General features: G+C 45.7%; 5 protein-coding genes and 1 pseudogene across 30 annotated transcripts; 2 read left to right on the forward strand and 4 right to left on the reverse strand.

The window, feature by feature from the left end:
* Positions 1-748: 748 nt before the first annotated feature.
* Positions 749-9,851, reverse strand: LOC142776542 (PCNA-associated factor-like). 6 transcript variants are annotated; one of them, XR_012887623.1, is made up of 7 exons: positions 9,637-9,846; positions 9,453-9,542; positions 3,934-5,755; positions 2,492-2,609; positions 2,245-2,397; positions 1,308-1,556; positions 749-1,230 (listed from the first exon to the last, which is right to left on the reverse strand). XR_012887623.1 is itself a non-coding variant. In XM_075880388.1 (3 exons), exons 1-3 carry the CDS (start codon positions 9,668-9,670, stop codon positions 5,577-5,579), a joined length of 303 nt encoding a protein of 100 aa, XP_075736503.1. In that variant the 5' UTR covers positions 9,671-9,825; the 3' UTR covers positions 5,437-5,576. The 6 variants fall into 6 exon arrangements, 1 of the variants encoding a protein (XP_075736503.1); XR_012887625.1 differs by lacking the exon at positions 1,308-1,556 and having other exon boundaries at positions 9,637-9,845; XR_012887624.1 differs by having other exon boundaries at positions 749-1,556; positions 4,123-5,755; positions 9,637-9,844.
* A 137-nt stretch (positions 9,852-9,988) lies between these two features.
* LOC142776538 (activating signal cointegrator 1-like) lies at positions 9,989-145,398 on the forward strand. Of its 14 annotated transcripts, XM_075880378.1 has the most exons (11): positions 9,989-10,495; positions 10,612-10,718; positions 10,809-11,114; positions 19,040-19,188; positions 19,908-20,052; positions 23,973-24,152; positions 24,819-25,009; positions 30,800-30,921; positions 66,682-66,785; positions 72,738-72,834; positions 141,815-145,398. In XM_075880378.1, the coding sequence occupies exons 1-11, from the start codon at positions 10,477-10,479 to the stop codon at positions 141,991-141,993; spliced, it is 1,599 nt and encodes a 532-aa protein (XP_075736493.1). In that variant the 5' UTR covers positions 9,989-10,476; the 3' UTR covers positions 141,994-145,398. The 14 variants fall into 14 exon arrangements, 13 of the variants coding, with proteins under 13 accessions (XP_075736493.1, XP_075736489.1, XP_075736488.1 ...); XR_012887619.1 differs by lacking the exons at positions 9,989-10,495; positions 10,612-10,718; positions 10,809-11,114; positions 141,815-145,398 and adding exons at positions 11,151-13,665; positions 84,296-84,511; positions 89,222-89,585; XM_075880374.1 differs by lacking the exons at positions 9,989-10,495; positions 10,612-10,718; positions 10,809-11,114 and adding an exon at positions 11,144-13,665 and having other exon boundaries at positions 66,685-66,785.
* Positions 110,999-132,934, reverse strand: LOC142776540 (uncharacterized). 2 transcript variants are annotated; one of them, XM_075880386.1, is made up of 3 exons: positions 131,535-132,934; positions 119,224-123,998; positions 110,999-111,486 (listed from the first exon to the last, which is right to left on the reverse strand). In XM_075880386.1, the coding sequence occupies exons 1-2, from the start codon at positions 131,604-131,606 to the stop codon at positions 123,489-123,491; spliced, it is 582 nt and encodes a 193-aa protein (XP_075736501.1). In that variant the 5' UTR covers positions 131,607-132,934; the 3' UTR covers positions 110,999-111,486; positions 119,224-123,488. The 2 variants fall into 2 exon arrangements, 1 of the variants encoding a protein (XP_075736501.1); XR_012887620.1 differs by lacking the exons at positions 119,224-123,998; positions 131,535-132,934 and adding an exon at positions 112,267-113,244.
* LOC142776539 (uncharacterized) lies at positions 114,847-117,869 on the reverse strand (annotated as a pseudogene).
* Positions 145,399-148,993: 3,595 nt separating the features above from the next.
* Positions 148,994-269,221, forward strand: LOC119160935 (uncharacterized). 4 transcript variants are annotated; one of them, XM_037413215.2, is made up of 13 exons: positions 148,994-149,140; positions 196,105-196,209; positions 211,033-211,137; positions 235,222-235,348; positions 237,903-238,037; positions 238,127-238,285; positions 239,439-239,569; positions 258,466-258,594; positions 259,797-259,923; positions 262,493-262,627; positions 262,717-262,875; positions 264,030-264,160; positions 268,632-269,221. In XM_037413215.2, the coding sequence occupies exons 2-13, from the start codon at positions 196,181-196,183 to the stop codon at positions 268,918-268,920; spliced, it is 1,656 nt and encodes a 551-aa protein (XP_037269112.2). In that variant the 5' UTR covers positions 148,994-149,140; positions 196,105-196,180; the 3' UTR covers positions 268,921-269,221. The 4 variants fall into 4 exon arrangements, with proteins under 4 accessions (XP_037269112.2, XP_075736504.1, XP_075736506.1 ...); XM_075880389.1 differs by lacking the exon at positions 148,994-149,140 and adding an exon at positions 189,661-189,695; XM_075880391.1 differs by lacking the exons at positions 148,994-149,140; positions 262,717-262,875 and adding an exon at positions 189,661-189,695.
* LOC119161851 (DNA transposase THAP9) lies at positions 153,541-158,777 on the reverse strand. Of its 4 annotated transcripts, XM_075880394.1 has the most exons (3): positions 154,985-158,777; positions 154,650-154,879; positions 153,541-154,548 (listed from the first exon to the last, which is right to left on the reverse strand). In XM_075880394.1, exons 1-3 carry the CDS (start codon positions 155,684-155,686, stop codon positions 154,413-154,415), a joined length of 1,068 nt encoding a protein of 355 aa, XP_075736509.1. In that variant the 5' UTR covers positions 155,687-158,777; the 3' UTR covers positions 153,541-154,412. The 4 variants fall into 4 exon arrangements, with proteins under 4 accessions (XP_075736509.1, XP_037270256.2, XP_075736507.1 ...); XM_037414359.2 differs by having other exon boundaries at positions 153,541-155,986; positions 156,074-158,777; XM_075880392.1 differs by having other exon boundaries at positions 153,541-154,879.
* Positions 269,222-288,358: the final 19,137 nt, after the last annotated feature.

Raw genomic sequence — 288,358 nt, forward strand, 5'->3', positions numbered from 1 at the left:
AAAAGCTCCTGCAAGTAATCATCGAGAAAAAGAGCTAGCTCACGATTTATCGCGTTGTAGTCAGCACGTTTATAGTCTTTAATATATTTTGTTTGATTGATGTGTTTACAGACAGGAGTTTCAAGATCAAAATGGAGTAACGAATGATCACTGAGACCAGGTAGATACACGAGTGAAGAAATAACATGCGGTACGTTAGTTAGAACGAGATCTAAAATGCTGGATGTGGCTGAGGTAGTTCGAGCAGGTTCAGAGACAAGTTGTGACAGGTTGAAGTCCAGACAAGCCATCAAGAACTTGTTACACTCAGTCGAGAAAGGGCTAAAATAAGGCGATGCATTATTCCACACACGCGAGGGTAGTTGAAATCCCCAGCCAAGAGGATAGGAGTGTTGGGAAAACGTACAGTGATCATGTTAAGCGCGTCATGCAATTCATCAACGAAAGTGGGACACGAAGATGGGGGACGATAACATATGCCCAAGATCAACTTCTTAAAACGTACGCAAAGCTCAAACCAGAGTAGTTTCAGGTTACTTGGGGAATTAATGGGCAACGCAACAAAATTATCTGCAACAGCTATCAAAACACCACCGCCACATCTGTGCCCTCTGTCGAAGCAGAGTACCTTGAACTTCTTTTTGCAATCAAAGAATTCCATACTCGTTACCTTAGAAAAAGCCATGTTTCAGTCAACAAAACAACATCAGCACCACAGGAATCGATTATAGAGTCAAGTTCATCGTGCTTTGGTAATAAACTTCTAATATTTATAAAAAGAAAAGAGACAGAATTTGTGGTAGTAGGCGCTGAACCACTGCCCCTCGCGCAACCCTACAGCGCAGGGTGCGGTAGAACAGTGACATCACGGGTTAACTGCTGACTCTGGACCAGCGGACGAGCAGAGCGATCAGTATGCTGAGTACGTGACAAGTCAGAGATACTAAACAAACGCATGAACAAACGCATGTTGTAAAGCAACCATCCAACAATGCTGTTCGCACGCCCACTGGAAGGCGCGGGCCGTTGGCATCCGTTTATATCCAGAGGAAATGGTGATGTCGCAGGCGATGAGCTGAACTTGTGCAATGGAGCCATGGTCCAGGAGGGTTGCCAAGGCAAGTCATGTCCAGCGTAGTCTTCATGGCGGTGGCCGCAATCAGTAGGTGCGCACGAAGCGATAATGGCTGGAACGTTTGATGCAGCGCAAACTTGAAGCCATCCCGCTATCTGCATGAACAAACGCATGTTGTAAAGCAACCGTCCAACGATGCTGTTCGCACGCCCACTCTGATGAATGTGCTCACCGGGTTGGAGGCAAACATAGAACACTTCCAGAGGTCTTGAACGCAAAGCTGGTCTGATAACAAACAGGGGATACCACCCTTTCCAAACTGTAGGACCTCTGAGATACTCTGTAAATGAGTCGTGGCTGCTCGCAGCTAAGCTTGAATTACTTTCGCTTTCTTCATCCGTATGGTACCCTCATTGGTTGGGACCAGGGCCACAGGAACTGCGGAGATACCGTTACGCAAGAACAGGTCCACAGGGACCTCCTGCGGTGAAAGAGAAGCGTACCAGAGGAAAGCCTTTGGTCCATGTGAGGAAAACGGCATGCATGCCTGAACGTAGAAGCGCAAAAAGCACTCACTGATAAACAATAGAGCTATAAAAACACTATGCAAGAACAAAGTTTGGCTGCAAACACATAAACTTTGGCCACAACCCCCAAAACGAGAACGGCTTTCGCGAACCTCCTTATCTTCTAGCAGCTCTGACCCAGCACGCGCACTGTGCCGCATTGTACTATTCAGTTATCAGGCCTTGCGGTTGCTACCTCTGCAAGACATGTCTCGCTTAATGAAGGGACGAGTTCTTGCACAGTTTCTTTTTTTAGAATTTTGACAGTGTCACTCCCAACATGCACGCGGTATCAGTAACTTTGTTTCAGCACTACTGTAGTTGTACCTTCTATTGCCTTGCAACAATCTTCACATTCACAGCAATCTATACTCAATGAGAAAAGGAAGTGCTGCAAAATATGCACTACTACAGGCTTATTTGTTACCTAGTTATATGTGATACTCTATGCGAAGTTTGACACATAGAGTGAAGTACAGTATGAGCACTGCATCACATGCACTGTCCAAGAAATTTGAAGCTTGCACATTTTCTGCAAACTGAGTAATTCATAAGGCAAGAAAGAACAATCTGTGCATCCAGTTTGGTACAGCTTGAACATACCGTACACTATCACTGCTTTCCAGTATAAGGTTTCCATTTGTCCGCCTGGTATATTGATGGAGCATGGGGATGTCGCTATCGCAACTGTTGAGCTTCTTACATCTTCATGCGGGTAGCAATTGGAAATCAATGGTCTCTCTTTTGTCCAGTTTTCTGATAATAATAAAAAAAACAGAATCATGAGAAGGGTAAGACAGAAATGGTGTAGCAAAAATAGCTTCAATAAATAAAGTGTCTTAAACCATACCTTGCGAGGATTTTGGCCCATGAGCATGCTTTCAGTGACGACACATTCTCCGCTGGCTTGAGCTAGGTTCAGTGATGAAGCATCCGAGCGTACAATGATATGAGGAATTCCTTGGAGGCTGCGGTTGGGTTGCAAGAGAAAAAACAATCCTGGTTACTCTGGTAGAAGGGTGAACCGATCTGGGATGCATGACTCAACAGAATGTATATGTTAACACTGCATATAATAAAGATAGCGTTGACATAACACTGCTATTTTTGCAAATTTATCTTATGGATGTCAGTTTAATGAAGTTGTTTAGGGACATTCTTCAGAAGACAAAGCTAGGTAATTGCCCAACTGGATAGACTATATGGTCATGCAAATGTAATATACTTGATCGTAAACTTGCGAAAAATATACAAATGCATATGTGTACTAAAGGTTCACTTGGCTCTACCATGTGTTTAATTTATGAGCATGTGTTGCAACAGGCCCATTTTGAGCAGAAACAGGCAAAACTTTTGCTGTGATGATGTGGTCTGTGTTACAAGGTTTAGCAGTAAAGATACTTTCAGCGAATGTGACAACGAAGTAAACAATCTCAAACATTCACAAGGTGTGCTTGTGCACAAGGTGTGCACAAGCTGTACAAGTCGAAAAGCCTTGTGGAATGACAAAAACTTTTAGCACAGGCAAAAGAAAGGGGCTATGTTCAGATGCAAAGTAGCGCATTCTCACTCACCAGCGAGAACACGCCCATTGTACATGATTAATCCGTTTTTGTAGGCAGTCTCCGAGCGATTTGCCGCCGTTGAATTTTCATGCTGGAGGCTGCTGTCTTTGCAGCCTTGGCAGTGACGCAAAGGGAAATATGTTGTTAAAGTGTAGCAAAATCTGGTGGTTTCTGGAACTTTTTGTTCTTTCCCAGCATGCTGTTTCTGCCATTGTACTAAGTCATTTTGTTGAGCCACTGCTTACACTCACCTGATTATCACACGTATGTTGTCTCTGCAGTACACCCCATCTTCCCAATTTTTCTCGTTTTCTCCATATGCATGCTTCTCTAAATAGTTGTAATATGGAACAATACAATACCAGTGGATTTGTTTATTTTGTGTCTCAATTGTGTTGCATACGTGATCCTACAGTGCTCTTCATTGTGTCGCTCAGGTAGCTGCCCAGAATTGTAATCATGTATGGACGTGCTATTTCTGCATTCGAGTTTTTGTGTCCTTTTGCGTCTCGCCGATTAAGAGCACTAATCGCAAAACACTTTATCATAATAAATATAGTCAATATTGCAAGAGTAATCGAAGATCCAATATTAAAGGGCCTGCGGACGGGACCACCACCAGCAGCAAGTCAGGCTGATGAGGAGGCGCAAATGCTAAAACAATACATGCGTGAACAAACAAAAAAACAGAAGTATCGATAACTGCAATGGGACTTGAACCACCGACCTCACCAATTGATGTGTTGCTTTAACCAACTACGCCACAGCTGCCGATCAGTTTGAGATGGCAAACAAGTCAGTTTTGTATTGTTGTCACGCTAAACCTAATTTCGTTTGGACGTAATTTTAACTGCTTTTATCGTTATGTCTAGACGTACCGCTAGACACTCCCAACTATTCAAACAAAACGCCTAACCGGAAAATGCATGACGTCTCTTCCGTGCGACGTAGCAGCCGTTTCTGTGTGGGGGTGGCTCGTGCGCCGCAGCAGTCACTGCCTTTCTTTGGAGTGGGGGGGGGGGGGGGCTGGGCTGGAGCATGAAATGGGCGCTGCCATGATTCTATTACCTTTGGACATTATTAAATAAGTCTGATCGACAACTATTCTATAGGTGGTTTCAAGGGCTCCGGAAGTCTATGTTAAGTGTGGGGGCAGGAATATATGCATATATAAAACTTGAAGGGGCATTAATACATATCTCGGTTTTTGCTAAGGTGTGAAAATGAAAGAAGGGGGTCATAGCAGCTGTTAGTGGGGTGCATTCCCCCCCCTTCCCTGGGGGGATGTGATACTTAGAGCTAAATCAGCCCCCAATAGCACATTGCCCCTGCTATAGATAAGCCATCAGACAGGGCATTTGGCAAGTTCTGGGGAATGGTGGCTGGATAAGATTTAGTGAACCCTTGCAAGAAAAATACATCAGCCAGCCAGCTTGGCCACTGTCTGAAACTTTATTCCTTTAGAGGGCACATGTTCTGCTGTTTCAGCATACATGAGCCTCGATTTTGATGGTATCTCAAAGATGTAGGAGTTTGGAAACCTCTCAGTCAGCAGTGCTTTTTAGGTCATACTTGCTAAGTATTATCAATAGGACTAAAGATTGCCCAATAAAAAGTGCCTGGCTACAGTAGAGCTTTGTGTTTACAGTAATACTCCCTCCTATTGTTCTACAAAAGGGGTGCTAAAAAAAAAAAAAGTGTTCAGTGGATGGAAACTGGTACGCACACTGTCTATCCTCCCAAGTAGGCAAGTGTGTGGTGGTTTCAAAGCATTTTTTTTTTAAACAAGGAAACATCACCTCTTGCTGATGTCTTTTACCTTTGCTCGCTGTAATGCGCGATTGTTTGGCAAGCCATAGGTGTAATGCAAGGGAAAGTTTGCTTGGGCATGAGAAGGTCTTGGGAGATGAAAGCCAGATAAGAAAATAGTTTCATCCCAGAACCCCCTCCTCAATGGTGTGCAGTAATCACACTACACAGATAGCCCTGTACTGAAGCTGAACTTTGTGCGTGCGTGCACACACACACACACACACACAATGGTGCAATATTCAGTGTGTGTGCCAGAAAGCTACATTTTTGTATTTATCGAAAAGAGATGCAATTCATTTAAATTTTGAGTGAAAAACTATTCCCTTCTCCCTCCATCCTTCTCTTATGAAGATAGTTTAGTCACTCCAGGCCATTCCCTTTTTTTGCGAGTGGCAAGAGAATAAACTGAAGGCATGCAGAATGTTGCAGATACCACAAGGGGTCTCTTTATTCACATCGGATTGCAAAGCATACATATATATATATAAAACCTTCAAAATGACTCCAGGGAAGTCTATGTAAATGAGAGAGTAAAAACTGCAGTGCAACTGCCAGTGACTAGGAAGACGAGCTGCCACATGCACCGCTGTCGGATGCATCAGAACTAGACGCCGCTTCGGATGGCTGAGGCTTATGTTCGTCTTCGGGTGGCCGTGCCGTTACGAGGAACCCGGAAATTTCTTTCTGCCAGGGTGGGGTTGGCTGGGGGCAGTAGGAGTTTCGACCTGCATACTTGCCTGAAATTCAACAAAATGGAAATTATAGCATTCCAAGCCAAAGCATCTACTTTCATAAGTGAAACATGGGTGGAGTCCCTGCATTTTTTGGTCGAAGCATAAAGTACTTGCAAACACCAGCAGCATTGGTGAAATTGAAGGTTTTTAACAGCCACTCTGCGAGCAAATTGAGTGCACGCAAACCCGATTTTAACAAAGTTGCATCCTACACAAAAATAACTGCGTTATAACCAAAAATTCATTGTAAAGGTGTATCACTAACACATCGCAAGACTTATTAGTTCGTCATATCAAAGCTGAAGGAATTGCCTCATGCAGGTGCTACTAACCTAAGAGAAAAAAAAAAAAAAAAACTACAATGAAGAAGCGGAATGTAACCAGCTATTCGGAAGCAGCATCATAGATCTCAAACGTTGGAGTACATTAAGCAGAGAAAACGTGGCCGCCATGAACCAGTTCAAAACACTGCAGTCAAATTAAATGTACTGAAAGACAGGTGTGTTTGCATTGAGAAGCGATAGCTACATATGTAACCAGTTTGAACTAGAATTAGGTTCTTATTTTAACTGCTGAAGATTTCTTGCCAATGAGTTGTAAATCCACACTGTTGCAACCTTACAGAAAAGCGCCGCATTCCAGCATTCTTCAGAGCCCTGACATGGCCTGGATCGTGGATGTTGCACAACCTTTGCAGAATGGGCTTGTTACGGAACAAGATTTCTTCTTGAGCAAATGCTGGCAGTTAAGTTTACTGGTGCAACTTCCAATAGTATATTTTCTATGTCTGTTTGCAAATGCAGTGCATGAATGCCAGACTGAATGAAGGTTGCGGTCAATCCTACACTTGTGCCGCCCATACAGGACAAATGCGACCAAGCCAGGTACCTTTCATAGCAGATAACGCTAGTTAATGCACACACAGTCACTTGGTAAGAGAAGTAGATGTACAACTACTTACACAAGAAAAGTAAATCTACATGATAGAGCTATGCTATGACACCATCCTATAATGAAGCACAGAAAGCTCTCACCTCTGCAGCCTACGTAAAGATGTACTGGAGGGATTACGATTGAAGTGAACGTGTAATGAACGGATATGAAGAGAACACTTTCCCATCCAAACCCACTGCCCGCCTACTTTCTTGCTGTACCCTTCTTTGAACAAAGATCGCATTGTCAGCAAATCTTTGAGGTTTAGATTGGTTCTAGTGAAAATTTCACCATGGGGTAGCAGTTGAGATTTGCTATTTGTATTGAAGGTTGTCATGGTCATGCTTGCTTAAGAAATACCAATACTGGGTGACTGAGAAGGGTGCAAGCCAACCCTGTTTTTATAGAAATAAAAACAAAGACATGCACCTGCATAGCCCTCCCTAGCTTGGATCAGATTAGTGCATGTCAAGAGCGGGGAAACTTGAGCGAGAGGTTTTTCTACATCTTTTGACGTATGTGCACAGTTTCAGGTTTCGGTGAAATCGCCGGGAAAGGCGATATCCTCCAGTCATGTTCAGGCAGTCCTTTTTGAAACAGCGACCCTCTCCGTTTTTTCACATTGAAAAGTTCATCCCGATCGTCTACAGTCCCCGTACATCCACTTTTACAGGGTAAAACGGAGGCAGATTTTATTCGTAAGAGTTGCAGATATTGAACTTGAGTATTGGTAACTGCCGTTTTTTTTTTTTTGCGTTATACCTTGGCTTGCCATGCGGCATATAAAACTCTGGCTGATCGTATGAAACAATCTGGTGGTAGCTCACGGAAATTACCGTCTACCTTGACCTGCAGTCCGAAACTGAAGTTTCAGTATGTTATGTAATAATTACTTTACATTTTATGGCAACTTTAGAGAAAATTGAACGGAAAGCATCTCTTCATAGCAAGTCACCCTATCTGTGATGTATCCTTTGGTAGACCACTGAGTAAGTAGGCACAGATAGGCAGCGACTATGGAGACGGGGCCCGTCAACGCAGTACTATCATTAGAGTGAGGGGACCCGTCGCCACAGTGCAATGGTAAAAACGAGTTTGGGCCCATTGCCGTAAGTTGGTAGCCGTTTTAGATGCCACTGCCTAGCTGCTCTGGTGGTGCAGCTGTGGATGTGGTCGTGCTGCAGGTCATCACTATTCCTGTTTGGCCAATATTGTTTTTATAGCGATGCATCAATATTGGTTGATATGTGGGGCTTAACATCCCAAGTGATTAGAGAAGGTTTCAGTTGTATTTATTTCTGTACTGCTGCGCGAGGTACCTATGTGCAAGCTCCCTACCTACCCTCATTGTAGGATACATCGACGCTGCCAGATGTACGTTCATTCTTGCGTATTCGTTCCATTTACTCGGTCACACCTTGTGGTTTACTCAAGCCCGTAGCCGCACCAGCCAGCACTTGCAAATCAAAGCATCCACGACCGGTTACGCCCACGACTTCAGCGTGCTTGCATTTGAGTCATGAGAACGGTATGGAACACAGTTCGCTCCCCAGGACAAGCGTCATCTCAGAATGGGAAGACTGGTACAGAGAGTACACCAACATGCGAGTATCTACAGCACTGCAGAGAGCTCGGATGTTGATCTACGTTTGCATAGCAACAGCACATATTCATGGGACGGAAGCGACGTGCATATCCCCTTGTTTAGAGGAGCCGACTCGATCACGGGAAGGAGCGAGATTTCGGGCGAAGTAGGCCCGAAGTCCGAGCTACATGTATTGTTATATGTACTGTGGTTTTGGGACTTCCTGAAACATACTGTGAAACTACATATATCCCTCAGGGTTGGAACAGATTCTATGTTGACCTGCACGTTTGGCATCAGCCCATTTGTCGCCATAATACAACGACAGAAAAAATAAAAAACACTAGAAACAGATTATGTGGGAATATCACATTATGTGTAATGAATTAGTAGTTGGAGCTACGATAGCGATGCAAAGGAACAGAAACCCGGCCGACGGTGGTTGTTCAATGCGATAATAAAGTTAATTTGCACGCATACAACAGAATCTGCTCATGCAGCGCAGTATCAATCTTAAATCACTAATAAAGGTTTTCATTTCATGTTGGACGTGAAAGAAAGCCGATAGTTGAAACCCAGATGAATGAACACAATTATTACAAAAAATAAGGAACAGTACGTGACACAATGTCGCTAGGAGAAAATGCTAGAGAAATGTTGCTAGGAGACCGAAGTCGGGCACCAACTACACTGCGCCACGAAATCCACATGGTAGGTCTGTTTAACAACCGCCACCGCCAGCAGCGTAATGTTCTTGAATTACCTCGAAAAAAAAAAAGGGGGGGGGGGGGTGAAACATTCAAAACCGGACCTCGAACTGACGACCTGCGTCACGTTTGCTTCTCCAACCGCGCGTCAAGCCACTACGCTTACCAGAACAGCTAGACGGTGGCGTCGAAAACTGCGTATTAACGGCAACGGCCCCCCTTCATTTATACAATACCATAGCCTGCAGCACCCCCCCCCCCCCCACTAACTATAGCACTGCGTTAACGGGCCTCGTCACCATAGTTACTGCCGCGCTGATTTGCGACAGCGCTCGTGTGACAACTACCGACTCAATACGAGCAAAAAACGTCATTGCGCTTAAAGAGCAGAAGATTTCGCTCGTTGCCATAGGATAATACGTTATCACTGTTTTGCAAAAAAGCGCACAATGCCGCGGAATTTCTGGTCACATACCTCCTTTCGTCTTGCGAGACCTGGACGAGCTCGAACTGGAGGCACCTCCGGGATTGCTCATGCTTTTCCTGAAGGCCTTCGCACCAACGGCTACAGAGGATATTTATATAATACACAGTCAGTTGAAAGAAGGGCGCCCCATTTTCTGAACTTAGCAAAGCGCGCCCAACTTGAAGCAACTTACCTCGGCTGGCACCATCTGCCTTCGTTCGCACCATGTTGCGTTGATTTCTTAAAATAATAGAAAAAACTCTCGGTAATGCTTGCGAGTGACAAAACCCTTTCTCTAAAAACGCCGAACTCTATCCTAACCGCAATCGCTCGTACACTACGGCCGCGCAGCACATCAGGGACGAGTGTGGCGCGCAAATTTGCGTGCGTATTTATGCGGTAATATACATTCGCTGCGGTACAGTTTTTTGTACGCTTATTTACTTTTATAAAACAAAAATTACAAAATATCACTGCTAAATAAATATGTAGAGTTGTTTTAGTTATGCACAAAATTAATTAGTAAGTAAAAGTATAATTTAATTTGCCGCGGGCCTAAGCAAGTTGTTTGGTGCCCATAGAGTTAATATACAGACTGCTGCAGTTTGTATATTAACCCATGTATATCATTGTTTCTAGTTCTAGAAACGTTGATGCATATTAACTCTATGCTGTTACCCATAGAGTCGTAGAGTAATCACTTATTATAATGCATAGAGTTTGCAGCTGCGCCATGGTGCACCGGTTCATTCTCTCTAGGCTGCGCCGTGCTCCCTACCGGGCTGTAGAAAGTCAGGCCTTCTTCTTCTTCTAACCACCACCATTCTATCTTTCACGCGCATTAAGGAAACATCTCTAGATATTCGGTAATCTTTCTGTTAAACCTCCATCATTCCAAATCTGAACAGTAAATTTCGAAACCACACGATCAACAACAACAACAATATTCGCGTACGCTGTGGTGCTGGTTCTCATTGCATTAGTGGCGGTGAAGCGAGATCTACAGGCGTGTGAACATCGAAGGCGACACACCATGAGTAGCGCTAGTCAAGGTAAGCATCGTGTTATTAACCACCGCCACTTATGTAATATCGGCGCCGTTAAACGTGCTCTTGATGACATTGTCGTGGCGCAGAGTAGTCCACACACGCATTCATTTGTTCTGCAGATGGTGACGCTCCCATGACAGTGTACAAGAAAGCAGAACTTCAGGATTATGTCGAGCCACAAAAAACAAAGTCTTCGAAAAAGAAACGTTCTGGTTCTAAGCACGAGGCAAGCACGTTGTTTTAAAAACTTACGCGTTCATCAGACGTGTGCCTAGGTATATAATACTTGATTTATCGGTGTTTGTCCGCATTGCAGCCAGCACAAGAAAGTTCGGAGGAGTTGGAGTCGAGCCTGTGTGGTGACGAGGAAATGAAAAAAGAGGCTGTTTCCGAAGAAGAGCGTTCGAACATCGCCATGACGCAAAACGCAACGCGACGCAAGCAGCGTTATGTCAACTTGTACAGCCGGGAAGGCCGTGCGCGCGACGTCGTGTTGTTTCCTGGCCGCCATCCGTGCGAGTGTGAGGCCCGCCGGCACGCGCTCATTAACAACTGCCTTCGTTGCGGTCGCATAGTCTGCCGCCAGGAAGGGTCGGGACCGTGCTTCACCTGCGGCAATTTGGTGAGCCGCCCTCCCGTTACGCCATTGGCCGCTGTTTCACAGTAACGCCGTTACATGGGCTCCTGCACCCACGTGACAAACATACAAGCGAGAAACACACACACACATATATATATATATGCAACTAAGGACCTTAACAAACAGATAATGACGCCAAGAAAGGTACAGGGGATGTTAATTGTGCTGTTTAATCTGTATTGTAATTTCACATGCATATAACCACCCGATAAAGTGAAAGAGAGAATGACCGCTGCCATAGCTCGATTGGTAAAGCATAGTGTGCGTTATCCGAAGATTGTAAGTTCTAGCTCTACCGGCATAGACTTTTCTTTACGTCAACTTTACTTTCCTGACATTTATATCACAATTACTACAATACAATTGAACATTACCATGAATGTTTCTAGAGCTTCTTTGAATTCATTATGTGGTGGTTTTCGTTAAAGTTGTTCAACAAAAAAACTAGCCCTTAATATTCCCTCCTTTTGTTTACCAGTGACTCAATTCAAAGTTCCTCATCTTTAAAAAAGAAAGAGAAGCATTTTAATTTGGTAATTATCCACGCTGTGACTGTTGACATCTGGTTGGGCTAGTGTGACGTCCCTGCTGCCACATCAAAATGCCTCGTGATGTCAATCACAGCTGCCCACTTTGTTGTTGTGTCGGAAATATGCGCATTTTGTTTGCGCACGAGCTTGGCGACTCACTCACGAGCTTGCCAATGCATGAATAAACTTTATTTGAAGTCCGGCAGTTTATTCCGGCCGAGGTGGGGGAAGAGGGGATTAACCCCTGTCCCTGCCCACTCTCCGTCGATTATGATGGCAGTGCCTCAGGTGACTGCTCGAAGTCCTTGGACCCGGGCGGCATCTTCGGCTTGCTGCACGGCCCAAAGTTGGTCGGCCAGCTCGTCGCTGGTGAGTGCCGCCTCCCAGCGGCAGCGAAGCTGACGTAGGCGATCCGGAGCAAAAAAAAGATCAAGCATTGAGGGACTAAGGGGGCCACGGAGTGTGGGCGCACGTCGTACCGGCTCCGCAGTTTTTCTATGATTATCGGCACGATATCAAAGTTCCTAGCACCATTTTTCACACCAGTGGACGACGGAAGTTCTGAAGATCTTCTGGACACCACGTTTTGACAGGCGGGCTGCATTTTTTTTGGTGCAACAACCTTGTTTTCTGGGTCACCACGTCAACGTGACAGCTAAGCTCAGCGAACGCTAACTGGACGCTAGTGTCTCCACCGCCGTGGCGGTGTGGAGAGCTCGGCTGAACGCGCCGTCGGAGCTGTTCGGAGCCCCCCGTTCCTTTTCGAAGGCCCGATTTATGCCGAAATGGAGGTCGTAACTGTGGATGGAGAAGACTTATCACCAGAAGAGTTTGAAAAAGGGTCAGGCTGGTGCGAAGTGCGAAAAGGCGCCAAGACGCAGGTCGACCGGGAGCCATGCTCAGCGGGAAATACGCAGCGAGAGACGCCCTTCGCAGAAAAGGCGCCAGGAAACAAATGGAAAAATGAGCGGAACGCTTGACAAATCATCAAGGCGAGTCGACTGCTTAATCTGCCGACGGAAGACTATGAGGTTATTGTGCGTCCGCGTGGTGGGCTTAACGTCTCAGAATACAGGATGGATAGCATATATTGCTGCCTACGCAACGCTGCGGGTGTCGGCCGGGAGGCGGCTGTGGAAGACAGTATGTGCATCAACAACACGCAGAACATACTCGTCATTAGTACACCATCCGAGGATCGAGCCCGGCAGTATGGAGCCATTACCAAACTACGATTAGGTCAGTAGGAATTTGAGACCTGTGTGTACAGGGCAGCCCCGGAGAACACGTCAAAGGGACTTATATGAGGGGTGTCTAAGGAAGAGAGCCCAGAAGACATCCCTAGCAACTTCGTCACTCCACGTAACCCAGGAGTCCTTCATGCGAAAAGAATGGGCAACACGAACAATATTATTGTGCTGTTTGAGGGGTTTGGCATTCCGAGATATGTGAGGTAAGGAGCAATGCTCGTTAAGTGCATGCTCTACAGAAAACACTTCGATGTCTGCTACGGTTGTGGCAGACTTGGACATAGAGCAGATGTGTGTCCCTACCCCAACGACAAGGTGTGCAGGGAATCTGGAAGCGGTAATCCAGCGCAAGATCACCGTTGTGAAGTGGAATGCAAGTTATGTGGCAAAGATCACCCCACTGGAGACAACAGATGTAAGGAAAGATACAAGATACCGTACCTGGTTAGGAGGCGTCGCTGCGAACGGACGAGGCGAGACGAGGAGGAAGCACGGGCAGCGTGCGCTGAAGCCTGCTATCAGTACAAGGAAGTCGGCGTATGCCATGATGAGGACCACAACACAACAACCAGCCAGCAGTCGGACAAGGACACTAACAGGCAAAACAGTGCGAACGGCCACGCACAAGACCACTCCGCATCATTCTCAAAGCTTACTGGGGGAAAGAGTCTAAGACAGTCCAGGTCTCGCTCCAAATCAAGATCAAGGCCAAGGTCCCACTCAAGAGCCACTCGAGGGAGCGGCAGCACGCAGGTGAGCTTTGCAAGTGTGGTCTCCGGCACTGCCTCTCCAAGTAATGTTATAGGGTCCGCCTTATAAAAGGAAAGGATGCAGATTAAAAAAATGTTAGAACAGTTCACTAGAGCGAACCTAACGCTTAAAGAAAAGATTAAGCAACTGAAAGAAGAAAATGCGAAGCTTCAGGAGGTGCGCAACGCGGGTGCGACGCCTAACCCTCCCTCTGTTAGCAAAATACCAACGCTTAATCGAGCCCAAACATCTGTTCCTTCGCAAACGAGCGGGGAGTCACCGCCACTAAAAAGGAGGGTGAAGGAAGAGGCAGAAAAATCCGGTAATTTTTCGATTAGCGAGGTTAAGGGATTGTTCAAAGAAATGTTTGATGAAATACAAAACCAAGTTACTTGCATGTACGTCGAAATAAAGCGGAGATTTGATGGACTCGAGCACAGGGTATTAGCGATAGAGAGCACGCCGAAGGACATTAGGTCGTCTGGTGCGGGGCCAGTTAAGTTAAAACCGTATAGCAGAACACCCACAGTAGAAACCAGCAAGGTCACCGGGGAGGATCCCATAAATAAACATGGCACCACGTAACCAGTACATTATTTGGCAGTGGAATTGCCGCGGATGCCGTAGGAAACCAGGGAAGCTGCAGCAATTCGTGATAAACAGGGAGGCGCCAGATGTCATCGCCCTGCAGGAGACCGGGGGGACGGCAACGTTATTGGGGTAGAAGTCATATAGTACTTCTGGTGAGAAGGCAACTGTGACAACTCTGGTGCATAGAAACCTCACGGCTGTAGAGCATGATACCGGAGTGCACAGCATAGACCACGTCCTTATAGAAATAATACCCTCCTGTAAGAAAGAGCGAAGCCTTTTCGTGCTTAACATTTGTAGCCCACCCCGACAGAAGCTCAAGTTTGGTCCACTTTTCCACAAAGCCTTGAGCATAGCGAAGAGACAGGCTCTCGTCATAGTCTGCGACTTTAACGCATCGCACGCTGCTTGGGGATACACTGTCGAAGATATAAAAGGACGCAACTTATGGGCAGACGCTCAAAACGAGGGCCTGACGCTGATAACGAATCCTGAGGAGCCCACAAGAATAGGCAACAGCGTTAGTAATGACACAACACCGGACCTAACTTTTACGAAGAACGTAGCAGACTCGCGATGGGTAAACACGTAGCAGAATTTTGGCAGCGATCATTATCTTGTAGTTACAACGGTGCATGCAGGCCCTCAAAAAAAGCAAGGCAGAAAGCTGGCACTTGTAGAATGGGACTATTTCCGCAAGATACGAGAGGAGGATTGGATGATGCCATAGTAGATATAGAAAAATGGGTAGAGAAGCTCTAACAGAGTGTCAAGAAAGCCACTAAAATTGTTCCCGAAGAAGAGGGAATGGCGGAGATGGACAGCAAACTGTTGCATCTCTGGGAGGAGAGGACTAGCATCCAAAAGCGCTGGAAAAGACAAAAATACAATCGTAATTTAAAAAAGAAAGTAGCTGCATTAGACAAGGAAATAGAGCTCCATGCGAATCGGCTGACCCAACAATAGTGGGAAGCCACGTGTAACTTGATGGATAGAGAAATGAAGATGTCAAAGACTTGGAACGTTCTCTGAAGTCTCCTAAACCTGCAAAGTACAAAGACTGCACAGAGGCATAAGCTGCAACACGTAATACATAACTATGCAGGAACAGAGGAGGAGCTCTTTCACGAGCTACGAAAAAAGTACTTCGCAGACGCAACAAAAGAACCACTTTCCGGTTACAAGGGGCAGGACAACCTTATAATCGATGCTGATATTAACAGAGGCCGAGGTTAGATTCGGCTAAACCCGAGGTCTGCTCCGGGACCTGATAAAATAACTAATAAGACGTTCAGAAACTTGGACGACAAATCCATTAAGGCGCTCACTGAGTACATGAATAAGTGTTGGAAGAGTGGGACTATCCCACGTCAATGGAAGACTGCTCAGGTCATTATAATTCCGAAACCGGGAAAGAAAGCCCAGTTGGATAACCTTAGACCAATTTCACTGACTTCATGTATCGGCAAACTCATGGAGCACGTCATCCTTACGCCTCTCACTACCCACATGGAGGAGAATGGACTCTTCCCACATACCATGATCGGTTTCAGACCTAAACTATCAATGCAGGACATAATGTTACAGATTAAGCATGAAATACTCGACGCGAGGACCAGATCTTTAGACTCTAATGCTATCCTCGGCCTTGATCTCACTAAGGCCTTCGATACCATCACACACAGAGCCATATTAGAGAATCTTCAGGGACTGGGGATAGGGCAGCGCACCTACGCATATGTGAGAGACTGCCTATCCGACTGCACTGCGAGAATTGGGGTCGGAGAGGCAAGGTCTGAAGAGATTGAATTGGGCAGTAGGGGGACACCACAGGGTTCGGTGCTGTCTCCCCTGTTATATAATGTGGCGATGATTGGCCTACCTGCAAAATTTGACCAGATTGAGGGCCTCAGACATAGCATATACGCAGAAGACATTACCCTCTGGGTGACGGGTGGGAGTGACGGCGACATTGAAAACATATTACAAAAAGCTGTTGACACTGTAGAGAGATGTAGAAGGTAAGGGGCTAAAATGTTCTCCCGAGAAGTCGGAATTGCTCATTTATAGGCCCACATGTAGGGGACGCAAAAGCATACAGGAAAGGCCAGACATCACGATTTTTGCAGGGGGAAGTAAAATACCCACGGTAGCGAACCTACGAGTTCTCGGCCTCCGCATATCTGAGAATGGCCACAGTGGAGAAACTATTAGGCTATTAGAGAACAGCGTCCACCAAACAAGCAGGCTGATCAAACGAATAGCCAACAAAAACTATGGTATAAAGGAACACAACTTCGTTCGTTTAGTCCAGGCTCTTGTAGTCAGCCGCATCGTGTGCGTTGGCCCATATCTTAAACTACACGCAGCCGAACAGAGCAAAATAGATTGCATCATTAGAAAAGCGTATAAACAAGCAATAGGTTTACCGTTAAATACGTCGAATGACAAGTTCTTGGCTCTAGGGCTACATAACACGCTCGCAGAGCTAATAGAGGCCCACACGACAGCACAGTATGATCGGTTAACCAAGAGCCCTACGGGCAGGCATATTTTGGACACAATTGGCATCACGTACAATGTGCAACATGGGGTAAAAAAGGGCATTCCGTGGGAGGCAAGGGGGCTTATCGTGGTGCCTCTATTACATAGAAATATGCATCCTGAGCATCACCGCGCTAGAAGGATAGAAAGGGCGAAAAGCCTACATAAAAAGTTCGGCAACGCCCAGGACGTGGTCTATGTAGATGCAGCAGAATACGAGAATGGCCGAAGCATGGTAATCGTAGCTACAAATATTCAAAGGGATTCCAACGTCAGTGGCAGTGTACGTACAGATAGGGCAGAAGCGGCGGAGCAGCGGCTGTAGCACTAGCAATAGCCTCCACAAAAGCCGAAGTCGTGATCAGCGACTCCAAAACCGCTGTTAAAAATTATGCCAAGGGAAGGATCTCACCAGAAGCGCTAAGAATTCTGGCAAACTTTTGCGACGAGCGGGTAGTTCATATTGTATGGGCACCTGCTCACTCCTCTCTCCCCTGAAACGAAATCGCGCACGACCTGGCTCTAGAACTGGCCGGCCGAACAGGCGCAGCGCGAAGTCCGGGGGCGGAGAGAGACCGCATGATTAGTTATGAAGAGATCACAAAACATTACAGGCTAGGAAGGGTCAGATTCCCCTCGGCACATATCTCGCTCAACAAGCAGCAGGCGACGGCATGGTGCCTCTTACAAACCAACACGTTCCCGAACCTGGTAAGTTTTCACTACATCTACCCAGAGATATTCTTAGGTTTGTGTAAGTTCAGTTCAGTTCAGTTTATTACCTTAAAGGCCCCCCTTTCTAGGAGGGGCATTACATAAGGGGTGGGGTTTTATTTAGGTTAACAATAAGCAGTAAAAGTTGTTTTAGCATTGAAGATGATCAATAATACGGTCTTGAAAGGCAGATGATGAGGCGATGTTGGCGATGTCCCGGGGGAGGCCGTTCCAGTCCGTGGCTGCTCGAAAAAAGAACGAGGCAGAAAAAGCAGTGGTGCGCGAAGATGGGCGGGAAACCTGAAATGGATGACTGGTTCGATGAGATATGCGTGCTGCGACTACTATATAAGGTGGCTGATCAGTTCTGCAATCAAAGGGCGGATCTCAATCATATAGTGTGGGCTTGCTCCTAGTGACAGGGAAATATAAAAAATACAGCAATGGAGAGCAGTGGGAGACCGCACTGCTAAGCGCAGACCCAGAAGTGCAACTCGACGTCCTTTGGCAAGCCGAGGATGCCGCCAGAGCTCAAGGACTCATGGCTGCCACCTAGGGGAAGGAGATGATTCTTCCACATCTTGCCGCTTTTTTTTATTTAATAAAGTTATTTCCTCGTCCTCGAGGGACTAATTTAAAATTGTCGCTTCTAAACCTAAGCAACTTAACGGCTGCGAGTCACCGTGGTATGAGTGAGCCTTGAAGGGGCACGAAAGAGAAAAGCAGTTTTTCTCTTACTAATGAACTACGGCTTCACAGTTGCTGAAAGCATCACTCGTACTGCGAGAAGACTCTTGGTAAGCGAGAAAACTTAAAAAAAAAAAAAAAAAAACGGTGGCACCACAGCTTTAAAGTTCTCGTTCCAGCTTGCCATGGCATCATAAGTTCTGATGGTCTTGTCTAGAGCCCACATAGTTGATTGTCACTAAAAATGTTTCTAATTGTGTTCCGACGAAACAAATGTCTTACCTAAGCAAGTATCGAAAAATGGTGAAGCCAATATACCTAAAATGTGCAAGAAGACTTACAATTTCATGACATCACACCAGCATTCCTGTACTTAAATTCGAGCCCGAACTTCAGGCATATAACTTGGACCTTCCCTATCCTATCATTGTAAAATCAACAGAAATAGTGTTCTAAACGAATAAATTATTGGTTTAGACTGATATAATATGCTACTTTAGTGTCCCCATAATATTTGCACAGATCCCTTCTCAGAAGCATCTTTGCAGATTGACTGTACATTTTATTGAACAAGGCTAAAGTAAGCCATCCTGTTAATAAGTGTTTAATTAATTCGTTAGGCAAGGGGAGGCCTCTTTTTAAAAGGTTCAGTGTTGAAAAATGTGGAACGTCTTTTGCTGAAGAACCTAGTGGTTGGAAAACACAGTAGCAACAGCTTGTACAACAGTCTAGGTACACCTCCTGCTAATCTTTCACAAAACACTATGCAGCTGTGTGGAAAGTTCATAAGGGGCTTGCCAATGGTTCCTACATTTTTTAATTTCGTGCCTTCCTCTGTCAGGTATGCACTAATGAAGAAAAGGAGCTCCTGTCTCGTGATTCGAAGAAGAGCCTTGAGCTTCGGAACAAGCTGATGAACCATACCGTCGATGAGGGTCTTGCCAAGGCTATTGAGCAGAAGAATCGGCTTCTGGAATATGATCGTACCTCGTGAGTCATTGCGCTTCTCATGGAATTGGTGTGAACTGTTTGTCGTGTGCGCATATGTCGCCAAAGTGTTGCCTGTTTCATGCCCACAATTTTTCTGGTTCCAAATGCAGCCCCTGGAGTGTTTCGTGCTTGAGATTGGCATTGAATTTCTTGGAATTGTGGGTAGGCACAAGTACGAAATGTGGTCCTTCCACATAATGTGCTTGTCTACAAAACACAACATAACGTGTGTGCTTACAGTTGATAATGCACAGGAGACATGACATGAAACAGAAATTAAGAGGGAAACTTTGTGCGAATGCACAGTCTCCATGCGAAATTTTCTTTGAGGGAAGCGTTCAATAGTTTGACGTGAGTGTAGTGCTAGTTCTGTAATTTTGAATATTTGCACCAAGATACAGCGGCTCTTTAGGAAAGGTTACATTTTCATGCTCTGTATTTTATTGACAGTTGAGAAGATAAGAGCGAGATGCAGATCAGCAAAAACGTTCGAACCTTACGGTGCATGAGTATCAGTCTGTTGAAGGCTCTTCATATAGCGCATATGAAAGCTGTGTACTCTGGTGCTCACATTGAATTTCTGAATTCTCATCGACACAACACATGTCCCAGTGTCAGTCAGTTGAAACTTATTTTCAGGCATTTGTTGTTTATTTGTTCAAAAATGACTTTTTTGGTGCATTTGCTTATTCCCAGCTACATGGTGGCTGTCATTGCAGGAAGCGTCGTACCAAGGTCATAGATGACAATTCCGACTATTACTCCTCAGACAACAAGTGGCTGACGCTTGAGCAACGAGAAATGATTCGTAAAAAGGAAGAAGAGTTGTACGCAGAGCAACATGCTTCACGACGACAACAGAAGGTTTGTGACGAAAATAATGACTATATAACTCAAGCTGGCCTCCTCTTGTATTTGTGTTATCTTGCATTGTTTAAGATGTTATGATGTCACTAAATTTTCCCTCCTTTGTCACACTGCATTACCGCAGGGGTCTAGTGGCTACGAAGTCCTGCTTATCAGGCCGTAAGTTCGATTTCCAGCTATATCATCAGTGATCCCACTCCTACGCCAAAGTGCGCCAAATCAGATTTACTGCACCATTCTGATAATATCAACGAAAATTGCACCGAACTGCACCAAAGTCCGATTTGGGAGCGTCTATCATCGGCAATAGCCACGCTGGTGTGTCAATAACATGTGCACCTTGTATCTCGGGGCCACCAAAGTCGCAATTACTTACCTATTTTATCATGCTGAATAAACAGTGGTCGGGTGTGTGTCTAAAATCCAGGATGCCATGTTTGGTGCCGACGCAAATTTGTTGTGCAAGTCCGCTTAACGGCGAAATGCGCTCTCCGCAAGGGCTCGTGACGTCTGGTCCAATCGGTAGTGTGAAACTGTGGCGGCCTTTCATCGGCGGATGTCGTTCTTTCAGGAACGCTGCTGATAGTTTGTTTGAAGAGATGCGCGGCTTGTAATCCAACAATTTGAACTAATAACTACACGCGTGCTGCCGCAATGTCTGTCAAGTCATGTCTGTACATCGCGATTTAATTTTCCATGCTTCGCGTCTGCAGAACACATATATGGTGGGAACGCGTTGATAAGTTTCCTCTAATATACTTTATCTATGGTTCATCATACAGAAGAACTGTTTTGTAATTATTTGCACCAGCACATCTGCATTTGTAATTGCTATGGTGGTAAAAGCCCCTACAAGACTGTGCCCTTTCCACTCGAAGTTGCTAGGCTCCGAATTGAAAATTCTCGTGTGCTCATCGGCCATACCATGCTGAATGCGTTGGTTCTGAAAATTTTCGCAAGTTTAATTCTTAGGTATCATCTCATTTATAAAAGCTTGTCTCCTGGTCGGAGCAGCCACAATTTAGTTTTAATACGCGCAGCCTTGAGGCCATCGCTGGCCGTTTTGGTGTTGGAATGCCTGTGAAGCGGCTACGCCTTAATACATTTCCACCTCTCGCTTTCAAAGGTTAATAGCTGATGGTTAAAAAAAAAAAAAATGAACACAGCTTTATATTTATTGCTTCGTTTTTAAGGGAGGGGTGAAGGGGAGGCTGCTGTGTCGCTTGAAGTAGCTGGAGCACGCTATCTCGAGGCATAATGAGGCTGCTCGTGAACTTTCTGCGCTACAAAGATCTGCTTCGCATTTAGATACCTGACAGCACGAAAGCTTTAAAAAACTAGAGTGATGATTATCCCGTTAGCCAGCGTTCTTTTTAGTTACCCGATATCAGATCTAAAAAATACAATTTGTTAGTTTCATTTTTGTTAGTTTCGCTCTTAGCAATGAATGCGATATCAACAAATTGTATTTTTACACCAAATAATAAGGCTTGACGTCATCTGTGAGAAGTGCTAGGGACGGGGTTGTTATTTCCAAGGTCCGCGCACTCACAACAACTTGCTGCGCGCGCCGTGTTCGATATCCGCGACTTGGGTGACTAGAAACCCCCGAAATATCTCTTGCACGCCAATGTATATACATATGGAACGAGACTTGTCTGGAGCACCCAGCCGGCCACTCTAGCTGGAATTTTCTTCAGAAATGTCTAACAAGAGACGCGGTAATGTTACTAAACATAGCTCTTGCACGCCAATGTATATACATATGGAACGAGACTTGTCTGGAGCACCCAGCCGGCCACTCTAGCTGGAATTTTCTTCAGAAATGTCTAACAAGAGACGCGGTAATGTTACTAAACATAGTCGCGTGTTAGGCCTTTGTGTTGTAATGCTTACATTACAGCACAAGGTCCATTTTCAAGGTTCTTGCACTCGCAAAAGTAGCTGCACGCGCAGTGTTTGACACCATTATGCTGAAATGTAAGCATCAACGGAAGCTTGTAGTTAACGTGAAATAGAAGTCGCTTCCAACAACAGTGTCGACAGGCACGCCCTCCGTTGCTGTGTGCCAGTCCGATTCTATCTGTACAGCATGACCGGCTCTACTATGGCACAGCGATAATGTGGCTGCCTTGCGATCAAGGCTCAGTGCATGCCCTTATATGGCCGCTCTGGAAAGTGAAGCGCTTTACGCACAGTCTTTTTACGTTGAGAGTACCAGGTAGAAGGGTATACCAGCCGTAAATAGCCCGTGCCCCAGCGATCACACCCTTAAAGTCAAAGTTCATAACAATGCCCCCCCCCCCCCCCCCTTGCGTTGCTAGCTCGATCCTGCCTGCCTCTTTGACACGGGCGGTGCGTTCCCCTCTGCTTGAATACCAATCGATGGGAGGCCTGGAATGCGAGGTGATGTTATCGCATCCACCATCAGTGCCAAGGGGATAGGTCGGCTCTGCTAATCTCTGCTTTAGCTGCGTTCGCCGCCCCCGCTGGCGCGTTTTTACCCACGTGTAAATCGCGATGCGCAGGGGAATGTTATCGATTAGGACATTACACAAAACATGACGGCTGGTGGCGTAGCCGGGGGAAGGCGCACATTGGGAACGTGCTCCCCCTCCCCACTTCCTAAATGTTTTTTGCCATGGCATATATAGGGCAAAATGATCTTTTGCCTGCGCCCCCCCCCCCCCCCTTCAGATCAAGGTGCAACTCCACCCCAATTTAAAAAAAAAAATTGCTGACTGCACCCCTGGAAATGGCAAAAACCAAATGAAAAATGTCCAAATAATTGCTATCCCATTAAAAAAAATAGATCTTGCCTTGGCGTGGTATGGATGGGGTACCCTGTGAGATTTTTTTTTATGCACTGCTTTCTGGAGGACATAGTAGGGAGTTTTTGGAGTATAGATACAACACCCTAGCCACATAAAATATTGCTGCAAAAAGAAAATGAAGTTTGTTACATTGTGTAGTTTCAGTACAGAGATGAGTGCTAAAAGAGGTTGGCTTTCTGAGACTAGCTGAATGACGTAATGTTACGTCCTGCAGTTTGATCAGTCAAGAAGAAAAAGAACCTTTTTTATTCTTGAAGTCATCTTAGTGGAATGCACTTGGGACTGTTTGAGTCTCTAGCGTTGTACGTCAGAGCGTTTGTCTACCTTATCTGCTTATAACCAGTTGGGTGTATTTTGATGTTATTTCAGATATACCTACAATTTTATTGAACCAGTATTCTGTTTATTTGCTGCGGAAAATAATCTCTGGACAAGTTTTTTCAGAATGCTCAACAGCATGACATCGTTATTCGTACATCAACTGAAATAGAGAGTGCTTTTTAGATGGTTGGCTCTGTGAAGTTTGCAATGAATCTAAATATTTCTAGCTCTTTAAAGAGCCTCAGAATAATTATTCATGTCCTCGATTGTAAATGCAGCTTGCTTCTCCAGAATTTGAAGTTAGCGGCTCCAGATTGCTCCAAAATGAAAAATTCTGCGGCTCCAAAGTGCTCCAAATCGGAAGACCTCGGTGGCATCACTGTATCAGGCATTTTTAAAGATGGGAAAGAAGCAGAAACACTGCTGTACTTATTCTTAGGTACATATCTAGGAGCTCTGGGTGGTTGAAATTCATCGTGGGCCCTTCAATAAATAGCACCCCTTGTTCCGCAGGTTTGAAGTATGGAATGGAGTGAAAAAACTTTATTTAATGAAAAAACTTTATTTGTTTGAAGTATCATTTATTTCTTTAGAATGCCACACTGAGAACACGGATTGATGATATTAATTTGCTACTTTAGGGGTTAATTTGCCCAGAAAGTTTATTGAGGAAGGAGTGTGTGTATCATAGTCCATTGTGAAGCTTGAAGACACCAGTCATCCTCCGTGTTTGCCTTGTTAACAGCCGCGTAATTTGCACAGGTGACGCTAGATTTTGCTGGGCGCCAAGTGGTGAAGGAAGACCCACGGCATGCCAGCATGCAAAGCTTGTTTCAATCACTTGTAGAACCTATGGCTGAAATAAATATCAATGACCAATTGTGTAGAGAAGTGGAGTCCATACACTTTGTTGATCCAGCCTTGGATATGCCACCATTCGAGGTGAGTGCACTTGTCTCATTGCACCAGAGTCGCATTGTGTAGTGGTTATTGTGCATGGCGGCGCACCTGAAGGCTGCAGGTTCGATTTTTGTCATGGCAGTCACATTTTGATGGAGACAACATGCTAGAGGCCCGCGTAATGTTGCAATGTCAGTGCACGTTGGAAAATACCAGATGGTCAAAATTTCTAGAGCCTATCGCTATGGCACACCTTGTGATCATAAGGTGATTCTGGCATATAAAACCCAAGTAATAATATTCTTATTAGAGTCTCATCTGGCTCTTGTCAAACCCATTGCATGATCTTAAGCAGTGGTTTTTTGTTTTTGTCCCTATTTTCATCATGTATGTTAGCGTTGCGCTAGTAAACTAGTGTTCTGAAATAGTGAAAAAGCTGAATGCTATTGTACAGTTCTGAACGAACAAAAGAACAACATGAATGTCTCAGTTTTTTGTCAGACACTGTCTAATGAAGCCAAGGAAAGCATAAGCTTGATCCCTAGCCCTGATAAGTTTTTTTTTTCATTTGTATTTATTTTTTTTTTTTACTACACTTCAGCTGAAAACTACAGTTACGACCCACCCCCCCGTGCCTCCTGGGCTTCATAACGTTGTCTAGCAGAGTTTGCCGATTCTAAACTAATGATGACTTGCTCTGTCACGCAGTATGTACCAACCGCGGTCCTCCGTGCACCGACCTGTCCAATGTGGGACAACAGCCTGGTATGCACCTCAAGCAATGGACTAGTCATCAGCTCCCGCATTCAGGATCGAGCTCTCATGGAAATGTCTGATGATGGCTTTGCACTTTCCGTGCAACAACCATTTGCCGGTCTGCTAGTGGCCGGAATCAAAAAGTATGATGTCATTCATGACTGGTTTTCTATGTGTGTAGATATATAGTGAAATTATTGTTTGTATTATATCTCTTTGCGTATGAGCCAGGATTGGTCTTTTCACTGCAAGAGCCGAGTCATCTTCTACATTTCACCAATGGCACACTCAAGCCGAGCTTGAGGTTTGGGTTCAATGTTAGTCGCAGTGGTCGAATTTCGATGCAGGTGAAATGCAGAATTGAAGTGCCCACAACTTTAGTTTTACATGCACATGAACTTATGAAGTTGGTCAGCGAAATGAGTTCGGGGAGTTGGCTGAATAATGAGAAATATTGAAGCCGAGAATTCGTGGCTGCGGCTGCCAGTGACAAAATGTTAATGGTGCCATGGTTTCACCAAGCGTTACCAGTCCTGCCTCCCTGGGGTTGATACGAAATGGCAGCTGAATGTACAGTGAAATCTCGTTGATTTGTAATTCTGGTTAATTAGGCCACAGAATCTGGTCCCGTCCAAAATGTACATTGTTCTATGACTGAAAACTGTCAATAATTCGGGCAAATTCGGCGCGCTTCGTTCAATTCCAACGCCCAACCACGGTCGAGTCACGACGGGAAGCAGCCGCGGATTCTGCCAGCCAAATCGACGGTGCAGGTAACAACTTTAGAATCGTATTGTGTCCTCTGAGATTCAAAACTTTGTCCATAGGTAGTACATCTCGGAGGCACCTCCCCCCCTCAAAAAAAGAAAAAAAAGAAAGAAAAACACTTGGTGGTTTAAACAACAGAAATGGAAGGCAGTGCATAGCTACTGTCATCCGCAATGGGCTACCTACTAATTTGCCTTTCCTTTTTTCTTGCGCGTCGAACACGTTTGCGGGACGGTTGAATTGGATTAGTCCCTTTTAGTGTGCTTTAAATTATTTATCTGTACCTGATTAGGGCCACCTGCAGTTTTACCGTCTGCGGTTTTTTAAAAAGTTTGTCGGTTTTTATTTTGTTTTTATCACCGTGTGTTGTTTTTTGTGTGTGTGGGTTTGTGTTGTCTACTTCGTGCGCGCACGTGACCACCGCGCGAGCTACGCCAAGTTAGCTTTCCTTCTGTCTCCTGCTGCCCCAACCACCCCATCTCTCGCAGCGAAGAGGGCGAAGTACGAAGCAAAGGATTTGGATGTGCAGGTGAAAATATTGAAGGCGTTTCGAGCGGGAGCATCTCGAAAAGAAGGTGTGGAAAAGTTCAATGTGAAGAAAAGCACGCTGAGCACTTGCGTGAAGAACGAAAAGCAGATTATGCAAGCGTACGACGGGGACATGTTCGGTGACCAAAGGAAGTGGCTTTGATCGGCAGCGCTGTTGTGCTGGATAGCCGTTTCGCGCGATTTGCATTCGCCCTTGAACGGTCCCCTTATCTGCGCACAAGGAGAAATGTTCGCAGTGACCATGAACATTGACCCCTTCAATGCGTTGGAAGGCTGGTTTCGACCGCTTCAAGAAGCGACACGGGCTGGTGGTCCCCAATGTGTGTGATGAAAGTGTTGCGGTTGACGAAAGTGTTGTGCAGGGCTGGCGGTCTGGACTATTGGCGCCTTTCTACGTACGAGCCGTGCAACATTTTCAACGCTGATGAGACAGTGCTGTTCTATAAGGCCCTGCCTGAAAAAACAATCGCGTTTAAGGGAGACCTGTGCGTCGGTGGAAAACGAAGTAAAGAGCGCGTGACAGTTCTTCTGGCTGCTAACATGACCGGCACAAAGCGGCTGCCCCTGCTGGTGATCGGGAAGGCGGTGAAGCAAAGATGTTTTAAGAATATCAAGCAGCTGCCTTTCGACTACAGAAAGGCTTGGATGACTGCCGAACTCTTTGAAGCCCGGCTTTGTCAGCTTGACCGCCGCTTTGCGGCCAAGGTTCAGAAGGTGTTGTTCGTGCTAGACAACTGTAGTGCACACAAGAAGGTGTCCGGGCTCAAGAACATTGAACAGCTATTCCTGCCTCTGAATACAACGGGTTCTCTGCAGCTGATGAACCAGAAAATCATACAGTTCGTGAAAAGAGGCTGTTTATGGCAGGTACTCGAGCGGATGTGGCTCTCCATGGAGTTAGGCAAGCAGTACGAAGTAAGCCTGTTAAGCGCAATCCACATCATGACATACTTGTGGAAAAACACACCGCCTGCAGTAGTCGTAAACTGCTTCAGGCATAGCGGCTTCGTGCACGACACCACTGATCCGGGGGTGGTGGCTGATGAGGAAACCGGCGAAGAGCAAGACGGCCGCTATGTGAGCATCATGCCAGCTGATGTGCCCCTAGGTGATTACTTCGCAATTAACAGCTATGTTGCCGTGGCCAGCACAGTGGCCCACAGCGATATCGTCGCCGAAGTCTTGGACGGCGTAGGGGAATCTGCTGACAAGGACGTGATGCTGACGAGCGTCCACGCCACACTGTGACGGAGGCTGCGCATGCGTTGGCCGTTTTGGAGGACATGTGGATGCTTTCCTCAGACAGTGTGCGCGGACTAAGCCACCTGGAGGAACTTTGCGAAATTTTGACTTCGTCGCACATTGCGTCCGTGAAGCAAACAGCGATTACAGACTTTTTTTGAGAAATAAAAGTGTGTGATCACCATCGAACTAAGTCGAGCCCGCGTATAGCGCACCATCCACTAAGTCGAGCACCATCCAACTAAGTCAAGCCCGCTTATAACGAACCTGAGCCTGACGCGGAATCCGTTCGCTGTATCCCGAATTTCGTAGTGAATGAAACACAGCTTGTAAAAAAGTTGCAAGTGAAAACACAAAATTTTTTGCCCAAAAAAGTCAGTGATGCACGTGTATCGAAGAACAGAAGTGATAAGGGCGGTCCCGAGTTTATTTCGAACGGCAGCGTGCTGAGGCATAAGCTGCGTGAGGCACTGGCTCCAAAGTTTCGGCGTTCTCGCAATCCGATTCCACCAAATCGCTCTTGCCACGTACTTAATTCACGATGCCCTAATTTGTGCACGGTTCCGTGGTGCATGCATCATCATCTACCGTAATTAAACAATCGCAACTTATGTCCCACCCGCGCTACCAGGTCGTAGTCGACGACGCGCTGCCACAAATCGCCGCAGGAGTGGTCCTGTTCGGAAGCTTCAGGCTCGGCATCGGGCCGGACGTCGACAAAGTCTGGCTCGTGAAAACAGTTTCGCGCGCATGTAGCCGTCACCGCCGCCCACGAAATATTCACTATCCCCACAACTGAATACCGGGACGCCCATAGCGTCAAGTTGACTGCCAGGTGGTCAACAGCTATGAGCAAGCGCTCCGCAACACGGCACCTAATGTGCGGATTACGCTCAAGCCAAGTGGTCACACTTTCGACGTTTTGTTGAGCAACAGGAAAAAGTGTGCAGGCCTGGAAAAAGTGTGCAAGGCCTGCCAACCATCATCCTGACCACACCTGCACACTGAGAGCGAGTAAGACGCGCACACGCAACACGCATGCCAGAACGCATGGTACAGCTCTGGGCCCGTTTACAGTGAGAAAACAAAACTTGTGAATTCGAGTCAGCATGACGCTGGCATCTCAGAGCGGTGGAGACGGGCGAAGGAGTTGTGTCAAGAGAGGAGAGCCGATTTGTGAGAGAAGGGCAAGGAGTAGCGATAGAGTGAAGAGAAGGGAGGATGTGGTGAGAAGGTGATCTTGAAAACCAAATCAAGCGAGGAGGAGGCAGGTCGGGCAGCTTGCATGAAAGGTTCGTGAAATGCGCAACCCGCGCATAGAATGCATGCGCAGAGGTCTAAGCAATGCTGCCTTGATCGGCGTGTGTGGCGGTGTTCAAAGAATCGGCGGCCGTGGTCAAAGAATCGTTTTGTTGCGCCACGGGTTTGCGTGGCCTCACCGACTTCGATATTTTGCAATTCGTATTGCACAAATAATTTTCGTTTTTACGCTTCTGCACGCGTGCGGAGGGCATGCTGAGCTGAGTGCAAAGTAAGTGAGAACAGGTCCTAAACACAAAGAATTGCGAATGGTGGGTGGGGTAGAGTACGTGCGTGCACTAGAACGATGCGATAAGACAAGACGCAGACGATGAGATGCAGACGATGTTGGCAAATGGGGCAAATGGTCTGGTCATTCAGGCCGAAGACGCCAACGACAGTACCAGCGATCCCAAACGGGAAATGGCCGACCTGTGTTTGAAAGAGGAGTTGCAGTGTGAAAACACGGGCCGCGTCTGGCGGGGTGGGGGGGGAGCGCAAAAGACGGAAGGGTGCGTAAAAAGAGCGGTCGGGGAGAGCAGGAACTGGAGGGGCGCGGATGCAGGGTCGGCGTTTAACAATAAGGATCTATCGGCACCTCGCCGATGCCTCATCCGTGGTCAAAAGTGGTTTCCCGGGAAGGCGGCAGAGTGCCGACTCTGTTCGCTGTAACCGATCGGCGGCGCTCGGAGACCTTGTTGTAAGTGCGATTTTGTGTCATTGAAACAACGTATATTTTCACAGCCACGCGAATATTGTTTGTTTTAAGCGACAGTTTTTTTTAAGTGGGGCCGGTATATGTGGGCTCGACTGTATTTATCAAATATGAGTATGAGGCAGTTTGCCATGTGCTTTGTCCCAGCTCATATTGCTGACCGTAGTACCTTGGTGTGTTTACCATGGTTTTATAATGTGGGCAATGTTTACCTTCAGATAATTCTAACATAAATCTTGATAACACAAATGCTTGGGCTGGTTAGTGATTTGGAATCAATATATTTGCACAGTACAAGACTACGAATAGTTACGACGTAGCAGAAGAAGAGACAAGGACAGATAAAGCGCTGACTTAAGGGTTCTTTCTGTCAGCGCTCTTTCTATCCATGTCTCTTCTTGTGTAGTTTCGTCGTAACTACTCGCAGTCTTGCGCTGTGCAAATATGTTGAACATAAATATGTTGTCATCGTTAATTTGAATGAATGCTCAAGTCTGCTGTATCTTTTTATGGAGCGAATAATCGAAATTTCCAATACTTTTGAAATAGTGTTGGCTATTCGATTTGATTCACATTGGAATATTTGCTATTCGAACTTCTCGTAGGTAAATGCAGGCAACGTCCAAATAAAAGTGAACCCTTTAGTTTTTAATATGCTCACCTCATTACACTTCCATATTGCGGTAAAGCTGCCTTTGAAACTCTGCTGTGGTTGCAAATGTATATTTACTCAAGAAACACTGGTTCCAACATGGAGGTATAGATGTGGTAGAAGCACGGGCTCACCTAGTGCTCTTTTAGACCTGAGATTCCGGCAACAAATTCGAAAAATCGGGTGCCAAAGATTTTTGGCAACCAAATTTTTAAAATGTTCTTGTGTGTATGTTCACGTTTATTTAGAACTCCTAACTCAAAAGGAGTGCGACCTTCTCAGCCACATCACTTGTGCATGTCAGAAGGTGAAAGAGGAGGAAAGGCTGAGAAAACAATAGCATCTTTGCCTTTCACATGTAATGTTCTCGGCAACACTTTGGTTGCACCAAATCGTCATATCATGCAATTCAGCCTCTCCATTGCCTCATTCTTGATAAGACAACCATGAAATACCACCTCGCTTGTGCTTCATCAATCTAGGGAAAAAAGAAACACTTTCGTGTTATATTTCATAAAGATATGATTAGGAATCCTCTCCAGCATTTTAGACCCACAATTGCGCTTTGAGCTATAAAAAAATATTCTAGAAATATTTTAGAAATAATTATTCGATTCGATTCACACTCACACTTCAATATTCAAATTAGTTTCTCACCCAAACTTTCGCTGTTCGCAGAACCTAAATTTTCCACCTTACTTTTTGCAGGCATGAAGGGCGTGCTTGGTTCACAACATACAGGGGTCGTCTCTGGATTCATGCAGCCTGCAAACAGCCCTCACAGGAAGACATCACTGAAGTGACTGGCATTTATCGCCAGATTGTCAAAGGTAGGGTCCTTGTATTTCACTGTTTTATGTGTAAATTAAAATGCGCTGTTGTCATGAGGGCTTGAATGAGAGTTATTCAATCAGACCAGTTGCACAACTGCGTTCCAAAATCTGGACACGCAGTTGGCCCAATTTGTCAGAAATTAGCTGACTGTCGTGCCACCTGAGAGAGGCAGTGCAAATGCGTTTAATAGTGGGTGTCATGAACAACAGGTGGCGTGACAATCTGCTCACTCCCAAAAGGGGTTGGGGGGGGGGCAATGAGGTGTTCCAATTTCTATAAGCGGAGCCTAGGGGGAGTTTCGCAACTGATATGATTTAAAAACCCTGGGCTTTAACTGCTTAACAGCTGGATTGCCAGGTTTCACTATTTTGGGCCAATTCAGCTACTTTTTAGGCCAGTAGCGACAGATACAATGTTTTTGAGCACTTGTATACCTTTTGGTTACTTTGTTGTTGTGCTGATTTGAACCAGGTTATCAATATTAGGTGACTCTCCAGCCATTGGCATACAACTATGCGTTGTAAAAACATGGTTGTTAAGGTGTGTCTCCGGCCTCCAAAATTGAGTTAGGTACTTGCATTACGTAAAACAAAAGGCGTTTAATATGTGTGGCTCAGCCTCAGAGAATGCTTTTACATGGGGCCCCATTTTTCAAACCACCTATTGCTGAATGAGACTTGAAATCGTAATTGGAAGTGACGAGTGCAATCGAAAACACTTCACATTCTGAGCGCTCTGTACTCGCAGGCATTAGAAATCGAATATCCGAGGAACTTCTTGTGTCATTTCTCAGGATTTGGGTAAGAATTGCGACTTGGGAGTATTGTCTGCTCAGGGTTCGTCATCATGCAAGAGGTTATTACGAAAATGACTGCAATATGTGCTTTAATATCATTATCTATTGTTCTGCGAATAGTACAATTTACATTCCAAAAGAACATTTATTTGGCTGGAATTACTTCTAATGGAATTTGAACAGTCAATCCCCTTTATAAAAGGAATGCTCTAGGCAGCAGTTCTTGTTTTTTATATGAGATCTCTCCTATAAGCAGGGTACCTTGTATGCATTTTCTTATCAACCCATACTTTTCTGTAGGCACGCTGCTGTATCTTATGTCCATTTGTTTCTTATATCAGTGTCTCTTATAAAAGGGTTCGACTCCTATAAGAGATACTGAAATAGGAGACATGTATGTATAAGAGACAGCAGTGTGCCAACAGTAAAATATGGGTTGATAAGAAAATGCATATGAGTTTCCTTGCTTACAGGAGAGGTCTCATATAAAAGACAAGAATTCTTCCCGGAACTCTCCTCTTACAAAGGGGTTTAGCTGTATATATTAAATTGCATGTAACCCCTCCTCCTTGTAAAGGTGGCTTCACTTCAGTGATGTGCTCTACCTTATCGTATTTACTCGCGTAATCTTCGCACTCGCATAATTCTCGCACCCCCCACATCGCACAACAAAAATACGATTTCTTTTTTTTCTCGAATAATTATCGCACCTCCCAAAACTGCCGCAATAATGTGGTATGCTCGTTCCAGCCACTGATGATGATAGAGGGTGCCATCTGGTGTCATCTCTTATGGATCAAGCGCACTATTATTGCACAGAGATTCAATTCAATCCAAGCCAAAGTGGCAAGTGTGCGTTGCGGCGAGTTTAGTATGTTGTGTCGGTAATCTTTTCACGTTATGGGGTGATGCTAAAGCTACAACGATGCTTTCAAGTTTAAAGTGAAAGATCACGCACTAAACAACGGCAACAAGGCCGCCGATCGGCCCTTCGGTGTCTACGAGTTTTGTGTTCGCTACTGGTGACGGCGGCTGAAAGCCACCAAGACACGTTGGGCCTGCCGTGTGCCTAAAACTGGGATTGATAGTAAAATTTATTTCTTCAGAAGGAAGCTGAGAACGATTCTGTTAAATAGTCATCAGCCCAATACTGACGTCCTATGGTTACCTTTTGAGGGCTCCTGTTGAGCGACAAACGCTACCGCTACGCCCACATGCTTTGTGTATGGTATTCTGATTCTCCACTATTTGCTTGCACTTTTTGTATCTCAAAGAAATCTCACCTTGTGTTGAACCTGTACTTCTATTGTTGAGGTAAGTTTTAATTAGTACTTATCAAAGCTAGCTGTTAGTTGCTGGTGGGAGAATCCCAATTTGCGGCAACTTCGTTTTCTTTTTCGCTCTGTACGTTTCCGTGGAAAGTTTTCCCCGCGTAATTCTCGCACCCCCCAACTTTGCATCGGTTTTCCGCCTAAAGAAGTGCGAGAATTTTGCGAGTAAATACGGTATTACATCTTTTCAGCAAAATCCACACTGCTGTGTAGCACCACTTCAAGGTTAAATCAGAATATTGTTCTCACATCTATTCTTTGTTTATTAAGTTTTTAAAAGCTTGTTATGCTAGTTAATATGCCCCAAGTATAGTAAATTTAAAATGATATATTTCATACAGGTTATCAATTGGATTCTACTGAAAGTCAAATCCTATTTATATTCAAGGTTGCTTTCACTTAATTTGAACCAAAAAGAATGGCATTTCCACATGCCTTGTATCAATGAAAAAAAAATATTTATGTAATGTGCAGGTTGTGGGGTCTGGAAATAGCAAGCGCCACGCTCTTGTATGAACGAACATAGTTGACACTGTCGCACCAAACCAAGCAACACACATTTACTTAAGTGCATTTTGATCGACGATATCATCAGCCGAATTATTATACATCAATTTTGATGCACACGCTAAACAACCTTACACAATAGTATACCTCTCTCACACGTGGCAACTTGAGTGCACTTTGAGTGAGTGTACTTATGCTCACAAAGTGTCGTTCTGGCGGTTCGCTGCTACATGAGTAAGCGAAGTGTACTATGGAAATGATGACAGTTGCAATTGTTGCGTTTGTAGCGCTATATATATTTGTTACTTTTGCGCCCGTGTCTTATCGTCGGACCACGTTGTCTTTCTGGAAGTAGCACCTGTGGTACATGCCAACTTAAATTACTAGAGAACAACTCGCCTACACATGTGCAAGTGTGCCTGGAAGTAAACAATGCGACGGATGCAGCCATTGCACACCATGTGCTGCCGCATCCCCCTAGCAGACGTGGCCCCAAACTGGCTGAGGTTGAGAGTAGCGAGAATTTTCAATGATTTCTGACTTGTTTTCATGCATACATGAATTTTATATAATGAAAATAATAGTTTAAAATGAGTATAAGTACCGCTTTAGGTAACAGTAACAGCGAAGTGAGTTTGGGGAACGCACTTGCTGGCAAGTGTACTTTGCAGCGAGTGACACTAAACTTGCTCGTATAACAGCGTGCAAATGGCACTCGCGGCTAAGTGTACTCGCTCGAAGAGCACTCAAGTTGCCACGTGTGACAGGGGTATTACACAGCATTCAACAATGTAACAAACCTAAGAAGACACTCAAGGCGGCTTCGCCAAAGTTTGACTTACTGTAATTACTCGAAACTAACGCACACCTTTTTTCCGGTTAAGGGAGTTCATAAATCGGATGCGCGTTAGAATCGAGTACGAAAAAAAAAAAAGAAATGAATACGGTCATTCTATTACCATCGGCATTCCAATATGGCCGCCCCCTATGTGCGTCGGCATGGCGCGTCGGCCATTTCTGCCTATGGGTTTCGCATGTGCAGCACTTCGTACGTGTGCTGAGGAGTTCGTCATCTTGGTGTGCATTAGCATCGACGGCATGGAAGGGCTGACTCTAAAAACTCGACGAGTGCACCACGATGCCGCTTTTAAAAGAAAAGTCATCGCGTGTGCCCGAAACGGACGTAAATCGGGCTGCATCGCGGTCGTTCGGTGTTCCCGAAACGTGCGTGCGGGACTGGCGGAAACAAAAGCAGAATATTGTCGACAGAAAAGATTCACGCAAAGGCTTCAGTGGACCACAGCAGGGTCGGTTTCCGCAAATTGAAGAGCTGCTCGGTGAGTATGTGATTGAGCAGTGAGCGGCACAGCGGCCCGGAATTGACAGAACTGCTCCAAGTGCTGGCTATGCAGTTAGCCTTAGAAAAAGGTCTAATGCGGAGTCAGTTTAATGCGAGCAGGTGCTGGCTAACTAACTTTATGAAGAGGAAAGGCTTTTCCCTCTGAAGGCGTACGGGCATACGCCGAAAGTTGCCGGAGGAGTACGAAGAAAAGCTTCAGTTTTCAGAGGTTCGTCCTAAACTTGCGGCACAACAACGGCTCCCGGCTTGGGCAAATCGGGAATGCCGATTAGACGCCTCTTTACTTCGACATGCCTGGCATCACAACCGTCGTGAAGAAGGGGGCGAAGCAAGTTCGCGTGCTGACATCGGGCCACAGTAAAACTAGAGTGACGGCAATGCTCCGTTGCACGTCAGATAGGCACAAGCTTCCTCGTACCTCATATTTAAAAGGAAAACGCTCCCAAAAGGAGTCTTTTTCCCAAGTGGTGTGATCGTGTGGGCCAACAAGAAAAATGGATGCGCGTTGCAATCGATGTCTTACTTTTTTTTTTTCCGACGTAGAAACCCGGTGCGCGTTACAATCGAGGGCGCGGTAGAGTCAAGTAAATGCGGTACCACAAGGGCCCCTGGTGCGCAACCGGCGGTGCCGTGCACCAGGTACCCACTGCTAGAGACAACTGTTCGCGCCAACTGCCACCCACCAAAGAGGCCCGCTCATCTCTCCGGTGCCGCCACGAAGGCTTGCCGCCAGGCGGCACTGCCGGCGCCACTCTTCTAGCAGTGATGATGATGGTGGGGATAACGCTCACGAGCATAATGCCACCTACCGCTCGATAACTGCGACCGCTGACTGCAGCTTCTGCGGGAGACATGTGTGCCACGAAGGGACTACAATACAGGGGGTAACAGCACCCTTAAATTTCCCAACCTTAATTCAAACCATCTCTCCCCCAAAAAAGACATCAAAGAAATCAGCTACGCAAGCTCTAACAAAAGATGACAATACATGTCCCTAAGGAATGTCCGTGCATCGCGACACCGCCGCCAGTCGACGCTGCTGCACTGTCCAGCTCGACGACTTCACCTCAGTACCAGTCCCGCTAGGGCAATGTTGTCGTTGAGGCGAGGAACCGTCACATGTGTCGATATGTTTCTGGTTGCGACCAGTACTCACGAGGCCGCTAGATTGCAGGTAGTTGTGCAGGTACCAGGCATGTCGATCGCCCGATCTCACGCCCGTATTCCTGGCCAACGACGAAGACGATGTACGGAAGACAGCCAGCCGCACTCCCGCTGTGCATGGTGCAAATCCTCGACACAACAATGCAGTATATAGGGCAAAGGGAAGGGAGCTTCGGGCTCCTCGCCCTCGTGGTATGATGGTCAGTACTGCTAGCTAATACATCGGCGGCGATCGAGACGACCAGCTCAAACAAAAGAAAGGTCACTTTTTTTAACTCGTACATCGCAAGATAAAAAAAAAAAAAGGTGAAAGAAACGATTCTTCTAGTTGTGTCACGTGCAACAGGTGGCTGCGCAGAGCCTTAGGCCCATATTCACAAACGCCTCTTGACTCAAGGGCTCCCCTCAACTTGACGAAGTCAAGGTGGAGCGTGCTCCTCCACTCAAGGAGCCGCTGCATTTCATGAACGCTCCTCCACACTTCCTTTGCCAAGGGAGGCCTTGGAGATTCTCCCTCTACTTGAGTGAACTGCATAGACCGAGAAAAGCGCCTGATAACGATAGTATTCGTAATTGTGGTTAAGAAATGCCCATTTCTGTGTAATGAATGAATGCGTTTTTAGTTATTCTTTTTTAAAAATTGACATTATAGTAAAATACATGCATTTAGAGTGGTAGCGTGGTTTCCCAAAGCCTTGTGCCAGTAGAGTTAACGAAACCCCCCCCCTTCAAGTCTGGCAACAATCGCACCCAGGCAGCTGAACGAACAGCTGATGGCGTTTCATCTGCTGCTGAACGTATCTATGGGCTTCGTTTATTTCGTCTAATATGGGTCTATTAATTGCAGTTTATATTAACGGTAGTGTTTGCGTGTGTGTGGGCTACTTTCGCTGAGGTGACTAACGAACTGGGTGAGTGATAACTGGAAGCACATCAGATGGTTTGTTGCTTTGTTTACTTTCACTTTGCTGAGAGCCTTCTGATCACTAATGTAGACACTGAATGGATAACGGGGTGGAGTTAGTAATTTTTACTATATATCGCACTACATTGGCGTGCTTTTAGAATTCACTACGCATTGTGTACAAAGATTACTCATACGTAAATTTGTTCTCGCTACGGGAGTACGTGCACAGTTCCTAATTTCATGGGCCTGTGCAATGTTTATTTTACTCATTTACTGTGAATTTAAGGGGAGACGCGGGTCGAAAAGTCGCGGTTTTCCGAAAAATTTTCGCTTTTTTTTTTCCGGCTGTGTTGGCATCCTTGGACTATAATATATTACTTCTGAAAATATCAAGCTGAAATTCGCACGAGAAATTATCAAAAAATGCTTCCAAGTGGGCAGCGGTGACGCGAGAAATGCGCGAAAGTCGCGAAAAACGTGAAGTTCGCGTCGTCCTGTCGCGAAAACGACGCGTTGGCCGCCATTTGCAATCGTGCACGCATGCTGCGAAGGCCGTATCCTTCATAATCCACTAGTAGCCAGTCTCGTGCCTTCACGCAGAATAAACAAAAAACGAGAAAAACAACGCGTACGTCACGCGTTTTGAATATCGCGGCACACAGTGCGAGGCCACCATTGGACGGCGGTGCGCTCCACGCTCCTCCCCCTCCTATCTCTACGGCAAAAGAGCGAAGCCTCGGACGTCGCGATCGAGTTTTTCTGCGTTTCTCTGCATTTTTGCGTCATGGCAAGCCCGAAGAAGTGCAGTTCAGATAATCGAAAGTTCAGAACTCGCCACAAGTATCGAGGGAAACGGCGTCGGACGCTTCGCAAAGCGACAGCGAACGACGATGTCGCCCCCGACCAACGCCCCGACGCTCCGACTTCGGATAGGCCTAACACCGTCACCGAACCCTGCGACAGTGGTTGTGAAATAGCCGCTGCCGTGGAATTCGTCAGTGCATCCCAAAGGAAGATTGGATTCTTCGAGAGTGAACGTAGACCGGTAGATGCTGCTACTGCGAACATGCTGCTTTGCGAAATCGATGCGCTGACGGCACTTGTGGCGGGTGCGCAATGCCCAACCTGCCGCGAACGGAAGCTCGGCGTGCGAGAGGCAGCTGGAAAGCGCAAAGGACTTTCGGCATTCCTCGAACTGTGCTGTCAAAATTCTGATTGCCCTGAATCTGCACTTTCGTTCACGCACACGTCGAGACGTACTGCTTCGGCCGGGGACCAAGGAACGAGCGCTCGTTTTGACAGCGGCAGCTCGCGTGACAGCTTTGCTGTAAATGTGAAGGCAGTTCTGGGAGCACGCGCTATAGGCACAGGCCACGACCAACTTTCTGGATTTTGTGCGATTCTCGGTCTTCCGAGCCCGATGCATCACAAGACATTCAACGGCATTTGCAAGAAGCTCCATGATGCGGCGATGACGGCAGTGAGCAAAAACTTGCACCAGGCACGAAACGTCACGAAGGACGCAGTCGGCGGCAGAGATGTGCCAGTCATGTTTGATGGCACCTGGCAGAAAAGAGGTCATAAAAGCCACAATGGAGTGGGCACAGTCGTGTCCCTGGACACGGGGCTCTGCCTCGATTTTGAAGTTCTTTCGAACTACTGCCATGCTTGCAGTATACACAGGGACCTTGGGGAGGATGAAGAGATATGGCGAGCTTTTCATCTTCCAGTTTGCCAAAAAAAACACTGACTGCTCATCCCATGCAATGGAACCGGCGGCAGCTGTCAATATATGGCAGAGGACCTTGTCTTATGAAACTCCACTGCGATTCACCAGCTTCCTAAGTGATCGTGACAGCAAGGCCTACACTGCAGTCTGCGAGGCAAATGTATACTGTGACACCCCCATTGACAAAGAAGAGTGCACGAACCACGTTGCAAAGCGCTTGGGAACTGCCCTACGGAAATTGGCAACGCCACTGCCACGAGGCGAAAAACTGAAAGATGCGACAATAATAAAACTACAAACATATTACAAGATCGCCATCACGAGCAACAAGGACAGTGTCCGAAATATGTACACTGCCATATGGGCATCGTATTTTCATTGCTGCTCCAGTGATGGTGCCAGTAGCCACAACTTTTGCCCCGCGGGACCAAATTCGTGGTGCAAGCACAAGCGTGCGGAAGCACTGGGGGAGCCTGCACCACGCCACACCCCACTGTTGACGAAGGCTCAAGGATTGGCAATTATGCCTATCTACAAGCGCCTTACAGAGGAGAAACTCCTTATTCGGTGCCTTCATGGCAAGACACAGAATGCAGCCGAATCGCTGAACAGCAAGATATGGCTGCTATGTTCAAAAACAAAGTTCGCCTCCAGAACAACTGTGGAGACAGCCACCGCTCTTGCTGTACTCTGGTACAACAAAGGCCACAGGGGCTTTGAAGAAGTGCTCGAAGGCATTGGAATTCTTCTCTCACAAGATCTGGCCACACATGGTGACCACTGTGACGTCATGCGCATCAGGAAGATGAACCTGAAGCAAACTGCAGAAGCGAGGGCACACCGTCGCAACACAGCGAAGAGAGCTCGTGTTGAGGACACTGACCGCAAGAGCCGTGAAGGACCAAGCTATGGTGCAGGGGACTTCTAGACACTTTCAGTGTATTCAAGGCAAGGTACTTTTCATTGTGCCCCAATTTGATGCAAAAAGAATGATTTCCTAATAAATGCCAACTTTGCGAACTCTCAAACTTGTTTTTCTCATTTTCATTTTTTCTGACAGTTTCACGTTTTCCGGGCAGCCTTTTAGAAACTTATATTCATTGTATAGTAACGAAACTTGGCACACATATTCTTCAACACATGCAGAATGCAAATATCTACTCTAAATTGCAATGCCTACCAGCATTAGTTGTGAAAATATTAGCTTATTGTTTCAAGGGAGATTGAAAATAATAAGTCATTCAATACAATTTTTTTTTCTTGGTTCCAATATTTCTGTGACATATCTATATAGATATTTGCACTTTTCAATCTACCAAGAGTCAAATAAGATCAGACACAGTGCTTTTACTGAAAGTTTAGTACATAAAAGAGTGCCCGCAAAAAATGTAACCTTTTGCTATTGTTTATGGCATAACTCAATAATTATAGCAGCTACACAAAAAATGATTGCATATTTGAAATCTGCATGAAAAACTATACTAATAACAAACTTTTCAAGTCTCTATTACTAGAAATAAAAAAAAAACTTTTTCGAGGAGCGTCTCCCCTTAAACGTGGCACTTTCGTAGTTGTTACTCTGCGTGTAATAGGAAACTTAAAAGACAATGCTCACAACTGCTATATAACGTTACACTAGGGTAGTGTAAAAAGTAGGCATGGTATACTTGTGGCTGAGCATTTGAATTAGACTGCTACGCAAGTTAAGAAAAGCGATCGTGTGCCTTTTTTTTACTTTTGACGAAAACAGCATTTTCAAGTTGTTTTCTTCAATTGGCAGCATATATAGTCTGTTAACAGGAACTGATGTGTGTGTGTATGTCATGTGTTTGTGTATCTGTGTGTGTTTTAATTTTCAAATTTTAACTTCCAAGGATGCCTGAGTAAGCGGGTATTTTTTTTCCATCTTTCGTCTATTTGTCCTGCATTCGAAGATGCGCCTAATATGACTGCTTCGAATAGACGTAAACGTTAAGAGGAGAAGCGGGTCTTTGAAACCGAAAATCGCAAAAAATAAAAAAATTTTTCTAGGACACTATATTTGGATTCTCCCACTATCGCTGCATAATCTCGCCAATTTTCACGCGTCCTAGATTGGTAATTTAGCTATGAGAGTACTTTCTATGATGTTAGCTGAATGTTTGGCGATGGACGTGTGAAAAACGGGCTTTTCAGCGCCGGGGTGTTGCCGTTCTACGCTTGCTACAGCTGCCGTCTTGGTCGCATTCGAAAGAGCCGGCCTTTTTTTTTTTCATATCCCGCCGCACTTGTTTTTGTTTGTCCACTCAATATGCACGCCGTGAATCCGCGTAAACAAAAAAGGCCCCCTCGCGTGAGCCTATTGGTGCAGTGAGCACATGTGACTAAATCGCGCCTTCCAATTCGCCGGGCCTCCTCAGCTGTCTGCTGCGTGCGGCAGCGGAGCGAGCGCACACGATCCGGCGAGTGCATGTCAATTCGATCTCGTTGGCTTCCTGAAATCGCGAAAGCTAGCAGGAAATTAGAGCAAGCATCTCTGTAGAGTCTCTACGTTCGACGGTATATTGGTACGGCGCTAAACGAGCTCGATGAAGCCCGCCGCAGCTGCCGGGACAGTGGGGTACGCCTACGCTCTTGGCCACCCTTTCCCGAGCTGTCTGCTGCGTGAGGCAGTGGAGCGCACGTGAAGCGGCGAGTGTATCTCGCTCACAAGTCATTTTTCTCGTCGGCTTCCTGGATCCGTGCGAGCTAGCGAGAAATTGGAGCAAGTGTTTCTCAAGTCTGCACATTCAGGCGCGCCGCAGCCACCAGGCCAGTGCGTTAGGCCTACGCTCTTGGCCACGTTTTGAACCTGGCTGGAACCTTTCATCATGCCGAAGCCGTATCGCAAGTTACGCACCGCTCACAAGTTTGGAAAAAAGTGCAAGAAATCTACGGCAAAAAGAGATAATGGCGCAGGTATATCCGGCGCACACCTAGTACAGGACTGCGCGGCCGACGGAACAGGATCCGTCGGATGAAACGCCGACATCTCCACCCGTTTCCTCGGACGACATCGGCGATATGCAGCGCATAAGAAATGACAGAACCTTTTTGACGAGCGCCGATCGTGCACAACAGCAGAAAGTGAGTGCTGATAAGATCAGCAGCTTATCGGCAACTTCGGCGAGCGAGCCCAAGCTGCGAACGCTCGAGACAGCACGCGAGGACTCCGACCCGTCGGCAGCTACCTACGGGATCGTCGACTTATCCGCAGTAAACAAGCTTCTTGAAAGAACAGCTCAGTGCTGGACATGCAGTGGGACCATTTCTATTGAAAAAGGGTGAGCGTGAATATGGACTTGGGATGAAACTGATTTCAGAGTGCCGAAACTGTGGTCTTCTTGACAGTGAGTTCAGCTGTGGGAAGGTACCCAGCCAGGCTAAATGCGCTGCATTTGAAGTGAATATCCGTGCGTCTCGTGCTGTGCAAAACACAGGGAATGGCCAGGCAGCCCTAAACGAGATCTTTTTTGTAATGGGAATTTCTCGCAGGGGACTTCACCACAAAAACTGCAGCGTCTTCCAGTTCCTACCCAGCGTGCAGCGTCTTCCAGGTTCCTACAACAAGCAAAGCGGCTTCAACGACAAAAGTGTGACAAAGACTACTGCCCTGGTGCTTTCTGAGGCATTTATATGCAAAGAGAAGCATTTTTGCTTGTGTAGAATTCCTTGAATATACAGAACTTTGTTTTTTGCCATTTTCTCAGTTTTAGTTTTTTGGCCACCTTTCATTATTCTGACAAGTGCTTCTCAGCTTTGGTACACTGGAATTTGATAATTCTTGTGTTGCTGAGAAGCTGGATGCTTAGTGAGTGCAAGAAAGGGCCATATGCAACAATAGGACACCATAAATTTTTAGAAAAAATAAAGTACAAAAGTTATCTTTCCTTGATAATTGAAGGATGAACTTCTAAACTTCATAACTTTTGGTGTAGGAGAGCTAGAGCCATGAAACTTGCTTTTTACACTCTTTGGTAATTGTAGAATGTAATGACATTTAATTCAGCAAGATCAGTGCAGCCAGTTTACTGATAATGAGATCAAAAGAACATTTAATTAATTACTAATTACAAACAAAAGGTTAAGAGGTACATAAAACTGAGTTCATATTTGACATCTGCACATTTAAATACACCTTCTCATAAGTTTTCATCACTTTAGCTTAAATATTAAGATGCCTGATGGCTAAGTGCCTCTTCCCCTTTTAAATCTTTGGAGCTTCCGTCTCTGAATTCACACAGCGGTCACATCTTCAAATTTTTCTCTCGTTTCCTTTAATTGCAAGCTCAGAAGCACATTCGTTAGAGTACAAATAACTTTTCAATTTATGTTTTGGCTTTTATTTGCAGAATATGATTGCTGGGAATACCTGTTCAAAAGAATCGCGGTGTCTGTGCTGCAATACAAAGCCTCGGCAGTACATAATTTAAAGGAGATGTTTTATTATTTTGTAAATCATGAAATTGAAGCCGCTTCTGATTTTGGTGCTGTTCTGTCTTAAAAACGACCCAGTGGGTTATCTCAACCATGGAGAAATTGTCGTCAAGAAGCGGAGTAGTTTACTCTGCTTATTTAACAAAAAACCACTGCAAGAAAGTGGTAAAAATGCTCAATAGTATTGCAGTCGTTGCGGGTACATCTAGTCAGGACCCTGTAAATAAAATATCCGCTATTGCTGCTTCATTAGCACGTCTGCCCGTTAGAACCACGCCATCTCAGTTCCGTGGAAAAGTGGTGCTTCTTTATGTAAAACAAGTTTGATTGTTGTAGAACTACTTTCCTGTAGAATAGAAGTGGTTTTTGCAGTCTTGCTTCATCATGAAAAGACAAAAATGACGATAATTATGTATTGATAAATGAAAAAAACAGAAGTTTTGAATGGCAAATCAACCTTTAATACATGTGGCTGATGAAGAGCGACATGGCAAACACAAGAATGCAGCTGCAAAGTGTTCATTAATCAAACATATGCAACCTACACACTGTAAAGATAAAAATACGCGCTCTGAGGACATCATAAATAAGATCGAGGGAGTAGACACCATAGTGTACCTAATGCAGAGCAGCTGCACTCATTCACTGCAGGTTTTGTCCTTTTGTATACAGTCGCGAACTTATGTGATTCTTAAGAGAGAAATGAAGATAAAAGTGAGCGTCGTAATTGTTTGGATCATATTGCGACACCTCAACAGTAGCTTATGAGGGATGGGGGTAAGTAGGGATTAAAAGATATAGATAGAGAGAGAGGGGGAAGGAGAGAGCGTGGCGCAGGCACAGCGACACCCAGAAGTAAGGAGAAGATAGGAAAGATGGACACGGTCGCAGGAGTCCGAGGACGGGGTACCATTCAGCGAGAGCTCTTGTCGGCGCCAGGAGATGGCGTATGGCGAGCCAGTCGGCCAGAGCTGTGCTTTCGTTGGAGATCGCGGGGGCACAATCGGTCGGCACGAAATCCAGAGAGCGAGTCACAGTCGTGAATACTCTGCAATGCATTGCTAATACGGCACATTTTAGGAGACCTTTTCTCTGTGCTCTTCTGTCGGCAGCCAGTCCCCTGCACAAAAGAGCCAAGAAATAATATTAGAAAAACGTAATAGACACCAAAGCCGCATTTTTCTTGACTTCTAGCAGTGCACACATTCATTAATATTTCTTGCGTTCAAGAACAGACATGGTTGAATTATTGAGCTTTGACTTTTTCGACACATGTTTGGCTCAGGAACTTGGGCAGCTGACCAGGCATATAGTTATATAATTTCGTTATCTAATTGCACAAATCAGTGCCGTAGCCAGCAATGCTTCTTTCGGGGTGGGGTGGGGGGGGAGGTGGTTCAATCTTGACTATTTAGACACATGTTTGGCTCAGGAACTTGGGCAGCTGACCAGGCATATAGCTATATAATTTTGTTATCTAATTGCACGAATCAGTGCCATAGCCAGCAATGCTTCTTCGGGGGGGGGGGGGGGTTCAATCTTGACTATTTAGACACGTGTTTGGCTTGGGAACTTGGGCAGCTGACCAGGCATATAGTTATATAATTTCGTTATCTAATTGCACGAATCAGTGCCATAGCCAGCAATGCTCTTCGGTGGGGGGGGAGGTGGTTCAATCTTGACTATTTAGACACATGTTTGGCTCGGGAACTTGGGCAGCTGACCAGGCATATAGTTATATCATTTCGTTATCTAATTGCACGAATCAGTGCCATAGCCAGAAATGCTTCTTTGGGGGGGGGGGGGGGTGAGGTGGTTCAATCTTGACTATTTAGACACATGTTTGGCTCAGGCACTTGGGCAGCTGATCAGGCATATAGTTATATAATTTCGTTATCTAATTGCATGAATCAGTGCCATAGCCAGCAATGCTTCTTCGAGGAGGGGGGGGGTTCTATCTTGACTATTTAGACACATTTTTGGCTCAGGAACTTGGGCAGCTGACCAGGCATGTTGTTATATAATTTCGTTATCTAAGTGCACGAATTAGTGCCATAGCCAGCGATTCTTCTTCGGAGGGGAGGGGGGCTCAATCTTAAAACAAGAGCAATCTCATTATGTATCTGATGTATTTATATTTCATATATCAAGGTTTATAGAACACTCCATGCATTCTTGTGTACATGCAGGTTTCACAGAGCATGATCCTCTGCTTGATCCCTTAAAGGTGGGCTTAGTTGTTCATTGGTTTTGTGAGCTTTATAGAAACTGTATATGGGAGCTATGTTTCATGCGTAGTAGCAATAGCAGCACACTCATTGCGCCCAATTGTATTGTGTTTTGCTTTTCCTGAACTGTCTCTAATAGTGATCTGACCGAAGCAGGAAAAAATGAAAAAAAAAAAAAAAACACACACAGGAAAGCTTACCTTCTGGTCGATACAGACCGTCGTCTAACGTAGGTATGCTTTGCCGTAAATTTTGGCTAGGGTAGCAAAAATTCACAGGAGAGGAAGCCACTTTGAAGTGCAGTGAATGCAGCGCATCGAAAATTTGCTATTGCGTTTTCTTTCCGCTTGCTTGTCAAGCTTTCGCACCGCACTTGAACTGATGCGGTGTGCGAGCTTTATCGAAACACTTCAAAGCACTGGCATCCGCAATAAGTCTCGGAGCACTCGCACGGCGAGTATACGCACACCCGAGGGCAGGTAATCCACTGGCTCATGCATGAAACAGAACACATCACGGCACTAGCGAGCGGTCATCTTGACACTACACCCGCCTGTCCCGGCGCCACAATAGCAGCTGCCGAACATTTTGAAGACAGCTCTGTAGTAATCGTGTACCATCTCTGCCGAAAGAACAAGGAGGTGGCAGCCTAATTAATCGAGAAACGCCGTGAAAGCGAGATTGGCTCCGCTATGGACGCGATGTTGATGCAGAAACTTTACTCGATGGACGACTGAAGGGGGCTCGATCGCTCCCTTGACAATCTCAAAGAAACACTCGAGATTTTCTCCAGTGAAGGAAGCGTTTCGGAGCGTTTCGCTCGAAACGCTCAAGGAGCGTTTCGAGTGAAGGGTCGAATCGAGGAGCGTTTGTGAATACGGGGGTTAGACCTAATGAGTCGCTCGACAACAACTGGCATCCACCGAACACCCAGCCTAGGCGCCGAAGAGGCAACCGCAAGGAGACATTCACTCTGTAAGGTGGCCTTACTCGCTCTCCACACACAGCAGCTTACCGAGCGATCGGCGCCCACTGACCGTCCCGAACGGTGTCACAACGCCCCGGTGTTGAGCCGCAAGACAAGATAGCAACCACGCCCGCCTCCCAGAGCCCGAAGAGATACAGAAGCTATGATTAAACCTCTTTGTAAGAGGCATGTTTCGGGCAGCAATTCTTGTCTTTTATACAAGATGTATCTTACAAGCAGGGTACCTCGTATGCATTTTCCTATGACCGATGTTTTACTGTAGGTATACTGGTGTCTCTTATACCTGTTTGTCTCTTATATCATTGTCTCTTATAAAGGGATTTAACTGTCATCATCATAATCATCATCAGCCTGACTACGCCTACTGTAGGGCAGGCCTCTCCCGTGATCCGCCAATCAACCCAGTCTTGTGCTTTTCATTGCCACGTTGTACCCGCAAACTTTTTAATCTCGTCAGTCCACCTAACTTTCTGTATCCCCTTTGTGCGTTTGCCTTCCCTGGGAATCCAGTCACACCACTCGGGAAAACCACTCGGGAAAACCACTCGGGAAAACCACTCGGAAAAACGACTCCTTTCGGGAGCGTCTTCCGTTTAAATATGAGGTACGGGGGATGCTTGTGTCTATCTGACGTGCAACGGAGCATTGCCATCACTCTAGTTTTACCGTGGCCCGATGTCAGCACGCGAACTTGCTTCGCTCTCTTCTTCTCGACGGTTGTAGTGCCAGGCATGTCGAAGAGGCGTCTGATAGGCATTCCCGATTTGCCTAAGCAGGTAACCGTTGTGCCGCAAATTTAGGACGGACCTCTAAAAACTGTGAAGCTTTTCATCGTACTCCTCCGGAAACTTTTCGTATATGCCCGTTCGCCTTCGGAGGGAAAAGCCTTCCGTCTTCATAAAGTTAGTTAGCCAGCACCTGCTCGCTTTAAACTGGCTCCGCATTAGCCCTTTTTCTAAGGCTAACTGCATAGTGTCACACAGGTCCCATTAATGAGGGAGGCGATCGCCGGGCTAATTCCAAAGGTTGAAGTATCAGCCCCCCGAACCGCACCACGAAAGCGTGGACAATTTAGAAGTGGTCCTTTTTGGTGCGCCAGCGGACGCCGGCTGTGGTCCAAAGAACAAGTCAGAGCCGAGAGTTGATAAACAAACAAAACTATATTCTCAATAATGGCAGATCAGAAAAACAATACACAAATATGCTCACTCCACAATAGCTGAGTACAATATGCCACCGATCAAACAACGTACTACACAGTACTATTAGCCACACTCGAACAACGGACACAGACAACAGTACACACTACAATGCAGTTGCATGCATTGAACAACCAAGACACTTAGAGACTAAAGAGATAGAAAACCTATTCAGTCCAAAGTCCTTGGAACAAAAGTCTGAATGATACTCTTCCGAGAATCACTCACTCAAAGTCCAGCGTTGTTGCCGTTCCGCTGCCCCCTGAAGTTTCTCTTCCAGGAAACCTCGCCGAAGTTTCTCTTCCCGGAAACCTCGCGTCTTCAATCGGCCACTCTCCAAGCTTCAAACTCCTCCGCCGGAAACACGTCGGCTTCACACACGCAGCTGTTGCCACGCGTCTTCGCTCGATAGCGGTAGACACACACACCCTTGCCTGTAGCTCGAGTCGTCACCCCTCAGGTGGAAATCATCTTCTTCTCCCGCTTTGTCTCTACGGACAAAACCTTCGCCGACTACACGGCGGTATACCCTACGCGTTCTTGCGTTAACTTCCGTCTTCTCCTGATCTCTCATCTCGGCTGCTCGGTTAAATACCTTGCGCGCGACATTCCAGAAGGTTCTCGTCATTTCGTCGGCGCGATACGCAGTGAAGGCTGGGAAGAGGGCGAGACGGTTGGAATGCCCTCCGCGGCCAATGACTCAACTCGGTATGACCACGCCCCTTTCAATCTAGAACTTTCGCGGGCTATCTCGGCCGTCGATGTGGGGTGAGGAGGTTCGTAGGCGAAGCTACGCTTCCAAGGGGCGAGCGCGCGCCCGGGGAGCCTTGGATGTTTGTTTTCTTTTTTTTCTTTTGACCTCGCGGCGTTTCTCCCGCGCGTTATCGCAAGAATTTGGCGGCGCGCCCATTTTTAACGCTCATTCTGTGACACTGCCCCCCACTTTAAGAATATTATCTCATAATATTCAGAACCACACAAACGAGCGCGAACAGTCCCCACACACTCAAAGACTGTAACATAGTCCGTCGCTCATGACAGGTCACATTCGCAATAGTTCACTCAATACAATTGTACATTGTAATTAAATTACACAACACATGAAATATAACCACAGGAACATGAGTACAACACTCCACCACACATTCCCAATAATACAAATGTACAAAGTTCTCTCATTACAACAATTATACAACACTATACATCACATCACAGCACAAACACTTCGACATTTGTGACACAGGATAACACAACATTAACACAACATATGGCACTCGGCACTGCCAAATACATTCTGATTCGACCTCAGCACCTATCCTGTGTATTTCGAGCTGCGCTTGCTTCCTTTCTTGCGGTGCTCGCTCGATCTCTTCTTGTTTTTCCTTGTTCTTTTTCGGCGAGCCTTTTCCAACGACGGTATCTGAGGCAGCGTCTCAGCCATCGTTGTCACTTCCGACCCTGCTAACGGGTCATGACGTTCGACGGGTCCGGTCTGTTTATTTACCAGCTTGTTCATGTCTCTACGTTTTGGCCTGGCTGGCCGACTCCGTCTCCTTTACACTGTCGGTCGGTTGGGGTCGTGCCGACGTACGTCCAGCTGCCCAGCGCGTGAACTCATTCAACACGATCGTCTTCTCATTCGCTGTCTCTTGCGCCGTGGCTTCACCTTGGGCTCTAGTGAGATCCGTCACGGGATGCTCCTCCACTGTATCTCGCGGTCGCTGGGTTGGGGAGGGCTCTATCTTAGGGTCTTCTCCCAAACATTCCGGATCATTCGGTCCTCGCGCCCCGGCGATGTTTCCGATGACAAGGTCGTAAAGGGGGGTCGTCATGCATAAAGCAGTAACCTTCCCGCTGAACTACGGGGTTTCCACCTCAATCTCTGCTTCGGGAAGCATCCGAACTGAACGGTCAATTAAGCAAACCGGTTTCGTTTTGCCGGTCAACTCACTTTCCCGTACCAAATTTCTCCGCACGGTAACCGTGGAGCTACCGGTATCTCTTAGAACCGTAATCTTCTTCCCCGCAACCTTTCCAGGCAGCGTTGGCATTCCCTTCGTAACACCGGTTAGCCGTTTTGACATTACAGCTCCCACAATAGGAATTTTCTCCCCATTTTTCAACTCTACAAATCCGTCCGTGACGGCATTATCATCGGATTTCGGTGCTGCTAGCACACAGGATACCTGGTGAGTTTGACTCGCTCCGTTTCGACATGCGTCTGCTTTGTGCCCAGTCTGACCACACTTAAAACATTTTACTACCGTAGGGCTCGTAAAGATCGTTCGACAGTTTTTCGCGCGATGACCCACTCGGTTACACAGAAAACAACGAGTGCTCTCCGGTGCACGCTTCTTTTCTTCGGGAGCCAATTTCTTCGAATCATCGGGACAATCCTTTTTGACTTTGGCCAAATTAGTTCCACCTTGCGCTTCCAAGAATTGATCACCCAATTCAAGCATTCCTTCAAGTGGCTCAGCCTTCCTCTCTTTCAAATACAGCGACAGGCTTGGGTGGCAACTAGTAAGAAATTGTTCTCTAATTAGGAGCTCTCTAAGTTCATCGTACTCCTGCGCTGTCCCTGAAAGTTCAATCCATCTGTCGAAATAATGACAAAGTCGGGCGGCATACTGCGATGCCGTCTCACCATCAGCTGGCTTTCCTGTCCGAAATCTGTCCCGGAATCCTTCCACGGTAAATCTAAATCGCTTCAGCAAAGCAGCTTTCACCTTTGTATAGTTGGCTGCATCGGTCGGCGTCAGCCTACCGTACACACTGAGCGCTTCACCACTCAAGCAAGTACTCAAAGCAGTTGTCCATTGATGTTCCGGCCAATTCTGGCTCCTTGCAATTGTCTCAAATCGGTGAAGGTACGCGTCAAGGTCGTCCTTCCTTTCATCAAACGCTACGAGCAGCTTGCTTGGGTTCAAGCGGAAGCCATGTTCTTCCCGTTCGCTGCTTTCAACTCTAGCTTGGACCGGAGTTTCACTTCGCTGTTGCAAACGGAGCCGCTCGAGTTCTATCTCGTGCTGTCGCTGCCGTTTCCTTTCCTCTCTTTCTTCTTTCGCCCTCTCAGCTGCCAGTCTTTCTCTCTCCAGCTCCAACTTCAATTGCTGCTCTCTTTCTTCCTTCAGCTGTCGCTCCATTGCCTCTCTTTCTTCTTTCAGCTGTCGCTCCTTTGCTTCTCTTTCTTCTCTCGCCCTTTCAGCTGCCAACTTTTCTCTCTCCAGCTCCAACTTTAATTGCTGCTCTCTTTCTTCTTTCGCTCTCTCAGCTGCCAACCTCTCTCGCTCCAACTCAGCTGCTTTTTCTTCCTTGGCCCTCTCAGCTGCCAACTTCTCTCGTTCCAACTCAGCTGCGTTTTCTTCCTTGGCCCTCTCAGCTGCCAATCTCTCTCTCTCCAACTCAGCTGCTTTTTCTTCCTTGGCTCTCTCAGCTGCCAACCTATCTCTCTCCACCGCCTCTTTCTCCTTCTGGCTTACCCACTTCCGTAGTTCGACGCCAGAAAGACCCATCTTCTCACCAAGAGCGACTAACTTTTCGAGATCCATTGTGTCTCGCAACTCGCAAATAAAACCTTGCCGCGTGCAAAAAGTATCTGCCTAAATCAGTCTATCGGAACACTCCCCTGCACTCGTTAACGAGAACACTGAACAACACACAAAATCGTTCTGATAGCACTATGAACAGCTCGAGGCTCTTTCTCACTACTTTGGACACACTGTGCACCAAAAGGTCCTGTGTCGCGGACGCCAGATTAATTGTCACACAGGTCCCATTAATGAGGGAGGCGATCGCCGGGCTAATTCCAAGGGCTGAAGTATCAGCCCCCCGAACCGCACCACGAAAGTGTGGACAATTTAGAAGTGGTCCTTTTTGGCGCGCCAGCGGACGCCGGCTGTGGTCCAAAGAACAAGTCAGAGCCGAGAGTTGATAAACAAACAAAACTACATTCTCAATAATGGCAGATCAGAAAAACAATACACAAATATGCTCACTCCACAATAGCTGAGTACAATATGCCACCGATCAAACAACGTACTACACAGTACAATTAGCCACACTCGAACAACGGACACAGACAACAGTACACACTACAATGCAGTTGCATGCATTGAACAACCAAGACACTTAGAGACTAAAGAGATAGAAAACCTATTCAGTCCAAAGTCCTTGGAACAAAAGTCTGAATGATACTCTTCCGAGAATCACTCACTCAAAGTCCAGCGTTGTTGCCGTTCCGCTGCCCCCTGAAGTTTCTCTTCCAGGAAACCTCGCCCAAGTTTCTCTTCCAGGAAACCTCGCGTCTTCACTCGGCCACTCTCCAAGCTTCAAACTTCTCCGCCGGAAACACGTCGGCTTCACACACGCAGCTGTTGCCACGCGTCTTCGCTCGATAGCGGTAGACACACACACCCTTGCCTGTAGCTCGAGTCGTCACCTCTCAGGTGGAAATCATCTTCTTCTCCCGCTTTGCCTCTACGGACAAAACCTTCGCCGACTACACGGCGGTATACCCTACGCGTTCTTGCGTTAACTTCCGTCTTCTCCTGATCTCTCATCTCGGCTGCTCGGTTAAATACCTTGCGCGCGACATTCCAGAAGGTTCTCGTCATTTCGTCGGCGCGATACGCAGTGAAGGCTGGGAAGAGGGCGAGACGGTTGGAATGCCCTCCGCGGCCGATGACTCAACTCGGTATGACCACGCCCCTTTCGTTCTAGAACTTTCGCGGGCTATCTCGGCCGTCGATGTGGGGTGAGGAGGTTCGTAGGCGAAGCTACGCTTCCAAGGGGCGAGCGCGCGCCCGGGGAGCCTTGGATGTTTGTTTTCTTTTTTTTCTTTTGACCTCGCGGCGTTTCTCCCGCGCGTTATCGCAAGAATTTGGCGGCGCGCCCATTTTTAGCGCTCGTTCTGTGACACATAGCCTGCACTTGGAGCAGTTCTGTCGTCACGGGCCGCTGTGCCGCTCACTGCTCAATCACATACTCACCGAGCAGCTCTTCAATTTGTAGAAAATGACACTGCTGTAGTCCAATGAAGCCTTTGCGTAAATCTTTGCTGTCGAAAATCTTCTGCTTTTGTTTCCGCCAGTCTCGCATGCACGTTTCGGGAACACCGAACGACCGGGATGCGGCCCGATTTCCGTCCGTTTTGGCACACGCGATGACTTTTCTTTTAAAAGCAGCATCGTGGTGCACTCGTCGAGTTTTTGGAATCGGCCCTTCCATGCCGTCGATGCTAATGCACACCAAAATGACGAACTCCTCAGCACATGTATGAAGTGCCGCACATGGGAAACACATAGGCAGAAATGGCCGATGCATGTAGGGGGCGGCCATTTTGGAAATGCCGATGGCAATAAAATGACCGTATTCATTTTTCTTCGTACTCGATTCTAACGCGCATGCGATTTATCAACTCGCTTACTCTGAAAAAAGGTGCGCGTTAGATTCGAGTATTTACGGTACTTTCCTCTTGAGGGTTAGTGGCATATTGCCATTCACGATTTGAGAATGCTTGCGGAACGTGACCCACCCCATCCTTATTCTTCTTGTTATTTCACACTCATGGTTCTGCTCTGCGGTTACTAACTGTCCTAACTAGACATATTCCTTCACACTTTCAGCGTCTCTCCACCTATCGCAAAGTGTTGTTTTCCGCCAAGACTGTTGCACATTACTTTAGTTTTGTGCATATTAATTTTCAGTACTACTTTTCTGCTTTCCGTGTCCAGTTCAGTAAACATGAGCTGTAATTCATCCCCTGAGTTACTCAGCAAGGCAATGTCGTTAGTGAATCGCAGGTTACTCTAGTATTCCAATAACTCTTATCCCTAACTCTTCCCAGTCTAGGGTCCTGAATACCTCCTGTAAAGAAGCGGTGAATAGCATTGGAGAGATCGTGTCTCCCTGCCTTGCACCTTTCTTTATTGGGATTCTTTAGCTTTCTTTATGGAGAACTATGGCGGCCGTGGATCTTCTGTAGATTTCTTCCAGTATGTGTATGTAGGGTTCTTCGATGCCAATGATTCAGTAGTGCCTGCATTCCTGCTGATGTCTTGACTAAATCAAGCGCCATCTCATAATTTATGAAAGCTATGTGTAGAGGTTTGTTGTATTATCCGCATTTCTGTATTGCCTGTTTGATTTTATGAATATGATCTATTGTGGAGCAGCCGTCACGAAATCCTACTTGGTCCTTTAGTTAATTGAACTCTAATATCGCCTTAATTGTATTGGCTATTATTTTTGTAAACAGTTTGTAGAAAACGGAGAGTAAGCTGATCAATCTAATTTTTTAAGTCCTTGATGTCTCCTTTCTTATGGAATAAATGATGTTGGCGTTCCTCCAAGATTCTGGTACCCTTCCTGTCAAGAGACACTTTGTATATATAAGGTGGCTAATTTTTCTAGCACAATTTCTCCGCCATCTTTCAGGAGGTTTATAGTTACTTTATCCTCACCAGCAACTTTGCCTCTTTGCATTCCTTCTAGGGCTTTCCTTACCTCCCCTGTCGTTACTGGTAGGATGTCGAATTCCTCTTGTTCATTTTTGTTTCTCACGTTATTATCCTGGTTCTTTTGGCTTTTGTGCATCTCTCTGTAGAACTCCTCCGCTATCTCGACTATCCTATCTATATTGGTTATGACAATGCCTTCCTTGTTCCTCAATGCATACATCCGATTTTTGCCTATGCACAAGTCTGCCTTCGCAGGTTTTAGGCTTCTGCAGCTTTTCACAGCTTGCTCAACTTTTCCATGTTATACATCCTGATGTCGGCTACCTTATGTCTATTGATTAACTTAGAAATTTGCACTAGCTCTATTTTTTGGTTGCATTGGAGGCTTTCATTGTTTGTCGTCTCTTAAAGGGGCCCTGCAACACTTTTTGAGCATGGTCAGAAAATGCTGCCGATCGATAGTAGAGGCTACTGCACGCCAAATATTATAGCGCAGCAGCGGCCTGGAATTCACAATAAATTATTCAAGTCACCTAAAAATCGCTCTCTTTTCTCTCAACAAATCTCGCAGTAAGCCCAAAAATCACTCGTAGTAAGCCCTTCTATCAGCCGTTCGCTGATTTGAACATGGCACGCTCGGTCGTTACCGAGATCGCCGCGAAAGCCCGTCACTTGTCCACGCGTGCGCGGGTGATCACACTGAAAAAAACCAAGTACTCAAAGAAAAAAAGTGCTCAATGCAAGACCAGGAGGCGCGCGTGACATTTTTTGTTTGCCCCGCCCATCCCTCCCTGATTAGCTTCCAGCACTTTTGTCGGAACGAGAGAAGAGAGAAGGCGATTGCAGCGTGTGACAAATCTTTGTAACTCTGCTCGTATTGGAGGGATTCTTAAAATTTTTGCGGTGTTGAATTTGTCTGGCAATACGCTTTTTCAGTGAATTAATTCCACGGTTACTTAAAGAAGTGTTTCAGGGCCCCTTTAATAAGATTTTTCGTCTCCTGTGATAGTTTGCCAGTTTCCTGTCTTGTGACTGTACGTCCAATTTCAAGTGCACACTTTTTGACGATACTAGTAAAATTATGTTCATTGTGTCAATGCTAACGCCGGTTATCTCGCTTAGTGCCTCGAATCGATTCTGAAGTGAAACTCTGAATTCCTGTATTTTCCCTCTCACCGCCAGTTCATTATTTGGCTTCTTGCGTATCAGTTTTTGTCTTTGATATATTAAATCTAGGTGAATACGAGCTCTTACCATTCTATGGTCACTGCATCTGACCTTCTCAACTACTTCTATATCGTGTAGATGTTCGACTCTATTTACAGAAAATTGTACCAGCTACGAGGCTTCTCTACTTACTCGTTTCGGGCTTGGCCTACAGTCCACATGCTCTAAGCTTTGCTCACCCCAGAATGCAGGCCTCGTGGCTCTCATCCCAACTGAACAACATTCTTGAAAACCAACCACACTCACAAAAAACCACTTGTAAGAAGAAAAAAAAAAACATAACGTGCAGACAAGTTAAAACACTCCTCAACAACTGATCTCCTCACTCTTAAACAAAGCACACCGTCGACGCTAGCAATGAAAGTCCCCCTAGGCCTACTCTACCCTGGCTCAAACAAAAGCTCGTACCGAATCGCGAAAACTATCGTCCGATGCTCCAAGAGCTCCACATTTGGCAGCCAGTGTAGGGTCTCGAAATGGCGAGCGCCACATTTTGGATTGTGCGAACACAGTTGACCCTGTTGGACCAAACCAAACAACACACATTTATTTACCTCCTTTTTGATCAATGATATTGTTAGCCGAATTATTATACATCAATTGTGATCCACATGCTAAACAACTTTACACAATATTACATAACATTCAACAACGTAACAAACACAAGAACAGACTTAAGGCAGCCTCACCTTCGCTCGACTTACCAAGAGGGCCCCTGGCGCGCACCCCGCAGTGTTGCGCACCGGAGACCCACCACTAGAGACAACTGTTCACGCCAACCACCACCCACCAAAGAGGCTCGCTCATCTCTCCCGTGCTACCACCAAGGCTTGCCACTAGGCGGCACTGTTGGTGCTACCGTTCTAACTATGATGATAGTGGTGGTGATAACGCTCACGAGCACTACACCACCGCCCGCTCAATAATTGCGACCTCTGACTGTGGCTTTGGCACGGAACACATGCATCACGAGGTGCAAACAACTTTACATGGAGTGTCAGCACTCCCACAAGTTTGGTTGGCTCATGACAAATATCCTCTTTTTCTTTGCAATATGTGCGATACACTATACTGCCCCTATTTGAATACTTCGAAAATTCAAATAATTTAAATTAGAATATGTTAACATTCATTCTAACGCTTGAAGTGTTAGAATATTTGCACAAGCCTACCATTATCCCAAGTACTGTGATCTTGAGCTAGTCACACCGTACTCATTTTTATTGTCACCGCAAGACTGTGGCTTCTAGTTCATGTGAAGAAAGTGTCGGCAAAAGGGCACGGCGAAAGGCCTACGGAAAACATGCCTGAACCAGCAATACTGTTTTTGCAGATCTTTCCGTGGATTTTCGCCGATTCGCCTTCGATAACCAGTGTCGATGCTCTGCTTTCCTTCGTGGGCTATCAGCATACGCACAATACGTATGCACAACATGGGTGGATCACCTGTCGAGGGTAGTGACGTCACTGATGGACAAGCTACAAAAGGATGAACGCAACAGAGGCACCTTCACAGGGCACGGCGAAAGGCCTACAGAAAACATGCCTAAAGCAGCGATACTGTTTTTGCAGATCTTGTTGAGGATTTTCGCTGATTCAACTTCGATAACCAGCGCCGATGCTCTGCTTTCCTTCGTGGGCTATCAGCGTACGCACAACATGGGTGGATTACCTGTCGAGGGGAGTGACGTCATCGGTGAACAAACTACAAAAGGATGTACGCAACAGAGGCACCTTCACAGGGCGCGGTTAATGGCCTACGGAAATCATGCCTAAATCAGCTATACTGTTTTTGCAGGTTCGTAACCATTACAATACTGCATGCCTACGAACTGAAAACGGATTTTTGTTAGTACTGCCGTGCTCGGCTACTTGTGTTGCTAGTATTATTGATTGTTGGTCTATGGTCTTGATGCTCTTGACATCAGGTGATATCGAGGAAAATCCCGGACCAAGCACAGCACAGATACTAGAAAAAAAAATCTTAGAAAATCAGGCCGCATCCGATGCTAAGCTAGATGCTATGCAGCAGGACATTTCGGATTTGACTGCTCAAAGCGACATACTGGCTGGTTGCCTTGAAGTCATTGAAGAAATGAGCAAACGAATCAGTAGCCTGGAATCACTTGTTTGCCAGCAAGCAGACAAATTGACTGAATGAGAGAACAGGAGCAGGAGAAATAATTTGTTGGTCTTCGGCATTCCAGGAAGATGCTATGGCAAAGTAGTGAAACAGAAAGAGCTAACGGAGCGAAAGTAAAGCTGATATACGATAAGCTTAAAGTAAATGATAACTTCTATGAATGGGATGACAGGAAGAACATGCACTGCCCATTTAAACGAAGACAAGATACAGTGCCGCACAAAGATAATCCGGATAACTGTGCCCTGAGCATTTCAGAGGCAGCGGGATCATTAGTCGGAATGCGCGGGAAGCGAGTTCTACCGTCACAATCGTAGCTCAGACTGCTTTCACTAAACGCAAGGAGCATCGTTAACAAATTATCAGAGCTCTAATATTTGTTACTTTCATAGGCCACATGTAGTTATAATAACTGAAACTTGGTTAAATAATACTATCAGAGACAGTTGCATTGTTTATCTTGGTTATGGGATCTTCAGGTGAGACAGATTGCGAGGAGGTGGTGTTGGAGTGGTGATTAAAAATAAAATAGTCGCAATAAAGATAAATTTTACCTTATCAGAAATTGTCTAGTGTAATAATAATTATGCTAAGACAGTGTATGTAATTGGAGCAGTGTACAGAATGCTTTACACTCCACCTGAGTTCTTGGAAGAATTAAACATGTTTTTATGCTATAATGTATATTAAAATACAAGGCTAATAATGGCTGGCGACTTCAACCTGCCTCACATTAATTTGGAGAAACTTTGCAAGGGAACTGTTAAGACTTCTAGTCCTGATACGTTAATTTACGTCATGCTTGGCCATAACTTGAGTGAAATTGTAAAGGCTTATACAAGAGTTACTCTTACGCCGCAGTCATTGTTGGACTTGGTTTTCGTCTCTAGTAAAGTGTACGATTATGATATAACACTTGAAGATGGTATATCTGACCACAGATTGATTTCTATAAATGTGATGTGGGGCCCAGTGTCCGAACAAGACCCTATGAGTATGTTTATGCTAAAGATTATAGCCACGCAGATGATGCAGCTATCTTTGATTATTTGGAGCTTTCGCTTGATTCTTTTCAGATTGCGTCAGAGACGGAATGAATCGAAACTTTGTGGAAACGTTTTAAAGAAATAGTACAGAACTGTATAGACAAATTTATACCCACACGAAAAAAAAAAGAACAAAACAGTGCAGCCCATGGATAAATAGAAGCATCATTCATATGAAACGCAAGACAAAAAGACTGCGAAAAAGAAAGGCGGCGGCCACTGAAATTTTGATAATTAAGAGAAACATCAAAACAGAGCAGAGGCAAGCTGAAGACACTTATTTCACTAAAACGTTCACCAGCTTTCTGCAGAATTGTCCACGACAATTTTGGATTTTTTTCCAGTATAAGGGTGAGAGAATTGAGCAGATATTAGATGGAATGGAAATCGTACAAGAGGAGGGTGAAATTGCCAACAGGTTCAATCACTATTTCCAGTCAGTGTTCATAAAAACCGAAGACGATACCGAAGAGTATCAATTACCTTCTCTGCTGTCACGCATAGAGGAAGAAATGTGCATAACTCGTGAAGGAATATTTAACATGCTATTATTGTTAGACACAAAGAAAACTGCCGGACCTGACGGTATACCGACTACTTTTTTGCGACGGTATGCAGAGTGGCTGTCTTATTATCTCACTCTACCGTTTCAAAAGTCTTTAAAATGTTACTCGTTGCCCCAAGACTGGCACAGTGCCATAGTAGTTCCAATATTTAAAAGTGGGTACCAATTGTTATTCAACAACAACTATATTGCCCCGCTGCGGTGGTCTAGTGGCTAAGGTACTCGGCTGCTGACCCGCAGGTCGCGGGTTCGAATCCCGGCGGCTGCTGCTGCAATTCCGATGGAGGCGGAAATGTTTTAGTCCCGTGTGTTCAGATTTGGGTGCACGTTAAAGAACCCCAGGTGATCGAAATTTCCGGAGCCCTCCACTACGGTGTCTCTCATAATCATAAGGTGGTTTTGGCTCGTTGAACCCCACATATCAATCAGTCAACAACTATAGACCTGTATCTCTGGCATCTGTGTGCTGTTAAATGGTTGAGTGCGTAATGTCAAAGCATGTAAGGCAGTTTCTAGAGGACAATAATATATTATGCCCTTTCCAGCATGGCTTCAGATCTGGTCTTTCTACTGTTACGAAACTTGGTCAAACAATTCATGACTTCACTACTTCTCTGGATGCATGTCAACAAGCTGATGTCTTATGTATGGATTGCGCAAAGGCGTTGGATAAAGCATCTCACGATAAACTTCTTTCTAAACTTCGCAGCCTAGGAGTCTGTACGCAGTTGCTTGAATGGATTCGTGCTTACTTATCACATCGCCAACAAGCTGTTAAATATAAAAGTAGTGTATCGAACAATTTAGAAGTTTATTCAGGAGTACCACAAAAATCCATGCTAGAGCTTCTCCTGTTCCTGATATATATAAATGACATAGCTTGAGTTATTGAACCATCAGTAAAAACTAAACTGTTCGCTGATGGCTGTCTTATTTATTGCCAAGTTACATCTACAGACGACCAACTTAAAATCGACGCTGTCTTCAATCGCTAGGTGAGTGGTGCGAAAAATTGGGGATTGAAATTAATAACAAGAAGACGGCCTACACACACATTACGTAAAAGAAAATTCCGCGTTTGTGTGAATATTAGAGGACAGGCTTCTCAATAGGGCGGCTAGCTTTAAATACTTGGGTGTAATAATTACAGACAATTTAAGCTGGAATCAACACGTGGACAACATCTGTTTGTCAGCATATAAAAAATTACATTTTTTGGGGAACAAAATACCTCGGAAAGGCGAAATAAAGTTTTAACAGCATTATTCTTGAAGCACAGATTTTGACAACTTTCTTTTGCTTGTTCGGTAAAAGTGGACCTAGGACAGCTAGAGCTGTAATTGTTTTTGCACAATGTAGCTTAATGTGCACAAAAACAATGCTGGAAGCCTATTAGTAATGGGCAGCTTCATTTTTTTATTTTAATATAAAAATTTCTGTATTTGGTTACATGCAATGAGCTGTGCTGTAATGCAATGCAATGAACTGTGCTGTTATTCGAGAAGTACTCGTTCAATTTTCGATTAGCTTGCTGCGTTGCACTCCTTAGACTTTCTAGCATTCATTTATATGTCAATGGCCATGTGATTCTAAGTACATACATTTTTACAGTTAAAAATCTTAGAATTATATGTTTTCTTCATTTTCTCAAAATGGCAATTTTGCACACCCTGCATGAAAATTACTGCAATAGATCGGAAAATATTACAGATAGCAGAATATTTTTTTTTGGAGCATGAAGCTATATGTTTGGAGCACACAACATAGGAAGCAGATTTTGATTCATCTTGATGCAAATTTTTTAAACTAGTCTTTTGTGTGACCACACAATGGCCACATTCAGAGCTGTGAAGTTTAGTGTACTGTAGAGTTAGAAATAATGCCCCAATCTAAAAAGTGCTTCCTATGTTGTATGTCTTATGCTTTCTACTGTCAATCCCTATGTCATTTATAAATTTTTGATGGGTGGTTATTTTTCCATTGTGGTAAGAACAATAGAAATTGTTATCTTGATTATTTAAATAACTAATGAAGCTACAGAAAAAATCGCTACATTTTTAGAATCAGGAGAACAAACTAAGTAAGCATGCCAACTTTTGTCACATTTGGTTCATAAAATAATCACCCATGTCCCCCCTTAAGATCCACCAGGCAATGCATTGTAGTGATACTAATAAGCGGCAGCTAAGGCAATCTAGCCTTGCTACTTTCAGCGCAGAAAAAAAATTAATAAAAGCCAGTCTCGTGGTCAACTAAACTGTGTGCCTACGGAAAAAATATTGTGCTTCGCTGCAACACAGTGATGACGTGCGGGCAGCACATTGCATGTCTGTCGCACTTTCAGCGCGTCGTGAATTACCCATTTTTTTCTGGGATTGTAAGGAAATTAATAAAAGACAGTTTGGCATAACTTGTGGTGTATGCGAACTTCCGATTTCTAGTTGCACCAGCAACTTGCGCGCTTGTTCTGCTAGCGGAGTTCTCGCCTGCAATGCCTACTTCGAAAAGCAAGTTTGAAAGCTTCAACGATCATGTTTTCCAGCCAAAGTACATCACAAATCTTGTCACACTGGTCATTATTGACTTCTTTATTTTACCGAAAAGAACGGGCGCATGGTTGCATGATGACGTGCTGACGCAGCGAGATACTGGCGACATGCTGCCGGCGTGTTGCTATTGTGTTGCAGCGAAGATGTCTTGTTTTCCGCTGGTGCGCATTTCAGTTGATCAAAACAGTGTCCTCTTTTTTATTCACCGATGACAGCCGCAAGGCCCACCGTCCTCCTGTGTTTGCGACAAAATTTAGACCAGATATTGCTGGAAAATCTATTACTTTAAGCCGCAAACTAACCTGCAGAGCAAACAACTAGCCCAGATTACTTAGAATAATTCCAGGTACCTCGCATCCAACTTACTTGCACCTTTATTAATTCGAAAACCCGTTGATTTCAAAGATTTTTCGTAGCCCCAGTGACTTCGAATTAAGGAGGTTTTACTGTATATAAACAGCTTGACAAATGGCCTCTGCGAACAGCTCATCACTTCGCTGTGCAACCAATACGAACCCGCACAGATTTGTTTCGTTTTTCTTTTTTTCGTGATGCCGTTAACTTGTGGAATAGTTTGCCAGAGGAAGCTGTGCAAACAAATGATGTAAATGATTTTTTGGTATTTTTAGACAGGTATTGTATCAATTATAATTTTGCTTGTTAGTTGGGCATCGTTATATGTTTGTGCCTGGGGTTATTCATTGTGCTTTTCCTGTAACAACCTTCAAGTCAAGAGAGGGTTAACAGTATGAATAAATAAATAAGCAAATACTAGGGTTTATGCTGCATGGGCTGTACGCAATATTAGGAATTCGATGTGCTTACCCAAGCAGTTAGAGTATAACATATGCGCAGTGGCACTAAACGCTAATGGGAAACTCTGTGTACTTTCATCTAAAACTGTGTATTTTTAGAACATTGCAAGAAGATTCGTTAACCTGCACCAAATCATTGCTAAGGTGAGTGATCGAGGCTATATTCTTAGCAATTATGATTTTGGAAGATTCATGCAGTACTTGCTTAAATTTTTCCCAAAAGGCTTTTGCAATCAGTGACATAAATGAATAGGTCGCCATTGTTCTCACACACGCGTGGCTACTTTCTCTGCCCTCAGTTGCAGGGGCATAGCCAGAGAATAACACACAGGACACATGCGCCCTCCCCCCTCAGCCCCCAACTCCCCTCCCTCCAATTTTTTTTCACCATAGCACAGAGAGCGAAAAATGACCATTTCAAGGGGGTGCTTAAATCTTACTTTAAGTACCGCTCACAATGTGTAAAAATTAAGGATTCATTTTCTTCTCTCCAGGTAATAACCACAGGGGTTCCGCAAGGTAGCATTCTAGGACTGCTGCTTTTTAACCTATACATAAATGACATTGTCAAGGTCAGTGACAAACCTAAATACATAATATACACGTATGACACCAGCATTTTCTTTACAGGTAACGACATGACTGCCATGATCACACTTATAAACACTACGTTAGAAAGCTTAAACACATGGAGTAAATGAAATTAATTACTCATTAATGCAACAAAAACAAAAGCTGTAGTTTTTCATTCGCAGAGACAGATTTCCTTAGGCAATAGATTACGTATAGGTAGTGCGGCTGTTGAAATTGTAGGAACCGTTAAAACTTTAGGAGTACTTTTTAATTGCACAATGTCGTGGGATCCTCAGATTAATAATATAATTACCAACCTATCAAAATGTGTGGGCATACTTGCACGAATGCATTATTTTCTTCCAGTTTCTATTAAACGAACACTTTATAACAGCTTGTTTTTGTCGCATGTAAATTATTGTCTTTTGGTATGGGCAAGTACGACAGCAACCAACATAAGTAAAATATACAGACTACAAAAAAAAAAAAGCGATCAGGTTTATAGCAAATGTCAACTACTATGCACACACAGATGAACTGTTTCAGCACTATATTATTGTCCTAATTCACAAACTTTATGGGTATTCCCTAGCAATAAGATATAAGCAATCTCTTTTTCATAACAATCGTGCCTTCTTAGATATCTTTGTTCTGGAAACGCATGCTATTCCGTACCCTACTCGTCACCAACAACACTGGAACCTTCCATTCTGTAGAAAAAATTTTGGGCAACAAATGTTGTGTTTTAGTGTTCCTTTGTTATTAAATAAATTACTGGAGGCAAAACTAATTCTTGAGAAATGCAGTGCACGTGACATTAGGGAAGTGCTTTTATCGTGAAAATCGAGAAAATGGTGGTCCAGGCATTCATGGAACTGTCTATATATAAATATATATATGTATATATATATGTGTATATGTATATATATATGTGTATATGTATATATATATGTGTGTATATGTATCTACATATATGTGTGTATATCTATGTGTATGTGTGTACACGCAATTTCTATGCATAGCATTGTTGTCATATATATAGTATTTTGTATTCTGTCATATTTTGCATTGTACTTCAGAATTTGTGCTGAAAGAAATTACTTACACATATTAGTCTCTGTACATAGCATTACTGTACGTGCATCTTCAGACTTGTACTGCGCCAAACATCTCATGGCCCATGTTCATTGCCTATATGTTCATGGCCTATGTTTCTTCACCCATGTCCGCATTGCTTGCCATGTATTAGGGAGGCTCGGGTTCTCCTCAAGTGACAAAACGTCACTTTTCTCCTGAGCCTGCCCTCATCCTTGGGATGAAATAAAATAGAATTGAATTGAATTGCTCCTCCCAAAATAAAAGAGGTGCCCCCCTCCACCCTCCCAGAAAGTCTGTCTACGCACCTGCTGCAGCCGCTGCACAGCTAACACAGCCGTAGATTAAAGACAATAAAGCTATGAAATGACACGGAGATTTAGGGCTCTCTTGTCGTTTACTTATGGCCACGATAGCTTTCGCACTTTCAGTTGCAATATTCAGTTGGCCTCTTGCGAAGCTTTGACACGCTCGTTCGTGGATTCGTGCATTGCACTCTGAGTCCACCGCAAGGGTCGCCTGAGTATCATATTTACCTTTCTACAACCTGCCTCTGCATATAACTGGCACCCACAATCGCAAACTGCGTAAGTAAAAAAAAAAAAAAAACTACCTGCATATTGACGCAATGTCACCTTCCTTGCATTGTTGTGCAGCCGTGCCCTGAAGCACCGAAATTTTCTTTTAACCCGCACTGTGTCTTTAGCTCCAATTTTCGTGCATATTTTGATTGCGTTATGTGTGAGAAAATACATTCACTCGTTGTGCGGCCAGGTAAGTCTCAGTTAACGAGAGTTGAATGCGTGCGCTTGCTGGGACGAAAGGGCGAGTCATAATCATCAGCCCTTGAGGCTCACTCACACCGAACGCGGGGCAGCCAAAGCGGCAAAGCGGAAAGTGGCGAAAATATTTTCTTCAGGCGACAAAAGCGGGAGCAAAACAACGTGGAAAGGGCGATCGCTCTCAGAGCAATTTTTTGCCCCCTGCCGAGGCAGGCCGTTGTGCCGCAGCCAATTAGAATGCCACGCAGAGGAGGGTGCGGTGGTGGTGCGGTTTCAGCTTTGGGAGAAGCATTGCCACCTCATAGCGACACATGCGCAAAATCGTCAAATGCCGGCCTCTTCTGCCGTGCAATGAGCCAAAGGTGACGGGCGGGCGGAGCAGAAGCACGCTCTCGCCGCTTCGAAAAGCCCACTTGCGCACTTTGCCGCCCCGCCTTTGGTGTGAACTAGCCTTTACCAAATTTTGTTGTCTATAGATGAAATATCGCTACAACGATATTAACGATATTAATCGTTGTAGCGATATTAAATATCGCTACAACAATTATAACGGGTGGGAGGTTCACCACTGGTGGCGCGAATGCTTCAATCGCTGGGACTTGCAGGGTTGGATCACATGATCTTGCCTAGCTCTGGCGAAGGAAAGCTGGCAAATAGATGCATTGTTTTTAACGGCGAGTTGCGGTGTTTTCATTTTTGAACAGCGTTGTATTGCTCTGACTTCATCTGTGCGGATTTCTGCAGGCTGCAAGTTGCAGTAAACATTACCGGCGGCGTGCCACAGTGTGCTACGTACATGATGCTACTGTTGCGGCTGCAGGCAGTGGCACTGTCATCGCTCTCTTTTTTGTTGTGGTTGTTATTTTTTGCCCATGGGGTTTAATTGAGCACAGACCATGAATGTACAGATGAAAGCAGAACGTTTCAGTTTCAGCATGGGAGCTTCATACGCGATGAAAAATGAATGTGCAAACAGTTGAATTATGTATATTTTAAAATGGGACGAAACCTTCTTTCTTGCACGAAACCTTCTTTCTTGCACTACACATGTGCCGCTCTAATCTTCGGTAAAGCTTATTTCTCTCGCCACGGTAACTTTTATCGTGGTCTGCCCCACCACCATCCTCCTCCCCGGGCGTCCGTTCCCATGTGTGTACCACCCGACCATGTGAGCTTCCATCTGCCAGTGGCAGTTTCTGGGAGTTGCTGACCAAGCCTGTGCCCTCCCTTCTCCACCTTTCCCAAATTTTTCATGGTATATAGCATACAAAATAGCGGTCGCCCACACCCCGGCCCCCAGTTCTAAGGTGGTGCCCCTTTGAAAAAAATTTCTGCCTGCGCGCCTGCTCAGTTGGCTTTTTCCTTGTTAGTTTTCCCAACTTTTTGCCTATTTTCTGTCTTTTCAGCTTGTAAACCATGCTCAACAGTATACGAACAAGGCCTTGGTAATGAATCTCGTTTCTAAGGCAATGCTTCTGATTTAGGTCTCCCTTGTTTGATTACTGTTGTCATAATCTCTGGAAAGACACTAAATGAGTCGTGCTGGAGCAGTTAACATAATGGGAAACATTGTAGAAGATAGAATTACTAGTATTCTGCGACAAACAAGTCAGCTCTCCTCTATAACTTCAACTGTACACTAAATATCTGAAGGATGTTGACAGAGTGCTGCATAAAGCTACAGATAAGGTTATATTAGCTTGAAAACATTTTTCAAAACAAATTCAAAATGATTTTTTAGAGTCTGTTTCAAACAGAGTGAGAAAGTACCGTCTGGAAGTGTTTTCTCCTAAATTTTGTAATCTCTTGTATATATTTTTTTCTCCACTTCTATAGCAGAGACCGAAGAACTGAAATTTCCGGACGAGTACCCAACGAACTGCCTCTTAGGATGTGTCAATCTTGTTGATTGCCTGCCCCAGGACACCTACCGTGAACAGGTGCCCCTCTTTGTCTCATGAGAGTTCCAGTTATTTCTAGTGCTACAGTGACCTGCGGTTTTTACTTCATGCTAACATCGGATGTGATAAGCTTCACTTATGGCAACAAAGAAAGGGCACTGGTATAGTTGTATGTCATGGAGCAGCAAAGCAAGCTGCTGAGGCATAGATCGGAAGAGTTTGTGTATGAGCTGATTTGAATTGTTTTTTTAACTGCTGCTTTAAGGGAGGACACTCCACCTAAAAAAATTTTTTTGGTTGTGGGTGAATTTTGATCAAACTTCCAAACCTTATGTATTTTGACATGTTGATTTCAAATATGCAATTACTTTTTCTGTGCAACATGTACTTTTCAAAATATTGAGAAAAACTTGTTTTTTGAATTGCCTAATTTGGAGGTGAGTTTTCTCTTGTATGCTGGTAGTGATCAAAGACAGTGGCATATAAAAATGATGTTGTATAGTCAGAGCTTGCTGTGCTGCAAGAATGAATGCTCTGGACTAATTTGGGCCAAAGTTATAGCATGTCAAACTTTTGTAAGCAAAATGCTTTGGTAACACCTTGGAGAAATTATTACTTTTTGAAAACATTTCTCATGTTACTCGTTCAAATTTCATGCCTACTGCTCTCCCCATTGGCCCCCTTTTTCTAACAAAACAAGAATCACTGTGATAGAAAAAGTACCACCAGAGATATCCAAAACTACATCATGATAAAAAGGGCAGTTTTGAGAAAACTAGAAAAAACATTTCAGGACAAGTTAGAAATAATTATGGAAAGTTGTTGAACACTGCAGTGATCGAGGATGATATACGGGTTCAGTCAGCCAAGAATAGTATTTTACAACACTCTCGAATAAAATTAGGGCATCGGAAAATTTATTTGTAAAATTAAATAATAGCTTCAAAAAATTAATTTTTTAAATGTTCGTTAACATGTATTTATGTACTACCGTATTTACTCCAAAATGGGTCGGGCAGGAGAATAGGTCGATCCCTACTTAGTGTTCTACAAGCGAAAAAAAAATTCGAATTAAGGTCAATAAATGCTTTTTTTTAACTTAGAATGAAATGTAGCACACCTTTATTTACACAACTTAGCGCCTTATCGCTGCCGGGGCCATCATCATCATGTCAGACTCAGATGCACAAGATGATCTCATCGGAGGCTTCACAAGCATCCGCGACTTCTCAAACGACGTCATCCTTGCTGCCGCCGCTGCTGATTGCTGAGTCGCGAAAGGCACGAAGCTGACATTGGCCTGCAAACAGACGGTCCCGCTGCTTTTGGCAACCCCTAATCGTCTCATTTACACAGAACTCGCGCTGCACGGCACATTTCTGCTCGAGTCCTTGGTAAAAAGTTTCACTTGGTACTTGAAGTCACTTGTGTAGCTCTACCGACGTGACATCATTGTGACCGCGCGCAACCGAATGGTGGTGGTGGTTAAAAGAAGGCGTCTGATTTTGATTTCTGCAGCCCGGTGGGGAGCACGGCGCACCGCCTAAGCAAACGCGAACCGTCATGCCGGTCGTACGATAAACAAAGCGCAAGGCTGCGAGGCCTCAGGCCAGTAGTGCGGCTGAGCGCCGGTAGGCAGCCTAGGGACTAGGGACTTCATGGCCAATACTTTAGGAAATTGTGGGTTTCATTGCTAGCACGGCAGAGCAGCTGCGTTTTGTGGGGGCGATACATGGCCGTTGCATGAATAACTACTTTTTTAATTACTTAAGTAGTCAGAAAGGAAAACTAGGGTCTTTATTTCAAATTTCATGGTATATAACACGAGTATTCAGCAGGAACCGCTCGAAGAACAGCAGGCGCGACAATTGAATGCCATAAGCTCGGCATTTTCGGTTGGTTCAGTCGTGAATGTAGGGCGAGATTTTTTGGTCACGAATATAAGTCGATAGCTGGTTGTGAACAACATTTTCAAAAAAAAAAAAAAAGGTCGACCTATATACAAATAATTACGGTTTTGATACTGCTCTCGTCAAGTCACCACCTTTCTCACAAAGAAAGAATTATCGAGACTACTTCATTAGAACCAGAGATATTGTTGCTCCAATATTTCACCATCGGAAATTCCACTTCAGCGCATCACGAGTCGCATCACGAGTCGCATCACGAGTCGTGATGCGACTCGTGATGCGATCAAGCGCATCACGAGTCGGCCTCCGAAGATTCGTCGTCAGCGTGGTCTCGGAGAGTTTCCATCAGTGCACAATCTGACATCCTCTCGGTGTTGACGACACGGTTGTCCGAAATTAGGGAAAGTCACAGTTTCGCCACAAAGGCGAAGCAATGAAGGCAATAGCAACAACTTGGAATGTAACGCTGAGAATGGCAAGCAGATCGAAACATGCAGGGCACTGCTTGCAACCAATGACGAACGAAAACATACCCAGGACGAGAGCAAACGAACAATGTTTATCGCCCGACACTTAACGTGCTGTTTAAATAAAGACTAGGCACAAAATGTAATCACAGGTACACATATGAGTGCGAAGTAACAAGTGCCCCAGTTTTTACTTCACTGTGTTTGAAAAGTGGACTCTTTTCACAAACGGCGCCTGTCCAGTAAGCGAAGCTATCGTTGTGCACCCGGCAACTAAATCAAAGTCGAAGGTGTGCGATTCATCCATCGAAGAACCAAACCAGCTTGGGTACAAGCTTCTACCCCCCCCCCCTACTTGCAGGGCAAAGTACGTGTGGGAGATAAGCGCGCATCTACGCATCGTGTAAGCTGGGGGCCTAGCGCAGACTTTTTTTCTTAAGTTTTCATGTGAAAACTTGTAGCTTTGCCGCAATGGCGAAGCAATGAACGCAATAGCAACAAATTGGAAGGTCACGTACCCCGCGTTTCTCATGCACAAATAACACACGAAATGCACTTACAGGTACAGATGACGGCAAACAAGCATTTCAGTTGTTACTTCGCTGTGTCTGTAAAGTGTGCCCTTTTCACAAATGGAGACTGTGCAACGATTACAGTGGCCTTTGTGCGCCCGATAACTACAACAGAATTGTTCTAGTGAAAGCTTAAGGCCAGCCAATACGTTCGATTGTGTCCATCACGAGATAAGAGGGCGCGTTAGCGTCCATCTTGCTCTCTCTCCGTGGGTCAAAGTACACATGGAAGATGAGAGTGCATGTGCTGCTTCGTTACGATGTGACGACCCACACTCATTGCGCCAATTTGGCTGTAAACACGGTAGTTCTCCCCGAGATGCCCGTCACCAGCAGTAAGTGGTATAAATAAATAGCTTGCCGCTTGAACGTTGAAGGAGGTGCTCCCTTGTGGGTCAGTGGTTCACGCCTCGCACTCACAATTCAGAGGTCCCACATTCGATTCTGGCACCGCAATCTTTTTCTGAATTATTTTTCTTTCTTGTGTTTTCATATATATAAATATGCATACATATACGGTGAGTGACAGCGACGCTGGCGGCAAAATCCAGCTGAGAGTGTTCGTATAATTGCTATCTCAATAAAACAAATACATGTACAGTCAATTCCACCTATATCAAACTCTTATATATCGAAATATTGGCTATATCGAACTGTAGAAAAATCCCCTTGATCGTCCCATGCAAAAGTATAGGACTGGTGTACCCGTATATCGAACTCTCGCACAGCGGGATATCCGCTATATCAAACGCCGCACCGCGTCGAAGCCCAGAAAGTGCATTTTCTTTACCAAATATTGATCAATTTTAGTCCGCATTCTAACAAGTTCCGATCCTTTTTCGTGTGTAGGCGACGAAAAGAACGGGTGTTGTCCCATCGCGCTAATCTGGTTCGTCGCGCAGCACTTTCTACATCTGTACGTTTGATGCACGATCTGCAGGTTTTAGCGCACGGACATAATGTTTTCCAAAAGACCGATTGCGGAGGGCACCGAAATGAGAATGGGAAGTGACTCCGCGATCTCAGTGCAATGATTGCATGTGGTTTGCATTCCCTTCCTTGTTAGCGCACAATGGCATGCAAGCCTGAAAAGCATGGCCTTCAAGATGTGCTACCTTGTCACGTATTTTTAGGGTTTTCGGTTTCAAAACACGTGTCTCGGAGGCTACACTTTTTTTTTATCTTTTCGCATCAAGGCTATTAAAAGCAGCGGCTGCCAGCTACTAAGCCATAGTGACATCGATAACGCCAACATGTCGACGGTGAGAACTTGGACCAACTCCGCGTTGCGTCTTTCGCGCTTTGTGGTCTTGTGCACTTCTCGCCTCGTTCCTGATAAATCCTCGTTCGGGAGTTTAACTGAACGTTAACCCACACGTAGCGATAAAAATTATGGCTGGCGCTTGGAGCGACGTCAAGTAAAACACTGTTGTAAACCTTCCTTGCGGGCCAGGTGATGACTTTGGGTGCGTCATGACTTCTAACAACGGCGTACGGTGCTTAGTGAATTCTGTGACTTATCAGCATTCCGGACACCATCTCGGACAGTAGCGATTTCATTGGTACAGATGACGATGTTGCTGTTTCTGACTGCATTGATGCTGAGATTTTGGCTGCCGTTGCCGGTGCTTCGGAAGTGTACTCGCACGTGTATGATGAATATGCAAACGCCTTCGCTTCTACCGCTAACCAAGCTTTTGCTGCGCTACGAAGCTTGCATTGGCGTTCTGCGTCAGCGAACGTTGTGGCCGAAGGAGCAAAGTTCGCTTATTTGAAAAGCTTCAATGATATTAAGGATGACTGGAACTTGACAGCGCGCAAGAAGCAAGACAAGTTTACGGACTAAATAAACTGCAGTAACCTACAGTTCGCACCTTGTTTTTGAGCGAATCGTTATCTTAGCTCTTCTAACCATTTCCGAAACTTGAAATTCTTCAGTTTAGGCCTTAAATATGCATATTTTGTATTGCGAATTCTCGATATATCGAACTATTTGGCGATCTCCTTCGACTTCGATATATCCGGGATCAACTGTACTAATACGGTGAATGATGGCAGCGGCGGCAAAAAATCAGCTGAGACTGTTTGTATAGTCGCTATCACAATAATAATACAAAAAAGCAAAGCTTATTGTCATCGGGGGCCACACCATGCGCGTGCAATAAAACTTTGCACATGCGCACGGCGTCGAAAATGAAGGGCGAACGACACGGACACAGATACCTTGGAAAACTGTTTGGTAAAGCGCCCTTCGTATGCAGCGTAGCCCCATATACGTGATGCTACCTAAAAACGGGGCACTGCCAACGTGCAAAAGTAGTTTTCTTTTTTTTTTTTTTTCAATTTTGGCTAGAGCGGGGTACACCCGCGTGTGCGGCCGCCGCGGCGAAAACGGTGGCATTGTAGGCTTGTGCGGTGCAGACCCGCCTGCCCGTCTAGCGGTCGCTCTCACTTGGTGCGCCGTGCACGCCGCCACAGCTTAGCGCTTTGGCAGCGACTGGCCAGTTGCGGAAAGTGCATGCTCGTACCAAAATTCCAGAATGCGGAGAAATATTCCTAGATTGTCCGTGGGGAAAATCCGTTATATCAAGGTTGTCTCCCGCGGTTACTTTGTTACATAGAGGTAACAAATACATGTGCTTCTATGGAGCAAGGCGGGGAATAGAAAAACTTCGTTACATCGAGGAATTCACTATACGAAGGTTCGTTATAACCAGGTTCAACTGTATAATTTTTTTCACCTGTACCCTGCCGCGGTGGTCTAGTGGCTAAGGCACTCTGTTGCTGGCCCACAGGTCGCGGGATCAAGTTTTGGTTGCAGTGGCTACATTGCAGATTAAAGAATACCAGTTGGTTGAAATATCTGAAGCTCTCCACTACGGTGTCTCGTAATAATATGGCGGTTTTGGAACGTTAGACCCCTCATATCTATCGATCTATCGTTTCATCTGCCAGTCTTCTTTGCAGCTTTTGCCTTGAAACATGCTAAACCAACACATCCAGCTATCCGATCTAACCTTACTTTTTCTTTTTGTTTTTCAGTATCCATTTGGAGAATGCATTTCCCCTTTTGTCTTCATATGTGAGAGACCTCAAGGGCTGAAAACAAAGCTCCCTATGAAAGGACAACACAAAATTTGTAAGTGTACAAGTTGTGAGCTGTTAAAACAGTTACCGAATAATGCGGAATATAGGTCGAAGCAGAATATAGGTCGACCCACTTACCTTGACCAGCAAAAAAAGAAAAACCCGGAATCGCTCACTGATTCACTTTATTCAGTCCTCAAAGCTGTTGGAGCTCTCCTCCGAGGACGACTGCTTTGCGCTAGCCGCCTCCCATAACATGTCGTTCTCGGTGCCGTCGAGAGCATTGCTAATGCAGCACTTCTCACATGCGTGCACCACCATTTCTTCAGGCAGAGACCTCCTTTCCTCGGACACCCCAACCACAAACTGTTGTGAGAGGTGTCTTGCGCAGCCGGCCTGTTGGGGTTCGTGTGTTGTATAACGCACGCACACGGTCTTTAAAAGGCTTGTTAAGGACGGCGTCGAGCGGTTGCAGTGTTGACTTCACCCCTCCCAGAATGACGACAAGATCTGTCTTTCTGTTGTGAAGTCTCTCCATCACTGATATCGTCGTATTCCCGCGAAATGCATCTAACACGAGCATGTTCCCATGCTGCAGGAAGGCTCTGGGCCACCGGTTCCACACTGTGGGGCTCCACTCGCGCATTAGGGCATCCATGTACCTCTTTTCGTTTACGCGGATGACGACATTCCACAGGAAGGCCTCCTTTGGCAGCATTTTCCGTTTCCGTGTAAAGATGATGAACGGGGGCAACCATTTGCCGTCGGCTGTGCAGGTAACCGTAACAGTGAAGCGCGAATGCTCCCACTTCACCGTAATGGTCGACAAAAGCTTCACTTGCTTTGCCCCCCGTTCACAGACTGCAGACTGACCTGGATGATGGCATGTCGAACCACATTGACATTTCGTCGGCGTTGCAGATCTGGCCTAACATATAGCCATGCTGCCACCGGAGACTATTCTTGTAGAGTTGAAACTCTATCAGCTTGTCCTCATACATTTCGGGAAGCTTCTGGCAGATTGACCTGCGCCGTCTAAAGGCAAATCCTTTGCGTCGCATAAAGCGGCGGACTCAATAAATGGACCCCTTGAAATCCTCCCTAGGCAGACTGGCTTCACGAGCGAGCTCGATGGCTTTTGTGCAGATAAGCTCTGCATTCACTGGCAGGGACCTGGCACGGTACTTGCGGACGAAATTTGCCACTTTGTACTCGAGTTCCGGTTGCGTAGCTCGGCGGCGGTGAAACGATGTCTTCCACGCGTTACATACCGACAGTTTGGATTTTTGGTTGTGCCAGTACCTGACCTTTTTCTCCAACACTCTAAACTGCCGCTGCCCCTCCATGTTGCATTGGTTCTCACGAATTCAGTAACTTTTGTCTTAAACGCGGTGGTGAACTGTTGCCGTGTCCCAGTATTCATAGCTGGTCAAAGAGCAAGGTCGCCACTCGCTAGAAACACTGAATGAACAAGAAAAGAAAAATGGTGTTGGCAGAGAACATGTTGTGTGTCGGCCCATGAAGGCGATGTGGATGCTGATGCCCAAGAAATATGCGACGCTCCCTGTTGCCAGATCACTCGGTTTATGCCAAGGGCCGGTATATAGGTCGAGAAGTGACCATTTAGTGACATTTTTGAAAAAAAAAAAAAAAAAAAATATCGACCAATATTTTGCATTACACAGTAAATAAAGCAACTGTTTTATTTTTGGTGTGTACTAGGTTGATTCAAACTACTGTTATAAACAGATAAAGGGACACTTAGTTCGAAATTTTGCTGCTTAAAGCGCCCGTGGGATTGATTTCTATGTACATGCATATACCAGCTACCCGAATATGAACAGTCTCAGTAGCTTGGAAGAGAATTTATGTGAACATTTCAGTGCACATGCACTATACATCATGCCTCGCGACGTTGACAGTGCCTTAGGTTTCTTGAAAACGCGACGTCATTGCTGCAGCCACGTTCCAAGCTGGCACAGCCAGGAATGGTAACGTCAGTCTCCGTATCCCTTTTGGTGTGCTTGTGCCAACAGACTAATATTTGGTGACTGCCCTAAAGTTAACGCGTGCCCTGAACGTATCGAAGGCCTCCAGAAAATCATTGCTACAAAATGACATGAACAGTAGCGATAACGCAGCATATGCAGCAGAAGAACGATTGTGAGCATATGTCAAGCCATGCTGAAGTGTGTCACTGTTCTGTGTGCTCATGTCGCCGAGTTCGTTTACTATGTTGCACACCCTAGGCTAGGTGATGTTAGTTGGACAGCTTGTCGTTGTCAGAGCTCTTGCAAAGAACTGATTAGTAATAAAAAGGCTGTAAATATTATCTTTTGTGCTGAAACAATCAATGTGCTCTGTTATGGGTAATGGGCTCTTGGCAATACATAAAAAAACTTGATCAAAATTGTCCTTTCAGTGCCTCTGTAATGATAAGGCAAAAAAAAGTGTTACACTATAGAGCTTTAGGAAAGAAGTGTACATTGAAGTGAGTGAGTAAAAACTTTATTGAACATGTCCGGCGTCATTGAGCGGGGTGGGGCTACAAGCACCCCGGCCTAGGTGACGGCCTCGAGTCCTTGGACCCGGGCGGCATCCTGGGCTTGCCGGACGGCCCACAGTTGATCGGCAAGGTCGTGGCTGAGCAGAGCCGCCTCCCATCGCGCCTCGCGGTTGGAGACTGCCATGTCTACCGGGTTCGTAGGGGACTGCTGCGCGTTACCGGTACACTTCCACAGCATGTGCTGCAGCGTCGCCCTGGCTCCGCACACCTTACACGCGTCGGACGTATAAATGCCTGGGTAGCAGAGGCGAAGGATCACCGGATTCGGGTACGTGTGTGTCTGTAGTTGTCTCTAGGCAACCTGCTGTTTCTTGTTTAGTTTGGCGTGGGGTGGTGGATATTTGCATCTGTTCAGTCTGTAGTGTTGCGTGATGTCTCTGAAAGTGGTCATGCGATCCCCCCACGTCCATTCCCGCATTGCTGTCGAAGTGTGCGAGACATCGGGACTGTCGGCAGGTGTCGCAGCTCGGCGTGTAAGTCCTCGAGCCGCGGCGTGGGCTGTCGCGTTGCCCGCAAACGGAGGGTCCGTGTGGGCGGGGGTCCATACGAGGAAACTGTCGTTTTTGCGGCAGATGTTGCGTTCGTGAATTAGGAGAATGCGGGCCGCTTCGCGGGAGATCCGGCCGCTGGCGTAGTTGCGTATCGCCGCCTGCGAGTCGCCTATTATCACCTCGGCGTCCGTGGTAGCTATCGCGAGGGCTATGGCAGCTTCTTCGGCCGCCTCCGTCTCTTCCGTGCCTATCGTCGCACTCGTGACGCAAGTTTCTACTTGATCCGTGATCGCGACCGCGAAGCCGCGGTGGCAGTCGTAACGGGCCGCGTCCACGTAAACTGTGTCTTTGCTATTACCGAATTTCTTTTCAAGGTCTTGGGCGCGCCTGTTGCGCCGACCGATGTGATGTGTCCGATGCATGTTCTTAGGCAACGGCAGAACGACGATGCGCTCGCGAATACGTCTGGGTATCCCGACCTTTTCGCCGCGCTGCGTATGGTAGTTGATACCCAGTGTCTCGAGGATGTGTCGACCAGTTCTGGTCTTCGCCAGACGTTCGTACTGAGCGATGTTGTGTGCTTTGATTATCTCATCTAGAGTATTGTGCAACCCCAGCTCGAGAAATTTTTCCGTGCTGGTATTGGCCGGTAATCCGATTGCGCGTTTGTACGCCTTGCGGATGAGACAATCTAGTTTGGTGCGTTCAGTCGCCTGCCACTTGAGGTAGGAGGCGACGTACGTTATATGGTTCATAGCGAAAGCATGTACCAGGCGAATGGTATTGCTTTCCTTCATTCCGCTATGCCGATTTGTTATTCGTTTCAGCAACCGGATTGTTTCATTGACCGCGCCCTCTAGTCGGCGAACGGTTTCGCCGTTGTGGCCGTTGGCGGACAGGCGCAAGCCCAGTACCCTAATGGTGTTAACTTGTGGGATGACAGCGCCGTCTGATGTGCGTACATTAATTTCTCTATATGCGCACTCGAATGCGGAATCGGCGTTCTTGGGTTTACGGCCCCTGCGCGATGGTTTATAGAGCAGGAGCTTCGATTTAGCGGCGGAACATTCGAGGCCAGTGTCGCGAAGGTAGTCCTGCACCACGTCGACGGCTTCCTGCAGCGTTTGCTCTACGTGGCCGTCATTTCCCTCGGCAACCCAGAGGGTGATATCATTTGCGTACAAGCTATGGTGGAGGCCTTCTATCGCAGCGAGTTTTCGTGGTAATCCGACAAGCACGAGGTTAAAGAGCATGAGCGAGATTATGGAGCCCTGCGGCGTGCCCGTACAATCCATGTATATGTCCTGCGATTCTAGTCCGCCGATCACTAATCGGGCCCGGCGGCCCGTAAGAAAATCCCGTACGTAGTGGTACGTTCTCTCGCCCAGTCCCAACGCTCGTATACTTTCAAGTATCGCAGCATGGCTAACGTTGTCGAACGCCTTTTTGAGGTCGAGCCCGAGTATCGCTTTGGTGGATCGTGTGGGATTGTCTACGATATCGTGCTTGAGTTGAAAACATAACGTCCTGCGTGGAAAGGTTACGACGGAATCCCAGCATCGTGTGTGGGAGCATGTTTCGGTCTTCGAGGTAGTTGATAAGGCGAGCGAGAACCACATGTTCCATGACCTTACCAACGCAGGACGTCGGGGATATCGGTCGAAGGTTGTCAATCTGTACTCGTTTGCCCGGTTTGGGGATCATAATTATGCGCGCCGTTTTCCACGAGTTCGGTATAGCGCCCGCATTCCAGCACTCGTTCATGTAAGCCGTCAGTTGTTCTATCGACTCATCGTCCAAGTTACGTAGCGCTTTGTTGGTTATGCCGTCCGGGCCTGGCGCCGACTTTGTGTTGAGCCTGTGCAGCACCGCCCTCACCTCTGCAACGCTGAAGTCCTCGTCTAGCTCCGCGTTACCCTCACCCTCCCAGGCGTATGCCGAGTGCGCGAGGGGGCTACGTGACTGAAAGTAACGGCTTCGCACGTCATCTAGAAAGTCCGCGTGGGTGCCTTTGTAGTCGTGCAGCAACTTGTTAAGCTTATGTGCGTGCGATGTTTTTGTCTCCTCTGGATCCAAGAGGTGCCGGAGGAGATGCCACGTCTTGGCCCGTCCCAGCTAGTTCTCCATCCCCTTGCAGATCTCTTCCCATTGCGTTTTGCATACCTGTAACGCGTGCTCTTCCATGTCCCTGCTTAGCCGTGCTATGCGTCTGCGCAGCGCTCGATTGTGGTGTTGACGCTTCCACCTGTCTTGCAGGCTGCGCTTGGCTTCCCACATGTGTAGGAGTTTGCTGTCTACCACTTCGAGCTGTGCTTCTGGCGGAACCTCCCGCGTCGCCGTTTCTAAATCCCCCTTGAGCGTCGCAGTCCAGCTATCTATATCCTCAATAGCCGCACTGCCACGATTCTGTTCTTTCCGGACTTTGCGAAACGCGTCCCAATCCACCAGCCGGTGGTTCTTGCCCTTGGTACCTTCCCGATGAACGCGGTTGTGAGGTTCAGCGTCGACCTGGATTTCGATCACTGAGTGATCGCTACCCAGGTCCTCCTGTGAATTGTGCCATCGCGCGCTAGCAACGTTCTTGGTAAATGTGAGGTTGGGTGAGGTGTCTGCACATCCGCTGTTGCCCCTGCGCGTAGGCGCGGAAGGGTCTGTGATGAGCTCGAGGCCCTCATTCTGCGCATCGTCCCAAAGGCGCTTACCTTTTGGCGTTTCGTAGCCGTACCCCCACGCCGCGTGGGGCGCGTTGAAGTCGCCCGCGATGAGCAAGGGCCCGTCGGCAGCTGCCTCTCGCGCCTCTCGCAGTAACATGCTAAAGCGGTGTCTGGCTTTGGGTCTGCTATACACGTTCAGCACAAACAGGCCGGGGCCACGCCCTTTCGTCGGGATGAGCTCTATGAATACATGCGGTATGCTAACGTTCATAAGTTCGCGTTGCGCCACGGTGAGGTTGCGTCGCACCAGCGTTGCAGCGGCCGGTGGGGCTCCCGCGGTCACAGCTTCGTCTATAGATTTGTACCCCGCCAGCTTGACCGGGTCATTGGTTTCCTGCAATAGTATTACGTCCGGTCGTCGCCGGCTACGTAAGAATTGTTGGAGAAGCCCCCGTTTCCTCCTGTACCCCCTGCAGTTCCACTGCCAGATAGTGAACGTGTTCCGTGTGTTATGCTCTTGTGGGCGTTGTGTTTGTGTGGTTTCGTGTCGAGCCATGGTGACTGTACGTGTTATGGTTTGCCATCCGGCTGATCCTGCGCCTCTTCGTCGGGTAACGGCCTAAAGTACGGTTTCCCAGTCGTTCGTACTGGGCGACCCACTGCGCCTGGAAGTCGCATTTCGATATTGTCTATGCGCGTTTGCAGCGTCGCGACCATTTTTGTGAGCTGAGATATTGCAATGCTCAACTGTTCGGTTTGTGCGGTTTGCTGAGCGATTGCGTTGTTAAGTTGCGCGGTTTGCTGCGCGTGTTGGGTCATCATCGCGTCTACCTTGTCGTCGAGTCTATCGACTCGTTCGCGGAGTTTCTCCTCGCGTTTCTGCGATTTGACGTCGAAATGTTCCGGGTCAAGTGCCTTACGTTTGGTGGGTGCGGGGTGCGCGTCTTGAGCCTCCATGACTTCCTCTGCTCTCTCGGCTGTACTAGCAGCCGCGTCGGCTGCGACGGGTTCAATTGGAGGAGGAGGAGGAAAGGGAACTGTCGGGACCTCCCCCTTCAACGTGGCAATTTCGTTTCTTAACCTTGCATTTTCCTGCTTTAGTTCTTGGATTATTTATTCGAATTGATCCAATCGTTTCTGCACTAGACTTTCTGGGTCGCTGTTGCGTTTGTAAGCAGAGCTGCCGCGTCTGTCTACATCTGGGTTTCTATCAATGACAGTCTCGGTTCGCGTTAGCGGTGCGCTGGGCGCGCGTCCGGAGGCGACGTCCATCCACCTCAATTTATGGGGGTCAACCTCTCCTCCGCCTTTGGCGGCAGCTGTGTGGTTGGCTCGGGCCGTCGACGTGCTGCGAGGCTTCGCTGAACGGGGTCGGGAGACGCTGCGAGAGCGGGCTCGAGAACGAGTACGGGAGCGAGTGCGGCTTCGCGCGCGGGTCTCCCTCAAGGCCGATAGACTGTTGCCGCGACGTCGTCTCGGTGCGTGGCGTCGTCCGTAGCCCTCCTCCCCGTCGTTGATGGTGCTGCTACTGCTGTAGGCGGCCTCAGCCTCCTCGCGCATTCTGCGTTCCCACTGTCGGCTCTTGACTAGGTAGGGTGTCTTGTACTTAGCTTTGCACTTGCGGTCTCCGGTGAGGTGACCCTTTCCGCACAGTTGGCACACCGGCTCGCACCGATGATCGTCGGGCGGGTTACCGCATTCGCACCCACGGTACTTCTTGTCGTTCGGGTTGGGGCACACGTCGGCCCTGTGTCCCAGACGACCACACTCGTAGCACATATCGATATGTTTCTTGTAAAGAGTGCACCTTATCACCATCCCGCCGTAGTTCACGTAACGAGGCACGTAGTAGTTGTCGAAAAGGATGATCACGTTGGTCGTGTTTCCCATGCGCTTGGCATGCAGGACGTTCGGGTTGCGGTGGTTAACCAGACTTCTCACGACGTCCGCCGGCTTTTCGTCTAGCGATATGCCCCTGATGAGGCCTTTGGACGTGTTCTCCGGAGCCGCTTTGTAGGCACTCGCTCCGAACTCACGGTCGCCAATTCGCAGCTTGCAAATGCCTCCATATCGTCTAGCGCAATCTTCTGACGGCGTGCTTACCACAATAACGTTTTGTCGCTCATTGAGACAGACGCTGTCCTCCTCGGCTACCTCGCGCCCCACCCCTGCAGCGTTGCGTATCCAGCAGTGGACGCGGTCCTTCTGGTAGTGGGATACGTTGAAGCCATCTCGGGGTCGCACGATGATCTTGTAGTCATCCGTCGGCAGGTTGGGCATTCGGCTCGTCATGGTGATCTTCCGCACGTACTGCGTCGCTTTCTGTATAAACGCCGCCTTCTCGGTAGACGCTGGCGTTGCTTGCTGGTTCTTCGCCGGGTCGGCGTCTCCACCCGCCTTCTTGGTGTTTCGTTTGATCTCGCACCACCCCTGCTCTTTTCCGAACTCCGTCGGCGATATCTCCTCCCCTTCGACTTGCACGAATTCCATTTCGGGCGCCGGTGCAGCGGATGGGGCACCCGCTTGCTCCGACGACTTGTCAGGCCTACCGTGCCTTGTCTACTGGCTTGACTGTCGTGCCAGCGTGGCGGTACGGGCAATCTTCGAAAAGTGACCGAAACACAGGCTCACCTGCACAAATGGTATCGGGAGAGACCGCAGGACTTTCGCAGTCACTTGAGAATACTCTGAACTGAATGGCTGAAAAGAAATCGCCGAAAACCATAGAAAATCTGCGGAGCCGATGCGACGCGCGTCCGCACACCGTGGCCCCCTAGCGGCCAATCCCGTGTACATTGAAGTGCTCTTTTTTTTTGTTAGACACAGTAATAATGAGAGCTGTCAGACAATCATTCCAAGAAAAGTATAGGGGACGTTTTTAGAAGTCATTGTAATGTAAATGTGAAGAAAGAAATAGAAATGGACATGGGCACGGACCAAACCTGCGGCCTTCGAATAAAGCATCCAATGCTCTACAAACTGAGCTACCACGATGGCTATGCCCCATCCTCTTTATGAGGTATGTATATGCATTCAACGACCTACTGGCGGCGCTGACTGACACTCCCACGTTTAATGCATATACATCCTTCATAAAGTTGACATGGGGACAGCTGCTGGGTAGAGCATCGGACAAGGTCGCATGTTCGGTCCCTGCCCACAGCAAGTTATTTTTTCATCCACTTTTCTTTCTTCACATTTACACTACAGTTCTTTTAATAATAATGTCTCCTATACTTTTGTTGGCATGATTGTCTAATAGATCTCATTATTATTGTGTCCAACACAGAAAACGAGCCCTTCAAAGTACACTCTATTGCTTCATTCATCGCGATGGTCTCATTCCGACAGACTTTGTGCCTTCAGCTAGTATACGATGTATTTTGGTCAGCTGCCTGCTCTTAAGAAATTCATGTGTTACATGACGCCAAACAGGCTGATAATGAGTATTCCACATTCACTGCCATGGCTACTGGCGGCTCTGACTGACACTCATACACGTAATGCATAATAGTACATACCTCATGAAGTGGAAAGGGGGTTAGCTGCCATGGTGGCTCGGTTAGTAGAGCAACGGGCCCATTATTTGAAGGTCGCAGGTTCGGTCCCTGCCCACAGCAAGTTATCATTTTGTCCACTTTTTTTTTCGCATATACATCACAATTACTTCTACTTATGCCCCCCATACTTGGCATAGTTGTCTGATAGATCTCATTTATAATCTGGTCAATGAACATAACTAAACTTAATCTGTGGTACCCAAGTTTGCAAGTAGAGATGGAGAGAGGTAAATAACTTTATTGGGTTAAAAAGAAAGGGGTTTAGGAGCCAGATGGGTGGGGCTTCATGTCCAAGGCTCCATTGGCTTGCGCCACTAGCCGGACAAGGTCCAGGAGTGCTAGTTGCACCTCCAGGTCTGAGCTAGCGAGGAGTGCCTCCCACTGCTCCAAAGAGTTATCTATTCTATATATACGCTATAAGCGATCGAGTTCATTTGGCCGTTTAACACAGCTTTACGAGATATGGTAGAGGGTCGGTGGTGAGTCGTGACACCCCAGACAATCATGCCCATACAAAGTCGGACGAATTTTGTGCAATCGTAACAAATTTGGATAAACTCCCTTTTGAATTTTGCAGAGGTCTGCGGCGTCTTCCCCGTTAAGAAATTCGTGGGGGCTGCCATATTTCGCCATATGGTACAAGTAGTGACGCCGAGATTGTGAACAAGTATTCTGTGGGGCACTTAAATGCCTTTGTTTTTGTTCGTCGTCAGCATTGCATTTCAGCTTTCTAAAATCTGTGGATTCATATGGATTTGGGGCGTCGCTATGCATTATATAGGTGCATTTTACTAATTTGTTACGCAACTAATTCTAGCCTATTCTGTTCGCTGCAATGTTGTGCCCTTCTGTCGAAGCCATGAGTGTAATGCCACGCTTCGCAGCATAATTTATGCCACGTATAAAATGTTTTTTACAGTCAAAATGGACTCTAGGCTGCACCATGTAGCCATGAAGACACTGCTTTGCCCTCAGATCTTGGAAAGCTGACCAGCTTTTTATAACTGTTGGAAAGAAGTCGCTGTTTTTCACACAGAAAATAAACTTTTTGTTATTGTACAGGGGAATGCTAAAGGTGTGTGAACTTTCACTGCTTTATAAAGGTACGCATGAAGACAACCATGTTAAGGAAGACAAAAAATACAACTGCAAGCATAAGCCAGATCCAGCAGTAACAAGAGCAGCGTAGATGCTCTTCAAGTCATTGCTGCTCATTCTGTAGTTCGTAGTTCGCAGATTGCACACTCTTCTGAACAGCCTGGAAGCTGAGCGGAGTGTTTATAGTTTAGCAACACTGTAAAAGTCACATTTTACTGCCTGTACACAATAAAACCTTGACAAACAAAGCAGAGTGCGTTGGACCACTATCACTGTTTTCTAAAACTTGCAAGGCCCCTTACTTGCCACGGTGGTCTATTAGTCACGGCGCATGACCCCCACGGGTCGCATAAGTCAAAACCGCAGCGGCCACATATTCAATCGAAGTGAGAACGCTTGAGGCCCATGTACCTTGGGTGCATGGTAGAGCCCCAGGTGGCCGAAGCTTTTGGAGTTTTCCACCAACAATTATTTTTTCAAGGTCCCTTTGCTTGGACTGTAATTATGACGTACCCCGATGGCAGAATAATGTGGCTAAAATATTTCATAAGAGACGTCAACAAAATATACCCACATTTTATTTTCAAACTCCTGCTTCTAGTTGCAACATGTTTTCACTAGTTAGTGCATCAATCCTCAAACATATATATCAGCATTATTCAGTTCTCTTGTTCAAGCACATCCATGGAATTTTGTTTATTTTAACATGTTTTCACATAAGCCAACACAGTGCCTTTATGTTTCTGTACAATAAGGAGACGACGAAGCCTATTCAAGCATAAACAAAAATATTGATTTCTCCATATTTTCAATGCATCTGTTTTCTTACCATTGAATTCAGTACAGGTTAAGGTTTGAGAACCTCTCTGCACATTGCTGTTATTATTACTCACTGCTAGTCATCAAGGAGCAGTTTCTAATCTTAGCCATGGTGGCTGTATTATGATGAGGTCAAAAGACTGTGTACTGTAATCAAGATGCATTTTAAGGAACCCCAGACGGCCTAAACAAATTCAAGGGTTTTGTATGCCAAAATAGCAGTGTGAATGTGAGGCATACCATAATGGAAAATTTCAAATTGATGCCTTGTTTATTTATTGCTTAGTACTCTATTTTAAAGAACACAGGTATGCTTGCATTTCAGCCCCATCAAAAGGAGACCGAGGGGCTGGGAATCGAACTTGCGCATCCTGTGCAATGCCATCGCTACTAACCCACCAAAATGGGTCAGCACATGGTCAAAGTTGATGCAATCTCCATCCATGATGGCATCTGAATGGTAGTATAACTGCACACGTGGGACATCATGCTTGAAAGCCACATTAACTACCAGCAGTGGACGCATTATTTGAAAGTGAAGGTTTGTTTTCTGCCAGTAACAAGTCATCTTCTTGTGCACTTGTTTCTTCACATTTACACTACAATTTTCTTTCTTCACATTTATATTACAGTCGAGCCCACATATAACGGCCCCACTTAAAACAAACTTTTGCTTAAAGCGAACAATATCCGCGTGACCGTGAAAATATACATTGGTTCAATGGCACAAAATCGCACTTACAACGAACGTCTCCGAGCGCCGCTGATCGGTTACAGCAAACGGAGTCAGCGATCTGCTCACCTCCGAGGAAACCAATTTCGACCACCGATCAGGCATTGGCGAAGTGGCCATACATTCTTAGTGTTAAACGCCGACCCTGCCTCTGCGACCCTCTAGTTGCCACTCTCCCCAACCCATGGAGGAAGGAAAGTTGTTTCCTTTCTCCATGCCCCGACTGCTTTTTGTTACGCACCCCTCCGTGATTTGTCCCCCCGCTACTCTGAGCGCCCCGCATCGCCAGACGAGGCCCGTGTTTTTACACTGCCACTGATCTTTCAAAGACCGGTTGGCCAGCTCCTCTGTTTTTGATCGCTGATACTGTATTGGCGTCGCCGGCCTGGAGTGATCAGACCATTTGCCAACATCTTCGGCCACCGACTGTATCCGATAGTCTAGTCTACGTCTAGTGCATGCGCGTACGCTACCAACCGACTCTGATTATTCGCGATTCGCTTTGTGTTTAGGACCTGTTCTCGCTCACATCGCACTCGGCTCAGCATGCCCTCCGCACGCGTGCGGAAGCGTGAAAACAGTTGTTAATTTGCGCGGAACGAATCGCGAAATATCGAAGTCGCCGAGGCCACGCAAACCCGCCGGCGCAACAAACGATTTTTGACCACGACCGCTGAATCTTTGAACACCACCGTGCGCGCTGATCCAGGCAGCCGTGCTTTGACTTTTGCACGGAGGCACTCTTTCTTTCAAGTTTTTCTACGCGAGAGTTGCGCGAACCTTTCAAGCAAGCTACCCAACCTGCCTTCTTCCCGAGTGTTTTGGTTTTCAAGGTCGCCCTCCTGCCGCATCCTCCCCTATTTTTATCTCTTGATCGTACGGAGGAAAGAAAGTCTTTAATCGCAACCCCTTCGCCCGTCTCCAACGCTCCGCACGCTCGCCACGCTGGCTCGAGTTGTTTTCTGAGTGGAAACGGGCCCCGAGCTGACCCACGCGTTCTGGCATGTGTGTCGCGTATGCGGGTCTTGCTCGCTCTTGGTGTGCATGTGTGGTCATGATTGCGGACAAGAGGACTAACACGCTTTTTCGTGTCGCTCAACAAAATGTCGCAAGTGTGACCGCTTGGCTTGAGCGTAATCCGTGCATTAGGTGCCGCGTTCCGGAGCGCTTGCTCATAGCTGTTGACCACGTGGCAGCCAACGCCGCTTCGAGCGTCCCAGTATTCAGCTGGTGAATATTTCGTGGGTGGCGGTGACGACTACATGCGCGCGAAACTGTTTTCGCGAGGCCGACTTCGTCGACGTCGGGCCCCATGCCGAGCCTAAAGCTTCCGAACTGCAGCGACGATTTGTGGCAGCGGGTGGGACATCTGTTGCGATGGTTTAATCACGGCTGATGATGATGCTGACACTGCGAAACCGTGCACGGATTGGGGCCTTATGAGTTAAGTACGTGGTGAGAGCGATTTGGAGGAATCTGATTGCGAGAACGACGAAACTTTGGAGCCAGTGCCTCGTGCAGCTTATGCCACGGGCCTCGGGGAATGAGCACCCTGCCGTTTTAAATGAACTAGAGACCACCCTTATCACTTCTGCTCTTCGAAACACGTGCATCAGGTACTTTTTGGGGCAAAAAAAGTTTGTGTTTTCACTCGCAACTTTTTTTTTAAAAGCTGTGTTTCATTTACTACGAACTTTGGGATACAGCGAACGGATTCCGTGTCACGCTCACGTTCGTTATAAGTGGGCTCGACTGTATAAGAGATCGACGCGGATCTGAAAGTTGGTATTTTAGATTCGATAATTTTATATTTTGTGCACATACCACCCACTGGGTCGAAAGTGAACATTGTTGTTATTAACTACATAATTTTGGAGTAAAAAAATATCGAACTTTGCAGTACACAGGGACCATTTACGTCCTTTGCCATTCTTGAAATTAATGATGATATAAAAACAAATATTAACGTTAGATTGACTATCTCTTTAAATAAGTGTACGCATAGTAAAAAGTGACACAACATTGTTTAAAACCTGTGGGCTGAAGAAAACTTTTTGAAAAATTCTAAACAGGTGAAATCTTTTAAAATTTGCTATAGTCAAGATTTTCTTTAGTCAACCTCACTCTGCCACTTAATTATTAAGCCAGCATCTGAAATGATGGCAGAGATGGCCATATGGCTGAAGAATCTTAAAATGCTCAATGCAATGCAGAGGCCTAGAAGTAATTCATTTTTTAAAGATAATTTTAGTGCATATCGTTGCCATATGTTACAGGCTTGTGTTTTCAATACATTTGGTTAAGCTCATCTAACTATACATGTCATGGTCACACTTTATTAGTGTCAACCACTGCTGTAAGTGATCTGGAAAACATACAGCGTTTTGAGTGCGACATCCCTTTTGCTCAACGCATTTGTCAGCTTAAGAGGGGAGGAACATTAACACTTGAAGTGTTCATGTTCTACCTTTCGAGGTCGATTGATAAGTGCGGTTTAATGTCTTCAAACCACCATTTGATTATGAGAGATGCCGTTGTGGAGGGCTTCGGAAATTCAGACTACCTGGGGTCCTTGAACATGCACCCAAATCTGAGCCCATGGGCCTACAGCATTTTCGCCTCCAATGAAAATGCAGCCGGGATTCGATCCCATGACCTGCGGGTCAGCAGCCGAGTACCTTAGTCACTAGACCACTGCGGCAGGGCTACCTTCTGTGGCCCTATCTGGTGTTCGAGCAATTCAATTCATCGCTTTGTCAGCAAATATGTATCAATCGCCTGAGTGTCTGTACTTGTGTATTGGATTTCTTGCATCAAAGCTGAGTGAAGCTCACCAGAAATGTGCCTTTTCATAAATGTATTCCTCAAGGTGCCAAAACTGCTTTCCCTCGATAAATATGGTCACATTGAAACGACTTAGAAGCTGAAGCCCACCCTTTTAGGCCGATTTGTCATGTGTCTATTGCCTTAGTGCGTCCTCGAAATGCCGGGACACGTACCCATATTATTCTCACTGCAAGTGAAATAATGCAACATGTTTCTTGATATTATTTTTATATGATCTGCGAGAATGTTTCTGAGTAATTAAGAAAAATCAGAGATGGTGTTCTTTCAATAATAATTGTCCAAGAAGCTTAATTGTTGCCAAAATTGAAAGTTTGAGGCCATTTATTAAATTATTTATTCGAGGTACAGTAATGGTATTGGCAGGCAATATTGAAAACATCATGTTGTAATGGGTCACCAAGTTATGAAACACTGGCTGGTTTACCTTAGGAAAGAAAAAAAAAACGGAAATATAGCAAAATTAAAATATGTCTCCTGTCCAGGCGTTTTTTGAAAATCTTTTTCTTCAGCCCACAAGCTTTAGACAATGCTGCTTCACTCTTCATTATGCGCACATTTATTTAAAAAGATTCTTTTTGTAATATGAATATTTGTTTTTATATCGTCATTAACTTTCAAGAATGACAAGGAACAAAATTGGTCCTTCTGTACAAAGTAAGTTTGATATTTTCTTTCTCCTAAATTATACAGTTAAAAAAAAAAACTTCACTTTTGGGCTACTGTGTGGCATGTGCACAAAATTTAAAAAACTCAATCAAATCTGAGCTATCAACTTTCGGACCCGTGTTAATATCTCGTGGTATCACCCTACTAATAATATCCCCTATACTTTTCAAGGCATTGTGTGTTAGTTTTTGTTAACTACCTACAGCTATCCACAATTCCAGTATATACGAAATGTTTCGAACACTTCTTCAATTTAAAAATGAGGAATGTATTATTTTCTAGAGTCTCCTGTAAAGTTTTAAGACCCCTACACTGCTTCCAACACTAAAGTGTTTCTGGTACGCAAAGCAACCTCTGCCCAGTTATATGTTTATTGCGTGCAGCTGTCGTATGCGTCTTGCTCTCAGAATTTTTCGTGAGTGTTCTAGGGTGAAACTGTCTTGACTACAAGCACTGCAAAAACAAAATGGTTACCTCTGTGTCCTTCACAATGTGTCGAGTAAGCACAGCATTGTGCTTCAGGTACTGTCCATCTCCTCGGCAATCTTCTCCTTTATGGAGTTGTGGTAGCGCAGAACAGTGTCAAAGTCTTCACCACCACCCTGACCTGGAACTCGTTGCCGTAATCCTTTGCTGTCGCTTGCTAACAGTTCAGAATAATAATAATAAAAAAAGCCTCGTAAACAGTTGGGACTGCACAACAAGTAATAGCATGACAAACACTAGGGACATAAAATGAAAATATTATGCACCCATACGTACTTGCCATTTTTTAGCCATATATTATACACATTATCTGCACCTACATTATCACACACCTATTGGCATTCATATTCACAACCTGAACTCTTCTAAACAAGCACACTTGATTAGCTACAGTCAATTGCTTCTATAACGTTCTCACCAATTGTCATGACAGAATATCTAGATTCTAGCAACTCCTCGCGATATCACGTATTGCCTTGGTCTGCCGTTTAAGCAGGATTTTCTTGTCTTTGTCGACAGGGACAGCCTTTAAGGCGAGTTGCTCGTGGGCGAGAGCCTTTTTTGGACTGCTGTGTGGCTGAAGTGTTTGGCAAAAAAAAAAAAAGACATCTGCAGAAAATTTTACTTACACACAGGATCTGCTAAAAGTATTAGGTCCGAAAAAAAAATGCATCAACAATAGAGTTACGTCATTATATGTCCTCCTGCGCCAAAGCAATGCGGCAGAAAAGGTGGCCCGCAAGAAATAAACAGCAGCCGGCTTTCAATATAGTTGTCGACGCTTCCCCTGTCAAAACCTTGACCTGTGTGGACTTTTGTGACACCCCGTAGAAACTTGTGACGCTATTCCTGATGCCTTTGCTGGGAACCAACTTAATTGTAACCCTTTGGCTTACAACACCGGGAGGTAAGTGAAACCGTTGGTTATCCTTCCCCTATGCACGAAGCACACTAAGTGGCCTTGTCTAACATTCCCTCTCTCCCAAAATCATTATACCCGAAACACCATCTCATTCTTCTGTAGGAGAAGGTGAGTGATGTTTGACTGAATGTGCTCTTCCTTCACCATGTTACCTAAGCTTCCGGATGCTCGAAAGACTGTCAGTTTGGCAAATTACGGCTGGCGTATGCTGCCAAATTTCCTCTTGCAGCCTAATCTAGCAAGTTGATAGTGCAGCAGGCGCAGTTGACATTAGTTCGACTGGCCCCCGTTTGATTGACGCGGAGTTTGTGTATATTTCTTGAGGTGTTTGGTCCGTAACAATGACAGAAAGGAACTCTGCAAGTACAAAACAGTTATAGTGTTATTTCTTTATGTGTGCCTCATCTTGTATTTATGCTGTTTATTGCTATTCATAACTTGCACGTGATGTTACAGACAGGTTCTCTGTGCTGGGTACATAAAGATGGTGCGCACCGTGACTTTTTATCGCATTTGAGAGCGATATAGCTAGGAATGACAGAGAGTCGTTCACTCCTCAAATCCTTTTGTGCTATCCCCACTTCGTTGTCTTCGCCAGCCGCATCAAAGGGGAACACAAAGAATTGCAAAGGGCACCGACACTTGTCTGATATCACAGTTTCTTGCTCTGCGTGGTTGAGCTAGAGTTCATGCAGCATCTTGGCTAGCTGGTACCTGAAGAGGCCGACTAAAGTTACGTCAAGGCAAGTTCTGTGATTCATACCAACAAGCCCAGCCAACCACATTCCTTGTCAGCGTTTCTCCTTTCTTTTGTCTGTTGTTGCTCACCCCTCTATTATTCAAAGTATATAGCCCGAGTTGGGCCGCAAACAAACACCCCCACCCACAAGAGACATTCTAAGGATGCGGCTTTCCTTTTCAACTGACAACCTTCACCCCAACCTTTCAGAGGACAGAATACCTGCTTTCGGCTATTCACCTGACGGGAGGCAAGAAGGAAAGACAGGTTCAATGAGCGGGCGTTGGAGGGCTAGTTGGGTGGGGACTGAAGGGGTGCATGGTTTCAAATTATAAAAGACATCCTCTCCTGCGGTAAAATATTTTTACATGCCACCCTCGAAGAAACGGCATTTCGATGCACTGCTTTCGCTTTGTTCATTCAGATGGCGCCAGAGAAAGATTTTTGATGTAGTGGTAAAAATAAAGTAGATTTATCAGTGGTCATGCACTGTTTGTGTATGATTCATGTGTATAATAAAATCAGGAGACTGGAACTATTGTATAGCAAGCTATTCATGCCGAGATTTCAACGCAGTTTGAAGATTACTGTGGTTTAGTTGGCGTTTGGGGTCTGATAAATTAAGACAAATTACGAGGTTTGTTTCGCATTCCTGCTAGCTTTATCGAAAAACGCTATGTTGAGGAAATAGATCAGGGGCTGTAGTTCATCTATGTGCGAATTCAGCCACAGAACTTCAGTAGCTTGCCACGAAAATGGGCAGAAGTAGCTCCATGTATTGAGGAAGTCAGACAATTTAGATCACTATAAATAAAAAACTAGAAAGTGTAAATTAGTGAAATTAAACACTAAGATGGGGAATGTTGTTTTTTATGCATGTCAAGAAAATGAACCTCCTCTAGCGAGTAGTGAGTGGCTAGTCTACAGCTACAGTTACTAAATTTGGCTGTTTTCAAAAGATGACCAATAATAAAGTATAAGTCCAACATAAATTTGCCGCATTGAGGAAATAGATAATTATGTCCTGAAGGTGCTGTGCAAGAAACAGTGCTGTAACTGTAGCAGATTTTTCAGAAAATGGTCACAACAGAGTCATAGTCACCCAAACTGTGTAACTAGCGCCTATTGTTGTGTGCCCACCTCCAAATAGTAATGGTTAACTTGATTTTAATAGACATACTTGGAATGTGCGAAACTCAAGCTTTTCAGTGATATATAAGTCAACCATACAGAACAAAGAGAACAGCCGCCACATCAGTTGGAAAAGTGGTAAAAACGGTGTATTCGTGCCACAGAAGTGAGACCACTGCCTGAAGAGAGCGACAGCCGCCAAAAAGCGTATTGGCAGCAGAAATAACTGGACGATCATGAGTTTTTCTTAATAAATAAGAACAAAATTTTTTATGTTTATGCCATCAAAATATACTAACAAATATTTACAAATATGAGAAAAAACAATCAGTGATATTTTGTCATGCGATACACCACTTCTGAACAAACGTGAACATAGTTTGTAGACTTCTCTGATTTACCATTTTAAACAAACTACAGCTTGCATGAAATTGCTCCTTTTAGCTATAGTTGGACAAGAGTCCTACATAAAAATATCAGTATGCCTTCAGAGTAGCTAATGATACATTAATTATATCTGATTTTAAAGCCTTCATAGGTATGACTATAGTACATAGAATATACAGCAATACAGCTCGCAAAATTTAGATACAATTACTTGAGATGTTCGGGGCCTTGCAGTGTTCACAATCTTTCCTCAAAACTAGTGGTCTAAATTTAAAATCTACTCCTTGCTCACCAAAGCTCCCGTTTCGGCTCCTTAAAATGGTGAAAGGACAATGAAAAAAATATGTATCTTTTTACAGCTATGTATAGATAGCCTGGAGAAGCTTCCGCATCGTTTACTTGGAACATTTTTCACTGTGACTTTTCTATGATGTTTAAAAAAAAACATTGAAACACCATGATAAACAGAAGGAGTCACTAGGTTTCCTACCTATGGCATACCAGAAATTCGATTAAAATAACAAAATTTCTGGAAAGGACATTTGCAACAAATTGGTTGAATAATAATGCATGCTGCAGTAGCTGTAGAATACAGCTTTCCTTTGAGCGCTATTATAGCTTCCCCAATGCAGTTTTGTAGCAGTTCGCTGACCCGAAGGTCACAGGTTTGATAACAGCTGTGGCAGTCACAATTCAATGGAGGCGATGTGTAGAGGTACGTGTACAGTGCGACATTAGTGCACGTTTAAGGACAGCAGGTTGTAGACATTTCTGAATGCTTCAACTACGGTGTGCCTCACAATCACATCACAATTTGGCAAAGGTATTCTCTGGTTTGGCATGCTACACCCCAGATATTATACGTTTTGATGCAGTTTTCTGTAGTGCTGCATGAGGACGCGGTACCTATTATCAATCTGGCGTTAATTTCCTAGTTCACCTTTGCATCCTTTCAGGCCCAGCCCAATGCAGTGAGTGTTTGGTATAGTGAGCAGGGTTTGCAGGGCCCCCTAGTCTGGGCTGACACATAAGCCATGCGTGTGCTCAGCCAGTGCAATGCAACATACTACCCAAAAACACTCTGCCAGACCAGGGATAAAGACCGGTGACTCCGATACCCAGACTTCTCTACTGAGCAAGGCAGGGTAAGAAGACCCGGACACCAACCACACGGTTGGAATTCAATATGCTAGAATACCGCATAAAGACACCGCTGTTTGCAGTGTAACAACACTCTAGCCAATCATAGGCACTCCTCTGCAGCTATCATGTAGCCTCAAGTCCAATTCGGCTTATCATGGCATGTTTTATCACATCAGCACAAGCTGATCTCTGCTACTCTTGCAGGGTACCATACAGTCAGTAAGGCTGCGATTTTTCCCTCACTTGCTCACAACCCTATGATCTCCAAAACATGCAACATTAACTCATTCTGTCAGCGAACTGTGAACACCAAAACACGACAGAGAAGAGCCACACCGCACGAGCGCTCTTCTGTGCGTGTTGTGTGTTCCCACATTCCCAGATCGATGAACGAATATGAACTACCAACTAGCCCACCTACCTATTCTGCTGCAACATGAAACCCATTGCATAGTTAACCCAGCATATAAAGGCACCCGAGCATTGCCTGTGATACATATTGTTACCACATATGTAATTTGGGTATGTGCACCTGTGTAGTGGAAAACAGGGTGGTGGCAGAGGAAGAGGACGTTCGGTTGGTGGCAAAAGCTCGCTGGTGCGCGCTCTCTGCTGTATACCTACTGTTACATCAGCTCTGAATAAACCCCTCTCGTACACGTAACAGAGTGGTGGAGGTGCTGGGTACGGCATGCACATACCATGGAGCGACAGCTGTTGGAGTTCGCAGGAGCTGTTGTTTTGCCGGTCTGTCACCACCCTGTTCCCCGCTACACAGGTGCACATACCTAAATTACATATGTGGTAACAATATTGTCAAAGCGAGGCGATATCAATCTACAAACTGTGGCAGCCTGATGAACATTTAATGACCCACACTCTCCCACAGGCTTCATGGTTTTTGGCATGTCCAAGAAGTAAAAAAAAATTGTGAAAAGGTAATGGTTTGCATAAAACAAATTTATGGTGCTATTTATCTCACTGTTATAAAATGTGTGTGTCAATTCAATTTAGTTACATACACATTATACGGTAAAATACACTGTGAGGCAAAAGGGTGTTAAAAGGGTGTGTGGTTCATCCTTTTGGGGACTAATAGGGCTGCCACAGTCATTAATTCCTTTAAGGACTAACGGCACCGTGTCTAACAGTTAGTCCCCACAGACGAGCTCAAGGGACTAACATTTAGTCCTCACATTTACACATTGTGAGTGAGTAACTGTTAGTCCCACAATTCAACTCAAAGGACTAACATTTAGTCCTCACATTTGCACCTTATAGAGCAACTGTCGATCCCCACATTTACATCTTACCGGATGAACGGTTGATCCACTCAAATACTCCAATTGCATGAACTTTTTGTCCCCAGTTCAAACATTGTTTCTTTGTTTTTCTGCCAGGCCTAATACTTTTTTCGCCTGTTTTTCTGCGCAGTGAGCAACAAACTGCGCAGAAAAGAACACGTGAAAAAGTAGTTAGCCACCTATGTGTGACTGCTTTCGAAGTCACGGCAACAACGAAAGACAAAAGTGAGACATCAAGATCGTTTTTCTACATACACATAAAGTTTCTTCATTCTTTTAATTGAATTCATGGTGAAGTGTACAAGTCTAGTCTCGTTGTGAAATCTTGTTCACTCCTTGGGGAGCTCCTCCGACGGAAGCGATAGATGACAGGCATTGCAGACGCCAGCGCATGCAGCCTTCTGCCTGTTGTGTTCCCATGGCTGCCCGTACAATAATATAGTAAAAATAGTTAGACACACGCGACAGAAGATGAAGATGCACGCATATGACAAGTACGTGCACGTTAATATAAGAACAAGCGTTAAAATATGACACACAAATAACTTTACCTTCACATCTCGCACAGTCCTTCTGAAGTTGCTCTGACGAAGAAGATGGATGACAGGCATTACAGACGCCAGCGCGCACAGTCGTCAGCATGCCCACGGCTGCACAATAAGTATGTAAAATAGTGAGTCACACGTGACAAAGGATGAATACAAATGCATATGAGAAATACGTGCAAGGTGAAATGAACACATACGGGAGATATGACATGCTAATAATTTCACCGTGATGTCACACATCGTCAAAACTCATTTCGATCTCTGCAGCGCAACAGCTTATGAGCGGCGGCCACAGCCACAACTCAACGAACCACCGTGCCGCTAACAAGTCGGTGAGTCCTAAGCGAGCGACGTAGTTCAGCTCGAGCAAGCGAACGCGAGACCAAGCACGGTGCTGCATGCGGAGTGTCTGCCGCCAGCAAACTTCGAACAGGAGAGCGCGCGTACGCTTGGCCACCACCACGAACAGCGTAGAGCTGGTTTGGAGCTAGTGTCGAAGAAATCGACGGTAATGCGGCCCTTTTTCACAAACTCGAGCGAGTGCAGCGCACAAACGCGAGTCCGCCGCCGCGGCCAACGGATGACGCCGAGCTGTTTGCGACCAACTGATGGGAAAGCCAACTGTAATGGTGATCAATTTTCAGTGAGTTCCGACGCTAGCGAAAGCCCCGCCAGTTCGTGCTGGTTCACTTACAGTGCGCCACGTACTACAACCAAGCTCTTTACGAGAACCCGCAACGGGTTTTCGACGACTCCCAACACTGCGACGAAATCTCAGCCCAATATCGTCAGCCCGGAGCTCATCACGGCGGCGAAGACAGGCGAGCACTCGACGAGCGAGCGAGCGTACGGGAGGCCGACGGCAATGACGCCAATTTCCAGGCGGTGGCAAAGCACAGGCGAACTGTAGACGCCGAAGCTGACCTTCGCGATGCATTTCGTGCGTGCGATATACAACACGACCGAGCCCATTGCTGGCAAGCGCGATCTGTATCGCACACGCGACAAGTAGAGTAGAATAAAGAATGATAACCTATTTGCCTTAGAATCCAGCGCTGTTTTCTACCCTGAGTCGGACTGATATTCTATAGGCCTGTTATCTTCTCGGCCGCCATATTGGCCTTCCCAACTGTTGCTGTCGTGTGTTGGTCGTGACTATCTTGAAGCCAGAGGTATACATTGCGGCGGGTGACGTGTTGAGACTTTCTCCAGACTTTATGGGTGCAGCTAAATGCAAAAGCAGCAGCCCACGCTCATCCAAGCGTACACACAAGCACCACGTCGTAATTCTTAGATCGTCGAATCCAGGGGGCCGTGGTCGAGCACTCCGAGCGCGGCGCAACGCGAATCATCGCCGGCAAAATACGGGGAAAGACTGAGCCAGCAGAAGAGGAGAAAGAGGGCTGGTCACCTTGGCAACGCTTTTCGCGCTGCCTGCAATCCCCGGGCGGTTCATCCCTTTGGAGCGTGTTTGGAGAGTAAGTAGTTTAGCGCAGCACGCTTCCCTCTGTGGTTGCTTCTCAACGGTCTATCTGTTCATCGTACGCGCATATTGGGCTTCGTTACTTTTTTTGGGTAATTTTGTCTTAGAGTGTATGCAGACTGAATACGGGCAAGACAATGAATATTATGTACACATATTTATAGTAAGTTTAAAACTAGCAGCAACAGCAGCATCTTTCTTTCTTTGTTTTTTTCTTTGCTGGTGCAACAGCAGATGTAACTTGATCCGGAAGCCGCTCAAAGAACTTCTTCGGTGAGGAGAGGCTTTTCTCTAGCCAATTGTCACTTTTTCCCTGAAAAATTTGGCAAAAATCAACAAACCGTTTGTGCAATACCTAACCATATTGTGAGAGAACACATATGCACAGGGTTAAAAGATTCAATGTGTGATAGAACAGGATTTTTTTGGCAACGTACATTTCCGTCAACTATATGCTAAGCTGCACTGCTATTTTCATATCGCATTTCAATTTAGTATGCCAGAAAGCATATTAAATACATGGAGCTCTTTCACACAGTTTGCTCATACAGTTTAGAGAATGAAGGAGGAGGATTGAAAGAGGAAGGACGGGGAGGTTAGTTAGAGAATGAAGATGAAGATGGTTAGTTAAATGGTTAAATTGCAGATGGTTAGTTAGAATAAAGATGATTAGTTAGAGAATGAAGATTTGCAGTTCAGTCAGGACACGCTTCCAGTGCGAACACATAAAAGTTTGCTCCCTGATTAACCAATAGTCATGCTAAAGCAAAGTAAGAGATGTCTCCTTAAGCATCTTATACCAGACTTTTGCATATTTCTTTATGTGAGTGCGTCTTTCAACCACTATGTGTAATGATACGTGCTGCGTCATTTGGCTCTCCCTGTACAATTTCATTTTAACCTCACTACTAAGATAAAATAGAATCAAACACAAAAATACTGTCGTTATAATTAACATTCTTTTCAACTTCACAAAGTGATACTAAATTAAACCAGAAATTGGCTGATTTCTCCCTGGCTTTTAATAGATCTGTGAAAGTTCATTATATCCATGTTTGTTATATAATGCTAACTTCTTAATCTCATCTGCCAACCCAACTTTCTGTCTCCCCCTAACCCGCTTGCCTTCTCTGGGAATCCAGTCAGTTACCCTTAATGACCAGCAGTTATCCTGCCTACGTGCTACATGCCCAGCCAATTCCCATTTCTTCTTTTTCATTTTAACTAAAATATCCTTAACCCCGGTTTGTTCCCTAACTTACTCTGTTCTCTTCTTGTCTCTGAAAAGGTTGGACCTATCATTTTCCTTGTCATCGCTCGCTGCGTTGTCCTCAATTTAAGCTGAACCGTCTTTGTAAGTCTCGAGGTTTCTGCTTCATAGCTATGTACCAGAAAGAGGCAGCTGTTATATGCCTTCCTCTCGAGGAATAGTGGCAATATACCAGTCATGATTTGAGAGTGCTTGCCAAACGTGCTCCACGCCATTCTCATTCTAGTTGCTTCAATCTCGTTCTTCGGCTCTGCGGTTATTACCTGCCCTAAGCATACGTCGTCTTTTATAACTTCAAGTGCACTATTACCTATCTCGAAGCGCTGTTCTCTTCCAAGGTTGTTGTACATTACTTTCATTTTCTACAGATTAATTTTAAGACCTACCTTCCTGCTCTCCTTGTTTAACTCCGTAATCATGAGTTGCAATTCGTCCCCTGAGTTACTCAGCAATGCAATGTCATCGGCAAAGCGTAGCTTACTAAGGTACTCTCCATTAACTCTTATCCCTAACTCTTCCCATACTATGCCTCTGAAAACTTCCTCTAAGCACGCGGTATTGGAGTAAGTAGGTATAAAGTGGCAGCAGCAAGCACAGGACCGAGTTACTGGTGGAATGTGGGAGATGACTTTGTCTTACAGGGGCCTAGTCAGGCTGATGGTAATGATGATGTTATGTAATGGTTCAATTGAGCAATAAAAACCACAACAATCTTTTTTGAAAAGGATTCTCAGTAGGCAAAGCTATTTTCACTACAAAATATTTGCACACTATCATACCTCACCCTGGACTCGCTATAATCATGGCTTAAGGTTTTATTTTTCAAACTACTTGGTTTTTTTGTTAATCTGCACAGGTAGACGAGCATTCAAAATTGCAAATCAACAAAAGCAAGCAGTAGTGCAATACAACAGATTTTTAGAGCACATTTGTACTTTTGCTGGAGCAAATAATACAGACAGACAGAACCCCTATCGGGGACCCGCGGAAGCCACTGGCCGCGTCCAAGTTGGGGCTTGGACACCGTGATGTTCCGCCCTTTCTTTCGAAGCCGACCAAGAAGAGGCACTCCGGTCAGCTTCGCTGAAAGCGAAGCCATCCGGAGTGCCTCTTCACGGTCGGCTTCGCTGGATAGAGGGCCGTTAAGTAACGCGGGGCATCGCCAAAGCATGTGCGTTAAGGAACAATAAATTTCATTACATTCCGGACAACTTGAGTCAACGTCTGTGGAGATACGACTGAGAAGGCCCCGCGAGGGGAACGAGCCCGTCTGGGGCATTCTAAGTATAATTGACTGAGACCTATCTAACTTCGGGTGAGGAAGAGGATAGGCCCTTCTACTTTGCCGATAGTGAGATGTGATTTTATTAAACGTAAAGAGTGGATCGTTATGCTGGATTTCATCCTGACCCCATAAGGCCTTCATGCCGCCGCCGCGCGTTAGATCTCGCGCACAATCATGGGCAAGCTAGCTCGTTGAGGTTAGGTACGTGCTGATGAACGTCCGCACCCATATGGGGGGGAAACCAAGAGATTAAGTGAGTGCCAGGGTCCGTTCTTTTTTTTAAATGGAGGCAGCCGCTCGCGCTAGGTTACCCGACTTAAAAGCTTTGATGGCCGCTCGTGAGTCTGGTAACACGGTGGTGTGTGAGCGGTCGGTCATGGCCAGGGCTATGGCGACCTGTTCTGCAGCTGCGCTCGTAGCTAACCTGACCGAGGCTGAGGAGCATAATTCCCCGTCTCCGTCAATAACTGCCAGCGCGAATGTGCTAGACTTGCCGTACTGAGCCGCGTCGACAAAGACAGTCGATTCTCGATTCTCGGTGGCGTTCTGTAATATCGCCCATGCTCGGGCTTTTCGCCTCCCTAGATTGTATTGCAGGTGCATATTCCGAGGGAATGGGCTCACCACAAAGGTTTCGCGGGCCTCCCGGGATAAGGAAATTTCCCGTTCAGCATGCATTCTAGGAGCCATGCCAGCCTCGTCCAGAATGCGTCTTCCTGCCCTGGTTGACAAGAGCCTGACCACCTGGGCGGTGACCTGGAGAAAATAAAAGAGGAAGTAATTATTGTAGCTTTAGCATCTTCAAAAAGGCAATACCGCAGCACACATAAGGCACAGAATTTTTTGCTGGACTAGTCAGTAAAACTGCACCAAATGAATGTCTAGGGTTGACAGACAAAAGTGAAAGATGAAAGACAGGTGGGTTCAGTGCAAGAAGCTACTAGGTGAAATTTTATAGTATTGGGCTAGAACATTCTGGAGTGACTGAAACAATTGCCTACTACCACTTTAATTTATACATGTGGTTAAAGGGGCTCCTTTAATTTGACAGCATGTGACAGAAATAACCACAGCGTTTTTTACATCGTAATAATGACATGCACGAAAAATGAGTCAATCACTAAAAACTGCCTTCCTTGCATATTAAGCATCTGATCATTTATGCAGTGGCCTTTACTAATGTAACACACTTTAGAGTTTCGAGCTTCAAGACACAACACTTTATACTGTTCTTCAACTTAACACTATCTCTGCTCTATCAATTGTAGAGGCCTAAAACATCAGTTTTCATCACTGACTAAAACATCAGTTTTCAACAGCTGCATTTGAAGGAAGTGGGTGTATAAGGCAAGTCACACAGCAAAAAAGAGATAACTTGCAAATTCATGGCGTTGGTTATGTCGTTTTTTGCTGTGCCACTCTGGTTAGTATTGTGTTCATTCATCCTGAATAAAATTAGGAGTGAGGAAAAAATGAGGCAAAAAAGCAGCTGATAAAAACGGGTATAATGGACTAGGTACTCTTAAAAAATCACAATGGAAAAGCTATTTTCACTATAAAATATTTGTACACTATCATGAGCTTTAGTGTCTTGACTTATCCAAAAATAACTAAACAATGTCAGACATGTAAGCACTTGGCATTTTCACCACAAACCTGATACAGTTAAATATGTTTAACATATCAACAGTCTACCACATTTTCAGTCTTGCACAATAGCCAAGATTCTCCAAAGCATACTAGGGTATACAAAACCTACAAGAGCCTGCAGAGCACAGTTTCATACCTTGACGGCTTTGATGACGGCTTTGATGGCCTTGACGGCCTTGATGGCTGATTTTGCATCTTTGCCAAGTTATGTTTTGGTTGCTTTGATCACTTTTCTCCTCAGCGACTTTACCAGCCTTGGCAGCTCAGCGTTTTTGGAGAGCCTTCTTCAGCCTTTGTTCCCTCAGTTTCTGCATCTTCTCACCTCACAAAGCAGAGACTCCCGCTGGGGCGTCTGCGCAAGCAGACGTTTGATGTGTAGCGACACCACGGACCCGAGCTAACGGAAGGGTTTTGACCCCCTCCCACGCCTAGCCGTGCGTGGCTTTGCCGTATCCGGGGAAAAGGGGATCCTGGGGGTTGAGCCAATGCTGGGTGATTAGACCTTTAAGGCCCCCCAGTGGCGGCAACACACCCCTTTGGCCCCGGCTTCACGTAGACGGCACCCCCGGGAATCGGCAGTTGCCTTTTCCTGTCTCCACCTCACATCTTCGTCTTTTCTCTCACTTTAAATCTTTCCTGTCCTCTACTCACTTCCATTGACTTCCGTGTTTCCTGGCGGCAAGGGTTAACCCTGTGTGGCTATCCTACCTTGGATACACCATATTCGGTTATAGTGGTGGCGTACAGCTGGCGTCTCCAGGGCCTGTACTTACAGGCCCTGCAGCGTTCTCTTGTAGGACGTTATTGTCCAAGTGGCTTAAATATGCTGTCGCTGATGATGATAATCGGTTTTCTAAACTGTGTCTGTTCTCATAGGTGTATACAAAGAAAAAAAAGAAAATAAAATTGAAAATATGCTAGGAGCACTATAAATCTCTGCTCAAAATTGCCACCTTAAGCGTCTTTTTTAAAATTCAACAGTGCCGCAAGGCAGTCGTGTCTTGCGGCGAAGTGCACGCAGTGTATTGCGGTAAAGCATACATATTGCCCGCGCGCGTGTGTAAATTGTAAATGTAGCAATGGCATTGGACCTCTTGTGTGCATCTAAATTGTACACGCGCTATCCTCTGTTTCATCAGTGACGATGCAGCAGTCAGTATCGTAATCATCTTCAGCTTGTGTAACAAGCCCATGACAATTTACCTAGTAAAATACATTTTGTGGCAGGTAATTTGCAAGGCATTAAGATTTTATTTCATTGCAGGATTAATTCAAAATTGTTGTACGGCACCTTCAAATAAGTGAAACATGCATATGAGAGGCTTCAGTCATACTCCAAAATTTGTGCCATGCCTCAAATTAAAAATAATTATAAAGGAAATATATACTAAGGCTGGGTGTAGATTACCATTCACAATTCTATTACCATTCATATTTTAGAAACTTAGAAAATTCGTAGCTCATGGTTTTCATATCAAGTAAGCACAAAAATAAATGATGAAGAATGGTCCACAATTATACGCACAGTTTACAAGAAATAAATCTTTGAAACCTATGTCATGCCAGAACTAAGAGAAAAGTAGTACGAGGAAACTGGTGATGACCCGACATGATAGTGCATGTTTGAACGTCTTACACGGGCTGCTTGTTGGCAAAATGGGGTGGTAATTAGGTAAGTGCCTGCAGGAATCTGCACCAAGAGGCGAAACCTGCTGCATCTTTTTCAAAAATTTTATTATTTGTGTCAAGCATGCGTGCACTCTTCGTTGTTGTGCTCTCTCAGGGAGCCAGTATATGGCATGCACTTCAAATCCATACATTACCCCTGCGATTTGGAGATGTCATCACAGTGGACAGGAAATGTGCAATGTAGTTGAAAAATTTGCTGGGCACAAACTTTCTTGACAATTTCAACTCGCTTATACTACAAATGTTATCACGTGACCTCAGTCATATAGTTTCTAACTGTTGTAATTAATGTCAGATAAAAGTAATAATAAGATAGTTGTGCTTGGACAGCAGTTTTTGCTTGACTGACTGTATTAAAATGCAGTAATTTAGTACCTGAATATATAACTTGTCATTTAGTTAATTTTTTAAATTTGTGGTCCTATTTATTACAGTTGACTTTCAAAATATTCCATATAGGGTGGCTAAGTTTTAAGTCCATACAGTGGGCAAATTTTATCGGCAGTACCACATACTGTACAATCACTGTTACTTTGCCTAGAAGGCATGGTGTCCCAGTATTCTGGTATGTCTAGGCTGGGCTTCTCGACCTCGATGACCGTACATGTCAAACAGTTTACCAAGTGTAACTACTTACTCCCCCATAACTCTAGATTTTGTCGAGCCATAATAAGTAATAGGTAGTAAGGACCAGTTACAAAACCCTTTCTTTATGAACTGCTCATTAATCAAGAACCTAACAATTCTGTATATAAACGACAACAGCAAACACTTCTCTACACATCGAATTATTAGGTTGTACTAATAAAAGGATTAGCATAATCAGGCCTCTTTTTTTTTTTAAGTAAATAGAATGCATAAAAAGTCTGACTAGTCTGTGCTTCAATATTGTGGCTAAAGTATCACTGAAAGCCAGAGTCATTTACAAATACCAAGTGAATTCCCGGAAAGTGTTAGGTAGCTTAATATAAATTGGGAATGTCTGCAGAAAAGCACAAAAGCCTACTTTTATGTTCAGCAGAAGTCCAAGTGAACATGCATGCGTATATTCATGAACTTGTTCCTTGTGACATGCGGTGCAACAGCTCTAGCTTAAAAGCTTCAGGCAGCTGTTATGCTGCTCCAAAGAGATTTAGGTTGCTCCAGAAGCTCCCAAAATGCCTTTGATGAGTCGCGTCACTGTGCCTGTTGAGTCTTTGAAAAAACGGATTTGAAGGGTATGCTAAAAATTTTTTTTTTAAAGGTGAGCAGCAGGGAGCATTACCTTATTAAAGTCTCCAATTTTATTAGGTTAGCACTGAGGCTTGCCGGTATGTTAAATGAGCATGGTCACATGAGTAACACCACATAGGTCAATAATTTTTGGATTGACAGCAAGGTATGCATGAGACAGGATTATGCAAATTGGAGAAATACAAGTAATAAAGTTGTCGAAAAGACTGTTAACCATACATTTACAGGCTTCATGTAGAATTTGGTTTCTAGCAGGGTGAATTTACTTTTGCTGATGCTTCCGATGGCATCATTGCAGTTCATAAGCACTGGTTTTATGCACTGCACGTGACGATCTTGTTTTTTCAAGGTTCATGTACTGATTAAAAAGTATAGCATCAAGAAACTGACATGCTTTCTTAAGGCTTAATGAGGCTCCCGATAAAGGTAATTGGTGACATTTTAGTGAATTGTATGTGGGAGGTCTGTGTACACAACCTCATAGTAATCTTGCAATGCTGTAGCTTTATCTGTGTAACAATTGAAGCTTTTTTCCTGTTAAAAATATCTGCCAAGCAAACAAGTTCCAACAGCAGGATTAACCCTTGGGTAAAGCAGGTGGTAAGAGTGAGCTTATTCACAAGCCCTTCAAGAGCATCTACTGAAGGAACTAGTACCTATAGGGCAAAACTTCCAGTGCACCAAGAAGGGCAAGGGAGGACGGTGCAGGTTAACATTTCAGGAGGGTATCTTCTGGACATCATCCTTCTCTAGCCACAAGCTTGTATGGCCAATGTTTAGCAGACTCCTACTAACATAACCTAGGTCTAAATGTTGCTTCTCCATTGCAAGATGACACATCATATACCTTTTGAGAGTTTCCTCATCACAAGCCCTTACATTAGCCAAAAAATAATTTTTTCCACGGTGTTCTTTTTTGTCCTAAACAGTTGTCTCAAGCAACAATATGTACATCGTGACAGTCTAGCTGGTGCCCTCAGAGATGGCTCCAGCCATCACGATGTATACTCCACTCAAAATGTAAGACACTATAAAATCTCGGGCCGGTGTGCGTGCGTAGGACCTTGAACATGTAAGCAGTGACCACTTTTCTTGTGTTCTCTGCAGTGGTTCATGCTTGTCACACACCTATTCAAGATTGTGACCGAGAAATTAGTTCTGGCAATGTTGTCTCAGAGGTAAGACTGTGTATACCCACAGGAACACCATGGTGGAGCGAGCAGAGGTTCATATCAAATGTAGTAATTGATTGATTTGTGGGGTTTAACATCCCAAAACCACCATATGATTATGAGAGACGCCGTAGTGGAGAGCTCCGGAAATTTCGACCACCTGGGGTTCTTTAACGTGCACCCAAATCTGAGTACACGGGCCTACAACATTCCCGCCTCCATCAAAAATGCAGCCACCACAGCCGGGATTTAACCCCGCGACCTGCGGGTTAGCAGCCGAGTACCTTAGCCACTAGACCACCGTGGCGGGGCATATCAAATGTAGTAATAAACAGGCAACACTATGGTGATATAAACACTCTTGCATTAATTTATTGCATTAATTTGTTGAGGCAGACATCACACCGTTAAGCCTAGCTGTGATCCCTTTTCATTATTGTCTACATAGTTTTCTCATTCGTCACAGCACAGGAAGAAAAATTTCTTTGTGGGAGCACCATATTGTAAGCTTGCATGACTCCAATGAAGCACAGTGCGAACAGTGTTATTCAAAATGTCAGCATTTCGTGTCCTATAAATGGTGAGCTGGTTGTCGCATTCAGCCGGTAATCCTGCAAGAGCTCTAGCTTATACTCTAAGGTCATCTTACATCAACAATGCCACACACAATAGTTTAACCATGGTTGTTAATGGGCGAGAGAGTGCATAGCTTCAGGGAGGTAATTAAGCTAAGGGGGAAAATTCTAGATGCCTAAGCACCACAGGAGAAATGAAAAAGCACAGGGAAAGAGCGTCGCTTGCAGCTGAACTATAGAAAATATTTACATCGCACCGCACATTCACAACGTCTAGAATTTCCCCTAATAATGTTACACCAACCAGCCCAGCAACAAGTACTTCTAAGGTAATAAAGTGCAGAATGACACTCATATAAGACAAGAAACACAGAACGCGAGTTAACTGCCATTTATCTTTATTTGTGCAGTGTGTCTACCAACCTGGGAAAGTCGGGGAATAGGGGCCTTGCTGGAAAACTGGAGGAACTTTGGTAAAACCTGTCTAATTCATGAAAACTGGCGGCAGTCTGTGCCACCATCACAAAAATAAGCATTACCCTTGATCAATACTCAAAAAGTCACTCCTTGACTGCAACTACAGTGAACAGCTAGAAGAGGCCTAAAAAAAGGGCAATGCATAACTGTTTCTTCTTAGTGTACAAACAAAAGGATACACCGACCAAAATAACACAAAGTTTATTGATGTTTGGGCTCCTGATAATGTTCTGAATGACAGCCATAAGAAAGGTACATCGTGTTTAAGTATGACTAGGTGCGTGATGTAGGCACCAAAAGTATATGGTCAGCGTTCCATAAATCTTATTGAGGATATGTGCAGCTGTGTGAATGTGCAGGGATTCCAGGTGCTGGCATGATACAAGCTTGTTTTCTTCGACCAGAACACGGTTGCTTGACTAGTCAATTTCAAAGCCTGTATATTCCACGTGTTCACCGAGGGCATTCGACGCCGCCCATGATTTGGTGGCATCATATTCATGCTGTTTGAATCTTTCATTAAAATGACAGATCTCATAGATTAACGAATCGTTACAATCGTGGCAGACTACAGTGTTAACAAGACTAGGCAAATTTTCGCTCGGCAGCTTGTTCTTCCCATTGGCTAAAACATTCCTTAGCTTCCATGTTGGTACATGCACTATTGTGATGTATGTTCCTTCTACATATCACATAGCATATCTGATTTTCCAAGCACAGCATTTCTCACATTGGTAAATTTGTGCATATTTCTCGTGGCCACTATTTCGGCTTGGCTTGAAGGCCTTTTAGTTAGGTGCTTAGGTTAGAACTGCCATCACAAGAGAATTGCTGGGCTATGTCCTGCCTTTTATATTATTACTGCTATTATTATTATCATTATTATTATTATTATTATTATTATTATTATTATTATTATTATTATTATTATTATTATTATTGGCGATGTAGCTGCAAACATGCTCAGCTATGCACTTATTGCAGATGTTTCAAAAGTAGCACACTTTCTTCTCGTTTCATTCTCTTGAGATGGTGTTACTAACTCCATGATTATTTTTTAGCATTATGTCCATAGAAGAGTACGTAAGTGAAGGTAGCACGAAAATAACCAAAACACGCAACTTAGCTTCAGGAAAAACAGTCTACTGGCTTTTTCAGCTTGCCTTTGTTGTGCATAGCAGGGTCACTCCTCACAATGGTGTTCATGTTGTCTGAAATGCATCTGTAAGCTAAGTTGCCTGTTTTGGTTGCTAACAAGGAAGGCTTCTTTTTAACATTGGATGGCTCTATGTATATTGATAAGGTAGCCACTCTTTTGAAAAATAGCTGAATAAATCATTTTCTGAGCAAGCGCAGCCAGTGAATTTATGTGAATGGACACGTTTCTTCGCTTTCACATGTGAAGCCTGGAATTCCACAGGTATCAGTCCTGGGACCAGTTTTGTTTCTCATTTACATCGACATTGGACATGGTTTATTATCTACTATCAGATTATTTACATACAACTACATCATTTACAGAAATAGTGACAGCACCCAAGCTAATGAGTCATTACAGTCGGACCTTAATAAACTCGCATTTTCGTGTCACCATTGGCAAATACAAATTAACACTTCCGAAACAAAGGCCATGACATTTACAAAAGCACATAAAAAAGAAATAAGTCAATATGAAATTCAAACTATCCTCATTGAAAAAGTATCTATGTTTAAATATCTTGGAATTCATTCATCGTATGACCTATCTTAGTATGAGCACATCGATATCATAACTAATAAGGTTTCAAAAGCACTTGGATTTATTAAAAGAAACCTTTACTTGGTGAACTAACTATACCACTGAAATGCTAGTGTACACTACACTTGCCCGTTCAAAGATAGAATATGCATCCATCATCTGGAACCCACATCAATCATATCTCATCGATTAACTAGAATCAATACAAAATGAAGCAGCAGGATTTATCGCCAAGTAGTATTCTCGCAACTGCAGCATTACAGATATTACACACTGACTTTCATTACCCCTTCTTGAAAAACACAGACTGTCGTCACTGTTGTTGCATTTTTATACATTTTGTCATAATAGCGAATCCCACTTACGTGAAGCTCGCACAAACACACCTCATAATATTTCAAAACTTATTGATCACCGATTCAAAATACAGCCTTTTTTTTTGCACACACAATTATGTATCAAGACTCACCATTACTTTGAGCCATATATCACTGGAACACACTGCCGGGCAACATCCCTTGAATCATTGATCATGCCGCCTTTGTAAACCAATTCAATATTTTCTTGGACATATGACTTACTTATCTATGTGAGTTTGTGAGTGCATGTATGTGTTTATTTTTACTCTTCTTTCATTGTAAATGTGCTTTCTCCCTAAAGACAATAGTCTTTCTTGAGATACTTCAACGCAAAAATTTTGGTCTGTCTGTCACCAAAAAGGCTCAAGTACGACCACATCCACAGCATCCACCAGTATTGCTCAGGTTCCTGCGTTCATACTTGTGCGATTGTCGATAAAAAGCAAATATTGAGCATATTTGAGGCACAGTATCAACACGTTGATATTCTGCACTGTGTTTTTTTATACTAGAAAAGGCATAAATAAGTAATTCTAAGAACTGTAGCTGACAATGCGACGCTTCGCATCAAAAGGCGAGTTTCCTACGCTTTGCTAAGACGATACAGTGCTGCTACCTACCTTGAAATCTACAAAATATGGCCTCCAAGATTGCACGCACGCTGCATGCTCGCTATAACAAAGGCCATCCTTTCGTTTTCTGAGATTGCCACCAGATGGCGCTCATGTCTCACGCAGCACCTCCAGAATCCCATTCACCAGTTTTCTCCTGCTAAACATCAAATAAATATTTCATTCTATTCACTCTTCTCAGGCGAAACACTATTGTCTTTCGACGAAATTTTCAGTCAAATATGCAGATACGGGGCCAAATTTGTTCATGGCCATTTTCTGTATATATATTTTCGCACTATAGCTGTGTCTCTCTTATTGAGTTTTAATTCCTTTCACAACTTTTTTTCCTTTTTTGCATCTTTGTCTATGGAACAGTATTTTACTTTGTTTACCATTTTAATTTTATAAGGGCAGTGTTCTGATTTGCAAATTTATTGTATAATTAAAACCCCCTATGTAATGCCTAAATGGGCCTTTAGGGCATATATGAATAAAAAAAAGTGTTGATGCAAAAAGCGGGCGACTGAACAAACAGGTTCATGCCCTGTTACTAAAGCTTAATCTGGAACGCGTAGCAGCAAGTATGAAAAAAGCAAAAAGGCAAGAAGTATCAGTTTTTATTTCAGTGAAGATGCATGTTGCCAGTAAGAGCTGTTGTTTCAGAAAAATACACTTGGTAAATAAATGTTTCAGAGTATCTTCAAAGAAATTTGGAGCGTTTGAAGACTTGTGATCCGCTAAGAATTTCCAACTCAGATTATGTCATCTTATTACTTCCTTCTTTGTGCTGCTGCGCATTCGGTATAGACGTAAAAGATTTATATTATTGTTTGCCCCAATGTGAAAATTTGAAGTGTATAAAGCAGTGCATAAGAGAAGATAATGATGAGTTGTTGTTTTAGAGACAGTGTGGCATCTCTATTGAGTTGTTTCTAGAGCTCATGCAGGCTACCTAAATTCTACCGTTGTGTCTTGGAAGGGAAATAATTTTGTCCAAAAATATGGCATCTGCATTGAATCATGAATATACCTGTAATTAGTTATATTTTTCTTGAGTATGTAGACGGGCAGCTGCAAAATCATTTAAATTGGTTATTCTCACACACTGTTTTATATGTCGATGTCTTCTTAGTTCTACTGGACATTAACATTTGCTCTGTACTGGTTGTTAATATAAAGAAAGATTTTAAGGAAAACGGGATGTGTCAGCATCTCACTTTGGAGTTGCCAAACATTGATGAGCTGCAGTTTCTCAATTTAGGACAGGCTTTCGTCAAAGATCACGTTTGTTAGCAATACCAACCTAGGTTCATAAAGCTAATTCTGAATTTTAATTCTGGCCACTCAAAACCATAGAGAGAGCCATTGGGTCAACTGTGCTAGGTGCCGCTCTTCAGAATTTACGCGAGCACCTTATGGCGCATGCATTTGATACACAAGTTGCTCGCCTTGCAAATTCTGGCTTTCGGAATGATGTGATTTGCTCCTTGTTGGAAAAACTTATTTCAAAGCTCAAGGAGTTTTATCATTTTTATTCTAGTGCCCCAGAAATTAGCAAGAAAAAGAGGAAGGCAGTTATCCCATACATACACAGGGCAGCGCATGGTTTAAAAAATGTTGGTGCTTGTTATGTCATAAACATGTCATTCACAGCACGTAATAAAGTGCATAATATGTGTACTTTGGTGGATAGAGTGCTGTGTCAGCAGCCAGGAAAAGGGAACAAATGTGTCTCCCATGATGTCCCCAGATATGTGCCTTGCACTACTCGCATGGTTAATGGGATTCCACTGTTTTGTGGCTGTAAATATGTAGGCCAAATGGGGTGTTACATAAACGTGTTCTGAAGAGAGCATGAGCTGTCAATCAGGTGCTGCAATCACGTCTCATTTGGCAGCTCATTGTAGGCCATGTGAATGTGTGCTCACGGCTGGGCAGAGATACCCGAAAAAGTATTCCGGAATACAGATATTGAAATGCGTGGTTTGGAAGCATGAAATACAGACACTGAGATACATTTGTAATTGATGTAACAGGATATTTCAGAGATACTTTTGCAAAAATACGAAAAAAGTATTCCGGAATACAGATACTAAAATACTGTTCTCTATGTCTGGGATAGTTATACTCCATACAGACATTTGTTGTGTGTAGCATAATATTTAAAATGTGCAGCACATTGAAACTTGCAAATTAAATTTATTTATAATATCCCCATACTCTGAGTGCCATTAATTAAGGCATTACAAAAAGTGCTTATACTGCACATGATTGTTAATAACGACATATTTGCAGGTGTCAGTTGCAATAAAAACTACGCTGTATGAGAGCATGAGTCACACCCATTGTACACCGAAATCGGGAACTTGACAGCAACAGTATTAGCTATGCTAGAAGGAGCATAGTTCAAGCGAAGTGCTGGAACCACAAACAAATGAACTTCCAGTTGAAGGTTAAGTGTTTCCTAGAAAAGGCAGAAAGAATTAAGAATGGACAAAACAAGGAATGCGAAAGGAAACGCAAAAAGACCTCCTTCCAATCACCGTGTGGCCACGCTGGCGTCTTTCAGAAATGCTCTACAGAAAGAAGTATCGTTGATGGCACACGGAACCACACACCAAATTCTTTGGGTGGTTTGTGGCTTTCGTAATAAGCTCCAGTTTTTCGAATGGGCACCACAAAAGAAAAGAAAAAAAAAACGAGAGAAAAAAAGCACTAGTGGTTCATTGGCATGAGGAAACACATTTTGAAAACGATGCTGTTGGTTGGCACCCATTGTGCAATATATAATGCTCCTCACAATGAAAATATCTCCACTGGAATTTAAAATGGCAGTATAACATTGTTGGCATGCTGAAGCACGCCATCATTCAAACACATTGCAGTTCTGCCTGAAGGAGCACAATGGGATGCGGGTAGCAAAGCAACTAGCTCGCTTTCATGAAGTAGGAGTCAATTTTGCCCTCAGCAGAATGGTAGAAATGGTGGGTGCATATCTTGCTGTGGACTGCCAAGGTCACAGCAGAAATTTTTCTTTCCCATAGTCAACACGTCTCAGCTCACTTCTGAAAAAAAAAAAAGTAACGGAATGTGTATGTCCTGAGTAGTATCGCGATACAGGCGATACATTGTAAAAGTATTTCACTTCTGAGATACAAATACATTTTTGAAAGTACCTCGATACAGCAATACAAACACTCAAAAGTATCTATGAAGTACTATCGCGATACTGCCAGCCTTGTGTGTGCCCCACTTGCAGAAAACAACTATCAATTATTGACATGTTCATTAGTGCACGCATGAAATAGCCAAAGCATTTTTCACTAGATCTAACAACAAGTACATAAGTTATCCATGTAACACTTTTCTAGATGAAGAATATAAACTCTTAGAGAAGACACGAATCATTGTGTGTTGTAACACATGTGTGCATGTGCAAAGTTTTGATGAGTCAATATTTCCTATATATCTTCTTTCCTTTTCTAAATAAATTTAAGTTGTGAAATCAGCGCTGTGTCCCTTCTTTGATCGCTTCTAACCCGTTCCTTTATAAAATATTCTACGATGAACATTCACCAATTTGCCTAACTCACGATTCTGCATCTTTTATTTACCAATGGAATCGGGGGAAGCTGTTGCGGCCTGAAAGATTCCTTTTTTCCTTCCCATATTCAAACATCAGCGCTTCAAACGCTATCCCAGCTTTTATTGTAGGTGTCTGAGGAATTTCATCGTGCTCCACATGTGTCAGAACCCAGAGAAATAAAACACTAACAAGCATGCACGCATTGTGTAAAAAAAAAAGCGAGAGAGGGAAAGAAAGGATAAAGTAAATTTTGCCGTACGGCTTTGTTCTTGCGGCGTTCTTGTTAATCGTTGTCAAGACAAGGTGCATAAAATACGTGAGTACTCTTTTTGCTGAAAAGTATATTTTAGATGTGTGCAAATTAGACGGGAATGCAAATCAATAGTAAATGCAGCAGTCCAAGTCATAGTAATCTAATCCAATACTAAATGGCCTGCAGGCTATAGCAATTATAATAAACTGGAACGTGCTCCAGTATGCCAACTGGCCGTGTTGCCGCCACGACCTCCTCTATAGATTGGCGACCTGCTCATACCAGTTCTCTCTACGGCTGCGCTTGACTCCAACTTTGGAGGGTCACGTGTTTGTCTAGTTACAAAAGTGTCACGAGAGGCCGCCTCAACTTTACCCCATAGCAGCCGACGCGATAACTTGAAAAGTTTGTAGCTCCTTCGGAACGGTTCCCGTGTTTCGAGAGCTCCACGGCAGGTTTTTTTTTCTTTACTGTCGAAACGGTTTCTAATATGCCGCGGCAGATATATTTTTTCTTCTTTTTGTAACTTGCGTGATGATCTTGGAATTTTCTGTTTGACTAGTGCACAGAGACGAGGCCGAGAACGTGAAGTAGGCGCATTGACGGCATGCCTCGGCTCATTCCAGCGGTCCCAACAATTACTCAACGCGGCTGCTGTGTGTGTGCTCTGTGAAAAACTTTCTGTGCCGCTGTGTGGTGAACATTCACGCGTCCTTCATCGCGACACCATCGTTAATAAAGTCGGCAATGTAATGGGAATGTCAATGGGTGCCCTGCCGTGCGCGACTAGCGGTTCTCACAGGGTGCTGCCGTTTAAATAAAAACATTGATGGCACTTGGTTCTTCAGACATGACATTTCAACGTCATCATGGTCGAGGAGTCTGTCATTCTTCACTGAAGTAGAAACCTCTAAGGACTATTGTAGCTGTGCAATTTATTCCGCCCATTTGAACGAAGAGAAGTGCCGAAACTGCAATGCTCGCATTTTCGTTTCTTGTAGCACATTGAATTATCCGAGTCTCAGTTTCAAAGTTGCAAGCTTTTTAGCGCACGTATTACTATGAGATCACGAAATACATGGAGTACGATTAGCTCCAGGCTTTTTATGAAGCTGCGTAAGCTACGTACAACCACGACCACACTTAACGCACCGTTTTTATGCATTACATGGATCAAGTTGCTGAACTTACCATACATTTAGCCTGCTACAAGCAGCGGCACTTAATCATTTGTCCCATTGAAACCAGCACACTTATGTCACTTACAAAGGCAAAATTCAAATGCATTCTCTGTAACTGCAATCGACCCAAATCTTTCTGAAAATATATTTTGCTGCACTTTCCTTAGTAGAGCCTCTTAACTGCTGTGCCCCTGATTAACCCACTAATTAAATGCTTAAGCCCATTATTTCAGAAACTCGTCTATGTTATACTAAAGAAAATTCTCATGCATAAGGAACACACTTCGTGCATTGTGAAATTCCAGTACATATTATTTGTTTGCAAGCTCAAACCTTGAGCACCTTTCGTGACTGTGGCTTGGCGTGCAGCAACTTCCTTTTCGCATGAGTCTCGGTTACGTTGCCGGAAAAATTTGCCAGAAAGGGTCGGAGAAACTTTACGAGAATGAGTTTAACAAGTGTAGTTGTATGGGCTACACTATTTTTCCTTTCACATTTGAACAGGGGGTTCTTAATGACAGACGGAGGCACAGTACACGTGAACTTCTGCAGTAGCTGTGGTCGTTTGATCAGCAAAGGTGCCGCTCGTTCGCTCTGGTGTTTGTCCGCTCGATTTACAGAACGGAATGCAACAGTAAACCATAGCTAAATAGTTTACTGCTGCGACCAGTGCTGTCACACTTCAGGCAATGGTAACTGGCAAAGGTGTGTCGTAACTGGCAAAGAACGCCAGTTACGACACACCACAATCACAAAGAAAACAACACATGCGATGCCTACCAACACCACTTAGAGGAAATTCTTTCCAGGCCGGGGGGCTGCCTCTGTGACGTAGCCGGGATGGGGCCGACGGAAGCGGGGAAACGCTTGAACAGAAGTCCTTATATTATTTATTCAGACACCCTAAGGGCGCCTGAGGGCATTACGGAGGGCATAAGTTGTGCGCTCGGCTGACTTTTTTTGCTGCTACACGTGTAATATACTTATATAATAATATCTGGGGTTTAACGTCCCAAAACCAAGATATGATTATGAGAGACGCCGTAGTGGAGGGCTCCAGAAATTTCGACCACCTGGGGTTTTTTAACGTGCACCTAAATCTAAGTACTACACAGGTAATATACTGAAGAAAATTAGGAAGGAAAAGACAAAAGAGACCACTAATATTTACACCCATCGCCGTTTTATTCATTTATTTGTTAGAGTTTGCAGCTTCCGCTTCTTAGACTTGTTGTCCGGGTCCGAAACTTTGTTGTTCAATCGCCGGCAAAAGTTCTTCAGCAGAACGTTCGTGCTGCACCACAATATATATTTGAGCACCACTTCACTTGCGTGTCCCTTTTCACAGACATCGAAATCTGAAGGCTTCTTGTCGCTGAGCAGTTGCAGTGTTAGTTCTGTGGCCACTTGACATTGGTTTTGAACTTTTAAAAATTCGGGACATTTGAAAAGCTCTTCCACAACAACGTAACTATGAGCCACCGCATTCACAGCTGGCATTGCTGGGTAAACCAGCCCTCCCCTGTCAATTTCTTTGATAAGACTGTACATGCGATTTTTCGGAGAAACTGCGACAGTCTTGTCAATTGTGAGGAGCTCTCTGCATTTGTCACATTTTAACCTCTTCACAGCGATGTGCACCGAGTAACCAGCAACATAGGTAACCACTGGAATGACATCCTTCAGTTTTGATAGTGCCTCCTGGGTCACAACAATGTTGAATTTTCCACTTGGCACTGCTGCCTGCGTTTGGAGCTCTTCCCAATTTTGATTTTGGTCGTTGTCGATTGCGGACGCCGTGCTGATTTGTGGTAGTGTGGTTTGCAGTCGCAACTTGTTCTCGCACTTGTAAATCTGTCTTACGGACAAATGATACTGCGAGCCAGCCAGTCGTCGGTAACGACCAAAACGTTCTTCCAGAAGGTCTGTTTGGAACTTCCCGAGAAGCACAAAGGACATCTTGAGCTCCTCAAAGCAATATGCGCAGATTTCAATGAACGCCCGAGTCGTCTGAATAAGAGCCCCATGTGTCTCATCAGACAACTTACAGGCATCCGCTCTCCTTTCCTTCCACTCCTCCAACCAGTCCAAAAAATTGTTCAAGAAGGAAACCTTGGGGTCGAATGGAGAAGGGTAGACTGGCTTTTGCAAGTCATCCCTTAGTCTCAGTCCTTTGAAAGGAGTCTTTACGTTGACAACCTTCCACCATCTCACTATTACATCAATGAAACTGGCGGTTCCTTCGTAGTGCTTCAGGTTGTGCTTGGCTCCAATGACTCAAAGTGCATTCGGTCCGTACTCGCTAAATACTTGCAAAGCAGGTTTAACATCCTGTTTCTCGATGTCTGTTGAGGAAACAGCTTTTCTGGACAAAGTGTAGCTGTACCGGAGTAACTTCTCACTCTCTAAATTATATGCGTCTTTAACTGTCTTGAAATACGCATACTGCATGCGCCGCTGCCCCATTGTGCTTGGTTCGAACTGAGGTAACCAGAAACACTGGTCATTTTGTTTTAACCAGTTGTTGCGCACGCACTTCAGTAAATGCACTGGGTCGATGATGAAGAACAATGGCCTGTGGGGATCTGATGGGTGCGGAAACACGAAATCATTTGCCAGTGATTTTTTTAAACGACTTGAGGGGCCTTGCTCACCGAATACTTAAACGGCACCATTGCACTTCGATTCACGGCGTTGTCGGTCACGACACACATTACTTTGTATCCAATTTTTTCTCAGCCGCGAATGACATCTCCTAAAATGTTGTGCAGAAATTCTCCATTAGCCTTTTGAATGGGAACAATGTGCGCTACCTCCTCAAACTTACACGTGAAGCTGTGTATCATAAATACAAATGCACTATTTGCTGCTTCTGCGTTGTTCAATGCGATATTAGCGATGTTGCCTCCCTTATAGTCAAAAAATGGCTTTAGATGAATTTCGTCCACCATCAAAGTCACGTAGCGTTGCTGCTCATTTAACTCTGGTATCTTCTTGGCCATGTAGCGGAGGAATGTATTGTCTTGATGCTCTAGTTGGGGGTTCATTCCGAAAGACGAAAATATTGACCTAATAGTTCTTGGGCGTGGCATGATGATGCTCCCGTGACTGTGCATGTACTTGTACGCGTGAGGCGATATAGTAAATAGTATGCAGCAGTACACCATAAATTCTACAGAGTAGCGCCGTCGTTCTTTTTTTGTTGACATTAACTTCACTTGCTCAGCGAGCAGTTGAATGACCGGGGTGTTATCGCTTTCTTGTGCTGTGTATAGTTCGTTCAGAAGAGAAGCGACATTCTCGAAGATGCCTGCGGTTGAGTTTTCAGAGCTTGACCTCTGGGCACTGTCTAACCCCTCGACTCCTTCCAGCAATTCCAGCAGCTGTCATTTGCTGTCGATCACGGACGGAACTATTATTTTGGACCCGAGCCGCTTCACTGATGCTTTTGCGACGTTTACCGTAAGAGTTAGGTCGGTTTTTACGACAACAGAGTACTTAATCCAAGGAGCGTCATCATTACAAATGTGAGCCAAAATGACGTGGTCACTGCATTCGATGACATGCCAAAATGTCAGCTTCTAGCCTCGAACGAAGTTTGCGACATCTTTCAAATCGCAAAGCTTATCTGATTCTTCCTCTTTTTTGGCAGTGAGAATTGACTCGGCGAGTACTTTCTCAAGGGAAGCAGCCTCTAAGCGCATTCGCTTGCTCTCTGAGTCCTCTCTTCTAGAGCTTTCTATAGACAGGTAGCTTGGGCAATCAGGGAATACCGTCGGTACTGCCTCAGCTCGAATCCGCAAACGTGAGAGCGGTGCGGTCACTGTGCGGCCGGTGGCTTGGTCAATATAGCTTGTTTCCCGAACGATGTCTTCAGCTTTAAAGTAACGTTCGCACACCTAAACAAAAGAAACATATCCTAGCATCAGTACGGCTACCTTGTAGCAGCAACAGTACATTCAGGGCTTTGCGTGACGAGTTTAGGCGTAACGTGCTACAAACTACAAGGCTCGCCACGCAACGGTAAGAGCAACCTCCATGAGAAAATTATAAAGCATTCAAAATTTCTTACCCTGGCATTCGCTGACACGACCAGGTTTTCACGTGGAATGGCACGCATCCACGCTTGTCTTGCTTCGTCGGCTTGAGGGAACGAAAAAACGCGCACCTTGGGTCCTGTCTTGTAATTGCCGTTGCACCGTGGCACACAACACATTTATTTCTGGCATTCCGGCGCTGATTCTAACTCTGCACGAGCCTGTTCACCACACATAACATGCGATAAACACTTGGGTCACTCGCCGTTGCCCAAGTACGCACAGAAACGAATATCCAAGCAGCGACGTGCATCCGCGCCACGAACGCTCACAGCGCGTCCAAACGTGCCCGCCGCACCGAGGCCCCACCGCTCAGGGGATTAACGCCATCTAGCGGAGACGTGGGACTGGGTCCCTTACTGATGACGTATATTCACGGCCCCACGGGAGCCCCCCGGCCTTGAGTCAGTCTCGGTGGTGTTGTGCCTACGCAGCCTTCGCCCGTATGCGAGAGATGGGGGTAAGTTGTAGCGCCACGCTTTGCCGTGGCAGGTCGGAGAACTAAAAAATAATAAACAAGCAAAAACAAATGGATGGATGCTATGAGCGTCCCCTTTATAACGGGGTGGTGACAAGTATGCTACCAGGCTCGACAAAAAAAAAAACCTTTTTTCCTTTTTTTTTATGTTGGCCTAATGCCTCTACTTCGATAAATTCTATCTTAATGGAAAAAAGGCAAATTTTCAGCTTAAGTTCTCTGCCATTTACGGCACACTGTCCATATTTTATTTTTCCAATATTTATTTTTGTCCTTTCTCTCTAATTTTCTGCCACCAATACTCTAACCGTCTCTTACTTATTTCAATCGCGGGTGTGTTCAGCTTTCCATTGTTGTCCCTAAAACCCAAGGCTTCCTGTAGGCTCGTGCCCAAACGTACACCTGGGTGGATATCTCCACATTCAATCAGAACATGCTCCGCCGTTTCCTTATCTTTCCCGCAGCATGTGCATTGTTCTTCTTCTTTACTGAATCTTGCTTTATAACTACGCGTTCTAAGGCAACCCGATCTCGCTTCAAACAGTAAAGCGCTTCCCCTTGAATTATCGTAAAATGCCTCCCTCCTTATTTCATTTTTGCCCTTTCGGTAGTTACTCAAAGCCGGTTTTTTCTCCATAGCTGCCATCCAGTAAATCCTCTCCGCCTCCCTGACTTTTCCCTTAACGCTCTTTGTTGACATATGGCTCACAATACCAGCCGTATATTTACTAGTGAGTCTTCTAGTTCTTTTTCTCCACTGTGTGTCCACGCTCTTCCTATACAAATAACGGAACACCTTCTCTGCCCATCTACTCTCCTTCATATTTCTTAGCCTTTCTTCGAACCTTATTTTGCTCTGCGCTTCCCTCGCCTCAAAACCTGCCCACCCCATATCGCCCTTTACAGCCTCGTTTGTCGTCTTCCCGTGAGCACCCAACGCGAGGCGTCCCACAGTCCTTTGATTTACATCCATTCCCGATTGCACCTCTGCCCTCATGCACACCACTGAGTTCCCAAAAGTAAGCCCTGGAACCATTACACCCTTCCACAGACCTCGAAGCACCTCATACCTATTGTATCCCCACAACGCTCTGTGCTTCATTATTGCCGCATTCCTCTTTCCTTTTGCTGCTGAGGCTTTTTCCTGTACCTCCATGTATCTATCACTCTCATTTACCCATACTCCAAGGTACTTGTATTCACTTACCCTCGGTATTTCTTGGCCTTGTATGGACACCGTCTGATCACAGGGATCATTGAATACCATCAAACCACACTTCGTTACACTGAATCCTAGTCCAAGAGCTTCACCTTCCCTTCCGCATATATTCGCCAGCTGCTGTATATCATCTCGACTGTCCGCAAATAAGACGATATCGTCCGCATAAAATAAACCTGGAAGCTTCTGCTCAATCATCATGCCGCCCTGTTTGTGTGACAGATTAAAACCAATGTTGCTACCTTCTAGCGCTTTTTCCATACTCACCATGTACAGCATGAATAACAGTGGGGACAAACTTGGCGCGCAAGAGCGCCGCAGCACGGGCAGGTCGCTAATCTATAGAGAAAGTCGTGGTTGCCGCATCCTTGTTTTATAAGAATTCCGCGAGATGGCGCCACTTCTACGTTTCCTAGCAGCATTAGCTGCACTGTTGGACTATCGCAGGCTCCTTCAAACTTGCAGCTGCAGTTGATTTTATTTGTGTAGTTGTGTCCTGGTTGTTCCAAAATTCAAACAGCCAACTTCCTCAGTGCCTGGGTCACAGGTTTTATTTTGGCCAGATACACACATTTTTTTTTCATATTTACCACATGCACTCACAACAATATGAGTGTGTGTGCTAAATATGTTCATTTGTTTTATATGAGTGCCTTTTATTTTATTTTTTTACCGCTAAAGTGTTCTTTCCACCGCACAGTTTTCCAAGCAGACATTAAGGTCATGGAGTTTGCTTTTAATCGCTGTGAAAAACCTGGAAAAGTCAGGAAATTCGAAAAAAAATCAAATTGATAAACACCCTGTTGTGGCTTTGCTAGCAAATATGTTAGGAAACAGACCCATGTGCAGTGTGAAAGTGTGCGATGTCACAGTCATCTACTGTCAAGAAACATCACATAACTATGCTTGAAAAACTTTTCTGACCTTGCAAGTTTCAACAAATGTGTCAATGATACATCACTTCTTTCCTAGCATGAAATCCTTTCACCAGTCCACATCTATCAGGACCCCTACCTGTGATCTTTGTAAGGCATTTAATCTGAACTGACATGCCCTAATACTTGCATACTTGTGCAACAGTCAGTCAGATTTGTCCATCCACTCTTAACAGCCTGTAAATCCACTCCTAACAGCACCCCCTCTACTCTTCCAGTATAGGCCAAAAGGGTGATTACTTATAAAACCATGCTTGTGGAACATTACTATTATGAACCTTACGATTGTTTGGTGAAAGAAATTAGGGGACCCTTAAGGTTCGAGTAGAACATGACAGTGATATCCTATCAACAACTGTCATAATACTGGACAGTGGTATCCTACCAACAACTGTCAAAGATGCCTTCTCTTTAAATTCAGAGTTTTTCAAAACATGCAAGCGTAGTCTTTTTTTCTCCCCGCTTCGTATCATGTGCACATCTCTTACGTGGTTGGTCACGAGCGAATTTAACTAGAGGTACGCTAAGTGTTGTCACTTGCTGTGCAAAATTACTAGGTGCAGAGCTAGTATCCGATGTCATTGCTAGAACCTGACATACCTTATTATCATGCGAGGCATGTCAATAAGGTATGTCATTGCTAGAACATGACATACCTTATTATCATGCGAGGCTAAAGTTAGTTTCATCTTTTGAATCTGATTTAACTTGACCAGATTGCTCTTTCGATTCTGATTTATCTTCTGTGGAGCCCTTCTTCGTAGTGTCATCATCTACAGACTTGGCCAATAGATAGTAGTACAGGCTTACACTCCACAAATTACTTACTTCTTTTGACTTTTCTAAGCCTTTTCCTTCCCCACTAACTTGTTCATTACTCTGCGCTATTTTAGGAAGTAGTGAATCATGTTTCTTATTTCTAGGATAAGTAATAAGATTTTGGAAAAAGTCCTCGCACTTGCTCAATTTTTCACTAAGTTCAGTTGCACTACATTGGGCTAGTACATTAGCAGCTTCCTTTGAAAGTTCTAACAGACGTGCATATTCATATTTATATCTGGCCTTTGTGTTATCAAGTTTTGGCTGTACCTTTTTTACCATGCCCGTGGTTAAAATGTACAGTTTGTCTGGTGACACTGTCAGGTTGATCTGCACAAAATCAGATGTAAGCCAGCGCTATGACACACAACTTTCATCAAACAGTTCCATATTATTTTCTAATCTACCTGCAAGAATGTGCCTGCAGGGCAGCTGGTACTGCGCATTAAATGTGCATATGCATGTCCTCATATTATTAGTAACTTCATAAAGCTTACTGCCAACAAAAACGGGGCATTTGCCATCAGAGACAACACAGTCTCCTGTATATTTCATAAACAGCCCATATTCTTTACATACGAACTTCCTAGCATATTCAGTGCACTTTGCTGAGACTTCCATGCAAAACTTATTAGCCTTACTGGTGTCAATGCAAGTTTTCATTTCTTTATATTGCGTATGGCTGAGTGCAAGAGCATCATGGGTCACATACCTTATCAGAGCTTTTACTGCTTTCACTAAGTGCATGTCATGTGTTAGATAATTCTTTAACTTTTGATTATGGCTTTCCATTTGATTGTTAGTATTATTTCCTAAACTACATGCATTTGCACGATAAGCATGAACCCACATGCTCTTGCAGCTGTGCCAATTTTTATAAAAGTACTTTAGGAGGACTTTGTCATCTTGAAGTGCTTCTTCCAGATTTTGCAAGTGTTCTTGATATATATCTACATTATGTGCAAAAGCCAGTTTTGTAATTATATTTTTAACATACTTTTTATCTAGACTGTTTTACTTATGCTGCATCACTTTGGTGTGTAAATACTTGAACCGTGCCATGAACACAACAAGATTCTACATTTGGGCAGAAGCTGCTTAATTATATTAATTTCATTTAAATCTTTGTTCATTACCCCAATTTTGTGCTTCTCTTCTACGACAAGATTCAAACAAAGGAATGTCTCTAGAAAGAATTTAATATTTCTGATGTCTCCCGCTGAACAAATGCATAAAATACAGGCCTCCCATGGCTTGTTCCATCTTCACACAGAACCGAATGCAATATATACCTTTTTTTATTAACTTTACCATCAAAGAACAACACTTTAGGGTATTTTTCTAGTAACTGGGCCGCATGCTCGAATTGAAGCAATAAGTACAAGAGACCATTTTTTGTACTTTTTTCAATATGAACCTTCCACCCACACTTTTCAAAAAATATTTAATGATTTTTTCTAACAGAAGGGCTCCATGACGAGCACTGTCCTGAATTTTTTGAACTAATCTATGCTTCAAGTTTGTGATATCACGAAAAGTAACATGTTTTCCTCAGAATGGCATTCTTTAGGTCTTTAGGTTTTACATTACAAGAAATGAAGTCCTGAAGTTGCTCTTTTTCAAAAGCACTTAATGCACGATTATCATTGTGCCATACACAAATCTCGGGACCTATTTTATGGTTGTGCACTTCCACTAAATTTACAACTTCATAATAGGGCTGTAGAAAAACCCGTAGCGCAAGCTTAAGTTCAATGTTGCAACCTGTATCATTGAAGCATTGATTGGGCTGAATATTTTGTCCCCTCGGATTCGGATACCCGGTGTGGCAACAGACAAACTTGACTCGAACATATGGAAAGTCTGCTTTGTTTAAATCTTTCTCAATGCACAATGGGTTTATCTGATTTTTCAATTCACATCGGATGGAACCCTTTACGTTTCCATCCTTCAAAGCTAGCCTTAAACTCATTATAAGTGCAGAACTTGCTCCCCACAGAAAGATTTTCTCCTATTGTGCAAATATGGCTGTGTGACAATTTTGCTGATGTTGCTTTCTGCTCCTGTTCAGAGTCTTCACCACGAGGTGAGGAAGTGCTGGTGTCAGCCACACTGCGGCCTTTGCGCACAACCACACCTTCTGACCGGGAGCTAATCGTGGATGTTTCACCGCAGGCATCGGGTGGCTCACAGTCAGAAGCTGGGCTCTGCTCAAAAGCAGCAGAGCACAATGGCACAACAGTACACCTAGTATTCGTCACTTTGTGATGCACACTTGCACCACTGACAAGAGGAGGAGAAACTGGTTTCTTGTTACTGCTCCCTTTCTTATTTTCGGCCCTAACTTCCTTCTCTACACGGTGATCACCATGAGGTGAGGAAGCGCTGGTGTCAGCCGCACTGCGGCCCTTGTGCAGAACCACACCTTCTGACAGGGAGCTAATCGTGGATGTTACGCCGCAGGCGTCGGGTGGCCCACAGTCAGAAGCTGGGCTCTGCTCAAAAGCAGCAGAGCACAGTGGCACGGCAGTACGCCCAGTCTTCTTCACTTTGCGCTGCATCCACACACCACCAAAGTGCAGGAGCACGCACAGAGCACCACTTTACTTGAGCGACAACAGTCACAGTTGAAGCCCTGGTGCTTGTCACTGTAGTTATTGGCAGTGAATGGTATTCATGAGCAGTGTCTGTTTCTGCGACCTTAGGTGTCACTGAGATTGCACTGAGACATTGTATGGTAGCAGGAGCAGACTTATGTGCTACATCTGACCACATTTCCTTGCATGGAGATGCAGGGGCTGCAACAAGCGTAGGGTCTGCGGAAAGAGCTGGGAAATTGGTTAAATTATTCCAGTATTGCGCCAGCCCTTCTGACTGATCACCCCGCTGGAATAAAAGCTTCTTGTCATCCTTTTCCCTCTGGGGCTGCTGCTGTAATGCTCCATTGTGGCCTGCCTCAAGGTCCTTGCTTGCAGGCTTGATGGCCGCACGTAGCAAGCACCCCAGCAGCTGGAACACAGAGGATCACATTTACAGTTAAACCCCTGCATAACAGAAGCCCTGAAGAATGAAGTTCTCATAGCAATGAAGAAATATAACGTCCATGATGAACATTCATTCAGTACAAGGCATTAGCTCTCACTCAACAGCGAAGGGATTTTAAGAGCACTCCCATAATACATGTTAGTAATATGCGACTTTTTTAGACTCATAAACTAGGTGAGAAACTAGATGTAACAAAAATTGCATTGCCGCTCATTTCACAAGTTGGGCACTTAGGTATTTGCCAAAAGGCATTGGTGCAACCATTGCTGTTTACATTCCGTTGAATAATGTGAATAGCAAAATCACTTCTTTTTCTTCAAGAGAATGCTTTTTGCTAGTGCTTCTCTTGGCAACTACGTCAGCACATGACATATAAAGTGCCATGATTTCGATAGATGTTCTGTAGACTGCCTAACTACTTGCTGATGTGGTTCTGTCCATACGCATGCCAAGACCTCGCACAATAGCTTATGTGCTGTGTTGTTTGGCATTTCAGCGTCGATGGAGTAACACCAGGGGCTGTTCAGCTGCATGGCTTTGTGTGAGCTGATAGCGACCTGATCGCATGCAAGGAGTTCTGCAATGTTGCCAACATCGAAAATACATGCCACAGTGGAAACATAAGAATTGTATGAACTGGTTTCCAGATTTGGTAGGCAAATCAATAAGGATGTGCTCCTTCTGCAATAGATGGCACAATACGTAGTGAGCTGTGCACCAGGGTCTCGCCGGCTTGCCATATGCGTATAAAGAAAGCGCAGCTGAAACATTGAGGGCAATAAAATGGGCTTGTTGACATTTTTTTCCCTTTGTTGAAGTTCTTGCGATCATCAGCTCATGCTGTGAAAGTCGAAACGAATGTAGGTTGTCGGCACAGGCACAGCTGTCATACACAGATACCTATGTGAGCACACCAGTCACATGAAAATGCCTGAAAAATCAACATACACAGTTGTAATATAGGCACCTGCAACATGTATGCCCCACTAGAGAGATGGTTTTGTTCTGTAGCACAACAAAGCTAAACAGAGAGTCAAACCTGTTTCTTTATTTTGCTTTTATTTTTGAATTAAATATTGGAATTCAGTTTTCATATTCTAGGCGTGTGCTCTGTCAATACTGAAAGTGTTATTTACATTTGTCGACAACTGCAGGCTGCGGTACCCGCGCTTACTTTTGTAAGGGCCTGTGATGCAGTGGTTTGTGTCGTCTTGAGTTGTAAAATAGTGCCTGTACATCATCGCAGGACCAGTGGTTTAGATGGACTGACATTACTCACATACTCAAGCGATTTCTGTTACAAATATATTTTCCAACTTTGGCGATCATGACATTGCTTATGTGAGCATGCATGTGGCACCACAGCAGAGTACGTCACATCACATAGACTGCAGAGAAACAAAACTATGGCTAACTAAGACAGTAAAATACATGTATACCTATGCAGAAGGGGTAGCAACACTCTATTAAAAACCTCAGCAGAACCAACTGGTTCACTGTACTTAGCAGCTTGGCAGTTAATGCAATTTTTTCTCACATTGGTCGGGTATGCTAGGCAGGAAACTTTATCGGCACAGTGTCCCTTGACAATGTCCCCCTTTGCGGCATGTTCCTCAGGATGTGTTCGTTATAGTGTGTTGTTCATTCTTTGCACATGCGTTTGAGCTCGAAATGTTTTTTGCAGGCAAAATGAGTTGAATGAAGTACCTGATCGTTCATGAGGACTGTCCGCCTCCACTTGTCCAGAGGATCACCGTCTTTTGTTGCACAAGACAAGGAAAACGTTTTTTCTCACGTTTTATACGCTGGGGTGTATTGCAGCAGGGTACAAAACATTTTCTCTCAATTATGAACTACAGACTGTGCAGTCTTGCAAAACCATGCGTTCAATAGCTGGGCAACAACTGATGCTACGTATCATTGAAACCCAGCAATTATACTGAGAGGCTGTCACACATTCTTCAGAGTGCTCCCACGCAGTCTTATTTACATTATCTTTTTGAACGTGGCACCGCCTGCCTTGTTCTCGCCTGCCTTGTTCTCGCCTGCCTTGTTCATGGAGAGAGCGCTTGCTTGCTAGGCAGTGCTATGAGAGCTTTCACACCAGCTGTCAAACTCATCATAAAATTATCTAAACAAGTGTGACGTTGGCCAATGAGAGCTTTGTGAAGTGCCGCATAAGGTATACAACATGTGCAGAGAGCACGTACAATGACTGTCAGTAGAAGCAACAGCTCGCATTAATGCTGTCCACATACAACGGTGATGTTGCCGACGGCCAATTTTAGTGTTTGGGGGAGGCATCTAAGGTTTTCACCTTAATAATGCACCAGAGGGCCTACTTGATAGTTTTTTGGTACACACAATTTATAGCTGATACATTCGAATGAGAGTAGTGATTTTGTTAAGTGGTTAGATGCACCAGCCATATTTTGCAAGAGCGCCTTGTGGACGTGTCTGGCATACAAACTATACCTCTGAAATAACTAGCTAGCGAATGAATGAACTAGCATGCCACCAAAAGCACTTCCTTCACAAGACCTCTAGTCATGGATATAAATCTTCACATTGAATAGCACGAAAACCGCCACGCGAAATGGCATGTCTACGTGAGGTTCCTAAACGATGAACGCACTCAACGACTCGGTCATGTCTGCAGTGTTAAAGCAGGCGTTTAATTAAGCGAGCCTTGACACATATTCATAGTGATAGAATTGCAACCTACATCGCAAAGTCGAGTGGAAAATGTCTGCCTGAAATTCTTACTTCTGATTCTATACAACCGTGTCTTTTGTCGCAACTCGGTACACTTAACAGATGGCATCATGAAATGTGTTCGGTCGACACTAGACTTATTTTGGTATCAGAAGGTGCAACAGGCACCGATGGCATCCAAGAGCAGCATCAATCTAGGGTGAAAAGGTATTTCGCAACTCAACGCGCACTGAAGGACAAGTGCATATCCAAAAAACAGATGCGTTGTACACCACCGAATCCGAGCTTCTAAAGCAAAGTTGGTAGTCGAGAGTAACTGTAAACAAAGGAGTGCTGCGAGCGGTCCCACATGACAGCATCTAGCAAAAACCAACTGGGCACCAGCCTTGAAGAGGTTCGAGGAGAGAGAAAGAGAGCAAGTGTGCTTTTAACCACATATATTGAGTCTTAACGAAGTTGCAGGGGTGTTTGCACACCTCTCCTACTGTGCGCAAAGAAAAATGAGGATGACAAGAGTGAGAAAAGCCACAAAGCAAGTTTTGGGAAATTTTTTGATGCTTTTAAAATTGTTCGCACATTCTTTAGCACCCTTGACTATGACAAAGCTATGCAAAGCTTACTAAGCGGTCAGCCATCAAACTCCTTCAAAGCAATGTCATTATATGAAACAGAACAAGGTCACCAAAAACCTTTAATAAATTTTGGTTGTGCTGTATAACTGCAAGATTTGCATATTTTTATATTCTCACTGCAAAGAAAATGTGATAACAAACAGAGATTAAGGGGTTCGACTGTACAGCAGTTGCAATAGTTAAAAAAACTCAGAAATTTCTGTGCCCAGACATGTGTGGTGTCTCACATATCATGTTACTAAATTCATGTTTCTGTAGAGCTTGTGTGGGTTCTGGCTCACTCACAGGTTGCAGGCAACATCATCGCTGACTATCATGCCTGACAAATGTTAACCTGGGCTGAGCAAGAACCGGAAGAGCTACTGCACCCGGGTACCGGCCTCCTGGACATTACCCAGATACACCAAGAGAAATGGTGCAGAGTGCCAGAACCACACCCCAAACTGACCAGGCAACAAAAGACGATCCTGCATTGAGCGCAGGCAGGATCGCTTAAGCATCACGTCTTATTTATTGATCTCATTTCCTTCTTTACATCAAACTCTTTATTTTACTTCATTTTGGCATGGGTTTTGCAAGAACTACTCATGCGAAACAACACTAATATCTTTTATCTATTCTATAACATTTCCTCTACTTTAGACAAAGACCATATTATTCACTGTATTTTTTTAGATTTTGCTAAATCTTTTGACAAGGTGTCTCATCACTTACTACTTCTCAAACTTAGTATTCTAAACATTGACCCTCGCATCTTAACTAGATAAAATGTTCTCTAACTAATCAAACTCAACTTGTAGCTTGATGCTGCATCCCTTTATTGTGAAGTAAAGTTGGGTGTCCCTCAGGGCTCTGTCCTCGGCCCATTGTTATTTCAAATTTACATTAGTGACTTACCTACAGTAATTAATAGTCCGACTAAACTATTTGCTGATTGTGTTTTATGCCATGAAATGACTAATCAGCATGATAACTCTATTCTGCAATCTGAGTTAGATAACACAAAACTACTGCTTGGAATGGGTTATGTTCTTAAATCCCACTTTTATTAATGTTAAATCATGCATTTCTTGCATCGCCCTGGCTCGACAAAATTTTTTGGCTATGCCATCAATAACATCAACCTCGAGTAGGTAGCATGATATAAATACCTCGGAATTCCGATTGCCAATAACCTTTCTTGGCATGCACACATTGAATACATCACTAACAATGCTAACAGATCTCTCTGCAGTGGTGTACCAATTCTTTCGTGAGTGGGGGGGTAAGCCTACCTCACTCGTCACCTTGGTTATATATATAAGAACCTATAAGAAAAATCATCAAAGCGGCAATGTAGGCAAAATTACACTGTGTTGTAACATATCCTCATAACAATTTCATTCTCCTAGAAAAACACAATTGAGTAGTTGCTATTGTGATAAATAATTACACCTAACTTGTTCATTTCCTCAGCGTGCAGCCAAGAGTGACCACTGTCGAAAGTTGGGGGAGGGGCTCAGCCCCCCAACTTTTCTTAGTGGGGGGCTCGTGCCCCCCTTGCTCCCCCCCGGCTGGTACACCTACGTCTCTCTGGTACATTTGCAGAAGTGTTTCCGAAGCTTCATGTCATTTAAAATTACTACTCTACAAAACATTAATTAGACCTTAGCTGGAATATGCTGCTTTTCTTCGGGATCTGGTCAAAAAGTACTAACAACTATAATTGAATCAATTCAGAAACATTCAGCGTGTTTCACTCACTCAAACCATTCTCACACAGCTAGCATTTCACTGACGAAATCGAACCTTGGACTAACAAATTTAAAACTTCAAATAAAAATTTCTCGTGTATTTCTTTTTCAAAAGATAACCTACCATAACCGTTCACTTAAATAGGAACTCATCTCGACATCTTCAAATGTATCATTGTATCTTCATTCTTTTTTTCATTCAAGGTTTTCATTCCTTGTTACTGCACTAATTTTTTTCAGACTCCTTTTTAGCAAAAACGAGCACAGAGTGTAACCGCCTTTCCCCCTCTATTGCCTGCATGGAGGATGCATCATCATTCAAGGCTGCACTAACGAATTATGTCTTCAGCCTATTATAACTTAGTTTGTTTGAGCATGCATATATTCATTAATATATTGTATTCCTATGTTGCATTTGTTGCCTTTTTTGTATAACCCTGCCCCTTCTGTAAGGCCTTTATGCGCCCTGAGGTTAAATTAATGAAATGAACCACATGTGCCCTGCGAAACATGCCACGCTCTGTCCGTTTTGCAAAAGAGAAAAAGGCTCCCTGCCTCATATCTTGGCAGAATGCTCAGATTTCAAGACCCCCCTTTCTTCTCTTTCCCCCAACACCCTCAATACACAACCTCTTTGGCGTGGGAGACCTTGATATCCAGTCCCCTCCTACCAGCTCCACTTGCACTGATGAACAAGGGCCAGGATCTGCTGAGAACATATGGGTCCTGTAACTAGTGAACCACCTCGTCTGGTGCCCATGTGCACCACCAACATAGTTGGGCTCAATGAAAGTTGATTCATCTCTCTACTTTTGGTCATCTAACTTTGGGGCTAAGTGGACTCCCCAGTTTTAGTTTCTTGTAATGTGTCACACAGCATCCCACAGCAGAAATTTCTTGTAACCCATTCTTACATGCTTTCTCCAAATAAATAGTAGTCCCTTCCCTATTCTTGGGCTAGTTTGACTTTCTCTTGTATATCTGGTAGATGGTATATCGAGTGCCAAAACAATATGCATGCAGAAAAAATCGAAGAATTGCAATTGGGTCATTTCATGCCAAATGTCCCAGTCATTTTGGTGACCATCTCAAACGTATTCGAAAAAAAAAAATCGTGCTGATTAACTGCGTTGAAAACAGTGAACTGCAAAAACATTTTTGGTCATGTGGCTGCTTTTTGAGTGTCCTGAAATGCCATTTGGGTGTTGTTTGTGGAAAATTTTATTTTAAAAGTACCTCTCCTTCTTTCTATACCAACATTGGTCTACATGTTAAGCAAAGGTGCTTGTGTAAGGTGTTTGAAGCTCAGTAATATTAGTGGAATTTTACTGGCACGTACGCCTCCAAGAATTTAGCCAAAGTGTCTTACGTTTGCAGTTTTTTTATTGCAATACTGCAGTTTGTATGAATAATGTGTAAAATGACCTAATCACATAGATGACTTGCAGAATTTTTACTTTATATATCAGACATTACTGCCCTGTTTTGAAAACAAGTAAGACATATCAGACATCTAATTTTCAGTATTCCAATCAAGAGAGTAAAATGGGCTAAAATGGGTTGGATGAAATATGATGTGTATTTATAACAATAACAGTAATAGTAGTATTGATATTTCTTTTGACGCACATTAAAGAATTCACATTTACACCAGACACTTGTCAACTCATGGTAGAGATAATGCACATAAGAGAGGTAAACTCACTGGCCTCTTTAGTAGTTCTTGTCAGCTTGCTTATTCTGCACTTCTGTGTAAGGGAGCTGCTGTTACATAAGGGCTGTGCACCAGAAACACTGGCTGCACCAGTAAGCTTACCTGTTGCCACCTCTCAAATATACTGTGGTAACGAACACACAGTAAAACCCGCTTTTATCATTGGTTGGCAAAGTCGCAAATAATCCCACTGTACGCGTCATTTAACTCTAACCAAATCATTTTGGAGGGCTCTACATTCGCAAAAGATGACCAACAGGCAGCCGCTCAATTCCGAAGATCTAAGCATGCAAATTATGCTCCAAAGTCATTCATGGACCTACACTGTCAACATAACGAATTGACTCGGGAAAAAACAAAAAAAGGCTGTAGCAGAATGTCGCCAACTAAATTTTTCAACGTTCACGTTTACGTGGCCTTCATCGCGCCGTACCACACTGCGCGGAAATTATGCCTAGGACGGCCATCACCGTTACACACGCCTAACTTCGCCTAATTTTATTTTCCGCGGGCACTTGCGATGAAGCACATGCACTGTAGCGCTGCAAGCACGCCTGTTTTTTGTTGGAGGATTGAATTCGTCCCTTCTAAATGCAACAATTTCAATATGTGTCGTTGACTCGCCGCTAACTCGTAACTTTGATTGTCCGTAGCTGCTACTGACTAAGCAGCTAGCACCTATGTAACGTCCATATTAATTGCTTACCTGCATACCACGTCTCGTTGGGTGCACGCTGTCAGCCTTCGGCATCCCCTTCAACTCACGTGTGCCGTCCATGAAACCATAGCTGTTCTAGTGGCACAGCGCCTGCAAAATGGCATTCGTCTCCTCGGCATCTGTGTTGAACGCCTCCAATTCTCCGACAGACAGCGCCCACTGGTACTTGCGCAAACTCGCTTGTCTCGGCAGAATTGCAGACACTACTACGTGGATTGACGGATTGACATCAAGGATTCTGGAGATCAGTGATCGGAACCTGGCAATCAGCACGAGAGGTTCTTCGCCGACATTGTTCGTGCCAACATGAAAAACGACCACGTGCACACCTGCCAGGGATTGGGCAGGTGTGCATTGATTGGGCCAGGTGGGCAGGTATATATATATATATATATATATATACATATATATATATATATATGTAACGCTACGATGAATGGGAGACATGGCCTGGCTCACACTCCATGTTTATTCTACTCTGCACTTCTTCCTTCTCGGCTTCTACCAACCATCGCTACCTTCATACGTCACATGATTCCCCCTCCCCCCGAAAGAATGCGCGAGGTACAAACTATGAAGCATGAACAAGTGGTGTCTCACCATAGGAAAAAATATCACAAAATAGAGTAGTTCCATGTAACACGGCAGTTCCATGCACTTGCACAAATCTTCACAGGGAAGGCAGTCCAGTGACATCTATAGGAGACCTCAGGTGGGCGAGGTTGGCTGTTGCGTTCTGGAGAGAATAACCCTGCATTCGACGTGGAAAATGGTGATGACACAGCCTGGATAGTAGCGAAAAACGAACAAGGTTGGGAGTCCTTGTAGCGTTGGAAGGTTGGATGTCTAATGCGTCGGATTTCGAGTCGTGGCTGCGACAGACGCATTGTATCTAGAATGCGTGCTTCTTGAGAGATGGTGACGGCTAGATGCCTGTGTGCTGGCGGCGTGCAAGAAGTGCTTCCGCGTCTTTCTGGGCGTTTTCCGTGGTGTTGTCTGTGTAACCGCAGACGCAGAGAGCGTCTGTGGTGATGTTCCTTCATTCGGAAACGTCCTACTTCTTGAAATGACCCTTGGATCAAAGTCCCTAATTTTTTAAGTTGTTCAAGTCATGAGTGTGCTTCCGTTGAAGTTTTCGTTCGTCGTCGTATTTTCTTGGTTTGGTGATGGCTCTGAGAAAATTGTGGTTGGTCATCGTCGTTGAATAAGGAGACGCTGTCGGTATTGCCAGCATTCTTTACGAGTGGGATGCAAGCATGATTTCTGTCAAGAAAAGCAGTAGATACATTTTCGTTTTTATCGGCGAGACTCGCATTGAATGGTGACTCCGTAATGTTTCCACTTTCGGTTGGTCCGGTTCCTGAGAATGACATCGCCGCAAACATCGCTTGACGTGTTTCCGATTCCGTAGGTTCGTTTTTTTGCAGGAGAATTGAGCCAAGCATTTCTGAAGTACAATCGCTTTCGGAATGGCAGTGGCTTGACAAGGTATTTGGCCGATATTTCAGGTGGTCAGTTGCGTATGTGGCGATATCTTGAGGGGTGCGATGAGAGTGACAAGCACCAGACGAGCTACTTGGCACAAAACCAGGTGGTGGCTTACGTAAGGAAGATGAGGAGTCAAGTACATTGGGTGCTTGAATGTTGTCTTGATTTGTGTATTGTATGGAAGAGTTTAGCGTTGGTGATATTTGTGTACATGGGAAACCAGGTGGAAGGTTCGGCCTTGTAGAAAGACGGCTAGGATGTCTTTCTATGAGCAGATGACTAACTTCGCCTGACGGGAATCGTAAACTTCTGCTCTGTGCTCGAACGCGTGAAGGCTGCTTATGACTGCGATGACTGAGATCGAATGCACTGAGAGCGTGTGTTCTAATCGAATCTTCATTGGAGTCTTGAAACCAGACGATCATTTCTTCTTTTATTTTTCGCCGACTTGTCGTTGTCGAATATGTGGGTGAGGTAAAATTTAAATGCCTCACCGGTGACGTAGTCGCTGAAGTTCGTAACCATCTCCCGTTCCGACCAAGATGCAGCGGTAGCGTGGAACTCAAACAGGTCGAACCAGTCCTGTACAGGTCCATCGTCCGCTGCTCCGGTGTACTTGGGGATGGGAAGGTCGTCTGATGCTGCTGTCATGATGCTTGGTGGTCTTGGTGGTCCGTGTTCGGTCACTGCGTCTCGCTGAGGTCTTCGATGATGATGGCCAGGCGATGAAGTGGTTGCGAGGTCTTCATCCTGTCGACTTGTGTAACGCTACGATGAATGGGAGACGTGGCCTGGCTCACACTCCATGTTTATTCTACTCTGCACTTCTTCCTTCTCGGCTTCTACCAACCATCGCTACCTTCATACGTCACATGATGAGGAAGAAGTGCACAGTAGAATAAACATGGCGTATGAGCCAGGCCACGTCTCCCAGTCATCATAGCGTCACATATATATATATATACTTTCCTGCATGCATGCACTTTCACGGTGTTAACATTTTGCACACAGGCAAATGGATGTGAGGAATTATTGTGGCTAACAGCGCGAAGACCCATTCATAGAGTATAAGTGAACATGGTGCATGGCACACAGCCCGGCGCTGAATAAGCGCTGTGCCATGTCCTATCGTGTAGGTCGATAAAAAAATACTGAATGCTGCATGTAACAGAAACGCGCGCCCTCGCGCTATAAAAGCATGCATGCAGTTCCGAGTGTATAATTGGAAGGAATTAATGCACATGTCAACAGCAACATGAGAAGCACAATCACAGCATGCAGATTATCGACAAGAACGCATCATACACAAATAGTCTTCTTGTGATTGATTATACCTAAGAAAGGTAATTCATATTTATTTTACATTGCTGTTTTACAAATGTGAATAAAGATAATAAAGGCAAAGCATTTCTTTTATCTATGTTTTTATCTATCTATATATCTAGCCGCTTATCTCTGGGTGCTCTCGTCATCACCTCCTTAACTCGGCGTGAACCAAAATTAGTATGGGAGGGTTCCATAGTTTCACGAATACGACGCGCTGATTAAGACATGATCGAATAAAGTCGCAATCTTGTCGCATACGTTGTCAAACACTTTCTTCCAAACAGTGACAAATACCTGTGGGCGGGTATGTGCCACAAGTAATTGACACTTTGCATCTACCCAGGAATGACGAGAACACACGTGAGAAATTTCGACGCATGAGCATTAAGAAATTATGAACCGTTTCCCCGAAGCGAACCCTATTGGGATGCAAAGCAGCAGTGGTGCGCATGGCGTTGACCCAATTGAAACGAGCGTCGGCGCGAGTGGTGGAAATACGGCTTGAAGCGAAACTTGGTGTAATGTTTACTCGAGTAAACGTTTGTTTGAAAGGCAAAGACATGGGAGGCGGGTTGAGTTTCGTGTAAGTTTTATCGCAGATAACAAGCTGAAAGAGTGTTTTCACTCGACGTGCGGTCGAGCGTTGGGGGCAGTGGAAAGGGTGAAGAGGGAGAGATGTGTGGAGGAGCCGGAAGCTGTTGCGAGTGAGACCTTAACGCGCAGCTGCGACTTGACCTACTTGGCACTACTCCAATAGCTGTGGCGAGGTAAACGCACCGCGGTGCGTTCGTACGGACATACGTACGGCATTACACACGTGAGTCAAAGAGATGCTTCGCATCTTAAAAGCCTTACATCGGCAGCACTGACCCAACGAATGCAAAGAATAAATGTCACGGTCCCAGCAGGAATCGAACCCAAGCATTCTGCGTGGCAATCAAGCATATTCTACCACAAAGCTACGCCAGATACCTTAATACCTTAAGGTATTAAGATTAATAGCTTATTAAGCTTAATAGCTTATTAAGCTTAATACCTTAATATGGTCATGAAATATCAATTGTGGTTGTAAGGGTTGCCGTGCTGGCTATCCATTTTTATAAATATTACATATGTACCCCTATGATGCAGCCGTGACATCGGGTTAACGTTAATTGTTGCTAGGTGTCATACGCTGAAGTTGATTTATGCAGCAGCATCCAGGGCTACCATCCTCGCTAGCACCAGCGCTTCATATCAACTTATTGCTTCTGGTGTTCCTAGTACTCAAGTTTATGTTTGCATTATTGCAGAAGTGCAAACAACTGGTTATATAAACACTTGGAACTCTTCAATGTATGTCTGTGCATGCAACATTTGGACGTATATTCGGTGTAATTTCATGCCGTGCCGCTTTACAAAAATTACAACATGGTCTTGCTTAGCATGCCTCCGCATACTTCACATAAAGTCAATTCCTAAGCTACGTGGAATCTGTCGAATTTTTCAAAAATATCCTTGGGCAAGACTACTTTCGGCACGAATCTTGACATAGGTATGTGTCAGTTTTGTACAAGAAAATGTAACTCTTAGGAATGCCGATTACCATATTTTGAATCGTACAGTCAGTGTACTTGACATTTCAAGCAGTACTCTCTTTTATATTGCTACGAGCCAGTGCATGGGGATGAAGAATAAAAGCAGATAGACTGGCGGGAGTTAATCTCTGTGGCTGGAGCTGCTCGCTTAACCGGCTGAATATACATCTGTGACTACCCCTCCGAGTCAGTCTCCTTCTCGTAATATATTTGGTGGAGTTGTGCGATCCCCGTCCTTGTCACGGAACTCCGAAGCGGACACTCCCTCATGGCTTTGAACATGACAACTCAAGACTCGGCTACATCTTCCCCAGTCGCCCGCCCTTCTGTCCGGCCTGTCGACCTAGCTCCCGGAACAATTTTCGTGATGCTTCCCGCCTTCAAAGACCCTGGCGTGTTCTCGGGCTGCGAGGGTTCCGACGTCGACCAATAGCTACATCTCTATGAACGCGTCAGCGCCACTTACAGGTGGGACCCTACACTTATGCTTGTGAACGTGATTTTATCTCGACGGAACCCCTCGTGTTTGGTTTGACAACCACGAGCAAGACATTACAAGCTAGGACAGCTTCAAGGAAAAGATCCGTGAGCTTTTTGGCCACCCCTTTGGTCGTCGTGAAGCTGCGAAGAATGAGTTGTCGACTCGCGCACAGTCTTCCATGGAGTCCTACATCAGTTACGTTCAGGCTGTCCTCTCAGTATGCCACCAAGCTGACGAAAACATGTCCGAGCCTGACAAAGTTGCACATATTCTAAAGGGTATCACCGACGATGTGTTCAACCTGTTGGTATTCAACAATGTGTCATCTGTTGATGGGATTATTAAAAAATGCGGCCGGTTCCAACAAGCTAAAAGCAGGCGCATCTCCCATCAGTTCCAGTGCCTTCCGAACACCGCTGCGACGTCCTCGTGTCTCAACACATACCATCCACCAGACACCTGTGACAACTTGACGCAACTCGTCAGGCGAGAACTTGAAGCGGCTGCTCCAGCTAAGATGGGACCAACGTCCCCTGACCCCTCTCCTCCAATTACGTTGCCCCTCATTCAAGCAGTCGTCCGGTAGGAAATCACCAGCTTGGGAATTCAGTCTATTTCATCGCCTCCCTGCACCGACTTCCAGCCCCAATACACGCCTGCACGTCCCTTCCTGACCGGCTCTCCCTCAACGTTCCGTAATCCGTCCGCATGGCGAACACACGATGACAAGCTGATCTGCTTCTCGTGACACCGAATCGGGCACATTTCTCGCCATTGCAGAAGTCGCTGGTATCCTCCTGCACAAGCCTCCTCTCGTCACTTCCATGCACGTCATGCCTATCGCCATGAGACCAGCCTCGACCATTTTGCCCAGGAACCTGCTATTGAACATCGCTACTCCCGCTCTCCATCCCCCCAACGTCGCCAGTCTCGTTCTCCACAGCCCCGCCACCCGTCTTCCTCTGCTTTCCCAAGAGGTTCCTCGACATAAAACTAAGTGTTCCAGCCCTTGGAGGTGGCGCTGCATCACTCAAACTAACAAAAAAATCCTGTCTTGACGATACGGACGAAATGGAACCTTATAGACGTACAAGTAGACGGCGTACATGTCACTGCTCTTGTCGACACTGGTGCTCAACTTTTCATGATGACGAGTGATTTTCACCGCAAGCTCAACTAGGTTCTCACACCTGCGACCACTCAGTTTGTTCGTGTTGCGGATGGCGGAACAGCATCTATCGTTGGAATGTGCTCCGCTCGTGTAAGCATTGCTGATCGACACACAATTGTTCTCTTCACTGTCCTTGATAAATGCCCCCACGACGTAATCTTAGGTCTCGACTTCCTGTCCGCGCATTCTGCCCTCAGAGACTGTTCGACCAGTACGCTCTGTCTACACATGCCCGCAACAGAACCTTTTGCACAACGACCGAGTTGCCTCTGCACAACGGGACATGTGCGCCTCCCTCCACAGACACTAACTTACATAGAACTCATCTCAATACCACGAGTTCCCGACAGGGACTATGTTCTTATCCCTATCATCGATGTCCTCATAAACTGCGGCATTACATTACCGCACTCCATTCTGTCCATCGCAGGCAATTCCACGTGTCTTCCAAGTGTCAACTTTAGCTTGACACCTCAAGTGCTGCCACAAGGGATCTCTTTGGCGTTGCTCTGCACCTTAGAAGGCAATGCGGTAGATGTTTTCACGATGGCCACTTTTTCTGACCCCCACCCTCAACATCAATCTGCCACATGCTCCGACAGCCCTATTACGTCGATGATCGCTTCCAACTTAATGCTGCAGCAGACTGACGAGCTACACCGGATTCTGCTGTCTTACATCAACGTTTCTGACCTCAGCGGCCGTTTGTTGGGAAAAGCTACTGGTATGACCCACCGTATAAACACTGGTAATGAGCATCCTATTCATAGGCGTCCATATCGGGTGTCGGTGGCTGAGTGTCACATTATCCAAAGTGAGGTCGACAAAATGCTCGCCAAGGACATCATTGAGCCATCCTGCAGTCCTTGGGCTTCTCCTGTAGTGCTAATTCACAAGAAAGACGGTGCATGGCATTTCTGCATTGATTATCGACACCTCAACAAAATTACCAAAAAAGACGTGTACCCTCTGCCACAAATAGATGATGCGCTTGATTGCCTCTATGGGTCCCACTATTTTTCCTCCATAGACCTTCATTCCACCTACTGGCAGATAGAGGTAGATGAAATAGACCATGAAAAGACTGCATTCATCACCTCTGATGGCCTATATCAGTTCAAGGTCATGCCCTTCGGCCTTTGTAATGCTCCAGTCATTTTCGAATGAACGATGGACTCTCTGCTCAGAGGATTCAAATGGTCCACCTGTTTGTGCTACTTGGACGACGTCATCGTATTTTCACCAACATTTGAAACTCATATAGAGCACCTCTCAGCCATCTTAGGCATCTTCTGTCGCGCTGCCCTACAGCTCAACTCGTCCAAATGTCACTTTGGACGCCATCATATCACAGTACTTGGCCACTTAGTAGACGTTAACGGTGTACAACCAGACCTGGCAAAAGTCATCGCCGTCAAAAACTTTCCTGTACCACGATCTGCGAAGGATGTACGCAGCTTTATAGGACTATGTTACTACTTCCGACGCTTCATGAAAAATTTTACGCACATAGCGAGGCCGCTTATGCAGCTCCTCAAGAAAGACATCCCGTTTTTATGGGGCTCCGAAGAAGCTTCTGCGTTCTTGACTCTCATCGCTCTTCTCACTACTCCTCCGATTCTGGCACACTGTATGGAAATCTGTGCAGATGCAAGTGGAGATAGCATTGGTGCAGTGCTGGCTCAGACACAACATGGCCATGATTGCATTATTGCATATGCCAGCTGCCTCCTATCCACACCTGAACGTAACTATTCGATCACAGAGCATGAGTGCTTGGCTCTTGTATGGGCGGTGGCGAAATTCCGATTTTATCAATATAGACAGTTACCGACCACCACGCGCTCTGTTGGCTTAGCTCTCTAAAAGATCCATTAGGCCACCTTAGTCGCTGGGCTTTGTGCCTGCAAGAGTTTTCCTATTCGGTGGTCTACAAATCTGGCCGTCTACACCATAATGCCGATTACTTCTCCTGATACCCTGTCGACGATCTTGAGGACACTGACGAGCCCATGAAGAACTCTATCTTGGCAGTGTGCGACTTCCTTAACATTGGGGAAGAACAGAAGCGCGATCCAGTGCGGCTCGACATCATCAGCCGTACGGAATTCTCCCAAAATGATGCTTCCGTCCGCTACTTTGTCATTCAAAAAGGTGTGCTATACCGCCGCGATTTCCGACCAGACAGGCCTGACCTTCTCATTGTCGAGCCTAAGCATTTGCGCCACTGTGTTCTCACCGAACTTCACGACGCTCCCACGGTTGGACACCTTGGCGTATCCTGCACGTACGAGCGCGTCAGGCGCCGTTTCTTCTGGCCAGGCCTTGCTCGCTCGGTAGGCCGATACGTCGCCACGTGCGACCTATGCCAACGTCGTAAAACACCGTTGCTGCTATCCGCTGGCCATCTTCAACCAATCGACATACCCGCGGAATCATTTTACCGTGTTGGGTTAGACCTGCTTGGTCCTTTTCCGAGATCAACATTGGGAAACAAATGAATAGCCATGATTACAGACTACGCTGCACGCTACGCTATTACACGAGCTCTACCGACCAGCTGTGCAACGGACGTCTCTGACTTGTTACGGGACGTTAAATTGATTCACGGTGCTCCGAGACAACTCCTCACAGACCGTGGCCGTACATTTCTATCCCAAGTCACCACCGACATTCTGCGTTCTTGTTCCACGCAACACACACTGACAACCGCTTACCACCCTCAAACAAACGGCCTCACAAAACGATTCCTCATAGATCCCGGCTGCGGCGGCTGCATTTCCGATGGAGGTAGAAATGTTGTAGGCTGTGTACTCAGATTTGGGTGCACGTTAAAAAACCTCAGGTGGTCGAAATTTCCGGAGCCCTCCACTACGGTGTCTCTCATAATCATATGGTGGTTTTGGGACTTTAAACCCCACATATCAATGAACTATTTAACTGTACTCTTACAAATATGCTCGCTGTGTATGTGTCGCCCGACCAACAAGACTGGAACCTTGCCATACCCTACGCAACTTTCGCGTATAATTCATCCAGTCATGACACAGCGAGCTTTTCGCCGTTCTACTTATTGTACGGAAGAGAGCCGACTTTACCCCTGGACACAGTCATCTCAGCTAACACCTCGTCCACCAGCGAGTATGCCCGCGACACGATTGCACGAGCCGATCATGCCGGTCAGCTCGCTCGCGCTCGGCTGATGACGTCGCAAACCAACCAATGTCGTCCGTACGATGCGGAACATAGAGACGTACATTTTGCTCCCAGTACCCTCGTTTTACTCTGGTCCCCTCATTGTCGGCTGGGCCTACCAGAAAAACTTTTGTCTCATTACACGGGAACCTACCGTATATTGCGTCAAGTAACACCTGTCACCTACGAGATCAGCCCCATCTATCCATCATCATCTACTGTGCGGTCCAGTGATATTGTACACGTATCACGGATCAAGCCCTACAAGAATGCGTCAGATAACGACCTTTTAAGCACCGGGACGGTGCCTCAGCCGCCAGGGGTCATGCTACGTGCCAGTGCATGGGGACGAAGAAGAAAAGCAGATAGACTGGCTCAAGCTAATCTCTGTGGCTGGCGCTACTCGCTTAACCGGCTGAAAATACATCTGTGACTACCCCTCTGAGTCGGTGTTCTTCTCGTAACAATATTCATACAAAACACAGCTGTAGTGTATGGCTCATAGTTGAGAAATATGCCAGCAAAGCACACCTTCCACTTCTACAGTTAACACGACATAACTTAAGGGCCCACTGAACGCTTGTGTTATGCATGGTGTACTACTAAGGTATTACCATTACTTTGTGCGATCAGGCTGACATTATTATCTGTGAATGATGCATTTCCTCAGCCGCATGATAGTCATTTGCTTCGCAAAGCTGTTTCCTGGCACGACAGGCATGAGACTTTTGGAAAAGGATGTGACAACGAGCAATTACGCTAAATCTGAGTGCACCATCAATTTAGTCAACCTGTGTAGAAGAGCGAAAATTTAGTCAGGTAATGGTAAAAAAGTAACACATAGGGAAAAAACGAGGAGCCCTCAAAAATGGGGGCGAGAGAAAATCGTTGTGTGTGTGTGTGCTTCCTTCTTTTTCTCTCTCTTTCTCTTTGAAAGCTCGCCTTTTTCTTTGTTCTTTACTCAGTTTTTTTCTCGTTGTTTTATTTTCTGCCTGTCGATGCATTGCTTTTAACATTCTTTTCTTTCCAGGTGAAAATACTCCACAGTTTCAGTTCACTTTAACTGAAACCATGGCTGTATATAGCTGGGACCAAGTGAAAGCCAACAGGTTAGCAACATACTCCAGTTGGCCGCAGCAAGAACCACTCCAGACTGAAAATGGAACCAGCTGGCCTAGAAATAGAATCAGCTGGAATCATTTCTTATAATGAAACCAGTTGGTGTAAATTATTATTATTATTATTATTATTATTATTATTATTATTATTATTATTATTATTATTGTTATTATTATTATTATCTTCCTTATGGCCATTCACTTCATCCCAGAATACCTGTAGTGCAAGGCAAATAAGTGCTCACTGCCTTCATGATAGTTTTTTTTTGTACATCTAATGCTGACAATATTAACAGTTAATTGTATGCCAGTACAAGCTTAATTTGAAAAAGGCACAGGGTATTTCAAGCAGTGCAAACAATTAAAAAACAGTTTGCGTAAAGCACAGCACATATGCACAACCAAATATTGCGGTGTGCTGGGTTGCAGTTTAGAGGGGCTGACACTCTCTCCTCTCATATTGCCTTGCACCTCTCTGCCAGGGGAACACATGGCACTGCAATTTATAGAAAGGCATAAAGCTACTCTGAAAAGGTCTAACTGCTCTGCCTCATACTGTCATCACCTGATCTTTTGGAGATAAAGTAAGGCTGCATGAAGAACAGGTAGCTGTGCATCAGTCATTCCCTAAAACGTACCTCCTTCGAAAATCCAAAATATCCTCAGGATGTCCTGAGATGGCGAAAATATTCTTGTTCGTAGGGTGTGCTGAGGACAACCACAAGACTGGCTGATATATTTGAGTCCATTAAATGCAGTTAAAATATGTAGGTGTCTGTAAGAACCTACATTATAAATACTGCTTTGAACAGTACAAGAGTGGAACACAGATTTAATGAGTAAAACACCAAACAAGTGCAATGTTATCAATGCCATGGTAATAATAATAACAATAAATATATTACTATATATTTATAATAGTATTGTTTGGTTTCTGTATACAAGGTAACTAATCGTGAGGATTAAAAGAGGCTACACAGAAAAGCAGTGAGGTTTATTTATAACAAATACAATTTAACGAATTCTCCTACTGAGTTGCAAACCAAAGCTGGTCTATTAACACTACAAGGTAGGGCAAAAATAGCAAGACTAAAGTTTTTGTTTCAGTTAATCCATAGTACATAAACATCGACCAATATTTTTTTTCAGTCGTTTTAAGTTAACACATTACCGGCACTCACAAACACTTAATAAATACACTTTCAAATCAAATTGCTATAAATATTCATACTTCCCACAAACCATAAGAGAATGCAAACCAAAAAAGTCTTTTTGGTACTAATGCCTCATTTTTCACTGTGTCCTTAGATACGGTACAAGTAGCCCCGCCGCGGTGGTCTAGTGGCTAAGGTACTCGGCTGCTGACCCGCAGGTCGTGGGATCGAATCCCGGCTGCGGCAGCTGCATTTCCGATGGAGGCGGAAATGTTGTAGGCCCGTGTGTTCAGATTTGGGCGCACGTTAAAGAACCCCAGGTGGTCGAAATTACCGGAGCTCTCCACTATGGCGTCTCTCATAATCAAATGGTGATTTTGGGACGTTAAACCCCACATATCAATCAATCAATCAATCAATTAATCACATATGGTACAAGTGTCACGCGTAACTGAGAGAAGAAGAGACTAGAAAAAAAAGAGGGCAGTATCGCCAGTACAGTATAATAGACGTCGCTTTCTTAAGAAGTACACAGAAACTGCAGTTGGGTAAAGATATTCTAGATGGCGCTGTACCCCTACTCTCCCATTGGCTGCATGCACGGGTTGTGCCTGGGTGTGCATAAAACGAGTGCATCTCTCAGTCTCCTGGATAGTCACTGTTCGTAGTGGATTGTTGGTGGCGTATGGACGAAGCAGAGTGGCGGGCACGTTGAAGACGCTTGCGCTCGATTTTCTTGGCATGCATCTTGTCGGTGTTACCCATGGGCCTTCTGCATTCTTGAACACGAACGGACGCATAGACGCATGCACGGACAGACGCTTCACCCCACTTATCGTCAATCACTCCATGGATATGCTGTGCTTTTTTTTCATTTTCTTTTTTTTTCTTCCGAGAATAAAAAAACTATTATTAATTTTTTCTCATTATAACTTGCACATACGTTTTAATACTACTACTATCATTATATTCTAACAAAGCTTATTCAGCAGTTGAGTGCATCTATATTGCACTACATTTTATACCCCACTACACAGTAAAGATTGAAAAATATGCTTTAAAGTTAAACTCCACTTATTTACTCATAAATTGTGCCATTCTCTTGATGCAGTGATTCATAGACTGAATTGTTTTAGAATTTTGTAACACATTTGACAAAGGCAGGCATGAAAATTTACTTTTCAATTAAGTAATCTGAACCTTGCCACTAACAAATTTTAGTACTTTGGATGCTTCGTATGAAATTGAACTCACTTTGTGCTCAGCTAAGCCCAGCTTATTTCTCATTTTAATTGGTGATGCCCCTTTTTTGCTATCACATAAATTTCGTTATCATTTGCTGATAATAGTGTTGTCATTTGTGAAATTACTAACAGAGACTATTTGTAATACATGTTATAGATATATTGCTAAATAAAAGTAGGGTGTAATTTTTCTGAAACTCCCATACTAAATATAAAGTTATCAATGCTAACCACATGCTTGGCTTGTGCCAGAAATGCCGCACCACTCCTTCCTTTCTTTATGTTAACGTACAACCAAACCAAAATATGTGCACGCATGTCCCTTTAACATATTTTGTAAACGAATTTGTCCAATGCCTATGAACAAGCCTTACCAATGCCTTTTGGCCTGCTTGACACTTCGGAGCCTTCTATGCACTGTAAAGGCACAAGAAAACTTGTGGGTCTTAAAGGTGACTTGTTTGAAGACTTTGCAATATGATGGTTGATTCAAAGTGATAAAGTAATGAGTTAGTTGTGGTGTATTGTGTAATGATATGCATAATTTGTGAAAAAGAAGCAAGCATGCAAATTAGTAAATTCTTAATGAAAACTTAGTGACATCCGTGCAAGATTGGTTATTGTGGTAACTCACCTGCAGTTTATTGGTAATTATAGAAGATGAATACTTAATTATCTTGAGTTTTAATGAATTGGCATTTAGTTTCTGAATAGCAGTATGATAAAGAGCATGCACATATTTTTGTTTGGTTGTACAATGACAGTGTAAAGAAACATTTTAAAAAAATGAGTGGTAAAAAAATTTGTGGCACAAGCAAAGAACATTATTAGCATTGCAAACTTTGTAGTCAGTCTGGACATTCGAGAATAATCCAACAGACATCCGCACAGCCAAGTATTCCAAATTACAAAGCAATTTTCCAGGGACGACTACATAACGATTGCACCTGCATGCATGAGCTCGTGTCTCTCAAGTTTCATGCATGTGCTTCGTTATGGTAGAGTGTGGTGCGAATACCCCCGATGGTTGTTGGCTGCTGTTTAGTACACATGTTGTGCAGCAAACTAAATTTGAAATAAATTTTATTACAAAATGTTTTATTGCTATTTTCCGGTTGATGTATTATTTCCACTGCAATATAAAAACAAGTACATCGAATAGTGGTTGTATCTTACTTTGCAGCTATGATAAGGACTCCTAGGAACTTTAAAAAAAGGAATCGAGTATCTGGAGGAATAATCAAGCCCTTAAAATCTACAGAAATGTTAAGAAAGGGTAAGTGACAATTGTGTAGGTAGAAAAATCACTTTCCTAGAGTGAAGCAGTCAGCTGCACAAGATAAGCTGTCATGTTTAGTGCGTATAACCTGCCAGCAGGCATAAAATTTATGATACCTTTACATATTTTCTATTTATTTCTGTGCACTTAACATTTTAAATATCATTAAGCTATGCAAGAACATTTAGTTTTACGAATATTAGTGACTGAATCAAATAAAATAGTATTTAATTTGGTATGTGAAATAGAATATTTGTGCAGCCTTCAAATTTGGCAGTTTCAGAATTTCCATGGGGCACATACTTCGCCATGTTGGCTTTACATGTTTTCTGGAGAAAGCTTGTGGGCCATCATCGTGAAATAATTTTTTTAATTAAGCCATTATAGCCAGTGTTATACATGTACTTCATTTATTTTTTGCAAAGCTGTTATATGGTTCACATATCTTTATTTTCAAGAAATATCAAGTGAATCAATGAATGAAAGTACAGTTGGATAGCTAACTGACCGATATAATGACCCGTCTGGACTATGACCACTGGAAGGGTGGAGGGGGTGTTGTTAGACATGGATCTACATGCTGTTAAGGGTAGATAGACAAATCTAGCTGATTGTTGTGCAAATATTAGGGCATGTCAGTTCAGATTAAATACCGGACAAAGATTACAGGCTGCAGTCCTGATAGATCTGGACTGTTAGAAGCAGTTCAAGGTGGAAAAGAAGTGGCATATTTATTAGTGGCACATCTGTTGCAACTTCGAAAACCAGGAAAGTTTCTCGAGCAGGCAGTGTTATGTGCTGTTTTTTGCTGACTGTGACATTGCACACTCACACTGCACATGTGTCTATTTCCTTATATGTTTTCTACCAAAGCCACAAATAAAGATAGATGGCAGTTAACTCATGTCCTGTACGTGTTTCTTGTCTTATGCGAGTGTCATTCTGCACTTTATTACCTTAGAAATACTTGTTGCTGGGCTGGTTGGTGTAATATTATTAGGGGAAATTCTAGACGATGCGAATGTGCGGTGCGGTGTAAATATTTTCTGTAGTTCAGCTGCGAGTGATGCTCTTTCCCTGTGCTTTTCCATTTTTCCTGTGGTGCTTAGGCATCTAGAATTTTCTCCCTTAGATTAATTACCTCCCTGAAGCTATGCACTCTCTCGCCCATTAACAACCATGGTTAAACTATTGTGTGTGGCATTGTTGATGCAAAATGACCTTAGAGTATATGCTAGAGCTCCTGCAGGATTACCGGCTGAATGTGACAACCAGTTCACCATTTATAGGACACGAAATGCTGACATTTTGGATATCACTGTTCGCACAGTGCTTCATTGGAGTCATGCAAGCTTACAATATAGTGCTCCTACAAAGAAATTTTTCTTCCTGTGCTGTGACCAATGGGAAAACTATGTAGACAATAATGAAAAGAGATCACAGCTAGGCTTAACGGTGTGATGTCTGCCTCAATAAATTAATGCAATAAATTAATGCAAGAGTGTTTATATTGTTACGGTGCATCATCGAGACCTCGCCCCATCACAATATCACCAAGGTGTTGCCTGTTTATTACTACATTCGATATGAACCTCTGCTCGGTACACCATGGTGTTCCTGTGGGTATACACAGTCTTACCTCTGAGACAGCATTGCCAGAACTAATTCTTCGGTCACAATCTTGAACAGGTGTGTGACAAGCATGAAGCACTGCATTGAACACAAGAAAAATGGTCACTGCTTACATGTTCAAGGTCCTATGCACGCACACCAAACCATGATTTTACAGGGTCTTATATTTTGAATGGAGTACATATCGTGATGGCTGGAGCCATCTCTGTGGGCACCAGATAAACTGTCACAATGTGCATATTGTTGCTTGAGACAACTGTTTAGGACAGAAAAGGACACCGTGAAAAAGATTATTTTTAGGCTAATGTAAGGGCTTGTGGTGAGGAAACTCTCAAAAGGTATATGATGTGTCATCTTGCAATGAAGAAGCAACATTTATACCTAGGTTATGTTTGTAGGAGTCTGCTAAACATTGGCCATACAAGCTTGTGGCTAGAGAAGGATGATGTCCAGAGGATACCCTCCTGAAATGTTAACCTGCACCGTCCTCTCTTGCCCTTCTTGGTGCACAGGAAGTTTTGCTTTATAGGTACTAGTTCCTTCTGTGGGTGCTCTTGAAGGGCTTGTGAATAAGCTCACTCTTATCACCTGCTGTTGGAACTTGTTTGCTTGGCAGAAATTCTTAACAGGAAAAGAAGCTTCAATCTTTACACAAATAAAGCGACAGCATTGCAAGATTAATATGAGGATATGTACACAGACCTCCCACATACAGTTCACTAAAATGTCACCAATTTCGGGATATGGTTTGGATTAAGGTTGGGGGCATGCGGGAGGGCGCTGACGCCTTCTGTAAAATTGCTTGCACCACGTGGCGCACGTGTCTCGCGCAGAAATTGATTTCGGTGTCACAACTGTTGAGCGGTAGCGGCGTTGTGTTCGCGAGAGTTGAAATACACGAAACGACTAAAGGCAAGAGGAGTGCAGCGGTGATGAAAAATAGGGCACTGTGGAATTCTATAATCGGTAAGATGTGAGAGAAATGTAGAAAGAGGTCGTGTTTCCTGGTCCGGCTTTCAGCAATGCCGTCTTGTGCAGGTTCAAGCAAGATTAGAAATTAAAGAACGAGGAATAGGTAGGCTTGTTTTAGGAGCTCACGGGAATACACCAATTCAGAGGAAAGGATCTTTGATAATACTCGGGGTAGTTCTCTACTGTTTGAGGCCAGGACGAGGGTATTGCGAACCAAGACATATCGGGCCAAATACGAAGGGGTAGGCACTGTATGCAGAGCGTGTGGAGATGAAGAAGAAACTGCCGAACACTTCATAATGTTTTCTAAAGGGCTTCACCCTATAGTTCAGGATGATGGCGCAGAGTTTTTCAAAGCAGCGGGGTTTAGGGACAGAAAGGGCAAAATAGACTTAAAGCGGGTAGAAATAACTGAAAGGAGATTATCTGATTGGTGGCTAACGTCAAGGCACGAGTGAAAATTAAACCCTTCGCTGCAAAGTACCAGTCCTCAACTTCCCTATTTAAAGAAAAAAAAAAGATAAATGTAATTTTTGGTTCACAAGTATTACGGCTAGGTGGCGTTAGCCGCAAACCGATCTGAAGGGTACAGCTAAATTTATCTATCCACTTATCCATGGAGCTCCCTTATTAGCTAAGAAACTCTATACATTTCTAACATTAAAATTCTCAAAGTAGAACTTATAAGTTTAAAACATTTCTGTAAACGCTTTATTGTATTATTTTTTTAAAATAGCAATATTATGTTTTAAACTTCTTTTACAAGTTGATTTTTTTTGCTTTTTTTTGTCTTACACAGAGTCTCACAGCCTCTGCTGATCTGGCAACGCTGGTATTGCGTCTTTACAAGGTTTTTTATTCGTTAGAGCCACCGTGGTTGGAGCATTCAGCAGTAGTTCCATTGGAGTCGTAGGTGGTAGTGCGTCGCTGTTCTGTCGGAGGGCTTGCAGTGCCTTGGTAAGTTTCTCGTTTGCGTTGAGAGCCATGTGTGGATGTACGGCTTGGTGTTTATAACATCCTACATTCAACTAATGCGGTACATTGTCCTAAGCATATAAGCGGTGAACGGACAGACTACCAAATTTGATGCGTTGGTTATCTGTCGCGTTCCGCGCACGCCTTTGTTCATCGAGAGTTGCAATGTCTGTTTGTTGGTGATGCATTTGAAAGCGTGCTTTGTAGGCGCTACGAAACATTGTTTCAAATGCCTTTGTTCGACATTCCACAAGCGCACCTTTGCATGGGCAGTTATGTTAGTAACATTGTACGCAGTTGCTTAAAAGCATTGTTACGATCGTGGCGTGTGAGCATGGTCAACGCTTATAATTGGTTAACGGGGGACAGCGTTCCCACGCCTGCGGTCAACTTGCCACAAATGCACCTTGTGTGAGTTTTACCCAGTTGCTTTTAAAAGCATTGTATGACCGTGGTGTGTGAATTTTTTTTTTTCACATTTCAAGGTTTAAATGGTTTGATCGAGAATTATGTCCGATTTTAAACCCAACAGTAGGCTTCAACGTCGAGCTAAATAAAAAAAACAACCTCGTGTTATCATCACATCGTTCGCGAATCGTATGCGTTTTTCAATGTTTTGTGAACACCATGTTGCGTTGCTGTTCAGTGGTTTTCTGGCGCCGGTAAACAAACGAGAATTGGTTAACGGGGGACAGCGTTCCCACGCCTGCGGTCAACTTGCCACAAATGCACCTTGTGCGAGTTTTACCCAGTTGCTTTTAAAAGCATTGTATGACCGTGGTGTGTGAATTTTTTGTTTTTTTTCACATTTCAAGGTTTAAATGGTTTGATCGAGAATTATGTCCGATTTTAAACCCAACAGTAGGTTTCAACGTCGAGCTAAATAAAAAAACAACCTCGTGTTATCATCATATCGTTCGCGAATCGTATGCGTTTTCAATGTTTTGTGAACACCATGTTACGTTGCTGTTCAGTGGTTTTCTGGCGCCGGTGAACAAACGAGAATTGGTTAACGGGGGACAGCGTTCCCACGCCTGCGGTCAACTTGCCACAAATGCACCTTGTGTGAGTTTTACCCAGTTGCTTTTAAAAGCATTGCATGACCGTGGTGTGTGAATTTTTTGTTTTTTTTTTTCACATTTCAAGGTTTAAATGGTTTGATCGAGAATTATGTCCGATTTTAAACCCAACAGTAGGCTTCAACGTCAAGCTAAATAAAAAAAACAACCTCGTGTTATCATCATATCGTTCGCGAATCGTATGCGTTTTCAATGTTTTGTGAACACCATGTTGCGTTGCTGTTCAGTGGTTTTCTGGCGCCGGTGAACAAACGAGTGGCAAATTCGCACTCGCGCTCATCAGGCGATGCGGCCTGTTTGAGACTAGTCGGCGCATGTTACATTCAAGAAAAAAAAAGTTTTAAGGTACTGTCGTAAGCTAACTTAACACGAACGCCCGACGCATGACGGACTAATCTAGCTGATGCCAGCCGCGCACCGCTGGGCGCTGTTCCTAACTTCTCGGTATGCTTTGCTAGTATGTGGGCATGCATGGGTAGCGTCTCGGCACAGAACCCAAGGCTACGTGGCGCTATAGCGTCAATTAAACGGACAGACTACCAAATTCGATGTGTTGGTTATCGGTCGCGTTCCGTGCACGCCTTTGTTCATCAAGAGTTGCAATGTCTGTTTGTTGTTGATGCATTTGTTGGTAACGGTTTTGATGTTGGTAACGACTAAAGGTAACAGGAATGCAGCAGTGATGAAAAATAGGGCACTGTGGAATTACAATGACCCCTTTCCATATCATACTTATACTCGCAACATCATACCTATTGTAATTCCACAGTCCCCTATTTTTCATCACTGCTGCATTCCTGTTACATTTAGTCGTTACCAACATCAAAACTGTTACCAACAAATGCATCAACAACAAACAGACATTGCAACTCGATGAACAAAGGCGTGCGCGGAACGCGACAGATAACCAACGCATCGAATTTGGTAGTCTGTCCGTTCAATTGACGCTATAGCGCCACGTAGCCTTGGGTTCTGTGCCGAGACGCTACCCATGCATGCCCACATACTAGCAAAGCATACCGAGAAGTTGGGAACAGCGCCCAGCGGTGCGCGGCTGGCATCAGCTACATTAGTCCGTCATGCGTCGGGCGTTCGTGTTAAGTTAGCTTACGACAGTACCTTAAAACTTTCTTTTTCTTGAATGTAACATGCGCCAACTAGTCTCAAACAGGCCGCATCGCCTGATGAGCGCGAGTGCGAATTTGCCACTCGTTTGTTCACCGGCGCCAGAAAACCACTGAACAGCAACGCAACATGCTGTTCACAAAATATTGAAAATGCATACGATTCGCGAACGATATGATGATAATACGAGGTTGTTTTTTTATTGAGCTCGACGTTGAAGCCTACTGTTAGGTTTAAAATCGGACATAATTCTCGGTGAAATCATTTAAACCTTGAAATGTGAAAAAAACAAAAAATTCACACACCACGGTCATACAATGGGCAAGCTTCATTTTGGCGTTGCATAAATCAGTTGCCAGACTTTGGGGTGGTTGTTGCCAGACTGCTGCTAAATTTGGCTAAAAATTTTTTTCCTGTAGTTGTGGCTTTTTTGTAAGAGTTTGGTGCCATCCGCGGTGCATTTCGCGAGTGCATGAGCGGCGCTGGCTGTTTTAATTAACGGAATGAACCGAGCCTAGCAGAAGTCGAGCGTGGTTCTGCCGTGCAATTAAAAGGCCGTTTTAATTCCGTTTTAATGAACGGAATGAACCGCGCATTACAGAATTCGTTTTAATTAACAGAATGAACCGAGCCTAGCAGAAACCGAGTGTGGCGCTGCCGTGTAATTAGGAAGCCTATTTAATTAACGAAATGAACTGCGCCTAGAAGTCGAATTTGTTTTAATTAACGGAATGTACCGCGCGTTACAGAATTCGTTTTATTCCCCGTCATCCCTAATACTGAGACGCGATATTTTAATCGCACAGCTGCGCACACAGCAAGAGAACGTGCCTCAACTTCTGCTAAGCGCGGTTCATTCCGTAAATAAAACGAATTCTGTAATGCGCGGTTCATTCCGTTAATTAAAACAACCTCTTAATTGCACAGCAGCGGCGCGCTCGACTTCTGCTAGGCGCGGTTCATTCCGTAAATAAAACGAATTCTGTAATGTGTGGTTCATTCCGTTAATTAAAACGACCAGCGTCGCCCGTTGCGAAATGCACCGCAGATGGCACCAAATTCTCACAAAGAGGCCACAACTACAAAAAAAAAAAAATAAAAAATTTGCAGTCAAATTTAGCGGCAGTTTGGCAACGCTGACCCTTCCAGTCTGGCAACCACTTATGCAACGCCAAAAGTATAGTGAACTAGAAGACTTCTAGTGGCGCGAGCAGCGAGGCGTGAGCGAGTCGTTTGAAAATACTGACGCCACGACGTGGCGCCACTGCAACTTTTCATAAGACGAGATCTCGCGGCATTTTTTAGAATTTTGCTTGTTATTTCGCGTTTTCCAGCTCATTTATTGACTCCATTCGAAGAATAATCTTCCTTGTAACAATAACAGACCCTTTGTTATTCAAGACTGCAATTTCTCATCAATGTTTGTAACTATACGCAGTTTCCATTATCTATCTTTGTCTTGTATGTGCTTGAATTCTTACTTATACATTTTTAGTTGATTTATGTTGCCTTCGTGATTTGCGCATCTGACACTTGTTTCTTTTTTGTCTTTTTTTCTTGTGTGTTATAAAATGTTGTACCCACCCCCTCTGTAATGCCCTACGGGCCCTGAGGGTATTCTAATAAATAAATAAATATACATCCTTCTCACTGGTGAAAGCCCACACATTTTGATGGCTAGCGTTGTTCAACATTTAAAAGACGTGTACGAAGGCCACGTCACTATTAAAGCGCGAAGAATACAGCATTCCGATTTTCGTGCTGTCAGCGAAACTTTGACTTCGAGAGCAATTTTTTTTTTTTTGTTATAAATGCCACCAAACAAGGACGTACCATTGTGATGACGTGCAAAGCTAACTGTTCGCATGACCATAGGCGTGCGCACGAGTCCCCCCTGCCGCCGCTAATGACCTAATGGGCGCAAAGTTTTCCCCATACTTTTACTCAGTCGAACCTTTTTCATCATTGTTTAAACGACACGGTTATGGCCATGAAAGTTTTTGACGATTACGGCGGTTTTATTTAGGCGTAATTATGAAAAATGACACCACAGCCATGTTCATATGAAACCACACTTCAAGAATTTATTGACAACTTACTTCACTACAAAAATAGTAACGGGAAACATCTTGACCGTGATGATCAACAGCTTTCATGTACATACTCATTTACCACCTGCTCAACTTCAAATGCTTTGATGCCTGCCGCCTTTTGTCGTTAGCTCGATTGATACTTTTCGTAAAGAAATGCAGGCGTGTCGTTAAGTAAAATGCAGTTACGTCAGCAGCTATGGCTTCAGCATGTTCTGGGCATCCAAGCGTAGTTTGCTGCTTTTTTTTGACAATGTCTAACACATCAAGCTCGCTTTCAGAGTGCAGCTCTAAAAGGCTAAAGCAGGTTGTGAATGACTTCTCGAGGTCGGCCACAAATTTGCACAGTTTGCCTGCAGGATAGAGTAACCCGCCATTGTCCTTCAAACGGACAAGCTCAGCCATATTCAAATCATCAGCTGCCCCCTTGGTGAGCAAAAGAAGGTTAATGCACTCTTCACAACCAGTTTTGAGAATGCACTTTCTTGCGGCATAACCAGCAATGTAAAAGATTAGTCTGCGATCGCTTGATGCCACAACAACAGGAGAATGATCTGGTGCAGCCTTAGTGAGTAAGGCATCTGCGGCATCTAGGTTTCCATCATCGAGAAACCTGTCAATCAGCTTCTGCCTCCCAGTGCAAGTGTTCTGCTCACCAGCATCTGCATTCAAGAGTGAACTGAGAACAGCAGGCTCACAGTTCCCCTTTGAAACAGAGTGTGCAAGATTGCTGAACCTGAGACAGTTCACTGTAGCAATGAACTGCTGAGGTGTCGGGTGGGTATTGCACCCCGACGACTGTCTAACGATGCCAAAGAGATGTTCGACAGGGTCCTGGCTCAACCTTCTCGTCATCAAATACTTGAAACCTACATTTTCAGTCAAATACTTCAACAGCGACAAGGTATTTGATAGTCTTACTCGCAGTCCAGTTGCTGTGGACTGACTGAGAAAGCCCCTTTACCCATTTGTGTGGCGTTCCCACTCTGACAAAAAGGTTAGAAAAGAGTTTAGCTTCTCAGCTGATCGAGAGTTGGGGTGGAGTGCTTGAGCTGGAAAGCGCGATGTCATGACTTCTATAACACCATGTATGGTCCTGCAAAAGAATGTTTCAGTGAGCTTTATGCGCAGCTAAGAAAGCTGCAAAGAGTTACAGTAGCACAAAATTAGGTAAATATAAAATTTTGCAATGCTTACTCAAAAAAGTGAATTGTTGCTGCTATGCTAGCACACAGATGTTCCAGCCTGGGTTTGTGCAGCTGAAGCCCATGTGTTACTTTTTCACTGAACAGCTGGACTGCCAAGCCAACTCGCATTTTTTCGAAGTTGTTAGGGTTTGTATGGCTGGATGTGATGCCATGCATAGCCTGCAGGGTAACTTTGCTGCCATCCAGTTCCAAAGCCTTGTGAATAGCTCGCATAGTCACCTGCATATAACCAAAGCAGTGATAATCCACTGAAAGTTAGAGCGACTGGAAGAAAATTTGTAGTAGGTTAAATAGCTCGTTATTTGGATTGATTAAGGTACTTACTTGACCCTTCGGTGTTTGAAAATCCAAGCATACCAGCCGGTTTCGAAGGCACTTGAGGAGATGAGGGAAATCTGATATGAAGTAGAGCTGACGGTGCTCGTCTACTGGATGTGGTGCACTGCACTTGATCTCATTCAAGAAGGCCTTGACACCCATTAGCGTCCACATGCGTCTGTTCCAACTTGCACAGTCTGATGTGATGAAGTCCACCTTCAGGCCTGCTTTTTCGGCCAAAATTATGGCTTCAAGCATGATCTTGGTCGGGGTACCTCCATTGACGTTTCCTCTTGTTGCAAACACTGCCAGAATTTGAGTCCATTTCCCAATGAACGGTACGAAAATTAAAACCATTCCTTGGTCACACGGTGTGTGCTTACCTTTAGGAGACGTAAAGCTACCTAGATCCACAAAACCATCTATGTGGCCGGTTGTTGTTACAGAAAGATGCTCAGAAAGGTGCATTTCGTCTGCAATAATTCCACCGTGGCATGCGTATTCCTCCATTGTGGCTGTCTTTTCACTCACCACATTGAAAATCTTTGGGCAGAAGCCAAACCCTGTTCTGTACGACTTCAAATATTTGCGCAATGTTGTTTTACTTGGCAGTGACAGAATATTTTCTTTCCTCAGTTGCTCATAAAGCTTGGCGCTCTTCATTTTCATTATAAGACATTCCAAAACCCATTCATTGGAATATTTCATGCCTTATGCGCTTTTTCGTGATGCCGATTTTAAACATGTGAAGTGTTGCTTCACGCTGTTTCGGAGCAAGGGCTTTTATCCTAGAAGTAAATTCCTCCTCAGTGATGGCTTTGTTTTTAGCTGACATTGCTTTCAGTTGATTTTTCAGTGCAGTAGCGCTATTCTTCAAATGCCTGGTTTTTTGCCTCTGAAGCTTCAGGCTCTGGGCAAGGGCTCCTTTCTTAGGCACATGAGCTTTTTGGCACGACTTTCTGGTCAACAATAGCTTTCGATGCGACTTGCACTCTGGGCAAATAAGTCCTGTACATGAAAGAAAAGCAATTGTTTAAATACTTGAACAATAAATACATGCGGCACTTGTAGATCAAAGCACTTGAATGCATTTACCATCGGACAAGACCTTCCCGGAGCACTTGGCACTGAAGACGTAGAGTCCGTTGGTGTATGCTGCTGCTTGCTGCTTCACCGTCAAAACCGGCAACATTTGCCTGAATTCGTTGTCCGACATTGCTCCCTTGCAGACACACATTGCCATGGCATTATCCAGTACAGCTGCAGCTTCGCCAATGGAGGTGATTGTTTTTTCTGAGCACAGAACCCCTTGACAATAAATGGCAGTACAAACTTCATCTCCTGAGGACTTCTTGAAAATGACAGCTCGCTCATGACAAACAAGCCTTCCTTGCTTCTTCAACGAAGACGTCGCGAAAACCAAGCCGACACTATCATCTTCAATGCGGCACCACCTCGGCGATGGTGCTAGTGAACGTAGGGTCTGAAACTTGAAAGGCGAGGATTCTGCAGATTCAGGTTCTTCAAGCACCTCATGTTCGTTGTTAGTGTAGTCAGCGCTTCTGACGTCCTGGTGCGGCTTCTTTCCTCGAAGTGGAACTGAACGTGCAGGTCTCTTCCTTTCCGTTCTCTGTTGCGGGGTTTTAACGGAGAGGTAGGCTGGGCACTGAGGCAACAGCGTAGGAATGGCATCGGGAGCTAACAGGGTTCTCCCCAGAAAATTTTGAGAGGTGGACGGCGAGAGGGGGGGGGAGGAGGGGGAGTAGGAGTAGGAGGGCGAGGAGGAGGTCGTGTCATATGAGCGTTAACCGAATAATGACAACACAACAGAGGGTCAAGCAGGGGGAGTGAGGGTGGGTCCTATCAGCATGGACCGAATAATGACAGCGCAACAGCAGATGTGCAGATGTTCAAGCAGAATTACAAAATACAAGGGACTTTATTTCTTATTTCTGCCTTCCCAGACATGTTACACCTTCAGCCTCCGATTCTTGCTCTTCGCCCACTTTTCAACAACCTCTTCATATGGATAGGTGTCAACATCAGGTCCTTCGCATGCAATGCGAATAAGGCAGTCCAGCGACTTTTCTTTCAGGCGGTTTCTTAGCTGCGTCTTAATTAGCTTAAGAGCAGAAAAGTCTCGCTCACAGTCTACAGTGTGCGGTGGCAGTACAAGATATGACCCTGCTAAACAAGCCATCATAGGAAACAGTTCTTTCATATCATGTGCCACAAAAAGCAAGAAGTCTGCAGCTGTCAGCTTTTGTACACGGTCGCACTCAAGCACGAAGTTGGCAAAAGCAATCCACTCTGCAAGCATATCCTCAGTATATGGCTTGCCAAGAGTGGGGCAAAGCCTCTGCAGCGCACTGACAACTTCAATGCCGTTGCCACCAACCATTTGTTTGTAGCTGCTACGGTCAAACACAATAGAATAGCTGGCCAATGTAGGGTGGTCCTGAAACCTGTCCTGGATATTTTCCAGCAGCTTCTTGACAAATGCCCTTTTGGTGTTATGGAGCCATTGTTCAGATTTCTCTGTAATGGTTACCTCTATGTCATGGCTGACACAAAAATCCTTGACCTTTGTTTGGATGTTGCTTTGCGTTTCCAAGGTCTTTATGCATGATTTTATAAGTCTTTGTATAAGGTCCACCTGCAGCGATGATGTTTGAAGAGTTCTGGAAAGCCTGTGAATTGCTGGGAGAAGGTCACACATCATCAGTAGAGTCCCAACAAACTTTGCATTCGTCACGGTCTTGAGCAGTCCCGCTGCCCTGATGTCACTGCGTTGTTCTGCCTCCCTAGAGAGACTGATGATGATGGCCGAGAGATTATTGCGGATGGCTGTGCATGACCCGCCAACACTCGGCCACCGTGTGGCAAATGGCTCGATGATTTTCCCTCCACTTTGCTCCAACTCCAAAATGTTCTGCACAGCACTCAGCCCAGCTGTTCGAACTGAACTGGATGCATAGAAGTTGTACAGTTGCTGCAAAAGTTCTTTAAATTTACTGATGTATGGAATTGATTTGGCGGCCTGCAATGCTGCTAGGTTGAGCTTGTGTGCCGCACAATGAACCCCTACAGCCTGAAAGCTGTGGGGAGCTGTTAGAGCTTTTTGCTTGTCATTCAATAACTTCACAGCCCCCCCTTTTTTTCCCGTCGTAACAGGTGCGCCGTCAGTTCCAATTCCGTGAAGGGCACCAAAGAGCAGACCCTTCTTATTCATAAAATCTTCAACGGCACAAGCAATGTTGGTGGCATTGAGGGCTAATGCTCTTTCGTCACCTTGGTGTGGTTCGTGGTTGCCCAGTACATCAATCATAGTCAGGAATTCTACTCTTAATTCCCCACCGAAAATGTACCTGCAGTGGATGACCAGCTGCTCCACAGTTGCGCAGTCGGTAGTTTCGTCGAACATGAGAGCATAGTGCTCACTCTGACTAAGTTCGCAAAGGATTTTATCTTCAATGACATCCGACAGGCACGTGACCATCTCCTCTGGCTACAGTACGTAGCATTCTTTCCGGCTGTTATTTGTGCTTTCACATCAAGGCCAAGCAGAGACAGCAGACCGAGAAGCGGCTCGAAGTTCGTTGTGTGTGGTATCCGGTGTTTGCACAAGTAATACATGGACGCAAATGCTTGCCTCATGGCGTTGCGGGAGACCGGGCACTGAACTTTTTCAAGCGGCGACACGGCCACCTTGCTGTTTGCCTCAAGCGTGACGGCGTCGCGGTGCGAATGGCACGCATCCTGTTTACGAACACTGTCTAGCCGTATCCTTTTGCATGGTTGTTCATTCCATACGGGCTTCTCTAAAGGCCTCTTGTTGTATTTTATGCACAGCTTGCAAAACATCCCACCTTTGATGTTGTCATAAAAAAGCCATGGAGGGTCATGTATCCAAGATGCGTTGAAGACTGCTGCCTGCTTGCCAACCTCGCAAGCATTTGTCTCGTCACACGTTGCTTCAACGCTTGGGGTTGAACTGCCGCCATCGTGCGTACTGGATTTCAGTCCCTGCGACACAGGCGATGTCAGGGGCTCAACAGCGTCCACGTCGGGTGCTTCCGGCTGCGTAGTTTGTTCTTGCGGACCACTACTGGTCACTTCTTCGGTAGCTTTTCGAGAAAAAAACGACAGCAGAGATGGCTGCGCCGCCTTTTTTCTCGCAGCCATCTCCCGCGCACTGAACCAACTGAACGACTGAACCTCTGACTGAACGAACAACGAACGACTACGAATTTCACGAGGCTTTTGTTCGCGTAGTCGGAGAATATCTACCACTGGCGTAGCGCGCGTGCGCCCGCTTCGTTTGCTTGGCTTGGCTTGGCTTGGATTGGATTGGATTTATGGGGTTATGAAGATGGGACGTTCAGTGGCGCCACACCACGAATGTTTTAAAAATGTACATATACGCCGAGCGTGTAGGCGCTGTCTTTACTTGTGATGCTGCGCAAATAGGAAAATGCAGCTTCTTGAGAAAGCAATAAATAAAGTTGAGGAAGAAAGCAGCGACAACGTTGCGAATAGAGGCCCTCAACAACGATGAGAGCGCGCGCGCGCGAGCTGTACGATCGGTATCGGCGAGCCGAATGCCGAAGCTGTATGGAGGCGCAGCCAAGCCAACGCCATGCCGGCCAAGCCTAGGCATGAAAGGGGAAATGGCACCCGTATCACCGTGCGCTCTCAACTCCTGTTCTTTTGCGATGAGCGCGTTCTTTGACATTAACTTTTCTCTCCAGCCGCTGACGGGTCCGTTCATTGAACATTTCCTTCCCGGCCTGCTTTTTCGGTTCGCGCTTGCGGGAGCCGGCGTGCCGGCGTCTCGCACTCGTAGGTTCCAGTTTTCCCCGAGTACAGCAAGCTTGAACCCCGAGAGGTGGGCAGCGGTGGACGGCCGACTGGAGAGGTGGACGGTTGGCCGGAGAGGTGGACGGCAAAACCACCGCCGACCACCGTGGGGAGAACCCTGGGAGCTAAAGACGGCTTGCCTCTCGGAACGCGCACTTCCACGCTATCGACCACATGAACGTAATCGCGCAATATGCAATGCACTTCGAAATGATGTTCACACACAGCTGATGATTCCGTCAGGCTCTTGTCTGCTCTTCTTAGGTTTCGCTCCCATTTACTTCGAAGCGAGTCGTCTCTTGGTGCGGCGAACAGCGATGCTTTCGGCGCGCCCGGATAGCCGGTGCGGCAGCCTGGTGCAAAACAGTGGGAATCTGTTCTTCTTTTCGCCATGTCATCGCGAAATTCCCAGTCGCTGGTACAATATAGATCCCGCTCACTGCATTGACTACTTAACGCCAAGATACGCAAGATAATGTTATTCGAGTAACACTGCGCGCACAAAACGAGCAAAACCACAACCCTCCCAGCCATGTGCCACCAACTGCCAACGAGCGCGCCGGAGCAGCGGGAGGCTAGGAAAAGGTGCAGTGGCGCCCTCGCCGGCCGCAGCCCCCGCCGGTCGCACCACTAGAAAATGTTCTAGTTCACTATAGCCAAAAGGAACCTTGCCCCGGGTCTGACGTTCGGCAATGCGGTCTTGTGCATGAGATCAGAAGTTCAAGCAAGATTAGAAATTAAGCAACAAAGAATAAGTAGGTTTGCCTTAGGAGCTCACGGGAATACAACAAATCGGAGAGTACAAGGTGGAATGGGATGGACATCATTTGAGGGTAGGGAAGCTAGCAGCAAGATAAAATTTGAGAAGCGATTGAGAGAAATGGGGGAGGAGGGTTGGGCTAGGAAAGTATTCAGCTACTTGTACATGAAGAATGTCGATACAAAATGGCGGAAGCGAACCAGAAAATTGACTGGTAAATACTTAGAAAACAGCAGGGGGCCAAACCAAAAAGAACTATCGGTTAAAAAGAAAGTGAAGGAAACAGAGACTGACATGTGGAGAATTAGCATGGTTGAAAAGACCGCACTAAAGATCTATCGAACTTTTAAGCACAAGGAAAGGATCTATGATAATACTCGGGGTAGTTGTCTACTGTTTGAAGCCAAGACGGGGGTATTGCGAACCAAGACATATCGGACCAAATACGAAGGGGTAGACACTGTATGCAGAGCGTGTGGAGAGGAAGAAGAAACTGCCGAACACTTCATAATGTTTTGTAAAGGGCTTCACCCTATAGTTCAGGATGATGGCGCAGAGTTTTTCAAAGCAGTGGGGCTTAGGGACAGGAAGGGCACAATAGACTTTAAGCGGGTAGAATTAACTAGCAGGAGGTTATCTGATTGGTGGCTAAAGTCAAGGCACGAATGAAAATTAAACCCTTCAGTGCAAAGTACCAGTTCTCAACCTCACTATTTGAAGTGGGAAAAAAAAGGATAAATCTAGTTGGTGGTTCACTAAGTATTACAGCTAAGTGGCGTTAGCCGCCGCCCGATCTAAAGGGTACAGCCACATCAATCCATCCATCCAACTGTTTGAGGATGCGCTGCGTAGCGTTGTAGTGTCGTGTTAAGCTTGCGGATGGCTGTAGAGTGATGAGCATGCGAGCGCGTGGCCAACAGCGCCATCAGTGCCGCGTAAGATCCATCGCCGGAGACATTGCACATGCGCAGCATACGCTGGGCGACATTCTTTCCATTGCGCGCATCACGCCATGGATACGCGTGTTTGTCGTCTGCTAAGCTGATGCAATTTGCATGTGAAGTTATAAGCAGTTGAAGGTAAACTGTTTTATGCTCATTTTTGTATTCACGCACCAATTTCCAACCGAAATGGACCTTGAAATGCAGTATATGTCAGCTTAGCCAACAAAAATGCGGCTAGCAGACGAAGAAGCATATCCATGACGTGTGCGTGCAGTGGAAAGGGTGTATCACCGATCATATGCTGTGCATGCTCAACCTTTCTCATGATGGGTGTTGGGCGGTGCTGATCATACCATCGGCCATGCGCTCTTGTGTTCACCCTAAAAGTGCTCACCGCTGTATGTTAGACGTACCCACAACTAGAATTTCTTGTCAGGTTTCACTTGATCCAGTTCGAGCTGCCCATCCATCAACGCCAAGTGTTGATCAGACAGTAGCCCGCAGATCATGTGATTGATTGACAGATATGGCACACGGTGCGCTGCTGTTTGCTATTGAGCTGTTTACTACCCTTCATTGCACAGCTTGCCTAAAGAAGCCAATCATAGAGAAATTCGATCATCAGACCCGATCGCAATCAGAAATGACTGTTTCACAGTAATGTTAACAGGGTTGCCTTTGGGCAGATTTGAAAAGGAGCCAAAACGTGAGCTAAGCGTAGTCAAAGTAGCCGTGTTGTTTAATATTGGCACCATATTTGTAGCGTAATAGATAAGAGAGGTAATATATGGAATTGGTATTCCGCAGTAAATTCCGCCAACAACTCCGCAGAAGCAATAAAAATTGAAGCTGTCTTTTTTCTTCAGACTGAGATTAGTACAGTAGAATAATACCAATCCAGCTTCAAGTAGTGAAATGTGAAAAGTCCAGCTTCAACATTAGGATTTGGTGTCAGGGCTGTGTTGCTATGTAGCCACTCTTTTCCTTACATGAGTGGACCCCTCAGTCTTTTCAGACAGAGGGACGCTTGTAGGGTGCCTTGATGCGCACTGAACTCACTGGCCGAGCATGCGTGCATAGGCCAGCACGACAGAAAAGCTTGCCAAAATAAATGTTCTTTAGACTTGCTTGTTGCTTCTTCTTCAAATAATACAAGGAATGGCCAGTAAATATGCCAAAGTACAAGTTCAAAATAGCCACAACATGGAATTTTTGTTGCCAGGTGGGATAGAAAGTAGCCAATTTGGCGCCAAGTAGCCACCAACAGCTACCCTGAGTGTAAAGGTGCGTTGGACATCACACGGAACAAGGCTAAAAAAGAACAATTTTCTAATAAATAATGCTTAGAAATATAGCAGATGGTTGAAATGAATCGCACAGGAGGCTTTTGTTTATTTGGCGGAACTTTTGAGCAGCACCACATTTTGACATGATAGCATTAAAGAGCTAAGGCTATAGTAAAGGTGGTATTTTTGCCATTGCCCTTAAGGGACAAAAAAATCCCCAACAGATTCAAGGAATCCATTCAGAATTGCACTCAGCCGTTCCTCTCGGCTGTAAGATATTCCACGACAAGACCTACACCAGTGCTTGAAACTGATTTAGAAAGCAGAATGCTTTATGTGCTACGGAGTGTGCCGACACTGGACGTCGTTGTAAGCATGACAGTTGACAAAGCTACCAGTGTCATTAGGTGCCCGAATGACGTGGACTAGCCACTTTAGCTTTGCTGATGGTCGTGCAAAAGACCACTTTTAGCGTAGGTTCACTGAGTGGTATATAACATGTGGGAGTACTATGGACGCGTCGTGTCAACCAAGGAGTCTGATCAACAAAGGTAATATTGCGTAGCAAAAGCACACACTGGGCATCACACCCGTGAAATGTGTAACCAGTGCGTTGTTTAAACTTGCCCGCACATTGTGAATGGCTCAGCCAAATCAACAAAAAGTACGGCTACATAGCCGCAGTAATTGGCGTGTAGTGGCAGGGTGTCTGCCAACTTGTAAATGTCGGGGAATTTAGACCCATCTAGAAAAGTCGGGGAATTTCGGGAAAATCTGGCCTGGTCATGGAAACTGACTGTAGCCTGTGCGACCGTCACAAAAATGAGCATTATCATAGATCAAAGCTTGAAAAGCCACTCCTTCGACTGCAACTATAGTGAATAGCTAAAAGCTGTGTAAAAAAAAAAGCAGTGCGCATCTGTTGCTTCTTGGTGAAGTCATGAAAGATTATCAAAAGACCTACGAAAGACCTACCAAAAGATTACAAAGTTTACTGACATTATGGCACCCGCTACGGGAGCCTTGTTCAAAATAATAGCCATAAAAAAGGCGCAGTGTCCCACTACAGTTATTTTACTTTGGCACCCTCGCCTGTATATTTGTTGATCTCGTAACTTTTTTTTTTCATAACAGTGAACTGAAAATGGAAAAAAAAAAATGAAATGAAGTACGCTCAAGTACGTAATGCAAGTACAGCCTACCACAAAAGTTTGCTAACCATGTGAGCGCATGTGAAACTGCCGGCCGTGCCACCTAGTGGTGCGCCATCTACCATCAACTGCAGTGCTGGGCCGGAAACGGGTCTCGTTATGCACAGGCTTCTCAGTTTTCTACTGCTGCATAGTGCATTGCTACTTCGCAGTTTTCACATGAAGCAGTTATGTGCACTGTGACTCACTTTTCCATTTTCATAGCAAGATCGAAGGTATCATAGTGTACCTCGATCAGCGTTCCAATGGCTAAGTATCATTTTGTGATTAAGATTGAGACAGATAACAGTTATGCCCACAGACTATTCTCGATGCAGGAGCACGGGGGCGCACGTGCCAAAAAGCGTGTCGCGTTAGAAAGTGAAAAGTGAAAATTGTTTGTACTCGGTCAGAAAATAGACAGGTCACATATTAAGGGAGGGATGCGTCTCGGGCCCTGCGGTACTGTCGATCTACGCTGACGTAGTGGAAATGTCACGAAGAGGCTTTTGACTACGTGCCCGCATGGTTCGTAAACTTTTGTGGTCAACTGTACCTTGTTGGAAGCATCTCATCACTCCTGTTCAGCATGTGTACAGTTGTCTCAGCATGTGCTGGTATTGCAGGTGCAGGCATGATGCAAGCTTTCCTTTGACCAGAACATGCTCACTTGACCAGTCAGTTTGGCAGCCTGTAGAAACCACATGTTTAGCGGAGGTATAGGAGGTCACGTAGTTTCCTGACGTCCTATTCGTGTTTTGTTTAACAGCGAGGAACATAAACTTTTTGTAGATGGTCGATTCTGGGTGATGATGAATCAGGGGGGGCTTTTAACTCTCCTTGAAATCGGTGGTCTCACCGTTGCTCTGGTTGTCGTAATTGTGGTAGCCTAATGTAAAAATAAGGCAGTTGTTGTCCTTCACATTGTTTAAAGCGTTACCTAGCTTTCATATTCATACATACACTATGTTGATGTCTATTACTTCTACATATCGCACAGCATATATGACTTTCCAATAAACATAATTCACATCGCTAAATTTGTGCATGTTTGTCTTGACCATGATTTGGCTCGGCTTGAGAGCCTTCTGATTCGGCTAGGACTGCCATTAGCAGAGGCTTGCCGGGCTATGTCATGCTTTTTAATATTTTAATTATTATCATCATTATTATTTGCGATGCAACGGCAAACGTCCTCAGCTGCATACTTATTACTGGTAGCTCAGGTTTGAAGGGTAGAGTTGGGTAACTTCATCTAAATTTCTCATTTCTGTTTCTTCAGGTGGTATTGTCACGACGCAGACACAGCAGGAGTTCGATATAAAGAGGACCGGGCAAGAGCTTCGTCTTTCTTTCTGGCTGCGCGAGCTCTCCCCTGCAGGTTGAATGCCGCATTTGCCTCCCTCCAGGAAGAGCATCGACCCGATGCTCTGCTACAGAATACGCGGTGTATGTAGTTGACGTAATACGCAACTGGATCACTGCAATATGGCTTCATCCACACATGTACGATTTCAGATTTTTGAGCTCACGAGGAACTGTCGGGGATGACCTCATAATTCACGTCACTTACGTGCCGCACAACATTGTAGATACCAAAGTACTTCTTCAGTAACTTTTCAGAAAGGCCGCGTCGACGAATAGGGCTCCAGGCCCACACTTTCTCGCCTTGTTGATGAGTGACGTATCGATGTCGCAGGTTATGCGTCGTAACTCTGCTGTCGGGCGATTCGCACACGTGCTAGCTGCCGTGCCTCTTCAGCTCGTTGGGTAAAGGCTTGAACATCCGTGTCTGTATCGTCGCAGTCGTGCAGCAACATGGCATCAAGCATTGTCGTCACTTCACGGCCATAAAGAAGACTAAATGGCGTGCTTCGTGTAGTTTCCTGCTTCGCCGTACTATAGGCAAACGTCACGTGGGGTAGAACGTTGTCCCAATTTTTATGATCCGCGTCGATGTACATACTGACTGAGCATATCAGCAATTGTCTTGTTGAGGCGTTCTGCTAAGCCGTTGGTTTGTGGGTGGTAGGAGGTAGTTTTTCGATGCGCTGTTCCACTCAACTTAAGCACTGACTTGAGGAGCATGGCCGTGAAAGCGGTACCTCTGTCCGTTATAATTCTAGGAGCACCATGCCTCGGAACGATATTTTCAATGAAAAATCGTGCCGCTTCTACTGCGGTTCCACTTGATAAAACCTTTGTTTCTGCGTAGCGAGTAAGATAGTCCGTAGCGACAATTACCCACTTGTTTCCATTATGCGAAGTCGGAAATGGTAGAAGAAGATCCATTCCCATTTGTGCAAAAGGCATGGTGGGCACTTGAAATGGTTGCAACAATCCGGCTGGTTCTAAAGGTGGCGATTTTCGTCGTTGACAATCAAGGCACGTGCGGACGTAATGCTTTACAGTGCCTGGAAGCTTGGGCCAGTAGTACTTCTGTTGGATTCTGGCCAATGTGCGCGTGTATCCGAGGTGGCCGGAGGTTGGCTCATCGTGGCAAGAGCTCAGGATCTCATCGCGAATGGATGTCGGGACGACAAGTAAGTGGGCGTTCCGCTGGGGGCAAAGTTCTTCTTGTATAGGACACCACTGCGTAAGCAGAATGATGGCAGGCTCCTTGCAAATATCTTGGGAACGCTTGTAGACTGGCCGCTAAGAAAATTAATAAGAGGAAGCAACTCACTGTCTTCTTTCTGCTAAGACAAAATGTTGACTGTGTCGACCCCTACTAAAAATGCCATGTCATCATCTTCCGAGACATCGTCTTGATTTATAGGCGACCTGGATAAGCAATCGGCATCAGAGTGCTGTCGTCCCGACTTATAGACGACCGTCATATCGAATTCTTGTAGGCGTAAGCTCCAGCGCGCTAGCCGACCGGATGGGTTCTTCAAGTTGGTCAGCCACCAAAGGAAGTGGTGGTCGCTGACTACGTGGAAGGGACGGCTGTAGAGGTATGGGCGAAACTTCAGAACTGCCCACACTACAGCAAGACATTCCTTTTCCGTTGTGGAATAATGAGACTTGGCACGAGAAAGCGTCCTACTTGCATATGCAATCACTCTCTCGGCTGAGTCTTGCCACTGGACGAGTACAGTGCCTAAACCTACGTTGCTGGCATCGGTATGGATCATCGTTGGAGCGTCCTCGTCAAAGTGAGCAAGCACAGGTGGTGTCTGCAGGCGCTGTCGTAGACAGTCAAATGCTGCTTGTTCCTCTTCGCCCCATAAAAATGGAACATCGTCTCTCGTTATGCGTGTTAAGGGCGACGCTATGTGCGAGAAATTGGCGATAAACTTGCGGTAGTAGGCGCAAAGGCCAAGAAAACATCTTACGGCCTTCTTTTCTGTTGGCACAGGCAATTTTCGGACGGCGTCGATCTTGTGGGGGTCCGGACGAACACCTTCATGGCTCACCACATGTCCTAAGAATAGGAGTTCCGTGAAACTAAAATGACATTTCTCAGGTTTCAGCGTTAAGCCAGCGAATCGTATTGCTCGAAATAATAATAGCAGACGTCTTAGATGTTCCTCGAATGTTGGTGAGAAAACAATGACGTCGTTGAGGTATACCAGACACGTCTGCCACTTAAGGCCTGATAGGACGGTATCTATCAGTCTCTGAAATGTTGCTGGGGCTGAGCACAATCCGAAGGGCAAGACTTTAAACTCATAAAGCCCGTCAGGCGTAACAAAAGCAGTCTTTTCTCTGTCCCGCTCATCGACCTTGATTTGCCAATAACCACTTTTCAGGTCCATCGACGAGAAGAAGCGTGCATGCCTCAGCCTGTCAAGGGAATCGTCAATACGCGGTAGTGGGTATACGTCCTTCTTTTTCACGCGGTTCAGCTTGCGGTAGTCCACACAGAAGCGTAAGCTGCCGTCTTTCTTCTTAACTAGCACTACCGGTGATGCGCAAGGGCTTTTTGACGGCTGAATGATATCATCATTGAGCATTTTCTGGACTTGTTCTTGGATTGCTTCGCGTTCTTTCGGTGCCGCCCGGTATGGCTTTTGTCGACTTGGTCTTGCTGTCTCTTCCGTTATGATTCGGTGCTTTGTCAGTGGCGTTTGATTTATCCTCGAGGTCGATGAAAAACAATCTTTAAACTGGCCGAGAATATCTACAAGACTCTGTCTCTGCGCTGGCGATAAATCTGTGCTCACGTCGACAGGCAGTGGTGTTGAAAAGGCCGGTGTCTCTGCCTGTTGTACTGCGAAGCACTCGTGGAATTATACAATTTCTTCGATGTATGCAACTGTGGTACCCTCTGTAATGTGTCGACGCTCGTTGCTGAAGTTTGTCAACAGGACCTCTGCTTGCCCAGACACTACACTGACGAGACTTCTGGCAATAGCGATTCCTCGAGAAAGTAAAAGTGTCGATATCTGTTCCGCGACACCGTCTCCAGTATGCTGCGTGTTACACGTGACAGAGACGAGGCGGCATGACAACGGTGGCATGGTCACATCGTCAATCACTCGCATGGGTTAGCGCGGCAGCGCTGCGCTATAGTCCGCTGAGAAGGTCAGTACACCGTCCGGTATATTTATGATGGCACCGTACTCTCGCAAGAAATCCATACCCAAGATGGCCTGTTTACAACACTTGGAAAGAATAACGAAGGTTGCGACGAATGATGAATCCCCGATCTTTATTCGTGCAGTGCACTTTCCGGTAGGCGTCGGCAGCTGGCCTCCGGTTCCTCTAATTTGCGGCCCCGTCCATTCCATTTTTACCTTCTTGAGTTTGTCGGCCAGATTCGCACTCGTTATTGAAAAGTCCGCACCAGTGTCGACCAGTGCGGTCACCTCGTGACCGTCAATTGAAAGTGTAATGTCGGCGGTGACAATCTCGTCTTTCGTCGGTTCATTCGAAATGTGCGGCGCTAATGGGGGATTTTCAACTCTTCGGCAATTCGCAACCTTCCCCGCCATGGTCGCTGCTTTTAGTTTCCTCGGCGTGGACTGGGAGATCTTCCTCTCGCCATGTCCGTGGTGCTACCTTTATTAGATTGGGGAAAATGACCAGGGGAGGGCGAGCGTGACCGGAACCCAGGAGAAACGTCCCGCGGGATCGTCGTGCTCGAATCAACGTTGCGTCTTCCGTTGATATAGCGCCGAGGGGTAGTGAACCGAAATCCTTGATACCCGGCAACTCGATGAGGACAATACCGCACGATGTGGCCTGCTTCCCCACAGTGGAAGCACAGGGGCCTGTAGTCAGGGGTACGCCATATGTCGGTTTTGCGGAGTGGGGGTTGCATCGGCGTCGACGTTTCCCTGTAGTACCAAGGCACCGTCGGCGGCTGTTGCTGGTGGTACTGCTGAGGTGGTGGCACGTTAGATCTAGGCTGGAGACTGAGAATATCTGCATATGTTGGCCTAACTATTTCAGTGTTCGGCTCGGGAAGTGAAAGCGCTTGCCTTATTTCTTGGCAAACAACTTCTGTGACCGACGCAATCGCGCAGTCATTCGGTGTGGCGGCGAGCTTCTTCACTTCTTCTTGCACAATTTCGCGTATCAGGTCAAAGAACGCTCGTCAGGTGTCGCAGTGGTCACGGCGGTTGCGCTGATTGTCCGCTGTTGTTTGGGCAGTCGTACTGGCGGTAGCGTAGCTGTAGTGCGCGTTCGATGGCGGTCGCCTCCTTCGAAAATTCGCCGACGCTTGACGGTGGGTTCTGCACGAGACCAGCAAACAGCTGCTCTTTAACACCGCGCATGAGGTGACTGATCTTTCTGTTCTTGGGCATATCGGGATCGGCTCGATGAAAGAGAGGAGCCATGTCCTCCACAAACATAGCTACAGATTCGTATGGCTTTTGAATCAGTGATTCGAAAAGTCGTTGTGCATGCTCCCACCTTTCGATGTTTGCGAAGGTGTCCAGGAACTTCCGCCGGAACTCGTCCCACGTTGACCACACGCGATTCGTGAACCATGTGTGAGCCCTGTCTTGAAGAAGGAAATACACGTACCCCAACTTCTGTGCGGCGTTCCACCCGTTAACGTTGGCTGTGCGCTCACTCCTCAAGCCAGTCATCGGTGTCCTTATATGTGTTGCCATGGAAGTCCACAGGAATTTTTGTGCTTGGGCTTGTCATGGTAAGGCAACTGCTTCCGGGCGCGGTCATGTTTTCCTTCCAAGGACCGAACTCTGGGCTCAGGCCTAACAGGCGGCGGCTGGCGCGGTGAACGGGTGTTTCGACGAGCGGAAGGAAGTCTTTGTGGACTAGATCCCGGGCTGTTGGAAGGTGTCCTGGACATGTACCCAGCTCCTCCGCCAGTGTCGCGACGCAGACACAGCAGGAGTTCGATATAGAAGAGCTCGCTTTAATTAAAATGAAAGGCGCTCGTAAAGAGGACCGGGCAAGAGCTTCGTCTTGCTTTCTGGCTGTGCGAGCTCTCCTCTGCAGGTTGAATGCAGCAGTATTATTGAATCTGTGATTACTTGATGGCCTTATATCCATAGAATAGTACACAAACAAAGGTAATCTGCTGGCATCTGTGATAAATTTATGGAATCGAGGGAGTGGTTGCACCCTGACAGATTCCTTCTTGCCAGCACATGTTCAAACGTCATCGCTTTAAATGCTACCCTTAGCTTTCATTGCAGGCGTCTGAGGACTTCGTCGAAGCATTAGAGCCCAGAGAAATAAAACATCAACGTGCATGTACTTGTCATGTAAAAGAAAATAATGAAAGAAAGAAAATTATACAGTAAGACTCCATTCTTGCGACATTCTTAGTCATTGTTCAATGAAAGGTGCACAAAATACGTGAGTAGAAGTGTTGTTTTTTCACTAAAAGGTATATACTAGAGGTTGCATTTCAGATGAGGATGCTAATCAATAGTAAATACAGCAATCCATGTTGCATCAGATCCAATATAATCCACGTCCTAAATAGTTAAGTCAGCAAATACAAGTCTGTCTAGTCCAACCCACATACTTAGTGGCCTGGGTTTCTAACCTTTATAGTGAACGAGAATATATTCCACTGGCAGAACCGACTGGGCTGCGGTGTCCTCCTTTTACACAGATGTCACGAGATGGTGCCACTTCTACGTTTTCTAGCAGCTTTTGCTGCATATTAGGACTGTCATGGGCTCCTTTAAACTTTTAACTGCAGTTAATTATTTTAGCTCGTGTGTTTGCCTTTTGGTTCTTCCAGAATTTAAACAGCCAACTTGCTTATTCTCTCACTCGGAGATTTTGGCCAGATATACATATTTTTTATATTTACCTCACGTGCTCAGCACCTGTGGTACATTTATTTACTAATATTATCGGAGCGCCAGATTTTTTTCTATCACTCGAGGGTCTGTTTCCTGTGCAGTTTTTTCCAAGCAGACGTAAGGGTCATGGAATTTGCTTGAAATTATCATGGAAAACCTGGAAAAGTCGGGGAGTTTCGAAAAAGCAAATTGGTAGACACCTTGAGTGGGTGCTGTGCACTTGTAATAGGCGCCCTAAGAGTTTACAACGGCACGTTTCTTTCCTGGCGGCACTGCTGAGGTGACCAGTGAGAGACTGATTATAGGAAGTGAATTGGAAAAGGCTGCAAAGAGGGCCCAATAACACTATTGCTTCCCCCCTGGTGAGGCTCCCTTCAAGTTTTTCAGTTCCAGCATTTCATTTCGAATGTGGCTGTAGGGGGTTGAAACCCTTCTCCCTGCGTTTCTCAATGTTGCATGTGTTTACATCTACGATTGCACATGTACAAACACATGCACAAACATACATATAGGTCAGCTAAATCCTTCGAAGAACATTTTGGGCTACACCCCTGATTTTCATATGTGGCTTAGCAGCGCTAGCTCCTTATTGATCATTTATGTCAGTCGACTCATGCAAAATCGGCAGATGGTGGCTGCCACTTGGCGGCAGTGCATATGGTTTGGAACATGCCAGTGGGTTTGTCTAATACCTCCAGATGCGGCGCTGCGTTCGGGTTGTCCGGAGCATCGCGCTCGCTTCTACTGTAATAGTCTGTGATGGGTACGAAATACTATGTCATGAATTTGAGAAGCTTTCTCGAGCGCAGGTGAAGCATTCTGAAGGTAGTTTCTCGGAAGAAAAAAAAAACCATACGACACAAGATGAGCTTTATTTCGTTAAAACATCACTTTTTCTTCAGTGTTGCTTATTTCTATGCTGCGGCCTTTTTCTGTGCATTGCCTTGGATGCTGTTTTCAACCTGCAGACGTTGTTCAAGACAACATCGGTTGCAGTGCGAACTACAAAGCTTAAGGTAGTTTTTGCTTTGCAGTGGGACCATTCTCACATGTATCAATGTTGGTCTGTGGTTCCAGCAAAGAAAAAGCTAGCGAGACAACGATACCGTGTTGGTCACTGCATGAGAGAAAGTCTTTGGTGTATTCTCCCAATGACAGTCTCGGCACAATCAGCTTTGTTACCAGAACAATGTCACAGCGCTACCCAAAGTGCAGCACTTGCCACAGCGCTAACACAAGGAAGCAATCGAAGTGGCACTCCGTTCAAAGCAACGAAAAATGAGAGGTATGGGAGAACAGTCAATGAGCATTTAACGTAGAAAAAAAGATTGTTTTCAGTGACAAGAAACCTTATGCATTTGTTACTGATAGGTACTGTCCAAAAATTAATATTGCAAATCCCCCCCGCAGGGGCGCCTGCGCAAGTAGGCGTTTGGTGTGTAGCGACACCACGGACCCGAGCTAACGGGGGAGTTTCTAATCCCTCCCACGCCTAGCCGTGCGTGGCTTTGCCGTGTCCGGGGAAAAGGGGATCCTGGAGGTTGAGCTGACGCTGGGTGATTGGACCTTTGGCCCCCCCCGGCAGAGGCAACACACCCCTTTGGCCCCGGCTTCACGTAGACGGCACCCCTGGGCTGACCCAACCAGGGGAAATCGGCAGTCGCTTTTTCCTATCTCTCTCTCCCTACATCTTCGTCTTTTGTTCTCACTTTACATCTTTCCTGTATTCTCCTCACTTCATTTTACTTCCAATTTTTCCTGGCGGCAAGGGTTAACCTAGTGGAAATATCCAACCTTGGGTAGATATATTAGGTTATAGCGGCCATGTACGGCTGGCGCCTGCGCCTCCTTCGCGTCTCGCAGCGTCCCCTTGTTGGTTTCGGTGGTGGTTGGTTGGCGTGGCCGCCGAATAAGCTACTAAATTTATGGGAACTCCTAGTCCTCTCTCAACCAATCGCCCCTCCAAGAGGTGGCGCACCGATGCAATTTTTGAATTTCTTCCAAACAAAAAAGATAACTTCCCGAAATACCACATCATCCACTGTGAAAGTACAAAAAAGAAAGCTAGAAGCATTTCACTTTTCCTTGTGTCCAAATGCCTTATAGAAACGCTGGGCGCAGGCTACAAGGCCACAAAGACCGCCAGTGGTGACCTGTTACTCGAAATAAAAGACAACGCACAGTACCAGAGACTGCATAAGCTTACAGCATTTGGGGATCAGCCTATCACAATCACACCGCATCGAACCATGAACACCGTGAAGAGTGTTGTATCAGATGGAGACCTGATGGACCACTCTGATGATGAACTTCCAACAGGCTGGAAAGAGGAAAATGTCATTCAGGTTCAGCGTATCAAAATAAGAAGAGAAAATAAGGAAATCCCAACGAAGCACATCATACTCACTTTCGCATCTAGCACTCTCCCCACTGAAATAGCAACAGGATATCTTAAACTGCCAGTTAGACCATACATACCCAACCCGCGGCGCTGCTTTAAGTGTCAGAGGTTCCGGCACGGCTCCCAGAGATGCCGAGGACACCTTACCTGCGCGAAATGCGGCACCAAAAGTCATACCGCTGACGACTCTCAGCTACAAGTCCACTGCGCAAACTGTGAGGGTGACCATCCTGCATATTCCAGGTCATGCGTGGCCTGGAAAATGGAAAAAGAAATTATAACTACAAAGTTTAAATTGAACATAAGCTTCCGTGAAGCGCGGCAGCGCGTTTCCCCACATTTTGCTGGGTACACATCGTATGCCGAAGTGGTGCGAGGAGGGTCAGCACCACTTCGGTTTTCGGCAATGCCTTGGACCACGCCCAGCGTGCCGAGGCAAACGCCACAAGCCCCCACGGGGGGAGCAGCCTCTGCTGCCCCACCCTCCTTGAATACAGCCCCACCGAAGGCCCCTGTGAACCCTGGCAGCAGCCAGGGCACCACACAAACTAAAGAGGTCCCTTCGACTTCCAGCCCGGTTGGGTTTAAGGCTCCGTCTGTCACGACGAAGCCTACAACGAAAACAACATTGTCTGTCGTCTCTCCTGAGGCGATGGACACATCAACTGCACAGGCGCGGTCTGCGCCAAAGGAGCAGCGGGGTTCCATCGACCGCTCTAAAAAAGACAAAACGGTAATTACAGGGTCTTCTAAAGGCTCTGTAAGATAAGTCACTTCTCTCTTTAGACACCAGCCACACTCCTTTCGTATACACAGCACTTCTTTACTCCCATAATGGAGACACAAATTATACAATGGAACGTCGGAGGACTACTTCGAAACCTCGGCGATGTCCACGAACTTCTACACAAACATTCTCCAAAAGTGCTGTGTGTACAGGAAACACACTTAAAATCCAAGAATACAAATTTTTTGCGTCAATATGTTGTATTCCGAAAGGACAGAGATGATGCTGTGGCGTCATCTGGTGGTGTAGCCAGTATTGTTAATCGAGGAGTAGCATGTAGTCATCTACCACTACTAACATCCCTAGAGGCAGTGGCTGTTCGATGTTTGAGCAGTTCTATTGAATAAGCTCGTCACCATCTGCTCTCTATACATACCGCCGCAACACCGCCTGGAAAAACATTATTTCCAGTCTTTAATAGATGAGTTACCAGAACCTTATCTGGTTCTAGGGGACCTGAATGCGCACAGCGGTTTATGGGGTGACTGTCGACGTGATGCACGAGGTCGTCTCATCGAACAGTTCCTCTTTTCATCAGGTGCTTGCCTGTTGAATAGGAAAGAGGCATCTTGGACAACAAGTTGACATTCGTACCACACATCAAGTATTTAAAAACAAAATGTCTAAAAGCCATGAATGTTATAAAAGTGTTGTCACGTACTACGTGGGGTAGCGACAGGCAATGTCTCGTGAACCTTTATAGAAGCCTGATTCGCACCCGCTTAGATTATGGGGCCGTTGTTTATCAGTCTGCGACTCAAAGTGCTTTGAAGATGCTGGATCCCGTGCACCACTTGGGCATCCACCTTACTACGGGTGCTTTTCGCACCAGCCCTGTAGAAAGCCTTTACGTTGAGTCAAATGAATGGTCGCTTTATCTACAAAGAACTTACATATCCTTTGTATATTTTCTTAAGGTGAAAGCAGACAAGAAGCACCCTTCCTACTCCACTATTAATGATTTGTCGCGCTCTATTCTGTTTCAAAACAGGCCTTCGATAAGGCAGCCCTTCTCAGTTCGCCTGAAGGGTCTAGCTGAGAAAACTGGAGTGTCACTTCAACACAGTTTAATGGCTCCTGTAGTATACCCGCCATTGTGGCAGTGGCAAATTATGGACTGCGATGTGTCTTTCCTAGAAGTTACAAAACATGCACCTATTGCCCATATCGGAAACTACTTCCTGGAACTTCAACACAAATACACACGTCCTGAGTTCTTTACAAATGCCTCCAAGTCTAAGTCCTCTGTGTCCTACGCTGCTGTCGGCCCATCCTTTTCGGATGCTGGCCCTCTACATCCAGGCACAAGTATCTTCACAGCGGAAGCTTACGCGATACTTGTGGCGGCTAAACACATCAAGCAATCACAAATACAAAAAGCAGTAATTTATACGGACTCCCTCAGTGTGGTAACGGCTCTGTACAATCTTAAAAAACAAAAAAACCCTGTCCTCGTCTCACTTTACCCTATTTTATGCACACTCTACACACTTAAACAACATGTTGTAGTGTGCTGGGTGCCAGGGCACCGTGAGATCCAAGGCAACGTTATGGCGAATCAGCTTGCTGCATCTGTCCACAAAAGCACTGCCACTACACCCATACCAATCCCGGCCCTTGATCTTAAGCCGTTTCTCAAATGAAAGCTCAGGGACTACTGGCAGAGCAAGTGGGATAGACACACACAAAACAAGCTACACGTTATCAAGCCACACCTTGGCCATTGACCACCAGTATCAAAATCACGTCTAACAGAGGTAACACTAACAAGGCTCAGGATAGGACACACATACACGACACACTCATATCTTTTGTCCGGTGGCGATCCACCATTGTGTGACAGATGTGGTTAGGCATTAACAGTTCTTCACGTTTTAATCCAGTGTAATGAATTAGACCCTCTAAGAAGACAACACTTTCCATTACCCTACCGACAGCATATACCATTACACCCCGCAATGTTTGTCGGTAGGGAACCACTTTTCACACATAAACCATTGCTAGCTTTTTTAAGAGATGTCGGTTTTTACCATGTAATATACCCAGGCATTGTGTAACGCGACCCCTTAAGAGAGGTTGCTGCTGCAGTGACTACATTTAATAGCACTTGCCTCACAGCCCTTGGACACAAGGGCGCTGATGAGGCACTTGTGCTAGTGCGAAATATTTTTACACGTTTTTATTATCAAAACCTTTGTCTCCCTTTTTACTTTGCATATCACGCCACTGTCATGATTTTAATACTTATGTTTTTACCCGCATTATCGCGAGGAATTTTAAGGCCCCTATACAGCCACGCAACATATCATTGTCCACATCTCTACTCATTGAAATGGTGCTCTTTGGCCATCAATTGGCCCTTGCGTCATAAAGCGCAACACATCATCATCAATATTGCAAATCCCTGACAGCTTCGTCTTGAAGTCCGTATATGAAGACACCTTGTTTCTTTTTTGCTCAAGTTCTCTAGACTCACGTGACCTGCTTGTAGCTTCTTGCAAAGCAGCGCTCTCCCTTCTTGCGATCTTCCTCGCTGGCGATTCACTACGTGTTGGCTTTGAAGACAAGTATTTTGGGCAGTTTGGAAAGATAGAAGGCGCTACATTGTGCATCAGCTTGCGTTTCTCCCGTTCTACTTCCAGTATCCTTCCTGTTTGTTCATCTTGATGTGAGAACGTCGTTATCAAATCGTCTGCTTGGAAGTGCAGCTCGCAAATCTGCGAGTGAAAAAAAAAAAACTGCTGCTATAAACTTGTTACACATGGAATACACTACGCGTAGATATAACTTGTGAATAGCTGTTCCTTCATAATTATTTAACTGTGCTATCACGAAGTCATTCTTAAAGAAAAAAAAAAGAAATGGTACAGTGATATGCGTAGTATTGCAATCAAACAGATCTTTTCTTTTTACGCGACACTTTGAATTTTGTTATTCATGGACCAGGCAAGTAATACGCCTACTATTCTCCTTTAAAAAAAATAAAAGAAGCAAGAAAAGGAAAAATAAAACCACCTTCGAAGGTGGGTTTCAGCATCTGCAATGAAACTAAATTACGTTTTTTTACTATTTTTGTTTTCTTTCTTGCATCGCATCACGAGAAAGCCATTTTTATTGTCGCATTGATTTGCTACATAACAGCTTGGCTTCGGAGGATGGTTGCACACAACACGCAGAAAAAAAAAACAAGACCAAACCAGGCGTAGTTTATGGCAGTGAGAGCAAAATAGAAGTTGTTTTATTAACTATACTGTGAGAGGGGTATCCTTTTTTCATTTACAAACACACCCCACTGATCAATAAATATTCACGAGAAATGCATGCTGCTTCATCATTGTGTTGAAGTATTCTCATTATGTACGAAAAGAGTATTTTAATAATTACAAATGTTGCAGCTAAAAACGATGATTCACACACCTGATAAAGGAATGCGAGAATTCTTTACCTTGGAATGCACTGTTGGCGTGAAATCCTTCCGTCGAAAAGCTCGAAGCCACGCTTGCTTCTGTGCGTCATCACATCGGAATAAATACAGGTGCACTTTTGGCCCATTGTCATAGAACACAACGCTGGCCCATGTTGCACGAACTTGCAGTCGTTGCGATCTTTGTGATTTGCACCAAACATCACATCGGGCATTAACACATGTACGCAAAAAAAAAAAAAAAAAACGCTCTCAAGGGTGCGAAGAACACCAAGTTGAGCGTGAACACACGCCACGAAGAACAGAAATTTCACAGCAGCTTGGCGCACACGCACTGACTCACCCGTGCAAGCGCGTCTATAGCAGACGTGGAGCCAGTGTAGCCAGATGCTTTTTCAGTTCAGTTCTTCCGTTGGCCCCTCTGCGTGGCGTAGCATGCGGTGAAAGGAGGATGTGAAGAAGCCTGAAGAATTTTCAGAGGGTGTTGGTCTGTCCCTATGCGGCTCCTCTGAATGTTGACTTGGCCCATTAATCTTTAGACGCCCAGTATCCACCCAGTATTTAAGATTGACATTCTTCCATTTAAGGTTGTCTTTTGAAGTTAAAATGAGAGTTTTATTGTGCTGTCATTTTGTGCACGCATTCATCCTTTTTACAACCGTTGCCTTTTTTATGCATGTGCCTCGGGTGACACTATTCAGTGCTATAATCCACATTGGTTGGTTTGGCACTTGGCTATTTCTTGCAAGTGATTCTGCAACTATGTTGAGGACAGCAGCGAACAAGTTCATGACAATGAAGTTAGGGAATCTTACTGCACTGTCAGGTGACTGTGCACTGCATTCAAGAGCTGCATCTCTTTTGCTTGTTGGGCGTAGTTAGTGCAAAGTACATTCAAAACCTGTTGACTGATCTCTAAAGTATCAATGCTACATTCATTTTTCCTACCTTTTTGGCACACATTGGACTAGCTCTGCCTTTATCCCTCACTGCACAGATAGCGGAAGCAGCTTTATTCGCACTTCACGTAACACATTGCTGTAAGTGTCTATACCTCAGATCTCAAGCAAAGCATTTTTTGATGCTTCAACTTTACTGCTGCCTCTGTCTCGCTGAAGTGATCGAACACATAGGCACCACTTCTACCTTTACCACGCTGACTGGTCTGCTGGATGATGCCCCCCTTTTTTTTTACAGAATAACGAAGCGGTACAGTGAATGGTAATCGTATGTTCCCACTGCAAGAAGTGCGCATAATGAAGAGCACAATTAATTTACTAAAATGGTCATGAACCGCCACATGGGCTTGGTGATAAAATTCATTTTGCAGAGAGCCAACATTGCCATGAGTAGCTAAGCCAAATTTTGCATTTGTGCTTGGCAATAGACCTCTCCCTGTTTGCCAACACTGTGACGTCACTGCGGGCCCCCCACCCACCATACCCTCTCTCGGAGCAGGTGCTGGTTGGCAAGAAAGTTCCGCTGGCGGCATCTTTCTGCATAGTAGAGCTGGGTGTCTGCATTCCTTTGACATAAATTTCTACATTGCTATGTTCTAAAGTCACAGCTTTTGAAAAAAAGGGGTCGCGGAAGGGTCGCTGCTCATATTGTGGCAATTCGGTCGTCGTAGATGGGTGGATAGAGAAACATTATTTAGAGTTCTGAGATACACGACTTGCGGCGCAGTGGGTTTCACCCACGTAGATGACAGCCATAAAAAATCTTATATTTTTTGAGAATGAACGGTTTGAATGTACACGGGGACTGGCACTTTGAGAAATATTCGCATGGCATGGATGTAAACTTATTGAATTTCTATCGTGGCATGACCAATGCAGTTTTAAACGAGGTACAGCATTGGTGGCAGCATGGTTTTGAGTTGCTGTGCGCAACGTCGCAGATAAGATTCTCCGTTATTGCGCAAAAGTCTGATTGGAGATAGATGAAAAAAAAAAAAAAAGGAGAGAGAGAAACACTTCTTGCTGTGCCTTAGGCTGAGGTTAACATATCCTCATGAAAATTAAAGTGAAGTTTTGCCACTGCATTTCTCAATAACCCAGTGAAAATTCATGCAATATAAAACCATGTGATACATTGCTCCTTTAGGCCTGATACACAAACGTCTAATGTGCATAGTCACTTCATAAGGATCGAGCCGTAAAAGTACAAAGTAGACAAGAAATGAAAATCCCCGGTTTTCCTATTAACACGTATCAGGTATCCGATAACACGAGTTATAGCCGTGGTAATTCGGCAACGCTACACCATATGCAATTCTATATATATCACCCGGAGATCATGCACTTTTATATTTATGCACGCCGCACATACGCTGAGATGTACCCACTCGCAGATGATCGCATCAAATGCATTTTTACCTTGACTGAAATGTCAGATCTTAAAGTTCCATCGACAACCAACCACTGCAGCCGGTCCACAATGAATACCATTCGCTCAGGGCGCATCGCATTATTCACACTGCACCCACCACGCACGATATTCCCAGTTTTACCATCCGTAGAGGCGAACCAATATTGTCGATGGCTTTCAACGCACACTACACGCCACAGCCAACACTGCACATTTTCGAAGACGATGCTGCTGTTCCTCGCACAGGCCGCCTTGTGTGTTCACTTCTCCGAGATAAACCACCAGCCAGCGTGGCAAATATTTCATCACGCACTTTACCACACACCTAGATTTGCTCCGACACATACCACAGCTAATGCTGCTACTGTGAGACGAAGATTAAGCTTTCAAAAAAAAAAAAAAAAAAAAAAAAAATTGACCCCAAGCACCGAGTGACTGCACTCCACTCAGCCACTTGCAAACCTTGCACGTGCACCGGTGACGTCATGCTGTGACGTACCCCGGTAGAGGTTTATTAGAATTCAGAAACAAAGTGCAACTTTGCCATTATTTGAGGTGCTCTCTATGTATACAGAAGCCACTCTCTTTGGAGCTGCTGCTGCCTTCTGTATGATGTCGAACAGCAGACGACACGTTACTGAACAATAGCCGACACAAATCAAAAGCAGCATTTGTGTCAGATGCATTTCTTGCCGCAAGGTAGTGGTGCCATGGGACGGCTCGTTTAACATTTTTTTTTTTTTCAAAAAGAGCTACATGCACAAACGGATAGTTGGCTAAATGTCACGGGAACATAAAGTAGGCTAAATTTGACGTGCACATAAAGTACGTCTAAGTATCTTTGACTTCTTTAACAGTTCTAATAAAAATGGGGCGATTCCTTATTGTAACTTAAACTGAAATGTGCAGTATCTAATAAAAACTGAGCCAAATACTACAAGCTGTTTCTATCAAACTGAGCCACATTGATTAAATCAGCACTATACCAATAATAGTGACAAAAACAACCAACATGGTTTCACCCAAAACGTTTCATTTGTGTAATAGTTGCGTTGTTATCGTGTTCACACTCCACAGTCAGGTTTTTATAACACGAGGTTCAATAACAGAACTCTGTTACAAATAATAAAAGGCTGACTATCCTACTTCTTTGTGCATTTTACTGATTCTTTTCGAGCTTAGTACTGCAATATTATGTCTTCCTTTTGCTCCAACACAATAATTTTAAAACAAGATACCCTTAAAATGAAGATGTTGGGCATCTATGTATTCCCTGAAGAGGAAAAAGTGGTCCAAAATGGCGTGGCATAAAACGAACTAGAACACATTACGAGGCCTTCAATAGATGCCAAGAACAATAAAAGACTGATTACAGTCCAGAATAGTGTGGTTTTTGCCAGGAAGGTCCACTAGCTCTTCAAGTCTAGTAATCGCCATTATGCCCATGCGACGAAGCACAGCACTGACAGGAGCACAAGGATGATGGTAATTCTATCGCAAAACATTGCTGCTCCATACATTTGAGTCATTTTACACATATTTTACAAGCCAATTCATGTCTAAATGAAATGTCCCAATCTGTACGAGCCACATGCGAACTTCACTTTTCAATACTGACAATACTGGGTTAAGTAGATTTTAGCCACAATACAGATTTGTGGTAGTTATGGGCGAGGGTCATACTGGCAAAAAGTTGTTTGATCATATTATCAGTAAAAAAAAAAGTGCTTTTTTCTCAATTTCAGTTGAAGTGCATCTGGCTTCTTAAGAAAAAAAAAAACCACTTGGCATTACACAGTGAGCCAAATCACAGTGGGAGAGACTGATTGCATTTCATCATACCTGCTTGTGTAACGTCTTTCTCCTGTGTCATCTCTCTCTGTGTAGCATCCAGTGGGCTTGTCAGAACGAGAGAAAGCATTTGATTGAAGCATGCGAACAATCCCTATAACTTTGCTAGTTCTTGAGGGATGCAAGAAATTTTAGCAGCAATAAGTTTGTGAGGCAATGAAACTCCGGTACTGAGCTTGATTACTTGGAAAGGGGGTTCAAGACTTCTCTGGCCTTTCGTTTTCTACTTTCCTGGAAGCTTTGCTCATCTGCTTGGTCAAGCTCTAACCAAGTAAAGGGTAGCTTAATTTCGCACTACTATTGAAACTCGCTACTCAAATCTGGACACCGAGCCTGGCCACAGTGGTGTCATGTTGACGTGGGGCAATACCACGTGCAGTATACACCACGGTAACGTGGCAAAGGTGTTGCCATGCTGCAATGCAGGCATGGAGTCGGAATAGTGCAAAACCCTCTACTATCGGTTGTATAGCACTTGATTGCTTCACTACTTATCGACTACAATGTGTGGGTCCGTGTAACTTCTGTTGAGGCTGTTGGTGATATAAGAGCTCTGGATTGCAGCCATAATCCAAGCTGGGATACACTTATTTTGTGTACAACTGGCATTTAAAAAAAAAAATAGTCCAAGAGTGTGGTAGTCAGGATTGATAGACCGCATCACAGTAGACTGCCTATAGTTCCTAAAAACTCACAGAATTATTCTTATAGCAAAGAATTTCACCACCTCCTACTGGGTGCTTGCAGTTGCAGTGATGACAAAACAGACTTGTATATCGCAAACAAGCCCCGCCGCGGTGGTCTAGTGGCTAAGGTACTCGGCTGCTGACCCGCAGGTCGTGGGTTCGAATCCCGGCTGTGGCGGCTGCATTTCCGATGGAGGCGGAAATGTTGTAGGCCCGTGTGCTCAGATTTGGGTGCACGTTAAAGAACGCCAGGTGGTCGAAATTTACGGAGCCCTCCACTACGGCGTCTCTCATAATCATATGGTGGTTTTGGGACGTTAAACCCCACATATCAATCAATTATATCGTAAACAAAGAAGCTATGCATTTTATTTTAGCAAAGAATGACAGCCTAATAGGCCTTTCATCAGAAAGGCATACACTCTTATAGTGGTCACAGCATTATTCTTATAACAAAGAATCAGGCTGGCTGTCTGTGAGGTGTGTTAGAGAAGTATTCGACCTTTGGTGGAAAAAAAAAAAGAGAAACTGGCGTAATTGGAGCATTGGAAAACGAATCCTCCTCAGTGTAGTCTCCTTGGGACTTTACACACTTCTCCCAGCAGTGCTGTCGTTGGAAGCACTCTGAGAAGGCCTCTTTCGGAATGGAGTTTAGCTCAGCTGTCGTTGCAGCCGTAATGTCCTCCCTTGTCTGAAATCGCTCTCCTTTCAATGTCCTCTTGAGTTTGTAAAACAGCCAGAAGTCTCAGGGGGCCATATCGGGAGAGTAAGGAGCCTGTTGAACTACAGGAGTTGCACTTTTTGCCAAAAAAAACTCTGAACTAAGTGTGAGGAATGTGCAGGAGCATTGTCGTGATGGATCCGCCAGTTTCTTGTTGATTACAACTCTGGTCTGTTGCCCCGCACAGCATCACGTAGGCGACGGAGGACATCCCTGTATTACACTTTGGTGATTGTTTGACCCTGTGGCATGCACTCGTGGTGTACCACATCGCGGGAGTAAAGAAATCACTCAGCATTACTTTGACGTTGCTGAGCACTTGGCGGGCCATCTTTGGTCTTTGTGACGTGGAATGCTTCCACTCTGACGACTGGTATTTAGTTTCTGGGTCGTACCCATACACCCAAAATGCGCCACCAGTGATAATGGTGTTCATGAAGTTAAGGTTACTGCTTGTGAAATCCAACACGTCCTGTGAGATTTAAGATGAAGTTGCCTTTGCTCCACCTTGAGCAGTTTTGGCACTAATTTTGCCGCAACTCTCTTCATGGTCAAATCTTCGGTCATAATCGAATGTTCAGAGAAAGTGCTGATTCCCACCTATTTCGCGATTTACCGGATAGTCGCACGGCTATCCAGCATCACCACAGCATTCACTTGAAAGAACCTAGAAATTCAGCTTCTAAAGGCTGATGTGACCACATGTTCGCTTCTCTTTTAGTGACAGTATTCCACTTTCTAAACACTGGAACTTGGCTGATATGCATGCAAATTTAAAGTGGTGGTGCCACCATATTTGTGGCTTGCGCATTCTTTGCGGCAAGTGTTTCTCAGAGCTCAAGGAAGCATAAAACATGCACCAATATTATGAATGTATTTTTGCAAAAAAGTTATCGCTTTTGTTTGTGTGGACGATTTTCAGTTTCAGTTTGTCGGCGCCGAGTCGAATTGGGCTGTGTCGTAGCAGTGTAGGTGGCTTGGTCACATGACTATACAAGAATATGGCGTGCGTCGTGCTGATTGTAATGCAATTACATTCATGTAGATGTGTAATACGTTCCTGCTTTTGTTTTATTTGCACTCGGGAGCTTCTCTGCAGTTCGTTTCACTCAAGAAAATACCTGCAGACACTCATTGACATGTAGGATCATATGAACGCAGGTGATGATGTAGCTTTACTTGTCGCAATTCCTCCGCACGACAATTATGTTGGTGCAGTGACAGGTTAATAAAGTGGTGATGAAGAAGGCATGCAGAAACAAATGAAGAAGAAATCTTGAGGCTTTTACACACCGAATAAGAAATTATTTTATGCTGTTGGAAGGACAATAGCACTGTTATAGTGATCTCAAATGGTCATGGGCTTGAACCACAGCAAATGGTGAAAAGGTACTCTAGATAAAAGCGATCCAAGGTCAAGGTGGAGCAGCCTTTTTGAATTTCAGAATACAATGCCAACATGGGGGGTGGGGAATCACAGACTGGATCAAAGTATTGCAATGTACCGCACTGCGAGAGGTATGAAGTGGTAGTCATCACTGTGAACATATTTTCTTCATGCATGTGTGAACAATGCATTCCAGTTGTACGGAAAGGGAACAGACAAAATGAACGTGAGAATGCTTCGAAGGGCAGTAGCTATGTCGTACATACAGAAATATGGCTACAAGCCATTGCGTGGAAGAAGTTGCCAGCCTTTGCTAGAAGCGCAAGGCTGATTTGTCCACACTAACCACTTGGTGATCACCAGAGAAAAGCAAACAAGGTGCGCACATAGCCATGGGAAGACCACCACACGTAAAAAATGTAGCATCACAGTGCAAGCAAAATGTTTCAAATTATACCATTCAACTAAGTAAGTAGTGCGGCACCCGCCACGCGTTTTAAAATGACAACGCGACACCTCATGTGCCTAGTTTCCTGTATGTAGGAAGGTGCCAAAACCGTTGTTATAAAAAGTTTTCTTGTCAATAAAAGTTTTAGTATTTTTTTTGAGACCTTAGGAGCTATTAATTCGAGAAAAGAAAATAATTTTGTTAATATCCTAAAGTTAAGGCATATATAGGTTAATAGGTACCCTTTGTAGGTGCTTATTACTAGAAGATGCGATTAAAAAAAAGTTTCTCTAATCTGGAGCTCAAGGCAAGGAAATGTTTGCTGTGTACAGAAGTATTTATGCTCATTTCAAATATGTAATTAGTTATATAAAAAGTTGCATAGTTTTCATTTTGTACTATGGCAATGTGTAAAATATAACTTTTATTCAACAAACTTTCTGCGCAGCTAAGTTTTTCTAATTATAAGTCATTATAGGTCCATATGTCTCCACATTAACTGTAGAATATAAATAATCAAGAAAGTATGTATAATACACTTAGGAAAGCTCACCAGCTTCAAAGCAACTCAGATTTGATTTTGTTTTGTTCATAGATGGCAGCACTTACACACCATAAAAAGATGGAAAGTTCCAGCACGCTCTAGGTGTCTAAATCTCACCAGGACACTGAAATTTCACTCCGCGTGTGAAAGTAGAGCTGCTGAAAACTTGCTCAAGACTGCTTGATAACACAGTGACCACTTTGTCTGAAAACATTCATAGGTTTTCTGCCTGAACCGTAGCGAATGATACTGCCAGGTCAAAACTATATACGGCCTACGGATCCTCCAACTTCTGGCTTTTGTCACACCACTCCTGTAGCTTCAACAATGTCTGCTGGCTGCTGCTTATTGTGAGAGGCTGTCGCACATTTTAAGCAGCCCTTTAAACAGGATGCAAGAAGGTGCTATTTGCTTCCTCGGGCTATGGGGACAAGGATTAGCGCCTTCAGTTGTGGTCTGCAGAATGCACGGACGCTCATTCACACCCACTTGCCAGGGGCAGGTGTCCCACCACGTGCGGGACCGATGTGCAGATAGCACGTAAAGGCAGTTAGTTGTAGGTGTGTCCACATATTGGTCACGCTGACCTCCACTTGCTGGATGACGCCAGCATTATCTCGGGTATTCCTCGAAACACATCTGTACGAGGAATTACAGAAGCTATCGAGTGCTTTTCACGGGAGGAAAAAAAAACGTTGCCATGTAAGGCCACGGACGCGAGTACAAAGGCTGACTTCACAGCCTCGAAGGAGCGTCTTCGGGAGGTCATGCATTTCCGGGGTGCGCACGTGGAACACCCTTCGTTCTGCGAATTCACCCCGAAGGGGGACTGGTACTTGTTGTTGAACTGCCAGAACAGTATTATATAAAAAATTTTGTTTACACTCGAATAGATGGCAGATGACCGGTGCGGCTTTCTGAAGTACGCTAAGCTAGCAGTGCATGGTCAGAGCTCAGTGTGCAGTGAAAATGAGTATCTGTATGAGGCACTGAACATAACCAGAGTTCATTCCTGTTTACAACTGGGTTGATCAATCGAGTTACTGGGGGATACACACCCGAGAAATTACTACAGTTTATTTTACATAAGTTTTTTCTTCACTAAAAATAAGCTATGAAAAGTGTGGTGCGGAGCCAACTTACACATTTTAAATTGTTGATAGAATCACTGATGGCGATGGGAAATGACATAATTGGTCATATTAATAGACTCCTGGTTTTCCCTGCTTCCCTATTTAATATATGCCTACTTCAAATGTTACTTCAATGAAAATGAGCAGGTGAAGCCAAGGAATGTAGAATGGGCTTGAATTGTACAGCTTTCCCTGTATTGTAGTCATCGTGATCCAAATGGGAAAACAGTAAACTTTATGATGGAATAAATAAATAAACTTATTTTAAAATTTGTCTGGCAGTTTTCTAGGGAAAGGAAAACCTTTGAATGGTGTTTTCGTACATTATATTTTATTTTTTCACGTATATATCACATTTACTACAACACTGTTAAAACAAGTACGATTTACATCCTCTGTATCTTCCGTGGCTTATTATCTGTTGGTTTTGATTAATGTTGTGTAAACAAAGTAAATCCGATATAAGTTAGTTGACTACGTAAGTACCATCCCATATTTAGGCTGTTACAGTTCTGTATCGTAGAAGATGCGCTATTGAAAGGCGTGTACACAGATGTCGAGTTTGTGTTGTACGATGATATATTTTGTCTATTTGGGCAGTGCCGATGGAAATTGTGGCAGCCAGCAGAGGAGACAAGGATTTATAGCAAATATATTTTTTGGGACAGCTCAATCCTGTCTCTTGGGATAAATTTAGCCTGTCCAATGCCCTGTCCCGTTTTCTTTCGTTTTTCTTTCTCGTTCTCAGTTCCACCACAAACATTTCATTATGTATGCAAAAGCACTTCACCAAGAACAGGACGATGTCGTCTACTAGCGTCCCTATCAAAACGCTGAAAACTAAGACACCATATTATTAGAAGGTCAAACGTCAGAACGATGAAAAATTGAAAGGCCAAAAGATCAAGATGCTTAAAATTTAAAATGCCGAAACATGAAGACGCCATCGGCTAGCTATGGTGGAAGATGAAGTATATGGGCAACATAAAGGTTCCGTCACTTCCTTTTCCAATAATCATATTCTCTTGGCGATTAATCTTCACAGAAGTGACGAAACATCAGTTGTCCAAGATCGTTTAGCAGCTGCGCTGCCCTATCGGGACATTGTGGACGTTGTAACTTTCTGCAAGGCATTGTACTCAATTCATCTGTATGAAATTGAATGAACAAGGGAATATGTTTTTCTTGTTTTCGAAGGCTTGAACCATATGCGAAGGGAATTCATGGCTATTAGAAAAGAGGGTGAAAGCGAGCGCGAAAGCACGCAGGCCAGCGGATGCTCAATCATGGCTACACATTGTCTTCTACTATAGCAAGGTGCTGCTATTTTCGGGGTTTTGATGTTTTGGCTTTTCGATTTTTTTAGAATTTAAAATTTTTTGCATTTATATTTTTTGACATTTCAATTTTTCATCGTTCTGACATTCAGCCTTGTACTAATTTGGCCTCTTTGTTTTTCGGCATTTTGAATGCCACCCCATCTGCTATCACTTATACCCCATCTCCCATAAGGCTGAGTATGCGCTGCCCCTTTGCCACAATGCAGGAAAGAAAAGAGCCCTCAATCAGGGGGATCTTCTTAGAACGCCTCGCGTGCCATGACACCCGCTAGAACACGTGCAGCGTGCGACCAAACCAACTCGTTTTCAAGGCAGCTTGAATAAGACAGCTGAGGTGTCAACAGGCGAAAAACGAGTTTTCTCCCCACATTCACTGACAGCACCCTGCACCACAGCGCCACTGTTGGTGTGGGTCCCACGTCATGGTCATCTTGTGACCTGTTCGTGCGTACGGTGCTGTGTGGCAGCAGCGCGCATTACCGGCGCTGTTCCCTGTCTGCCCGAATCGAGCCAGCACGAAATACCAGCCAAGAACTTTAAGGTCGGGAAACTTAAACGGCCAGCGACAACGATCGTGAACGCTGGAAGAGGCATACTCTAGATGATTCATCTCCTCCTCCCTGTCACGGTGATCTTGTCCAGTCACATGATGATTTATTGTCGCTAACAGAGAACGAGCACAGCCCTAAGACGGCGCAGTATTGTGCAGACGACGAAGGAAATGTCAGAATGTTACTTGTTATCTTCACTGATGAGTGCAGCAAGACCACACGAGGAGCACTTTATGGACCCAAATACCAGAGGGGAGGCTGACATTGAAGGACGCTGTTTTGTTGAAATTCGGCACCTCTTGAGCAGCCTACAAAAGGTCGCCCTCCTTGTTCCTTTCCAATGCACTTTGGCAGATATAGACTTCGTGTGTCTGAAAGAAGGCAAGGTCTTCGAAGCTCCTCGGCTCTTGTATGCAGGATGTTCCAACGAAAAGATGTAATACAAACACGCCACCTAACACTCGAACCTCTGGCGGCTGTGGTGATATTAATACAGCTACAGTGTATGGAATAATGTCCATTGGCTGCGGCTTTTCTAACCTCAACGAATTGTTTGCATCCATGGATATTCCAGGAATGTCATCGGACACATATTCAAAAATACCAGACAATGTTGGAGACGTTATCAAGTAAGCCACGTGGGAGGAAACAAAAAAAGGCGGGTGCAGAAGCAGCACGGCTGGCAAGAGAATTTGGTGATTTAGACAATGATGGCGTGCCCATGATAACAGACATCGCCGATGGTGCATGGTGAAAAAGATCTTGCAAGAACAAGTATGATGCTTCTTCAGGCATGGTGAGTGCACGAATTTCTACAACTATAATGTTGCTAAAATAAAAGCACTGAATTATGCGACCAAATGTTTTTTCTGGCAATTAGCAGTGCAGCGTTTCTGAATATTTGCTTCACACGTAACATTTTCAGCTGTCACTATAAACGATACAGCGGAAAGGCGAAATTATCTTTTTCTGTGGAGGTAGGCAGCTTCTACAAATTCTAAACAGCAGTGCCAATGCTTTGTATTAGATATTGCACCAGTGTGCATGAAGATGCATTGAACTGAGTAATTATATATTATCGATTTTTATTTATTACAAGTAAGACACAGTTATGCAATTTCGACATTACAATGGCAAGCATGTGTGAACGCAAGGATATATGGGGCACTGCTATGAAAATACGCAAGGTTGAGAAGTGGTTGCTACCAAATAGCACTTTAGTACAGCAAGATCTTTATTTTACATTCCAAATGCTTACCTGTTGCAGTGATTCGCTGTGCATTGAGATAGTAATTTTGGGGCTGATAGCTGTATTACTTTTTCAGGCTGCTATCGTAGGACACAGAATGGGAAAAGTCGTCTACATTGGCATGAAGAATAAGATGTGTGCAACGTGCGCCCGGACTCTACAAGGTGCTAATCCAAAACGCCATAAGTGCGAGAAGAACTGGCATGGAAGTTCAACCAGTGTGGATCAAAGTAGAATCATTGAAGGCTTCAGGAAAAGCTGGAGAAAAGATGGAGATTCGAGCACTTACCGGTCCATCGTAGCAGCAGCACCGTATGGAAGCCCGCGAGTAGAAAAAAATTGAGTGCCGGAACCACATTCTTCGAAACTACGCAGGAAAAATCAAGGAAACAGCCCATAAGAAGCGAGTGGAAAAGGTCACAAAAAATGTAAAAAACTCTATTCTCCAAGGAGCTGTACGCCCGCGGCATGGCGTTGCGACAGCAATTAAGGTTAGGGGCTCAGAAGATGCATCACTTTCTGAAAAAAAATCGAGTGCCTTGTTCAAGACAAGGCTGGTGCACACCGGCGACTAGCAGTAGTCGCGCGACCATTTGCGCCTGGCTACCAAAAAGCGACTGATCACACCGGCAGGGGCTGCATGTGAGCGACCGGAAGTCTCAAAAGCGGAGTCACGTCCGGATCTCGTTATCAGCGAGAACTTCAGAGACCGGTACCGATCAGCTGATCACCACCAGCTGAGTGAGCGGAGCACACCGGGCGCGCCGCATTTATTGTTTTCGTCCGTTCTCGCACAGCGTTCCCAACAGCGTCAAGTTCGATTCAAGCGAAGAACAAGACATTGTCATGGTGCTGATGCGCTGTGCCATGGTGTCAGCGCTGGCATAACAGATGCTTCCAATGAAAAAAAGCCGGTAGTGGGTGTGACCGTCCTTTCGATCGCGGGAGTTGGCCGGCCATGCAAGCCGCCTGCCTCCCGAGCTACGCTGAGACGACGAGGAGTATTTCCGAGAGTCGTACGTATTCAGAAACTATCCTTGAAATTAAATTGACTTGCCACAGCCTACAATACAGTACAAACGCGTCTCGAACGAGGTGTCTTAAGTCGGTGCCAAGGCATGAAGCACAAACGCTTTCCAAATGCGCTGCATTGAAGGTTAAGACAATAATATGGTTCTGAATACGGGGAAAAAATAGTGCACAAATTATTTTCTCTTTACTTTGACGGTGTTCACTTTCTTACGAATACCGCCACGTAAATTCGACACTTTGCTCGAGCTGCTGCGCCCCGCCATCTCCAAGCCAAGTATTCCGTGGTGGCCATGGTGCCACAGACCCAGAGGAACGCACTCGTTTGTATCTGGCGGCAGGAAGCCAGTGCAACTAAAAAACAAAATGAAAATTGAGCATCGCTGATTGGTTCCAGCAGCTTTGCGACTGCAGTCGCACGACGGAAAAATCGGTCAGGAAGCGACTAGCCAAAGCAGTCGCTTTGCGACTGTTCGCGACTGTTTTCGGCCAGTTGCAAATGGTCGCGCGACCGCTGCTAGTCGCCGGTGTGCACCAGCCTTTAAAGAGTGGCCCCAATTATGTATTTGGAGACCACAGCAAGTGCGCCGACTAATTCTGTTCTGGAAGCAAAGCCGGAGAAGAAAACTTACCTCTGATCATCCAAACAGGCATATATGAGGAAATTCGTGTTGCCATGAGCAGAGTGGCCGCAAAGGCTGCAAGCCTTTTAATGGACATAGACAACATGATGCCGAGCACTACCCCTCCATCATGGCAGAGTTGGTTGGTGGAAAATGAATAAACTATTCGATGAAAGCGTCCTACAAAACAAGGTGTTTTGCTGCTTGTTTATCGGTGAACTGCAAAGGGGCTTATCATGAAACTATTGCCCCAAGAATTTCGGGAGGAAAGCTTGGAAAACGTACAGCATCATTTGTGAAAGCATTATTTGCTCGAAGGAAACCAGAGAAAGCTGACGAAAAAGGTATCAACCACACCCTGCTACCAAGGCAGAGTCACAGGGCCTCATCCTGGTGCTGATGTTGATTACCGCATGCCAGACAACGCTCTGGCAACTGCTTTTAAGAGCTTCGTAAAATCACTTTCTCTGTCCATGACGAGCATTGAAGGCCTGCAGAAAGCAACATCCAAGTAGAGTTGATTATGTCTCTGGAAACAGACAAGGCGGAAGAGGCTTACGGCAGTACTTTTCGGTACCATTTGTAAAATGAAACCAACAACAGGATGCAGATGCACCGTTGGACATATCTTGTACAAGGAAATAAGCTCCGAAGCCGTCAGATATGGAAAGGACCACGAGTGTATTGCTCTGAAGCAGCTTGAAAGTGAGTGCAAAGTTATGGTAAAAGAGTGTGGCCTGTTCGTAGACCAAGAGAATTCCTTCCTAGGAGCTACTCTGGATGGTTTGATTAGTGAGGACGTTCTTGTCGAAATCGATGTTCATTCGGCAAGGGACTTTACTCCACTAGAAGGAGTTCGTGAGAAAAAATTAACATACTGCACAGAAACTGAGGACATCAAATTGCAGCTAAGGTCAAATTGTAATTATTGGTATTAAGTACCAGGCCAGATGAATATCTCTCATCGTGAGAAGTGCTTGTTCATGGTGTAGACAAAAAAGGCATCAGCATTGAGGAAATTTCTAGGAATGAAGCATTTTGGAAAAACGAGATGTTACACAGGCTCAAAAAATCCAAGAAGGAGCCGTGGCCTTTAGATTCGTGAGCCTGATTATATCGCAGATGCACAAAGAAACCGTGTTTTCAAGCAGGCTTTGAAGAAGACTCCTAAAAAGGTCGCCGGCCAATAAATCGCTGAACAGTCCTATTTCACTGTATGTGGAAGTTACTCGCCAGCACCAATCTCAGCATCCCACATCTGGAGACACCAAAAACAAACAAACCGCATCTCCATGGCTGACCCGGAAGAACTCTCCGCAAGCTTGCGCGCCACATCGACAACAACGAAAGATAGCTCAGCTTTATTGAACAATACCTGTATCAACACAGGCGCCCACGCTTTCCCTCTCCAAGCTGAGACCACAACACCGCCTCGTCACAGCAGCCTGGTGAGTATGGCCGGTATTACTACCACCGATGCTTCGAGGACAGAGTCCGACAATGTCAACCACTTTGCTCCGCTCGGCACGAGGAAAGCGCCAACGGCTGCTCCTAGGCTCGGCTGCGAGCTGCCAACCTGGAGGTTGTCGCATTCTCGTCACCGACCAAATCACAAAGCAGCGATTTCTTGTCGATAGCGGTTCTGACATCTGCTGTTACCCACAGACCATCTTCAAAGTTCTCGCCCGCCGACATCTTTCGGGCTTAAGGCGTTCAAACCGGTCCACAATCAAGATGTACGGCTTGCTGCGCCAGCACATCCAGCTCAAGAACCTAGGCTCAACCTTCATTGGAATGTTGCCATCACCGACTTTGCTGAACCAATCATCGGCTCGCATTTTTTGGCACGTTACAACCGCCTCTCGGGCTGCCGCCACGACCGTCTCCTTGACGCCACAATGGGACATTTCATACCAGGCCAGCCAAAAACCGCCCAACAACTAAGCATCAAGGTATACTTAGTGTTGACAATCATTCACCGTACCACACCATGCTGTCCAGCCGCCCTACAACGAACCTTACCTAGTCGTCCATCGCGATGACAAGAGCTTCACTCTGCGCGTGAATGGGAACGACGTCAGCGTCTCGACTGGCCGGCTCAAGCCAGCATACTTCACTGCGAACGAACCGGGTAGTGCCACTCCTTCCACAGGCATCTACCCACAGCCGCCGACGTCGCAGCCTGCTCCTTTCTTCGACACGCTCTCGACGTCTGGTATGCCTCCCGGATTTCTACAGACCCTGCGAGCTCTGTACTCCGCGGGAGGTGATGTGATGACCACTGCGCACAAACTTGCACAGCCTCCATCTCGTCACTATTAACCCCAGCGTGACAAGGCCACTTGCTGCAACACACCTCCGTAAGGGACAGTGTCACCGGAGGCTTACGTCGCCACTGGTGGCTGTAAACCCAAGCTGCCAAGCTCAGAAGTTATCATTGTTACTCTAACCGTCTGAGCACGGAGGCGGCATGCTAACCACGCCGCTGCTACTACGCTAATAAACAGTTATGTTTATGTTGGAATGGGTCCTTCCATTCACATGGCATCCCACAATCATATTTGCAACTTACTAGCTTTATTATTTGTAGGCGGAATCATCTCGCCACGATTAACAACTGAACAACTGAAACTCTGTGATCTGCTACGTCGCCATATAAACAACTTAGTCACATAGATGGAACGGCTACTTTGGGAAAATACCTTTCAAAGAAAATTCGAAGATGCGATAGATACGTGCGTTGCTCTCTTTCATATTGAAGTTTTTGTGCACGAAAAACCTAACGTTATTCGAAGGCACCAAAAACGGATGCATAGTAACACTTCATATACATAGGCTGTCCCGCAGCTTGAGCCAAGATTTAAATGAAAGGCACTTCAGAGGCGAATTGAACCGAATGTATACTATTAGCACTAGCCTGTAGATACTCTGACTTTTTTTTATTTCCACCTAATATAAATATTTAATAACCAATAATTTTAATTATTTGCTGAAACTCCAAAATATAACTTCTGAGCTGTAAAGCCCTTTCAAAAACCAGCGACTAAAGCACGCTCGCGGTTCGTCACGCGGCTTTTACAGCCTTCTCGAGCCTTCTTTACAACCCGAAAAAAATCGCAGTGACGCTTATATCGTACAGAAAACAATTGAGTTGGTGGTTTCTGAAAGTGCTTCACAGCTCGGTGAACATATTTTGGGTTTTCTACCAATAATTAAATCATGATAATTAAATATAATTAAGTAATTAGCTTAGGAGGAAACAAAAATCAGAGTATCTACAGGCTCGTGAGAATAGTATACGTTTAGTTCGATTCGCCTCTGAAGTGCCTTTTATTGTCAAAATCCTGGTTCAGGTTATCTGAGAGCCCCTGTATGTGCACACACACACACCTCTTTAGGAGACAACAAAAAAGAGCGAGACTACAAAAGTACAACAAAAGAGCAAGACTACAAAAGTACAAAAAAATAAAAGTCCGAGTAGAAAATCTGTTGCAACACGCAACATTTGTTCCATACACCAAAATGGAATACAGTGCCGAAAAGCTTGTGTAAATCTGACCAAATTTGGACAAGCTAGAACTTCAAAAAGTACACATATGTGGGTACTCGCACTGGTCAGCCCTCTTAAGTGAACCTAAAAAAATAACGTTTAAGTGCACAGCTCATGCTAATTGCCTACTATAACTTCATAATAGTTAAATAAGTGATGTTATGCTTTCATAGAGAGAATAGCAGTCTTCAAATGTTGAGGAATACGAGGCATGAATTTCATCTTGATTTGGCCATCGGAAGTACCAAAAGCATGACTTACAAACTCAAGAAGTCGCCCAGAATTGCATCTCAAGAAAAAAAAAAACGCATTTCAAACACACACAAGTGAAAGCTAATCAGAGAGGCAATGATGTACTCTTTAAAATGACTTCTTCATCCATTACAGCGTCTCTCATAATCATATGGTGGTTTTGGGACGTTAAACCCCACATATCAATCAAATCTATCAAAATGACTTCTTCAGTTACGACAGTTTGGGAATCATGGTTGTTTTGAGCGTGTGGTATGGGTGAATGTCTCGTGTGAAGTGCAACGGCAGCCAGCCAGGGGACAGTTTCCAGGGGACTCTAGACAATGAGTAAACTTGGAAAAGCAATTAAAAACAAAATATGTGTAAGTTTGGAAAAAACATTTTCGAGTCTGATCTTCCCTTAAGAGTATTTTCATTTTGTGTACTGTGTATCAAGTCACTTTTGCTGCCTAGCTCAGTTTTCGGCTAATCATGTTGTGACTGTCGTGCTTGCATTTTACAGCCAATTCAATCTAACTTTCCAAGAACAGCACCGGCACCAAGTTGGCAGCCGAGTTGAGGACAGCTGCAACAAAGGCATGGAGGGCATTATCCCTGTCGAAAAGAGGTACGTATAATGGTTGTACTTTGTCTTTAAAAAACATGGTTGTTTATTTAATCATTTGCATTTTCTGTGGCCATTTTTAAATGCCCACTTTTTCATGTGCTCGCGAAACTCCCTACATGTTCTGCATAGCAGGTTTCTTGTTAAATTGGAAAAGACTACTTCAAGGTTATAGTTGACTTTCATTTATCACCTGAGGGGACTGGCAAAGCTAATCAAATTATTTGTTAGAATTAAGTGACAGGCAGAATAAAACTACCCTACCCAGGATTGAATCATTATTTGGCAGTATGTTTGGAACGGCGCAACAATGAACACAGAGTAAAACAGAGGGGACACAGACGAGCGCCATCTGTGCAGCCATGGCCTCGTGGTTGAGTGTCCGCTTCGGCTGCGGGAGGTCGTGGGTTCAAACCCGCGTTACCGCCGGTCACCCACCGGTTTTCCAAATGGGCACAGGCGTCCCCCGGCCCGACACTCGGCTTCTTCAGGGGTGAAACGTCTGGGAAAGGCAGCCTACGCCATTCAAATCCCGTCAAAACATGTGAGCAACTACTGACCTGCAAAGGGAAGAAGCTGATGAGTAAAGAGTCGCTCAGTTAAAATCACGAAGACGTGCCGCGCTCAGTCGCCGCTGTTTACAAAGCAAACTCGAGAGACCAGTGTTCTACACCGTGTACAAAACTCACTACCGTGCTCCGCACGCCTCACTCACCACGAGTGGGAGCCAGACGAGCGCTGTGTCCACGAGTGGACACAGACGAGCGCCATCTGTGTCCCTTCTGGTTCACCCAGTCTTTATCGCTACCTAAATATGGTACCTAACAAACTGAGCCAACTTTTCCATACTATTGCATTCATTCAGCAGTACTTGCCCTAATTTTATTGTGTTGCCAGCTTGAAGAAGCACGCGCATTATGAGTCCAAAGTAGACAATTAACATAACATTGACAATAGAATGCTCAACTATATGGAAATTGGATGTGCGTGTGATTTCATTTTTGCAGTTCTCGTAGTAAGAAGAAACCAGCAAACTCATATTCACACCATGACACTTCACTAATTTTTGTCATTATGAATCATAAGTGGCGACTTTAACGCTATTACAGTAACAGAAACATAAATTTAGGGATCCTTGCTTTTCTTTGCTTGTTGATGTTCCATACTTCTCAAACATTTCCAATAGCTGAAAATGATACGGTGGCCCACACCAGAGTAATACATGGCCAGTTTGTTGTCCAGTGCATGCAATTGTCCAAAACTTTGAGAATGTGATTCAACCTGCTGGCGTTAGTTGTACTAAAATAACTTGATGTTGCGAAGTGCACTGATAACCACGCTGTCATCGCTTTCTAGCTTCACAAATTTACCATCCAATCCTCTGATGGCATTTGGTTTTACAGAGCTTTGGTTTTACATCAAATTCTAGCCTTGGAGAAATTTCTTCTCTTTTTTACCGTGCTCGGCTGCGGGGTTTACGAATGGTGCGAGAGTAGAGACATCGCAGCTGATGAGCACACTGTGAGCAATGGTCAAGAAACTGCTCGCGCCAGCCGACAGTTGCTTCCTGCAATACGAAACTTTGAGGCCCAAGTACATGAACGAACTTTTGTAGTGACGACAGAATTTGCTGTCACCATGGCTGTTGCGAAGGGCCATTCGTCCCCATCGCGTCACAGGTTTCTAAAAAACCAGCAAAAAAAAAAATCGCTTGTCACCCAGAAAAAATCCGTGACTAATTCCGTAACATGGTAGCACTCTCGATTCTCGCTTCAGTTCCAATTTTTTCTTCGTTCTTTTCGTCTGCGTGCACTTCAAGGAACGCAAAATATACGCTATCTTTTCTCTAGTACCCGCATGTGAATAGTGAGGCGGCGTCTGTATTTTGCCGTTAATCTTGTTATCGACGTTTTTTTTATGCTTCGGCGATAGCTTGCTGCAACGTATGTTATTTGCTACAGTGTCAATGGCGTCATTGTGCGAGGCTGCCACGAAGTTGGCAAAGTGCGTCGTAGCGCACACTTCTGGGTCTCTTTGAGATAGCAGCAAGTACCACTGTTGCTATTAAAGGATTGCGAGAAAAGATAGCTGCGAAACGTTTTTATGGCATGCGCGGGCTGCACGGGAAACTCTTGAAGAAAAAAACGCCATCAACCACTAAAAATGAGTAAAGTGCAACCAAGAAGCTGTTTCTAAACAGTGTATGCGAATGTTAATTGCGAAAGGCTAAGCGACCTATCTTTTTGGGCATTTCCGCATTTTTTTGCTCATCTCAAAAAAGTTTTCATAAAATTTGTCCCACATAATAAATGCACCATCAACTTTGCTTCAATCTTCAAAAAAAAAAAAAAAAAGTTTATTCATTACGCAAGTAAATATGGTAAGCAAAGTTGCACTGATCACAGGGAAAAATGAACGCTTTTAAAAAAAGTCGCTATTACTTACCGGCTCTTCAGTGGCAGTTTTTAATCTTTCTTCTCGTGCAGATATAAAAGAGAAAAAATGAACATACTTTTACCGGCTGTGTTTTGCCGCAGCTGAAGTCCGTGTGCCTTGCAAGACCAGGCTTCTCCATCATTATTGTTGTGGTGACAGGAAAGTTGGCCGCTCTGGCATTTCACAGCCATACCATCAACGCGCTTCAAAGTTGGGGAACTTTGTCCCTCGAACCGGCTTCTGCTGGCTGAAGAATACATCCAGCACCTTCTGCTTGTTTTTCAGCTTTGTCGAAAGCGTAGACAAAGGGATGTTGAATTGCTGCACGATACTCGATTTCGTTCGGCCACCTTTCTCCACTTCTTTAATTAGGGCAACCTTTTCTTCTAGCATTAGCGACTTGCACTGCTTTGACGCCATGCTTGCCACACTCACACTACCTGCCGCTACTCACAGCCAGCAAAAAATCCGTACCACATGGTTTGCACAGACGAACGGAAATCGCGCATCAGGGAAAAACTGCAGCCCTGTTACTGCTGTTTTGAACAGTGACTTCATTGTAGTCATCTGTTTGTTGCGTTGTTTAGTCCATTGGTTTCAGTTTCATGGTAGAATTTAATTAATTTGTAGCTATTACTAGTGGCCGCTTTTCTGAGATCTCAAAGCGGCAATAGCTTTTTCGCATCAAAGACCTAAATTCTTCCATTTGATGTAACTGCCCAAATCATTTCATTAAAAAGTTAATTATTTAATTTTCTAATAACTTCTGGGAGTTCCTTTTATACAGGATGTTGTTTCGTAGGACGAACGCTGACAAGCCTTCTTAGATGCCTGCTGCTACATAAAAAACAACCATGAAGACGATGAGCAAATAGCGTCTTTTGCAGATTTTTAAACAATATTAGACACATTTCTTGAAGCATCCTGTACATCATGGGGGCCATGTTTACTTTGGAAAAAGGCATTCAGAAAGGGGGGGGGGGTGGCTAAGAAATGTGGAACCAAAAGAAAAGAATTCTGGGACAGCGAATAATTCTACTTTACCTACAATTTCCTTCAACTGTTTTTGTCCCACAATAAATACAGCAGTATTTAATGGTGTAAGGCTAATTATGCATCTTAAATTTGGCCAAAACATGCTGTTAGTATTGCTTTTTTAAAGACAGCTATCATTTTAACAAGGACAGGAGTACCAAAGGCTGTTATAAAATGTCTTTACTTTCCATCTCAGTGGCGTCTGGCTGCCAGAGATGTCAGCCTTAATATAAACAAGCAGACTCCTCTGTGACCGTGTATGCGTGTTATGGCAGTTCTGTTGCAAGCTGTCGGCATGGAAACATGCGAGACTGTTTCAAAGCGAACAAATGCGGAATGCTCTGGGTTTTTAAGTGTGTGGTCGCACTACAAACTATACTACGTGCGCATCTGTTACTTTGCATTTTAAAAAACCTAAAGATATGCGACGCGGTATGTTAGTAATTTTTTTTAATCATCGCACCACGCTTGTAGTGGTGCTTGTGTTCATCCTATGGGCTGTAGCTACTGGCTAAGCAAACTGTCTTAGCATATCGTGGCCATATATTGTACGATGTACAATTTCTGTGCATATTGTAACGCACTCTTCAATGAACTCTTTTAATCGGCTAACGTAGGTAGGGCGAACTTGTGCCCGAGAATAATAACACAGCTAGATTTTCTCGAGGATTCACTTCTGCCTCTTCTTCTACGTTCTTTTTTCCAACACGGTTCGCGCGCAGCTGGGTCCCGCAGGCTCGTGCGTCGCAAATCATCTAGAACGCACAAGTATTTGCTAGTGCGCGTAATTTAAAGTCACATTGCGTCATTGCCCCCCTTTCCAGAGTGCATCGTCCCGATGCTTGTGTCGAACTGGTTGCATGGCAGTCATTCACAAACCCTCATCGGGGATGTCGTTAACGTCAAAGAACGTTGTATCTTGAGCGTTTCATTGCCTGTCGTGATATGGCTTCATCCTGAGGACATGCACAGTTTCCGTGCGATGCCGCCGTCGGGATGAAATATCCTGTCCCTCTGGCATAACTTCGTAGTTGAGCGAGCCGACGCGGCGGAGCACTCTGTACGGACCGAAATAGCGGCGAAGCAGTTTTTCTGACAGGCCACGTATTCGTACAGGAATCCACACCCATGTCTGTGATCAACGCTTTTGGAGCTCCGTGCCGCAGTACGATGTTGGAGACGAAGAATTCGGCTACTTCAACGGCTGATTCTTTAACAAGAGTCGCTGTCTCGGCATATCTGGTTAAATAGTCGGTCACAACTATTATCCACCGTTTTTTCGATGACGACGTAGGAAATGGGCCCAGTAAGTCCATTCCCACTTGTGTGAATGGGGCTTCTGGTGGTTCTATCAGTTGAAGGAGACCTGCTGGTTTTAGCGGTGGCGTTTTACGTCTTTGGCAGTCCCGGCAGGTTCTGACATAGTGTCGTACAGAGCTAAGCAACTTCGGCCAGTAGTATTTAGTGCGGATGCGTGCTAACGTTCTGCTTACTCCTAAGTGTCCAGCTGATGGATCGTCGTGGCAAGCCTCCAAAATCTCTGGTCGCAGAGGTGAAGGGACGACAAGCAGGAATGTCGCTGTATTGTTGTCAAAGTTCCTTTTATACAGGATGTTGTTTCGTAGGACGAACGCTGACAAGCTGCAGACAAAAGGTTGTGGAATATCGACAGACTGTCCTTGTAGGTACTTGATCAAGAGGAGTATCTCAGGGTTGGATTGCTGCTGATGTGCCATCTCTGATGGTGTCACAGCTCCCAAGAAAATAAAATCTTCACCATCCTCGGTGGAAGCAGAAGCAGCAGGTTGAATCGGAGCACGTGACAAGCAGTCCGCATCACTATGCTTGCGACCTGACTTGTACACAAGCGTGATATCATACTCCTGTAATCGCAAGCTCCATCGTGCAAGCCGTCCACATGGGTCCTTGAGATTAGCCAGCCAGCATAGTGAATGATGGTCGCTTATAGCTCGAAAAGGCCTACCATATAAATATGGTCGAAACTTGCTGATAGCCCATACCACGGCAAGGCATTCTTTCTCAGTCGCCAAGTAGTTCACCTCAGCTTTCGAAAGAGTGCGACTGCCCCGCCGCGGTGGCCTAGTGGCTAAGGTACTCGGCTGCTGACCCGCAGGTCGCGGGTTCAAATCCCGGCTGCGGCGGCTGCATTTCCGATGGAGGCGGAAATGTTGTAGGCCCGTGTACTCAGATTTCGGTGCACGTTTAAGAACCCCAGGTGGTCGAAATTTGCAGAGCCCTCCACTAACCCCACATATCACTGAAAGAGTGCGACTGGCATACGCAATGACTCGTTCTTGTCCGTTTTGCCATTGGATGAGCACGGCCCCAAGACCTAAATTGCTTGCATCCGTGTGGATATCGGTTTCCGCTTCCTCGTCAAAATGCGCCAGAACAGGATGGCTTTGAAGGCACTTTCGTAGTTCATTGAAGGCATCCTCTTGTTCGGCAAGCCATACGAAAGGGATTTCCTCTTTTTTCAGCCGCGTCAGTGGTTCAGCAATTTGTGAAAAATTTTTAACGAACCGTCGATAATAGGCGCAGAGACCTAAAAATCGCCAAACAGCCTTTTTGTCTGTTGGCTTCGGAAATCTTGCTACGGCCTCAGTTTTTGCAGGGTCTGGGCGGACGCCTTCTGCACTGATGACATGGCCGAGAAAAAGGAGCTCACGGAAGCCGAAATGACATTTCTGCGGTTTTATCGTCAAGTGTGCTGATTTGATCGCATTGAGCACGGCCTGGAGCCTTTCCAAATGTTGCTCAAAGGTAGCAGAGAAAACTACAACATCATTGAGATAAACCAGACATGACTGCCATTTAAGACCACAAAGCACTGTGTCCATCATCCGTTGGAATGTGGCGGGTGCTGAACAAAGGCCAAAAGGGAGTACCTTGAACTCGTATAAACCGTCCGGTGTCACAAACGCTGTCTTTTCGCGATCTCTTTCGTCAACTTCTATCTGCCAATACCCACTTTTAAGATCCAATGAGGAAAAATACCTGGCATTTCGCAGCCTATCCATAGTGTCATCAATTTTTGGCAGAGGATAAACATCCCGTTTGGTGACGACATTCAGTTTCCGATAATCAACGCAGAAACGTAAGGTTTGGTCTTTTTTCTTCACAAGAACAACAGGTGATGCCCATGGACTTGATGAAGGCTGGACTACATTGTCTTTGAGCATTTCTTTAACCTGATTACCAATAGCTTCTCTTTCTCTTGGTGACACTCGGTAGGGATGCTGGTGTATTGGCCTCACTGACTCGTCGACAATGATGGGATGTTTGGCGATAGGAGTGCGTCGAACCTTAGATGACAACGAGAAACATTCGGCGAATTCCGTTAGAAGACCCTCTATTTGCTCTTTTTCGCTTGGTAGTAGGCCTGGCTCGATGTCGATGGCTGCAAGGACAGACTCCACGCCTTCGAAATCAGACTCATTGGTTTCGAAAGTGCGCAGCTCCGTAACCTGGACGAAATCATTCAGACTGGCGATGACGGTACCTTTTGCAACGTGCTGCACCTCATTTTTAAAAGTTTGCGAGTAGAACATTTGCACATCCGTCACGTAACTTGACAAGGCCTCGTGCCATGCAGATCCCTTTTTGGAGTAGTAAGGCAGTGTTGTTGTCAGCAAATCCTTCGAATTCACTGAATGCTTTGTTGTTTACTGCGACAGATATGCTCGATCTTGGCGGCACCATGACGCCATCATCTGCAATACAAAGGTCATATACGGTTTCTTCCGTTTCAAAGGTAGCAATCGCGTGCCTAGTTGAGAATGAGACTGAAGATTCTCGCAAGTTAATTACAGCTCCATTAGCTCGTAATAAATCCATGCCGATAATCAAGTCTCTTGAGAATTCCGGCAGCACAATAAAACTGGCGACGTACGTGAAACCCCGTATTCCGATTCTTGCTGTGCATATTCCAGTAGGGTCGATGAGGTGCCCTCCTGTTGTGCGAACTTGTGGTCCCTTCCAAGGAGTCAGCACTTTCTTTAGTATTTTAGAAAGTCCGCTACTCATCACTGAATAATCTGCGCCGGTATCTACCAGTCCGATGACTTCGTAGCCATCAACGAACACACGTAAATCGGAAGCAACATCACTATCGAAGCACCGGTTTCTGAATCGGTCGTCGTTCAGAGTCTGCAATGGAGGTTTTTCTGCATTAGCGTCGACATCGGCCCTGCCTCCACAGGTCGCTGACTCGAGTTTTCCCGATGCGGGCTTGGGGAACGAGACCTTGGGGAGCTTGCTGAAGGTCGGGGGCTAGGCGATCTATACCTTCCCGTTGTCGTTGCACGAGGTTGGTGTCGTTGGAAGCCACTTGAGGTTTGACGACCTGACAGGTATTCTTCAATTTCGAAGGGACGTTCACCATTTTGTGGTCTAGGTGCATTAACAGGAAAACCACGTAGACCTGCCTGGCGGTAGTGGCACGTTCGGTAGAGATGACCAGGCTCCCCATAGTGATAACACAGCGGTATCTTGTCGGAGGTGCGCCAGACATTGCTGTTCGTTAGTCTCCTCTCTGGCGTTGGCTGCAGGGTGCTCGGCGGCATCGGGTACTGCATAGGTGTAGCCGTCGCGACGTCCGCACGTCCTGGAGGTCCTCGTAGTAGCACATCAGCATACGTCACTCTCGTCTTCTGTTGTAGTGGCGGCCCTGGTTGTGTGTTGCTCGAAGGTTCGCGTACCACCTGCCTGACCTCCTCACGGATCACATCGGCCAGAGACGAAAGCATTGGAGCGTTCTGGTCAAGATGCTGCTTCTGCAGCTTTTCTCGCACAACAGACCGCACCAGCTCGCTTAGTGCTTCCATGCCGTTACCGAAGACTGGTGGCAACATGTTCAAGGAAGTGGCGGTCGCATCCCGGTTGTATAACCTTGCTCGCTGTTGTAGCGTCCTTTCCATTGTAGTCGCCTCAGAACGAAACTCGTCGACGGTGCGCGGCGGGCTTCGAATTAGTCCATAGGCGTCGACTGCAGCGCTGATGAACAGGCGTCAGCTCGTTGGGTCGAAATCGCTGTGGTTCTGGGCTGTGCTCCGTCACTCGAGGGGGGCTTGGCATCACACCCAGCACTTCCACCAGATTTGTAACGCACTCTTCAATGAACTTTTTTAATAGGCTAACGTAGGTAGGGCGAACTTGTGCCCGAAAATAATAACACAGCTAGATTGTCTCGAGGATTCACTTCTGCCTCTTCTTCTACGTTCTTCTTTTTTCCAACACGGTTCGTGCGCAGCTGGGTCCCGCAGGCTCATGCGTCGCAAATCATCTAGAAGGCACAAGTATTTGCTAGCGCGCGTAATTTAAAGTCACATTGTGTCAATATTTATTTAGCGAAGTGACTTCCCGTATGTCTTTTGAAAAGAATAACTTCACTTTTGTAGCACTGTCCATGGACCTTGCTCAACTCTTCCGGCCATATTTTTTCTAAATTATTGACATTGAGATCGTGAATGAATGTCATTACTTTTTTCTGTGTAGTGCCACTACAGATTGAATGGCATTTGTTGCTCTGAATGAGATTTGAACCTGATGACATTAACACCTCAAGTGTGACAGGAGTATTATAAATCTCATGTCCTCTTTGTATGTGGCACGCAGCCACACTTATCACAGTAAATCGCCAAATTGCTTTTGTTTCTTGCCTTGAGGTTCGTGTCCCACTTCAGGAGCATTGGTCTTTCTGGCAGCAGCCCTGACAAAACCTGAATTTTGTGCAGCTTTAGTGCTACACAAAATTTTGGCCCTAAAGACATCGTTTACACTATCGGGATAACTACATCACCCGACTTTCTTACTCCTTGTCCTGATTGCACCCCCCCCCTCCAACTCACATTCGCTCATTGAGGTCTCCTCTCGGGTATATCATCTGAAGTTGTCCTCTTGGCAGGGTTTTTGTGACCTTACAGTATTTGTGTGTGAAGTCCCCTAGAGGTTCTTTCCTCTATTGTGGGGTTTTTGGACATTAACCCCCAGATATTATAACAGATGTGACTAGTGAGATCATTGGTATTGTTGTTCACAAAATACTGTGTACGTGATGGGGCTGCAGTGTGCTCTTTCAAATTGAAGCTGCTTGTAGTCTTAACGTTTGTGCGGTCTCGAAGTAAAGAGAGCCACACTTTTGGAGTAACTGACATAGTAGACACAGTCGGAACAAACCAAACAACTCTCACATTTATTTAATAACTACTTCTAGAATGGCCAAATGATTATACATATTGTGATCCACACGCTTGAACAACCTTACACAATATTACGCAACACTCAGAAACATAACAAACACAAGAATCCACTCAAGGCGGCTTCGCCAACGCTTGACTTACCACGAGTGCCTACTGCAGAGGGCCCGCGGTGCTATCTACGGCAGACCCACCGCTAAACAACCGTTCGCGCAAACCGCCACCCGCCAAAGAGGACCGCTCATATATCGGGCATTGCCACCCAGGCCTGCCGCCAGGTGCCACTGCTGGCACTACGCACTAACCATGATGATGATGATGGTGGTGATAAGAAACGCTCGTGAGCACAACGCCCCTTACCGCACGGTAGTTGTGAACCTGAAATGTGGCCTATGCTCGAGACATGTGCGGCATGAGGCGCAAACAACATTACTGGGGGTATCAGCACCCCCACATCTCCCCAACTTTAATTCAAACCATATCCTGAAAAAAAAAAACAACAAAAGAATAAGCTATACAAGCTGTAATAAAAAATGACAATACATGTCTCCAAAGAACGTCCGTGCACCACGACACCGCTGCTGGTCGACACTGCTGCACTGTCCGGCTCGACGACTTCACCTCAGTACCAGCCCCACAACGGTAAGGTTGCCGTCGGCGCGAGGAACCGCCACTCGCGCGGACAGGTTTTCTGGTTGCGACCAGCAATCGCGAGAACGCCGGACTGCAGGAAGTTGTGCAGGTCCCAGGCATGTCCATCGCCCGAACTCACGACCGCATTCTTGGCCAACGGCGAAGACGATGTGCAGAAGACAGCCAGCCACAGGTACATCACACTTGCTACGTGCATTCAAGACACTCGAAAGAACAGTGCAGTAGGCCAAAGCGAAGGGAGCTTCGGGCTCCTCGTCCACGTGGTACGATGGTCAATACTGCTAGCAAACACATCGCTGGTGGCCAAGACGCCCAGCTCAAAAATAAAATAAAAGTCACTTTTCCTAACTTGTGCATCGCAAGATAAAAAAAAAAGTGACGGAAGTAGAGTGCAACACCTCAACGCCACGATCCACCTAGTTGTGCTACATGTGACACGTGGCTGCGCAAAACCTTAGGCCTAATGAGTCGCTTGACAACAACCGGCATCTACCCAGCACCTAGCCTAGGCACAGAAGAGGCAGCCGCAAGGAGACGTCCACTCTGTAAAGTGGCCCTACTCGCTTGCCGCACACAGGAGTGACCGCCGTCCACTGTCCCGGACGGTGTCGCGATGCCCCAACGTCGAGCCTCAAGACAGGACAGCAACGACGCCTGACTCCCTGAGCCCAAAAGAGATAGAAGCCATTTACCGAAAATCGGACCACCCACGAGGCTTCCGCACTCACTCGCTTCGGGCTTAGTCTACAATCCACGTGCTCTAAGCTTTGCTGACCCCAGGATGCAGACTGCATGGCTCTTATCCCAACTGACATTCTTACACCGCCGACGCTAACTATGGAAGTCCCCCTAGGCACCCTAGGCCTACTCTTCCCCGGCGCAAACGAAAGCTTGTACCGAACCACGAAAACTGTTGTCCGATGCTCCAAGAGCTCCACGCTGGGCAGCCAGTGTAGGGTCTCGAAGTAGAGAGAGCCAAGCTCTTGGAGTGAACGGACACAGTAGACACTGTTGAAACCAACCAAACAACTCGCACACTTAATTAATAACCACTTTTAGAACGGCGATATCGTCAACCAAATGATTATACATATTGTTATCCACACGCTAGAACAACCTTATACAATATTACGCAACACTCAAAAACAACAAAAATAAGAACCCACACAAGGCAGCTTCACCAATGCTCGACTTACCACAAGGGCCCACCGCAGACTGCCTGCGGGGCCGTCTACGGCAATCCACCGCTAGAGACAATTGTTCGTGCAAACAGTCACCTGCCTGAGGACCGTTCATATCTTAGATGATGCCTCAGAGGCCTGCCACCAGGCGTCACTGCCGGCGCTACGCACTAACCATGATGATGATGGTGGTGATAAGAAACAACCCCCCTACCACATGGTAGTCGCAAACCTTAAATGGGGCCTATGCGCGATAATGAGGCGCAAACAACTTTACAGGGGGTGTCAGCACCCCCACACATTCAAGTGCATAGTTTGCCATTTTTATGATGCCCCAGCGCATGTGCTCTTCCCCTAGCGGAAAAGTTGTTAAACGTCTCTTTATCTTGGAAGCTTTGCTTCAGGCAATGCTGGTTGTCCTGGCTCCTACCAAAGTCCTACCAAAACGTCAGAGGGTAGCATAGGAGGGTGAAAGAGATGGATTGAACATTCCTCTCTTGCTAAGACAAATGAGTTTCTTTACCATGTTTAGCAAGTTGTTTAGCCACTGTTTAAAGTGCAAAAAATAACAGATCGAAAATTCTAACTGCTCACTAATTTAGAAGTGTGGCGGTTTGGGCTAGTTGGTATGACATGATGATAGTTATAGAGCGAGAACAGAACGATGACAAAGGGACAAGGAGACGAGCGCTCGTTTCCTTCTTGTCCCTTTGTCGTCGTTCTGTTCTCGCTCTATAACTATCGTCATGCCCACCAACCTGTGCAAGTAAGCCATAAATCATAGGAGAGTACAAGAGCGCATGCATATAGCCCTCTATTCGTTCCTCAATGGAGGGCTGCCGGGCAGTTACAACATGATTGACAGAAAGGTGACGTATTGATGTGCTTTCAATCTTTCTAAAACATACTGAGCTGTTGCAAGCAACTCTTTTGCATATGAAAACCAAATTTCAGTGTGAATCTAGATGGATTTTTGCCAGGCCAAAAGAATAGTACCAACATTCAATTGTACAAAATTGCACTTTATAGCAACTCTTAAAGCTGAACCACAGGCATTGTTTTTCACTGGTGCTTTCTGGTGTTGCATCTCTAAGAGTGATGTCAATAACGCTGCCAGAGAGGGTGACCAAGAGGTATAGAAACAGCTGAGCCTAGTGTCACACATTGAGACCAAAGGGGATGACCCTGACACCTCTCCTCCTGTCAATGGGCCAAAAAGAAATAACCCTGAATTTAGGTTTTAAGTGTATTTACAGTTCTGTAGTGAGGGAAACAAGTTACTGTGCTGCCTAAAAGATATATTTCTTTATTTTACTTGTAGCCACAGCTTTTGAGAACTTTTGAGAAAAAAGAAACCATGCTTGTAATACATGGCCTCCAAGTTTGAAGATGCTCATTTTCGAGGCCATGTATTCAAAAAGCTCGGGCTTAGAGTCTGCCGATAAACTTGAGGATGGCACTCGGAAACAGAAGCAATCCAGAGCACTTGCTGCAGAAGCTTGTGAGGAACAACCTAAGTCGAATACAAGCATCAGTTGAGAACTTGCGGGTGGCGACCTAATGGATCTGAGGTGGCGGCAGTAACGATGCCCTTACATAGCAGAAGTTGCTGCCAGCCGTGTTCTGATTGATTCTCGGTCCATGCAACTGCTTCCGGCACCGATGCTGCAGTCTTGAAATGGACGCAACGGCCACTGTCAACGGTCGCACCGACACCAGCAAAAACGCTGCATTTAGTTCAGCTCTTATTGCTTTTTCAGTCACTTGGGATGCTTTGTGAATACGAGAGAACTTAAAATATAAGTTGAAAGTTGGTATTTCCAGTGGCAGTGGTCACGTTTTGATGGGGGTCAAATGAAAAAAATGACCATGTAATTGGGTTTAGGTGTACATTAGGTAACCTCAGGTGGTCGAAATAAACTTGGAGTTTTACATTGCAGCATGCCGTTATTCATGTCAAGCTTTCGGCTCATAAATTTCACAGTTTCTAAGAATTACATAGTCTGGCACATTGTTAGTTTGTGCTCGGAAGTCAGACCCATCCCTTTCATGTGCTAAACTGTTGAAATGTGTTGGACAGTTCTCCTGGACTGTCATCCTGTGCTGGCATAAACAAATCTCTGTCAGTTTCTTCTTCAAGGTTTTCATTAATTCGACATGCGCACAATCTTTGAAACTTCAGGGAATTTGAAACAGACATCAACCTTTCAGGCTTCGTGTGCATGGTGCATAGATGGAAAGCTCATACCTATGTTTAACTTCATTAATATGTGATCTTTCAAATCCTTTCAAATCCTACTTTCATTTTCAAGTACTCTGTGTACTTAGTTGCTGCAAGAAGTCTTTAGGGGAAGACAACACTCCTGTACCTTCAATCCAGTCAACAGTCGTGTCTGCCAAACTTGCCAAGGGGAAAAATCGAGCTTGTCTGTCGGTATGCTGTTCAGTTGGGAACCGTGCAGTCTCTTGAATTCCCATGTGTTGCAGCTTTTACAAGACCAGCTGCTTTTAATGATGGCAGCTATGCCTTATTTTTCATGCAATTTACAATGCACTTACCAGAGCATGGACTTGTGTATACATCGGAGCATTTTTAGAGCTACTATGCACAGTGTCTCTGTTTTGTATTTTCTTGGCTGTCATTTCGTCTATTTGCATAAGAGTTTTGTCAATACTTTATATGTACAGCGTTGTCATAGCTTGAGCTGCTAGTGATAGCTTTGGCCATTCATGTCCTAATTTTGCATTTTGGTCTAGATGTCAAGATTTTTAAAAAGTGAATTGGACTTCTAAGCAATTTTGGTGATATAATGCTTTATTTATAACTGTCTTTTTTTTTTCAAAGGACCAGAACAAAGTATTTTTGGTAGGTCGACTACATTCTTCAACCTTGTCCAAAATGAAAAGTCCTTGCTTGAAAAAAAAGTACAACGCTGGCCCAAGTGCTGAAGGAAAAAATGAAAATCAACTGAAGGGACCCTTCTTTTTGCTGTGCTTGGCTATATGACTCAACAGATAAAGCCGAGCAGCGTTTAGAGTGATATATTTTGCAGTTTTTAAGTTATGCATATGAACTACAAACTGTCAACAGTAGGGAGTCACAATCTTGACATCACTTCTGCTACAATGTGCGAAAGTTAAACAAAGGCCCAGAAGGGAGCCGTGAAGTCTGATTCGCTTTTCTTTCTCATTTGCTTGAGCTTCTTTTTTCATTATAAAGACTAGTTTTAGGTAGCCCAGAAACCCCTCCGAAAAAAAAAAAAAAAAAGCTTTGGAATAATGAAGTTACATTTGCTTTTCAGGTTGTCTGTGTTATTGGGAATAAAGGGAAGCGGCATACCAGTCGTTGTACTGGAACGACTGGAACACCAAGTGGCTCGATCCAATAGCCAGAAGGCTTCCGCCAAGCAAGTTTTCATTTCGTAGTTATCTATACCTTTTTTCTTTTTGCCGGAACCTTTCAGCTAGTCAAGATTAAAGGGGCCATGACACCCAATCATTGGTCATAATTCGTGTTATTTGGGTCAATCTTTAAGCACATGAGTGAGTTGGGCAACACTGGGGCACTTACGACATAACAAGCTGCTAGCTGTACTAGTGTCTGCCCTCCAGCGAAAAATATTGCTTCGTGGTCTGCGGTGCATGAAATTGAGATATATTAGCTTCCTTCAGCTTGGCACTGAAATCGAATGATGTGTAGTGGTTGAAACTGTGATAGAAGATGACGGCTCTGCTTTTTGCTGCAGATGACCTTACTGACACATGCCATGTCAAAATGGCAGTCAAAGGCGGTGGGCACGGTTTACAAACGACTAGTTAGGAGGCTTGTTTTGCACTGAAATATTCTTTTACAGCCCACTTTTGTATTTTTTATACGCACATTATGCCCTCTACTTCTAGTTTATGCTTAAAACCACAAATTGTTGGGTGTCGTGGCCCCCTTTAAGCAGAACATCTAATTTAATAATAGCGGTCGAATTGACAGGAGTCTGCTCTTCCAAGCGAACCAACAAGCTTATCGCTTCTCTAACGACAGCTCACTTTTATAACAGGAGTGGAAGTCTGTGTCTATTGTGCCAGGAGGGCATTTGAGTTGTGAACACAATTTCTGCGTGACCAGAACTGAGAATTTGTGCCTGACTGGTTTATGCACCTCGCGGCAATAAAGACAGCAAGAGGACATTGAAGCTCATTGTCCACGACGAGCGCCTCCAGCCTTTGACAAGCCAAGTCCTACATTAGGTGCTACAAGGATGCCACCGAGGTGCCTCTCAGAAAAGAGCTTCTCGACTGCACTTCCACGGCCACTAGATTAAAAAACAAGGTGCGGCCTGTTGCGTGCCCCCAAAGTGTCGGGACGGGCCTAGTCCACGTCGCACCCACTCTGGTGCCGCCATTCCTCCCAGCATAAATGCTTTCACACGCATTCCTACGTGGCACAATAGGCCGCAAATAACACGTTTAGTCAGTGCACGTCACAGGTTCGATTCTGAATCATTATAAGAAGTACCTATTACACAACATATGTGAACAGTTTGCTCTAGGAGGGCCAATAATTCATAGAGTATAGGTCCCAATACCCTCCATGAATGCTGGCCGTTTGACTCACCTGAAATGAAAAGGGTCACTGATTCCGTTCGTGTGGAGGCAATCACTGGGCAGATTCCAAGGGCTGACGTATTGGCCCACCAAAACATATCATGAAAGCACACACAATTTAAATTTAGGTTCTTTTAGTACAGAACGCCGGTTGTGGTCCAAAAACCTAGTTAAAAACCAGAAGGTGACGGCACAAACAGAACATATATTTTCAGCAAAGGTGTCGCACAAACTTGCATACTCGGCAGCTACCAATTACAACTCACAAAATCACTTAGAGGGTATTTAAAACAACAGGAACAAATTTACCATGCTAAACATGCAATCACACGCATCATGAACAGCGCAAGAACACTTAGCAGCTCAAATATTCACCCCTCGCATGTACTTTGTCACAGGTCCCGTTAATTAGGGAGGCGATCGCCGGGCTAATTCCAAGGGCCGAAGTATCGGCCCCCCCAACCGCACCACGAAAGCGTGGACAATTTAGAAGTGGTCCTATTTGGCGCGCCAACGGACGCCGGCTGTGGCCCAAAGAACAAGTCAGAGACGAGAGTTGATAAACAAAACGAAATTATATTCTCAATTATGGCAGATCAAAACGATACACAAGTATGCACACTCGACAATAGTTGAATACAATACGTCACCAATCAAACAACGTACTACACAGTACAATCAGCCACACTCGAAACAACAAATTCAGTCCAAAGTTCTTGGAACAAAGGTCTGGATGATACTCTTCCGAGAATCACTCACTCAAAGTCCAGCGTTGTTGTCGTTCCGCTGCCCCCGAAGTGTTCCTCTTCCAGGAAACCTCGCGTCTTCAATTGACCGCTCTCCAGGCTCCAAACTTCTTCGCCGAAAACATGTCGGCTTCACACACACAGCTGTTGCCACGCGTCTTCGCTCGATAGCGGTAGACACACACTCTTGCCTGTAGCTCGAGTCTTCACCCCTCAGGTGGAAATCCTCTTCTTCTCCTCCTTTGTCACGGAAGACAAAAGGCTTCGCCCAAAAGGCGGAACACCCTACGCACTCTGGCGCATACAGTATTTACTCGATTCTACCGCGCCCTCGATTGTAACGCGCACCCGATTTCCACCGCAAAAAAAGAAAAACCCCGTAAGACATCGATTGCAACGCGCACCCATTTTTCTCGCTGGCCCACACGATCACACCACTCGAAAAAACGACTCCTTTCGGGAGCGTCTTCCATTTAAATATGAGGTACGGGCGAAGCTTGTGCCCATCTGACGTGTAACAGAGCATTGCCGTCACTGTAGTTTTACCGTGGACCGATGCCAGCACGCGAACTTGCTTCGCCCTCTTCTTCTCGACGGTTGTGGTGCCAGGCATGTCAAAGTAAAAAGGCGTCTGATCGGCATTCCCGATTTGCCCAAGCAGGTAGCCGTTGTTGCGCCGCAAGTTTAGGACGAACCTCTGAAAACTGTGAAGCTTTTCATCGTACTCTTCTGCAAAACTTTTCGCATATGCATGTTCCCCTTCGGAGGGAAAAGCCTTTCCTCTTCATAAAGTTAGTTAGCCAGCACCTGCTCGCTTTAAACTGACTCCGCATTAGACCTTTTTCTAAGACTAATTGCGTAGCCCGCACTTGGACCAGTTCTGTCGTCACGGGCCGCTGTGCAGCTCGCTGCTCAAGCACATACTCGCCGAGCAGCTCTTTAATTTGCGAAAACCAACCCTGCTGTGGTCCACTGAAGCCTTTGCGTGAAGCTTTGCTGTCGACAATCTTCCGTTTTTGTTTCCGCCTGTCCCGCACGCACGTTTCGGGAACTCCGAACGACCGCGATGCGGCCCGATTTCCGTCCGTTTCTGCACACGCGACGACTTTTCTTTTAAAAGCGGCATCGTGGTGCACTCGAGTTTTTGGAGTCGGCCCTTCCACGCCGTCGATGCTAATGCACTACTAGATGACGAACTCCTCAGCACACGTACGAAGTGCCGCACATGGAAAACACATAGGCAGAAATGGTCGACGCGCCATGCCGACGCACACGGAGGAAGGAAAGGTGCCGCCGCACGTAGGGGGCGACCATTTTGGATTTGCCAATAGCAATAGATTGACCGTAATTTTTTCGTTCGTACCCGATTCTAACGTGCATGCGATTTGTGAACTCGCTTAACCGTAAAAAAGGTGCACGTTAGATTCGAGTAATTACAGTACTTTCTTCTTCCCCTGCTTTGTCACTACAGACAAAACCTTCACCGACAAACGCGGCGGAATAACCGCATGCACACTGGCGCTAACTTCCTTCTTCTCCTGATCTCCCATCTCTGCTGCTCGGTTAAATACCTTCCGCGCGAGATTCCAGAAAATTCTCATCAGTTCGTCGGCGCGATGCACAGCGAAGGCTGGGGGAAAGCGCGAGACGGTTCGACGGCCGTCCGCGACGGATGACGCAACCCGACATCACCACGCCCCTTTCCATCGAGAAATTTCCTGGGCTTGCTCGGCCGCCGTTGAGAGGAGGTTCGTCAGCGAACCCACGCTTCCGAGGGGAGAGGGACGCGCGCCCTGGGAGTCCTTGGATGCTTGTTTTCTTTTTTTTTTTATCGTTGACCGCGAGGCATCCTTCCGACGCTTCGTCGCGAGAATTTGGTGGTGCGCCTTTTTGAGCGCTCGTTTTGTGATATACTCCTTAATTCTTCGAACATGTCTCAAAAGGAAACACTAAAAGGAACTGCAGCGCTGGTCACCGTCCCGGCAACACTCTACAACAAAGTACTCCAGCGGCGTCATAACTCCGATTCTTCGACATAGACTAACAGCACTACTCTACTCACTCACACCACTCAAACATCACAACTTCTTGGCCGATGTTCACCACCCGTCCTACCCTACGACACCTCTAGTTTTAGATCCTATCCTGTTTTGCAAACATTCTAAGTAATTGGACTGTGCGTAGCCCATACGTGCCAGGACAGCAGCCAGGGGAAAGGCTTTCGTCTCGTTGGTTCGTCTGCGAAAACGGTCGCCCCCAAACGAGGCCTCGCTTCCATGTCTTGATTTCTCCTCATTTGTTCTGGTTGGCTGTCGCGTGTGGAGAGAGTAAGAGCACGCCCTGGGCACCTTTTCATGCTTGTTTTCTTGTTTCGTTGCGCGCGCCTGTGAAGGTAATGTTTGGCAAGGTGATTTGATGCTGTCGTGTGAAGGCGGCGGCGCGCGTCTGCTTCAGCACTTGTTTGTGACAAAAATATGTGCTCTGTTACAAAGAATACGCAACCCGATATGCTTCTTGAAACTGTATATCGCAGGGGAATACGTTGGGCTTCAAGCTAGTGTCTTTTTTTCGCATTCGAGCTGCTCAGCGGCACACTACAGCTTCACGGCGTCACACCACTAAAGAACCGTCTGCCACGCACGTGTGCACCGAAGTATCGTACTCGATCACAGGAAACATGAGGCAAACTGCCCCTCACGCACAATCGCACACAAATATAGCGCGAGGAAGCTCACAAAAATGCACACGGACACGCACAAAGGGCCATCCGCTTTGACGGGTGGAGTATCAACGCCATTCCTAAAAAAGTGGCTGAAACTGTCAACTCTGGCCGGACTCATTCGCCCATTGACGGTGACATGATGCAACAGGCCGCATCATGTTTTTTATCCAGCAGCCAGGGCACTGCTATGTCTCACTCAGTGATCCCACTCCTGCCTCAACTGTGCCAAAGTGTGTCAAATCAAGTTTACTATGCCATCTTGATAATATCAACAGAAATTACACCAAATTGCACAAAGGTTGGATATGGGAGCATCTATCACTGGCAATAGCCACGCCGGCGTGTCAATACATGTGCATTTTGTTCTCAGGGCCACCAAAGTCACAATCGCGTAGCTATTTTATTACACTGAATAAACAGCGGTCGCATGTGTGTCTTAAAATCCACGATGCTATGTTTGGTGCCTATGCAACTCTGTTGTGCAAGTCCGCTTAACAGTGAAACGTGATCTCCGCAGGGGCTCGGACTTCTAGTTCAATCGGTAGCGTGAAACTGTGGTGGCGATTCATCGCTATGTTTGGTGCCTATGCAACTCTGTTGTGCAAGTCCGCTTAACAGCGAAACGTGCTCTCCGCAGGGGCTCGGACTTCTAGTTCAATCGGTAGCGTGAAACTGTGGTGGCGATTCATCGGCGGACGTCATTTGTTGCATGGCATGTAATAAAATAATTTTCACTAATAACTGAACACGTGCTGCTAGAATGTCTGTCACGTCTATGTCTAGACCATACCTGCCAAGTCTCCCGGATTGGCTGGGAGACTCCTGGATTTTGACCGTTTCTTCACTTTGTATGGTTGTCACGAAAATCTCCTGGAAATCGAAAATTTTGTGCGTAATCCGGCTGCCTTGACTAAAAAGGAGCTAAATCCGCTCCAGGCTTTTTGAACCTACCCCATATTATTATGAATGAGTATAAGAGGCGTTCATTTAAACGTACAGTAGAATCTCTAGGATGCGAAACTGCGGCAGATACGAATTCGGGAAATTCCTCAGCGAAATTCTACTTTGTCTGTTGGGCTTAAATTCGAATGTTCCGAACACATTTCCTTATCGCGGCGGGTGATACGAACTTTAGTGCGGAAATCGTCAAACGAAGGCCGAAAGCAGCGCACTCGAAGCTTCGGAAGTACACGCGCGACCGGCGCACGCACTGTCTTCTACAGTGTGCGTGATTGTCGTTGCCACAACCGCTGTCGACGAAACTGTGGTCACTTTTGACGCGATCATGTATGGCGACGACGTAACTGATAGAGTCCCGAAAGTGTGCGTGCGTCCAACACTCAACCAGTCAAAGAAACGCTGATTTCCGCAAACCCTGTGGACAAAACGGCGGCAGATGCATTTTTTTTTTGTTGTACGGTTGTCATGAAAATCTCCCGGAAATCGTTATTTTTGTGCGTGATCTGGCCGCATTGACAAAAAAATCAGCTCAATCCGTTCCAGGCTTTTTGAACCTACCCCATTTTATTATAGAAGAGTATAAGAGGCGTTCATGTAAATGTACAGTATAATCTCAGTGATGCGAAACCGTGGCAGATACAAATTCTTGCAATTCGCCAGCCAAATTTTACAATGTTCATTGGGCCTCAATTTGAATGTTCGAACACATTTTGTAATCGCGGTGGGTGATACGTAATTTAGTACGGAAACTGTCGAACGGAGGCCGAGAGCAGCGTACTCAGAGCTTCGCAAGTACTCGTGCGACCGGTGCATGCACTGTTTTCTACAGGGCGTGTGATTGTCGTTGCCACAACCGCTGTGGACGAAACCACGGTCGCTTTTGACACGATCGTGTATGGCGAGGGCGTAACTGACAGAACCCCGAAAGTGTGCGCTCAACCAGTCAAAGCAACGCTGCTTTACGTAAACTTTGCGGGCAGAACTGCGGCAGATGTTATCGTAGATTTCATAAAACGACTTAGTTTTGAAGGGGCGTGCGCAGCCAAGTGCATGGGGATTGTAAACTGAACTACCATTTGCCTCAACCGCCGCGCTTAAAACCGTGGTCGCGGTGACCCGATAGCGATCTACGAGCTGCGAGGGCACGCAGCGGTAGGTTAAAGGCAGTACACGTGAGAGATAAGCAAGGTGTCTGCGCATCGCGACTAGCTAGGTGCCGAGTGCGGGCGGATTTTTTTCTTTGAGTGTTCATATATATATAGATATGTTCATATATATATAGATATATTGCTATCGCAATAAAAAGGGGCCAGATGCATTTGGGCATTCCTGTTAAAAGAATCTAGTAGTGAGCAAAGCTTCACGTGTGTCCCAGAAAGACACACGCGAGTTGTTTAGACTGAAATAGATTCTGCTAGTTGTGTTGATCCTTTGAGACTCTCACCTCCGGGAAAAACTCTACCCTCGTGTGTTCTGCCACTCCTAGCCACTATAAGACCACAGCGCTGATGTTGGCGCTTGCGATTGAGCCCCCCTCCCACCGCCTTTTGTTTTTTGCGATGTTATTGTATGTGTGTTCTTTTTTTTTCTGTCCCCCCCCCCCCCCCTCATTGCGGAAATCTCCCGGATTCACAATCCTTGAACTTGGCAGGTATGTATTCGCTGCTGCGCGCAATGTGTTTCCCCGGTGCGCTCTCTGCTCTGGGGCTTGCAAGGCCGGCATGCTTTGTGTGTCCCGTTTGCCATCATCCCGCTCGGTTCTCACACGTGCTCTTTAATCTTTCACTGTCTTTACAAGACTATATTCTACCGTTTTTTATGAGACGATCTTTCGCCTTGTTCACGGGAGACCGATTGTTGCGTTGTCGGTCACGATGGGCAAAACAAAGTTCGGGACTCTGCACGCGTTTGGTTCAAGAAAGTGTCAGATGAAGCTCGTACACATGACACAGCTCGTTCACGCGGCAGCGCGTGGTGACAATCACATCGATGATTCCGGCAGAGCAGCTTCTGCTTTGTCTCTGTAAAATGACTGCATTGATGCTTATCTTGATGTCGAGATGACAACATCGGCGCAAGACTCCGTTGTCACAACTGAAGTTGGTGCTGTGTTTTGTGCTCAAGTGCTCCTTATGCATCGAGCTCGCAACCGCAGTGATTACAGCCCCAAACAGTGCGACCGCGACGTCAACTCTATTTTCACAGTTTTCGGGCGCGCGAGGTATTAGCCGTGGGGGATAGCAAACATGCTGCTGTGCAGTAGACGCTCGGAACTGTGTCGTTGATTGAGAGGAAGTTTCAGATGATGCATGAACCTTACAGAAAGACATTCTACGTCTGAAAAAGGCTCAAAAACGCATGCAACACAAGCAGGAAAAGCGGAAAAGGAAGAGGGTCCCAAAGGACACTTCTAGCTACTGTGCTGGGTCATTTCAGACCAAAATATGTGTTCAAAATCGAAGTACGTTTTCTCAGGATGACTTTTTCAGCCAGTGAAGCTGTTTAGTCTGGTGATATCTCTGCAACCGTTCATTTCTTTGAGATTTGTTTTATTATGTACCTTAAGAAATAGTTCACCCACTGACAGAGCCACTTTTTGAAATGATTGTGTTTGTAATTTGTGATAATTATTTAAAATTCATTGATAACAGGTTGATGGCAAACACTAAATTCAGTGCTCTGCTAAACATTTTGAGCAAGGAAATTAAAAAAAAAAACGGGGTTTTGTCCTAGTGTAAAGCACCCATCCAGGAATCGTCACACTGAATTTCACGGTACTAGCACATTCACTAAATTCACCACAGCCTGACTCTGAAACCTATGGGGACTATCCTGTGCAGAGAACTGTAACTTGGGAACCAATGAACCTAAATGCATGAAATTTCGGTGTTATTCAAATAGCTTTATTGTAAGCCTACCCTGAAAATTTCATCAGGATATCTCAACAAAAAAAAAGTTGCCCTTTTATGGTAGCCTCTCCCCTTAAAGGGCCACTCACCAGGCTCCATACTGAATTTTAGTTAGACAGTGGAAGTTGTTGGGTGTCTGATGAGGAACATTTTGCCACAAAAATTTTTCGAATCGGTTCATTACGAGCGGAGAAAACAGGTTTTTTGAAGCGGTGGGAAACGAGGATGAGAGGAGGCGAGCTCGAAACCCTTGCCGCTCCTCCGCGTAGCTTTCGCAAGCGAAATCTCTTCCCCACCCTCTCCAGCATCCGACTGACTATGAGGTGACATGCGCATGACGTGCCCAAACAATTACATCCTCCGAGCAAGTGAGCAGCATTATTTTGTTGTCCAGCGCTAGTTTGTGGTCTTATGCCCGTTTCTGCGGGGTGGTTTGGAAACGCTGGCTTACCCTCGAATGCAGAGATGTTACTTGACTCGTACTTGACTCGTTCTTGACTCAAGACAGTCTTGCCAGCCACCATAAATCGTTCTCGAACTTGCGAATGACTTGAAGGTGACTTGCCTCGGCCGAAGCCAGGACAACTTTCAAGTCGGCTGCGGCGCTAGCTTGAAAGCGACTTCATGCGTTATTCCAACATGGCCACCTCTCGAATGGACGTTGCGCGGAGGGTTGGCCACTTTTGAGTTGGCTTGCCTTGCCATAAGTGTAGCATTTTCTGAGGCGCACTGCCTGCCGAAGATTCTTGGGCCCGCTTTACGTGCCCGAGGAAATCCGATGGAGTTGTACAACGAGGAACAATTCCATGCTCGGTACAGATTCACGAAGAATACCGTGCGGCAGCTGCTGGGTATGTTGCCGCTCCGTGAAAGTGGGGACAACCGAGGACAGCCTGTGCCCCCAGTGTTACAGCTACTGATGGCTCTCGGGTTTTACGGCGCTGGCACATTCCAAACAGTCACCGGGAATCTCGTCCGCGTTCCGTAGTCAACAGTTTGCCATGCAGTAGGAAAAGTTACACTACTCATCGCAAAGCACCTGTACGCAATCAATGCTGGTGCGCTTTCCGCAGCCGGCAGCACTTTCTATAGTTATGTGGGACTTTTATGAAGTGGCTGAGTTCCCTGGTGTTACAGGCTGTGTCGACTACACACGTGCGTATTAATAGCTTCGGTGGGGACGACGCCGAAGTGTTCCGTAAGCGCAAAGGCCATTTCCGTTTTTCTTAAACATGACAATTTCCGCCTCTTTCGGTACAAAATTGACTCGGCCCTGTGTCTGAGTGCCTCGTCTATCCTTTTGTCCCGTCTAGGGCGCCGTTTCTCGCTCAGAAAGGCATCGCTTGTAGCACAACGCTACGTAAAATTCCACACACATAAAAAAGAGGTGCCCCTATCACGGGTTTTTTTATCCGCTTCACCATCATGCAGCGAGACACTGCTGCACCCTGCGAAACAGAATTCTGCTGAGGGCAATGTCCTGATCCCCGATTTTTCTTTTGTTTACCAACTCAACAACAGGATACGAATCACATTTGTTCCCTTTGTTCCCAGAACTTTTTTTTTCTTATATAACTGCGAAACTGCGACCTAGCCCACTACAGGCATGCACACAGGCGAACAGAAAGGCAAATGCCGTGAAAGTCGAGTCACCTCGTGAGCCAGGTCAGCACAAATACATGCCGTGGGGTATGATTGGGAAAAAAAAAAAAGACGAAAGAACCCAGCGTGATGCTTGCTTCGCCTCCAAACAAGCAACTGTGGAGAAACGCGCCGCATTTGGGTGGCCACTAAAACCAGCGGGCAACGAACGCTTTACAGAAGCAACACTGTGCATCGCTGTGGCGGCAGGCACCACGTGCCGCTCGTTAGCCGTAAAATGGCAGGAATGTGCTTGTGGCCCTTCAATTTTATAGTTTTTAAAACGTATGGAATTTTTTAATTTAATGCATGCCTTATGCGAACAACTTCATTATTACCCTCGTTAGCAGGCGATCGGCACGTTTCTGCTTTGAAGCTCGTTCTTGACTTGGCCAAGCAAGACAGCCTGAGCATCTATGAAACGCGAAGGCTGACTTGGGCGTTTTGAAGTCCGCTGCTTGCTTCACGCTGACTTGCTTAAGTTAAGTTGAAGTCGCGAGCCAAGTAACATCTCTGCATTCGGGGGTTAGACGCGGTTGAGTAGATGAGCACAATGAGTGCGCGAATGCGTAGGAGCGTTCCACGGCAGTCGTCTGCTCAATGTGCTGACCGTGGGGACACGAACGCATGCAAAACGCTGGCACATTAGCCCCGCACCTCGTAGCATTTCACGAGGAAAAATGAAAGAAAAATGTGCACAATTTTTATTGTGTCTCATTATTTATTTCAAGTTTTATTAATCTCTTAAAGCAACAAATGCATAAACTACGCATGTTGTGTTAAATAATTTTTGCCGTGTCACGTGGTATACTGTTGACAACGTCGGAGCAGAGTCGTCTACGTAGAGGACCAACATCATTGTATTGCCGTGTACTTAGGGCCATTCATACGGCCACGTCATGCCCTCATTCTCTAGGGGTGCGCCGGCAGAGCAGAGGGGGAGCAGCATTCTTTTTGAAATTTGACCCTTTTTCATGGCGCGTAGCGCTTCGAATTTTAGCAACGTTTCGCTTGTCAGCTCAAAATTGTCAAACCTGGTCAGTGGCCCTTTAAGTTGAGGACGATGCAGCGAGCGATAGAAAGGCAGTGATGGAAGTGTTGCTCCAAACTGCTGCAAAAGTGAAATGCTGCTCATGCATGCTACTCCAAAATGCAATATTTGCTAGCAACTGCTCCAAACCTGCTCCAAAATGGTGTTGGCAAACTAAAAAGAATGAAGTTGAATCATGGGACCATTCCTTGAGCATAAGCAAAACCAAAAGCAAGCTGTATACACGATCAACCTAGGATGCTACTCAGTGGCGTAAATTCAGAAAAATCTCAAAGGGTGACACATATCAGGCCTTGGTGTCCACTTTGTATATTTAATATGGGTTTTATTTTTATTTATTCAGGAATTAAATCATGCTTTCAAATAAATTTAAAAAATATTGAGCCTAAGGTCCGAGCTCAAGCAATTGCATTGTTTATTTAGTCTTTTTTTTTTCAGATTTTTTTCGATTTGCATAGCTCACACAGTTGAGGGCCATTCAACACCGGTACTCAGTAAAAGGTAAAAAGCCTTTTAAAAAGTTGATTGCACTATAGTTAACTGTTAACTCAATTATATCATGTGCTAAAGCTAAACCTCAAGGGGGACACTTGCAAGGCGTGTCCTCCACAGCCTGAACACCAGAAAAGTCTAGACTTATTTAACCCCTCCCCTTCTCCCCCTCTCATGATTTACGCCAACTATACTGCTTGTATTTTTTCCGCATACTAGCATATGGCATGTTTAAAAATAAACATAAATATTTATTAGATGCTTAAGTGATGTTTTGGACTTCAGGAGTCGTTAGGAAGATTCATCTGCTCCGAAAACACCAATGGCAGCCCTCAGCTATTGCATTTTTTTCTGCTGTGAAGACACTTGAGCCTGCTCCAAAGCACCATTTTTTCTGCTTCAGAACCTGCTCCAAAACGCAAAACGTCACTTTTATCACTAGAAAGAAAAATGATAGGGGTAACCTTAAGAGAGAAGAAGAGAGAAAACTAGTTCAGAGAACAAACCGGGGTTACGGATATCATAGTTGAAATGAAGAAAAAAAAATGGGCGTGGGCCGGGCGTGTACCGCGTATGCAGGATAAGCACTGGTCATTAAGGCTAAATGACTGAACTCTCAGAGAAGGCAAGTGGGTAAAGGAGAGACAGAGAGTTAGGTGGGCAGATGAGATTAGGAAGTTTGCGGGTATAAAGGGCAATAGCAAGCAAAGGATCGAGTTGACTGGCAGAACATGGAAGAGGTCTTTGATCTGCAGTGGTGTAGTTATGCAGATGATCACATACTCTGATGACGTAGTCTACTGGTGAAAAGCCTAGCATTGTAGCAAAACTTGCCAGGAAGGTCCAAGTGGTTTTCATCTTTACTCAAAAGAACACTACATAGGATGACATCATCAAAAATTGGCTGTTCCCATTAGTGTTTTTACAAATATCCCCATTTGCTTCATGTATTACATCAAAGCTTTTCATGTACTAGTTAATACATTTAAAAAAGCTAAGTGCAAAGCAATGTAAAGACTAGTGTCATCCTATCAACAAGGCTTCAAGGATTAAAAAAAAAAAACAGCATCAAAATTGGTTCAGTCACTGGTACACTATGTTTTTCACAAGCAACGCTAACAGCCATATTGATGAACCGGCCTTAACTTATCACGGTAAGGCTACTTACGAAAGGACGAGAGAAGTACAAGTGTAGGAGAAGTACAAAGTGAACTTCAGAAACATCTCTTATCTTGCCGTAAGGGTACCTTATGAAAGGCATACTTAACTTGTCAAGTAAAGGCCCTAGGTATGAGGGTAGGTAAATTTTTGCTACAAAGTCATTAGCTTGAACAGCAATGAATTAACTTTACTGTAAGAAACTAACAACAGTATACACAGAATCGACAAAACGCAAGCAGCAGAATTGTTTGTTTAGGCACCAGCAGTTTTCAGGGAAATACAGTAAATGGAACCTGAAGGGACCAGCAAAATGTGTTCTGTGTAAAAGGAGTTTTGTTTACTGATAGATGAACAAGGGTGGAGAATCTAAGTATGAAACCAATCGTGCTGGAGGCAGTTGTTTCATTTATGCGGCACTTCCATTTAACAGGTTTCCGTGTAGTGAAAATCTACTGTACACTGTTTTCATCTGGCCACTTTTCTGCAGCTCCTGTCAACGCAGTGGGGCCATCAGATCACTTTTGTTATTTTGATGTCTTGTATGTTTTTGCTCCGTTCTGTGGTGTTAACGTGCTCCCTTCAGCATGGGCCGTTTTCTTTCACTTTTGAAATTTCACTAGATTTATTTAATAGTTTTAGCAGTATTACAGCATTTTTTATCCAGTTGCATTGGTTGTGAAACGGTGCACTGAACTTCACTGACGAAATGGATACGTCCCGACGAATTTTGTCAGCAAGTACCAAGACGGACACTATGTGCCATCAGCAGCGATTCCACTTCTGCATCAAAGTGCGCCAAATATGTTTACTGCACCGTTCTTATAATATTGATGGATATTGCGCCAAACTGCACCAAATTTAGATTTGGGAGCGTCTGTCACTGGCAATAGCCACACCAGTGAGTCAAAATATGTGGAGCATTGTTCTTGGAGCCATCAAAGTCACAACACACTTACTTAGAATCATTCAGCTAAATAAACAGCTGTCATGCGTATCCATGATGCTGTGCACGGTGCCGACACAACTTCTGTTATGCAAGTTGGCTCAACGGCAAAACGCTCTCTCTCCACAGAAGTTCGTGACGTCTAGTCTAATCAGTAGGGTTTAACTGTGGGGGCGATTCATTGGCAGATGTCGTCTGTTCCAGGAACACTGCTCATAGCTCGTTTCAATAGGTGCACGGCTCGTAATAAGAAAGTTTTCATTAATAACTGCACGTGTGCTGCGAGAATGTCTGTCGCGTCTACTTCTGGACATCGCAGTCTAATTTTTCGTGCTTCGTGTCCACAGAAGAACATGCGAACGATGGGAATGCTTTGACACTTTTCCTATAATATACTTTATTCATGGATTTTCATTGAGAAGAGCTTTTGTGTAACTCCTTTCACCAGCAAATTTCTGTTGCAGTAAAAGCCCCTAAAAGACCCTGCCCTGCCCTGCCGAGCGTGCAAGTGCTAGTGTCCGAATTCAAAATTTTCATCTGCTTTCTTTTAAAAGAATGTGACCTCATTAATGAAAGCATGCTGCCTAGTCGGAGCAGCTGCAGTTCGGTTTTAATATGCGCAGCTTTCAGTAGTGGGCCCATCGCTGACAGCCCTGATGTTGGAAAGCCCACTGTGAAGTGGCTATGCTTAGTAACACAACCGCCTCTCGCTTTTCAGAGTCAATAGTTGACGGTTAAAAAAAATTTAACATCACGACATCGCATTGATTCCTTCATTTTGGGTAAGGGAAGGCTGCATTTCTCAAAAGGCACGCGTGCTATCTCAAGGCATTACGAGACTTCTTGTAAACTTTCTGTACTATTATATTAACCTTTACTTCTCGTTGAGATAACTGACAGCACGAAGTCTGCTTCGGCACCTGGAGCGGTTGCCTCTTTAAGCAGCATTCTGTTGGGTTACGGGATATTGGGTCGGAAAGATATAATCTGTTAGTTCCACGCTCTTAGCAATGAGTGCGAAATCAATTAGTTAAATTGTTATACCAAGCAGGGCTTAACATCATTTGTGAGGAGCACTAGCGGCGGGCTTGTTATTTTGAAAGTGCGCGCACTCATTGCATGCGCAAGAAACTTGGTGTGTGCGCTGTGTTCGATATCTGTACGACGATTCTGAAGAATAAATACCCCCAGAATACCCTTTGCATGCAGATACACATACAGCATGAACAGCGTGTACGAAAGGAGCTCCAAAAATGTAGCGATGGTGTGGCCGCCTTGCGATCATGGCTCAGGGCATATCACATATATATGGCCGCTGCAGAAAGTGTAGCATTTTTCACACAGTCTGTTCTCATTGAGAGTTCAAGACATGGAAGGTATACGAGCCATCTCTAATGCCTGCCAAAATAGTGCGCGTACCTGTGATTACACCCTTAAAGCTAAAGTTCACCAAAAGGCCCCCTCACCACTCCCCCTTGCGTTCCCAGTTCCTTGCTCCTAAGACGGGCGGCATGTACCTCTCTGCTTGAGTAACAATCGATGGCAGGCCTTGCACATGGGTTAATGTTATCACATAAACCCTCCTTCCAACGGAGATAGGTCGGCTATTTTAGGGGTGAAGCTCCTTACGCTGTGGCTCAGTCCCTTCGTCAGTCAGTCAGTCAAGGATCTTTATTTGGTTCTGAGAAGACGAGAATGCCCCCGTCAGGGGGTTTCGTATGGGGGCCCCACCCACGATGGCGCCGGGAAGTTCAGGCTCTTGGCCACTTGGCGGGCTCTCTGGACAGCCCTTAGCTGCTGGTCCTTTTCGGAGCTGGTGATGAGCTGGTGCCTGTCTTCCACAGCGGAGGGAAACCCTGAGCCTCTGCGCAAGTCGTGACACTGCCACAGCATGTGGTGAAGGGTGCACCTCAGATGACGACAGCGTGGACAACGTGGGTCTATTCCATCTATGAATTTTGACCAAATAAACGGACATGGATACATGTTAGTAACATTCGCAGGGTGATTGCCTGTGGTTTGTTTAGGTGTGGGGTTGGAATCGGAAACTTACGATGCCGCAGCTGATAGTGCTTACAGACCTCGCTAAAAGTGAGAAGAGGGTCCCTTTGCCACTGCCCTCCCTCGGCCTCCGAGTGCCTACTTCAGCGTGGTAAGTGAGACCTTGCGCCTGGGAGTGTGCAAGTTCGTTGGCGTTTGGGATGGTTTCATGAGAATCACTGCCCATGTGACCAGGGAACCAAATTACATGCTTTTTGCCTGTCCAAGATGCAGCAGAGAGAACGCGAGTGGCTTCTTTGCACGCCGAGCTTTTCATAAATGCTCTAGTGGCGGCTCGCGAGTCCGTGTAAATAGTAGAACGGTTCGTAGTGGCCATGGCGATGGCCACTGCCACCTGTTCAGCTTTGTCGGCATCCTAATTTTTGAGCGTAAGTGATGTCAGTAGCTCTCCCCGTAACGATGTAGCTGCTGAAACAATGTGATTGGAAGCTGTGTGTTGTGCTTTGTCAACGAAGGCAATGTTGTCCTCAATCGTAGCCGCTGTTTGAAGAAGGACTCTGGCCCTCGCTTTGCGTGTGCTGTAGTTGTATTGGGGTGCATATTTCTAGGTACCTGAGATACAGTATACATTTCCCGGACTTCGATAGGGAGCGCGCACTCCCTCTTTCTGGCGATGGAGACCGTATACCAATAGGTGCTAGTAACTGTCGCCAGCCTCCGTGGAAGCCAGTCTTGCAACTTGGGCGACCTGTTGTGCCTCTACTATTTCTCTAAAGGTGTTGCGGACACCCAGCGCCAGTAGATGTTCTGCACTGGTGCTCTGTGGGAGACCCAGTACCTTTTTTATGTTCTTGCGAATTATCGATTCTAATCGGGCTTTATCCCTCCTGCTCTACTTGTGGGTCAGGGCGATGTAATTCATGTGGCTCATTAGGAAGGCGTGAAAGAGTCTGCGAAGGTTCTCCTTGGATAACCCCCTCGTTTGTTGGCCACCCTGGTTATTAATTTGTCATGGAATCAGCCTTGGCTGCGATGCATTCTAACGCATCGCCATCCTCCTGCAGAAACATACTGCCATCTTCCTGCAGAAACATACCGAGGATTCTAACTTTCTTTACGATCGAAATAATAGAGCCGTTCATTGTGGATCAAGATATCGGGGAAACTTCCTTTCTTTGCACCGATTTTTGGCCGGTAAAGGAGTAGTTCCAATTTAATAGCCGACAAGCGGAGTCCTGCCTTGTTAAGAAAATCTTGAACAACCCTGGTCGCTGTTTGTAATCGCTCTTCAATTTGCCCATCACTACCTCCCTCGCACCAGACGATGATGTCGTCAGCGTAGAAGGCGTGACCGAGACTTTCAATCTCGGCCAGACTGTGAGAAAGTGCTCTCAGCGATAAGTTAAATAAAAATGGGGATAGCACTGCCCTTGTGGAGTGCCTCTGGGTCCAAGATCAAACGTCTTGGAACTGAAAGATCTTAGGAGAATGGTAGCTTTTTTTTTTTTTTTTAAGAAATGAGCTGATGTAGTTGTAAAAACGTTCGTTCAGACCCTCTTCTTTAATGGAATAAAGTAAGTGAAAGTGTTTGACCTTGTTGAAGGCCTTTTCCAGATCAAGTGCCAGAACAGCTCTGGTGTGTCTGGAGACCCTGGCAATGATCTTGTGTTTTATAAGCAACATTACATCCTGCAATGACATGGACGGCCTGAATCCAATTAGATTACATGGAGATTCCTTACCTCGGCAAATTTAGTGGCCCGCTTGAGGATAACGTGCTCGGCGGCCTTCCCCACACATGAGGTGAGAGATATCGGCCGGAGCGAACAAAGCTCCAGGGGTTTCCCCGGTTTCGGGATGAAGATGACGATCGCGTCATGCCACTCTATTGGAACATCGCCGGTCTCCCATACCTCGTTGATTTTATTCGTTAGAAGCTTGATATCCTCATCAGATAAATTCTTCAAGAGTTTGTCACTGATCCCATCGGAACCCGGAGCTGATCTTGAACCTCTTGTACCTCTGCGCACGTGAAGGGGGAATCCAGAGGGTCCGTTCCATTCTCTGGCACAGCAGGAGGGTAGTCATCATGTTAGGCGGGTTCTGTGCAAAGATATCTCAAGGCGAGCTCATCGATAATTTGGGTTTCTATCAGACGCAAATTCTTTAAGTTGTAGATAAGTCTGTCAATTGTAAGCTGTTGATTGGCTTTGGATTGTTAATCTCCCAGTAGATGTTTGAGGAGGTTCCGCTTCGCACCACTGCTCATTTGCCCATCGACGGCATTGCATACTTCGTCCCATTGCTGTCGAGCTAGCATTTCACTATGCTTATCTATCTGTCTATTAAGTTCAGCAATTTTTTTGCATAGGCGTTGGTTTAGTTTCTGCATTTTCCATTGAGCCTGCAGCGCGTTTTTAGCTTCCAGCAGGTGGGCTAATCGACTGTCCGTGCGTTCTATCTCTCTGTCACCACTTCCTTTGTGGAAGCAGTATCGTCTTCTTTGAGGCGAGTGAATAATTCGTTCAATAAGTTGTATTTATTCTCGTCTTGATTTCTGATATCTCTAAAAAGGTCCTAGTCTGTGACGTGAAATTTTTCTGAGCGGTGGTGACGAGATTCTTATCGCGTGGCTGCTGATGTAGTGATCACTACTAAGATTTTCTTCTAAGTTGGTCCATACGGGTTCCTCTGCATTTCTAACCATGGTCAAATCTGGTGTGGTATCCCTGCTGACCGAATCGCCTATTCTGGTGGGGTATCGTGGATCGGTGACCAATGTGAGACCACAAGCTGTGATATGTGCCACGAGGGCTTTGCTTTTTGCGGTATCCTTGATATAGCCCCAATCTTGATGGTGTGCGTTAAAGTCCCCTGCTGCGATGAGCGTTCGATCACCTGCAATTTTACATGCTTTCTGGAAAAGAGCATGAAACATCTTTTCTATCGGCTGGTGAGCTGTAAACGTTTAAAATGAAAACGGATTCCTTAAGTTTAGCGTTCGAGATGAGCTCGATCATCATGTGTTCAATTTTCAAGTCCAGCCTTACGTCAGCACGTAAATAGGCGAGATGCTTAGAGACGAGTGTCGCTACACCCCTCTTGCCCTCCTTTAAATGCGCTTCAGCGCGATAGGGACGAAGAGCGATGACATCGGTGAGCATTTCCTGGAGGAGGATTACTGGTGGCCTTTCGGTAGCAGAGCTAAGTAAGTGTTACAAAACTGCCTTCCTTTTGCGGAAGCTGACGCAGTTCTATTGCCAGATGACTAGATTGCTTGCGTTAGCCATTTTACTGACTCGAAGGGGGTGTACCAAGCAGTCCATGCTGCTTGTCTCATTCTAAAATTGAAAGCCTCGCGATGTGCTCGGTCAGTTGGAGCCTAATAGGAGTAATTTCAACAATATTGTCATTTCTTAGCTTTTCAAGCAGTATTTGGATGCCTGGGACGTAAAGCGTCCCCTCGTCCATGGGCTCAGGGCCCGCCGTAGTTTCGCGCCTCTGTTGACGGACGCTTGGTGATGGTAGCTTGATCGCTAGACGCGCGCTCTCGCTGCTGCATTTCATGCGTGATTGACCTAATATCAGATAATTCCTGTTGAAGAGATGCATTCTCGCGCTCTAGTGACTGTATTTTGACCCGCGTTTGCTGTCGCAGTTCCCCTGGTTGCGCGGGGGCATGGGTCTCACCTGTTCCGACTACCTTGTCCGCCCAGGTAGGTTGCGAGTTGAAGTCACCCCTGGAACTCTGAGAGCGTTCCGTGGCGGCGTTCCTGGGAGCAGCCGCAGCTGGTGTCTTGGTAGGAGCGCCGATTCCCTGGTCTCCGGTGTTGCTCATAGCATTCTTTGTCTTGTGACCGCATTTCCTTCTCGTCGTCTTCTTAGAACGTAGGGAACTTGGTACCTGTTTTTTCTGGTACGGTAACCGGTGATATGAGCGTCTCGGCATAGCGCGCATTTCGGTTGCACACATTCGTGTCCGTTTGCGACGATCGAAGTCCCGCACTTTTCACGCACTTTTTCAGTTGGTCAAGGGCAGACGTCGTGCCTGTGGCCGATTTGGCTGCAGTTACGGCAAGTGTCGATTTGCTTCTTGTACAGGGTGCAGCGTAGCATGTTGGGGCACAGGAAACATAGTTGGGTACTTTCATGCCATTGAACAGTATGATCACGGTTAAGAGCCTCTTTTATGCGCCTGACTCCGAGCACCATCGGGTTTCTGAGTGTGACAAAAAGGCTTTGCCGGGCAGCTTCGGTCAGATCGGTGTCGATGCCTCTGACCACACCTCTACAGGTATTTCCCAGAGTTGTAATGTAAGCCGGGATAGAGTGCTTTTTATCTGCCAAGATCATTTCCTGCACTTTGCAGTATGCATTGGCATTCGATTCGGGGGGTGTGCTTATTACGAAGATATTCTGCATGGCGTTCGCACACACGATATCCTCCTCGGCTGCCACTGGGGGCAGCCTGGCAGCCATTAAAGTGGCTTGTGTGACCTTTAACTGACTGCATGTTCGCACGTCCAGACCTGCTCCCAGGCGGACGACCACTCGAAAGTGTGATGTAGACAGGCGCGGCAGCCTTGAGGCTGCGGCAACTTTTCTCAGCTGGCTGGCTTTAGCGGCGCCAACGTGGGCTCCATTTTGCCTAGCCGAGCGCGTCTCGTGCTCGAAGCGGGTTTCCCGAGTTCAGCTTTCGGTGAGCGATAATCCTGCAATTGGACTCAGCTTCCTCTTTGGAGATTTGCTCTCGGCCGAACAAGCAGCCGCGCGTTCTGCCTTTCCACGCTGTGGTGCCCGATGCCGTGCGTAAGCACAGATAGGCTTAACCCTTGGTGTCGGAGAAAGGACCCACAAAAGAGGTTTCAGTGGACCTACCGCGATGAATGAGGTATCCAGGTGTTCCCTGAAACTCCCTGGAGTTACTGCAGCAGAAATCTCGGAGGGAAAGCACATTGGACTCAGTTGGAACTACATCGGTTGGCGGAGCCGATGCAGATGCGTCCGCAAGCCGCACCACTACCTAGTGTCCCCTCAGTCCCTCTGTTGTAGTAACCACCCCTTACTTCTCTTTAATGTTCACTAGGTGGTGCTGCACTGATGCAGTACGTGATCCCTAGAGGACGTTGAGGTGTACGTTGCGTGTGGTTTAGTTTCATAGGATGGTGGACAAACAGACGAACGGGTGCAGCTTCGCCCACTCATCATAATTCACACCGTGGATTTGCTGTGAATTTTTTCTCTCCTTCAGCCACATTATTTGTCGCCCTTGCTCGTGCCCTTTTACCCGCATGTAAAAAACACGATTCGCGAGGCACATGTTGTCGATTTGGACATTACACCAAACATGACAGCGACGGCCAGAGGCGTATAGCCAGGTGGTGGCACACAGAGCAGTGTGTGTCCCCAAATTGAGAGTGAACAACTAATTCACAGTGCACCAAGGGGGACATAGCCCTAAATCTGACCAGATGATAAAACGCTGAGGTGCTCGGAGAGCTTGATTTCATCGATCAGAAGACCTTTATGTTCTTGATATTCTGACATAATTAACGTTTTCACTTTCAGATCAATCATTGCTGTCATGTTAAAGCCAAATGCCGATCAATGCAACTTCATATATTTTTAATGGTTGTTCTGCTAGGAGAGACCAAGATCTTGGGTTTGTGAATATGGTCATAAAGGCATGGGCTCTTGAGCTTCATTAAAATACATTCAAGATGCAAGTCCCGCCCGTACGTCACGATCGCTTCTAACGTTACATTTATCTAATCATATAGCGGGAACCTTCCGGTGTCATCTCTGCCTGCAAAGTTCTGATGAACCCAACTGCGTGCTGTTGTGGTTGGCAGCGATGTTGTGACTTTATTGCGGGATTAAAATACTAAATCATAGGATATCTGCGCTTAGGTCAATGCTAAAATTACCTCCAGCTATCGGTCAATGCAAACCACCAATAATAAACAGGTGCTTCAATAGTGTTTTAGGGCCCCTTTTACAAACGACATAGCATTAGACGTAGGTGCTATACCCCCCTCTACAAACGCGGTGTGTTTTGCCAAGATCTTTGCACCTCATTAAATTAAGCAAACAGGAATAAGGATTCCCCCTTGTCATTCACTTGTGATGTTGCACTGCTAAACTCGTGCTGCACAAGTTCTGAACTTCTTGTGCACAGCTGGGAACCATTGGTGCAGGTGAACCAAACTGACCCTTAAAAAATAGAAGCTTGAAAATATGAAAAATGTGTGAACACGAGGTGCCAGAGCAAATGTTTCGACCAGCAGTCTTGTCTCCCGTGAGGTTACAAGGTCATTTGTTTTAACCCCTGAAAGCCAGAATCATTCTAAATTTGCCCACTAATGTACGACTCATGATCACTTCATGGTTAGCATGTGAATTGTCAGACATTATTAATTGCATTACAAAATGAACATCCCCATAGTGAGGGGCATTAACAGGCTTTCTGACATTTAGTTGTACCTGTGAGACAGTTTACAAACTACAGCCAGAACTGTTTTGTCTTAATTAACTGTGTTAAGCTGATACAAGTTTACAAAAAGTTGTGCCAAAGCTGATAAGGCTGCACTCAATTGCATTAGCTTTGCACATATTTCAAAGGGGGTTTAAAATAATAAATCGTAAAGGTTGGGCATTCGCAGCACAGCTTCCTCAAACACGTGAATGCTGTCGGGATGTGTAAGATTGTGCGGCTACATTTCCGATGGAGGCGGAAATGTTGTAGGCACGTGTGCTCAGATTTGGGTCACGTTAACGAACCCCAGGTGGTCTAAATTTCCGGAGCCCTCCACTACGGCGTCTCTCATAATCATATAGTGGTTTTGGGACGTCAAACACCACATATCACTCAATCATCGATGTGTAAGATTGTGTTCATTGGATGGCGTACTGTTTTTTTTTTTTTTTCATATTGCAGAGATATGACCCAGATTTCTTCGAGCACATCTGCTTCTGTTTAAATTAAGTTGTCATAGCTATAATGTCTACCGCTACAAAGGGAAATTCTGTACACTACCGTCATGAAAAAATCTAGGAAATCGCACAGGTTGTTGAAACATCAATGATCTCGGCTTATCCACAGCCACACTGTAAGGTAGTACGTATTTCAAGTCCAAACCTCTAAAAGTAGCAGTTAGAAAAGAACTTCAGTTTTCAAGCACAAGTATACTGAAAAAGTAAACACAATGACAAGTTTGTAATAAATGTGACCTTTCATTGATCCAGTATTTGGACAGATTCACATCTTGTGCCACTAATTGATATCAGGAGTGCTTGCTTGCAAGAGAGTGCTCAAGTTTTATCAATATCTCTATGCAAAAAAGAGATTGTGCTCAAAGCTGAGCAGTTATTTAGTGTACTAAGATGTACAAACAACAAAAATATACAATGCATGCCTAAAGCTTATTTTCTTAGAATTGGGCCTTTGCACTCAGTGCATGGAGGATCTGCTTAGTGAAAGTTAGCAGACTCGCTACACGTTGACTGCTGCCATTCACCCACATAATAGCAAGACACTACTGCCATTCACCCGCATAATAGCAAGACGCTACTTATGCGTTGTTGTATCCAACAGAACTATCGAGTGATTGCCAGTGCCTAGTGTGCCTGCTATTACCCTCTATCCGTACGGTTATTTGTACAAGAAGCTTATTAACGTGTACCATCTCTCATAAAACAAAGACATGGTGCTGTGAATCGTGTGGGGTTATACTTTGCAAGAACCGTTGGTGCTTCAACAAGCCTTGTATGCCAAGGTAACTTTGGTAATAGTTAGGGAAAAGCCTAGCTTGCTTGCTCATTACTATGGCATCAGCCCAGCATACTTTCCAAAGTACAGTGTCATAACTGCTGAAGACATAAATGTAACTCTATAAAAATGTACAGCTGCTTTGGTGTAATGTAGTCTGACAAATATGTAAACTTTCTGTGAAATTCAACCAACAGTTCCTGCATGGGCCCTAATGGGTTAATTGGCTTTGCACTGGTTTTGGTGTGGGAAAGATATTAGATAAATATGCAGCCCCATTTTTAATTATGATCCTTGCTGAAATTTCTTAAACTATGTTTAGAACCATCGAAATGCAACAAGGCAGTTTTTATTGAGCATGTTTACAGCCTATCTATTCTTTTCAAGAAAATATTAATCTGAATTACTAAACACAAGAGCATTATCTAGTAAAATAAAAAACCAAGTCAAGACAAATTGCTATGCTAATACCCGCTTATTTGTCTGCTACATGAACAGTGATCACGAAGGTGTTGACGATGAAGAGGAGAACGACGACGAAGAAGAAGGCCGCGAAGAAGAGGGTGACAGCACTGTAAAAGACAGATTACAGAAGGAGTACATCGAGGCTGGCTGCAGTGCAGAGGTAATGACAAAGCACAGGCAGTTTTTTAGGTAACTGGCAGTCACGCAGGCTGATACTGTTTTTGAAATGAAGCCTGTCAATCAATGTGAGCCCCTGTCCAGATTCAAACAATGCGAGGCTTGGCAAGGGTTCAGTCAACTGTAAAAAAGACAGTGTAATTGACGTGGAGCTGTCCCAACATCTTGATTGGCTAAATGCGGTACTGTCTTTTGTAAAACTCTGTGTGTTTAGTTCATCTGTGAAGCTGCTTGACAAATTAGCTATATGTTTGTGAAACTAGTTTAATGGCTGTGACTTGGTCGATTGTGATCGAAAGATCATTTGCGACTAACATTGGTATGCAATGCCGTAAGAAATTAAACCATGTTGCACAGGTTGGTTGTGGTGTTATGATGTTGTACTCGCATGTAGATGCATGTGTACTTTCTAAGAGAGATGGTTTTTGTTGCAAAAGTTTACATTGAAACAAGCTGTTGCATGGGCTTCTCTGAATTGTTGCACTTCATTGTCTGGTACTTAGCAGTTTCCCAGCATTGTCTTTTCACTTTTATTCTTCCCTCTTTATTTTATATGTGCATTGTTGCACTTTCATTGTCTAGTACATAGCAGAGCTTCCCTGCCTTACGGTGTACATGCTGGGAAGGAGCAGTGTGTTGTCGGGCGCCGAAAGCATGGCTCCTTTTGCGATGACAGCCTGTGCTGCTGAAGCACAGCGTACTACTGTGCCCCCATCTATCGGCGCACTCTAAAGTAATATATGAGAAGCTGAGATACAAAGCCTCAGACATTGGTTGCTCTAGTGGCCACGCTGATCGTGTGTGTGTAAAGGAAACGTGTCGATTGCAGTCGTCTGTTTCTCATGGGGCCTGTCCACATGCTACTCGCCTAGCCGCAACGCACATAACGGGGCACCTGTCGCACCCAAGTGGAGTATGAAAGAGCATTGCCGATTCGCTCATTTGTTCCCCGATTCGGTGCGGCAGGTGTCCCGTCACGAGCGTTGCGGCTGGGCGGGTAGCGTGATAGCGCCTTAATGCATTAGCGAATTTTAACGTGTGCATAGAAAACTCCGTATTTGTGGGAGCCTGATGCATAGTGTTTTTTTTTTTTTTTTTTTTCAGACCAACAGGAATCCAGGGGTTTATTCACATAAGATAAACCCTTCAGCCTGAGTACTTTGTGGATAATTTATGGTTACGTTCTTCGACTTTGACGTCCCCTTGATGAGTAAAATGTTTGAAGAAAAGATCAGTATTTGTCATTAGACGTTATTATTATTTTTTTTTTAATATTGCGACTACTTGCTCTCTTGGCTCATGCAAGTAAGTGGTGGTCATGGAACTCACCCAATGATAACGTTATCCTTCAGGGCCTCTTTGTTTGTTTCGTCGCATGACTTTAAGTTAGTGTGATAAGTGGGCGGGAGTACATGTGGATCAAATGAATAGCAACGTGCTTTTTCATGCTTCTTGAAAGCAAAACGGTAAACAAGCAAACGACCTGGGTCCCTGTTCTGCGACAGGAATTGTGCGAGCTCAGACCATGCAGAAACAGCATTATTTATCTCATTAATGCACCTATACGTGTTGGATATGTTTTAATCTTGCAGATACATTTTATTTGAATTGTGTGATGGGACTATTTTAGTCAAAAACTGCGAAGAAAAGTTTCGCAGTGAGAATTTAATTTACGCGTGCCAGGCACACCATGTGACTGACGGTGGCGCCCCACTGGTGGCGTCATCGCAAAGACGACCACCACTCTCCCATTGGTTTGCTGTGAAGACAGCGAGCTGCCCCATTTCAGTTCATTGTACCAACACGGTCTTTTCTTGTTTATTCTACTTTTAGTTTAATTGTTAGACTTTCATTGTCTGGTACCTAGCAGCGTTTCCTAGTGTCGTCTTTTTACTTTTATTCCTTCGGCCCAGACTTTCAAGAACAAGTATACATGCATGAAAGCTGCTGATGTGGGAGATGAAAAAAGATTAGATAATCTTTTGTCTTGCCATATGCATAAATTTGCAGGAAGATCTTGTTCCAATTACGATAGCGCAGATTTGGCTTTGCATAGAACCATCGCAACTTTGCCTAGTGTAGCAGTTGCTTCGAACTCTGTCACAGTTTATATTTCACTGGAGTAATAAATTATTGATCTTTACATGCATTGTAGAGGTGTAGGAAACAGTGGAAAGTGTCGATGTCATGTGTATCAAATATACGCACTGTGCATGTATACACATACACAGTCACTAATGCTGTCGATGTGCACAGTAGAGTTTCATTAAATAGTACCTGAAAGAATGATAAAAATGTGTTCTATTGAAATAGAGTTCTCATGACTGACAAGTAAGCAGAGGTGCAAAATTCGGCTATGAAACCATTAATATGAGAAGCAGTTTTATTCACCGAGTCCACTGCACAAAATGGATATATATACTTTCTCTACCTTACCTTGATACAGGCCAGAAAGTTGTGAGTGCTTGTAATGAGCTGAAGCCATCTTAAAGCTTTGACGGCATTAAACAGGCACAAAATGTGTCGCTCTCTTGCAGGAGTTCTTGTTTTCTCCGACAGCAGCCAAGCTGGCGCAGCTTGGCAGTCATCGTGCACAGAATTTGCTTCGAGAGGTTGAATCCACTGCAAGTGGCACTGACCTTATTCGTAGCTATGTAACAGCCTTCATGAAAGTAAGTAGTGACTCTGCCATTACCTGTAATTAATCGTTGTTGCTAAGCATCGAGGATGCAACTAAAATGCTGTGTGGCATTTCGTACAGGTGGCATCAGTGCTGGGCAGTGGTGAAGAAGGTGACTCAGGAAAATTTGCCGTAAACTGCGCAGACTCGCTGCTCTCTGCTGCCTTCAGTCTAGCGGAAAAGGAGAATCAATTATCAGGGCTTACTAACGAAATCATAGTAAACCTGGGCCTGATTAAGGTGAATGATCATTATCTTGGCTAAATTGTAGTTGAAGCAATTGTATTCGCTGACTGCTTCAGCTGTACTGGTCTGTTTTTTTATTAAAGTTAACAGCATACCCCACTCACAGTGAGGGCGACCCCACATGTGCAGCAAAAGGCCTTTGGCCATTTCATGAAATTCAGACTGGTCAACTAATGATGTTGACTTAAAAACAAAAACTATTTTTTTGTATTAGTAAATTAATTTTGCATTATACCAAAATTGTCACTCTTGCCTAAAAAACACACTAAGTAAGTGTGAAAACGAACAAAAAAGAAAGGTGTGCGGCAACACCGCCTTAGTAATACCACACCAAACCCTGCGACGTCACAGATTTTCACGGCATCTAGTGGGGCCTGTATAGTTCATAATTGGTAGGTATAAAGTACATTGCCTTGCCAGGGACTTCACATACCTTGTTTCAAGAAACTTAATTGAGCTGCTGTGGTCAAAGTACGATTGAAACAGCTTAAAATATGTCGTGTCAATCACATGCAGAAATTTCGGCTCGAAATTTGGAAATGACAGTTTTATCTTGATTTTATCTTAAGATATTGAAAGCGATATTAAAGACAATTATTCAGAGTATACTTTTCCGGTCTAAACTGACTCATATTTTCAGTTTAGTGCCTCTTTAATGTCAGTGCAATGACTCCCTTTAACGGTAGGCATGGGAAGGCGTGAAGGCAATATGGCAGACACCGATGAGTTCTTCAGTCTGATTTAACGCTGACAACCCCATCATGACCCTTTAAGCATCGTCATCTGTATGCTCGATACCGCTTAGAACATGGTGATAGTGCAAATGTATTGCACATAGTCGAGTGGCCACTGATGTAATGCATTTTTTTAAATGTATTCAATAGCTCAAATCCATTTTAGCAAAGTTATACCCAGTGTGAAAGTGGCTTTTATATATCCAGTGGTGTCCCACTTGCCAAACATATTTTTGTAGTAGCATGTATGTGCACTTTGTTCTGTATGCTAAATACGTCATGTCGATTATAGAGTATATTTTTTTTCTGACATGTTTATGGGAAAGCAAAACTGCAAATTAAAGCTTGGCTAGTTGTCTACATACAAATGGGCGCTCCTATTTCAGCCAGCGATCTTATATCTTTTGTTGCAGGCTGAGAAGGACCATCAGGTGAGCTGGCCGGCTTCAACAACGGAAGGTGCCATGGTCCTACTCGCTGAGCTAATGACAAAAGAATACGTTGCCAGCCCTGCGCGGGAGGTTCTTCAAGCATTCCTGTCACAGTGCGTCACTTTCGTTTCTATTAGGATAACATTACCGTAAAGGGTAGGCAAATTTTGCTGACTAGTGTTTCTTGACATTGATGTCCGGGTTTTTTAAATTTTTTCTAAGCTATGAAAGGCAACTGTGCACCTGAAGTTGAAACATTGCAGTCTGCTGAAAAGTGCTTGACCCCTTAGTCTAAGTTGCCCCCTTCTTGTCATTGCTTTTTGGTTCCGAACGGAAGCGGCATCATGGGCTACTGCTGTGTTGAAAAAAATGAGCTGCCATTAAAAATTTGAGATGCAATGTTGCCAATGCCTAGCAGGCATAACGGGTCAATTAAAGGAACAATGGTGCTACTTGGTCATGCTGAAGTACTTCCATGTACTGTATATTGCCGATGATAAGTCGACCTCCCAACTTGCACCCCTTCTAGCCAAAAAAGAAAAGTTGACTTTGAACACAGCTTCAGTTACAGCGCATGTGAAGATCTTGGTCCTTCGTTTTCTTGATTTCCTCACGGACTTTTCCCACACATCGAACTTCCACCCAGCTTCAACGTTGCTTTCAGGCTCTGCGTAAAGCATCACATGCCGCTTGATAGCAGCGAGGTACTCTTGCCAGTGTAGCAGTGACATGTTGGCGTCCATTGGGCAGCTTTGCAAATCGCACACATCACTGTTTGCGAGCGAGGAGGTTAAATGTAGAAATGCCGAATGGGCATGAGTGCAAAAGATGCTTGTGGGTGCATGTGACTGGTCATGTGGTTTAGTTCCCACAAAGTGTTGCTAGCTTTTCCATGGAACGCCCATGGTGCTCTGCGGGAAATCTTGAATTTTTTAATTGCCAGCAAGCGCTGTTAGGGCACACTGGCCCCGCCGTGGTAGTCTAGTGGCCAAGGTACTCTGACCCGCAGGTCGCGGGATCGAATCCCGGCTGCGGCGGCTGCATTTTCGATGGAGGCGAAAATGTTGTAGGCCTGTGTGCTCCGATTTGGGTGCGCGTTAAAGAACACAAGGTGATCGAAATTTCCGGAGTCCTCCACTACAGCGTCTCTCATAATCATATGGTGATCTTGGGACATTAAGGGAGGACGCGGGTCTTAGAATGGTCAAAAATGACCAAAAAATCGTTTTTGAGAAAACCGCATTTTTCGAATGTTTGCACCAATAAGCACCTGCCATAAAAGCTTCAACACTGAATTCGATCGGGAAATATAAAATCGCATTTCAAAACGGCACGGTAGTCGCGAAACGCTCCGCAACACGGAATATTTGGTCAAACTTCCCGCGCGCACTGACGACGAAGCAGGGAGCCGATCGCCGCGATCTTGGTCTTGTTTTGAAGCTGATTTCTTTGTGCTCATTTTGCGGCCCCTCAATATGGCGTCGCCTCAAGAGAACGACAACTCTCGCCGCTTTTCTGAAAGCCTTTCCGTACCGCCGATTGGCTAAAGCGCGCGCTCGCAAGTCGAGCCCCCTGTCTCGCGCTTCCCATTGGCTGGCGCGTCCAAGGCGACCCGCCAGTTTTTTTTTCTTGCTCCGCCGGTCTGCCGCAGCGGTTGCTGTTGCGCGCGCGTGTGGTGTTCTGCCTTTTGTTTTAACGCTATGGCCGGTGTGAGCGGAGACCCTCGGCTAAAAAAGAAGACTCGTCAAGCGTACGGCAAGAAAAAACGGCGTGCGTGGAACGCGCAATGGAAGGAAGGCGACGATATCGTGCTGCCAAGAGCTCCTGATGCAGCCGAGGGAGTTCTTTCCGACGACGGCACGCTGCCGCGACTACCTGTTGTAGCCGAAGCGGTGCCAGCGGTGGTGCTCTCGCCCGGCCCTAGCTGCAGCATTTTCTTGGGTGATCGCATTATCGGGTCACCTGGTACTTCAAGAAATATTCAAGACCGTGTTTGCACGATGTTCTTCAGTGAGGAGGAGACAGCCGAGCGCGCTAGAAATGCGGCGGATTTGAAGGAGACCTTGGCATCACAATGCGCGACGGAACGAAAGTTCAAGCTACTCGACGTTGAACTGGAGGACAACGGCAAAGAAAACGGCACGGAATTCTCGATCGTCGACATAGCCGTGATAAACTCGTTGTTTGGGCTCGTCGTGTGCCCCGAGTGTGGCGCGAAAAGCATGACTTTTTCGAGGGGAAAAAAAGACTACGGCCTGTGCTCAAAGCTTGTGCTCTCGTGCAGTGACTGCGACTTCCGTGAGGACCGTTTTTCGTCCCCAAGAGTAGCCGGCGACAGTGAGGTCAAGATTAGGCCTTTTGAAGTCAATTTGCGTGCAATGTGTTACGTCGCGAGTGAACGGCTCAGTAACCAAGCAAGAACAAGGAAGTTTTATTTTGCGTGTCTCGCTTTTATGTGCTCGGCGATGGCGATGACGTCATGGCATGATTGGCGACACGCTTGCATGACGTAGCACATCTCCCCCTTTTACCAGTTGAACCTTTGAGGTGGTCGCCGTAGCCTGTTGGACCGGCGAAGCGGCGGCGGTGCCTCAGGTTGGCTTGAGGGCGGTGACCCCGCCGGCGTGGGGTCAGCCATGTCGGCTGGCATCGGCGAGGTTTCGTTAGCGGTGGTGGTGGATGTTGTAGCGTTCCCTGGCTGCGTCGTGTTCGAGTCCTTCGGTGTGCGCAGCCGCAGTTGGTTCGCATGATGACGTTGCTCGCCGTCCGGCGTAGACACAGTCGCCATCCGAGCCCCTTGGGTACTGCCACTCCCGGCAACCATTTTGGCTGGCTGTGGAAACTTCTCAGCCACACCGGCTGTCCTGCACGGAACGGCATGGTGGAGGAGCGCTCTTCAAGACGCGGTTCCCCGCCTGCACTCAGGAGGCAACAGTCTAGCCTGGTCCGTAGCTGATAACCCAGCAGTAGTTCGGACGGAGACTTCCCAGCCTTTACCGGTGTCCGTCGGTATCGGCAGAAAAACTGACTGAGACGTTTAATGAATGTGCCACCCCCTTGGCTTTTTCGAAGGCCTTCCTTGATCGTGCGAACCGCGCGTTCCGCCAGGCCATTTGACTGTGGGTGGTAAGGCGCCGTCGTCACATGGTTGATCCCGTTCATTCTTACGAACTTCTGAAACCCGGCTGAGACGAACTGTGGCCCATTATCTGAAACAAGTGTTTGTGGCACTCCGAACCTGGCAAATATGGGCCTCAACGCTTCCACGGTGGCTTCTGATGTCGTACTCCGCCTCGATATGGCCTCCAGCCACTTTGTTTCAGCATCTACGAACACCAGTAGCATGTGTCCTTCGACGGGGCCTGCGTAGTCGATGTGCACTCGAGACCATTTCCGGCCCGTTTCTGGCCATGGCGGCGGAACCGAAGTGGGCTGGGGGCGTCGAGCAGTGCCGTGATGTTGCTTTTGGGGCGTAGGCCGTGTCTGTCGATGCAGTGTCCGAGAAAGGTGACTTGCTCTTGCCTGAACTTGCATTTCTCCCGTCGTAGGCGCAGGCCGTGTTCCCTCAGGCGCTGTAGCACTTGCTCCAGGATCCTGCAGTCGTTTGCCTTTTCCGATACAATTATGTCTTCCAGATATACCTACATGCCGGGGATCCCGCTGAGCACGGCCTCCATGCGCCGCTGGAAGATTGCTGGCGCTGACGACACTCCGAACGGCAGCTTGTTGAAACAGTAGAGACCCTTGTGCGTGTTAAAAACGACTAGCCTCTTCGAGTCGTCGTCAAGCGCCAGCTGATTATAGGCGTTCCTCAAGTCCAATGTGCTGAAAACTTTTCCGCCGTTGAGGTTCGCAAAGATATCGTCAACCCGCGGCAGCGAATATTGCTCCATTATGGTAGCTGCGTTCACCGTAAGCCGGAAGTCGCCGCATAATCGCACCTGTCCATCTTTCTTGACTAAGGGCACCACGGGTGTGGCCCATTCGGCCGATGTTACCGTTGATAACACCCCTTCGTTTACCAGCCGATCTAACTCTGCTGATACCATTTGTTTGAGCGCATATGGCACCGTCCGCGCCTTACAAAACCGGGGTCTTGCGCCTTCTTTGACGGTCAGGTGTACCGGTGGCCCTCGGAGCGAACCCAACCCCGGAGCAAAGACATCACTGTACTTTCATAGCATGGTTTCCACCATTCTGTCCGCATTTTCCGCCTGCACACACGGCACCTCGTTTCCAGTGAGTACCGGCACGCCTGCCGTATTGAAGCTGCGGATAGTGTCATGGCCGCAAAGCATCGGTTCCGGACAGTCGATGACGAAAAGTGCGGCCTGAATGGTCGCGCCACTCATGGTCGCATTGAGAGAGAGAGAAACAACTTTTATTGAAACGGCAAGTGTTAGAGGAGTTGACTCCCCTCCCTTAGATGGCAGCTAGGAGTCCTTGGGCCCTAGCGGCATCTTCGGCTTGCCTGATGACCTGTAGTTGGTCCTCGATGCTTGAGCTCAGCAGCGCGGTCTCCCACTGCTCCGTATTCATGTATGTGTTTGGCCCCTTCACGATGTTGGGGCAAGCCCAGATAATGTGTTTGAGGTCCGCCCGCTGATTGCAGTGTTTACATCTGTCTGAGTAGAGGTCCGGGTAACAATGATTATAAGCGATTGGGTTTGGGAACGTGTTTGTTTGTAATAGGCGCCACGCTGTCGCCTGCTGCTTATTTAATGAGGAGTGTGGTGGCGGGTAGTGCTGCCTCCCTAATCTGTAGTGCTTGGTAATTTCGTTGTAACTGAACATGCGGTCTCTCTCCGCACGCGGGCTCCGCGTCATTCCTGCCCCTGCTCGGCTCGCTAACTCTCGAGCTAGGGTGTGTGCGGTTTCATTGCCCGGGAGGGAGGAGTGGGCGGGCGTCCATATAACATAAACGTCGCGCTCTCCGCGAAAGTTATTTAAGATTCTTAACGCCTCTTTCGAGACTCTTCCGTTAGCGAAGTTATGAATCGCGGTTTTAGAATCGCTGATTACGACGCTGGCCCTTGTGGACGCAAGCGTCAGCGCTATGGCCGTTTCTTCAGCGATTTCCAAATTTCCTGTTTTAATGGTGCCGCTAGCAAGCAGGTGGCCCGCTTGATTTGAAGCGACTATTGCCATGTGTCGACCGTCTGTATATTCGGCTGCATCTACATATACCACGTCCACGTCATGTTGAAACTTCTTGTGCAGTGCTCTCGCTCTTGCATTCCTCCGCTCCCGGTGATGTTCGGGGTGCATGTTTCTGGGTAACGGAGGTATTATGATGCGCTCTCTGGTTTCTTTTGGGATATCGTATTTATTGCCGCTTTGGCCAGCGTACGTTATTGCAAGTTTGTGCAGGATGTGTCTTCCCATTCATATAGACTCCATTCATATAGTAGGACGTCCAAGAACGCCCATCGACTTGACGAAAGTGCCGCCGTGGCAATTGCACGACGCCCTGCTCAAGGCAGCTTCACTGCCAGATCAGCCACCAGCAAGTCGGGATCGCCTTCGGACGCACCCCACCAATAATACCTTTACCTTGAGCGTGATCGACTCGCAACGCGCCCAAGCCTACCTTCGAGTGAAGTCGATTACCATCGGCGCTGCTACTATCGAGCTCCATGTCTACGCCCCCCCTCCAGACGACGCCATACGAGGCATCATGTTCCATGCATACGATGACTTCTCAGACGAAGAGATTTTGGCAGACCTACAAGCCAGCAACCCCACCATTCCTATCGTGAGTGGAAGACGCTTGGGCCAAACTAGGCACGTCGTGGTTGCACTAATGACGCCAAACCTTCCAAAGTGGATATTCTACCACGGAACCGACATCAGGCTGTACCCGTTCTACAACAGGGTGGAATCGTGTTTTAACTGCCGCAAGGTTGGTCACCGCACGGATGTTTGCCCGATGCCACGTAAGCAGCGGTGCCGCCGTTGCGGAGAGGAACACCCCACACCAGGACAGGGCGAAACACCCGCATGCACGCCACGCTGCATCGTCTGCAATGGTGCACACAACACCGGCAGCTCAAACTGCAAGTATCGCTTTATCAAGAAGGCGCCACCCACCCCGCAATCGAAGCAAGAAGCGCAAGAACCTTCGTCGAACAACCATCGCAACCCATCTCACAGTGGCTCCTCCAGCAGACGCTCACCATCATCTCGAGACCATTCTGCATCTTTCCCACCACTCGGGAACAGCAGCAACCAGCAGCAGCGCCGAGAGAGCAGGTCCCCATCCCACACCCGGCGCTCAGGGTCTCGTTCAGCTAAACGACGTGGCAGCAGGTGTCGATCCCACAGCAGGCGCCCGAGGTCACGCTCAGCCCAACGACGAGACAGCAGGCCCTCATCTCACTCAAGGTCCAAATCAGCCAGGCGCAGCCCATCGGTGTCTCGTTCATCCAGTCGAGGTCCCGGAGAAGCGTCCAAGTCGGTGGCCTGGCAGCGGGGCGCCCCGGCATCACTACTATTTTCCGATTCACAGGTGAGGGAGTTGGCAAAGGAGAATTCTGCCCTTAAGGCTCAAATCTCGGCCCAGCAGTCCCAGATAGCTAAATTGACTAGCTACATCCAGTCTCTAGAAGCCAAAATAGATAGAGCACTCAGTATCGACAAACAAACTACACCCACATCATCCGAAACACAAGACGCACATCCGAACCCCCTGGCACCAAACCCGGCGTTATCGCCAGTTCCTCAACTTCAGAACGCTAATAAACGCAAGGCAGCTACACCCACAGCTTCACTCCACGCAGACGCCGACATCACTACAAAAGTAACGACGGCAGTCACGGCAGCCATCTCAACGCTGAAATCCGATCTGAACGCTGAAATAGAAACGCGCTTTAATGCGATCCACCAAACCATCCGGGAAACAACCACCTCATTCGCCGTGTTAAAGAGCTCGACCGAAGCTGCACTGGCCGACTTCAGTGTGCAGTTGGCCATCCACCGCACACCATCCAATAGCCGGCAAACACCGGCCCCTACGCCAATAACATAGTCATGGCGGCTCTCCACACGCTCACCGTCTGGCAGTGGAACTGCAGGAGCTTCCGCAATAAGAAGGGCCATCTGCAGCAACATATCCAGCATATTCAAAACCATGCACCAAATGGGGAATGTTCGCCGGACATCATAGTTTTACAAGAAACGAACACTGCCGCTCAACTGCCCGGATACGCATCATATAATCAGAAAATAGACATATCCGCGAGCGCACAATGCCACACTGCCATCTTAGTACACAAGAATGTCACAGCCATTCAACATGAAATTGAGGGTACGAGTATTCATCACACACTGGTGGAAATTATACCAAAAAGACGAGGAGACAAGCCACTCTTCATTTTAAATATATACAGCCCTCCAAGAGATACAGCTGCGGATCTACCTTACATCTTTCGGAAAGCAACAAATCTGGCGAAGGATGCAAAGCTGCTCGTACTAGGCGATTTTAACGCAAAACATCCCGAATGGGGATACCCGAAATCCAACCCCAAGGGTCGCCGATTATGGAGCATCATACACGACCTAGGTTTCAGTATCCTCAATGATCCGGAGCAATCGACGCGAATCGGGAACAGCGTATGTCGAGATACTACCCCAGACCTCTCCCTTTGCAAAAACACGGAGGGTGCCCGTTGGCAAAACACAGGTCACACCGTAGGAAGTGACCATTTCATTCTAGCAGTAACCATTGAGTTAACCACAAGCAATGTAAAAAAACGAGCCACAGCTCGCATTACAGACTGGGATAAATTCCGCCAACTGCGCAAAGAAACGGCACCCGATTCGGTATTGGACTTGAACGAATGGATACTTTCTTTGAGTCGAGATGTGGACGCTACAACATACCAAGCAGACGTAACTCCGGAACAGCCATCAACAGATTCACGCCTTCTACATATGTGGGAGGCGCATGAAAGCCTCATGCGTAGGTGGCGGCGCCAACGTCACAACACAAGGCTCCGCCGCCGCATCTCGAGGCTCGAACGTGAATTAGAAGCCCACACCGCTGTGCTAACACGCCAACAGTGGGGCCAACTTTGCGGCAGCCTCAATGGCCAGATGGGCTGCAAGAAAACGTGGCATCTTCTGCGACACCTGCTGGACCCTGGTAGCTCCAAGTCGGCCGCACGCAAACAGCTCGCGCGAATTGTCCATCAATACCCGGGCACCAACGAAGAGCTGCTGGAGGAGCTCATCACCCGCTACATCAACACATCTCAGAAACAGAACAGCACAGAGCAGTTGCCTGAATACACTGGAACAGCCAACGAACAGTTGGACGCCGACATTTCGGAAAGTGAGGTTTGCATAGCGCTACATAAACTGCGTACAACATCGGCACCCGGTCCTGACGGGGTGACAAATAAGACGCTGCGCAACCTCGATCCAAAGTCGGTAGGGGCCATTACTGAATATATGAATGAGTGCTGGAGGTCCGGCCATTTGCCATCAGAATGGAAACACGCAAGGGTCGCGTTTATACCGAAACCGGGCAAGAAACTCGACCTGGAGAATCTTCGTCCAATCTCGTTGACCTCCTGCCTGGGCAAACTAATGGAGCATGTTGTCCTCTGTCGCTTGCAAAATTTCGCGGAAGAGCACCGCCTACTTCCCCCCACAATGCTGGGCTTCAGGGCCCATCTATCCACTCAGGATGCGCTCATCCAGTTGCATCACGATCTCCTACGACCTGAGAGTGGCACTAGTACCAAGGCTTTGCTCGGTCTGGACCTTCACAAAGCATTTGACAACGTGAAGCATAGTGCCATTTTAGGCAGTCTGTCCGAACTACGATCCGGGGAACGCATATTTAACTACGTCCGTGCTTTCTTATCTAATCGAACGGTTGAACTCTCAGTGGGTGACCTTCGTTCTAAGCTCATCACACTCGGTGATCGCGGCACCCCGCAGGGAGCTGTTTTGTCCCCTTTCCTTTTCAACCTCGCTATGAGGTCACTACCTCCCAAACTTGACACGATACCCGGCCTGCGATACACCCTCTACGCAGATGACATCACGCTCTGGACGACGGTGGGATCCGATGGTCAAATCGAGGAGACTCTTCAAAGAGCAACCGACGTAGTCGTTCAGCACGTGTCAGAAGCGGGTTTGGAGTGTTCCCAGAGCAAATCGGAGCTACTATTACTGCGACCTCCAGATCGCCGCAAAATTAAGACTCCACTTCCTAGTATTAACGTGTATGTCAATGACACGCCAATTAAGCAGGTGGCCCACATGAGAGTACTCGGACTCATTGTGCAAACAAACCACCACAACAACATTACGCTAGACCGTCTCACCGTAACCGTGAACCAGACGGCCCATCTTATATCTCGAGTGAGCGCTCGCAATCGAGGCATGAAGGAGAAAGAACTGCTACAGATAATTCAAGCCTTCGTTTTGTCGCGCTTCACGTACGCCCTCCCTTATTTGCACCTCCTTCAATCTGAGCGAGCCCAACTAAATCGGCTCTTACGCAAAGCGTATAAGGTGGCATTGGGTCTCCCCCGAAACACATCGACAGAGCACCTCCTCAGTCTTGGGCTGCATAACACCTTAGAAGAACTTCTTGAAGCGCATCTTACGGCGCAAATTCACCGATTACAGGGAAGCAGGACGGGGCGTTGGATCCTTGCTAACATTGACCATGTGGTATCTCCTACGGGTAACGATCCGGCTGTCATCCCCCCCAACATCAGAAAGAAATTCCTCATAAAACCACTGCCAAAGAACATGTTGGCCAGCCATCACGACGGTAGAAGGAAAGCGAGGGCCAAATTCTTGCAAAAAACGTACGCGTCCAACCCAACCGTTGCGTACGTTGACGCCGCCCAATACCGAGAGTTTACTAAAGCATATGCAATAAGCGTAATCACTCTCCCCGGCAACAACGCCAATTCACCTCAAATTAAAGCGGCTGCTTCTGTCCGTGTGCTTAATACGACAGAAGCTGAGGAAGCGGCGATAGCGCTAGCAGCAGCATCCGGATTCACCACTATACTCAGTGACTCAAAGGCTGCTATATCCAACTTCGCACGTGGCATTGTGGCCCCCACAACTCTGCGTTTACTATTGCCCAGTCTCCTTACAGATGCTGAGGAAGACGCACTATCCTCCATTGCGCTGGTATGGGTGCCGGCTCACGCGGGGAACCCAGGGAACGAGGCGGCCCACCTATATGCTCGAGGATTCGTCAGCCGAGCGGTGGTACCCGCCTCTGATTTGGAAAACCCTGGTGAAGCCTTGACATCCTACCATGACATCACACAATATTACCGTCTTTCGAGGCAGACAAAACCACCCCCGCACCATAAGCTAACTAAGCGCCAGGAGGTTATCTGGCGCCGCTTGCAAACACATTCATTTCCGTGCCCATACATTTATGCACGTATATACCCCGACTCGATTGACCCGCATTGCTCGCATTGTGGCTCAATAGCCACACTTAATCACATTCTCTGGGCCTGCAGGGAAGATCCCCCCTCTCTCGATCTCCTAGCCGCTCCCTCGCCAGAGGGGTGGGAGGCAGTTCTGACCTCCACCAGCCTGGCCGTTCAGCTCCAGGCCGTACAAAGGGCAGAGGAGGTGGCCATCAGGTTCAGCCTGGCGGGTCACCTACCTCCTTAAGTCTGACGACAATAAAGTTGTGTTCTCTCTCTCTGGGTAACGGAGGTATTATGATGCGCTCTCTGGTTTCTTTTGGGATATCGTATTTATTGCCGCTTTGGCCAGCGTACGTTATTGCAAGTTTGTGCAGGATGTGTCTTCCCGTGTTGCTTTGCGCGAGTCGTTCATATTGCGCTATCATATGAGCCTCAATAAGTTCGTCTAGCGTGTTATGCATTCCTAACGCTTCGAACTTTTCGTTAGACGTGGTGATCGGTAATCCGAGGGCTTGCTTATATGCTTTTTTAATTATGCATTCTATCTTTTGTTTTTCCGCCACTTGCAACTTGAGGTATGGGGTCACATACACTATGCGGCTGACGACGAAGGCTTGGATGAGCTGCACTAAGTTGTGTTCTTTCACGCCGTAGTTTTTGTTGGCGATTCTTCGAATCATTCGAATGGTTTGTTGGGTGTTGTTATCCAGTAACTTTATTGCTTCCCCGTTATGTCCGTTCTCGGATATTCGGAGTCCCAGAACTCTTATGTGTTGTACCTGAGGTATTGGGTAACCTCCTGCTAAGATTGTGATGTTGTGTCGTTCGTGAATGCGCTTGCGACCTCTGCTTGTAGGTCTGTAGAGTAATAACTCCGATTTTTGAGGAGAGCATTTTAGGCCATTGTTCTCCACGTATCGCTCTACCGTATTTACTGCTTGTTGTAAAATCTCTTCTATGTGACCGTCGCTCCCGCCCGTCACCCATAGGGTGATGTCATCCGCATAGATACTGTGCTGAAGCCCTTCGACGCGTTCCAGCTCTGAGGGTAAACCAAGCATCGCCACGTTGAATAGGAAAGGGGAAAGCACCGAACCTTGTGGTGTTCCCTTGTTGCCGAGAACGAATTCTTCGGATTCCGCTTCCCCGGCCGTGATTGTAGCTTTACGGTTGGTGAGAAAATCTTTTATGTAATCGTACACTTTCCGACCTACGTGTAGGTTTTGCAAGTTGCGCAATATGGCCTCGTGGGTGACGTTATCAAATGCCTTCTGCAGGTCAAGGCCCAGAATGGCTTTTGTATCCAGGGTGTGCGTTTCGGCGTCTATGATTTGATTCTTTAGCTGCAACATGACGTCTTGCGTCGAGAGTCTTGGTCGAAAGCCGATCATGGTGTGTGGGTATAGCTCGTTGTCGTCCATGTATCTGACGAGACGCGTCAAAATTACTTTTTCCATGAGCTTTCCAATGCAGGACGTCAATGAAATGGGCCTGAGATTTCCGATGAGCGGCTTTTTGCCCGGCTTGGGTATTAATATGATTTTGGCGGTTTTCCATTGCTGGGGTATGGCGCCCTTCTCCCAGCATTCGTTTATGTACTTTGTGAGAGCAGTGACGGATTCGTCATCTAAGTTGCGAAGTGTTTTATTTGTTATACCGTCGGGACCCGGGGCGGACTTGGGATTGAGTCGTCCGAGTTCGTATCGAATCTCTGCCTCTGTTATGGAGGCGTCGAGGTCGACGTTATCCTTCCCTTCGTACTCTGGGAGTCGCGCCTTTGTGGCATCTCCTACGTATGTCTGGCGTAGCTCGCGTAAGAGCTCTGCTTCTGTACCTGCGTAGCTGTGTAGTATCCGTTGCAGGTTTTGTCTTTGTGTTGTTTTCGTGCCTTCTGGATCAAGGAGGCCTCGGAGAATGTTCCAAGTTTTGGACATTCCGAACTGCCTGTTCATTAAAGTGCACATGCCTGCCCACTGCTGCTGGGACAGCCTATTTGCGTAGTCTTCTATGTCTCTGTCGAGCGCGACGATTCTCTTTCTTAGACGCCGGTTGTGCTTTTGACCTTTCCAGCGCTCTTGCAGGCTGCGTTTTGCCTCCCACATGTGTAAGAGCTTGCTGTCCATTTCTTCCATTCCTGCCTCTTCGGGAACATGTTTGGTGGCTTTCTGCACGCTACGCTGGAGTGTGTCTGTCCACTTCTGTATATCTTCGATGGTCTCTGTAGCATCGTCCTCTCTTATCTTACGAAAGGTGTCCCACTCGGTTAACATTATTTTTCTACCTTTCTTTTTACGCGGACCTGCTTGTAAAATTGTGCATACAATGTAGTGATCGCTGCCTAGATTTACGTTAGTGTTGGTCCAATGAGGGTTGGATATATTCCTTATGAATGTAAGGTCCGGCGTGGTGTCTCTACTGACGCTGTTCCCCATTCTGGTAGGGTCTTGTGGGTTAGTTATTAGCGTGAGCTCCTCGTGCTGCGCGTCGTTCCACAGGTTGCGGCCTTTAACGTTTTCGATGGTGTAACCCCAGGCGGCGTGTGGTGCGTTAAAGTCGCCCACGACGATCAGTGCTTGTCTGCCCGCTACGTTTAGCACTTTGCTGAAAAGCGAGCCAAACTTTACCTTTTGTCGTGGTGGACTGTACACCTTCAACACAAACAAGCTTCCCTCCTTTTTTCGAGACGGGAGAATTTCTAGTAGGACGTGGTCTATGTTGCGTACGCCAGTATCGTGTTCTACAGCCGTTATATTACGATGTATCAGTGTGGTTACTGTTGCTTTTTCAGCTAAAGTGCTATATGATTTGTATCCTGATAATTTTGCGGTCCCCCCAGTTTCCTGGAGGGCGATTACATCTGGTGCTTGCTTGTTTTTTACGAATTGCTGCAGGTTACCCCGCTTACGACGAAACCCACGACAATTCCACTGCCAAATCGTGTATTCATTAGGCGGCGCCATGTTGGCTACTCGAGTTTTCTATGCAGCTGTTCTCAGCCGCAGGTGGTCTGCTGTACGGCTTGCTCTTGACCGGCCTCGCTCCTGCGGGTCGGGCGTCTTTCGAGACGTTTTCTAGCTGCCCTACCCTACCCTCGAGGGTGTCGAACCTCTGAGACATTTCATCTCGCATCTGCGTTATCTGCTGTTGTAGGCCCGCGCGCATCTGCATGAATTGCTGCTGTAAACCTACGAACATTTCCTGAAACATGCCTTTTACTTCTCCGAGTGTAGAGTCGCTTTGCTCATCGGCGTTTTCCTTTGCCCTTCGTTTATGCGGTGGCGTTTCTCCACTCATCGACGCGGGAACGGGCGTCGCCGGAGCTCGAAAAGGTGTCGACGCCCTAATGGGTGTTGGCGTGGTATGGGTCATCTCATAGTGTTTTGGGTTCTTAAGCTTAGCGTTTTCTACTTTAAGCATTTTTACCTCTTCCCTTAGCGTCGCGTTTTCTCGCTTTATTTGCTCTAACAACTGTCTGATCTGTGTTATTTCCTGTTCTAAGGCGGACCCCGCGCGTGTAGGTGTAACAGCAGTGCCAGAGACCGCGTCTGCAAAGCTCACCTGTGCCTGAGTTTCTACCGCTCCTCGGCTGGATTGCAATCATGACGTTGCCCTGGATCTCGATCGGGTTCTCGATCGGGTTCTCGAACGGGTTCTGGACCGGGTCCTCGACCTTGGTCTGCGACCGGGCTGCTTCCGACTGTCCCCCTCGTATGGTCCCGGGGGTGAGCCTTCTGTGCGATGGCCTTCTGATCCCTGGGTGTTCTCGCTCGTTGCTTTGCCAGCTCGTTTGTTGTAGTCGTTGATGCCGTATGGTGTTTCGGCCTCCGCTTCTTCTCTTCTTCGTCGCTCCCAGCGTCTTCGCCGGACCAAATACGGTATCTTGTACTTTGCCTTGCAGCGTCTGTCTCCCGTAAAGTGAGCTTGCCCGCATAGCTGACATCTTGCTTCACACTGGTGTTCTTGCGGCGGGTTGGCCACGCCGCATCCTCTGCATATTTTTTCGTCTGGGTTGGGGCAAACGTCCGCCCTGTGTCCCAGCCTCCCACATTCGTAGCAAATGTCAATGTGTTTTCTGTATAGCGAGCACCGGACGATGAGCGCTCCGTATTTCACGTATCTCGGCACGTGTAGTCCGTCGAAGAGCACGATTACATTGTCTGTGTTACCCATCCTCTTCGCGTGTAATATGCTTGGGTTTCTTGCTGTCACTAGGTTGTCTATAATATCTTCGGAACTTTCCTCTTGGGATATCCCTCTTATGAGTCCCTTAGATGTGTTTTCCGGCGCTGCTCTGTAGGCGCTGGCTTCGTGTTCTTGCTCTCCCACTCGGATCTTCGTGATGGCTCCGTACCGCCTGGCTCGCTCTTCGGACGGCGTGCTGACGACCACGATATTCTGCTTGTAGTTTATGCATATACTGTCTTCTTCTGCTGCTTCGCGACCGACGCCTGCGGCGTTTCTCAGGCAGCAGTATATGCGTGCCTGCCTGTGCTCCGAAACGCTGAGTCCTCCTCGTGGTCGCACGATCACTTTGTAGTCTTCTGCCGGTAGACGAGGAAGTCTGCTTGCATTAGCAATTTGTCGTATGGTTCGTTCACCTTTCCACTTGCTGTCCCCAGGCGCGCCCGTCGGCGCAGCAGCGTCTCTTACCATGGTTCTCTTCGGGCCTGAAATCCCTCCAGATGTTTTCGTGATGTTTCTTCTGCGGACTTCACACCATCCGGCGTCGTTGGTAAAGTCCTCCGGTTGCATATCTTCTTCTTCCACGCTTACAACCTCCATCGTGGTGCTAGACGCGCCGTCGAGGCGTTCCGGGGTCGCCCCAGGCGTCCTCGTCGACGCGTTGGACCTAGCTCTCCCCGCCGCTGCGGCGGCAGACGCAATGTTTGATCTTCGTGGCGACTCAGAATTATCGGTGTCAGTGCCGAAAAAGCGGGCCCACCTTGCAATAGTTGGTATCCAGGTGTTCGGCTGAACTTCCTCCGTCGATTGGCGTAGAGACTTTAGCCAAGTTTTGCAATTTTTTAACAAAAATCATTTGAAAACTGCGGAGCCTACACAACGTGCGTCCGCACTCTGCGACTCCTAGCGTCCAACCTTCTGGTCGCATTGAGTTGCAATTTTTCGTTGATAGGAAGTGGGCCCTTGAAACATGACAGCTTCATTGTTGTGGCTTGCAAACGTGGCCATTTGCCTCGGTGTCGCTCGAACACTGACCGCGGAATAACACTCACAGGTGAACCCGTGTCTACCAACATAGTGAGCGGCACTCTGTTCTAACTTATCTGGCGCAAAATAGGCTTTACGTGCGCGCTGTCCGTCACTTGATGCGCATTCAGCGTGTATAAAGCTTCGCAGTCATCCGAACTCTCTTGTGGGTCTTGCGAAAGGGCGTTCGCTTGTTGCCTCCGATTAGTGTTTTCGTCCCACGCTCTACACACTCGTGCCAAGTGGCCGCGTTTCCGGCATCGATGGCACACTGTTCGGAGAGGACGACAATCATCCGCTTGGTGCGAGGATGCACCACAGCAGGTGCAAGGCCGATCCTTATTGCGAGATAGCCCACTTGCTTTCTTCGACTTCGAACGTGAGAGGCCCGGCCGGACAAAATTCGTTGTGTCGGCTACCGAGGAGGGCAGTGGCTGCATGTGCTGCGCGTTTTCCGCGGCGGCCTCAGCAGCCATTACGAAGTCTTCTGCTTCCTTCAAAGTCAGGGAACCGCGGGTCAACAACAGATGTCTTATGTCGTCGTCTCGAACACCACATACAATGCGGTCCCGCAGCATGCGGTGCAACATGTCGCCGAAATTGCAGTCTTCGGCCATGCGGCGAAGGCTGGCTACAAAATCCCGCACTCGCTCACCTTCTGCCTGTGTGCGCGTGAAGAATCGGTAGCTGGCTGCTGTTTCGTTGACCTGCGGCTCGTAGTGGCTCTGCAGATGCTTGATGACATCGCTGTAGGTGAGGTCGTTCACGCTTTTGGGGTGGCATCGTCCCTGAAGTACTTTGACGGCGCCATTGGACAGAGCCGCCACCAGCAGGGCTCGTTGTTTTGCCTCGTCTGTGATTTCCTGTGCTTGAAAGTATGCTTCCTAGCGTACCTTGTAGGCGGACCAGCCTCCTTCTTCTTCCGTGAATGCAGGCGCCTGTCCCGGCGCCATCGCTGCCTGTTTCAGCAGCCGCGCTTCAAAGCCTCCTCCCACTGCGTCGATTCGTGCCTCGTCGCCACTGTTACGTCGCGAGTGAACGGCTCAGTAACCAAGCAAGAACAAGGAAGTTTTATTTTGCGTGTCTCGCTTTTATGTGCTCGGCGATGGCGATGACGTCATGGCATGATTGGCAACACGCTTGCATGACGTAGCACAATGAAGGCCATCAGCAGCATCGGTAAGGGGGCAACAGCTCTCTCGGACTTTTTTGCTGCCATGAATGTATCTCATCGAGGCCTGCACCACAAAACCTTCCAAAGCCACATGAAAACAATGCAGAATGCCTGCAGTGCCACTGCCACCGAGTGTGAAGGTGCTAGTGTTGCTTGCATCAAGGACTTGTATGCGGAGTTGGGCAACGCACCCGGGCACATCGACGAGATTTATGATGGCACCTGGTTGACCCGTGGGCACACTTCACACATGTGTCGGGTGCATCATCGAGATGTATACAGGTTTAGTGATAGACCATGTTGTCTTGTCAAACTTTTGTTTGGGGTGCACCTTGGGACCTAAAGAAAATGACGAAGGATACGCTGCCTGGCTTGTTGATCATGCACCTGTGTGCCAAAGAAATATTGATTGCAAGGCTGGTCAAATGGAAGTGGAAGCAGCCCTTCTATTATTCCAGCGGTCACTCGAAAAGCATAAGCTTCGATATACGACAATGCTTTCAGATGGGGACAGCAAAACCTACCACGCCCTCACAACAAATGAAGTCTACGGCTTTATCAAGGTGGCAAAAAAAAGACTGCATAAACCATGTGCATAAACGAATGTTTGCAGCCTTGCGTACCCTCAGCGGCAAAAAAAAGCTCAAGGTCAGCCACTTGGTGGTAAGGGCAGGCTGACTCAAGATAAAATCAAGAAGATCGCCTCTTACTATGGTTATGCCTTGCGCAGTCACAAGCATGATGTGCCAGGAATGCAGAAGGCTGTGCTGGCCACGCTGAAGCACATGTCATCCACTGACCAGACACCCGGGCATGAGCTTTGTCCTGAAGGCCCCGAGTCATGGTGCAAATTCAACAGGGCTGAGGCCAACAATTAGGAGCTGCCGCCGCACGACCATAGCTTGCCCGACTTTGTGTGCGAGGCACTGGAGCCCGTGTTCACGCGCCTTAGTGAGACAGCCCTTCTGCAAAGGTGCAGCGACGGCCTCATGCAGAACCCCAGTGAAAGCTTGCACTCTGTGATTTGGCAGCAGGTTTCGAAAACGCAGCACACCTCATTGCGCAGCGTCGAAAGGGCAGTGGTTGAAGCTGTCAGCCGCTTCAACCAAAGTGTCACGAGAAGCAATGCGGGAATTGCGGAAAAACTAGGGTATAGCCCTGGAGATCGCTCGGTGCTCCGCAGCCTTTAAAAAGATAACGTCAGGCTGGAGAAGTCTAAGAAAAAGCACACTGACAGCTGTTCAACAAAAACCCGCCTTGCAAAGCGACACAAACCAGCAAGAGACTCGGCCTACAGTCCTGGTATGCTGTAGGGCAGTTTCAGTGGACAGCAGTGGCAATTTTTCGACAAAAATAGCATTTTGGACTGGAATATTGTGCGTAGATATGCTGTCTATGGAAGAGCCACTTCATTATACTATTCAAGTGTTTGCTACCATGCTGTTCAAGTGCTATTTTGCTTGCTGTGTACTGAAACAGACACACAGCGTTGTAAATACAGTTTCTCATGCCGTTTCGGTGGTCACGGAACTATTATTTTGAGAGTCTGCAGTCACACATTTAGTACGGCCCTGTTCACAAAACACAGAGCTACAAAACAGTACCATTTGTATTGTGGTAAGTTAATTTCAAGAAAAGCTACTTTGGGTTGAAACTTCAAATGCGTTCTTCTCAGTTCGATGTTTTTGCACACCGTACTCAGCCTTACGGGTGTTTTTTCTGTGTTATATTTGAGCAAAAATGGCATATGTGGTATCATTTTATTCGTATTGAAATGATCTGGGGGGTGATGCTATTTTCATCACTCGTGCACTCCCATGAAATTTACAGTTAGGTGTAGCAGTGGCTGCTAATTAGAAAAAAATATTCATAGTAATTTCATGATCCTTTTTTTTTTTCATGTAAAATGCTTCTGAATGAATAAAAATAGCATCACCCCCTACAGTAGATCTTTAGCAACAGTGTCATGCATTCTGATTTTGGTTTAGCAAGACTAAATTTTCATAAAGCCCCGTAACGAGTATGAAACTAATTTAATTTCAGGCATCTATATTTTATGAACTATTGCAGCTAATAAAAAACTAATTACAGATTTGAAATCAGCGTAAAAAACTGCTCAAGACTGCCCATTTTCATCTAGCTGGCACTAAAAATAAGAAAAGTCATCTAAAGACCCACCTCACCCCTTAACTGCTTTGATCTTGTGCAGACCCGGAAGCCAGTCTCCTGTGAAATCTGATCCAAACGACGTCCCAGCCCTGCAGCTGACGGAAGAGCCAGGGCCACAAGGAGGAGTGGTACAAGCCTCAGCAGAGCCAAGGCTATTCTGCTTCAAAAAGTAGGTGCCGATTAGGGAGTATCTTACAGACATGTGATCGGGAATAACACGATGCGACTAGAGTATGCACATTGACATCATATTTTTCAGGGCCTACTGGTTCCTTACCATTTCAGCCTGTTGCAGCAAGGCAGTATTGCATCACCAACAGAATGCTTGTGAAACCAATCAACGTGTGACCAACGATAGTGCATCTACTTTCGCACATTTGCCAGAAGTTTTTTTTAATTTATTTTTAGTAATGCCAAATCTCGTCGGCAGCTACTGCCATGGCATTGAAAAGATTCACCTCCATGATCAAACTGCGTAAACTACAGAATTATCATCTATTGGGAAAAGTGGTGGAGGCCCCTATTTACTGAGGTGATCAATATTTTTGCACTCAGTGCATGGAGGATCTGCTAACCTAGTGAAAGTTAGCAGACTCGCTACACCTTGACTGCTGCCATTCACCCGCATAATAGCAAGACACTACTGCCATTCACCCGCATAATAGCAAGAAACTACTTAAGCGTTGTTGTATCCAACAGAACTATCGAGTGATTGCCAGTGCCCAGTGTGCCTGCTATTACCCTCTATCCGTACGGTTATTTGTACAAGAAGCTTATTAACGTGTACTATCTCTCATAAAACAAAGGCATGGTGCTGTGAATCGTGTGGGGTTATACTTTGTAAGAACCGTTGGTGCTTCAACAAGCCTTGTATGCCAAGGTAACTTTGGTAATAGTTAGGGAAAAGCCTAGCTTGCTTGCTCATTACTATGGCATCAGCCCAGCATACTTTCCAAAGTACAGTGTCATAACTGCTGAAGACATAAATGTAACTCTATAAAAATGTACAGCTGCTTTGGTGTAATGTAGTCTGACAAATATGTAAACTTTCTGTGAAATTCAACCAACAGTTCCTGCATGGGCCCTAATGGGTTAATTGGCTTTGCACTGGTTTTGGTGTGGGAAAGATATTAGATAAATATGCAGCCCCATTTTTAATTATGATCCTTGCTGAAATTTCTTAAACTATGCTAAGAACCATCGAAATGCAACAAGGCAGTTTTTATTGAGCATGTTTACAGCCTATCTATTCTTTTCAAGAAAATATTAATCTGAATTACTAAACACAAGAGCATTATCTAGTAAAATAAAAAACCAAGTCAAGACAAATTGCTATGCTAATACCCGCTTATTTGTCTGCTACATGAACAGTGATCACGAAGGTGTTGACGATGAAGAGGAGAACGACGACGAAGAAGAAGGCCGCGAAGAAGAGGGTGACAGCACTGTAAAAGGCAGATTACAGAAGGAGTACATCGAGGCTGGCTGCAGTGCAGAGGTAATGACAAAGCACAGGCAGTTTTTTAGGTAACTGGCAGTCACGCAGGCTGATACTGTTTTTGAAATGAAGCCTGTCAATCAATGTGAGCCCCTGTCCAGATTCAAACAATGCGAGGCTTGGCAAGGGTTCAGTCAACTGTAAAAAAGACAGTGTAATTGACGTGGAGCTGTCCCAACATCTTGATTGGCTAAATGCGGTACTGTCTTTTGTAAAACTCTGTGTGTTTAATTCATCTGTGAAGCTGCTTGACAAATTAGCTATATGTTTGTGAAACTAGTTTAATGGCTGTGACTTGGTCTGACAAATGATTGTGATCGAAAGATCATTTGCGACTAACATTGGTATGCAATGCCGTAAGAAATTAAACCATGTTGCACAGGTTGGTTGTGGTGTTCTGATGTTGTACTCGCATGTAGATGCATGTGTACTTTCTAAGAGAGATGGTTTTTGTTGCAAAAGTTTACATTGAAACAAGCTGTTGCATGGGCTTCTCTTTTTTTTTTTTATAAGAATTGTTGCACTTCATTGTCTGGTACTTAGCAGTTTCCCAGCATTGTCTTTTCTTTTTATTCTTCCCTCTTTATTTTATATGTGAATTGTTGCACTTCCATTGTCTAGTACATAGCAGAGCTTCCCTGCCTTATGGTGTACATGCTGGGAAGGAGCAGTGTGTTGTCGGGCGCCGAAAGCATGGCTCCTTTTGCGATGACAGCCTGTGCTGCTGAAGCACAGCGTACTACTGTGCCCCCATCTATCGGCGCACTCTAAAGTAATATATGAGAAGCTGAGATACAAAGCCTCAGACATTGGTTGCTCTAGTGGCCACGCTGATCGTGTGTGTGTAAAGGAAACTTGTCGATTGCAGTCGTCTGTTTCTCATGGGGCCTGTCCACATGCTACTCGCCTAGCCGCAACGCACATAACGGGGCACCTGTCGCACCCAAGTGGAGTATGAAAGAGCATTGCCGATTCGCTCATTTGTTCCCCGCTTCGGTGCGGCAGGTGTCCCGTCACGAGCGTTGCGGCTGGGCGGGTAGCGTGATAGCGCCTTAATGCATTAGCGAATTTTAACGTGTGCATAGAAAACTCCGTATTTGTGGGAGCCTGATGCATAGTGTTTTTTTTTTTTTTCAGACCAACAGGAATCCAGGGGTTTATTCACATAAGATAAACCCTTCAGCCTGAGTACTTTGTGGATAATTTATGGTTACGTTCTTCGACTTTGACGTCCCCTTGATGAGTAAAATGTTTGAAGAAAAGATCAGTATTTGTCATTAGACGTTATTATTATTATTTTTTTTAATATTGCGACTACTTGCTCTCTTGGCTCATGCAAGTAAGTGGTGGTCATGGAACTCACCCAATGATAACGTTATCCTTCAGGGCCTCTTTGTTTGTTTCGTCGCATGACTTTAAGTTAGTGTGATAAGTGGGCGGGAGTACATGTGGATCAAATGAATAGCAACGTGCTTTTTCATGCTTCTTGAAAGCAAAACGGTAAACAAGCAAACGACCTGGGTCCCTGTTCTGCGACAGGAATTGTGCGAGCTCAGACCATGCAGAAACAGCATTATTTATCTCATTAATGCACCTATACGTGTTGGATATGTTTTAATCTTGCAGATACATTTTATTTGAATTGTGTGATGGGACTATTTTAGTCAAAAACTGCGAAGAAAAGTTTCGCAGTGAGAATTTAATTTACGCGTGCCAGGCACACCATGTGACTGACAGTGGCACCCCACTGGTGGCGTCATCGCAAAGACGACCACCACTCTCCCATTGGTTTGCTGTGAAGACAGCGAGCTGCCCCATTTCAGTTCATTGTACCAACACGGTCTTTTCTTGTTTATTCTACTTTTAGTTTAATTGTTACTTTCATTGTCTGGTACCTAGCAGCGTTTCCTAGTGTCGTCTTTTTACTTTTATTCCTTCGGCCCAGACTTTCAAGAACAAGTATACATGCATGAAAGCTGCTGATGTGGGAGATGAAAAAAGATTAGATAATCTTTTGTCTTGCCATATGCATAAATTTGCAGGAAGATCTTGTTCCAATTACGATAGCGCAGATTTGGCTTTGCATAGAACCATCGCAACTTTGCCTAGTGTAGCAGTTGCTTCGAACTCTGTCACAGTTTATATTTCACTGGAGTAATAAATTATTGATCTTTACATGCATTGTAGAGGTGTAGGAAACAGTGGAAAGTGTCGATGTCATGTGTATCAAATATACGCACTGTGCATGTATACACATACACAGTCACTAATGCTGTCGATGTGCACAGTAGAGTTTCATTAAATAGTACCTGAAAGAATGATAAAAATGTGTTCTATTGAAATAGAGTTCTCATGACTGACAAGTAAGCAGAGGTGCAAAAGTCGGCTATGAAACCATTAATATGAGAAGCAGTTTTATTCACCGAGTCCACTGCACAAAATGGATATATATACTTTCTCTACCTTACCTTGATACAGGCCAGAAAGTTGTGAGTGCTTGTAATGAGCTGAAGCCATCTTAAAGCTTTGACGGCATTAAACAGGCACAAAATGTGTCGCTCTCTTGCAGGAGTTCTTGTTTTCTCCGACAGCAGCCAAGCTGGCGCAGCTTGGCAGTCATCGTGCACAGAATTTGCTTCGAGAGGTTGAATCCACTGCAAGTGGCACTGACCTTATTCGTAGCTATGTAACAGCCTTCATGAAAGTAAGTAGTGACTCTGCCATTACCTGTAATTAATCGTTGTTGCTAAGCATCGAGGATGCAACTAAAATGCTGTGTGGCATTTCGTACAGGTGGCATCAGTGCTGGGCAGTGGTGAAGAAGGTGACTCAGGAAAATTTGCCGTAAACTGCGCAGACTCGCTGCTCTCTGCTGCCTTCAGTCTAGCGGAAAAGGAGAATCAATTATCAGGGCTTACTAACGAAATCATAGTAAACCTGGGCCTGATTAAGGTGAATGATCATTATCTTGGCTAAATTGTAGTTGAGGCAATTGTATTCGCTGACTGCTTCAGCTGTACTGGTCTGTTTTTTTATTAAAGTTAACAGCATACCCCACTCACAGTGAGGGCGACCCCACATGTGCAGCAAAAGGCCTTTGGCCATTTCATGAAATTCAGACTGGTCAACTAATGATGTTGACTTAAAAACAAAAACTATTTTTTTGTATTAGTAAATTAATTTTGCATAATACCAAAATTGTCACTCTTGCCTAAAAAACACACTAAGTAAGTGTGAAAACGAACAAAAAAGAAAGGTGTGCGGCAACACTGCCTTAGTAATACCACACCAAACCCTGCGACGTCACAGATTTTCACGGCATCTGGTGGGGCCTGTATAGTTCATAATTGGTAGGTATAAAGTACATTGCCTTGCCAGGGACTTCACATACCTTGTTTCAAGAAACTTAATTGAGCTGCTGTGGTCAAAGTACGATTGAAACAGCTTAAAATATGTCGTGTCAATCACATGCAGAAATTTCGGCTCGAAATTTGGAAATGACAGTTTTATCTTGATTTTATCTTAAGATATTGAAAGCGATATTAAAGACAATTATTCAGAGTATACTTTTCCGGTCTAAACTGACTCATATTTTCAGTTTAGTGCCTCTTTAATGTCAGTGCAATGACTCCCTTTAACGGTAGGCATGGGAAGGCGTGAAGGCAATATGGCAGACACCGATGAGTTCTTCAGTCTGATTTAACGCTGACAACCCCATCATGACCCTTTAAGCATCGTCATCTGTATGCTCGATACCGCTTAGAACATGGTGATAGTGCAAATGTATTGCACATAGTCGAGTGGCCACTGATGTAATGCATTTTTTTAAATGTATTTCAATAGCTCAAATCCATTTTAGCAAAGTTATACCCAGTGTGAAAGTGGCTTTTATATATCCAGTGGTGTCCCACTTGCCAAACATATTTTTGTAGTAGCATGTATGTGCACTTTGTTCTGTATGCTAAATACGTCATGTCGATTATAGAGTATATTTTTTTTCTGACATGTTTATGGGAAAGCAAAACTGCAAATTAAAGCTTGGCTAGTTGTCTACATACAAATGGGCGCTCCTATTTCAGCCAGCGATCTTATATCTTTTGTTGCAGGCTGAGAAGGACCATCAGGTGAGCTGGCCGGCTTCAACAACGGAAGGTGCCATGGTCCTACTCGCTGAGCTAATGACAAAAGAATACGTTGCCAGCCCTGCGCGGGAGGTTCTTCAAGCATTCCTGTCACAGTGCGTCACTTTCGTTTCTATTAGGATAACATTACCGTAAAGGGCAGGCAAATTTTGCTGACTAGTGTTTCTTGACATTGATGTCCGGGTTTTTTTAATTTTTTCTAAGCTATGAAAGGCAACTGTGCACCTGAAGTTGAAACATTGCAGTCTGCTGAAAAGTGCTTGACCCCTTAGTCTAAGTTGCCCCCTTCTTGTCATTGCTTTTTGGTTCCGAACGGAAGCGGCATCATGGGCTACTGCTGTGTTGAAAAAAATGAGCTGCCATTAAAAATTTGAGATGCAATGTTGCCAATGCCTAGCAGGCATGACGGGTCAATTAAAGGAACAATGGTGCTACTTGGTCATGCTGAAGTACTTCCATGTACTGTATATTGCCGATGATAAGTCGACCTCCCAACTTGCACCCCTTCTAGCCAAAAAAGAAAAGTTGACTTTGAACACAGCTTCAGTTACAGCGCATGTGAAGATCTTGGTCCTTCGTTTTCTTGATTTCCTCACGGACTTTTCCCACACATCGAACTTCCACCCAGCTTCAACGTTGCTTTCAGGCTCTGCGTAAAGCATCACATGCCGCTTGATAGCAGCGAGGTACTCTTGCCAGTGTAGCAGTGACATGTTGGCGTCCATTGGGCAGCTTTGCAAATCGCACACATCACTGTTTGCGAGCGAGGAGGTTAAATGCAGAAATGCCGAATGGGCATGAGTGCAAAAGATGCTTGTGGGTGCATGTGACTGGTCATGTGGTTTAGTTCCCACAAAGTGTTGCTAGCTTTTCCATGGAACGCCCATGGTGCTCTGCGGGAAATCTTGAATTTTTTAATTGCCAGCAAGCGCTGTTAGGGCACACTGGCCCCGCCGTGGTAGTCTAGTGGCCAAGGTACTCTGACCCGCAGGTCGCGGGATCGAATCCCGGCTGCGGCGGCTGCATTTTCGATGGAGGCGAAAATGTTGTAGGCCTGTGTGCTCCGATTTGGGTGCGCGTTAAAGAACACAAGGTGATCGAAATTTCCGGAGTCCTCCACTACAGCGTCTCTAATAATCATATGGTGATCTTGGGACATTAAGGGAGGACGCGGGTCTTAGAATGGTCAAAAATGACCAAAAAATCGTTTTTGAGAAAACCGCATTTTTCGAATGTTTGCACCAATAAGCACCTGCCATAAAAGCTTCAACACTGAATTCGATCGGGAAATATAAAATCGCATTTCAAAACGGCACGGTAGTCGCGAAACGCTCCGCAACACGGAATATTTGGTCAAACTTCCCGCGCGCACTGACGACGAAGCAGGGAGCCGATCGCCGCGATCTTGGTCTTGTTTTGAAGCTGATTTCTTTGTGCTCATTTTGCGGCCCCTCAATATGGCGTCGCCTCAAGAGAACGACAACTCTCGCCGCTTTTCTGAAAGCCTTTCCGTACCGCCGATTGGCTAAAGCGCGCGCTCGCAAGTCGAGCCCCCTGTCTCGCGCTTCCCATTGGCTGGCGCGTCCAAGGCGACCCGCCAGTTTTTTTTTCTTGCTCCGCCGGTCTGCCGCAGCGGTTGCTGTTGCGCGCGCGTGTGGTGTTCTGCCTTTTGTTTTAACGCTATGGCCGGTGTGAGCGGAGACCCTCGGCTAAAAAAGAAGACTCGTCAAGCGTACGGCAAGAAAAAACGGCGTGCGTGGAACGCGCAATGGAAGGAAGGCGACGATATCGTGCTGCCAAGAGCTCCTGATGCGGCCGAGGGAGTTCTTTCCGACGACGGCACGCTGCCGCGACTACCTGTTGTAGCCGAAGTGGTGCCAGCGGTGGTGCTCTCGCCTGGTCCTAGCTGCAGCATTTTCTTGGGTGATCGCATTATCGGGTCACCTGGTACTTCAAGCAATATTCAAGACCGTGTTGACACGATGTTCTTCAGTGCGGAGGAGACAGCCGAGCGCGCTAGAAATGCGGCGGATTTGAAGGAGACCTTGGCATTACAATGCGCGACGGAACGAAAGTTCAAGCTACTCGACGTTGAACTGGAGGACAACGGCAAAGAAAACGGCACGGAATTCTCGATCGTCGACATAGCCGTGATAAACTCGTTGTTTGGGCTCGTCGTGTGCCCCGAGTGTGGCGCGAAAAGCATGACTTTTTCGAGGGGAAAAAAAGACTGCAACCTGTGCTCAAAGCTTGTGCTCTCGTGCAGTGACTGCGACTTCCGCGAGGACCGTTTTTCGTCCCCAAGAGTAGCCGGCGACAGTGAGGCCAAGATTAGGCCTTTTGAAGTCAATTTGTGTGCAATGAAGGCCATCAGCAGCATCGGTAAGGGGGCAACAGCTCTCTCGGACTTTTTTGCTGCCCTGAATGTATCTCATTGAGGCCTGCACCACAACACCTTCCAAAGCCACATGAAAACAATGCAGAAAGCCTGCAGTGCCACTGCCACCGAGTGTGAAGGTGCTAGTGTTGCTTGCATCAAGGACTTGTATGCGGAGTTGGGCAACGCACCCGGGAACATCGACGTGATTTATGATGGCACCTGGTTGACCCGTGGGCACACTTCACACATATGTGTCAGGTGCATCATCGAGATGTATACAGGTTTAATGATAGACCATGTTGTCTTGTCAAACTTTTGTTAGGGGTGCACCTGGGGACCTAAAGAAAATGACGAAGGATACGCTGCCTGGCTTGTTGATCATGCACCTGTGTGCCACAGAAATATTCATTGCAAGGCTGGTCAAATGGAAGTGGAAGGAGCCCTTCTATTATTCCAGCGGAACTCGAAAAGCATAAGCTTCGATATACGACAATGCTTTCAGATGGGGACAGCAATACCTACCACGCCCTCATAACAAAAGAAGTCTACGGCTACATCAAGGTGGCAAAAAAAGACTGCATAAACCATGTGCATAAACGAATGTTTGCAGCCTTGCGTACTCTCAGCGACAAAAAAAGAGCTCAAGGTCAGCCACTTGGTGGTAAGGGCAGGCTGACTCAGGATGAAATCAAGATGATCGCCTCCTACTATGGTTATGCCTTGCGCAGTCACAAGCATGATGTGCCAGGGATGCAGAAGGCTGTGCTGGCCACGCTGAAGCACATGTCATCCACTGACCAGACACCCGGGCATGAGCTTTGTCCTGAAGGCCCCGAGTCATGGTGCAAATTCAACAGGGCTGAGGCCAACAATGAGGAGCTGCCGCCGCACGACCATAGCTTGCCCGACTTTGTGTGCGAGGCACTGGAGCCCGTGTTCACGCGCCTTAGTGAGACAGTCCTTCTGGAAAAATGCAGCGACGGCCTCGCGCAGAACCCCAGTGAAAGCTTGCACTCTGTGATTTGGCAGCAGGTTTCGAAAACGCAGCACGCCTCATTGCGCAGCGTCGAAAGGGCAGTGGCTGAAGCTGTCAGCCGCTTCAACCAAGGTGTCACGAGGAGCAATGCGGGAATTGCGGAAAAACTAGGGTACAGCCCTGGAGATCGCTCGGTGCTCCGCAGCCTCGAAAAAGACAACATCAGGCTGGAGAAGTCTAAGAAAAAGCACACTGACAGCTGTTCAACAAATACCCACCTTGCATAGCGACACAAACCAGCGAGAGACTCGGCCTACAGTCCTGGTAAGCTGTAGGGCAGTTTCAGTGGACAGCAGTGGCAATTTTCCGACAAAAATTGCATTTTGGACTGGAACATTGTGCGTAGAAATGCTGTCTATGGAAGAGCCACTTGATTATACTATTCAAGTGTTTGCTACCATGCTGTTCAAGTGCTATTTTGCTTGCTGTGTACTGAAACAGACACACAGCGTTGTAAATACAGTTTCTCATGCCGTTTCGGTGGTCACTGAACTATTATTTTGAGAGTCTGCAGTCACACATTTAGTACGGCCCTGTTCACAAAACACAGAGCTACAAAACAGTTTCATTTGTATTGTGGTAAGTTAATTTCAAGAAAAGCTACTTTGGGTTGAAACTTCAAATGCGTTTTTGCACACTGTACTCAGCCTTACGGGTGTTTTTTCTGTGTTATATTTGAGCAGAAATGGCAAATGTGGTATGATTTTATCCGTATTGAAATGATCTGGGGGGTGATGCTATTTTCATCACTCGTGCACTCCCATGAAATTTAGTTAGGTGTAGCAGTGGCTGCTATTTAGAAAAAAATGTTCATAGTAATTTCATGATCCTTTTTTTTTCATGTAAAATGCTTCTGAATGAATAAAAATAGCATCACCCCCTACAGTAGATCTTTAGCAACAGTGTCATGCATTCTGATTTTGGTTTAGCAAGACTAAATTTTCATAAAGCCCCGTAACGAGTATGAAGCTAATTTGATTTCAGACTTCAATATTTTATGAACTATTGCAGCTATCAAAAAACTAATTACAGATTTGAAATCAGCGTAACAAACTGCTCAAGAATGCCCATTTTCATCTAGCTGGCACTAAAAATAAGAAAAGTTGTCTAAAGACCCACCTCCCCCCTTAACTGCTTTGATCTTGTGCAGCCCAGGAAGCCAGTCTCGTGTGAAATCTGATCCAAATGACGTCCCAGCACTGCAGCTGACGGATGAGCCAGGGCCACAAGGAGGAGTTGTACAAGCCTCAGAAGAGCCAGGGCTGGAAGAACCAGCTTTGGAAGAAAAGCAAGAAGGAAGGGCTCAAGGAAAAGAGGCACCAGCGCAGCAGCCAGAAACTGAAATGGAAGTGGAGGCGTTGGAGCTAGGTAATGTTGAATCAGTAATGCAGCTGAAGGAAGAGGGAGGTGTGCAACTAAAGAAAAGGCGATTGGACTGATAAGACAAATGTCCAGTTACGAGGCCACATCTGCAATCATTTGTAGCTGTCTGTTTTTTTAAGCACATGAATGTTGTTTATATGCCTGTATTTAAATACAGTGCATAAGTTGTAAGTACCTGATATAATGTTACTGTGATATTTTTGTTTTCGTGTTACAAGCCCTAGTCATGGAATGGTTGACAGCAGGGCTGTGATGTTATGTGCAAATATTTTTCATAAAAGATATCACCAGTGCAATTTTTACTGCTCTACACAGTTTTAGTACCGTGTGTTCAAATAAAGTTGTGTTAATGTTTCATGTCAGTGGTCTTGTTTTGTTGAGGCATTTTTGTCCCTTTGAATTATACCTAAGGTTAGAATGCAGTTTTGTTCAAACTTCATGATGTCAGAAGCCTGCCAAGTGAAAATTGTAATCACTGAGGTATGCACATAAAAAATTGTATCAAACGTAGGTGAAGTATACAATTTATGTAAAACCTTATTGCACTCGACCATTCTCTTTTAAAAAGGATAACCATTATTAGAATTTGAAGTTTGTTGCTCTGTCATAGCACCTGTGAACATTCACGCAAGTTCCTGTTGCTTCAAGCCTTGAGGGGATGAAGTTAGGCAGGTTGCAATATGGACCTATTAATATTTAAACTGAATGTATTTTAGAATTCAATATTTTTACTTTTTTGAATTTCTTGCACCACTTTCAAGACTGAGGGAGCTCTGAAATGATAAGCATGAAGACATTCCTGAACAAAATGTTAGACTGCATGAAATTCCTAGTTTTATACACAGTTGAACCCGTTTATTAAAAGTACCGTAATTACTCGAATCTAACGCGCACCTTTTTTCCGGTTAAACGAGTTCATAAATCGCATGCACATTAGCATCGAGTATGAAAAAAAGAAATGAATACGATCATTTTATTGCCATCGGCATTCCAAAATGGCCACCTCCTACGTGCGTCTGCATGGCGCGTCGGCCATTTTTGCCTATGTGTTTCCCATCAGCGGCACTTAGTACGTGTGCTGAGAAGTTCGTCATCTTGGTGTGCATTAGCATTAACGGCATTAAAGGGCCGACTCCAAAATCTCGACGAGTGCACCCCGATGCCGTTTTTAAAAGAAAAGTCATCGCCTGTGCCGAAACGGACGTAAGTCGGGCTGCATCGCGGTCGTTCGGAGTTCCCGAATCGTGCGTGCGGGACTGGCGGAAACAAAAGCAGAATATTGTCGACAGCAAAGATTCACGCAAAGGCTTCAGCGGACCACAGCAGGGTCGATTTCCGCAAATTGAAGAGCTGCTCGGCGAGTATGTGATTGAGCAGTGAGCGGCACAGCGGCCCGTGACGACAGAACTGCTCCAAGTGCAGGCTATGCAGTTAGACTTAGAAAAAGGGCTAATGCGGAGCCAGCTTAAAACGAGCAGGTGTTGGCTAACTAACTTTATGAAGAGGAAAGGCTTTTCCCTCTGAAGGCGAACGGGCATATGCCAAAAGTTGCCGGAGGAGTACGATAAAAAGCTTCAGAGTTTTCAGAGGTTCGTCCTAAACTTGCGGCGCAACAAAGGCTCCCTGCTTGGGCAAATCGGGAATGCCGATCAGACGCCTCTTTACTTCGACATGCCTGGCACCACAACCGTCGAGAAGAAGGGGGCGAAGCAAGTTCGCGTGCTGACATCGGGCCACGGTAAAACTAGTGACGGCAATGCTCCGTTGCACGTCAGATAGGCACAAGCTTCCCCCGTATCTCATATTTAAACGGAAGACGCTCCCGAAAGGAGTCTTTTTCCCGAGTGGTGTGATCGTGTGGGCCAACGAGAAAAATGGATGCGCGTTGCAATCGATGTCTTACTTTTATTTTTATTTTTTTTTTTGTCGTGGAAACCCGGTGCGCGTTACAATCGAGGGCGCGGTAGAATCGAGTAAATACGGTATGCTCCGGACAGCTAATTCTTGTGCCTTATACGCATTGTACCACTTATGCATTTTTTATCAACACCTATTTTAGTGTAGGTAGACTGGTCTCTCCTTACTTATTGTCTCATATCAGTGTCTGTTATAAAGGGGTTTGACGGTACTGTAGAGAAGCCTTCATAGAAATTCGGACATTTGAAGTGCTAGCACAAGCATCATGATCAGCTCCCCAACAGCTGTTTTTTGAAGCCAAAACAAATCGCCTCTACTAGGACTCGCCAGAGCGACTTGTGACAAAGGCATGGCCTAGAACATGCATTCCCTCGGCATTACCTCTGAGGTAAGGATTCCTCTGTTTCTAAGGCGACTGTCGGGTCGTACGTCACACTGAAAGCCAGCAGGTGCACCCTTCGTCTGCTGAGGTACATGTGTAAAGAGTGTTCACCAGCCCCGTCACAAATGTCGATTACTTAACAGAAATAGGGAAACTTCATTGATTGAAAGAAGTTTCTTTAATTGAATGGTTGGAGCCGTGACTGTGCGCGCATTTCCGTGAAGACCCGGACCATTGCGGCAGAGAATCTCTGCAGTCTGTTGCCATGGATTGTAGACGGTGCCGGGGGTGACCTCGCTTCAGCAGACACGACTGTGCACTCATGTCTTTAATTGCTGGTGTATCCAGCCTTAGTGGTGCTGTATCGCATAAGCTGTGTGAAGGGGGGGGGGGGGGGGGTTGAACACGTTATTTGTGTCTTCTCTGCATTTGGAGTGCATGCTTCTTGGCATGGGTGCAAATCTTAGTTTAGTTCTGGCATCGGAGGGGGCTAGAACCGTGTGTTTCATGCAGTATTGAGTGTGGGGGTATGCCTACTCTGTTCAGGAGTGCCCTTCTTGTGCTGGTGCAGTTGAGACGCTGCACCTGACTTGTATATCTTTGTTACACAGGCACTCTAAACCGTGCGTGGTTACGTGTAACCTTGGTACGCTTATCTTACACGGTACGTGAAACCATCGTTGCACCCCTAACCATGGTTGTATAGGAAACTGAGCTTGGCAACCTCAATTTGGCGGTTACCCAAAGAAATGGCAGGGTCCATTAAGGCCACCTTAACCAATGCCACTTTAACTGAGAACGCTTTTGCGCTGTGTAACATTGGTGAACCGTTGACGCTAGCCGGGGTTCAATGCAGTTAACCGTGGTGTGTTGTAACCACAGTTAACTTGACTGTGAACAAAGTACTGCAGTTGCCTAGAGCTCTTTGAAAGTACAATAATAATAGCTGCTGTGTAATGTCTCAAAACCACCATATGATTATGAGACGCCATAGTGGAGGGCTCCGGAAATTTCGGCGACCTGGAATTCTTTAACGTACACCTAACTGTAAGGCCTCGCCATTTTCGCCTCCATCGATCTTTGAAAGTGTTACTCAGCCCCAGGGCCAGTATTTGATTTTTGGAAGTGCAACTGAGTAATCCCAGAGCGGCCTGTATGTGTTATACAGGTGTGCATCCAGGAAGCCCTGAAGCTGCCTCATGTACTGTTATTATTATGCTGTGTGTCTTCTTCACAGCGAAGGAATTGGCAAGGCAGCACATACATTATTTTCCAGTCGTTAAGGCTTGTATATTCAGGATGCATCTTTCATACCTGCCTTGCGATATGCGTGGCACTGCAATGCAAATCATCTGGGTTACGTTATGGACGGCGAAATCGAGCCGAAGGACCCGCGTTGTGGAAACTTCGTTGGACCGCTTGTTCATCTGACACTATGTTGATAGATCCATCGAGTCTGTGCGAAACCGCAACCAAAAAAAAAAAACCGAGTGACATTAGCGCCACCCGTAGCCATGACGGCGAATGAAGAGAACAAACACTGTTCTATAGGGAACCGAAGCTGAAGTTTGCGGGGCGATGACAACGCCACTCCTGGCCCTGGCGGCAAGCTCCGGAACACTTGAGGAGAGACGCGGGAGTGGTCGCAGGTGAGTGAGTGTGTTTCTCCGAAACGGAAGCGCGTGCGACACACGCGCAACGCGTTCTGCAGTCGCTGCGGGGGAACTTGGCACCGTGCCATCATCTTGGCGCGCTAAAATGAGACGCTCGATGTGCGAAGTTGTCTTTCCACGATGGAAGAAGCGGCCCCATGGAAGCGTCGCCGAGGTCCGAAGTATTGTGTCGTGGGTTGCTACAACAATGCAGAAAACATTAAGGGACGCTCTCCACGTGTAAAGCTGTATCAGTTTCCCACCTAGTCACAGCCGCGTTCGCGAAAGATAGAGCAAGCACGACATGAGAGCCGGAAAAAAAAAAAGGCGAGCACATCAACTAGACTCGCTGTGGTTAAACATAGCTTGCTGCTTCGTGGTGACGTCAGTGGGTCATACGCGGCATGGAGGACATGACTCTAAATCTTCTCGAACATTTTAATGCCATGACCGTATGACTTTAGTTTTTATTTGTTTTTTCAGCACGCCACAAACATTTGCACATGACAGTACACGGTTGCTACTGCTAGATACCACATCAAAATAACAATTATATGGTTTCCATAAACGTCAACACAGCCTTACCTCGAGGCATACGTCGTACACGATATTATCAAGGAGTATTTTGCAGTGACTCGGGCGTCCTCCTCTTCCGTCATCTGCTCCACATCATAAACTGGACTATCGAGCTTTACTCCTTTTGTTCAATTTGCTTCTCGGAAGTGCTTGTCCGGCTTAGATATCTTTGTGAAGCCGCACTGCAGGCGCTACATAGTGAGGTGACTCAAACGGAGCGCGCACTATCTGCACGAGAACGTAAGCGAGCGGCAGCGCATTGGAGCGGAGAAAAAACGCGCCATCTACATCCCCGATTTCTACCTTTCTACCAAAGATGGCGCTGCGGGATGGATGAATGGATTGATATGGCTGTACCGCTTAGGTCGGGTGGTGGCTAACGCCACCTAGCCATCATACTTAGTGAACCAAAAACTAGATTTATCTTTTTTTTTAATAGTGAAGTTGAGGACTGGTACTTTGCAGTGAAGGGTTAAATTTTCACTCGTGCCTTGACTTTAGCCACCGATCAGATAACCTCCTTCTAGTTAATGCTACTCGCTTAGTCTATTTTGCCCTCCATGTCCCTAAACACCAGTGCTTTGAAGAACTCTGCGGCATCATCCTGAACTATAGGATGAAGATGCACTTTACAGAATATTATCAAGTGTTCGGCAGTTTCCTCCTCCTCTCCACAGGCACTGCATACTGTGTCTACCCCTTCGTATTTGGCCTGATATGTCTTGGTTCGCAATACTCCTGTCCTGACCTCAAACAGTAGAGAACTACCCTGAGTATTATCATAGATCCTTTCCTTGGCGATTTCCTGCTAAAAGGAGACCGCCAGGAGGCGCCAAGCTGTGAAGACATGTTCACACGCGCTCCGCTTTCTCGAAGTTTTTCTAAGAGCAATTTCACGCAAACTCATCTAACAATCTTATAGTCTGCTTTGTCAAGTTCTCCTGATTCCACGGATACCTAAAGCTTGGGCCAGGATCAAGTTTACGAGAAGAAACCATCGCAGGCAGATTGGATGACCTTGTTGAGACGCTCACCTTAACGACCACGGCCGGCGTCGCGCGTCCCGGAAGGTACTTCGACGTGTGGAACACGACGGTGTTGTGTGTTTGTGGGAGCACGGACTAGCAGATAGTGAACTTTGGACACTTGCTTTGCTGCCACGGGACAAAGATCGAAGGTGAGCGATGTTTACCTCGCTTTCTTGACCTGTCTTGTGACACGACAAAATGCCGGCGGGAAAGCTCTGTTAGCCTAAGCGCTCCGACTAACTTGGCAGGAGCGGCGGTCACTTTTCCTTTGTTCTGCCAAGCATGCCTGGCCGAGGTTGATCGCCTTTTCTCGCCATACGGAAGTTGACGAAGCTTATCCCGGCCCTTCTCGGGCACCGGAATCACTCACCGCTGACACGGACGCGAGTGGCGTCTCGTCTTGGCAGGCAAAGGATGACGAACCAGCGTCTGTTGACGCGACTCTCGGAAACGAGACTGGCGACGCGACTTGTTCGGAACGCAATGGATGGACTGAGGATGCCTGGCATACCGTTTTATCATGCAGGCAAAAGAAAAACCTGTTAAAAAGCAGAAATCCCAGATGGAGGAGGCTGTGAAAGCGAACGAGAAATTTGAGAGCGATCCGCCCGCCTAAAAACAAAAACGTGAAGCCACGCAGGGTTTCAGACGGAGAAAGCGACGCTGCCCACCTCCACTACCGAAAGAGGACATCAAGATTATTCTGAGGCCGCATAAGGGTCTCTGGGTTAAAAACATATTGGGACTGGAACTCTCCAGGGCTGTGATAGATGCCTGCTAACGAAGTTTCAATGGCAATGACTTTCTGTTGCGGGTTCACCCAGGATCGAACATTGTAATCTTATCTACGCCAAGCATGGAGGTAGCGAGTAGGCTGCGAGGTATCGGTCAAAGATCAGGGGACAAATCCACGCTTTCAATGCATACGTGGCCGGCCCTGAAGGCATCTTGCGGGGAATTGTACATGGAATACCGGCCGGGACTTCGCAAGATGAACTAATGGAGAACCTACGTGTTCGGACTCAAGGGGTGAATATTGAGAGAGCAAGAATGTTGGGCTCGTCTAAAACAGCAATTATCACATTCACGGGCAATGTGCTACTGAGGAGCGTATACATAATGGGTGCCGAGTTAATATGCTACCCATACAAGCCAACAGTACAGGTGTGCAAGATATGCCTCCAAACCGGACACCGTATGGACGTCTGTCCAACTCCAAATGTCAATGTATGCCTCAAGTGCGGGGCAAGGGAACCAATGCAAGGACACGACTGCATCCCCAAGTGTGTCATCTGTGACGGTGAACACCCCACAGGAGATAGTCTGTGCAAGAAAAAACTTAAGAACGTCGCTCCTCCCAAAAAATTGAGGACAGATCAGCCAAAAGGCTGGGTTAGCCAACCTGAATATACCGGCGATGCCAAGTCGTCAGAAGAATTCCCTCCACTAAGGATGAACATGCCTCGATGGTTCAGCTCGGACCGGATGGAACGGCGCCAGTCAAGGTCAAGTTCACGATCCCGATCAAGATCCCAGTCAAGGTCGCAATCGAGATCTCGTTCAAGGAGGGACAGACATCACACTAACACGGCACCACCGGCCCCTGGGAAATCCAGCTTAAAGAACAAACGAAAGCATCGCGGACCTCCGGCCGAGATGGGTTTCTGCGAGGAATCACAAGACGCCCTAGCCGCCGGCCGGACAAACATAAATCAGGTGAGCTTTGCGGGGTCAGTGTCTTTCAATGATCCTATAACAGAAAATCCACAATACAAGAAAATATTGGAAGAAAATAAGAGATTGACTCAAGAGGTCAAACAGCTAAAAAAACAAATGGCCGAAGAGCGAAATAACTTACAGGCAGCAATATCTTCATTAGAGAGACGGCTAGAGGCTAAACTACGATCACCAAACCCGACAGGAACAGCTGGAGGATGTAGTCAGAAAACGACATATCAACAGTCAATAAAACCCACCCTTTCGGGGGGCAGCGCGGCGTCGGCTGAAGTTGATGAAGGGATGGTGTACGCAGGTACAACCACCCCTACCCCAAGCACGACAGTAAAAAACCACGACCAAATAAGCAGCAAATACAGGCACAGTTAGACAAAAACAGGGAAGGTATAGCTAACGTTAATAAACTGCTAGTCGATTTCATGAATGAGATAAAATCTTTCGTCGGCGAGGAATTAAAAACTCAAAGGCAGTACGTGAATGACGCTGTTAGCAGCTTGCAAAGGGCGATAAACAAGCGCTCTTGCTTGACCTCCGCTAGAAATAGCAAACAATCTAAGGGGAATCGCGACGACGCGGAAGCACCCATGCATCATGGCCAAAAATAACCTGAGAAGTGTGGAACAATTAGAGATCTGGCAGTGGAATTGCCGCACTTTTCACAAACGTGCCGCAGTACTCCAGAGTTATATCAAAGTGGCACCAATCGAACCCGACGTTATATGCTTGCAAGAGATTAGTGCCAGAATAGTGAAGCTTCAGGGTTATTATGTTTTTCAGAACCCAAATTATCCCCGCGTAGCGACGCTGGTGAGCAAGATGATTGCGGAAACAGATGAGTACATAGGAACGCTACAGATCAATCGCCAAATTATCAGTTTATTCCCCCAAAAGAGAGGAAAAGCGAAGACTATAATAGTGAACCTATACAGTCCTCCAAAAGACAAAGGCGAAGACTTCAATGAGGTCCTTGCTGAGACGGTTAAAATCGCAGGCAACAAGGACCGCCTATTGGTTTTGGGTGATTTTAACGCACCCAGCACCACATGGGGTTACCCAAAAGACTCGCCGAAGGGAACGCGTCTTGAACATGCTGCGTCTAGGCTGGGCCTGAGTTTAATAACGCTCCCAATCGCGCCCACGAGAGTGGGCAACAGCGTATGTAGAGACACGTTCCCAGACCTCACTTTCACCTTCAACCTCAAAGACGGATCCTGGACAAACCTGGAGGAAAATCTAGGAAGCGACCATTACATTATAAGCGTCTCCATATTGACACCCAAAATGTGCAGATTGATAGGCGACGCGGCGATCACAGATTGGACTGAGTTTAGGAAACGAGATCCTCCGCCTGACTCTGTACCGAACTCAATAGAGGCATGGTCGGAGTACATAAAGTCGGTACACGTCATCACTACGAATAAAATACCAGAACCGTAGAGACGCCAGCAGTATACAGCCGTGTGCTACACCTATGGGAGAGCAGGCACAGCCTACTAAAGCGTTGGAAACGTCAACGCCTGAATAGGACACTACTGCGTAGGATCGCTGCTCTTGCAGAGGAAGCAAACGACTACGCAAGTAAATTGGCTACCGAGGGATGGGTCAAGTTTTGCAGTTCGCTTCAGAACACACTGAGCACCACGAAAACTTGGTCCATCCTAAGAAACATTCTTGATCCAGACAAGTCCAAATCCACGACAAGCAGAACACTGCAGAAAATCGCAGAAACATTTCCGGGCACGGACGACGACCTCGTGAAAGCCCTCAAGGAGAGATATATTGGCGATAGTCCACCAAGTAACTCGGATAATCACATGAGTTACAGCGGAGCTAGAAATGAGAAACTAGAAGAGCCGATCACAAAGAAGGAGGTCTTTGCGGCAGCTCAGGCAGCCAAGAGGAACACAGCCCCCGGCGAAGACCAAATTACGAATGCTATGATAAGAAACCTTAGCGACAAAGCCATGGAAGGCTTGACAAAACAATTCAATGAACACTATTGGCTCAAAGGAAAGGTCCCTGCAGAATGGAAAACCGCCAAATTTATAACCATTCCGAAACCCGGAAAAAAGCCCTCCCTGCAGGCGCTCAGACCTATATCACTTACGTCATGTATGGGGAAGCTTTTCGAACGGGTCGTTAAGACCAGGCTTCAGAATTTCATAGAGGACAGGGGGCTGTTTCCGGCCACCATGCTGGGCTTCCGCAGTGGTCTCTCAACACAGGACGCTTTCCTCCTGATACAAGAAGAGGTCCTCAAGGGTGTCCCCAAAGGTGGAGAGCATTTGCTGCTTGCTCTAGACTTAAAGGAAGCTTTTGACAATATCTCTCATGAAGCTATACTCTCAGAGCTAAATATAATTGGTTGCGGGGAAAAGATATATAACTATATAAAAGATTTCCTCACCGATCGGGAGGCGACAATTGGTATCTCAATTAGGTCTGAGCCATTCCGAACGCCAAACAAGGGAACGCCTCAAGGAGCCTTAATATCTCCTCTGCTGTTTAATATCGCCATGCGTCGACTCGCTCGGGCCTTGGATTGTGTACCACAGCTAGGTTATACCCTCTACGCAGACGACATTAGTCTGTGGGCCACACGGGGGTCCCTGGCCAGCAAAGAGCAGACTCTGCAAGAGGCGGGCGGCACTGGTTGTGGAAAACTTTGCCAGAACCAGTGGTCTCAGATGCGCACCCGAAAAATCGGAGGTGATCAGAATACACAGCAAACGCTACAAAAGTAATGGAAGAAATTGAAATCGAAAAGCAGAAAATTAAAGAAGTCACCGTCGCCCAGATCCTGGGTTTCTGGGTTCAAAGCAACGGTAGGGCAAATCGCACTATCGGTTTTTTTAAATCAGCAACTAAACAAGTGGCTAGGATGAGTCAGAGGATCACCTTCCACAAAAAAGGCATAAAAGAAAGTGATACTGTCCGTTTAGTGCAGGCGCTCGTAATGAGCAAATTGACATACAGCTTGCCTTTCCACACTCTGAACAAGAGCGAGGAAGAGCAAGTAGATTCTATCATCAGAGGCAGCATTAGGCTTACCGATAAGCACTCCGACACAGAGGCTTCTCGAGATCGGCCTGCATAACACGTACGCTGAACTGAAAGCAGCAACATTGATCTCTCAGCGCAACCGCCTCAGCCGGACGAAGTCGGGAAGAGAGATACTGATGAGGGCGGGTATAACACCGCAACCACAAAACTTGGACGAGGAGTTGGTGGACGTACCAGACCCAGTCCGACAACATATTTCGATCGCCCCTATCCCCAGGAACATGACCAAGGAGCGGCATCGCGAAAGGCGAGAGGAGCGTGTAAAATGGATAAGAAAATTAGTTAGAGGCAATGAGAACGTGCTATACGTTGACGCTTCCAGGTATAACTGGAAGCGCTGCGTCGTCACAATGGTAAGCAGTGACACGAGAAGCATGGCGTCCAGCGCATCACTGTACACTACATCGATCACCAAGGCCGAGTGTTTCGCCATCGCATTGGCGATTAAAAGTCGACAGCACAGCGACGGCCAGACGTACATCACCATACTCTCAGATTCGCAAGAGGCGTGCCGGCTATGCACGAAAGGCCGCCTCCCATTAAACATTTGCAAATTTTTAGGCGGCAAATTGAGCAACACTTATAGGTTGGTCTGGTGCCCTGGACATGCAGGCCTAGAGAGTAACGAGAGTGCGGGCGCTCTAGCTCGAGCACTTACTCGAGCGCTTACGAACTCGAGCGCTTACGAACCGAGCGAAGCAGCAGCCTTTCTCGCTGTTACCACCACCCAGCAACGACGGCTTTCGCGAGGAGGAGGAAAACGACCCGGCTCGGATGGCTCCGCGAGAGCTTCTTGCTCACCAGTGATGCACGCGGCAGAAATATGGCGCCCCCCACAAATATCTTAAAGGGGAAGACTCCATAGACCTCTGTAAAATTCAAATAGGAGTTTATCCAAATTTATTACGACTGCACAAAATTCATCCAACTTTGTATGGGCGCGATTGTCCGTGGTGTCGCGACTCGCCACCGACCCTTTACCATATCTCGTGGAGTTGTGCTAAACGGCCAAATGAACTTGATCGCTTACAGCGTATGTATAGAATGGAAAATTCTTTGCAGCAATGGGAAGCACTCCTCGCTAGCTCGGACCCGGAGGTGCAACTAGCACTCCTGGACCACGTCCGGCAGGCGGCGCAAGCCAGTGGAGCCTTGGACATGGGGCCCCACCCTACTAGCTCCTAAACCCCTTCTTTTTCAACCCAATAAAGTTATTTCTCTCTCTATCTCTTTCCTGCTGAAAAGTTCGATAGATCTCTAGTGTGGACTTTTCAATTATGCCAATTCTCCACATGTCAGTCTCTGTTTTCTTCACCTTCTTCTTCACCGATAGTTCTTTTTGGTTTTGCCCCTTGATCTTTCATGAGTATTCACCCGTCAATTTTCTGGTTCGCTTACTCCATTTTGTATCGACATTCTTCATGTAAAAGTAGCTGAAAACCTTCTCAGCCCCATGCTCCTCCCCTATTTCTCTCAATCGCTTCTCAAATTTTATCTTACTGCTACCTTCTCTGCCCTCAAATGTTGTCCATCCCATGCCCCCTTGTAGTTTCTGATTCGGTGTATTCCCGTGAGCTCCTTAAACAAGCCTACCTATTCGACAATGCTTAATTTCTAATCTTGCTTGAACCTCTGATCTCATGCACAAGACCGCATTGCTGAAAGCCAGACCAGGACACATGACCCCTTTCCATATTCCTCTCACAACATCTTACCTATTATAATTCCACAGTGCCCTATTTTCCATCACCGCTGCATTACTATTGCCTTCAGTCGTTGTGTGTATTTGAACTCTCGCGAACACACCGCCACCTACTGCTCAATAGTTCTGACACCGAAATCGATTTCTGCGCGAGACACGGGTGCGCCACGCGGCGCAAGCAACTTTACAGAGGGTGTCAACACCCCTCGCATCTCCCCATCCTTAATTCAAACCATATCCCGAAATTGGTGACATTTTAGTGAATTTTATGTGGGAAGTCTGTGTACATAACCTCATAGTAATCTCGCAATGCTGTAGCTTTATTTGGGTAACGGTTGAACTTCTTTTCTTGTTACAAAATTTCTATCAAGCAAACAAGTTCCAACGGCAGGTTACAAAATTTCTACGAAGCAAACAAGTTCCAACGGCAGGATTGGCCCTTGGGTAAAGCAGGTGGTAAGAGTGAGCTTATTCACAAGCCTTTCAAGAGCACCCACTGAAGGAACTAGTACCTATAGGGCAAAACTTCCAGTGCACCAAGAAGGGCAAGGGAGGACGGTGCAGGTTAACATTTCAGGAGGGTATCTTCTGGACATCATCCTTCTCTAGCCACAAGCTTGTATGGCCAATGTTTAGCAGACTCCTACTAACATAACCTAGGTATAAATGTTGCTTCTCCATTGCAAGATGACACATCATATACCTTTTGAGAGTTTCCTCCCCACAAGCCCTTACATTAGCCTAAAAATAATTTTTTCCATGGTGCCCTTTTCGTGTCCAAAACAGTTGTCTCAAGCAACAATATGAACATTGTGACAGTCTAGCTGGTGCCCACAGAGATGGCTCCAGCCATCACGATGTATACTCCACTCAAAATGTAAGACACTGTAAAATCATAATCCGGTGTGCGTGCATAGGACCTTGAACATGTAAGCAGTGACCACTTCTCCTGTGTTCTCTGCTCTGGCTCATGTTTATTGTCACACACCTGTCCAGGATTGTGACAAACAAATCAGTTCTGACAGTGCTGTCTTAGGGGTAAGACTGTGTATACCCACAGGAACACCATGGCGGAGCGAGCAAATGTTCATATCAAATATAGTAATAAACAGGCAACACCATAGTGATATTAACACTCTTGCATTAATTTATTGCATTAATTTATTGAGGCAGACATCGCAACGTTAAGCCTAGCCGTGATCTCTTTTCATTATTGTCTACATAGCTTGCCCGTTGGTCACAGCACAGGAAAATTTCTTTGTGGGAGCACCATATTGTAAGCTTGCATGAGTCCAATGAAGCACTGTGTGAACAGTGATATTCAAAATGTCAGCTTTTCGTGTCCTATAAATGGTGAACTGGTTCTCACATTCAGCCGGTGATCCTGCAGGAGCTCTAGCATGTACTCTAAGGTCATTTTACATCAACAATGCCACACACAATAGTTTAACCATGGTTGTTAATGGGTGAGAGAGTGCATAGCTTCAGAAAGGTAATTAAGCTAATGGGGGAGATTCTAAATGCCTAAGCACCACAGGGAAAATGAAGAAGCACAGGGAAAGAGCGTCACGCGCAGCTGAATTACAGAAAATATTTACACCGCACCACACATTCGCATCGTCTAGAATTTCCCCTAATAATGTATACCAACCAGCCCAGCAACAAGTACTTCTAAGGTAATAAGGTGCAGAATGACACTCGCATAAGACAAGAAACACAGGACATGAGTTAACTGCCATCTATCTTTATTTGTGGCTTTGGTAGAAAACATATAAGGACATAGACACATGTGCAGTGCGAGTGTGCAAGTCATCAAAACAGTCACAGTCATCAAAAAACAGCACATAACATTGCCTCCTCGAGAAACTTTCCTGGTTTTCAAAGTTTCAACAGATGTGTTTCAACAGATGTGTTGCGCACATAGCGCATGCCTCCGCATGTCTTTGCCGTGTTTCTTTTCTGTGCGCGTTGTTCACGCTTGTGTCCCTTCACGAAACCGGAATGTCGTCGCAGAAAAGGAAGCGCAAGGAGAGCACTCGTTTTTTGTTTTTTTTTTATATTGTGTGAGTGGATACTGCTCTAACAGCGAGCGCATCTTATATTCAGCGGCCCTGCAGGCACAGAACGCTGAGCCGCGTAGGATAAAAACATAAAGCGAAAAGATCGAAGACTAACTGCGGCGGTTGTCGTTAGTGAGAAACATTTTAGTGATTGCTACATTTAGCGCTTCTTCAAAATTACAGTCGCATGATGTCATCAGTGGAATTACCAGTTAAAGCTCAAATTAAAAGTTCGTATCCTTCATTTTATCTGCAACTCTCGATTTTTTTTTCGCGGCCAAGATGATTTCTCGCTTAAACCAGCGTCACCGAGCTGATTTCGTAGCATTTCTACGAAATGAGCTCTTTAATGCTGTTGCGTTAATATTCATTGCATTTCTTGCACCACTTGACAATGCCCGCATCGGTACCGGGTGTTTCAATAAATGTGTCCAAAATCCTCAAAAATAAAAAAACAACCGTTATTTGCTGTAGCACTCGGACCATATTAGTTATGGAATTGAACCATTTACGTTTAATGAGTTCAGCTAGCGTCAACGTTATTAGAGAATGGAAGTTCAGGCGAAGAACTCATCCTACATTTGAGCAATAGAAAAATTGGCTTATACTAAGTAAATGTTGTGGCATAAATAAATCAACCAAATGCCACGTGTTTCAAGTTGAATGTTGTTGAAAGTTCATTACAGTTGTCTTTTTCCCTCAGAAACCATGCGTATTCTTTTACTTATTGGTAATTTTGCTTCAAACCCTCCATATCGTGTACTGTATTAATGATAATAGGGTGTACGTGCGTTTGTAAAAGTGCACCGAAAAAATATTGATTTGATTACGCATCGCCTCCCAACCAGCGTTCTACAGTTCTAAGTGGGCTGGGAGAGCCCATCGGCGCCTGTCGCAAGCGCGCATTGGCTGAGACACGGCCGTGGTAGAGTCGCCACCGACACTACTCCGCTCGGGCTCTGGCTGCTCTGCCATTGGCTCGGCATAGCACGGTCCCTGCTGCTATCACTGTCTGGTGGCCGCTGGTGGAAGGCATCATTCTCCGTGCCACCGCGACGGCCGTGGTCGGCACACTAGTAAATATATTCTTGGCACTATAGTAATGCATTACAAAAGCTTCCATTCTAGCAAATTGGGCTTTTAACTTCTTTGGCTCGTGCATTCGTACGTGCTGCATTGGCACATCACAGTCACATTTCGCTCTCTGCAACGGTCGCATCTCCTTACGCGAGCGTTTTAAGGTTGGAAGCTAAAAAAGTTAGCTGCTAGTCTTGCTTTGTATGACATTCCAGTTTGCTGCTATCGCATTCATTACTTTGCTTTGCAGAGTGACTAACTTTTTTTTCAATCGAGCCAATACGTACAGTACTGCTCTTCTTTCGGGGCTATTTTTTTCTAGTAGAGAAGTGCGAATATTCCTACTTTTGGATATTTTCAAGCGATATGCTTACAATAACCGACTTGTGAAGCTGGCGAGATTCGCTAAAGCCTCTCTCACCCACAATTGGTGACCAGTAAAAGAGCGAGGGATTGTGGGATGAACCGTCTGCTGCCGGCTTCCGGTTCGAGAAAAGTAGACGACGGCGAACCGCTTCGCCGCAAGCCTCAGATTATTCGGGATTCGCGCGTTCGGTCGCCCGTTTATCTTCGTCCTGATAAACCATGGTTGGTTGATATGATATGTGGGGTTTAACATCCCAAAACCACCATATGAATATGAGAGACGCCGTAGTGGAGGGCTCCGGAAATTTAGACAACCTGGGGTTCTTTAACGTGCACCCAAATCTGAGCACACGGGCCTACAACATTTCCGCCTCCATCGGAAATGCAGCCGCCGCAGCCGGGATTTGAACCTGCGACCTGCGGGTCAGCAGCCGAGTACCTTAGCCACTAGACCACCGCGGCGGGGCCATGGTTGGTTGTTCAGCCGTTGGCTGCTCCTACTAGAGCGTGAAAAGCAAACGCAGGTATAATTTACATAGAACGAAGAAAAAAAGAATGAGGTGGGCCGCGGCTGTGAAGACAGCCACAGTGAGATAGCCTTTGAGTACGAAACGTTGAAGCCAGAGCCAGAGTGTGCGAAAACCATTTTATCACAGGTAAGTGTGTATTCCACACTAAAAAAAGCCTACGCATGAGTTTGCTGCGAATATTATATTGAGAAATAAATTGTCGCTCAGACGCGCCTAGCAAAGGTATTATGGGAACGCGCGGTCAAAATCTACCTGCCATACGAGATGAGCGTCGGCCATTGCACCCATATACATGACAAAAAAAAACGCAAAAGCTTCACTCAAGAGTAAGTTTACACAAAGCGCTGGGTGAATCCATTTGCGTTTATTTTAATCAAACTGTGCGCCAGGACGGCACCCAAAAGAAGAAGTGCGGTAAACAAGCGCAAGGTTTCGATTATTTGGCGCCATTGATGTCTGACAGTATTCTTTATGTGCCGCCGTGCTGTGTAGCTTGACCAATATCAGCGTTCAAATAAGCGTCTGGCTTCGGCTAAGAAAGGTATCCTATAGCGCGCTGAAGGCTAGAAAAAAAAATCTCAACGCGCTCAATAAGTGTTGCGCTTCATGCCGATTGACTGACGAGGTCGGCCGAAGCAGCGATCCCGAAATGAACTCTTAGCACACTGCTACAGTCATCCCCATCCCCTGAGATATTTAATATGGTAAATTTTTATTTGCAGTACCGTATCATACAAGGAAAACTGTTTTGTGTATCGAATGATCTGCTTGTCAAACTGACGGCACCCCCGAGCAGCATAAAATCATTGCAGATCATTTATGAGCGACAAAAAAGTTTCCGGACCGTTCATGGCTTTCGTATAGCTTGTCATCGTCACAGTCACGGTTGGTAAAAAAAAAAAAAAAACTTCTAAAGCACTGACATTGCACGTGCGAGGTGCTTTTCTCAACGGAGCAGTACAAAAATGTGCCCGTGCCGCTGCTGACCCGTGTGGTGCGTCGAACCAGAAGCCGTCGTATCCCACAGTTCCCTGCGATTGTCCATTTTACCGGTCACCTATTGCGGCGGGCACAGCCAATGTTACTATATATATAGATTAAACTAGGTTTGAAAGCTCCGCTGGAGAGGCGGGCCGCGTGGCGGTCACGAGGACTAGTGGCGCTGCAGTATGATTTTCCTCCAGCGGCCGAGGGCGAGTTTACAATGGCGGGCAGATAGACCCCTCCTTCCTTCCCTCACACACAATGCACGGCACCAGGCGCCCTTAAGGCTGTTTCAAATGCCGCGATTGCTGCGAAAAAAATTGTTCCGTTCGCTCCAATCGCCCTGTTCGCAACTGTCGCTAATGGCGGTTTTGTTCCACATGGACCGCGAATGGTCCACGACTTTCGCTGTGTGACTGGAGCGGCGAGTTCTTGCCACCGCTCTTACTGACAGACACGAATGTAATATGATAATAGGGAGTTTTAGCTTGTACGTACACTTCTTTACGTTACCGTGTTACCGGATACCGGATAGAATCTGCGCATGCGCGGGTCTTTACGGAACGTAAACCTTTACGTTTCCCTCCGGATCTAGTTTAAAAGTTTACGTTTCCTGCCATATAGACTTTACGTTTACAACCTTATCTCGCAAATACGCCTTCGTTCGTAGAAACTCGTGGTATGCGCATTGCGGGGACTCGAACCGTCGAGTTGCTATAAGCAGAAGTAGCTGAAGTGCGAGCGCCAATGGCCATTACATTGTTTCAGCCGGATTACCAAAGCTTGAATGGTCTAGGACATAAATGCCGTAAACGTGCGAATTCCAGAGAAGCTGGATAGGTGGTGCTATCTAGCGTGGCGATAGTGAACCACGTAATCACAAAATTGTTATTGCAGAAACATTGAGCATTGTACGCCTGATGCAAAAAACGCGCAGCGCCGTTATTACAAATGAGTTACCTTTTTAATCATGTTTACCTCAAAAACATTACGCGTAAGAACGTGTTTATGAATGTGGTTGCACGGAAGTGTCACAAGATGTCGACACCATCGTTGCATTAGCCTTGTATTTTTCATTCTTTCGCGCATATGAGGATGCTGTACGCAATAAAAGAACGTCTCGTGATTTCACCACAATGGTGATTTAATCATATGTAAGGTGAATGCAGTTTATATGCAGTTAGCATCACCATTTATGGTTTGCGAAAACGTAAAAGTATACGCGTTTACGTACGTACGTGAAAATTTACGTATGAGGAGCTAACACGTTGAAAGATATCCGTTCCGGTAAGACGGTAAACGCGAAACGAAGGGCCCACTTGTTTCGTCATTTAAAAACACTTTCCAGTTCATAGAGTTCCTAATATCAGGAAACTCTATGTTTCAGTCAAAATTCATTTTAAAATACAGTATCGGCCATTACCAAAACAAACACGTCGACTCTATTTCGACGGCTTGGCTGGACCAGCCCTATTTCGACGGGTCTCGACCAAAAATAGGCACGACCTACTGTATTTTACTGACCTGCCCAGCGAGCGAAGCGCCAGCACGCCCTTTCTGGTATTTGCGCCTGCGACTATGCGCCCTGTGGCGCTGCAACTTACCTCATCAGCTGACGTTCGGCAATGCGGTCTTGTGCATGAGATCAGAAGTTCAAGCAAGATTAGAAATTAAGCAACGTGGAATAGGTAGGCTTGCTTTAGGAGCTCACGGGAATACAGAAGGCGAGGAAGAAGAAGTGCGTTCGGGCAGAATTCTGCCTTGAACAACTATCGTTTTTTCTTAAACTGTCAGAATTCCCGACTTTCTCTGAACAAGCGGAGCGGAAGACGTCGCCCTCCGGGATGGGGGACCATCCATCCAACGAGACTGCGGGCCCTAGCCGTTTGCATAAGGATGAACCGAATGTGCGTGACCGCGTTCGCGCATCTGCTCCTTGTGATGATTCTACCGAGAGCTCATCAGTGGAAGAGATGGAATCGGAAGCCGACTTCAGGACATTCCATACCCGCCGGTTGAAAAGGAAGCTTCGCAGGACGTCATCAACGGCGGAGCCGCAACCGGCGCTAGACAAAGGCAAGCGATGTTTCACCATCTCGTATGTACCCATGTCTACATCAGACAACCTGAACTCACTAAACAGGCAGTCATTGACTAATTATTTCGAGCGAGTAGCACCTGCTCAAGTGAACGAAATTCGCATAAATAGCAGGAAAAACATATTGTCTGTTGATGTTACAAACAAAACCATTTTTGACAGGCTGAAGGCCGTCACGCAAATCGGAAGTATTTCAGTCCGCGCGTTTCTCGCTCACGGGAAAGGAACAACGACTGGCGTGATAAATGACGTCGACGCTGACATCACAGACGCTGACCTGCAGAATCTTGTGACGTCGACAGTCAGAATCGTGACCATACGC

The sequence above is a fragment of the Rhipicephalus microplus genome, chromosome X, assembly GCF_043290135.1.
Source record: "Rhipicephalus microplus isolate Deutch F79 chromosome X, USDA_Rmic, whole genome shotgun sequence".
NCBI classification, from domain to species: domain Eukaryota; kingdom Metazoa; phylum Arthropoda; class Arachnida; order Ixodida; family Ixodidae; genus Rhipicephalus; species Rhipicephalus microplus.

Excerpts from the sequence above, each read along its gene's own strand:
- LOC142776542 (XM_075880388.1), bottom strand. The coding sequence starts at position 9,670 with ATGGTGCGAACGAAGGCAGATGGTGCCAGCCGAG. Across the intron at positions 9,543-9,636 it reads GGCAGATGGTGCCAGCCGAG|CCGTTGGTGCGAAGGCCTTC; the intron begins GTAAGTTGCTTC and ends TATCCTCTGTAG. Across the intron at positions 5,756-9,452 it reads GTCTCGCAAGACGAAAGGAG|GCAAGTATGCAGGTCGAAAC; the intron begins GTATGTGACCAG and ends GTTGAATTTCAG.
- LOC142776538 (XM_075880373.1), top strand. The coding sequence starts at position 13,126 with ATGCTCGTTAAGTGCATGCTCTACAGAAAACACTTCGATGTCTGCTAC. Across the intron at positions 30,922-66,681 it reads TTATCGCCAGATTGTCAAAG|CAGAGACCGAAGAACTGAAA; the intron begins GTAGGGTCCTTG and ends CCACTTCTATAG. Across the intron at positions 66,786-72,737 it reads AGGACACCTACCGTGAACAG|TATCCATTTGGAGAATGCAT; the intron begins GTGCCCCTCTTT and ends TTTGTTTTTCAG.
- LOC142776540 (XM_075880386.1), bottom strand. The coding sequence starts at position 131,606 with ATGGACGGCACACGTGAGTTGAAGGGGATGCCGAAGGCTGACAGCGTG. Across the intron at positions 123,999-131,534 it reads CAACGAGACGTGGTATGCAG|CTGCTGGGGTGCTTGCTACG; the intron begins GTAAGCAATTAA and ends TCTGTGTTCCAG.
- LOC119161851 (XM_037414359.2), bottom strand. The coding sequence starts at position 158,477 with ATGGTCACGTGCCTGTCGGATGTCATTGAAGATAAAATCCTTTGCGAA.
- LOC119160935 (XM_075880389.1), top strand. The coding sequence starts at position 189,676 with ATGATGCTTCTTCAGGCATG. Across the intron at positions 235,349-237,902 it reads AGGCTGGCTGCAGTGCAGAG|GAGTTCTTGTTTTCTCCGAC; the intron begins GTAATGACAAAG and ends GCTCTCTTGCAG. Across the intron at positions 262,628-262,716 it reads ATGTAACAGCCTTCATGAAA|GTGGCATCAGTGCTGGGCAG; the intron begins GTAAGTAGTGAC and ends CATTTCGTACAG.